This window comes from Patagioenas fasciata, chromosome 9 (genome assembly GCF_037038585.1).
Source record: "Patagioenas fasciata isolate bPatFas1 chromosome 9, bPatFas1.hap1, whole genome shotgun sequence".
In the NCBI taxonomy this organism is placed as follows: Eukaryota; Metazoa; Chordata; class Aves; order Columbiformes; family Columbidae; genus Patagioenas; species Patagioenas fasciata.
In genome coordinates this window covers 4,825,865-5,075,000 of record NC_092528.1, presented here as the reverse complement: position 1 = coordinate 5,075,000, position 249,136 = coordinate 4,825,865, and the positions used below count along the sequence as shown (strand labels likewise).

At 53.3% G+C, this 249,136-nt stretch overlaps 13 protein-coding genes and 1 pseudogene across 48 annotated transcripts; 7 read left to right on the top strand and 7 right to left on the bottom strand.

The window, feature by feature from the left end:
- Positions 1 to 5,675: 5,675 nt before the first annotated feature.
- On the bottom strand, positions 5,676 to 28,228 carry SEPTIN2 (septin 2). The gene is made up of 13 exons (XM_065844243.2): positions 28,115 to 28,228; positions 25,993 to 26,025; positions 25,237 to 25,357; positions 22,329 to 22,415; positions 21,460 to 21,583; positions 19,214 to 19,348; positions 18,867 to 18,984; positions 16,903 to 17,004; positions 16,478 to 16,623; positions 14,612 to 14,695; positions 10,523 to 10,580; positions 9,093 to 9,205; positions 5,676 to 8,685 (listed from the first exon to the last, which is right to left on the bottom strand). Exons 2-12 carry the CDS (start codon positions 25,999 to 26,001, stop codon positions 9,101 to 9,103), a joined length of 1,089 nt encoding a protein of 362 aa, XP_065700315.1. The 5' UTR covers positions 26,002 to 26,025; positions 28,115 to 28,228; the 3' UTR covers positions 5,676 to 8,685; positions 9,093 to 9,100.
- A 62-nt stretch (positions 28,229 to 28,290) lies between these two features.
- On the top strand, positions 28,291 to 67,429 carry HDLBP (high density lipoprotein binding protein). 2 transcript variants are annotated; one of them, XM_065844968.2, is made up of 28 exons: positions 28,291 to 28,439; positions 45,522 to 45,589; positions 46,135 to 46,247; positions 47,135 to 47,289; positions 47,845 to 48,060; positions 49,701 to 49,907; positions 50,369 to 50,584; positions 52,070 to 52,276; positions 52,475 to 52,582; positions 53,130 to 53,234; positions 54,785 to 54,863; positions 55,532 to 55,671; positions 55,975 to 56,079; positions 56,341 to 56,454; positions 56,764 to 56,850; positions 57,009 to 57,140; positions 57,447 to 57,665; positions 58,199 to 58,420; positions 58,651 to 58,869; positions 59,554 to 59,692; positions 60,430 to 60,566; positions 61,192 to 61,296; positions 63,065 to 63,199; positions 63,738 to 63,881; positions 64,065 to 64,250; positions 65,478 to 65,594; positions 66,039 to 66,167; positions 66,880 to 67,429. In XM_065844968.2, the coding sequence occupies exons 3-28, from the start codon at positions 46,172 to 46,174 to the stop codon at positions 66,964 to 66,966; spliced, it is 3,786 nt and encodes a 1,261-aa protein (XP_065701040.1). In that variant the 5' UTR covers positions 28,291 to 28,439; positions 45,522 to 45,589; positions 46,135 to 46,171; the 3' UTR covers positions 66,967 to 67,429. The 2 variants fall into 2 exon arrangements, with proteins under 2 accessions (XP_065701040.1, XP_065701041.1); XM_065844969.2 differs by lacking the exon at positions 28,291 to 28,439 and adding an exon at positions 41,456 to 41,582.
- Positions 67,430 to 68,013: 584 nt separating this feature from the next.
- On the bottom strand, positions 68,014 to 77,915 carry ANO7 (anoctamin 7). The gene is made up of 24 exons (XM_065844695.1): positions 77,808 to 77,915; positions 77,659 to 77,725; positions 77,019 to 77,176; positions 76,627 to 76,734; positions 76,131 to 76,267; positions 75,950 to 76,007; positions 75,579 to 75,689; positions 75,347 to 75,512; positions 74,751 to 74,919; positions 74,294 to 74,360; positions 74,038 to 74,181; positions 73,753 to 73,950; positions 73,513 to 73,611; positions 73,319 to 73,421; positions 72,729 to 72,840; positions 72,294 to 72,348; positions 72,086 to 72,183; positions 71,836 to 71,972; positions 71,398 to 71,603; positions 70,922 to 71,064; positions 70,428 to 70,518; positions 70,220 to 70,339; positions 68,641 to 68,801; positions 68,014 to 68,077 (listed from the first exon to the last, which is right to left on the bottom strand). Exons 1-24 carry the CDS (start codon positions 77,913 to 77,915, stop codon positions 68,014 to 68,016), a joined length of 2,880 nt encoding a protein of 959 aa, XP_065700767.1.
- Positions 77,916 to 84,216: 6,301 nt separating this feature from the next.
- On the bottom strand, positions 84,217 to 100,959 carry PPP1R7 (protein phosphatase 1 regulatory subunit 7). 5 transcript variants are annotated; one of them, XM_065844254.1, is made up of 11 exons: positions 100,858 to 100,959; positions 99,679 to 99,756; positions 99,389 to 99,511; positions 95,292 to 95,347; positions 94,253 to 94,318; positions 93,529 to 93,659; positions 92,532 to 92,694; positions 88,979 to 89,095; positions 87,918 to 88,022; positions 86,906 to 86,992; positions 84,217 to 84,612 (listed from the first exon to the last, which is right to left on the bottom strand). In XM_065844254.1, the coding sequence occupies exons 2-11, from the start codon at positions 99,719 to 99,721 to the stop codon at positions 84,436 to 84,438; spliced, it is 1,068 nt and encodes a 355-aa protein (XP_065700326.1). In that variant the 5' UTR covers positions 99,722 to 99,756; positions 100,858 to 100,959; the 3' UTR covers positions 84,217 to 84,435. The 5 variants fall into 5 exon arrangements, with proteins under 5 accessions (XP_065700326.1, XP_065700324.1, XP_065700327.1 ...); XM_065844252.2 differs by lacking the exon at positions 100,858 to 100,959 and adding an exon at positions 100,436 to 100,579; XM_065844255.2 differs by lacking the exon at positions 100,858 to 100,959 and adding an exon at positions 100,436 to 100,579 and having other exon boundaries at positions 99,404 to 99,511.
- On the top strand, positions 100,672 to 121,986 carry PASK (PAS domain containing serine/threonine kinase). 7 transcript variants are annotated; one of them, XM_065844246.2, is made up of 18 exons: positions 100,672 to 100,911; positions 101,627 to 101,819; positions 102,910 to 103,145; positions 104,176 to 104,346; positions 105,550 to 105,690; positions 106,256 to 106,390; positions 107,049 to 107,342; positions 107,682 to 107,844; positions 108,968 to 109,139; positions 110,336 to 111,651; positions 112,322 to 112,503; positions 113,375 to 113,542; positions 114,300 to 114,425; positions 115,043 to 115,177; positions 117,581 to 117,780; positions 119,229 to 119,362; positions 120,337 to 120,483; positions 121,506 to 121,986. In XM_065844246.2, the coding sequence occupies exons 2-18, from the start codon at positions 101,669 to 101,671 to the stop codon at positions 121,559 to 121,561; spliced, it is 3,927 nt and encodes a 1,308-aa protein (XP_065700318.1). In that variant the 5' UTR covers positions 100,672 to 100,911; positions 101,627 to 101,668; the 3' UTR covers positions 121,562 to 121,986. The 7 variants fall into 7 exon arrangements, with proteins under 7 accessions (XP_065700318.1, XP_065700320.1, XP_065700316.1 ...); XM_065844248.2 differs by lacking the exon at positions 100,672 to 100,911 and adding an exon at positions 101,035 to 101,095; XM_065844244.2 differs by lacking the exon at positions 100,672 to 100,911 and adding an exon at positions 101,043 to 101,135.
- A 981-nt stretch (positions 121,987 to 122,967) lies between these two features.
- Positions 122,968 to 124,328, top strand: MTERF4 (mitochondrial transcription termination factor 4). The gene is made up of 3 exons (XM_065844098.2): positions 122,968 to 123,378; positions 123,447 to 123,631; positions 123,752 to 124,328. Exons 1-3 carry the CDS (start codon positions 123,033 to 123,035, stop codon positions 124,103 to 124,105), a joined length of 885 nt encoding a protein of 294 aa, XP_065700170.1. The 5' UTR covers positions 122,968 to 123,032; the 3' UTR covers positions 124,106 to 124,328.
- Positions 124,329 to 124,361: 33 nt separating this feature from the next.
- On the bottom strand, positions 124,362 to 146,193 carry SNED1 (sushi, nidogen and EGF like domains 1). 9 transcript variants are annotated; one of them, XM_065844095.2, is made up of 33 exons: positions 145,768 to 146,193; positions 142,715 to 143,002; positions 141,968 to 142,108; positions 141,113 to 141,275; positions 140,097 to 140,222; positions 139,858 to 139,971; positions 138,966 to 139,079; positions 138,575 to 138,772; positions 138,325 to 138,441; positions 137,928 to 138,053; positions 137,540 to 137,644; positions 136,972 to 137,085; positions 136,720 to 136,836; positions 136,134 to 136,250; positions 135,932 to 136,048; positions 135,589 to 135,702; positions 135,333 to 135,506; positions 135,027 to 135,140; positions 134,015 to 134,128; positions 133,503 to 133,616; positions 133,305 to 133,418; positions 132,408 to 132,704; positions 131,150 to 131,333; positions 130,948 to 131,060; positions 130,146 to 130,424; positions 129,575 to 129,725; positions 129,279 to 129,361; positions 128,365 to 128,451; positions 128,032 to 128,148; positions 127,495 to 127,582; positions 126,803 to 126,886; positions 126,561 to 126,598; positions 124,362 to 126,149 (listed from the first exon to the last, which is right to left on the bottom strand). In XM_065844095.2, the coding sequence occupies exons 1-32, from the start codon at positions 145,969 to 145,971 to the stop codon at positions 126,562 to 126,564; spliced, it is 4,425 nt and encodes a 1,474-aa protein (XP_065700167.1). In that variant the 5' UTR covers positions 145,972 to 146,193; the 3' UTR covers positions 124,362 to 126,149; position 126,561. The 9 variants fall into 9 exon arrangements, with proteins under 9 accessions (XP_065700167.1, XP_065700168.1, XP_065700166.1 ...); XM_065844096.2 differs by having other exon boundaries at positions 138,575 to 138,688; positions 145,768 to 146,192; XM_065844094.2 differs by having other exon boundaries at positions 132,408 to 132,470; positions 145,768 to 146,105.
- Positions 146,194 to 156,036: 9,843 nt separating this feature from the next.
- MAB21L4 (mab-21 like 4) lies at positions 156,037 to 161,849 on the top strand. The gene is made up of 5 exons (XM_065844566.2): positions 156,037 to 157,118; positions 158,577 to 158,799; positions 159,603 to 159,756; positions 161,083 to 161,439; positions 161,675 to 161,849. Exons 1-5 carry the CDS (start codon positions 156,512 to 156,514, stop codon positions 161,765 to 161,767), a joined length of 1,434 nt encoding a protein of 477 aa, XP_065700638.1. The 5' UTR covers positions 156,037 to 156,511; the 3' UTR covers positions 161,768 to 161,849.
- Positions 161,841 to 166,111, bottom strand: AGXT (alanine--glyoxylate aminotransferase). Of its 2 annotated transcripts, none has more exons than XM_065844567.2 (11): positions 165,784 to 166,111; positions 165,468 to 165,660; positions 165,078 to 165,142; positions 164,900 to 165,000; positions 164,600 to 164,670; positions 164,186 to 164,270; positions 163,846 to 163,941; positions 163,526 to 163,595; positions 163,319 to 163,414; positions 162,969 to 163,097; positions 161,841 to 162,529 (listed from the first exon to the last, which is right to left on the bottom strand). In XM_065844567.2, the coding sequence occupies exons 1-11, from the start codon at positions 166,078 to 166,080 to the stop codon at positions 162,422 to 162,424; spliced, it is 1,311 nt and encodes a 436-aa protein (XP_065700639.1). In that variant the 5' UTR covers positions 166,081 to 166,111; the 3' UTR covers positions 161,841 to 162,421. The 2 variants fall into 2 exon arrangements, with proteins under 2 accessions (XP_065700639.1, XP_065700640.1); XM_065844568.2 differs by having other exon boundaries at positions 162,969 to 163,094.
- A 2,343-nt stretch (positions 166,112 to 168,454) lies between these two features.
- On the top strand, positions 168,455 to 209,020 carry KIF1A (kinesin family member 1A). 12 transcript variants are annotated; one of them, XM_065844516.2, is made up of 49 exons: positions 168,455 to 168,630; positions 173,820 to 173,971; positions 177,984 to 178,060; positions 178,159 to 178,338; positions 178,835 to 178,900; positions 179,098 to 179,276; positions 179,634 to 179,745; positions 180,131 to 180,208; positions 180,530 to 180,595; positions 180,873 to 180,890; positions 181,264 to 181,339; positions 181,448 to 181,526; positions 181,803 to 181,945; positions 183,769 to 183,902; positions 184,416 to 184,495; positions 184,840 to 184,915; positions 187,118 to 187,197; positions 187,476 to 187,582; positions 188,172 to 188,255; positions 188,366 to 188,546; positions 188,629 to 188,701; positions 188,953 to 189,046; positions 189,177 to 189,325; positions 189,483 to 189,661; positions 189,741 to 189,878; positions 190,827 to 191,054; positions 194,350 to 194,468; positions 194,549 to 194,634; positions 194,952 to 195,090; positions 195,237 to 195,405; positions 195,746 to 195,836; positions 196,158 to 196,276; positions 196,458 to 196,513; positions 197,013 to 197,121; positions 197,243 to 197,309; positions 197,401 to 197,485; positions 197,837 to 197,942; positions 199,712 to 199,738; positions 202,644 to 202,758; positions 203,004 to 203,137; positions 203,267 to 203,328; positions 203,431 to 203,576; positions 203,859 to 204,071; positions 204,228 to 204,305; positions 204,602 to 204,726; positions 204,868 to 205,014; positions 205,091 to 205,283; positions 205,359 to 205,477; positions 206,148 to 209,020. In XM_065844516.2, exons 2-49 carry the CDS (start codon positions 173,866 to 173,868, stop codon positions 206,188 to 206,190), a joined length of 5,331 nt encoding a protein of 1,776 aa, XP_065700588.1. In that variant the 5' UTR covers positions 168,455 to 168,630; positions 173,820 to 173,865; the 3' UTR covers positions 206,191 to 209,020. The 12 variants fall into 12 exon arrangements, with proteins under 12 accessions (XP_065700588.1, XP_065700586.1, XP_071668420.1 ...); XM_065844514.2 differs by having other exon boundaries at positions 190,803 to 191,054; XM_071812319.1 differs by having other exon boundaries at positions 183,694 to 183,902; positions 190,803 to 191,054.
- LOC136105035 (uncharacterized) lies at positions 207,035 to 209,020 on the top strand (annotated as a pseudogene).
- A 986-nt stretch (positions 209,021 to 210,006) lies between these two features.
- Positions 210,007 to 222,549, top strand: ILKAP (ILK associated serine/threonine phosphatase). The gene is made up of 12 exons (XM_065844524.2): positions 210,007 to 210,127; positions 210,839 to 210,904; positions 211,313 to 211,369; positions 212,414 to 212,536; positions 213,475 to 213,601; positions 214,571 to 214,677; positions 215,155 to 215,248; positions 217,080 to 217,167; positions 218,411 to 218,532; positions 220,288 to 220,407; positions 221,785 to 221,866; positions 222,075 to 222,549. Exons 1-12 carry the CDS (start codon positions 210,082 to 210,084, stop codon positions 222,213 to 222,215), a joined length of 1,173 nt encoding a protein of 390 aa, XP_065700596.1. The 5' UTR covers positions 210,007 to 210,081; the 3' UTR covers positions 222,216 to 222,549.
- Positions 222,550 to 225,426: 2,877 nt separating this feature from the next.
- On the bottom strand, positions 225,427 to 228,231 carry LOC136105333 (uncharacterized). 2 transcript variants are annotated; one of them, XM_071812326.1, is made up of 6 exons: positions 227,090 to 228,231; positions 226,724 to 226,911; positions 226,504 to 226,612; positions 226,332 to 226,422; positions 226,142 to 226,220; positions 225,457 to 225,812 (listed from the first exon to the last, which is right to left on the bottom strand). In XM_071812326.1, exons 1-6 carry the CDS (start codon positions 227,652 to 227,654, stop codon positions 225,714 to 225,716), a joined length of 1,131 nt encoding a protein of 376 aa, XP_071668427.1. In that variant the 5' UTR covers positions 227,655 to 228,231; the 3' UTR covers positions 225,457 to 225,713. The 2 variants fall into 2 exon arrangements, with proteins under 2 accessions (XP_065701121.1, XP_071668427.1); XM_065845049.2 differs by having other exon boundaries at positions 225,427 to 225,812; positions 226,142 to 226,911.
- A 129-nt stretch (positions 228,232 to 228,360) lies between these two features.
- Positions 228,361 to 233,463, bottom strand: KLHL30 (kelch like family member 30). 4 transcript variants are annotated; one of them, XM_065845045.2, is made up of 8 exons: positions 233,132 to 233,422; positions 231,280 to 232,120; positions 231,025 to 231,190; positions 230,732 to 230,824; positions 230,344 to 230,499; positions 230,061 to 230,249; positions 229,343 to 229,488; positions 228,361 to 228,795 (listed from the first exon to the last, which is right to left on the bottom strand). In XM_065845045.2, the coding sequence occupies exons 1-8, from the start codon at positions 233,329 to 233,331 to the stop codon at positions 228,544 to 228,546; spliced, it is 2,043 nt and encodes a 680-aa protein (XP_065701117.1). In that variant the 5' UTR covers positions 233,332 to 233,422; the 3' UTR covers positions 228,361 to 228,543. The 4 variants fall into 4 exon arrangements, with proteins under 4 accessions (XP_065701117.1, XP_065701118.1, XP_065701120.1 ...); XM_065845046.2 differs by having other exon boundaries at positions 230,732 to 230,818; positions 233,132 to 233,415; XM_065845047.2 differs by having other exon boundaries at positions 228,627 to 228,795; positions 229,343 to 229,549; positions 233,132 to 233,463.
- Positions 233,464 to 249,136: the final 15,673 nt, after the last annotated feature.

Below are 249,136 nucleotides of genomic sequence, written 5' to 3'. Positions count from 1 at the left end.
AAACATTTAGCAGATGTGAAACAGTTTTTCCTACAGCTACACAAGTGATTTCTCCTTTTAACTGAACACAAAGTGCACAGTGAGGTTAACCAAGAGTGTCTGAAACGGCGAGGCCTGGAAAAGCCCCCATACAACTGGGAGTGTCAGAAGCTTCGCCCCCTCCCCTCTCTTGTTTTGTTTTAAGTCTCGCTGAGGTTCATCTCATTTCCCTATCCATACAATCAGGCTGGTGTTTGTTACCTCAGAGGAGAGCACAAGGTTTCCATCCAGTCGCAACTTGTACGGTGCTTCAAAGATCTCCATCAAAAACTGCTCTGGGTGTCTGGGGGAAAAAACAAGACACCAGCAAACAGAAACCACCACTCCTCCCAGATCTGGTATTTTAACAAGAAAAAAGATCACCTCCTTTTCACGTGACTGGGTCGCATACCGATAAACTCCGGTCAACAAAATTACACAGTTAATAAGGAATATATGTTTCAAGTATCTTAAATATAAAGGAGGGGAAGATCTAGTCCTAGTGCATACTTCAGAATAAAAAGAAAAAGTAAAGATCTACAAACACTAAGCACAGGTAAGCGTGGTGATTATTTCACTGCCAAATAAGCCTGGCTTGAGGTTTTTGATGTCACCAAGTGACTGTGCTACCTTAAGCTATTTTCTAAAACAGCGGTAGAGTGTCCCCAAAACAGTGAACTGTCAGATTCCCCACTCTGCCCGCAAAACCAAACCAATTGTTCCAGCTGTTGGTGCCAGGCAGCAGACAAGGTGACGTTATTCCAGCTGTTTGTGCCAGGCAGCAGAGCGGGTGCGTCCCGATGCGGAGGGGCCGCGTGTGGCCGGGCGGCAGCGCCGCGCTCTGTGCTTCACAGGAGATGGAGCAGCACCGGTGACCGTTCGCTGGGCATGGGAGTGAGGTCAGAACCAGTTCTCCTGCTCTGGGTACAAACTTCCCAAAGAGCGTGCTAACCAGCAGGGGAACTGCTTCCCCAAAACACTGCCGGAGAGCCAAACCGTGCGTTCAGCTCAGGGCAAAAAGCTTGAACTTGGAGCAAGTCCTGCTACAGGAACAGCCTGGCCTAGGTTTTAGGCTTTCCCCTGTGCAAAAGCTTCTTAGAAGTAAAAATGAATCAAAAGCATTAAAAGAAGGGTAGGATTGCAAATGACGAGGCGCAGGAACGGGCATGTTCTGAACAAAGTATTTGACTGCCAGTACCCTTCCCTTTTTTTCATAAATACACTGTTGGAGCAGCACAGCATCTGCTTTAATGAGCGTTTTGCATTAGCTCTCAGGGTGTGTCTATTTACTTTCTCTACAGAACACACTAAGTTATCCCCACGTAACTCGGGAGCTCCTCTGTTTCCTACATGGGAACTTTCCCATGAATTTTTGGCTTCTGCTTATAAAAATGAGGTGATTCCTTCTCTGTGCTCCACCAGCCTCAATTTGTGCCTCAGTCAAAACCAGGAGGCCAGGCAGTCCAGGGCACTGCAAACATGATACGTCAACACGGTGAAGTTGCCAATGGCTGGCATGTCTTATAACTCAAATATCTCTGACCTTTTGCCATATCTTTTTACCATATCACCCCTCAGCTCCAGAAGGACAGGGAACTGCTGGAGAGAGTCCAGCGCAGCCACCAAGATGCTGAAGGGAGTGGAGCATCTCCCGTGTGAGGAAAGGCTGAGGGAGCTGGGGCTCTGGAGCTGGAGGAGACTGAGGGGGGACTCATTCCTGGGGATCAATGTGGAAAGGGGCAGTGTCAGGAGGATGGAGCCAGGCTTTTCTCGGTGACAGCCAGTGACAGGACAAGGGGCAATGGGTGCAAACTGGAACACAGGAGGTTCCACTTAAAAATGAGAAGAAACTTGTTCCTGGTGAGGGTGTCAGAGCCTGGCCCAGGCTGCCCAGGCAGGTTGTGGAGTCTCCTTCTCTGCAGACATTCAAACCCGCCTGGACACCTTCCTGTGGAACCTCAGCTGGGTGTTCCTGCTCCATGGGGGATTGCACTGGATGAGCTTTCCAGGTCCCTTCCAGTCCCTGACACTCTGGGATTCTGTGATCTTCCTTTATGTGACTTAAGCAGTTGAGCAGAAATTTGTAGCTGGCAATGTGGAGCGCTCTTGGAACACAGCCACACCTGAACTGTGACGTGCCAAATACAGGAGACGTGTGGAACACTGATGATCCAAGGAGGGCTGAGAATAGAGCACAATGAGCTGCACCCATCCTACCAAAGCACTGATGCTGGGTTTCCAGCCACGCTGGCAGCGTCCACAGCGCTCCTCGTCCTTTTCCTATCAAGAAATTCTCTTTCCCACCACTATGCAAGCGCTGCACTTTGTGAGACCTGTTTCTCAGGAGCGAAGCCGCTGTCTGCAGGGCCGCCCCTGCTCCAGCCACAGCTCATTTCCAAAAAGCATGTTGTTCCCTGTCTGAGATCGCTGGGCGCCTCCTCTGCCTTGCGAGATTTGCAGGCTCCCCTTCCCGTGGGTGGCAGTCGGCTTCGTTTGTCTGCTGCGTGTTTCGAGCACCGAAACTCGACCTGCAAGCCTGGAGCTACATCAGAAGATCCGGCCTTGCTAAATGGTGCAGAAACTCCCCGATGCGCCCGAGAGCTCGACGCTCCCTGACGGGCCACAGCCGGGCCCGGGCAGCCCTGCCGCGCCGGCCACCAAACCACCCTGTGACAAACTCCTTCCTAATGCCCCTCTGACACCAAGAAACAAACTTAACAGCAGAGTCAATTTTACTGCTAAGCGTCATTCTTTATTTCATCAGTGCTGGGGATCATCCTCCATAAGTGCTCCAAACACTGGATGCTCTTGCGTTGCTTATATTCAAATAATTATTTCATATGCGTTACAATTTTTGAAATTTTTGACATACATGTATACTAACAAATAATTGATGAGATGCTCCACTCCCTTCAGCATCTTGGTGGCTGCGCTGGACTCTCTCCAGCAGTTCCCTGTCCTTCTGGAACTGAGGGGCCACAACTGGACACAATATTCCAGGTGTGGCCTCCCCAGGGCAGAGCAGAGGGGCAGGAGAACCTCTCTGACCTACTGACCACCCCCTTCTAACCCACCCCAGGTACCATTGGCCTTCCTGGCCACAAGGGCCCAGTGCTGGCTCATGGTCACCCTGCTGTCCCCAGGACCCCCAGCTCCCTTTCCCCTACACTGCTCTCCAACAGCTCGTTCCCCAACTTACACTGGAACCTGGGGTTGTTCCTGCCCAGATATCAGACTCCGCACTTGCCATTAATAACACGGGCCTGTGAGAAACTCTAAGGCACCTTATTGTTGTGCCTGAGATTCCTGCTCTGTAGTGAGAAAGCACAAGGCTGCGCCTGCTTGAAGCCTTGAAATGCAGGTGAGCGCAGAACCAGGCTCTTCCCCCAGGGCTGAACTGAGCAGCGCTGCAGCCCCACTTGTGTCACCTCTGCCCAGGAGCTCGGCTGCTGCATCGGAGACCCCCGGTAGCGAGGTAACTACAATAAAACTTGCTCTTTGCAATTGCATTCGTGGCCTGTGGTTGTTCTTGTGTTGGTTCACACACCAAGGTAGTAAACCGACATGACGTTAAGAGAAAGGTTGAATATAGTCATTTTGGGCAGAATTTATGAAATGCCAAACATTCTTTCCTCCTGGCCTCACAAGACAGCCTTTTTCTCCGAGGCCATTCGCGTGTTCATCAAGAGAAAGGTGTGACCAACTCCTCCCAGCTGTCAACTCAACAAGTGGTGGGAACGGGACCTCCAGCCCGGCCGTTCGATCCACAGGACCTGAAACAGGCACATGGAAGGTGCCGAATGATCCCCTTCCTCATGGGAGCAAGTTCCAATGGCTCTGTCCCATAGACAACCCGCTCCGACTGGGGCAAATGGAACCAGGAATGTCACCCCGAAGTTACAGAGGAAACATGAGAAAAAAAGCTGGAACTCGTAGGATAAGAAATGGAAGAAGCAAAGAAAGGGCAGGAATCTAAAGGCAAAAAGAAAAACCTACTGAATAGCAACGAGGTGCTCAAAAGACAGTAAACCCTAAGTGTGCTGAGGAACGGCATGAGTGAGCAAAAAGGACTGGAAGAGAAATATTCATAGAAGGGCAGGCAGAAACTGGATGAGAAATGCCTTCGGAGAAGGTTTAAAAAGCTAGACACACAGTTATATGGAAAACCTACATCCAAATACATTCAGCTGTGTTATGCTACCGCACGTAAAAACCATATGAGTTTATCTGCATAGCCATCTACTAACAATGCACTCCAGTTCCTCCTAAATAATGTCATAGCTCAGCTTTATTAAGCAGATTTAAAGTGAAATAAAACTTGTCCCGGCATGTGAGCACATAAGTCAACATGCTGCTTAAAATAAATGCATGAGTGTTACATTCCTTCTGGCCCCGTCAACGGCAAAACAACGTACAAAGGGCATTTAAATGGGGATAGTTAGGTTTATCAGTATTTTAAGAATATTTCTACTAAAACAGCATGCTTTTTTCTTATCCCAATCTTCCTTTTTCTTCCTACATATGGGTGTATAATAAAAAGGTTTGAGAAGAGCGCTGGTGCCAATCCAAGCCCAAGGACGCAGCGCGGTGCTCGTCATCTCCAACAGCCACAGGAACCCTGGAAGACGAGCCCTCAGTTCTTGTGGAACATCTAGAACACCGTTCTGCATAGAAAGCTTACAGTATGCTTACCCCATTTGGCGAGGTGTATCACATGTCAGTTTTGACACGCTATTCCGGTCCCTGTCCACAATTACCATCTTTTTCTATATATGCACAAAACTAGCAAACCTGAAAGATTTTTTAATGAGAAGTTTTCCAGCAATTGTTTAGTTGTGCAGCTCTGGGTTTGAATTCCACAACAGCGGTTCTCTATAGGCGACAGAAAGGACGCCATCCACAAAACACCATCGGTCCGCACGCAACGCCCGCCTTCCAAAAGCAGGTCAGCCGTACCCAGGCTGCTTCCTCTCCTCCTCTCACGAGAGCCTGAAGATGAATCTCCCTGCAATGCACCATTCCCACACTAAATACTTGTGATAAATGAAACACGAACATCCGTTGAAAGCGCAGCCTGCGGAGGTTTTACCCTGCGGAGAGGTCTGACCGCACCGTGTGTGTCCACACAAAGCGATGGGGACAGCGACCACGTGCAAAAGCAGCACGCTCCAAGTTCAAAGTGCTGCTGGAAAACCCTCTGGCATTACCCGTCGGCTCCAGAACCCAAAGCAAGGACACAGCCTGCTGCTCTCCGTCTCTAACAGCCTTGGGCTCCTTCAAGTTGTTTCACAGGAGGGTGAGCCCTAAGTTATTTTGGAACATCTAGAACAAACGCATTCTCACTTGCTCCACGATTCGCTGGAGAAAATGAGGACCCTTCATATGTAAAGCAGCACCCAACAACAAGTGGCTTCATTCTGTGCTACCACAACAAATAAGGGGCAGGCGGGTTTGGCGAGGGCTGAGTGAGATCCCCAAAACACGCGCTGGACCAGCACACTCGGCGCTCCCCTTCTTCATGACCAGACCCCATGCAAGTTCATCCACGTGTTCTCTTTCAACCACTGCTTCACTCCCCCTTTATGTTTAAAACAGATAACCACAAACTAATTTATATTGCCAGGGTTGACTATAATAAAGAATCATAGCAAAAAAAATAAGGTATTTTAGCATTTTTTTTTATTACAGTTTGGCTAATGGCAGTACATAAAACTGAATAGAACAGATTTTTGTACCAAGAGCAAGTCATTTTTGCTACCAACTATGAAATTCAGAAGTATGTTGACTCCTAAAATAAAAACCGTAACAACACTGTAACAGATACAGACTTGTGGCCGGTTCAGCAAGCCACCAAACATCGACCTCTTGTCTCCAAGTCTTTCTTCTACCAGTTCATGTGGAACAGAATCTGAGGAAGATGATCTCACTCCTCCTGTCTTACCATGAAACCATTAACTGCGAGACCATCACAAGCAAAAGTGAAACAGACCTTCAGAGACATCAGGCACACTATGAACGATTGTCCCACACTCGGGAAGAAAAAGCAATTAACTGTCTCAAGTATTTCAGTTAAAATGGCAAGTGCCATTAACTTGCTTTTACCTGTTTAAAAACAAAACAAACATACAAAAATATTTCTCCTCCTGGAATTTGTTGATGAAAAATTCTTTGCCTGAGAACCAGACAGAATATTTTATCCTGATCGTGTATTTTAATAGACACACAATATTTCAAAGAATAAGAACAATTCCAGGGGTAGTGACCGAACAGCACTAAATACATGGACAATCTGCTTTTGTTCCCCTTTTAGAAAATACAGGAAAAAACTATCACAGCAACGTACCCAGAGAGACGGTGACGTGTCCAACCCGTCCCCTGTGCGCACGCTTTGGATTTCACAGTATTTCTTCAAGTCGGGGTCCCCAGCGCTGCTGCAGCTCAGACATCAGACAAAGAGCTTAAAAACAGACAAACGCTGCGTGATCGAGAGAAAACCGACAAACCAAACATTGGTGGCAATGCAGAACGGCCTGGGGCGGCACAGAGCTCAGCGACGCGAGTTCACGCTAAGTTCTTTTGCCAAATTGATGACAACTGACTCACAAAAACGCATCGGATTTAGAAACGGATAAGGTGGTGTGGAGTGTTTTCTGACAATAGAGCCGTGTTGCTTTGTCTCTACACCTTCTTTTGAAAGAGCAAGACAAGAACTTGGAAGTGCACGTTTATTCCATCTAAGTTTCGCAGGTAAATATTTGACAAAATGGGACTTGACGTTTCTGTGCATCTCAGCATACAAAAAGGTTCTCGTTTTCACGCTGGTCAAGGACAGGGAAGGGCAAATGAATTGTGCGAAACTTCAGTAATTGCTTTTGAGAAGAAAACTGGAGCTCTCAAGCAAAGGTTACGACGCAGGATTTTACTTCACATCTTTAGAAAGGTTTAAATATAAAACAATTGATAGCAGTAGTTTCAGGCAGGTAAAAATTTCCGCCGCTTAGCAGGTTTACGTGCAGTCCAGCCTCTCGAGGACCACTGGAATTGTGCACTAACTGTAGAAATCCTATTAATTGTTTTAAAGAAACATTACAAAAAAGTTATAAAAGTCACAGCTGCACCTGAGCTCAAAGAAGAGGAAAAAGTTGCAATTCTATCTTTTATATCAGCTGCTTAGGTAGCGCTTTGTAACAGATGAGATCAGGAGATCCGATGGGTGGCTTTACCAGAAGCGGTAGGGACACCAGCCCTGGTGCACCAGTGCCCATGGACACCAGCGCTGCTGTTTGCAGTAACAGCACCGGGCGGGCCGGGGAGCGCGAGCCCGGCCAAGCCCCACACCGGCCTCCTTTACTACCAGTGGTAAGGGAAGGGACCTCGACCTAACAAGAAAACGCGTAACAGCATCATTTCCAAAGTAATACTGCGAACTGCGGCTCGGAGCAAGACCTTAAATATCGGTTTGCATTGACCCTGTCAGGCACAGATCACTTAAAAAATGAGAAAAGTGTGCTAGTAGATATTTTATACTACAATTAACAGTTTGCAACGCCCTAAAAATACTATGAAAATACTCATTAGGAATTATAGAATTGCTTGTGCATTTGGATATAGGAAACACCCATGCATAGAAAACTACTCTTTGGGGTTTACCGTATTTAATAATATCAGCATTATTCAAGTTTATTTGGCTACAGTAATGCCAGAAAATAGCAGGAATGATCTGTGCTGACCTACAAGCAACTCTTAAAAAATATCTGCAATAGAGTAAGAGACTTTAGGCAAACAACAAAGAATATATGTCCCTCAAGGTTAAATGTGAAGGAAATAACGCCTGTCGTAAAATAGCGTACCTCTGAAAGAGGCACTTCCTCTTATTTCTTTTGTTAAGACGCAAGGGATGCTTGAATTTTAATGTGATACTTGCAGAGGCCAAGGAAACCACCTGCACTGAGCAGAGACAGAAAAGGGCTGAAGGTCCCACAGACACACCTGTAAACACTGCAAAAAACAGCAAAGGAACCTTGCAGGGCTGCCTGGTGGGGTGACTGTCACACTGTCACTGTCACTGGTGTGACAGTGCAGGGCTGACCCTCGCAGGGCTGCCTGGTGGGGTGACTGTCACACTGTCACTGTCACGGGTGTGACAGTGCAGGGCTGACCCTCGCAGGGCTGCCTGGTGAGGTGACTGTCACACTGTCACTGCCACTGGTGTGACAATGCAGGGCTGACCCTCGCAGGGCTGCCTGGTGGGGTGACTGTCACACGCCATGGACAAGATACCACTGACAGCTGCTTATTTCTACACCTAAGACAGAGTTAAAAGTAGGGAACTAATACGCCATATTAAAACCAAACCAAACCAAACATTATTATCTAACATCATATCAGGCTAGAAAAGTTTCAACGTCTATTTTGTATCCCTAATACAATGGGAAACCAAAAAAAGCTCAATAGAAGAATTACTAAACAAAACTGAAGTCAAATGTGTATACTATACAAAATACCAACTGACTACATGTTATGAAATACGTATCACACGAGTTACCACAATGCATTTCCATGTTAAACTCTAAAGCAAACTCCAAGTCACGTGTTGAGCAAAAGGCTGGTACAACAGCGCTGAAACTGAACGGCAGGAGGTCTCCTGTGATCCGGGTGCACAGGCACCTAGAAACAAGACAGCAAAATACAATTTGAGATCAGCTACCTCCCTATAGTTAGAAACCGCTCAGAACTGCACACATTTCAAAAGGCACAACGAAGCAATGAGGAGTGTGAGAAACACCTGTTTACACAACGTCAAAGACTCCTGCCACGGTTCCTGCCAACATACATTGCACTGACTTTCTGGAAATGTTCAATATAGATAAAGATATATACACACACCAGAACCACACCAATATGGCTCGAAGCCATTTAACTTCACAAACAGTAGTTAAACCTTAAAAATTACAATTAAGATTGAAAGCTATGCAAACCCATCCTGCAAACATTTTTACAAAACTTCTTAATACCAACCACAATAACCAGCGGTTAAAAGAGAAGCCCTTTCAGTGGCTGTGGGAACATCTTACCAAAGCCTTTACACGTGGTGCCCGTGGACTGCACCGCCGTCCCCTTCTCCAGCTTGCCTCTGCATCTGCATCTGCGCCTGCATCCTCGCAATCATCTCCTGCATGCGCCGGAGCTGCAAAAGTAGCACAGACGAATCCACCACATTAGTAATTGTTTATATCGGAGAGGGAACACACATCTGCATTATCGTGATCTCAGGTTATGGCATCTTTCTTCTTCATCCATCAAGAGGCTGGAAATTTACTGACTGAAAGAAGCTTTGTTGTTGTAATTTGGGATGAGATTTTCCTTAATGGAAGTCTTTACTTCCTTGGAAGTTAAAGAGGATGGTGCTGAAGTGCTGAACAAACAATTGCTAAAGGTGAAGAAGAAGCCCACCTGTCTCTGTCACTAACACAAGTGCTCAGGATTCCCTCCCAGCTGCCTCGCGGGGATGACCGGGTGGCAGCCACTCCAACGAGCAGACCACCCACGGACACAGAACCATTACTGAAAACGGTTGCAGCTCCCTTTCAGAGCATTGAAGCATTTAGAGCATTTCCACACAGGGCAACCGTGTAACTCAGCTAATAAGATTAATTCAGCCATGCTGCATGTAAAATATTTAAATTCTTTTATTGTACCCAACTCCGTCAGGTTGGAAGTTAACCTCACGACCAAAATATTCATGGATGTCTTTGCTTCTCTGCGCCTACACTTTAAACTCAAACTAAACTGTCCAGCTTAACAATGACAAGTTAAACGTGTGAAATGCTCACACCGTTCTTTTCTTCATATTCCTTGAAACAAGGACCCTTTCCACTTTCACTCCAGTCGCCCTTTGGGACTGCAGCTAAAGTCACTAAACACTGCATGTCTGCTTGTGCTGGGCCAGACCAACAACCCGGCCTAACCTGGCCTCCCTCCAATGCTGCCTGTTAGCAAACGCAGCCACGCGCACACACCCAGTATTTCCTGACATATGCTCTCAAATTCTATACATTTGTCAATTCTGAACTTCCTAAACAAAAAAATTCCGCCTTTGCGTTTAGTGAGCACATTCATGGAGAAAGTCAAACTCTCCAGTCTCTGCGCTTACTGCATTCATTTTTGAGCTTATCGGCATTCCTGCTATGCACAAAATTCCATGCTAATGAGTTCCACAACTTACAGACTATATTAAAAGTATCTTTTTTATTTGAAATCAGCCACCTATTAATCTCCTGAAGCGTGACCTGTTCCTTGTCTAGTAGATTCCCATTCATCCTGGCGTCTGTGATTATGTAAACCCCTCACGATGTCCTTCCCCTCTGTCATCTGCTTCCCAACGGGAACATTAACGTCACCTTGCCTTTACAATTACCAACATCATATAAATCATTTGCCCGAAAGTAGCGATACAAGAATAAAAATTCCCCCATTGCAAGAGTACAGAGTTCTGTCATCTTACTTCAGCTTCTTTTTCAAGCAGAATCTGGTCTTTATTTACTTCTTCATCTTCTATTTTCCTAAAATGAAAGGAACATTGTTCAATAACATGCATGAATTCTGCATTTTGAACTTCCAGAGAATACTTTATTAAAAAAACAAAGGCTATTAGAACATATCTCATATGTCACAGTTTCATAATACAAACTAAATTCATTGAAACATGTTGTCCAAATGGTTGCAATTCAGGTTTTTAAGCTACTTTTAAGACACCAATTTATCCCTTACTCCTTCACAAAGTTCTGCCAAGAACAAGTTCTAGCTGTGACTGAAATCTGACGGATCTTCGTGTGTAGGTACCGACAGGAGCTGCTCCTGAGCAGTACTCGAGTCCAGCCGTTTGCCTGAGCATAACATTATCTTGACTGGTTGCAATTTGAGTACCACATACAGAATCACAGCATGGACCGGGTTGGAAACGACCTCAGAGGCCATCCAGTCCAAGCCTTGGTCCAACTCCAGTCCATTGACCAGATCATGGCACTGAGTGCCATGGTCAATCTCAGTTTAAAAACCTCCAGGGCCGGCGAGTCCAGCACCTCCCTGGGCAGCCATTCCAATGCTGACCACTCTCTCTGCACAGAATTGCTTTCTAATATCAGCCTCAATTTCCCCTGGCAGAGTTGAAGCCCATGCCCCCTTGTCCTATAGAGCAGATTCAGAAATACTGCAAAGACATACTCCACTCCTCTCTTTCACTGGTGCAAGAGATCAATACAATTAAATGAAAAGTTCAAGGCAATGCTGGTCAAGATCTTCAGAAAAATATGGGAGCTACCTGTAAAATAACCAGAGTCCTAAGGAATTCCGCGCTGGAAACCTGGCTACCTGCGGGCAGAACCTTCCTTTGACGCAGTTCTATCCCAGCTCTATCTTCACAAGCCGTGTTTGGCTACCAAACTTCTGAAAGGCTCAGAACCAAACCCATAAAACTAACACAAACCCACTGCCCACATCTGGAATCCTTCCAGCCGGAGGATCCCTTTATCCTGCGCCTCACTTCAAAGGATTTCTTTTGTATAACCTGTTACAGCACCAACATTAATTACTCCTGTCTAAATTAGGCAAACGCTTTCAATCAGTATCTCAGCAAACTCTTGCTTAATTGGAACCTTCCAGTTTTACATTGAGAAACCAACATAAGAATATTTTCACCTACTGTATTTTCCAGATTACCTACCACTTTGCTAATAGATTTCTCCCATCCCATGTTGCAATGGGGAAGATCTGCTAACAGACTGAACCACACAAGTGCCATCAAAAGTGCAAAGCGAGCAAACTAACGCTTGCTAAAAGGTTAACAGATGGTACAAAAATCCTCTGTGCCAAGAAGCCTCGACCGTTAGTGAATACGGTGCCCAAGCATCGAGTGCCAAGCGCTGCCGGGGGCGTAGGTGCAAGTTTAAAATAAATTCACACACAAACTGCCCTTACTATAAGTAAACCGAACTACGACCTAGCTCCACTTCAGAAATGTGACAATAAAGATATACAGGCCACTCACCCAGACAAGATACAAACCCGTGGTTTAGTTTCCCATAGGGAGGTACCCCAACCTGACAGCAACTCACTGTCAGTGCCTTGGCAGAGGCAACTTTACATCCTCTAAAAATCGGTAAACATTATTTTAGCTCTGGATGACCTTAGCGTACTTTACTTCTAAGACCTTTGTACATACTCGTTGGACAACAGGCACCAGCACTTGGCACAATTTTGGTTTTTTTAGCTTGAAAGTCAGAAGACAGGATTTAAAAACCAGGGAGCAGAGCACGTCATCTTGCCAAAGGGAAAACTGGACTCGCAGGCCAACGCTACAGACAAACTCCTTTTCCTGAAAGTTGACGGGGCACATGACAAAACCTATGTCAACAGCAGGATGGGGAAACCTCTGCAAAAAAATACCAAACCCGCTGAAATGTACAAGTATGAAACCCTCTAGTGGCTGAACTAAGAGAAGCAACTCAAAAATCTAGACCACGAAACACCACTTTTCAACAAGGAGCTCACAAACTCAACTTCACAAGCTTGGTTGTTTTAGTTATGAATGGGGTGTTCTGCCTATATCCCTTATCAGGAAAGCTGTACCCAACCCACCACAGCTCAAAACAGGGTTGAAAGGCATTATCCTGTGACTGCCATGTTCAGTAAAGCACTGCAGAAGGACTTGAGTTTCTCTTATTAAAGACACAGTCTAACTATTCTAGTAGTTAATTCAGCCAATTCTGAAAAAAATCCACTTTTTTAACATATCAACACTGACCTAACTTCCAGATCACAGTATCACAGTATCACAGTATGTTTGGGATTGGAAGGGACCTCAAAAGATCATCCAGTCCAATCCCCCTGCTGGAGCAGGAACGCCTAGGTGAGGTCGCACAGGAAGGTGTCCAGGCGGGCTTTGAATGTCTCCAGGGAAGGAGACTCCACAACCTCCCTGGGCAGCCTGTTCCAGTGCTCTGTTACCCTCACTGAGAAGAAGTTCTTTCTCAAATTTAAGTGGAACCTCTTGTGTTCCAGCTTGATCCCATTGCCCCTTGTCCTATCATTGTTTGCCACTGAGAAAAGCCTGACTCCATCCTCGTGGCACTCACCCTTTATATATTTATAAACTTTAATAAGGTCACCCCTCAGTCTCCTCTTCTCCAAACTAAAGAGCCCCAGCTCCCTCAGCCTTTCCTCACACGGGAGATGCTCCACTCCCTTAATCATCTTTGTTGCCCTACGCTGGACCCTCTCCAGCAGTTCCCTGTCCTTCTTGAACTGAGGGGCCCAGAACTGGACACAATATTCCAGATGGGGTCTCACCAGGGCGGAGTAGAGGGGAAGGAGGACCTCTCTCGATCTACTGACCACCCCCCTTGTAATACACCCAAGGATGCCATTGGCCTTCCTGGCCACAAGGGCCCAGTGCTGGCTCATGGTCACCCTGCTGTCCACCAGGACCCCCAGGTCCCTTTCTCCTACACTGCTCTCTAATAGGTCATGCCCCAACCTATACTGGAACTTGGGATTGTTCCTGCCCAGATGCAGGACTCTACACTTTCCCTTGTTAAATTCCATCAGATTATCCCCCGCCCAACTCTCCAGCCTGTCCAGGTCCCGCTGGATGGCAGCACAGCCTTCTGGCGTGTCAGCCACTCCTCCCAGCTTGGTGTCATCAGCAAACTTGCTGATAGTACACTCAATTCCCTCGTCTAAATCATTAATGAATATATTGAATAATATTGGCCCCAGTACTGACCCCTGAGGCACTCCACTAGATCCAGGCCTCCAACTGGACTCCGCACCATTGAACACCACTCTCTGGCTTCTCTCTTTAAGCCAGTTTGCAACCCACCTCACTACTCTATTGTCGAGACCACATCTCCTCAATTTAGCTGTGAGGATGCTGTGAGGGACTGTGTCAAAGGCTTTACTGAAGTCAAGGTAGACCACATCCACCGCTCTGCCATCATCCATCCACCTTGTTACATTCTCATAAAAGGCTATGAGGTTGGTCAAGCATGACTTACCCTTGGTGAAGCCATGCTGACTGCCCCTAATGACCCTCTTATCCCTGATGTGCCTTGAGATGGCACCAAGGATAAGCTGTTCCATTACTTTCCCAGGGACAGAGGTGAGGCTGACCGGTCTATAATTACCCGGGTCCTCCTTCTTGCCCTTTTTAAAGACTGGAGTGACATTTGCTTTCCTCCAATCCTCGGGCACCTCTCCCGTTTCCCAAGACTTGGCAAAAATGATGGATAGCGGTCTAAGACAACATTTATCATAGACATCTGCTCTACTTATTTACCTCAAGCATTCCAATACAACAATGTTAGAGCCATAAACCAAAGCAGAGACCTAACCATATTCTTTTACCACCACAACTGTCTCTTCAGACTTGCATAATACTTTTTTTTACTCAGTGTGAGCGGGTGGATGGAATTTGGTGCTGACTGGAGCTACAGATCTGTCCACGATCTGTCAAATCCTAGCAATGAAATAGTAGGAGAGACAGACTAAAAAATACATTCAGAAGAGGAAGAACAGCATGTGAGCAGATGACAACCTGCCGCCTCGTTTGAGCCTCTCGGAGCGGAAGTTCTCATAGTGAAGATCCTGGGTCACCTCCTGAAGATCTTGCATATGTGTGCTGGGGGAAGGAAAAGAATTAAAAGATCACAGAATCACAGAATCCCAGAGTGTCAGGGACTGGAAGGGACCTGGAAAGCTCATCCAGTGCAATCCCCCCATGGAGCAGGAACACCCAGCTGAGGTTCCACAGGAAGGTGTCCAGGCGGGTTTGAATGTCTGCAGAGAAGGAGACTCCACAACCCCCCTGGGCAGCCTGGGCCAGGCTCTGCCACCCTCACCCCAAACAAGTTTCTTCTCATCTTTAAGTGGAACCTCCTGTGTTCCAGTTTGCACCCATTGCCCCTTGTCCTGTCACTGGTTGTCACCCAGAAGAGCCTGGCTCCATCCTCCTGACACTGCCCCTTTCCATATTGATCCCCAGGAATGAGTCCCCCCCCAGTCTCCTCTTCTCCAGCTCCAGAGCCCCAGCTCCCTCAGCCTTTCCTCACACGGGAGATGCTCCACTCCCTTCAGCATCTTGGTGGCTGCGCTGGACTCTCTCCAGCAGTTCCCTGTCCTTCTGGAACTGAGGGGCCACAACTGGACACAAGATTCCAGGTGTGGTCTCCCCAGGGCAGAGCAGAGGGGCAGGAGAACCTCTCTGACCTACTGACCACCCCCTTCTAACCCACCCCAGGTACCATTGGCCTTCCTGGCCACAAGGGCCCAGTGCTGGCTCATGCTCACCCTGCTGTCCCCAGGATCCCCAGGTCCCTTTCCCCTACACTGCTCTCTAATAGGTCATTCCCCACCTTACACTGGAACCTGGGGTTGTTCCTGCCCAGATTCAAGACTCTACACTTGCCCTTGTTCTATTTCATTAAATATTTTCCCACCCAGCTCTCCAGCCTGTCCAGGTCTCTGGATGGCAGCACAGCCTCTGGGGTGTCAGCCACTCCTCCCAGCTTGGTGTCACCAGCAACCTTGCTGACAGTCACTCTATTGCCTCATCCAAGTCATTGATGAATATATTGAATAATCCCAGCCCCAGCACTGACCCCTGAGGCACTGCACTGGATCCAGGCCTCAGCTGGACTCTGCCCCATTGACCACGACTCTCTGGCTTCTTCCCTTCAGCCAGTTCACAGTCCACCTCACTACCCACTCATCCAGACCGCACTCCCTCAGTTCAGCTGTGAGGATGCTGTGGGAGATTGTGTCAAATGCCTTACTGAAGTCAAGGTAGACCACATCCACTGCTTTGCCATCATCCATCCACCTGGTTATGCCCTCTTAAAAGTCTGTGATAAGTCTAAGAGAAAACACAGCTGGGTCACATCAGCTTGCTTAACCAACTCTCCCATTCAGCACTGGACTGGGTCATCATGCTCAGCATGTGCACCCATTTAACATGCTAATTTAGAAGCTAATTTAAGGGGAAGCAGAGTAGCAAAGCCTGAAAAAAAAAATCAACCAGTGGACTCTCCAAGTCCAGTCCTTTGAAGATACATATCTACAGATAGATATATTTAAACAAGCACAAGGTGTGGAGCAACCCATTTTACGTTCTTGGAGATCTGAATAACCACACAGTGCTGTGTTCAACAGAAGAATTACACAAAAAATTATTTTCACAGAATCACTGAATAATTTGGACTGGAAAAAACCTATGGAGCCTAAGTGTCCTGACCCTGGCCTAGGCCTAGGCCAGCTAGGCCAAGGATGCTCACAGCCTTCTCCAGAAAAAACCTGAATGCCTCCAGGGATTCCACAGCTGCTCCAAACCCCCTTTTCACTGTTGGAGTAGCTTCCTGGTGATTTTTTTTTCAAACTACAATTTAATTGGAATTTTCTAACTTACATTAACATGGTCCTCAGCTTCAGGAAGTCATTATGTTCCGGATTCTCCACTTCAACTACGCCCCACGGGTAGAGTCGACCTCTAACTTTTTTACCTTTGGCTTCAATGAGTTGATTGGATCCCACTACACAAAACGGAATGCTGGCCTAAAAGCCAAGAACGCAAAAATTACTAATAATGAACCCGAACAAACAACTCCAAGAACAACTCTTGCTCTGCTCAGCACTGCGTATTATGATAATAAGTTTGTAATGCTTTTAATTTGAAGCTGTTAAAAAAGAATGTCACCGTCACCAACGTCTTTCAAGACCGCAAAGCCTGGGCAGAGACACGGTGACTCACTCCAGGTCTCGGTGTGTGTCTTGTTCCAAAGCCACCCGAGCAGCCCAAAAAGCTGCAGTCCGACACCCTGACGCCAGCCGTACCTTCAGGAGTCTGGTTTGCTCTTTAAAATCTTCATCCTCATCTGATTCAGCATCAGGGAGGTGATAAATCTTGATGCCGTGCTCTTCTATTTCATCCAGAATCTGAGATTTATAATGTAAGAAATTGAGACAGTATGCAGGTAAAGTCAGCACTTTTAAATCTGAAGGTAAAATTACTTCATCAGTTATACACAATCTCTGGAGAAATCTGGGCCTGTCTTACCGATCCAAATTACTCAGCAAGTATTTGTGTATTTCTTTATGATATCCAACAACTACTTGCCATGGACTTCCAGACAATAAACAGAGCTCAAATAAACACCGTCCACTGTGAATTACACATAAGAAATTGAGGTTTTTTTAAAACATCTGCATTTTGGTTTTCATTATCGAACATTGACTCAGAAGTCACAATTTGAACAGCCTAAAACTCCTTGCTTTTGCCTCTGAATTGTGGTTTGGAGAGCAGGGGTAGAAGTTTTTAAACTACAGAGCTACAGACATGACAAGTAATTGTGTTACTATGTCGTGACCTCTAAGAACGAAATCTGCAGCTGGAACCCATTTGCCATGAACCAAGTTATTACTTTTAAAAAAAATATCTTGATTTCTGCAGAATTCAAACATAATATGTACAAACTAAAGTACACTTCTCTATTTTTATTGCAAGGTGGGGAAGATAACTACAAGGATTTTCAGAATAACTGGAAAAAATCATAGATAAAGTGTCCTGGTTTTGTTAAAAACAAGTTTCTCTTTTAGTGAATTTGCCTGTCAGCTAAAGCTTCATATCAGCTGCATTTTCCTGGAGAACCAGACACATGTTTTGGTAAATACAGCAATGGAATTCGAAGTTATTGATAAGGACAGATGGACATCTCACGAGAGGGGCAACGAGAAACAAGTGACCAAGAAACTGACCGAGTATTCTATCCCTTTCACACGAATACTTCATATAAAAGTGGGAGATCACGAGGATCTCGTCCCTTTTCCTTATGGCCGACATTAGGAGAGGACCTTGAGAGTCGTCTCTGCAAACTGAGGCCAGTGAGAGACTGAATCCAGGTCCGGTTGGCTGCAGGGTCCAGTCCAGGACTCCGGGTGCCAGCTCTGCAGTTGCTGAGACTTTCAAGATTGGTTTTGCATATTTTGTATATATTTTCTCTATTCTTATCAGTAGCATTAGTAAAACATTGTTAATTTTTCCACCTCTCTTCTCTCTGTCCTTCTTTCGCCTGTGCTGAGTGGGAAGGAGGTTGAGGAGAGGAGGTTAACAATACATCTGCCAGGGTTTGATTGTCACCCCGCAATCTAAACCCTCGACATAAAGTTTTAAATATAACAGCCAAGACTGGATCTAGTGTGCCTTCTGGCAAGTTAATTTAACACTTCTTCCTAGATTCCATAGCTGTTATTAACTCATGATGGTTCGTTGCGATTTTCCCCTCTCGGCAAATATAGGATCAAGTTCTGTGAGACTCAATGTGATACGGGGTCTTGCCTGTAGAAGAAAGAACTGCCATGTATTAGAAGAGGGTGGCAGAGGGGAAGCAAAGCAACCCCTAAATCAGAATAATCTCTAAAAATCCTGTTTTTCAATCACCAGAATTTTGACTGGGTAACAAAATACATGCACGTTATAGATGCAGATAGTGTCTCTGCTTTGGGATGAGTAAGGGAGTAATTACCAGTAGCAAAAGCATTTAAGTATTTTTCCAAAATTCACTCGTGACATAATTGTAAATGTTGCCAATCTGCCATTTTGCAGGCAACATTTTAAGGACAATTTCTCAGTTAAATACATAATACAAAAATTTACAAGACATCAAACCACATGTTAAACGATGTTACATTGTGCATGAGATGACCTTTTTCTTGGCTAGGCCACAGCAAGGCCGAATGAGAATGCCTCTATTGCTAGAACCAAAGTACAACACTTTCCTGCAAGCTAGAGGAATACTCACCCTCTTCTTCAGTCTTTCTCGCTCTTTCAGAGAAAGAGTGTCAGCTTTCGCAATCACTGGTACAATATTTACTTTGTTGTGTATGGCCTTCATAAACTCAACATCCAGAGGCTTAAGGCTAAAATTAAAATATGGAAAAAGTTACATTTAATTTTAATCTAAATGACCAATTTATGTTCACACCAATGTAGATCTCTCTCCTTACACAGAAAGAACACAATTAATTCCAGCATTCTAGTACTTCCGTAAGTAATGGCAATCTGATTGTGAACATTTAAGCCAACAGGCGCAAACCAACTCCCCAGAGTAAAATCATTTAAAAACCAAAATGACAGAGAAACACCTACCCATGGCCAAACGGTGAAATGAAATAGAAGCAGCAATGAACTCGGTTATCTATGATGTGTCTTCTGTTCAAACCACTCTCATCATGCAGATATCGCTCAAACTGCTCATCAATGTAAGATATTATGGTCTTAAAACTGTAAAACAAATACGGATTCAAGAAATCATGCTCGGTCCCAAATGGTCAATAGTTTTAGTGATGTTTCAAACGTTAGAAAAGCACCAAGGCATCTTGCTGATGAACCAACCTGCTGATGGACAAAAATTAATTTACTGATGCTGTAGGACTGGAAGGGTGGAAGAGCACGTATGTTAAAAATGTAATTGAATTCCAAAATAACAAACAACAGTGTATAGTTTTTTAATATTAAGATACATACATGTAACACACATCTTAACTCGTACAGGAAATTTCTCTTGGGTTAGTATTTCTCTTTTGACTAGCACTAACTACACAAGATAATTGCTCAAGATAATCTAAGCTACTTGTTCCAAGTTGATTTACAATCACAGAATGGTTTGGGTTGGAAGGGACCTTCAAACACCACTTGGTCCAGCCCCCTGCCATGGGCAGGGACCCCTCTCACTGCACCGGGTTGCTCAGAGCCCATCCAGCCTGGCATTGCGCACTTCCAGGGATGGGGCAGCCTGTGCCAGGGACTCACTGCCCTCACAGGGAAGAATTTCTTCCTTAAATCTCATCTAAATCTCCCCTCTTTCGGTCTAAGACTGCTGCTCCTTGCCCTGTTACTACAGGCCCTAGTAATAAGTCTTGAAAGGCCGCACTAAGGTCTCCCGGAGCTTCTCTTCTGCAGCTGAACACCCCAGCTCTCTCCGCCTGTCCTCCCAGCAGAGCTGTTCCAGCCTCGGATCATTCCTGGGGCTCCTCTGGCCCCTCTCCAGCAGCTCCATGTGTGTCCTGTGCTGAGGACCCAGAGCTGGACCCAGGTCTCACAGAGCAGTGTAAAGGGGGAAAATCCCCTCTTTCGATCTGCTGGCCATGCTGCTTTTAATGCAGCCCAGGATAAGAATGGTTTTCGGGGATGTGCGTTCACCAACTCATACCCAATTTTTCATCCCCCAGTATCACAGAATCCCAGAATGTCAGCGGTTGGAAGGGACCTGGAAAGCTCATCCAGTGCAATCCCCCCATGGAGCAGGAACACCCAGCTGAGGTTCCACAGGAAGGTGTCCAGGCGGGTTTGAATGTCTGCACTTGAATGTCTCTATTCCCTCATCCAAGTCATTGATGAATATATTGAATAATACCGGCCCCAGCACTGACCCCTGAGGCACTGCACTGGATCCAGGCCTCAATTGGACTCTGCCCCATTGACCACAACTCTTTGGCTTCTTCCCTTCAGCCAGTTCACAGTCCATCAATAGCTCTTCCTTTATCCTCTCCATCATAGAGGCCACAAGATTAGCCAGGTATGATTTGCCCTTGCTGAGGTGCTACTGGCTGCATCTAATCACCTCCCAGGCTCCCATGCTTCAACACGTCTCCCAGGAGGATCGGATGGTGATGCTGACTGCTCGGCAGCTCCTGGGATCCTCCTTCTTCACTCTTTTCCCAGCCACCATGGTCTCTGCCTGGGTGCTGTGACTTTTGAAATAAGGTGGAGCGTGGCTTGGCAACCACACCTGCCACAGATAACCCGACAAGAGGGGATGCAGCTTGGTGGGTGCGGTGGACTTACACCTTATCAAGTTCAAGTTCCTTAGGTGGTCTCAAACCTGATTTTACTTACAATTAGAGGGATTTCATTCCCCTGGTCCCTACCTTGAGGTTCAGGGGCTTAAGAGATATGGGAAGAGGGATTACCATCAAAAACTGACTGCCATTGATCTCAAGATTATTTCCCAGTACTTATTATAATGTAAATTTCTCAAAACCAAAACAAAACAAAAACAAATAATCAAACCCAAAGATGAAAATGCAGAATGTGAGAATGCTTAAATGAATGTGGACAGGATCTCAAGGTGGATTTTTACTTGCATTAAAGACTAGATAAGTTGCTGTCTCAGAGTACTGCTGAATTTCTTGTGTCCCAATGGTTCCATAGCTTTCTGACTACAAAAAATTTCAGGACACTGTTCACTTAAAACCCTTCCAAACTTAATAAAGTCAACTGAGAAAAAGGATATCATTAATAATAGAGCCCCACTTCAGTTACTTATTCCCTCCCTAATCTGCCCCCAGAACAATATCTATATCTCTAGACCAACAGATCCGCTGTGTACATACCAGTCCCGACAGTTGATGGCATCCCCGTATCCTGGTGTATCTACAACCGTCAGACGGAGCTTCACACCCCTCTCCTCAATTTCAACTGTTGAGGCTTCAATCTGCACAGTGCGTTCAATCTTCTCTGAAAGACAATAAACACGGTCTTTCAGAATAGAATTTCTAAGACTACGTCGTTGTGAGAGATATATATGATGTAGAAGCTAAGGCAAAAGAGACTGGGAAAAAACAGAGGTAATCAGCAATTTGGAGAACAATACTAAATTATATGTAATGGAATTTGTTCTTAACATTGGAAGTGATAAGGAATCATCAGCTAACACGATAAATTATTAACACAAGTCATTCCACAAGCAGCAAAGAGGGAAAAAAATACTATCTTCCTCTATTTTCTTACAATATTACCTTCTGTTGGACTATTGGATGCTTTGGTGAACAGAATAAAAAAGGGACAAGGGACTTAAGAAGAAAAGCAGGTGAAGTTCAGATTCACTAAATATCAACCCAAAGCAAAGGAATCAAGTTGCAAGTCCAAGCAGCCATAAACAATGCATAAGTTTGGAAACGTGGCAGCCGAAAAATTAAGGAAAGTTCCTGATGGGTTTAGTTGGTTGTTTGTCTTGCTGCGGCACAATGACTCTTTTTAAGCAGAAGGGATCAACTTTCTAGGGGCCAATATGAATCCCCTCCAGGACCAAACAACAAAGAGGCTACAGAGGGAACCAATTCTATCAGTTCAGGTATCAGGAAATACATTAGAAATCAGTACAGCTAGAGATCACTACTGGCTGTTACTAACATCCAAACAGAAAACCATTCGGCTTCAAAAACCACTGAGAACAGAGAAACTCAAATGAATGTTGGTTTACCAGCAGCTCCTGGGATTATCCTTTCTGGGTAGAGATCTGTCAAGAAGAGGCTGTTTATTAATGTAGATTTTCCCAGTCCAGATTCACCTGTGATTCAAAATAAAGTCAACATATTGACATCATTAATTTCAACTGTATCCAGATGGTATCACCTGACTACACCTCTTTTCATGCTAAATCAACTTAACCAATGCAAAAGGCATTGCAGAGCTTCTGCACGGCCTGCCATCAAAAAGCGGCTTTATCTCTGCTTTTATACGTCAATATGGCAAACAAGAACCCAAGGGGAGCGGAATGGCTACAGAGCACATACGCAGAGCACCTTTTCACTCATGAAACTGGGCATTAACAAACATATTTTTGCTCTAGGGCTACGGACTGAACCGTGAGGAAAGTTCAAAAGCCAACTCATTAGCTAATTCATCAAGATCTTAATTGGAACAAATGTTCACGGTGTAAAAGACGACCAGCAACTTGAAATGCTCAGTACTCGAATTCACTGAAAAAATCCTTCTCTATAATTTTTGTTTTGTTTGAGGTGCTGACAGAATTAATTTTAAAAATTAGATGTAAAAAATGACAGGGCACCCGCTCACTGAGTAACACGGAGTGTTCTGCAAGGAGTCTGACACAAGTACCTGAACGAAAGAAAGGAAGAGACGGAATGGTGTTCTTAACTACAGAGGTGAGCAGGAGCTCATAGAGCGCGTCTCTCCAGATGTGACGCAGCCGGAGAACGCGCCACTCGCACCGCATCAGTTCAGCAAAACCCAACCAAAGTCCGATTCGAACCAGTGGCACATTCCATGCTTTCAGCCTGGGTAAATACTACATGTAGAATAAACCGGTTTTCATCATTGCTGCTAAGGATTAATGGAATGCAGAGTTTTTCCAACGACTCTCGAGTGAAATAACTGTTTAGATGAAGTCATGGAGAAGAACGTGAAACTGCTAATAAATACAAGGGGTTAGGATTTCTTTGGAAGCAACACAGCCAAGCAGCCAAATTGTTATCAACTCCAGCTCATGTTTTCACAAACCACAACCAGTAATAGCAGAGAAAACAAGGTGAAGAAGAAAACCCATTGATCAGGACTCTGGCAGCACCGGGAGCTTTCAAAGAAACAGTCTCCTGCTCAGAAATGAAGCAGCATGGCAACTTAATGAAGGACAGTTCAACAGCGGCGTTGTGATCCAGCCCACATACTTTAACCCCATGCATATTCCAAGAGAAAGAATTCACATTCCAAACTGCTGAAATAATCAACAGTTTGAAGCACAGTTTATTTTATCTTACGTCAGCTGCTTCCCTCTGCCAGTGTATCTTAAAATACCACTCCAAATGTTCAATGAAATTACTTTTCTCCAAGTTACCTTCCTGTAGTTTTCATTTACCCCGTAGAACACCGGCAGGCAATGGCGGTAAAGTTAAATTTTACTGGCGACATGGGTGGGTTTAATTGCCTTTCTGTTACTCCGACAATGTGGCATTTCCTCCCTCTTTTCTGTTTTACAAGAGGCTACAAACAACCGTTTGGTCTCTATAATTTTACACAGCCTTCTGCTAGAACTGTTTCACATAGCACTACCGGCAATTAATCCCGGAGATTAATTAAATTAAGTTTAGCTGCAGCAGAGGAATCACATCTTTTGTTTCCCAGAACTGTTCAGATTTTTAAGATCACTGAACAGTACATTCTGAAGAGTTACAGCACATTTCACAATGTGAGCCATCTGCTTCCAGTTTGGCTTTACCTTTAGGTTTTATAAGATATCCATTGTGATATTATCCTACGCAAATCTACTGAAAGATACAGTAAACAACTATGATAAAACTCTAGGAAGGCAAAAATAAAGGCCGATGGTTTGACACTGAACTACAAAAGCCAGAAACAGGATCAAAGCTGCCATTTGGCAAAACTAATGGAAGGTTTGAGGACAGACTCACTCTGTAACTACCAGAGGCCAAAATAATTAAGAACTTACACACCAGCTCCCACGCGTCGCCTCAGCTCTCCTGCTCATCTCCACTGTCTCTCTTGGACAAATCTAACACGCAAATGGGATTTACTTTTTGTGACACCAGGCAATAAAGAATCTAATTCCATCAGGCTTACTTTCTGCAAAAGCCTATTTTAAAAGCAGGAATCACAGAGTTCAAACACTAAAACTTGGAAGTTTCAGCTCCCAAGCGGTATGATCAGGAGAGATAGAAAAGATGCCCCAGCCTGGTTTGAGAACCTACTTCATTCACAAAAACGACACCGACTTCTTAGAGGATCGAGGTATTTCTGCAGACACACGAGACGTTTCTGTCTGTTCAGATACCAACACAGCTCCTCAGTGAAATATCAAATAGAATTAAGCTTTAAATTATAATTGCTAAAAGAAAATCAAGATCAACATAAAAAGTAACAGCTCACATGAAAACCATCTAATCCACTTCTCATTCTTCTCTTACAAGACTATTTAGAAGGGGTAGAAAGAATTCAGATTCTTTTGAGCTACAGAAGCATAAAGAACATTTTCAGTAGAATAGTCTCCTCAATACTATTCTCTCCATCAAAACATGCAAGCAAACAGATTGTATTCAAATGCGAAACCAGTTTTAAAGCATATTTGAAATGGAATGCTTGAATCCTATAAGACAGAAGGAGGGAAGTAATCACTGAAGCACACAAAATTTCTTCACCCACAAACTTATGAATGTATTCAAACACGCCTTGTAGTGTCAAAACCAACCGCTGCATGAATTCATAAACTATAAAAGAAAGTTAAATGCTACGGTACTGAAGAGTTTTCTGATACGAGCTGAAGCCCTACAATAGCAGAACTCATATTAACTTTGTTTCCAAATTCCCAGTGAGCAAACACTAATTTTGTGAAAGCCAATAAAATGTTTCCTTACCAACCACCATCAGAGTGAACTCAAAGCCCTTTTTCACAGACTTGCGGTGAACCTGATTGGGAAGGTTTGCAAATCCGACATAGCCAGGGGTTTCTGGGTTGGTAAACTGAGCGGGCTGTTGCTAAAAATATAATAAAATAAGACAACAATAAGCAACCATTCAAGACATACGTGTCTGTATAACTGCCTTCCTCACTTATTTCAAACATTTCTCCAAACACATTTCACTCCAATAAGCTAACGTGGGTGTTTTACCTGTTCTACCAAACGCAAGGGACCAAGAATTAGATGAATCCCAACATGTCAATAATACTTTCAGTCACCACATCGTTTTTGAAGGATTTTGCTGGAAGATCAGTTGCTTCTATTAGCAAATGAAGAAATTAAATCTAAGAAAATCCTTTTTGTAAATGATTCCTGCTCAAAACACAGTAGCAGAATGGAAGTTTCAATGAAAATGCAACAGGGGAGCTTGTGTGCAGCTCTGTGACCAAACTGAATCCTTCCAAGGGTATAAGTTAACTGCAGAGGTTTATACTTGCAGGAAACTACTCTAATACATGTTTTCATCACTCAATCTTTCAACATTATGTCTTATAAATGTGAATTCTCGCTTATTTATGACCCATAAATTTAGCATACGCATGCACTGTGAAACACAAGGCAAGTTACGCATTCTACACTCGCAGATTAATATTTAAAAAAGAAATATCAGTTTCACATTATTAAATCAGAAGGCAGAAATGTTATTCTTACCTTAGACATTTTTATGGAAAGTCAGGAACAAATCTGGAAAAATAATAGTGGTTTTGAGCTTATTAAAAATCGTAGCATAAAACCCAAACAAACACCAAACAATATAATGCCCACTGTTGCACACTAAAGCAAAAAAGGAGCGTTCTTGACTGCATGTTCACTCTTTGGTATTAATGAGGAGCAGAATTTTCAGCAGCCTTTGTTCCTATTAAGATAACTGGACAATAAATTCAACTAACACGAAGGCAGAGCACTAAAGGCACTAGATGTGTGATAAACCATTTTGAAGCCTGAGAAAGAAAAGTTCGCATCCTTACTGGAAACCAAGCAAACCGAGCACACAGCACTTGAAGCCATCTCACTATTTACAGGAAACAGCTCTTTCAAAGTTCAAAAAACCAACCTGTGTATTACTGTTTCTTTTTAAGCCTCCTTCCCCTCACCACTTCCTTTAATCCTCAAGTGGTCTGTAACGAGCTGACAGATTCAAAATGAAACGTTTCCTCCTCCTCTTTCATTTGGATGCTTGCAAACTCAGGCATTTCAACTTCTGTTGCCAAGTTAAGATTTTCACACACAGCTGCATCGCTTCGAAATACAAAACAGACAGAAAAAAAACCCCAAAACAAACAAAAACACCTGCAAAACCAAACCAAAACACCAAACACAAAATCCTATACTCTCATCTAACATCTCTATGCAAAACAATCCCTTGACAAAGACCTGCCAACGCTTCTATGATGTTAACTTGTTCAAGAGATCATATAATTTACTATGGCAATATAAAAATGCCAGATTCTCCTGTACGTTCCAGTGCTGAGTGCTCCAAGTCCTGTTTCTCGTCTCTCCCTGGCCTGCCCTCTCACCAAAAGGTCTCTGTTCCCACTCACAAAGCCCTTATCTGGCTCGCTCCCACCTTCCTCCTGCGGATTTGAAATTATCACCATCCGATTCCTTCCATCTTCCAGATTTTGACAAAAATGTGAGCTCAGATTCACATGAAATGACACCAAATTTTAGCTCACCGTGATTACTTCACTGCAACCTGCAGTGAGAGAGGGTAGTTCTGAGGGGTTTTTCATGGGAAGGACAGAGTAAAGGTGCAAAACACAGGAGCAATTTGGTGTCATTTCACGTGAAACTGAACTTGCTGACAAAAATCTGGCATCCTGATTACACACACAGAATAAAATCTGAATAACGTGCTTCCCAAACTACACGTCATGCTGAAAATAAAATACAGGGTCTGCAATGTCTGTGTTTCAGTCAATAAGCTGGTCTGTTACCCATGGAGTGTTCACCTACTGAAGGGGTTACCTGTGAGGCTTTTATCATCATTCAAGATCGCCCCAGTAGCCACTCTTCCTTCCAAGGGGTGTCACTGATCCCTGCACAACCATTCCCCATAAGGTTTTTTAATGGCAAACAAAACCAGATTCCGCTAAAACACTGAAGAACATTCTTTTAATTCATGAGGCTCGTCTGTCACCTCGGAGGCGGGCGAAGAGCAGAGGAAAGTTTCTCACAGCCACCATGAAATGCGGGAGCGCTGTTTATGCAGATGGCTGCAGTTACATTATGTTTTAACACACGGACCGAGCACAGAAAACCTTTCTCAGCAGCCCTTTCCCACAGCGTTCCCCTCGGGGAGCGGCTGAGCGCTCCCACGCAGGCCGGAGCAGCCCGGATCTTCCTCTGAAGCTGGTCGGTCATGTTCCGTTCCCTCCGGTTTCAACCACCCGGCTGGAGTTTTCTGGGAGAACCGGGGCACCGGCCGTGCCCGCTCTGGAGCGAGGGAACCGCAGCTCCGCGACTCCCCGCCGGCGGGTGCTCCAGCCCGCCCACCCCCGACACCACCATCAGCCGCTTCCTCCTCGCCAGCATCTCCCCCGCACCCCTCTCGGCCACCCCGCCGCCTTCCCTCAGGCCCGGCCCGCCGAACGCGTCCCGCCCAGAGCCGTTTCCCGAAGACCTGGGGAAGGGGCTGTGCTTCACCCCTCCAGAATGGGGCCGCGCAGACGGGCCCCCGAGCCCCGAGGGAGGGCGGAGATCCCCCGAAGGAGGGCGGCGATCCCCCGCCGGAGTGCGACGCCCCACAGCCCACCGTCCCCCACCGTCTCACCTGCCGCCCCGCACTCAACCAACGACCCCGGCCGCCGCTCCCGCGCGCGCGCCGCCAAGGGGGAAGGGGAGGAGCCAGAGCGCTTCGTGCCCGCCCCTCAATCCCCGCCCCTCAAGCTCCGCCCCCGGGGTGTTGCCGGGAGGCGCGGTGCCGAGGCCGGTGCGCATGCGCCCGCCCCGTTCCCATAGCAACCCGCCGGCCAAGGGTACGTGGGGAGGGACCACCCGTATGCTGGTAGGTCACGCATATCCCTCTGCTTCACCAAGATGGCGGCCGGCCCCTCGGCCTCGTACCCAGCATAGGCTTCGCTGCGGGCCTACTAGAGGTAAAGCCGGTCCCGGCGCCCAGTGGCGCTGGCCGCGGGGGAGGGCGCCGGGGGATGGGGAGTGCCTCCGGTAAAGCGGAAGGCGGGCGCGGGCTCGGCTGTGCGCCCGGGCGGGTTCCGCTGCCTCCAACAAGATGGCGGCAGCAGAGAGACGGACTCCGGGGGCGGAATGTCTAGCGAGCGCCCGGCTCCGCTCTATGGTCTCGGCCTCTCCCATTGGCGCGGGGTGGCCACGTGCCGCCGGGCCCCGATCCACACGGGGCGCGGGGGCTGCGCGGGGGTCGCGCTTCATGCCTGGGCCGCCCCGGCCTTCCCCCGCCGCCCCTCTCCTGGCAGCGGCCTCCCTGCCCTGCGCTAGCGGTGGGGAGCGCGGAGCGGACGTAAAACCCATGAGTCATGGCCCCACTTCCCCTCCCTCCGGCGGCCGCCCACCCGCCAGGGGGAGTTCCCGAGCTGCCCTTGAGGGCACGGCCGCCTTCCCCCGCTTCCGGCACGGCGGCACATCCCGGGCTGTGTCTGCTCCGGACTCTCGGGGTCGGAGCTGCCGCCGGTGGCCCCGCAGGCCGGGGCTCTGGAGAAGCGGTTCAACCTCACCTGTGGCTCTGCAGGGAGACGCCTGTGCGTGACAGCGGGGAAATTCTGCCTCTTCCCCCACTTGCCGTGTGGTTTTATTGCAGGTTATTTATAGAACACAATCCAGCGATCGAGGGTTAAGTGCGGAGAGTTTGTGATCCTTGGGCCCAGCGCGGCTGTAGCTAAAGCAGCTTGGCGTGTGGTAACTTCCCATGCTGGCCTTCCCCAGGCGGCAGGAAGGATTCCCAGCTGGATTCCCAGTTCCTGTCCCTGAAAGATGAGAAGCAAGAGAGCAGGTTGTGCTGGGAATGTTGGTAATAGCAACAGCAGTTCACTCAGAACCAGTGAGATGAGCTAGGGTCCTTGAATTCACAGCTCTAGTTTAGAACTTGAATCCAATTCACAACTCAGTGAAGATTAGAGATGCTCACAGTCCCAAAGAGTTTGAAGGAGCTGCTTATTTTCTTGTACTGTTGTGTAATGACAGAGAAAATTCTGCACATTGGTATGTGTTGAATTCCTTTATTGCGTGCTTTTTGTTTAGTAAGGCAAATGAAACAGCTGCCTGATGATTTAATCTTCAGTTTTCCTATTGTTGCTGTCCAAATGCTACACAATTGTTTTCAGTTAGAAAATGATTTAATGGGTAGTGTAACAGCTTTTACTTTTTCTTTTCTCCCAAACTAGACTGGAAAGTGGTGTTTCAGGTATTGTTTCCTAGGTGGATTGGATATTCTTCCCTCTGGTAGAGGAATATACCTCAGAGGCAAGGCAGGAAAAGAAACTAATGTCATTTGTAGGTACATGTCTGCTAGAGCCCTGTGTCTCCAGCCCTTTGCCTGTTTAGATTTAAGCTGATAGAGAAAGCAGTGTTCCTGTTTGTACATTGACTTTTCATGCAGTATGACCCAAATTGTAGGCAGGGCCACCCGCATACTTAAGCAGCAAAAAAAATTCAAGCTTTTCCTTCCAAAAAAGTCCACAGTAGTGTAGTTTTTCACAGATCAGAGTGACAGGCACAGGAAAAACTCTTGCTAGGTTTGGATGCAGCAATATCTGAAGGCCCGTAAATGCAGAGTGGAAGAGCTTTGCCACTGCAGCAAGATACAGGAAGCCTAGATCATTCTCAAAAGACAGTTTTCTAAGTGGCTTCTAAGAAGCAGTTAAGAAATATTACTCTGTGTTTGTCCTATATAAATTGTTCTGGTGTTTCACTCCTGATATGGTGACACATACTCCTGTCTTCTCCTTTGTTGCAAGTTAAGCTGATTTCTTGTTGTCCTTTTTTTCTTCATCTCCCTCAGTTCTGCCTGAAAAAGGTGAAAACGTGATGACACTGCTTCTTATGTATTAAAGGTGATTATGTTCTTCATTTTTTCATTGGTCTGACTTCTCTAGACTGAGATGATCAGGGAAGAGATTTCCTTTTGATCTGGAATTGGAATATAACATCATGATGTTATGTAGCATAATGGCAGTAATAGTAATTTATTTTTGGTAGGATAAGGGCAGTTGTTCTCAGTCAAGTAGCAAGTCTTTTTTTCCAGTTCACATTGAGCTGCTTCTGATGACAGTGTTGTGCATTAGAAGAGAGATCTATAACCTTGGATTTCATAGCTGTTATCAGTGGAGAGCCACCCAGACAAGCCAGCCTGTGTTGTTTACACCTTTTCAAAGACAACTGGGATGTTTTATTGGTTACAGTACTTCAACTGATACCTTCTTTCCCAAAACATACTCTTCCTTTTGCGTATAGAAGTGTGATAAGCTGCTAGAAGTGCACTTAGGACTGTGAGAATGTAGGTAATTCACCTGGGTTACTACCAGTCAGATGGTCAGAGCAGTCAGCAGTGGCATTGAGTGTTCAAACTGAATGCGGATGTGTGGTTGAAAAAGTTCGTTCACCACGACTGGGAGGGTGTCTGACAATCTGAGCCATGAGTTTCTACGCAATATCAGATTTATGTGAAAACGTCACTGTTGTATTTTTTTTTAAGTCACTCAAAAATGGTTCAGCTTGGTTTTGTATTCAAGAATTCTACAGAAGGAAATCCTCAGACCTGTACTATGCAGATCTTATAAAATGAACCTTAAAGCAAAACAGCAAGACTCTGGCAAGTGTCCTCATGGGTGTTTTGAAACTTCCAAGCAGTACAGATGGGGTCTGGAAATGCCTTTGCGCTCTCCTTGCCACCAGAAAGAGAGAAATTGTAGGTCAGGCAGTCTCGTCCGTAGCAGACACCACAAGAAATACATGATACATGCTGTTTAGCACAGTGACACCCCTCTGTAGTGTTACCTTTACACAAATGCCGTTATACTCTTGACAAAGACACACGCAGCTTAAGAAATTGCAACGCAGGTGTTTAAAGGGGGCTGGGAAAGGTATGTTTGCCTGGGCTGTAATGAGGGTAACTGGTCTAAGAGCATGTTACTTAGAGGCACAGAGCCTCTAAAACTTCTGCAACATGGGTCTGCACAAGAATTAAGTAGGTGTTACTTTTATTAAATATAAGAACAGATAAAGAGGAGATGGGAAGGCAGAACCCAGCTGCAGGATTCGGCCTTTGTTCCTCTTCCTGATTACCCCAACCTTGCAAGAAGGGAGCGTTGGGCTGTGCTGTAGAGCATCCTGGGGTTTGCTGGTGGTTTTCTGGTTTGCTTATTGTTTTTGCTGGGGCTTTGGTCTAGAAGCTCTTGCAGTGGAGTCCGTGTTTCCAGGAGGATGTGGTGTTTATTGTGGGCTCTGGGGCTGCGGTTGGTGGGGAGTGGGGGCCCGGAGGCACCAGAGCGGGTCTGTGGACCCTGGGCATTTGTGCTCTGCTTATTAAGGCAAGGGTCTAGTGTCCCAGGTTTGGGGCTTGTTTCAAGAGCTCTTTTCACTTTAGAAATTCCTAGGTTTAGAAGAATAATTTTGGGTTATAGGCTTATCCTGGATGTGGAGTTATACCTGAGAGAATACAGCATGTGGCTTTATATTTAGCTGTGCTTTAGCTTTAAAAGAAAGACTAAAAATCTGCTGTTAAGATCTTGTGATTTACATTGCCATCATAAATGGAAAAGTCCTGCATGCCTAGGAAGTCTAATGGCCTTTTTCATTGTCTTCCTTCTCTGAGCTCTCATTGCCCTGTAGCTCTCGTGTGACTTCAGCAGGAGAGAATCAGCTTGAAAGATGATGTATCAATAAACGAGGAGGAAAAGTTCTAGCCAAAGCAGGGGGGAGAAAAGCTGCTTTATTTAGAATATTTTAGGTGTATAGAAGACTTTGGGTTGCTAGAAGATTTATGTGTTTAAGGCTTTAATTCTAACAAGGAAAAGTAGTCAGGCTGTGATGAGTGTTCTGGGTTTATTTTGTTTCATAAGAAACTGATGTGTGTTAAAGCTGAAGTGGTTTTTTTTTCCTTGATTTAGGTGGTCTTTGGCATTTCTACCTACCCAAGCTCAGCAGTCTCTCAGAAATATGAATATCCTTTCTAGCAGTTACCATCTAATACAGACACTTTTCTCTGAACTTGCTGGTAGACTTCAGTTGTTTCTTACAATTCAGTTTTGCTGAATCTTGCATCTGGCAGAAAAAATAGGGAGAAACCCGAGAGAAAAGACGGACCACGAAAGGCTCGGTTAGAGGAAATCGTCGTGAGTTTAACTCGAATGGAAAAACAGCCCTGGAAGAAGGGAAAGGCTTGGTTCAGTGGCTGTAAAATACCAAGAAATGATGATTCACAGGAAAAGTTTTACCTTTGAGAGGATTGAATAGCACAGTAATATCCATGCAAACTCCCTTAAATGACACTGTTTAATTGAATTGTAAAGTAAAATGGATTTTCTTGTTGACACAAAATGGCAGTAGTACCAGCTTCTCTTCCACTCAGCAGCACAGTGTCTGGAACTGTTTTCCACCAAGAAAGAACCATTTGGGAAAAGGTTGGGGATGGAACTGATAGTTGGGGTTTTTTGGTTTTTTGGTTTTAGCGATAATGGAAGAAGAGAAAACAAACACCCAAACAAAAACCCCAACAAACCAAATTGCACAAGTGACTTCCATATAAGCATATATCCCAGCGCGGGGTGGTTCTGGTGACAGCGCCCATGCACACAGCTGGTGTGCACCCCTGGCCTGGTACCTGCATAAGAAATAACTGTGATTGAAAATTTCTGGAAGCGAGTGCTGATACGATGACGGTTGATACTCATTTGCTGTAGCATTTCGTAGTCAGATATCCCAGCAACCGGCTGGATTTTAAGGACTTGGAGCCCCATGGTGTTTTGACTATTCCATTTCAGTGTGGAGCTGGCAGGACCCAGCTTGTCCCCATGTTATTAAGCTGATAATCGCTTGTTGGGGTCTCCATCAAAGGCCATAAAAGTGCTGTCTGACCCATATGTATTGGGGCTCTGTTTGAAAGGAAGGTTACCGGTGTCATATCTCACAGTAACTGTCATGAGGCAGGTATGGCTGGTTTTTATAAAGCTAACCTCTGGCATATTTTTCATTGGGGATTGGATAACTGGAGTAGTCTTGCATCATTCAAAGGTCAGGCTTGGTTTAGAGTTTTGGCACGTAGCATGGGCATCGCTCTCCTGTCCTTTTTCTCCCATCCCTGCTAGTTTTGCCTGACTGATATTTCAAAGGTTTTGCAGTGGTTTGCCTGAAAAAGACTTTTTTTTTTTTAGAGGAACTCTGAACACCTTGACGTCCATTGCTTAATTCGGGTGGTACCGCTTACCGTAATACCACCTGCTGGTTCTCTCCCTGTTGTTTCTGTCTATCTCTGCGCTTCTGGCACGGAGAATTAAACAGGATATTTCGCAAAATAAACTGGGTATTTGCCAAGGATAAGGGACAAATGAAGTCTATGCTGAGCATGGGGTGGATATGTGGGTCAGGTTAGGAGCAAGGAAGAGAGAAACGGTCGGAGTTAATGCAGGGAAGACAGAGAAAGCCCTGGTGGGGCGGGAGGGCAGGACCAGGGGACGTGGACTTGCTGCTGCTTGGAGCGGCCTTGGGCGAGGAGGGTGTTTGTGTTTCTCCAGTGGGCACTGGGACTGTCTGGCCTCCCCTGCCCTTCCCAGAGCTTTTTGCTCTTTGCAGACCAGGGCCCGACTGGTTGCATTGCGCAGTAGAAAGTTGGCTGTTATCTCTGCTCAAGTGATAAAGCTGTTTGTAAACCTGCAGCAGAGCGGTTGAAAGGGAAGCCGAGAACAGGTCGTGGAGCAGGCAGGGTGAGAGTACAGCTGGGAGGGTGTTATGGTTAGCCTGTTACTGCATAGGCTTTTGTTTTCCAAAGGAATAAATACTTCAGTGGTTGGTGTAGCCTGTGGGGATTTAGGTGCGTGGTCTTACAAGGACCCTTGGAATCTCTGGAGGAAGCAAGGTGTACATGTGTGACTGGTACTTAAAAGCAGAGCTGGGTAAGTAGCATTGAGGAAACTTAAAAGTAAAGTTCTACACCTCCTTTCATAAATAGTTTTGTGAAATTAAGATAGTGAGTTGATGGCTCTGTTGATTGTGTCAGAATTGTGGCTAAAAACGAGAGCGAGCAGTGAGTATTTAGAGAAGTTTAGAAGTTCTTGGAAACTTGAGAAATTCTAACCCCTCCGTTTGATTTGAAAACTTGTATTGCTCAGGTCACTAGTCTGTTCATCCGAAAGACAATAACAATGCGTGAGTGGGGGACTGTACGGCACAAGGTATCAAAGGAAGAAACATGCACCTAAAATGGCACATGTACCCTTCTAGTTCACCCAGAGATGAGCAGGGTGGGGCCGCAAATGATTTGGTTATGAAAAGAGGTTTTAAGTGTAAAATAATATTATTTGTAACAATTATTGGAAATAGTTTTACTCCGAGTTCTCGCTATCTCTCTCCTCTTTCATAGCAGGCTTAGAGTGGCCTTGCAGATTTGGAAGAGAAGACCGTCTGGATTTTTCACTGTCAGTTTGGATCACTGTGATGTGATTCTGCCTAACACACCGAGAGCCTTTTGCTTGGCCTAGCAGAGATCAGGAATTGGTGTTTGTCTGTGGGTGTGCTGAGCCCCTGTTGCATGCGCTGGGAAAAGGACAAAGGGAGGGTTGTGCTTCAACAGCAAGGGTCCTATCACCGCTTTTAACAAGTGGCAGTTGGAATCAGGTGTTTACTTTAATGCCTCTTCAGAGGAATTGTTGCCAAACTGAAGATTTTTTCCCAATTTAAAATTGTTCTCTCCCTCTCCAAAGCAAGCACTAGCTTCCCTGCAACTTTAATTATTTTATTCTTTGAGGGTTTTGTTTGTCGTAATAATTCTAACTCTTCTGAATCAAATTTTCAAGCTGCTTATTGTAACTGAAAGGTAGAAGTAAAGAAAAAAGATCTACAAAACTGGAGAGTCTTGTGTAACCGTGTGACCCGGGGAGCTGGAACTCGGAGAAGAATTACCGGAGTGCATAGGAAGTTTATAGAAATGGAGCTCCAACATTCTCCTAAGTCTTTGTTATCCAATAGACGCCAGTAACTGAGGAATCTTTAAAATCTCTTAAGGAGCCATGAGCAACCTTGCTTTCCTATTTTTTTGCCCTGTTTTTTCCATTTGCTGTGTATATTTACCTAATTGAGTCTGTGAACAAAGCAGTGGTTGTGGTCTTTATAAACAGCCATAAGCAGTTCCTTAAATTCTGCCCTGCGAAGCGTCAGCCTACGAGTACCTGCCGAGGGCCTGGAGGAGCACGGTGACACTTCCAAGCTAAGGGACACAATCGGCTTTGAATTTTCTCTATATAAGATGGTTAATGTGAAAAGGGGTTCAGGGCTTTCAAGTCCCTTGCCTTTCCAAGCTACGTGATGCGTAGTGCATGAGAGCTTCTGACAACCAAAAAAACCCCAAAACACCCCACCTGGTCACATGTTCATTTTATATTGGAATTGCCAGGGGAGAGGGAACAAGAGACACTGAAAGGTGAACAAAAAACTCCAGCATCGTAGTCAAAGGAGGGTGAAGCAAAAGTTTCCTTTTGTAGAGCAGAAAGGAAATAGTGTGCGCTTTGTTCTGCAATGTCTCCTCGGTCCGCACTTCTTTGGTAACCGATACTGAACTGCGAGTGTCCGAGCTGGCTTTGGGGAGTAACTTTGAACTGGTTGTTTGTGGGAGATTTGTTCTGTAGCGCAGGTGGGACAGAGAGCAGTGCCGCAGCTCCCTCACCTGCCATGGTGAGCACACGGTGTGGTGGTGACTGACATTAAAAAGCAAGTTCATATATGCGTAAAGAGCCCAAACTGAAATTAAAGGTTCTGACTGCAAGTGAGAAACCTTGTTCGCTGTTAGGATGGTCAGGTATTGGAATGGGCTGCCCAGAAAGCTTGCGCAGCTCCCCAAGTTCTCAAGACCTTCTGAAGAAAGCCCCGAGTGCCCTGGTCTGACCCTGCATTGTGCAGGAGCTTGAGCTGGACGCTCGGAGACTTGGACCTCCAGCATTTCTTTCACTTCCGCACGTCTGTGCTCTTCCCACTTTCCAGTGAACTCGGTGGGAATCTTGGTTTTCCAAACCTCATTTGCCATTGAGTCAAGTAGGTGTTCTGCTTCATTGTGAAACTCTGAAGCAACACAGGAAGATACTTTATTTCACTTTGTCCATCCTGGTTAAAAAGTATTCCTTTTCAAAATCTTTATTGGCTCCTCGAGGCCGAGAACCTGAAATTTGCTTCTATTTGTCAACCTTTACAATTGCTAAATTTGCCTATAACCCTCTCCGAAATACGGGTGGGAAATTCACCTTGGTCATTTTTGGTCTGAATGTATTACTTCTGTTTTAATCTCATTCCATTTTATCTATTCCACTTTATCTTGGCTATGTGAAATCTTAACTTCTCCTGAAAGCCAAGTTTGTATTAAATAATCAGATTTCTCTCCCAGCGTAAGTGAAAATATGGAGTCTGAGTTGTCCTCTGTGGCTTCCTTTTGCTTTGCATTTGGGTTGATTTTATTAAACTGTCCATTGACTTTCTTCCACATCTCTGAAATGGTGTTTGTTTTGTCATAGCACCTGGCGTCCAAGGATCACAGCATTCTGAACAACCTGAAATGAAATAATGAGTCCACAGAGTAAACCAAGACTGCTGCGTGTGCACAGCCAGGGCAACCGAGAGAATTTCACTGGTCAATTCTAAGAGTAGAGCTCGGGTCTCTTGACTGGTTTGTCTGCATTGACCACTGAATCTCATTTTCTCACCGTGGCTCTGTGTAAAGTGTGCACATCTACCCCTTAACCAGTAGCTTTTCCTCTTTCTGCAGTCAGACGGCTCAAAGCTACCTGTTCACACTAGAACTCTGTCCACACCACTAAGCTGCTCCTGTTCTTCCTACGTGTTTCGTTTGCTCCTTTTTATAGAGCACCTTGTCATAGTCTAGGAAGAGCAGTGTATGTATTGTTTGCTAGCTGACAATTACATAATTTTATTGTTGGGGTGCCAGGAAATAAATAAGTCATTTAAACAACCATTTGGCCTGAGCAGCCTGCTGAGGTTAGCCACCTTCCTTCAAAGTCTGGTCAGCTTTTCTGCTTGTGCAAGAGAATTGCCCTCAACAAACAATGTTGGTTTACCAGGAGAAAGGCAAGTGGTGTTACACTCCCCTGGGACCCCTTATTTCTGCTACCTGGGTCTCATGAGACAAACACATGCAGCCTCGCATGTTTCTTGCACCTCCCTCCCTCCTTCACAACATGACTAAATGGTCGGAGTTGGGTTTCGTATCTAGGCTTGGGTGGACTTTTTCTAGCAGCAATTCTCTCCTCAGATGTTCACAGTGAGCCTCTGGAGATGGTGAGCTTGCATGAAGGCGGAATTTAGCCTACAGAATCATTTCTTCCTGGTACTGATGTGTGAATGGAGGAGACAGGTGCCTGACGTGCACATCCCTGGGAGTTTCCTTCCTCATGGCAAATAAAGAAAATCTGGTCTCAAAGTCACTGAGATGTGGACTCATATTCAACCATTTTTTGCTATGAAACTTTTTTCATTCTCTCAGCAGAGTGATCTATAAAATTCAACACTTAATTTCTGTTTAATAGAGGCTTTCCTGTAGAAAGAAAAACATACTATTGAAAGATCCCATGGCAAGCCTCAGTGATAGCTTTAGAGCCAAGAACATCTTCCTTGCTTTGGCTGAGAACTCAGGTTCTCTCTGATATACAAGCGCCCTGGGTCCTGAATCCTCTTCCACTGCTTTTTCTAGTGCGCTGGAAGGGATTCCCCCAGCCCCTTTTCTCATCATGCTGCCAGTGAAGGATGTGCCGAGATGCTTTCAGGGGCAGTTATTTTGTGGTGTTCTCCAGCTTCGGTGTGTGGGATAAGCACCCAGAGTACAAAAAGGGTGCTTATTTGTACCATTTTGGAAATATGGAGTTATATTTAACAGGAAATAAAGTCACAGCACACACTTTGGAGCATACTTGGCTTACTTTCCAAATAAGGCTTGCAGTTTCTGGCAGGAAAAATAGGGATCTCTTATAAGAACAGAAAATAAGAACAGACTAGAAGAAATCCTTTGCAAAATCCTAGCTAAGCTGAGGGTGACCGTGCCAGGAAAGACCAACCTTTTTGTGGTCTTTGCTCCGGTGATTTAGGGCGCTGAAGGTTTCCTCTCTCTTCCCCGGGAGTCCTGGGGTGGTATGATTATGGAAAGCTTCTTAACTCCTCAACCTTTGCTTTCATACTGGTGAACATATGTTCCAAAAAACCAAACCTTTTCACTGTTGGTTTTAACTCTGTGTGCATTCTGTATTTTTACTGGTCCCATTTCTGCGTCCTCTCTCAAACTGGTGATGTAACCTGCCAATTTGATAAGCTGTGGAAACTACATATTGCCCAAGCCTTCACCCTTTCTGTCTCACTTTGGTGCTCTTTTTGCGAGGCTTGCTTTTCAGTTGTTTTCCAAAGTCATGAAACCAGGATCTGTTGTAATGCTGCCAAAATACAGGATGATAGAGGGAGAGGGGCAGGTTATTTGTCAAGGGGCTGGGTACCTTCTTCTGTCTCCTTTCTCCTCAGCTACCAAAAATTCCTATGCCTGGCTTCTTGATGGGCCATTTTACACACATCTCCATGGGTGTTTTTTTTTTTCTTATTTTTTTTGATGTGAGGTTGCACTCATGGACAAGTAGACAGTGCAGGCACGAAGGTCTTACTGAAGAAGAGGGACAGGGTGGGACATGGATGGTTATGTGCTGGCAGGAGGAGCAGCAGGTTGAAATGTGCCTCCTAGCATCCTCCCGATGTGCTTTTATCCACATGCAGGACACTTTTGAACTTAATGAGGTAGGAAAAGTGAGCTCTCCCCTCACTACCCTCCTCCCATATGGAAGATCTTCCTCTAAGGAGATCAGCCTGTGGCAGGTTTTCTTCAGCAGAAATGGTGATTTGAGGGTGGCCCGCAGCAAGGTGCTCCAGTGACTCCTGGGCCTGGCAGACTGCCCTCCCACCCCTTGCAGCTGCAAATAAAGGAAGAGCTGCAGAAACACATGGGGAAGATCCCTCTTAAACAGTCCCGGAGAGGAAGCTGTGATAAAAACCAGAAATCCGTCATGTCCCAGCAACCCCAGTGACTGCAGCAGCATTACGTACAGTTGTCCTGTGGGCACGAGGCAGCGTGTCCCCACAGAGGGCACTGCTGAACTAGATAATGAGAGGGAGTTGAGGGAGAAGGATGTTGGTGTGTCAGTAAGATGCTCTAGTCTGGGGGTTGTGGTGCTCCTCTGGTCCCCCGGCGCAGGGCATGGCAGTACTTACCCTTGCTGGAGTTAATTGGACGCAGCGAAGTTAGTGTTGAAAGGAGGCTGCTTGCTTTGCGCTGGGGAGATAAACACAAGGGAGTGAACGCACCAGAGCTCCCTGTGCACCTCTAGCTATGTTCAGGGCACTGGGCCCCACATTACAGCCCCTGGAAGCAGAAGCGTCCCAAGTCTGGAGGTGCGGTGTTTTGTGCAGGTCCCAAAGCTCTGCCTTTGGCTGGGTCAGCACCAGCCTGCTCACGTGTGCCATGCGGGGTGCTGCTGGCATCCACAGCCTTGATGTGTTTTGTCGGAGGAGCCTGAGCCAGCTCTTGGAGCGTATATGACGTGGCAGCAGCAGTCGCTGCCTTTCTGTGCGGCAGCCTTGTGCTCAGAGCAGCGTCCCTGCGTCCTTGCAAAGACTCACGGACTTTTCGAGGAGAGGCTGGAGCAGGGGAGATGGGTCATTGTGGTGCCTGGGCGGTGTGTGAACTCTTGATGATTGTTCTTCTCCCTTTAACGTACTTCCTGATTTCACCCACAAGTGCATTTTTATTTTCAGTGATAAATTGTGTCAAGAAGTTCAAGTGCTTTAATGATATCCGCCCACCCACAGGATCAACAGAGCAAAACCAGAGAAGCTCCTACTCTTGTTCAATAATACTCAGTAATCATAATTTTACTGAAGGCTAAATACCATCCGTGTTTCCATAAATACGTCGCATGAATGCCTCTAAAAATTACTGTATGTAATCAAAAGCAGTTATTCCAAAAACCTTGAATTTCTGTGGTCAGAGCTCCACAAAGCAGGTTCTTGCGTTTAGTTTGCCAGGGTCTAGGAGAGAGCAGGGCATGAATGAGAAAACCAGTCACTAAACACAAGTTATGGATGATGAGGAAAATTAATCCTGTGTAGGAAAATGGGCAGAGACTGAGCTAATGCAAATATCAGTTCAAATTCCATGTATTTTTACACTGTTGTGACTTTTTTCCCTCAGTTCCCTGAGGGTGCAGAACTAATAATTAAGAACATCTATATTGCACAAACTTTATTAAACATCCTCTCTGCAGGAGAGTATTGTGCTTGCTGGCTTGCCTTTCCCATTCTACACTCTATTCTGCATTAGAGATTGGAATAAGGAGAGGGTCTTTTTTGGAATGCGGAGGGGAGTTGTGGTTGGTTTGTTTATTTGTTTTTTGTAATCTTACCTTACCCTTCTCCCGTCTGCAACTGCAGCATCAGGTACCTGCTGCTTCGGCACAGGCCGTGCAGGAGAAGGAAGGCCCAGCCCTCTGGGGCTGCAACACCTGTGGGCCGGAGCAGAAGCCGCGGTGTTTGCCGTGCTCCGGTGCTGCCCTCCGGTTTCAGGCTCACCGGGGCCCTCAGGAGCCGCTCTAGCTCGCTAACCTTGCGTGAAACCGACCTCAGCCAAAACCAGTCGGTAATGCTCAGCTCTGGGGAGCTGAAGTGACTCCCGGGACTCAGTTCTGCAGCAGCTCTGGCCCTTGCGTCCCCCTGAGCCGCCGGCTCACGGGTGGGAGCCGCTTTCTGCGCGCCGGTGCGGTGTGTGGGGGAGGGCGGCCGGGTTGCTGGCGGGGGGCAGCCCCGCGGGCCGGGCCGTGCTCTGCTCCGCCGCGGCGGGGCGGCCCCGGTGGCGTGGGGCACGCGTGGCGGGCCGGCCCCGCCGGGAAGGGGCATGTCCCGCTGACGTGCGGGCCGGGGATTGGCAGCGGCCCGGCCTATATAGGCGCCGGGGCGGGCGCCGCGCCGCTCTCCCAGGAGCGCTCCGGTTCTCCAGCAGGGCGGGCGAGCGGGCACCGGCCGGAGTGAGTCACGGGGGCGGCCCCTCCATCGCGGTGCCGACGTGGAGACTGGCGGGGCGGGGGGGGGCGGCCCGGCGCGTCCTCCCCCGGGCACCGACGTGTCGGCGCCGCCGGGAAACTCTGGGCCAACTTCCCGCCGGCCGGGCCGGGCAAAGTCCGGCGGGGGCCGACTCGGAAAACGGGGCGCTCGGGGCAGCCAACGGCGTGAGATGGGGGGTGGGGGGGGCTCCGGGCGCGGCGGCGCGGCCTCGGCCGGTGCGAACGCGGCTGTGTCGGCCGGCAGCGCCGGCCCGGGCTGATGGGGCTAATGGGGCCGCTGGGCCCTGCTGGGTGCACTGGGAGGGGCGGCCCGGGCCGGCACGGTCCCTCTCGCCGGGAGGAGACGGGCAGCGGCGCGGGTCGAGACGGCTCCACGTCGTTCCCCGGCGGCCGGAGGGTTTGCGGTTGGTACGAGCCAAAACGGTCGGCGGCGGGCGCTCGTCCAGCGCCGGATCAGCCGCGGAGCGCCGGCCGCGGGCAGCCCTGCCCGGGTCCTGCCGTGACCAGAGGGGCGAGCGCCCCGGCCCCGCTCCCTGCGCCGCCAGCGGGGACGAGCGGGCGGCGGGAAGGTGCGAATGCCGAGCTCGCTGCCGCCACCGGCAGCTTCCCAGCGGCTGCGGAGCCGTGCTCGGGGACTGTCACCGGGCTCCCGCGGGACCACCTTTCCCCCGCTTGCGTGACGCGGCCGCCCCCGGGCTGCAGTCCGGAGGACCGCGTCGGGCTGGTGCTGCCTGGCCCGCACGGGCGGCGCCCCCGTCCCGCGCGGTGACAGCGGGCCCAGCCGGGCCCTTTAAGGGCGCCGCCCCGCCCCCGGTGCCGGCAGTGCTGAGGTGGCGCTGGCGGCGCCGCCCGCCCCGGCCTGGCCTGGGCCGCGGGGCCCGGCGGGGGGAAGCGGCCGGCAGCTCCCCGCCTGCCCGTGCCGGTGTCCGGGAGCAGGCGATCAGTGAGTGGTCCCTGAGGCTGCTGCCCCCCTCGGTGTGTGGCCGTGGGAGCCCGGCCCTGGTGAGAAACACCACCAGGGCCTGTCCCACCGGGGCTGCACGGGAGGACGCAGGTTCTTGTGTCCTGGACAGACCAAAACCAGCTTCTGTCCAAGGGTGAGGGCAGGCAGGGACAGCGGTCATGGTATAATGGAAGAGTAAACACGGGGGCAGGTCAGGTGTGAGCCTGGCTGTGTCTCATAAGGCACCAGGTGTACTGAGTCAGGAATCAGTGTGAAGGGAAGGACCCTGTCCTGCCACACAGCAGCTGTGTGACCCTCCAAAACCCAGGGGCCTTGGCCTTTGATATCTGGGAGAGCTGGTTGGTTTTCGGAAAACATTTTCATGTGTGACCACTCATGTACTAAGAGCTCACCCTGCCTTGCTGGGTGTCAGGAGAGCACAGCGGATGCCCCAGCCAGCCTGGCCCTCTTGCTGGGTGCGATCCTAGCTGCATCTGATTTTAGTTACCCCATTACAAAATGCTAATATTGTTATTAAATGTAGTTTTAAGTAACAGGTAACTGATATTCCTGTCCACGAATACTGATCTTATTGGCAGTGTAGCTCGTGGCTTTGCTTTTGCTTCTCTTCATACAGATGTTTCCCGTGTGGTTAGGTCTGGCCATTGCTGGAGGTTATTTTTGGGATGATTTCATTCTCTTTATTTTAAGCACGATCTAGACTTCTGAAACTTCTTTTGGTGCACAAAGCCAGTGCTACAGACGGTGTATGAACTAGGCAGTTTAAAACCTGTTGACCCAGTCAGCCACATGCTAGCATGACATAGCTGTAACCTTAGTTTCAAAACCTCAAGTGGGAAGTCAAGGAGATGTAGGCTCCAAAGGCAATGCCTGAGCCGCTGGTTTTGACATTATGTTTAAAATACCGTTCTGATGGCTGCCTCCAGTTTTGGCCAGAGATGAATCCCTTAGGCTTGTGATATACCAGATGTTTGAGGTTGCTGGAGAAGAAGGGCATTTCTTCTTAGCTTGCTGTATGGGTGACGAAGCAGAAATTCATACAGAGAAATGTTGCCCTTAGATGTCTCTTTGAATGTTCAGCTCTTTTCTGAGATGGAGGCTTCAAGGAAGATCTCTGCAGCTGGCATGGACACGGTGAAACCAGCAGCTGTGCCTTGAGGTCGCAGCTCGCAGGCAGGCGCTATATTGAGCGTTGTTCACTGGCTTCTCATTCTTACCCTCCTCTAAGGAGCAGAGCATGTGCAAGATGAACCAGGTGGTGTTTCCCTGAGAAATGAGAGTTACAAGCAGGTCCATGCTGTTAGTAAGGCTCCAGCCAGACCCTGGCAGCTGCTTGTGATGTCTAGAATGCTTCTCGCTCCTGCCGTCGTTCCTGTTTGCAGCTTCTGTGAGGTGGTGGCCACCTCCGTAGCAATGCGAGGGCTGGAGCAGCCAATGGCCGAGTCTGCAGGCCCCGCTGAAATAGCCTGGGACAGGTGCCATACCACTAACGCGCTTTCCTTAGTTCTGCAGCAGTCATGTACCACGGACACGTAACCATATGTTACACCATGGTGTAACCATGGACAGCAAGAAGAACTTGGGTATTTCTCTGAGATTAGGTTACAAGCCACCCTTTCGTGTCCAGCAGCAAATGCCTTGCAGAGCCTCCGCACGCTACGTGCTGCGCTTCGGACAGCACGGCTGCGTGTGCCTGCCGCCTCCTGGGAGCAGATCTTCACAGGATTAATTGCAGCATTAGCCCTGCTGCTTTGATAGTGCAGGCGGTGTTGCCTTGCACCTGATAAGAGGCATGTTGAAGTAGGGGAAAATATTCCAGACTTCACTGGGCGCAGATTGGCCCTGTATGGCCCAGTTGCATCACTTGTTCTTCCTTCTTTTCCTTCTGACTGTGTCGCTTTCCCTTACTGTGTCACAACATAAGCATGATGCGAGATGCCGCATCAGTGATGCTGTGGTTTTTGGGAGCCTTTTCTGGTGCGTTGGGAGGTCAGAAATGGCAACTGTCCGTTCACTGAGCAGTGTGCGAGCAGCACTGTGTGCGAGGGGCCGCTCGTCCCACGAGCAGTCAGAGGCACTGGGTTTTAGGAGAGTACTAGAGCACGCGTGGCTGCCAGGGAGGCTCCAGTGCTGAGGAACTGTTGTACATCTGGCAGAGCGTGTACTGTACCAGCTTTTACATTTTTACTTAGTTTCCTAAACGCTTTCTCAGTAAATCTGCAGATCCAGGTACAGGAGATATAAAGCTCCCACCAATAGAGTATTTTTTTCCCTGGTTCCATCTTGTGTATGTGTTTAAAGTAGTCCATGTAAACCAGTGTGGGTTTTTTGCTTCTGACTTGCAGACTTAGGCCTGGAGACAGAGTTCAGTGCCTGGTACATGATCTTGTTACAATAAAAAAAATGGAGAGGTGGGCTGGCCAGCAGCTGTGTGTTGCTAGCCCTGAGTGTTTGCCTTAGTTTGTGAGGACGTCTGTTTTGATTCACCCAAGCTCCACTAAACTACATTCCTAACTTCTGACTGATGGCAGTGGTGTTGGCAGGTTTTCAGGTTGTTAGTTTCCTCTGACTAGATGTTGATGCTCTTGCTTGCAACCCTGAAATTTCATGTCTATCTTGCACATCTGTTATTAATTGACTGTATTTTTGCCTGATACTGGATGGCTGCTCTTGTAGCCAGTGTGATGAAAGAGTAGCTACCCCAGGCTTCCTGCTGTGAAGTTTAAGTAAATAGTGGTGTTGCTGCAGCTCTAGTGAAATATGACAGGTAAAGCACGTTGACATGTGACTCAGTACTAGTCAATTTTGGAGAGGGTGCAAGTTTTAAACACAGTACAAGCATTGCTCTTTTGAAAGTTCCAGTAACGGGGGTGTCATGTTTTCCTGTTGTCTTGGAGCAGTCACATAAATATTTTTTTTTCTTTTTTTTTCCTATAAAGCAAAAGCTGGCAGGCTGACAAACGGGCAGCTTACAGGACGGACTCTCTGGCTACTGACCATTTAGCTGGTAAGTTCTTATTTTGGGAGAGCCAAAGGTCTTGCTGTTGCTGAGCTTGCTTATCAGAGTGGCTTTCTGAGTGTATCTGGAAGTCAGCAGGAGTTCAGGCACCTAGTTAAGTCTTTTTCAGGAGGAAGCATCATCCAAGGCCCTTTTTGTTTTCTTTCCAGGGTTACACAGTGGTCTTGGACTGACTCTCCAGGCCTTCAGATACTTACTTTAAAATTGCACACCGTCACTAACTGATAGATTAATTAGGATAGGCTTTAAAAACTGTTGTTGTCCCCCTTTCCAGTGGCTTTCTTGGGTTGAACATCCTCTGCCTCCTTAATGAGGAGCTCTGGTTTTGGTGACCACTTTGCTGTGAGGAAATATCCCCTCAGAGTTCCTGTCTGGTTCAGCAAGAGAACTGGGCAACTGACTGGCACTGTAGGCGCTTTTCAAGAGTCTGAGACCGGAACGGTGCTCAGTAATACATACTTTGTCTTCCTGGAGAGACTTCTGTGCATCTCGAATGATGTTGGTAATAGTGCTGCCGCCTTTGTCTGTTCCAGTGGCATACCCGGATTGTGTGTGGGTGGGAAGTCGACAATGAGCTCCGTGGCAGTTTTGACCCAGGAGAGCTTCGCTGAACACCGCAGCGGCCTGGCTCAGCAGCAGGTGAAAGGTGAGAAAATGCAGCTGGGTTCCTGTGATATGCCTCTAAATGCAGAATACACAGACAAGGTTCCTTGCTGTTACCCAAGCTTACTCCGCATGTCCGTTCACCCATTCCTAGACTGGTGGCCCACCAAACTCTGTCTTACCGTCACCACCAGCAGCGCAGTGGTGATGCTGTGCAGCGCCAGGAGGAGGCAAGCCCCAGACCCGCACAGAGCTCTGGTTGCAGTGCCATCAGCCATGGGACAGGGCATTGGGCTACAAGAGAGCCTTGTGGGATCAGTGTGCTGGGCTGGCGTCTCTTTCATTTGCTCAACCAGGTCCTGGGGAAAGTCAGTATAACGGTATTAACTGACTCACTGACGGGTTTCGGTGCCCGTCCTCCAGCTGTGAGCTGGCCTCGTTGGCACGGCTCAGTGCACAACTGAGTCAAACATGAGGTACAGGCTTTCCCTGGACTCTGCCCTAACTGTAGCGCTTCTCTCTGCCTTCCTCCAGGGCGTTTGTCTGTCTTATCACCTTTTTGGCCTGCAGCCTTGCTCTGTTCCTTTCACTTCCTTCTGCCCAGCCTTTTCTCCCCTATTTAAGCCCCTCTTGACAAAGCTGGGAGTAATGTGCTGTTTGCTGACACCGTTCACTTGCACGTTCACTTCCTGCATCCACAGTGCCCACTCAGACAAGGCTGGTTGTTCATGGCATCTGCTGCAGCCTGTGCTGTGGTCAGTTGTGCTGCAGACTTGGCTGCTCCACAAGCATAACCATAATAGGATTAATAGTAGTGCCCAAGTCGTTTGCTCTCCATTGTTAGCGGTGCCTAAATACAATTGCACTGTCTATGAATAGGGGCATTTCTGCAGAGAGAGCATCTCATTTACTCTGTTTGCTTCACCCTAGTTACAGCTTTAAACTCTGAAGAAGAGAATGATCCTCCAACCTACAAGGAAGCCTTCCCTCCGCTCCCTGAGAAAGCACCATGTTTGGAAGCTGCCCAGGAACCTGCTGGGCCCTGGAGCAAAATCCGACCCATAAAGGCTTCTGTCATCACTCAGGTTGGTGGGAGTGGGTGTCTTATCTCTGTCCTTTTCCTCCCTCCAAAAAGTGGGTGAAGTGGATCTTTTCCTGGAACATGAAGTGCTCGGTGTGTCAGATTGATGGCCTCTTTGCCATACTTCACCCTGGGGCATGAGGAGGACTGCAGCTGAGAGCTTGAACTGCTCCGGAGGGGAGGGATGTGCTGGAAAACTGTCCAGAAAGAGCTCTGCATCCATTACACACATAGCTGGAACAGGCCTAAAGGGAGGACTGCAGAATTCAGGTAGTGAGTGCGAATCCATTGAAGTATTTCCCCATATCTTACCGTTCTTGTCTGCCTGGTGTAGCTTAGGAAGACACCCTCATGTGAGAGAGGCTGCCTGCTGCCGTGCTCTCACACTTCCTCTGCTCACAGCCCATGTCGCCACTGGAAAGGCTGATGAGTTGCACAAACCTGGGAACTTAGTATGCCAGAAGAGTCCCGTATGGCAATAAGAGAGGGAAGCACTGGTGCTCAAAAGCACACTGACTGCTTGCTGTGCCCTTCTTTTATCTAATCTGTGGCTGAGCAGGTGTTTCACGTGCCACTGGAGGAGAGGAAATACAAGGACATGAATCAGTTTGGAGAAGGTGAGCAGGCCAAGATCTGCCTTGACATCATGCAGAAGACAGGAGCTCACCTGGAGCTGTCTCTCGCAAAGGACCAGGGCCTTTCGATCATGGTCTCTGGCAAACTGGAAGCAGTCATGAAGGCTCGGAAGGAGATTGTCGCTCGGCTGCAGACTCAGGTGAGGGCATCTAACTGTTTCTCACTTCAGCTTTGCTCTTCTCTAAGACTCGCAAATGTGTTGAGACCCTTGGGCGTGTGTGCTTATAAGCCAAAGAGGTGTTATTAGATGACTAAGTCAGCTTTGCCATATATATTCAAAGCACACAATTGGCAATTTGGAATGGAAATGAGGCTTAAAATAGGGTTCAAAGCTAATTACAGGCCATGGTGTTACATGAAGGGTGGAGTCTCCAATCTCTGACCACTTGAATTGCAAACAGTGACATTCTGCTGGTGCCAGAGAGGGTGCAGGCCCCTCACGCAAGGCTAGTAGTGTGCGAGAACAGGGCTGTGCTTGCTCTGAGGTTCTTCAGAGGAGAACGCAGAGGGATGGGAGAAAGAAAAGTAGAGAAGAGGAAGTCCAGCTGAAAGCTTCAGGTCAGGATTCTGGATTGTGTAACTCAAGCCACACTGGTGAGGAGCCACAACCCTGTTGTTTCATTTGCTTCTCCTTTCAGTCCGCTAGGTTTTGATTTCTTACCTTCAGATTCTTGAGTTCATGATCAAGACAGTAGTTCTTGTTAGGATATACCACAACCAGGTCTCATGGCGTGTTTTAAAGTGTAGTGTCAAAGGCACTTAATGCAGTAGTTAATACCATGTCTGCCTAGTGCTGTTCAGCCTGTGTGTCATACTCTGCCAGAGGGAAGAGAGAGGGACAAACCCTGCATAATGTGCATCTGAAGAAATAGTTCAGGTTGTACTGCCACAGATCCATGACCCACTGTCCTCAAATACACCTCCTACTGCCCTGGCCCCAGGTCAGAAAGGCATGTCTGCAGTCCCAACTTCTTCTGGGCTTGGCTGGCTTCAGTACAGGGACACGGAGCTGAAGAGTCACACCAAATGATCTTTTTTTTTTCTGTTGCAGCTTGAATTTTAAGTGTCTAATTATGCTTAGCAGTTACATATTCACAGGGATCAGGAGCGTGGTAGCAATCATAAGCTACCAGGTCAGTAAAAACTCGCTGAAAAGGGAGGAAGTTGGGAATCCCTGTTACAAACCAGCCCTTTAATGGTAGATTGAGAGAAGCTCTTGGGACATCTTTTCCAAGAGGGGCATTGTAGAGGCTGTCTCAGGAGCAGCGTCTGCTACATTAAAGACACCTTAGCACGGAGTAGTGGTAAGCATCTCCTAGCTGTCTGCCTGCTGGAATAGGTTTCTGGTGTTGAATTTCTGTTTCCTAGGAGTCAGACTGTGTGTCTTGTTCTCCATAGCCTTGGCAGCAGATGTCAGAGTTCAGATAAACTCCGCCCGTGAGCCATCATCTCAGTTGCTGTCTGGTGCTGCCCCAGTGTCCTGGAGGACAGGCACCTCCTCATCTGTGCCTAAAGGCATTTGGTGATTCAGAGTGCTAGTCCTGTACAAACAGAAGAGTTTTAAGGGAAAGGTGGGTTTTAGACTGCTGGTACACAGGCACCATAAATCAACTGTTTTGGTGCAGTATCAGTTCTCAGACAGAACGTGCTGGGCAAGCATTGTGTTTGCTCCTCAGTAGCACTACTAAGTAGTACCTAACTTGCTTTCCCTGACTCAGTTCTCGTGGATCTGCCAGTGCAGGCGAGGGTCCTCACAGATGCTTGGCTCCTGTGTTGCAGGCTTCAGCGACAGTTGCCATCCCTAAGGAGCATCACCGTTTTGTCATTGGAAAGAATGGCGAGAAGCTGCAGGACCTGGAGCTCAAAACTGCAACCAAAATCCAGATCCCCCGCCCAGATGACCCCAGCAACCAGATCAAGATCACCGGCACTAAAGAAGGGATTGAGAAAGCCCGACACGAGATCCTGCTGATCTCTGCTGAGCAGGTATGTGGGTACTGTGATGTCTCTCATGGCATTAGCTGGGCTGCCATTTTGTGTCTTCGCGGTATATTAAATGTTGGTAGTCACCATGGCCACAGTCAGTGGCTAACGTGTTAGTCTGAACAGAGACGTGCTAGGCCACTGGCACCACTCCCAAGTTCAGCAGTTTCTGGTTCTCCATTTTTTCCGTCTCTGAAATCAGATACACGTGTTTTGTATTTGAAGTGAACATATTAGGTGCCAGCTGAGATAAGGCAGGAGATTACAGAGGTGAATATCATAATACATCAGCAGCAACAGCAGTATTTGTGGGTTGAAAGGGATGGGGATCTACAAGTCTACAAACTGAAAAGGGTTCTTGGGCCAGAGTGTGAAGCGAGGCAGCTTTGGGAGCTTAGCTGTGTCCGGCAGAGACTGTAATATGGAGGGCAGTTCCCACCAAGCTCTGTTCTGCGTTCTTCCAGGATAAGCGTGCCGTGGAGCGACTGGATGTGGAGAAAGTGTACCACCCCTTCATTGCTGGTCCTTACAACAAGCTGGTGAGTGAGCTCATGCAGGACACAGGGACACGCATCAACATTCCTCCACCCAGCGTCAACAAGACAGAGATAGTCTTCACAGGCGAAAAGGAGCAGCTGGCCCAGGCCGTGGCTCGTGTTAAGAAGATCTATGAGGAGAAGGTATGGATGGTCTATAAAGCTTCCTATCTTCCCTACACCCTCCTCGTAGTTCCTTTTCCCTTCTTGTTCTACTTTAGTTGCATCCTCCTCATGTCAGCTCTGGCTCAGCAACCCATGCAGTACATGGCCCTGGATCTTACAATTTCCTCACTCAGCAGAGTGAGGTTGGGCTGATACTACCAGGGAGGTGACAGATTTATCTCTCTTCTGTGTCACGGGAATTAGCAGAGCACAAAGAGCTCCCCTGACTCTTGTTCACACAGGTGGCTACTAAGGGAGAGAAGGAAGTGTGAAGTCTACAGCAGTGGCCAGCTGACAGTATCAAAGTTGCTACATAAGTACAAGTTGCAAAGAGTGAATTTCACTCCAGTTTATTTTCCACAGCCAACATTACTGCAAACATCCTTGTTGCATGTTGTTGAGCTGGTTTTGCTCATGGTTAGGTTTGTATTTTTACCAGTCTGGATTTCAACAGAGATAATCAGCTTATAGCCCAGTAGCCTACATGGTGTTGCATTACAGCTCTGCCTGGGGGACAGCTGGGCGTTGAGCCCTGTTGTGCGAAAGTGTGTGTGTGTGTGTGTATGTGGTCTCTTCCGTGTAGTGTCCCAAGGAGCTTGACAGAGAATATTGGTTTTGTACTTCACCTGCGAATTTTTGAGCACAAGGCAGGGGCCCAGAGGGCACTGGGGTAGTGCAGAACCCTGGGGCTCACCTTTCACAGAGTCACAGAATGGTTAGGGCTGGAAGGCACCTCTGGAGATCCCTCAGTCCAACCACACTGCTAACACAGGGTCACCAGAGTGCATCACACAGGTGGGTCCAGGCGGGTTTGAGTGTCTCAGAGAAGGAGACTCCACACCCGCTCTGGGCAGCCTGGGCCAGCCTCTGACTCTCTCAAAGAAAAGAAGTTTTACCTCATATTCAGATGTGATCTCCTGTGCTTGTTGCCTCTCATCCTATTGTCCACCTTTGAGATATTGATAAAAATTGATGAGATCTCCTCTCAGCTTCTCTTCTCCAGCTGAACAGCCCCAGCTCTCTCTGTCTCTCCTCATCAGAAAGATGCTCCAGACCCCTCAGCATCTTTGTGTCCTACCACTGGACGCCCTCCAGTAATTCCTTGTCCTTCTTAAACTGGGAAGCCTGAAACTGAACCCAGTACTGCAGATGGGGCCTCACCAGGGCAGAGTAGACGGGGAGGAACAACCTCCCTGACCTGCTGGTCACACTGTTCTTATTGCACCCCAGGTACGGTTGACTTCTTGGCCACAAGGGCACATTGTTGACTCATGGTCAGCCTGTTGTCCACCAGAACTCCCAGGTCCTTCTCTGCAAAGCTGCTTTCCAGGAGGTCTGCCCCCAACCTGTATTGCTTTGCTCTTCCCTGGGTGCAGAGTTTCACTGTATCTTGTGCCTCATCCTTTCGCTCTTCTCCTTCGCTGCCCCCCTGTGATTGATGCCCCAGTGCTTCTGCCCTTACAGAAGAAGAAGACTACTACCATTGCAGTGGAGGTGAAGAAGTCCCAGCACAAGTACGTCATCGGCCCCAAGGGGAATTCCCTGCAGGAGATCTTGGAGAAAACTGGAGTCTCTGTCGAGATCCCACCCACTGACAGTAGCTCGGAGACGGTGATACTGCGAGGCGAGCCTGAAAAGCTTGGGCAAGCATTGACTGAAGTCTATGCAAAGGTACTGACAAGATGGGCTAGGCCATCTTTGAAAGATACATCCATGACTGCTGACAGGTGCAGGGAGGTGTTCTCTATGCTGTTAGCAATGCAGCTTGGAAGCCAGTACTGAGGGTGCAACATGGGAATTGGAACTGTATTCTTGTGCACACCTCTTCCAGTCTGTCCGTCAAGCAGCTTCTGTTTTTCTGTCTCTCAGGCCAACAGTTTTACCGTCTCCTCGGTCTCTGCCCCCTCTTGGCTTCATCGTTTCATTATTGGAAAGAAAGGGCAAAACCTGGCCAAAATAACTCAGCAGATGCCAAAGGTATGAATGAGCTGGTTAGCTTAGCACCCTCTGATGTATAATATGGTTTAGTCCAGATCATGCTTTGTAGAAGAGAGAAATGTATTCTAGCATGGGTAAAAACAGAGAGGGAGTGACGCAGATTTTAATATTAAGAGGAGCCTCTCTCTTAGTTCTGTGAACACCACTCATCCTCTGTAGTTCTCATTTGTCGAGCCCTTCAAAGGAAGATTTATGTGGTACTGTTTTGAGAATTGATGTAGTAGGATACCTGCAAACACTGGCTTCTCCCTGGTGAGTTAGGTGAGATCTAGAGAGAGGCTGGGTGAGTGACTTCTCCAAAGCCCTTGCAGAATCCAGGGCACCACCAAAGCCTTGGACTCTAGACATTGTGATACGGCCTGAACTGTCAGTTCCCCACTTCTGAAACCATGGGAATGATGTGTGTACTTTGTGGGAAGGAAACCATCTCTTAATGGCAGGGATTGATGGCATCAGCCTGACTTAACAGCGTTGACCTGGCTTATATCTTGAAAAATTCTCACTGGATTCATTGCTCTGTCTCAAGGTTCACATCGAATTCACTGAAGGAGAAGATAAAATTACTTTGGAAGGACCTACAGAAGATGTGAATGTGGCTCAGGAACAGATTGAAGTCATGGTCAAGGATCTGGTAAGTTGGTATTACTAGTTCCAGTACATAAGAAGAAAGTGGGGGACAAGGGGCAACAGAGGTGTGTATTGCATCCATATGATGTCTTGACGTGCTTAACAGCGCCTGCAGAGTCGTGCAGCAGGTGGGTGAAGCCCTTGTTTAGGAAGCTCATCCATAGCATTCTTAAAAGAACAGCAGCAGATCTTAACTGTTCTGATGCAGAGAAGGAAGGATTCTCTTTCAGTCGTAACTGGAGAGGGAGATAAGTCCCTTTAAATGTTTCACAACCATGATGCTCTCAGCTTGAACCAGAGTCATGCTTCTGCTCTGCTTAATGGCAGGAGGAATGCTTGTCATGGGGGAGTAATTCAGGGCTCTGCTTGCTGCAGAACAATGTTTAAATTTCTTAGAAGCGTAACTTAAAGAGTTTGATAGCAGGTTCACTCTGTTATTTACTGCATGGGGCAAATATGCCAAGCCGAATGCTGCTGACCTTCTCTCCAGGAGCCTGATATCCGTTCACAAAGCAAACCTTCAGGTGTCTTCTGTCTCTGATAACCGTTCACTCCAGAGTGTGTGTCTTGGGGCTCCAGAGACAAACTTTCGGGCAAGGCCGCATCCATTGCGGTGCAAACTGTCAGGATTCCTCTTTCCCTGGTAACCATTTGCTGTGGAGTCTGTATTTTAAAACTCCAGTAGCAAACTTTCAAGCGAGGCCCGATAACTGTATGCAGAGCAGAATTTCAGGAGACAAAATTCTTAGAAAAATAGAAATTTAATGGAGCAGAAGAGCAGGAGAGCTGGCTCAAGCTGGATACTTACAGGGATATCCACCCAAGCATAGAAAACTAGAAACTTTTATATCTTTACAAACCATTCACTCTAAGATCCAGTCCAATAGCAAAATTTCACCACCAGGTCCTTTGCTCCCCATTGGACCCTTTTTCTCTGACTCCACGTGGGCCTTTGTTTTGTGCGGTTGTAGACCTTGGTTTTGGTCCATAACCTTGCAGGTGCCGTTTTGTCTGGATAAATCCTTTCTTAGCAAAGTGCAAAACAGGCCTCGCTCTGCAGACGTCTGCGATGTCTCTGTGTTGGCCTTGGATCGTTGTTTTCCCAGTCAGTTCTGTTTTTCCCAGCAAAACGCAAGCTGGACTTTATCTTGCAGGTGTTTAACGTAGTCTGCAGTTGCTTTTGGTAAATAAGAGCTTAAAATTTTAGCAAATCTAGTCTACTAAGTAACATGAATCAAAGAGTATGTTAAAAATCATACAGCCTTATAGCCCTAAATAGTCTATTACATTTGGTGTGCATCTACTTAAACTAAATGATTAATATTGAAGTTGAACTGGGCTCATCCACTCACCTGTGAGTAGTAAAACCATTGCCTCCTCTGGAGCCTGGACCAAACTGCTGCAGGTTTGGCTGGGGTTGTCAAGTGCGCAGTGTTTGTAGTTGACCGCAAGTAGCTGGAGAGCGAGTGCCACTGCTGGCAGTAGCTGTTACTTTGGACACAAGACAGAAGTAGTGGTGGCCTGCCCTGCCCAGCCCTGTGTCATTCTTTATAGATCAACCGGATGGATTATGCAGAAATCAATGTTGACCACAAATTCCACCGACACCTCATTGGCAAGAACGGAGCTAACAGTAAGTGGGGCCTTTCAAATACTTCCTGTCCTTGGACTCCCTGTGTTGAGTAGATCCTATCAGGGGCTTTCTAGCTCATCCAGGGTGCCGTCTCCATCACATTTCCTCTGTGCTTCTGAAAGGGTGTTGGCACAAGGAGGTAAATGGACAGTGAGGCCTTAGGGTGGCTTATATGTGTGAAAATGTCTTGGGAGATTGAACAGCGGTGGTATTACTTTGCTATGTTCTGGAAGAAATTTTTGGTTTTTTAGCTGGAGAATTGTGTAGTTGTTTTGTTTTTAAGTTGCTCTATGTGAATTACATTTTAGCAGCTGCTTGGGGGTAGTGGAGAGCTGCTTGAGGAGTTTCTCCCCAGAAAATAATTTGGGATTAGAAATGAATTATCATCTTCTAATCTAAATGTGGTGCTGGTTTTGGGGAAGAAACAAAGGCCTCACTCTGGCAAACAAACAATTTACTCTGTAGATGCCACAGTATTTGCTTGTACGGGTTCTTGTGTGGCACAGATATGCTCCCAGTGAACTCCAGGGTGAAAAGGCATTTCTCCCTGCTTCAACCCCACCCCACTGACCCCTTCTCAGAGGCTGGTTTACTCCATAAACAGCCTCCAAGCCTTGCTTCCTAGTCTTAGCCTAGCAGACTGTGTCACCACAGCCCTTGCATTGAAGTTAACAGGATTAAGGACCTCTACAAGGTGTCTGTGCGCATTCCTCCGGACAATGAGAAGAGCAACTTGATCAGAATTGAAGGAGACCCACAGGGGGTCCAACAGGCCAAGAAAGAGCTGCTGGAACTCGCTTCCCGTATGGTGAGTAGGATGTGATGCTTGAGAGGCCACAGGGTTTGAGCTCTTACATTCCCTTATAACCTTCTGGTGCAAGTGTGTGCCCCTTGCCCACCGAGCACTTGGACCTCATGACAAGTGTGAGTTCCTCTTCACAGATGTGTTCCTCTAGTCCCTTGGATACCCTTTCTCTGTCAACCTGGAGTGAATTTTGTCTAGAGGAGAAAAGAGGGACAATGCTGACGAATAAACTGTCAGGCAGCAAACTGGTAAATAAATGTATGTGGCCCTCCTGCTGAACACTCAATCTAACTCTGTTCTCATCAGGAAAATGAACGCACCAAGGACCTAATCATTGAACAGAAATTCCACCGGACCATCATTGGACAGAAGGGTGAGCGGATCCGGGAAATTCGGGAGAAATTCCCAGAGGTGAGGCTTTCTAGGAGATGAGGAACCCAGAAGGGATATTTCCTACTTGGGTAGCAGACACATCATCACTGAAGTAATAGATTTAGTGTCTTCTATACCTAATATGTATGAGAAGATTGTTCTTTTGGCCAGAGGCTGCTAACGTGGTTACCCTTTTCTGAATGGGAAAGGGCATGTGTAGAATCCCCCAACCTTTGCATGTGTCTGACACGGCAATTCTTGCGTTTTCTTGAGTTGACTATAGATGACCACCTCTTGCAGGTTATCATCAATTTCCCAGACCCTGCGCACAAGAGTGACATCGTCCAACTTAGAGGTCCCAAAAATGAGGTGGAGAAGTGCACCAAATACATGCAGAAGATGGTGGCAGACCTGGTAAGGGAGACTTGTGTCTGCTCTTCTCTCCTACGTGCCTGGCCAACCCTGGAGGCTCAGATAGGGCTGAAGCACATCAAGATGAGGGAGCTACAGATGCTCTTCTGGCTGGATGGGGGCGCAAGGGAGTGATACCTGTTATTTAAGGGCTATAGGAGAAGGTGCTTGCCTTCGTTTATTCTTGCAAGTCTCTCATATAGAGAACTTAATTGTGTGTAAGCCAAAAGCTTGTTTATCAAGTTCCTGGGATGGAGCTTAGTTTGTCATGACAGTGTGTAATCTTCAGTTCTCCCTTCCTTTCTCCCTTAGGTTGAAAACAGCTTTTCTATTTCTGTCCCCATCTTCAAACAATTCCACAAGAACATCATCGGGAAAGGAGGTGCCAACATCAAGAAGGTGAGATATCTTTACTATCTCTAGTGGTCATTTTGGTCACTGCCTGCAACTAAACCCCGCTTGCTGCTCTCTCCTGCTCAGTGGTGATGTCAAATACGACATCCAGGGGCTTTTTTCTGACATGGACACTTCTGAGACTTTTTTTCCTTTTTTGGCAGATCCGTGAAGAAAGCAACACCAAGATTGATCTCCCAGCAGAGAACAGCAACTCGGAGACAATTATTATCACAGGCAAGAAAGCAAACTGCGAGGCTGCTCGGCACAGAATTCTTGCCATCCAGAAGGAGCTGGTAAGTTAAATGACTGGCCCATTGCAGATTAGGAAATTGAAAATGTTGCTATAAGACATAAATACAGAAAAAGTGCTTGTAGTGTGGGAAGGCCGGAAGGAGACAAATGTGTCAGTATTTGTGACTCTTACACTGAAGTTTGTGGCTGTTCGTGTCAGGAGTAGCCAGTCTCAAACTCCTCTGGCTGTGCATTTCTTACACGCAGCTCTGTAAAGCTCCCAGCAGCGGGGGAGCTGGAGGGTGAGCAAAGTGGATGCACACAGGTTTCTGCACCTTGACTAACAGCCTGGTATTGTCCTCTCTTAGGCCAACATCACAGAGGTTGAGGTGTCTATTCCTTCCAAACTGCACAATTCCCTCATTGGCGCCAAAGGCCGCTTCATCCGCTCCATCATGGAGGAGTGTGGTGGAGTCCACATCCACTTCCCCACCGAGGGCTCTGGCAGTGACACTGTGACCATCAGGGGCCCAGCCCAGGATGTGGAGAAAGCCAAGAAACAACTGCTGCACCTGGCTGAGGAGAAGGTGAGCTTTGTCTCACAGGGGAAGGTGCAGATCGTTTTGGCCAGCTGTTTCTTTTCTGGGGTTGAAGTGCGCTCTGCATGTATTCAGATTTGAGAACTTTAGGTTACAAGACCTTGCTTTGACTTGGGAGTGACTGACTTGTCATTAATAGCAAGAAAAAAACCCCTTTCTAATAGCGGCATGTGAGCACGTTCTCCTGATTGGTTGTTTGTGGCTGCTGCCCGGCTTGCACCAGTCAGTTAGCAAATGGTTATGCTCCCTTGTGGGAGTGTCACCCTTCTGCCAGGGATGTCTTTTCTGCTCGTATTCCTACCAGCTGTGCTGAGTTAGCCTTCCAGCCCTGAGAACATCTTTTGGGTAGTGGTTTTAATTTAAGACACAGTTTACCTTTTTGACTTTGACAGCACGCTGCATCTACCTTGCTCTTGCAGCACTGTGTGTGGGTGCAGATTACATACCTACACGCTTACTGTTGATGCTGTTGTGTATTTTCTATATATTGACATGTTCTATGGTTAATTGACTCTTTTCAGCAAACAAAGAGTTACACCGTGGACCTCCGTGCAAAGCCAGAGTACCACAAATTCCTTATCGGTAAGGGGGGTGGCAACATCCGTAAGGTGCGTGACAACACCGGAGCCCGCATCATCTTCCCAACCTCTGAGGACAAAGATCAGGAGCTGATTACTATCATGGGAACTGAGGACGCTGTCAAAGAGGCGCAGAAGGAGTTGGAGGCCCTCATCAAGAACCTGGTATGAACTAACTTTTCCTACTTCCATGCCTATCACTGTAGCAAGATGTAATGAGTCAGCATGGAGGACCCACTTGTCCTGAAACCATCTGCTGCCCTTCATGGGAGCTCAGGAAGCTCCTCCTTACTATCAGTTGTTGGGAGAGGTTGTAAGGTGATTGCTGTTGTGTGCAGCAAACTCGTGCTTATCACTGGGACAGGTGGGATTGACTGGCTTTCGTCTGTTGGCAGGATAATGTGGTTGAAGACTCCATGGTGGTTGATCCCAAGCACCACCGCCACTTTGTCATCCGGAGAGGGCAAGTTCTGCGTGAGATTGCAGATGAGTATGGCGGTGTGATGGTCAGCTTCCCGCGCTCTGGCACCCAGAGCGACAAAGTCACCCTCAAGGGAGCCAAGGACTGTGTGGAGGCAGCCAAGAAACGCATCCAGGAGATCATTGAGGACCTGGTATGTCACGGGAAAGCTGTTTGTTCTATATTTTGTTGCTTCAAAAGTGCCCTTCTTGAATCTGCTGCACAGCCAAGCTTTACATGAACAAGTCCAACAGTAGTTGTGGGATTTGAAGCTTTGCTGTCAACACATAAAGTCTGCAGATTTTAGATCCCAGCCTGAGGAATGACAGCTGGCTCCAAGATAGCAATGCTGTATGGAGGAATTGCTTCCTCTGACCATCTTCCTAGTGTTTAGGAGTGGAAGTAGGAGGCCCTTCCATGGTGTACTTCTAGACATTAAAACATTGGAGCCGCCTTGTGCTTTTCTCTGCCTGGCCTTGGGCAGTGGTTGCTCTGTGGGGTTTCCTCTGCTGTTAGTATTGTCTTTTGGAAGCAGACAACTGTCAAACCTGTTCTCTTTCTTTCCTTCCGTCTTCATATTTTTCCTTTCTTCTAATGCTTTCTCTTCATGGTAATAAAGAGTTTGAGTTTTGGTCTTGGAAGCCTTCATTAAGAAATCCTCTGCTAACTTCTCTCAGAGAGGAGAGATTCTGGGAAACTTTCAGTTTTTCCCCTCCCAGCAGCTCCTACCTTTTGTAACTCCTTGCTTTGGCCATTATGGATTTCACCATGCACAAGCAGCCTGTTTTCTGGTGTGAAAGAGGCTGCATTGCAATAGAGCAACTCTGCTTTCTCACAGGAAGCTCAAGTGACAATCGAATGCACCATCCCTCAAAAGTTCCACCGCTCTATTATGGGCCCCAAAGGATCCCGAATCCAGCAGATCACCCGAGACTATGGTGTCCAGATCAAATTCCCTGACAGGGAGGAGAACCCAGGTATTATACCCATGGATGCATGCTCTCATGGTAGTTAGGGTAATCAAATGAGTGTAGTGTAATGTAGCCTACACTGTCTATCAGCAGAGATGTCCTGCTCACAATCTCTGGAGAACTTATCCCAGGTGTTCCCTGCGGTGTCCTTGAATCTGAGTTTAGCATCAGCCATGCCCTCTTGGGAAGAGTGGACAGTTTTAGGAGGTAAAACCACAGACCTGGCTATTCTGGATGTGTTCTCACCTCAGAGTGCGGGGAGTACGAGGACCTGCCCTGGCAAAAAGGGCTCTACAGGCTTGCCAGGGTCCCTCTGAGCTCTTGTGCTCTCATCGCTGGGTGCACTGAGTTCAGCACAGCTGGGACCCAGCACCAGCTATCCTGTACCATCCAGGGCTGTGCTGCTGAACTTCCCTGCCAGGAAAGAAACTGCCAGCCTCGCTGCCTCTGCTGATGTAGGAGAGCAGCCTCCACTCCCATAGTGCAACTGCAGGTCCTTTCTGTCCAGGCAAAGGCCATGTCAGTGCTGTCCGGAGAGGTGTGGAGGAGAGGAGACTGTCTCAGTGAATGATCTTGTTCTGCTCATTCCAGGCTAAGCTGTGGCAAACTGCCTATTCTAGGAGTGACCTCCACAGCAGTCTGTGGTGTCTGACCTCTTGTGGCAAAGCCCAGGCTGAGCCTGAGGAGCTAATGAGCAAGCAAGGAGCTCTCTGCATTTAACATGAGACTTTGTGTGTTTCCAGCTGTGCAAGAGAATGGCGAGGAAGGTGGGGAAGGCAGGGATGGGAAGGATGCGGATCCCAGCTCTCCAAAGAAGTGCGACATCATCATCATCTCTGGCCGCAGGGAGAAGTGTGAGGCAGCAAAGGAGGCACTGCAGGTACGTGGCTTTCTGAGCCCCTTGGCCCTGTGACGTAGTGATACCCTGATGCAAGAACCTCACTGCAGGCTTTCTTGGTGGTAATAAAAACTACTCAGTCAAGTTTGCAATCCAGGTGGTCTCTGATGCTAACTGGAAAGGTGGTGTGTGCCACTCAAGGGAAGTCCTCTCATTGCTCTGTGATGTAGCCTGATGACCTGAATCGTAGTGCCTGATGTCGCAGTTGCTGGAGCTTACAGGTAGCGCCAAGTTACTTGCCGTAAAAGCATGACGTGCTTCTTTTATCAACCACAGCTGGAAAGAGAGAAAGTCTGATTGAGGGTGAATCACTCTAGCTTTAGCAGGCCTTGCTATCCTCCTTTAGTGTTGTTGTCCAGGTCTCTGCTAGATGGAAGCCAAGGATATGAAAACAGCCTGTCCCCAGAGGTGGGGTTTAAGATTACTTGCTTGGAAGAAATGCTCTAATGCCCAACAGGTTATCTTGGTGTTCGCAGTTTTTTTTTCTTCCTGTCCTGATTACAAGGGGAAGTACCTCAGTTCAGCAACATGTTCTTTTGGGCAAGTGTATGGCAAGCTGAAAGACAGGAGGTATTTCAACTGATAAACTGTGCTTCCTCCTCTGCAGGCTCTGGTTCCTGTCACCATTGAGGTGGAAGTTCCCTTTGATCTTCACCGTTATGTCATTGGCCAGAAAGGAAGTGGGATCCGTAAAATGATGGATGAGTTTGAAGTAAGTTTGTAGAATCACAGATGGTTTGGGTTGAAGGACCCTTCCCAGCTCCCCCAGTGCCACCCCTGCCATGAGCAGGGACATCTTCACCAGCTCAGGTTGCTCAGATCCCCATCCAGCCTGGCCTGGGATGTCTCCAGGGATGGTTCATCCACCACCTCTCTGGCCGACCTGGGCCAGGCTCTCACCATTCTCACGGCAACAATTCCTTCCTCATATCCAGCCTGAATCTCCCTCCTTTAGTTTAAAACCATCACCCCTTGTCCTAGCTCAGCAGGCCCTGCTGAAAAGTCTGTCCCCATCTTTCTTATGGGCCCCTTTTAAGTCCAGAAAGGCTGCACTAAGGTCTCCCGGAACTTCTCTTCTGCAGCTGAACACCCCAATTCTCTCAGCTTGTCCTCCCAGCAGAGCTGTTCCAGCCTTGGATCATTCCTGGGGCTCCTCTGGCCTCCCCTCTCCAACAGGTCCATGTGTGTCCTGTGCTGAGGACCCAGAGCTGGACCAGCACTGCAGGGGGCTCTCACCAGAGCAGAACAGAGGGGCAGAATCCCCTCCCTTGACCTGCTGCCCAAGCTGCTGGTGATGCAGCCCAAAATACGATTGCCGTCTGGGCTGCAAGCGCACATGGCCGGGTCATGGCCAGTCTTTCACCCCCAGCACCCCCAAGTCCTTGTCCTGGAGGCTGTTCTCCATTCCTTCATCCCTAGCCTGGATTGATACTAGGGGTTGTTGCCCTGACCCAGGTGCAGGACCTTGCACTTGGCCTTGTTGAACGTCATGAGGTTCACGTGGGCCCACTTGTCCAGGTTGCTCTGGATGGCATCCTGTCCCTCAGGCGTGTCACTGGCACCGCTCAGCTTGCTGTCATCCGCGAACTGGCTGAGGATGCATTTGATCCCACTGTCAGTGTCATTGATGAAGATTCCCAGTACAGACCCCAAAGGGACATGACTTGTCACCGGTGTCCATCCAGACATTGAGCCACTGACCACTATTCTCTAGGTTTTAGCATCCAGCCAGTTCCTCATCCACCAAACAGTCCACCCACCAAATCCACACCTCTCCAATTTAGAGAGAAGGATGTTGTGGGGGACCGTGTCAAAGGCTTTACAGAAGTTCAGATAGACGACATCCATAGCCCTTCCTTTGTCCACTGATGTAGTTGCTCCACGTCACAGTGTTGCCCTTCCTCCCATCTCCTCTGTCCTGGAGAATCTGTAAGTAACCATGTTAGTGGTGATGTCAGTCAGTTGCAACACATGCAGGACCATTGTGGCTTGACCATGGAATACAGGTTCTGTAATAAGAAAATAAGACCTGTCTAATTTAGTCTCTGGCTCTGGGGCTTTGTGCTGAAGCTGTATGATCAGTGTTGATGCCATGAAGGTTGCACGACTTGTTTGGTGCCTACAGGGATTCCTCACCAGTGGGAGAGTTGTTTTTCTCCTAGGCTGGGCGAAACAGCTCTGCTGCACCCGTCTGTCTCCCCAGAAAGCTGGCACAGGGACTGCAGGGGGCTGAAGCCCTGCAGCAAAGCAATCTGATATAGATAACAGCTGAAGAAACAGGGTTCTGTGCAAAACCCATCTAGATGCAGTCCTGGGCAACTGACTCTAAATGGCCCTGCTTGAGCAGGGCGGTCAGACCAGAGACCGCCAGAGGTCCCTTCCGCTGTGGTTAAGGCTGTCTGGGTGGGAGCTGGTCTTGATGGCAAGGGAGAGCAGCGAGATGCAGTGATACAAAACAATCATCGGTACTTGTTACTCAGGTGAACATCCAGGTCCCTGCTCCTGAGCTGCAGTCGGATATCATCACCATCACTGGGCTGGCTACCAACCTGGACCGTGCCAAGGCTGGGCTGCTGGAAAGAGTGAAGGAACTGCAAGCCGAACAAGAGGATCGGGTAAGGCCTGTGCCTGTCCTTCTTTCTTGCAGCCAAACAAGGCTTTGGCCTCTGGGTGTTTCTTTCAGAAGCTGCACAGACTCCTGGAACCACTCTCCTTTTGAGAGCACCCTTAGCTGCTCTGTGGGTGTGGAGTCACCCAAATGGAACCTGTTTTACATGAACTGATAAGAAAGTTTTGGACTGCCCAGGGCTCTATGACACTTTCACATACCTCTAAGACACTGCTGGGTGGGAACCTTACTGTGCTAGGGGTCTGTGTACCTGTTCTCATTGAATCCTCATCACTGCTCTGAATAAACAGGTGAGGAATTAGTTTCGTGGTTGTTAGCTGCTTGTAGTTTCCTGCTGAACTTGCTGAAAGCACAGGGCCCCAGCAGACAGGCTCTTCTGTAGCCACGTACACTCAGGCATGACCCTGCAAAATCTGTTCCATGCATCTCAGAAGCCAAAAGGAGACACTGGGACTTAAGTGGACATCACTGGACCAGCTGTGGTGTGTGCCCTGTCATACCTCACTCTGCTTTTCCTGTTCCAGGCCTTGCGAAGCTTCAAACTGACAGTCACTGTGGATCCCAAGTATCACCCTAAAATCATTGGGCGGAAGGGAGCAGTGATCACCCAGATACGCACAGAGCATGAGGTCAACATCCAATTCCCTGACAAGGATGATGAAAGCCAGGTGAGAAGTTAGAGGGCTGCTGGTTGTCTCTGAGCACAGGAAGCACAGCATCTTCTCTGTGGCTCTGACCTCGCTGTGCCACCTTTGGATAAGGTGGAGGGTAGAGGGGATTAGCAGGGAGAAGGCTTTATACCTTTGGCTGCTTTATGAGCCTGGTCTCTTATGCATTTGCCTGCACCCCAGGCCCAAGACCAGATCACCATCACTGGCTATGAGAAGAATGCTGAGGCTGCCCGGGATGCCATCATGAAGATCGTTGGTGAGCTGGAGCAGATGGTCTCTGAGGATGTGACTCTGGACCATCGTGTTCACGCACGCATCATTGGTGCACGTGGTAAAGCCATCCGCAAAATCATGGATGAGTTCAAGGTGAGCGGGTGGGGTGATGCAGCACAGGCTGGGCTGGGCCAGTGGTGCCACTTGTTCCTGTGCTCAGAGCTTGGTAGCAGCTTGGTGCTGGGAGCTGAATTCAGGAGCGTGAGGCTCACACCTTGTGGTCCTTGCACCTTGTGCCTTTTGAGCACCTTCAGCTGGAACAGGCGCAAAAGAAAATCTGGTGCTGTCCTGCTCACCTCCAGCTCTGTCACCACAAGTAAGCAGAATCCCTAGGCCAGAGCACCCTGGTGTGCCCCAGGCAGCTGGGCTGTGTGGGCACCGCACCCAGTCACCCGCTGAAGCATCTGCAAGGACCTCAGCTGTGCACCACCCCTCCCCGAGCCAAGAGAGGGGAGCCTGAGCCCTTGCTGTGTTGCTGGAACACAGGCAGATGAGGAACCTGGAAATGCTTCCTCAGTGCGGTGGGTTTGCTTTGCAAACGGCACTGCGCTCTGTCACTCTGTGCAGCCCTTTCAGTGGGTTTCTCGCAGGCAGGGTTCCACGTGGTCTTCAAAGGGAGGAGCTGGTTATGTCAGCTGCTCCATTACTGCAGGTGGACAGTCAGGCCTGTTGCTGGGGGGCTCTGGGAGAGGACTGTGCCCAGATGCCCTCAGCTCAAGCTTAACTTGGGGAGATCCTCTGGATTTGTCTCTCTAGGCCTTGGCTTTCGGAATCCTGGCCCACTCTCAGGGCTCCAGATTAGGTGAAGTGAGCATCTTGGCTGAGCGCAGTTGCTGAAACAAGCTGTTTGGTTCCCAAAAGAGCAGCCTTTGATTTTGGTCCCATCTTGTGTGGCTTTCTTGCACCCATCTGGAAGGCAAGCTGCAAGAGAGGTCAGTGGCTGTGTATGGGATGGACTAAGCCAGCTCCATAAAGTGTTTGTCAGCCAGGATGACTCTGTGGAAGGGACAGAAAGCTTGTTGTGCTTCATGCTGATGGCTTCATGGTGAAAATGCTTGCAGCAGCGTAAGGACACTGGGCATGCAGCCCGCTGGAAGATGGGTCCCTACTGCAGACCCTGCTCTGCCTTCCTTCACAGGGAGCTGCAAGGCCAGGTATATTCCAGTGCAACTTCCAGCATCTGACCTAGGAAGGTCCTAAACAGACTTGCAGTGGTGAATAGATCGGGGCTTTTCTGTGAAGCTAATGATGAGGGTCACGGGGAGTCTGTGGCTTTTCACATGTGCAGGTGTAAGTCCTGTCCTGTTCCTTGTGTTGTAGGTGGATATTCGCTTTCCCCAGAGTGGAGCTCCTGACCCCAACTGTGTGACTGTGACAGGACTCCCTGAGAATGTTGAAGAAGCTATTGATCACATCTTGAACTTGGAGGAGGAATACGTAAGTGTTCAGCAAATCTGTGCAGGGTCTCAGCAAGGATTTACTCTGCCACAGAGATGGATGTGTGAAGTGTCTCCATGTGGTGTTTTCTACCACTGCATTGGAGAACTCAAGCCCTGTGCAGGTGGCAGTGAGTCCTCATCTGCAACTGTCCCTCAGGCCAGCTGGTCGCAGAGCCGCAGTCTGTGCTCGCTGAAGCACTGCAAGGACCGGCCCCACTGTCCAGGAGGGGACAGTGAATGCAGGACGCCTCCAGGATGTGCACATGCTGGCTTTGCTGCAACTTGCATCAGTTAGGAGTTGGTGGCCCTCAGGCTAGTGCAGAAACACTGTGTTTGGTCATTGTGGAACACGCTGGTGACTTTTGAATGGGTTTACAGTGTGGTGAGATATGGGGAGGAGGAACTATCCAGATCCCCCCCTAACTTGGCCGTGTTGCTGCAGCTTGCAGATGTGGTGGACAACGAGGCAATGCAGGTGTATATGAAGCCCTCTTCGCATGAAGAGTCCAAGGCCCCATCCAAGGGCTTTGTGGTGAGAGATGCCCCCTGGGCCACTGTCAACAATGAAAAGGTGAGTGCAGCTTGTGCTGCGGGCCTGGGGGCGCAGGGAGTGCGGCATCCTTCGCCAAGGACCTGCTCCGAGGTCTGGCCCTCTTATTTCGGCTGGGGAAACCAAGCATGCTCCTCCCTTGGGAGCAGAGACAGCAGTAAAGGGCTGTCCTGCTCTCCTGCGGTCCATGCAGGATGAGGGCAGGCCCAGACACTGCCTCTCCAGCTTCCAAAGGACTGCTGTCTCTTACCTGCACTGACTGCCACGCTGTGGAGCTGCTGGGGAATGGGGGACCCTTAGCAGAAAGTGTCCTGCCAGGTCATGTTGGTTTTAGGGGTGGGATGGGGCACTGGAGCTCGTGACTCGAACCAGCTGGGTGTTTACAGTTGTTGTGGCTGAGCGCTGGGCTGGGACGTGTGGCAGCTCTGTCCTCAGCTGCGCCGGTGCTGCCGAGGGACTGGCCTGACCCCGCTCCGCTGACTGACTGACTGAGACTGGGCCCTCGGAGCCCTGATCTGCTGCCATCTGCTCCTGTCTGCACCCTCCTAAATGTCATCTCTAGATGACGTCTCAGCCATCCACCCTGGACCATCCTAAGGACATCATAATTGTTTTCGTCCCTCACCCGTTGTCTCTGCTCGCGGGACATCAGAAATGCTGCTTAGCTCAGGGGACACTGTGCAGGTTCACAGCAGGGCAGGAGCTTAACTTGTTCCCTTTTTGTTTGCTCTAGGCCCCTGATATGAGCAGTTCTGAAGACTTCCCCAGCTTTGGGGCTCAAGTGGCCCCCAAGACTCTTCCCTGGGGACCCAAACGATAATGACCTGGAAGCAGAAACATCTCCTCCAGCCCGCTGACCTGACACTAACCTGCCACAAATACTTCCTGTCTGAAATCTGACCCAGCGGCTGGAGCACAAGTCAATTGCCCCAAGAGGTCTCCTAATGGTGTCTGGAGTGCTAGAGCCCATCCTGCTCCCCTCAGCTATCACCATGGCTAGGACCAACCCTCATCTCTTGATGGATATTCTTTCCTTCTTTGGAACAAGACTTCCACTCCGATTCAAACACTAAAAGTGTGTGTTTTTGTTAGAAACTTCATAATTGACTCAAAGTGGCTAAGATTTGCAGCTTCCCAAGCGCTAGCAGAGCAATCCGCTCTCTTGAGCATGTCTTACTAGGCATTCTCGCCTTCATTAGGAGACCTCCTTTACTGTGGCTAGGAATCTACTTCCTGTCTCATGACCTCAGGAAATAAATTTCCTTGACTTTCTAAAGCCAAAACGTTTGCCCTCTTTCCTTTGTGTTTATCCCAGGCCTTACCTTACCTTTGTAGAGTGCAATCAACTTTTTTTTTCCTTTTAACTGCCGAAGGTTCATTTAATGCTGAGAACTGACTGTGGGGAGAGCTTAAAATAATCTGGAAGGTCAGAAACTTGCTTTTTAAAGGAACAAAATCTTCAGTAGGCTGTAGAGGCAGCAGAGATCGAAGGGACCAGAACAACGTGCGGCTGCCCTGGTCAGGTAAAGCCCTGCGAGTGCAGCGAGCACAGCCCCGTCACCCCGAGCACAGCCCCAGCCCGCGCGCTCCGCGGGTCTTCCAGTGCGCGGTGACAGACCCCGCTCCTAGTTCCTCGCGTTTCCTCGTCCACCCTTCCCAGCAGGGCGAGCACGCAGGCGAGCCAGCGTGTGACGATACTGCTGGATGGGCCGGATCTGGGTTGGCCACGGTGGCTGCAGTGGCACGACCCAGGAGAAGCTGGTGGGAAGCGCAGCCTTGAGAAGCTGTAGTCCTCTGCTAGCACTGCGGCATCTAGGCTTGAGTGGTAGGGACACCTATTACTATTGCCTTCTTTCTACCTCAAAAGTCAGTACGATGGTGGCCTCTCAGCATAGGTGGGCAAGCGGCTGTTCCAGCTCTTGCCCTGGCTCCTAGAGCAGAAGCGTGGAAGAGAACCAAGAGGAGCCTTTAGTCTCCAAGTGGCTGCAGGAGCTCCTCTGAGGGAAGCTGAGCATGGTGACGGTCAGGCTGTGAAGCAGAGAGAACCGCAGGACTGCTTGCTGAGCTAGAATGGGGCTTGGCCCCAGGGCTGTAGGTGTGGCAGTGGCGAGCCAGGCTTCTGCTCTGCTGGCAGCGGGGGCTGCTGATGCGACCAGCCCTCCCCGAGGCTTCCATCGTATGGGCAGCAGAGGGTGATCCATGCTCTGTGCTCTGAGCTGCTGCACCCGGCCCTGCCATGGCTTCCTGGAATGGGGCTGTGTCCAAGCTCCTCCAGCCTGTAAGAGGAAAACCAGGTCTTTGTGGAGGGAGACAGGGAACGTGGGGCTTCTCTGGTCCCTCCTTCCCCTGCCTCGGTCCTAAAGAGGTTGTAGTCTGAGCCATTCCTCTATCCCAGCTGCTTCAGCTCTTGGACGAGCAGAGGTCCCTACCCTCTCTAGTGCTGCTTACGGAGCAAAGGCCCAGAACTCTGGCAGGCAGAGCCCGGCATTCTTGCCTTTCCTCCTCTCCAGCAGGCCTGACGTGCTGACGCTTCTCCTTCCCATGCCAGCTCTTCTTGGAAGAGGCTGCTACGCAGAAGTTGAAACAAAACCTCCCAGTGCTGTCTTTAAGTTTGAGAATGATGGAGCTGAGGGTGGCGCATTGCAGGTTGCCTGGCTGCCCCCGAAGGACAGGATGGTCAGACACCCCCCCATCTGCATCTGTCAGAAAATGGTTTATTACCCCTGTAGCTTAGGTCTGTCCTGTCACCAAGCCTGTTGCCCTCCCCCTGTTATGCCCCCCACGCCCTCACCAGTCGCACAGCTCGGCCTGAGTTACAGTTGGGGCACCACCAGCTGGGCTCGTGCCCCACAGCCCGACCCTCCACTCTAAAGAACGTCATGAAGTGATTGTACCGAGTACTGTCCCCCACCGCCCTTCTTCCACAGCAGACTGTGGCATGTGTCCATTCCCTCTCTTTGACGTCTTCCATATTGTACGTTTCCATAGCAATGATCCCTTGGCCTTAATTTTGGAATTTGGAGACTATATGCAAACATGTAAAAAGGCTCATGAGTATGGATGACACTGGAATTTTATAAATTCTAAAATAAAACCTGAAACAGCTTGGAGTGTCACGGATATTATTTCTACTGGTAGGACAAGACCCAAGGCAGCCCTGCTTGGCTGGGTTTAGCCCAGTTTGAGGAGTTCCAGCGTGCATGTGTGAGCTGCTGCGGCCATGCCTGTGCTGAGGTGAGTGCCTGGGCCGAGGGAGGCAGCATGGGCATCGTCCCAGGGAGGGCGTGCAGGGGAGGAGAGGGCAGCACCAGCTATGCTCCCTCCTGCTCACCACCGTAACCAGAGCCTCTGGTCTGCTGCTCCCTGAGAGGCAAAGCTCAGTTTTGGGGGCTGCCATGTCGGGGTCACAGCCTCTCCAGCTCACCGGCGCCTTGGGAGCTCTTCCACCCCAGCAGCAGCTCTCCCAGTGCCCCCATCCCTCCAGCTGTAGCTGCAGCCAGCACAGGAGGAGGCAGGAGAGGCAAGAGCAGGAGACTGCAGCCCTGCCCTGGAAGCGGAGCTGTGGCTGCGCTGTGCAGCTGCTGCAGGCACTGCCCTCTGCGAGCTCAGCATGGCCTCTTCATTCTGTGCTGGTCGTTAACTCGGTGCTGGAGGTACCTTGTGGTTACCGACAAGCTTGGACAAACACCCAGAGCCAGTGGCGTCCCTCCCCACGTCCCCAAACCGCGGGTGCCAGGCAGGCAGGGCTCCAGGCCGGCCCATGGGAGAGCCGGGGACAGCTGTTGGGTCCCAGCGCCATCCATGGGCCTCAGGCATGCTGCGCGGCTCAGCTGCTGGCCAGCTGCTCCGTTTCCCAGTCCCTGCCTGCAGCTTGATCCATGACGCTGGCCTTGCTTCTTGTCTCCTGTCTCTCCAAAAGAACCTGAACCACAGAAAAAGGAAGCCGGTGTTTGCACTAGCAAGAGCTGCCACAGCTCCTTACAGGGCGGACTTCTTGCTCAGCCTGTGCCTCTGCACAAGTTTAAAGCAAAAAAGGCTTAAAAGAAAGAGGTGGAGGGGCTGGTGCAGCCCACCTTGTTCTCAGCCAGGGCCTCCTTGGCCAGGTACTGTTCACGCTTCACCTTGACCTCTACAGACTCAGGAATGTCAGGTACCAGCCATGCGATCACACGTCCAATAAAGAAAACCACGTGCTGAAAGTGAGTGGGGACGCGCAGGTTGGCCGAGGTGGCAGGTCCTCACCCCTGCCCCAGCACTGAGCCCAGGCCCTGCAGCTGGTACCTCGAACAGGATGACGAAGCCCAAGCGTACGGCCAGCAGCTGCCAGTAAGTCAAGGTCAAGTTGCCATCTCGGTCCCTAAATGCTCTGTATCTGTGAGAGTAAAGTGCAGCCGTTGCTGCCTCTGTCCCCTTCACAGTGGGCATCACCATCACGCGTTGCTGCAGGAGCCAGCCCTTGGCCAACCTCAGCCCAACACCGGGGGGCCTTTCTCCCTTTCTCCTTTGCAGAACCACCTCCCACCACAACTCGAGAGCTTTGCTCCAGCCCCGGGTCAGGATGGGCAGACGACCTCCCACATCGCCCCATGAATGGGCACATTTGGCACAAGCTCAGCCCTGGGATGAGCCAGAGCTCTGAGGAGCTCAGGGCAGTGGGCCTGGCTGGAGGCTGCTGTGCTAAACAAAGTGTTTGCTGTGGTGGCAGCAGAGAAAAGCAAATCCAAGTCCAAGCAAATGAGGAGCAGAGCCAGACGAGGTGGGAGGGGGGCTCCTACCTGCACGTGGCGTTGCTCTGCAGGACAAAGTCCCACGGCGCATACGCTAAGGTGAAGTTCACGTAGCCACGCAGGCTGCTGTCGTGGACGTACTCATAGTACATGCGGGGCAGGAAATCGGAGGTGAAGGCGATGAGGAAGGCCTGGGAGCAGGGAGATGTGCTGCAGCAGGTCCTGCAGCCGGGGGAACACCCCAGGCCCACCAGCAGGGCCTCCTCTGTGCCCTCAGCCTGACAAACCAGACATGAATGCCACTTGGGCTTTGACAGCCGCTGGCTGCTCATGGCTCTGTGTCCTGGTCTCGCCCCGCAGATAAACCCGGGCAGGGCCACATGCCCTGGAGGGTGACGGCTTCCCACTGCCCGTGGCTGGAGCTGCACCTTCTGCACCCCAGGCACTGCAGCTCCCTTCGCCACTCAGCGTCTTACAGCGGTGAAACTTCCCCTACCCCCTCACCACCCGCCTGCCCCGCGTACGTTGCTGGTGACAGCCAGGTGAGCGATGGCCTCCAGGATGGAGAACCAGATGCCGATGCCCTGTGCTCGCTCGGCCACTGGCCGCCGGTAGTCACAGATGAACTTCTGGGCATCCAGGCGGATTTCCACCCAGTTGTTGAGGAGGGCAAAGAGGGGTGCCAGGGGACAGGCTGCCACAAAGATGGTGATGAAGCCAAACTGTAGGACTGGGAGGAAGAGCAGGGCGGGACAGGCTGAGAGACAGCAGCAGCAGCAGCTGCGGCATCTCCCAGCTCTGCCCTGGGCGTGTGGGGCAGCCGTTCCCCCTCCAGCACCCCTGGATGCTTGGGGCGAAAGCTCCCGCAGCCGGTCCTTTCCTCTGGGGACCTCCTGCATCCCCCTAGAGGCGCTCTCTCCTCCAGCGCTTCTGCCCTCCCCAACCCCGAGGCCAGTCCCTACCCATCTCCAGGTACTCATCAAACAGCCCCTCGAACACCAGCAGCTGGTGGTTCATGACCCAGGGTGGCTGCTCTGCCTCCTTCCTCGCCTTCTGGGTGGAGAGGAGCTTGTGCTTGTGCCACCAGCACTTCAGCTTCCTGGGGAGACAAGAGTGGCCGCTGTCCCCCGCTGCAGCCAGCCAGCATCGCTCACCGCCGAGCCCCACAGCACACCCGTGCCCCGAACCACCCGCCAGCCACGCCATACTCACGGGATGGCCACCTCCTGCACGTTGTTGATGATCTGCTTCCCCACCATGATGACCAGCAGCTCCTGTGCCAGCTCAATGAAGCACCCGCCTGGGATGCACTGCAGGGAGAGAGGGTCTCTCATCCCGCTGGGTCGGGCATGCGGGGATCGGAGGCCCCCCAGCACGCGCAGGTGTCCCTGCAGTGTGCACCAGCCCGGCCAGCACTCACCTCCTCGTTTCGGACCCCCAGAAAGCTCACGTAGTTCCCAGGGTAGCCGACGAACCTGCGGGAGCCACGGCAGAGCCGTGAGCAGGGACCCAGGGATGCGCCTGGAGTGGCCCCGAGGGAGGACAGGCTGCTTCTGGTTCATCCAGAGCCCTCATCTCCGCCACCACAGGGGACAAAAGGGCTCGTGGTGGGCGCCTCTGCTGGAGAAAGTCCCCGGTCCCGCTGGGACCAGCTGCACCAGTTAACCCACAGCAGGCTGGCACTACCCTGTGGCCCTGGGAAGGCTCCGCTCTCTGGTGGGACCATCTCCCCCCACCGCGGTGCTCCTGGCCCACGATAGCAGCAGCACTGCCCCGTCCTTCAGCCCTGCAAAGCCCAGAGGCCCCGAGGGCTGCAGGAGGTGGGGAAGAGCCCTGCTCCCCACAAAGGCCTTACTTGCCCTTGAAGAAGGCGACGTAAATGGGAGAGGAGTAGAAGGTGACAAACTGGAAGATGAACACTTTGAAGGTGAAGGCATCCTCGTACTTGGTCTGGGTGCGGTGCATCTCTGCGGGGGAGTGCGGGGATGTGGCCCTATGCTGCCCAGGGCGCTGTTCCACGTGGCGTGACTTGAAGCAGCGCCCCACAGTCCAGCGTCCCCGGACCTGGGGCAGTACCAATCGATGCACCTGGCACTTGGCTGTCTGCTTTGCACCGAAAAATAATCTTCTTCCGCTCTGCTCCGTATGAACAGCATTTGTGTCTCATTAAATGCAACAAAAATACCCCATATGCTTTTCTACCCCAGATCTCAAAAGTTAGCGTGGATATTTCCATCATACCCACCTAGAAGATAAACCCTACACTGGTTTTTTTTCTGCTGACGAAACACTTCTCCCTGAAGGTCTTGTTTTCGCAGCTCTCCTATACTCCATAAAGCCACCATCCTCTGGATTGTCAGCCAGCTTTCCCTGCTTTTGGGGCTCTGCCCTTACTGACTGCTCACTCCCATCAGTGTCTGGCTTGCAGGACCCTCACCAGCTTACCCCACTTGGTGAGGAAATGAGCCAGCGAAATATAGATCTTGGAGAGTATGAGGATGAAGATGAGGTTCACGACTGAGCCGGTGATGCTAGCGATGCGCGATGCCTGCAGGGAAAAGCAACACGCAGAGCACAGGGTGTTGCGAGCAAGCCCAGTAAGTGAAACATGTCTGGGAGTGGCTCTGGCCACCTCTTACCGAAGTCACAAACCAGAAGTACCCCGAGCTGGAGAGGAGGATGGCGAGCACCGCCTGGTAGAGGATAACAGAGACCAGGAACATCACCACCACGGCAATCTGCAAAGAGCACGTGGGATGTGAGCAGGGGGGCGTGGGCTTAGCGAGCAGAGAGCCACAGGTTCCGCCACAGGCCAGGGAGACCCGTGTTCATCCCCAGCTTAACCTGTGCTCTCTTAACCCAAATGGAGCCCACCCCACCATGTCCTGCTGCCCCAGGTCGGACGGTGGGCAGATGCTGCTGCAGCCCCACAATCCTACCATCATGATAATGACCATCGAGCCAGCCAAAATGCGGTGGAGGCGGCTGCGCTTGGGGAAATATGGCTCCTCTGCCCCCGTTATTGGGTTTATTATTGTCATGGGAGCCATGGCTGTGAACTGGGGTCGCGGCCGCTCCTGGGAAAGAGGGGGAAAGGCATCAGGAGTGGCTGGTGGCTGCGGTCCATGTGGTTTTGGGAGGCACTGTGGAGGGCCAGACCCCACCTCGATATCCTCGAACTCCGAGCAGTCCCATTGGTAAGCCAGGGACGCATTGGTGCGCTTCCAGAACTCCAGGAACAGCACTGCCCACAGGGACATGAAGACGCTGAAGAAGATGGTCCCACCGTGGTCAAAGAGCCGTCCTGCCTGCGGGCAGAGGGGGACTGAGGGACAGGCAGGGCAGCTGCCATGGCCAGGGCCGGGTCCTCGGTGTCCCCAGGCTGTGGGGCAGGCAGGGCAGGAAGGGAGAAGAGGCCACCTGGGAGCATTCACCGGGGAGGCACGGGGGGAGACGGGTGAGCGAGGAAGCACCGGGGCGGCAGGGGCTGAGGGCGGGGGGCAGACTGGGCCAGCATGGGCTAACATTGGGAATAGAGACCTCATCCTGGTCTTGAGCTGATCTCCAGGATCTCACCATGAATGTGCTGCAGATTTTGGAGAGCTGCCAGTAGGAACAATTCTTGCAGAGGGGACACATCCAGTATTGCTCTGCGCTCTCACAGATCTCCTGCCTACAAGCAAGGGAGGAGCAGCCAGCAGCCCATCAGGGCTCCCACCGTTCCCTGTTGGACCCTTTGCTGGCATTTTTGCACCAAGCACTGCAGTCGAGCCCCAGCAGCAGCACCAGCACATGGGGGTGCAGGTACCCCCCACCACCACCACCACCCCGGGAGTGAAGAGAAGGGGAGGGGCGAGGGGGAGGTCAGGGCACTTACGAAGGCACGTCATTGAACATCAGGAAAATGCCTGTGATGAACACCACCGTTCCCACCACCGCGGCAGGCAAGAGCCATCCTGTATAGAATCCTGGAGACAGTGGGATGGGGACGATGAGTCCTGCAGGCCTCTGCCACGAAGCCACAAGCAGCTCCAGCCACCAGGGACCTGCCCAAATGCAGCATAGCACTAGCCTAAAACCACACAGGCTTTGGAAGACCTGAGCATGGACTCAGACCTGCAAAGTAGCTATCAGACTCTAGCTAGTCCTTTCAGAACACAAGGGGCATGGCTAGTGCTGCCACCACTCACTGCCGTTGAAACAGAGAGCATCCCGGGGCAGAGCTGCACCTGCATCCCGGGGCAGAGCTGCACCTGCATCCCGGGGCAGAGCTGCACCTGCATCCCGGGGCAGAGCTGCACCTGCATCCCGGGGCACAGCTGCACCTGCATCCCGGGGCACAGCTGCACCTGCATCCCGGGGCAGAGCTGCACCTGCATCCCGGGGCAGAGCTGCATGTGCATCCCCTTCCCCGCACCACAAGGTCAGGGGAACCGATCCCCAGGGGACCCAAGGGCTGCAGGCAGGACTCACCCAGCCAGGCAAAGTAGAAAGCCACCTTCTCCCCAAAGTACTTGCGGATGTGATCCAGCGGCTGGTACTTGCTCCATTTCCCCCAGCTGGCCCAGTACTGGAAGAGGACTTGGCGCTGGCTGAGGCTGCCGGCAGCCGGCTCCTCCAGCTGCGGTTTGTAGGGGCCCTGCGGGGAGAGGCAGCGGTGGGCGCGGGGCTGGCGGGGGCGCGGGGTGGTCCCGGGGTGTCTCACCTCGTGCAGCGGGAAGGCGGCGGTGAAGACGTTCTCGCTCAGCAGCCGGTCCACCCCCACCTCCCGCTCCCTGGAGTGGCCGTACTGTGTCGTGGCCAGGATCTCGTGGAGCTGCAGGGCAATGCCGGGAGAGGTGAGGGGGATGCAGCTGTCCCCTGTGATAGGGAGATGGGTCCCCACCACCAGTCGGCTTTTCAGCTCCCAGATGGCAGGAGAAGGGTTTCTCCCCAAGCGTCTTAATTGCCTCTAGAGTTATTAGCACTCAGCAACCCAGTCTGGGACCTCTGAGACCACGAAAACACATCTGCTCACAGCACTTCACCCCCAGACTGTGACCAGGAAGGAGGAGCCGTGGCAGCCTCGGTGCTCACAATTTGGTGCCGCTGGGTGGTGGAGAAGAAGGTGTCCTGCTGATTGCTCCCCAGGAACCTGGAAGGGCACAGAGGAGCAGCTCAGCAGAGCCCAGTGCTCAGTAGAGGGGCTGCAGCATCCCTTCCCCACGGTGCCCACCAGCTGGGAACCACGTCCCAACACGGTCCCTCCTGTGCTCACCAGCACAGCTTGTTGGCCTTGAAGGGGCAGGTGTAGTAGTCCAGTGGCAGGCTGGGAACCTCCTGGGCCATCAGGTTGGGGATGCCCAGCTTCTGCAGCACACTGGCTGACCAGTTGGAGGTCTGTCTGGGCAGCGCCTGGATGGATGGCAGAAATGTCTCAGGAGGAGATAGCAGGAGCAAGAACGCACCAAGCTGGGGAGAACAGTGTCTGGGCTGTGCCAAATACAGGAGCCTGCTCTTCAAGGGCCAGGGAAAGAGGGGATGGGGCACTGGAGGAGAAGTTCAGAAGGGGAATGAGGTGGGATCCTACAACTGTGCGTGGGACAAGACTGGTGACTGGATACTACTGGGTTCACTAGGAAGCAAAGAGGCTGCAAACTCCACCAGAGACCCACAGCAAGCAGCTGCCCAGCCTGTCACCGAGAGTGGGGTATTGGGAGTGCCGGAAGCACCGTCCCCTATCCCGAGTGAGCTCGGGCACCGCAGCCCCTCACCTGCAGCGGCACACGGAGCCGCAGCTCCTCGGCGTAGTAGCAGAGCACGCTCCAGGGCGCGCTCAGCAGCAGGTAATGCACCACCTTCTTCTCCATGCAGGTCGTGTGCTGTTGGGAGGAGACCCCAGTGGAGATGAGGCTGCTGACTCCAGTGCAGGTCCCTGCAGGGGGCACTGGGGTGACTCCACACTGGTGTGGATCAGCTCAGCAGAGCTGACCCAGCAGAGAAGAGCACAAACGCCTCCCACCCCACACTCCAGCTCGGCTGCCCACAAACCTGGGCTCCCCTCCCACGTGAGGGCAACCATAGTGTGGCATTCCTCATCCCAGGTCACAGAGCACGCCTCTGGTTATCGGGGGGGGCAGAAATCTGAGGTCAGGTCCCTGGATACCTTCTCCATGTGGATCCCCGCAGCATGAAGATTGTCCAGAAACTTCTTCCGCCAGGTCTTGTGGATGGTGGCAGATCCGTCCTGCAAGCCGCTGTTCCCATGGCTGTCCTCCTGCACACTCAGCTCCCAAGGAACAGTTTCCCACACCAGGACAAAGTCTGCGGTGAGGAAAGGGAGCTCGCACCCACCCCATGGGCAGGAACAGCAGCAGATCCCAGAGCTGCCCCCATCCTGCGTGTCCCTCTCCTGCGGGACTTGGTGGTCTTGTGGGGCTGGGTGTTCTCTTGTGAGTAGAACAAGGTGTCGAGGGGAGGACATGCCTGCTCTGGAAGGGGCTGCCAGCCACCTTGCTTGGGGGTTTCTAGTGCAGGAGGAAGGAAGCTAGATGACCATTCTAACACGAGCTGGGGCCAGTGCCGTCTTGCAGAAGGGAAAGGCTTGAGCACCCAAGCAGGGCGGTGCTGCCAGGGCTTGCAGGAGGTCTGATGCCCTCTGGATGTGCTGTACAGACCAGCTACAGTAAGCAGGACCAGCTGCCACCAGCTCCAGCTGAGGAGCCCAGTGGCTTTCTCCACCCAACCCCAGGCTTCTCGCCAAGGTAGGAAGGCACCGGCCTCAAAGACCAGCGTTTCTCCCTCACCTATCTGTGTACAGCTGTCACTGAAGACGTTGACTGTGCTCTTCTGGTCCAGGGCTGAGCTGCTGGGCTGGAAGCAGGACATAGGGGGTAAAGAGAGCAGCGATTCCACGGGCAGCTCGGCTGGGAGGGAACAGACTGCAGCCACCCACCTGGGGGGTGTCAATGGCCTCCTCGCTCAGGCTGCCGTAGCAAGTGGCTCTGCCGGCCTGTCCCACCAGGCTGCAGTGGGGATCGTCCGCAGTCCTGCTCCGCCGCATGGCAAACCTTCGCGCCCTTTCCTCCTGCTGCTGGGAAGCAAACCCAGGCAACTGCGGACATCCCGCAGCCCCCCGCCTCTCCCGGCCGTGCCGCAGCCCTGGCGCTGGTGATGCGGCTGGCCTGGCTCCTCTGCCGGCCCCGCGGCTCCTGGCCACGGGTGATGACACCTGGGAACCCGCCCCACCCACCGTCAGGAATGCTTCCAGGTGGAGAACAAGGAGACACAAGCAGCCAGCGCTCTTGTGTGGTGTCCTCCCTTCACACCACCACCTAGACCCCCTCAAAGTGCCCCTCTCCCAAAGACATGGCGGGGACACTGTGGGGGGTCAGCTCTGCCACTGTGGGGAAGGACTTTCCGACGCTCCCCACAGAGTGACCCAGCTCAAAGGCACATCCACCAGCATGCACGACCTGGTGATGGAGAAGCCAGGGACACCCACTCCGCCCCAGAAATAGGGTCCAGTCCATGCACAAGCACAACACATCCAAAAGATGTGGCAGACAAGCTCTCCCAGCTCTCATTTTTGGAACTGGAAACACCTCAAGAAGCTGAGGTATGAGATGGGAACCTCACGCAACGGCTGACACTGGCTCAGAAACACAGGAGTTGAATAATAACCCAAAAAGATGACTTCTGTAGAGGTGGGGTGACCAGGAGGGTGTCACAGCAGCATGAGCTGCCAGGCCGGGAGGACGCTGCACATGCAGTGAAAGGAAAAAGTTCTCTTCCAATGCACCATCTACCTAAAAAAAGGAGCCCAGGAACCTCCATGTGTCCTTCATTAACATATTTTGTTACCATGAAGACTGTTACTGATCGGGGAAAGAGCTGCTGGTTTGATTTTGTCCTCCTTGAGTCAGATGTTTGTGCTCTAGCTGACTTGGTGGTTGCATCCCAAAGCGCTGGATAAAAGCCACCAGCAGCACTGCCCACAGCGAGGACAACACGTCAGCCAGGGAAGCCAGCTCCATCAGTAACAGAGCGGGGTAAATGCGTTCCCATTTCTCCAGATCTCTGTGGGGGCCTGGCCCAATTCGTTATCACATCACGCAATGTGCCCAGAGCCACAGCCTGCTACACCGGGGCTCTGAGCTCGTTGCTGAACAGCAAGGAAATGGAGTTGGCATTACTAATGATGTCAGGTTGCTCCTCCAAAACAATGTGGCTCTTCATTTTTACTTTCGAGGCAGGTGGTGTAAAAGAAGAAACTCCAGACAGTCTCAGTTTCTCGAATCACCATGTGCTCCCGGCCAAAAGCAAGGTGGGCGAAAGAGCCCTTTGCAGAAGCCATTGAGAACCCGCACAAGCAGAGCTCTTCTGATACAAAAGTTTACTCTGGCATCAGCAGAGCAGGAAAAAGACATTTGGGAACCTCACCTAAAAGCATTAGAAACCCATTCTTCAAAGCGAAGAAGTCATGGGACCAAGCCTCTTTCTCTTACAGTAAGGACTAGTTAGTGTGCAGATGAAGTGTGCTAGGACCATGAAGAGTTGTAAAGGTGCCATGAAGAGCCCAAGCATCTAAAGGTTGCAGCACCCAAAGTGTCCCCAGCCGGACTTCTCGATAAGGCCGGGTCCCTCCCGGGAAGGTGTCGCGGTGACCACGCTGTGACAACCCGGCTGGCACCTGGGGACCTGCACGAGGCAGCCAGCGAGAGACCTGCACAAATGAAGACGTGCCCGCGGGTGCAGTGAACGTGAAGTCAGCCACGCTGGGGCCTGGAAAACCAGGAACACGCTCGGGACGAGGGGCAGAGAACTCTGACCTGGGCAGAGGTGCAGGTTCCAACCCCCACCTAATTCCCTTCCAGCATCTCAGCCCCCCCGGGCACCTTCAGCCAACCCCCTTGAAACTTCCACACCTTGGGCCAAATACTATCTATCTTCATTTATGCCCTTTGCAACTCCTACCAAGTGAAAACAGTTGCTAGACACCACAAAATTTCACTTGATTTGGGTCTTGTGACCTTTCAATGCCCCAGTCAGATAAACTGGGAGGGCTGGGCTGATGCACAACAAATGGAAAATCTCCCTGAGGAAACACACGCGTGTCCTGTAAAGCTCTGGGCTGATCTACCCCATAAAAAGCCTCCATTGCACCCAGCAATCCTTCTGGCAGCTGAAGCACATGGGCAGCTCCAGACCTGCCTCCCCGCAGCACAGGGCACAGAGCTGCTTCAGGTACAGTGTCTGGCCATCACTTCCCAAGACAGTGACAAAACACAGAACGCCAGGCTGGTTGGGTTGCAGGACCTCTGCAGATCCCCAGTGCAACCCCTGCTCACGCAGGGTCACAGAGCAGATCACACAGGTGGGTCCAGGGGGTTTGAATGGCTCAGAGAAGGAGACTCCACACCCGCTCTGGGCAGCCTGGGCCAGGCTCTGGCACCTCCCAGCAAAGAAGTTTCTGCTCATGTTCAGATGGAGCCTCCTGTGTTTCAGTCTGTGCCCGGTGCCCCTCACCCTGGCGTTGGGCACCACTGAACAGGGTCTGGTCCATCCTCTGACACCCACCCTGAGCTACTGATCCATTGATCAGATCCCTCTCAGCTTCTCTTCTCCAGCTCAACAGCCCCAGCCCTCTCAGCCTTTCCTCATCTGAAAGATGCTCCAGACCCCTCAGATCCTCGCAGCCCTAAAAAACCCGTTCAGCTGACCCCTGTGACATCTCAGGGCACAGACAGCTCCGGGCCCTGCCCTGGAGCTGGAGGGGACAGCGCGGCTGGAAGCAGCAGGGTGGCTGGGGACCCGCTGGGGTGCTGAGTGGTGCCGCATCCTGTCCCGCTCCCGCAGCTCCCGGTGAGACCCCAAACCAGCAGCTTTTCTGCCATACCTGCTGCCAGGGGCCCTGCCCGCCTTGTTCCTCCCACGGTGCCGGAGCTGAGCGCTGGCACAGTCTGGGCCAAAGGAGTCCTCCCGCTCTTCGCCTGCTTCTCCTCAGGTGGGGAGGGAGCAGGAAGCGCCGCCCAGTTGCTCAAACCCAGGGCTGACAACTGTTTCCCTTCTTGGGAAACACCAGGCTCCTGCATAAGAGGGATGGAGCTTTGCGTGAGGAGGAGGAGGGGAGAATGGGTTTGCAAGCACCTTCCGCATTTGCAGCCACCTTCCTCGGAGCCGCCTGGAGCAGGTGCAGCCTTTGTTTGGGCTGGAGGTGGGGACCTGAATGGCCCTGGGCAAACATGGCTCGGTGGGGCTATGTGTGCAACAAGAGACAGACACGCAAAGGGGCAGCAGGTCTGCCCTGCACCCGGGAGGGTCCGGTGCCTGGCCAAGGCACAAGAATTTTTGGTCACCAGGGAAACTTTCACAGAATCCCAGAATGTCAGGGACTGGAAGGGACCTGGAAAGCTCATCCAGTGCAATCCCCCCATGGAGCAGGAACACCCAGCTGAGGTTCCACAGGAAGGTGTCCAGGCGGGTTTGAATGTCTGCACAGAAGGAGACTCCACAGCCTCCCTGGGCAGCCTGGGCCAGGCTCTGACACCCTCACCAGGAACAAGTTTCTTCTCATCTTTAAGTGGAACCTCCTGTGTTCCAGTTTGCACCCATTGCCCCTTGTCCTGTCACTGGTTGTCACCCAGAAGAGCCTGGCTCCATCCTCCTGACACTGCCCCTTTCCATCTTGATCCCCAGGAATGAGTCCCCCCTCAGTCTCCTCTTCTCCAGCTCCAGAGCCCCAGCTCCCTCGGCCTTTCCTCACACGGGAGATGCTCCACTCCCTCCAGCATCTTGGTGGCTGCGCTGGACTCTCTCCAGCAGTTCCCTGTCCTTCTGGAGCTGAAGGGCCCAACATTAAGCACTGTGCTCACCTCACACCCAAAAGAGAAAAGTTTCTGCCAGGTTTGTCAGCTTTGGGGAGCGAAAATGAAAAACCCAGCTGTGTTTTTGCGTCCCAGGCGCTGCCAGCCTAGGGGCACACTGCCCGCCAGCAGCCCAGGGGACAAGGTGCATGTGCGGTGGTGACGGCCACTGAGCAGCCAAGACACTGCTTTTATAGCCGCCACGGCAAGCTCATGGGGCTGTGTGGGGGTCAAAGCATCTCATCCCACCAACCACCCGCACCCAGGGCAGGACGAGGTGACTCAGCCCGGTTCAGCAGCACTGCAGGGTGCAGATCCCTCCAAGCACTGCAGCAGCTCCCGTAGCATTGCGCTCAGCGGCAGAGCTGTGCCCGACGAGCAAGAGCAACACAGCCTGCAAAGGCAACCTCCAAAACCTTCCCCAGGGCCGCACTGTCCCGCTCAATACTGCCAGTCTCCTGCTGAAGAAGGGATTCAGCCCACTCTTTCGAAGATTCAAACCCATGCCAGCTCAGAATAAATCAAAGTACCACCGAGAGCAAATTTTGAAACACCCCTGCCATATTTTTTCTCGTAGTTCTCCGTGGTTCGGCGGGGCAGCAGGGTGGAACACAGCCCTGACGGGCAATGGCCCAGCAAAACCTTTGAGGCTGATGTGCAGTGATCAGCACATCTCCTGCTCACACTCACACCCCATTGCTGTTGCCTCTGGTCCAATCCCTAACTGAGGGAAGGGACCCACTTACTTAAAAAGCAGTCAGAAATTGTACTTTTTTTGCCAGAGAACTTGAAAACGTACACGACAACTTGCAAACCTACACATCCCTTGAACAGCTTTCCTATTTCCAATACACATTTCATTGCTTTGTACCACACTGGAAATGTCTCCCAGACACTCACAGGTTCACTGAGGAGAAGGTTCCTGAAGGCTGGCACGCACGGAAATCTGCCCATTGACACCGGGCCCCCGGCCCGGGCAGCAGCTGCTCCCTGCAGCGGTGACACAACCATTGCACAAACACGGCGGCAGATGGCAAGCGCTCCCAGGGAGGTTTTCCAGTCGCTGGAGGTACCAAGTTCAATTGCCCAGATCAAAGTCAGGTGCAGAGAGATAGCAACACCACATTGCTGTGTTTAGTGGAAGCACGACACATTTCCCATGTGTAAACGCCATCTGTAACAAAGTGCCACCAGACCTGTACCCTGCTGACCGGTAGTATTAACATATCAATATCAGTTGTATTAGTTTAGTATTAATAACAAGCAAATGATGATGCTAAGACAATGCTGAATACGTTTGCCATAGCAGTCCTGACTAATTCCTAAATACAAGAGGTTGTATTTGCAGAAGTGCTCAGGGACTCCTAGCACAGATAAAGCCAGCTCCAGCAGGCACTGGCAGCTGGCAGATGACAGCTGTGACTCAGCAGAGATCAGATAAGTAACACCAGGCAGACGTACAGCAGTGCGGCACACAGCAGCCTTCACGAGACCCCAGTAATCTTGCTGTCTCTTCCCACAGCAGCACCAATCCCACTTGACCCCTGTACCAAGGGCTGCGTCTCATTCCTTTCCAGATTCACGCTGCCAAAACCACTGTCCTAGCACCTGCCACTCCAGGCAGAGGGACTTCAGCACAAGTTTATACCTCGATGACATTTGTAAGATGAAGGGCATCTTGGAAGCCCTACTAAACGAACGGCTCCCTCTGGAGTAGGTCCAGCCCATTTTCAATCGAAATTAGGAGGTCCGTGGAGCCTTTCAGCTTCCCTTGGGGCAGGGGGGGTGCTCGACATGCCCATGGAGGAGCCGCAGGTCGCATCCGCACACCCTGCGCTGGGAGCGGGCTCTGCGCAGCCCAGGAAGGACGAGCCATGCGCCTCAGCACCCACCGTACCGCGCTCCGGCCACACGAAGCCACAACCAATGACAAAGGTGTAAGGGTGGCCTAGCCCCCCTCACCTCCTCAAGAGGAACCCACAGCCCCTTATCTCACTCCCTTTCAGCTCCTCTCCAGTTCCCACCAGCACTATTTACACATGGAAGGACTCACAGCGGCTCCACGAAGGCTGGTAGCTTACACAGGCACATACATCCTCAAGCTGCTTTCATACCTGAAGCTGCTTTCATACCTCAAGCTGTTTGTCCTCAACCCTCTAACAAGCTTGTAGCTGTTTAAAAAAAAGTAAAAATTGCTACAGGAAGGTTAATGATTCCCCCACCCCCAGGTTTTACAAGCAGGTGTTTAGCACTGACTCATACTCTATAGCCTGGATGGACATCTCAAATTCTTCTGCACATCACAGTCATTGTCTTTTCACATTTTCACAAATCACCATCAAGCCTGGACCTGGAGATGGGTATTTTTCCAAGGATGTTGCTAACCTGAGGGTGTCAGAGTCAACAAAAGCCAGCAAGCAGCTCCAAGTGGCTTCAATCTGTTGCAAACACTGCCTGGCAAAATCTCCCCCATAAATAACAGATGCAAGCACAAGGAAGTCTCTTGTGTTAAGATTTAATAATAATAATAATAATAATAATAGCAACATTTCAAAAACAATGAGTGCATTGTACGCAAGATCTGGTATTCAGTGCTTTTTATTGACCATTTGCACTGCAAGTGTCAGTGTACTGAAGACCCGGGGAGTGGTAAGTGGATAAAAAACCCAGCAGGGACATTTCTCCAAGGAGGGCAGGCAGGAGAGGGCAGCAGGACATTCAGAATCGAACAAACGTGGCGTCAATCTGCCGGACAGTGGGGAGGGCCAGCATGATTTTGCGCCGGTACTGGGGATCCTTCTGCAAGGGGTTTCGCTCCAGATAGACCGTTTCCAAGTTCTTCGCTCCTTTCAGCTCATCCAGGTCACTCCAGCTCTCCACGAGGTTATCGTTCATCTGCAGAGCACACACAAGCACACTCACCCAAACTGACACTCCCAAGTTACACCTGCTTAGCAGGAGCCCAGCCACATCAACGCTGCTCAGGATTATAACACCCAGGGGCAAGAATGCTGTACAGTCTTCATGGGCATATAAGACAACCCTGCCTACCTGATCCTTCTCCCCCTGTAACCTGAGAGACACTGTCCTGTCTCACACCCCAGCCCTCACTGTTTCCAGCTTCCCCACAGTGTCCTGGGTTGATGGTCAAATGCTTCACCCTTCAGCCATCATAACCAGCCCGAGCAGTATGCTGGGCAAGGCCCAGTAAGGCAGTGGGACAGTGTCTTTACACAGTGTCCCAGCCCATACGCTGTTCATTTATGGGTTGGAAATCTTTACATCAAGACTTTCTTCTCTCGTGACATCTTTACTTTCACAGCTTTCCACAAAACATTAAAAATAGGTCCCATGCTGATGTGAACAGTGACATCACTCCCCCCCAAAAACTGCTTCTGCGCTCTAGAGAAAGCGCCAAGCACTGTGATTCAGCCTCCACTGTCGGCAGGAGTGCAAAGGAATCCCTGTGCAGGGGGATGAATGCTCCCACTGCTGGGCAAGGAAGCAAAGTGCACAAGGTGGCCCAGTGCTGTCAGCCACCCTTTGCTTTTGGATACAGAGGCAGCAACACCACCTTTAAAAAAAACCAATGGATTGGTTCTGGCCCCCCTCAACAACTGCTCCTCCTCGCATCAGGCACCCACAGTACACTGGAAACTCCAAAGAAAACCTGCTAGCTCTTCCATTCTGCTACAGCCCATCACAGCATTACTTCAGCCAACTCCCGTGGCCATCAGATGTCCCAGTCCCTCCACCGGGGAAAGCGCCAGAAGATTCTCACAGCATCTAGGATGTGAAATTCTGCCTCCTTAAGGTGTTAAAGGACTTTGTTACGTGGCTTCAACAAGACAGCCAGTGAAAAAGTATAAATCAGTAGATGCAACACTCATTCACATCAGAAAAAAAATCTGCCCAGCTCTTTATCAAAAAGCACCTTCTTTTAAAAATAGTGTTCAAGTGGGAAAAAAATGCCAAGAGGGCATTTTCTGGGTTCAGCTAACAGATCCTGTCCAGCGCTCTGCTTTGACAAAGGACTCTTAAACACACTAGTGTTTTTGCAAAGAAGTCCAGTGAGGTTAGGATCACCCCTTTACTTTCTATAATAACACAAGTGGAAACAGCTGTGCAAGGCCTTCCATCAGCAGAGCAACAGCAGAGAGGGACGAGAGGAAACTGCAAAGGATCACAACAGGTCCCACACCAGCCACACCGCACCGTCTCATTTTTACCACCCAAAAGATGCCCCATTAAACACGCTTATCAGCTCCTGTTATTTAAAGAGTTCATTATGGAATAGGCCTGGTCAGATAACACCACTAGCTGTCTGCAAGCTACACTGCAAGATGAGGAAAATGGCCCAAGTAGGCTCGACTCCAGGATCTAGCTTGGTTTCATTTGCAGCTGCTTCCCACTCCTTTTATCCCAAGAGTTTAAATAACTGAACTCCAAATGACAGATATTAAGCAGCACAGTTCTTATTCTCAGGCTTGACATGCAGAAACTCTACAAGAATTAAAGCCCATGGCAACCCATGAACACCTGCTGCTTTTTCCCCCCATCGTGGGCAGATTTGTACACACCTCCCTCCCACGTGGCAGGGCACTGATGGTTCAGGAGGGTGTATCGCTGCGTTTCTCCTGACCAGACTTAGAAATGACAAAGGGTTTACCTATTTAGGGTACCAGAAAGAAAGAGAAGCAACCCTAAGCAGTTATCTGCTTCATAGGAATGGAAGTAAACCAGTCGGTGGTTTCCTTTTCTCCATATGTCTAACAACACGAACACAGCGACTCTGCCCTAAGCAGGTTCTGTGTTCCAGTGCAGTGGTGAGATATCAGCTTCCCTCGTTACACTGTCATGCTCACTTAAAGAAAGACGAGATCTGCAAAAATAGGACACAGCAGGGCTGTTTCGTAACTATCACGAGCGTGAAGGCTCATTTCCTAGGCAGAGACAGGCTCCTTAACACTAAGCAGAGCCATGCAAAACAAAATTTTAAGCTCAGCTCTTTCCCTTGGGGAAACTGTCATACTCTATGCATAGAGACCATCGAGATCTTAAAGCTGGTCACCAAAACAAGAGTTTACTCCAAGCCATACCAGCACAGCACCCTCCCCTGCTCTCCATCAGAAGGGTTTCTTTCACTGGTGTACAGGTATTTCAGGGAACAGCTCCAGTCAGCACTTACCCAGAACTCCTGCAGCTCTGTTAGGTGATTGATATTTTCAATCTTCTTGATTCTGTTGGATGCAATGTCCAGCATTGTGAGTTTGTTCTAGACAAGCAAACACAAAAACATTAGACTGGATTTTGTTTCATCTTCTCTGTCCCACTTTTTTCAGGCCCAGAGCTGGAAACTGTCAGAAGCAAAGACACATTATTGCCAGCTGCTTACACACAGCACAAGAACTCTCACTGCCTAAATATAGCAAGGAAGACCGTTTTTAATTAAGCTGGGTTACTGACCTCCCAGAAGCCATGTGACAAAAATGAAAGCAATTACTGGCTGGATGGCAATTGCCAGCCAAGGGCTCTTAAAAAGCGAGCTTTCCTCAGAGTAAATTAAGAAGAGGAATCCATTAAAAATCAGGTCGTAAGCGTCCTCTCAAGCAGCGGAGTTGAACAAGCTTTTTGCAGCAGGAAACTACACAGTTTTAGAAAAAAGTTTTTTCTGTCTTGCACACAGCCAAGTTCCAGATTGTTTCCGCTCACTAACAACGTCATCTACTGCCGGGTGAGGAAGAAACACTACAGGCTTCTGTGACACCAGTCCTGTCCAGAAATGTATACTAACATGAAGGCAAGCCACGTGCCACACTTGTCTCCTACTCCAGCTCCAGCTGTTGTCCTATTGAAAAGAAGGTTATCTACCAAGCCCTGTCTGGAAGGCTGCAGCAGGGACAGCCAGCTGTGGCCATCAGTCCTCCCATTGCTGAGAATCAGCCAGGCTGCTGCCTTAACTGCATCTTGTGTTTCACCCCCCAGGTCATGCAAACAATTCTATTCCAGAAGATGTGGAGGAGTTTCACCCACGCAAGATATTTTAACTCAAGAAATACTTAGATCTTTGCAGTCTTTTCAAGAGACTCAGGACCCCACATGTAACTGGGGAAGCTGAGGAACAACAGCTTCCAGAAAAGCACTAATGGGAGCAGCTTAGGGCAACAACTCCGTCACACAGTCAGCAAGAACCTGCTCACATTGTTCTCCAGTCCCTCGATGACTTCGATGCCGTTGTGGCTGAGGTACAACTCACGCAAATTCACCAAGCTCTGCAGCCCCTCAATCTTGGTCAGACGGTTATTCTGAAAGCAGAACAGTGGTTTAAGCCCACTCTAAACAAACCAAATCCCAAGTGTGTTACTGGAGAAAAAGCATTTCTCTGAAACAAGGATGGGAAGGGGAATCAGTCTGCTTGGGTCCACACTGATCTTATGAGCTCAGCTTGTTTGATCTCTGTACCATCGACACTCAAGGAAGTTCCATGGGAGCCAAAGTTTGGAAGAATCAGACTCAGACCTTCCCATCAAAAGTTGCAGCTTGAAAGTTTTCCACTTGGTGTGTTTGGAAGCAACATGTCTATACATTAATAGCATTGATTGTACAGGTTTTTTTAATGGAACAGGCAGAAGGGAAGTTACAGCACTTGAGTCCAAATACATTCTGTGATATGTAATTCTGTATGTCCTACAGAATAATGATGCATACAGGTACTACAAAATGTAGCAAGCATGACTTTCTTACCAACAGTTATGAGAGATTTTAGAATGCACTAGCATTGTCATAAGGATGAGGAGACTCAAAGAAATCAGTTTAGTATCATTTATCCCAATTTTTAAAAAGGAAGAAACTCTCCATAGCTCATTTAGGATGAATTTCATCTAGCACAGGCTTGTTCACATTTCTTCCCTCTTCAGGAAGAAGGCAGTGACACTGAGCCCACTGCTATTACAACAACTTCCCTGGCATAACTCATTTGATGTTACTGTAGTATATTAGAAAACAGCCTTTCAGGAAGGAAATGGGGGATAACATTAATTTCCTGTTCTCTCTCCAACATTTGTTTTATCGTTTCAACAGTGTCCGTCAATCTCCTTTAGTATGGAAGGATGAGAACAGACAATATTACACTTTCTTCCCGCACAGGAGTTCCACTCAAACACTGAAGACCTGCTAATTCAGAAGAGCCCATAACGAATTACAAGGTGGTTCATTTAACCAAGGCTGTTCAAAACTCAACAGTACAAAGCAGAACCATTACCTGTATACTGAGCACAGTCAAGTTTGTCAGCGCATCCAAGTTCTGGAGCTTGGTGATTTTATTCTTTCCAAGGAACAGACTGTCAAGATGAGCCAAGGTGTCGATGTTTTCAATTGCCTGCAAAAGGACCACAGGAGACTCTGTTATTGCTGCGACGCAAAACTCCAACCTTTTCATAGCTGCGCTTCTGAGAAGCACGAGCCTGCTAACTCCAGCACATAAAGTGCCCACAAGGTAGGGGCTCCCTTCTGACCCAAGGGCAGAGCGAGCGCAGGACTCTGCGCAGTGACAGTGACCCTGCGTGACAGCTGGCTTGTGGCAATCCCATTCACCGATTTTCAGCAAGGGTCACATCACTCTGTCCCAGCTGTCACCTCCACAATCCAGAAGGCAAGAGCAGAGAATGAAAATACTCAGAGAGCACTGAATACGGCATTTCCTGGGCCATGAGGTATATCCAGGGCAGGAGATACTCATTTGTGAAGCAAGAAGAAGCATGTCACTAGTGAATGGCAAGAGAATCTGGGAGGAGAAAACACAATTTTTTAATTCTGTGACTACATAACACAGCCAGAGACAAGCTATTTAGCTTCTCTGCACAACCGTTTCTCTGTCATAAGCAAGGTTAACTGTTTCATGGGGGTGTGTGTTAATATATTTAACTATTGGCTATATATTCACGCTACTGGTAGAACAGACAGACACTAATTTAAGTGACGTACATGTTTTAAATATACATGCAACTGGCAGAACATACAACACTATACCAGTCTAGGTCCTGAGCTCAGTCTTCAGTGGCAGAAAATAAAAGATTTCTGTGATGCATCAAGAACCATATTCTTTATTTACAAAGGAAGAGGCATCAGAAAGCATAAACAGAAGAGAAAAAAGGGCAAGAAAATGGGAAAAGGGTGGGCTCAGAAAAGACTCCTGGAAAAAGAAAGTAAGAAAACAATGCGGTTTTTGGTTTTTTTGGTTTTATTTTTTTTCAGGGGAAAGTCTCTAAATTAAAAAAGTGGTGCTGTTAAAAGAGACAAGAATTTTAAAAGCAGACTTCAGCTCACAGAAGAACAGTTAATAAAGATAGAGATGATATAGATACACACACAGCTGTGCACTTGTGCTCAAGTACCTTGTGACATCTCAGCTTTTCCACATCCTTCTTGCCTGGCAGAGTTTCAGGGACCAGCAGTGCTGGTGGGACAGTCCTAGCACCACTTAGATTACCCTGTGTGTGCATGTGTGTGCAAGTTTACCTGCGTGTGTATAAAGGAAGAGGAAGACGGACACAACCACACACAACATGAATGTATAGAAACACTCTGGAAAGGAAAGAAGGTTCTCAATCTCCGTCCCACAATTGCCAACAGATTCAGCATCAGCTCATATTTGGACTCACTCTTCTTCGAGCCTGTGGGCCTTACCCCTGTTCTGACCTAGCAAGAAAATAATAGATTTGTTGCTCATTGGTAGCTCCACTATCCCTGAGGAGGAAATACATGTGACTCTAAGAATACTGAGAAGAAATAATCAGGGGAAAAAAAAACCTACTTAAAGCTATAAAAAAGCCACACTGAAGTGAGAGAATGAAATGGATGGACATGAGGGAAAAAAAAACCACGAGAAATAAAGAAGTGTTTGCCTTATAGATGCCTCAGTCCAACTTTGGGAAAAAAGCATACAAATGCATCATTTCAAGCATAGTTCTGCTTCCCCACCATTTGTAGAAAAGGAACAGAACTACAAGTGATTAGTAAGTCATGACAGACTCCAGGGTATGTGCAGCCAAAGGAGTAAGGCAGCATGACAGCAGAAGCTTCAACGCACAGGAGAAGAGTGCACGAGGCGTCCCGGAGCCCAGAACGCTGCCTGCACAGCACACACATCAAGGGGTTCAGGACACCCCGACCTGCAGAGCACATGGCCCGGCCGCCCTGCCGACGGAGCTATCAACAGAGCTCTGGCCGCCCCCAAATCACCAGATGTGTGTCTTTGTGCCTAGTCTAGGCACAGGTCACTCACTCCAGTAACGCAACTCAAAGCACAGAGCAGTGCTGTTGGAAGAAGCCAGAATAGAATTAACAGACCAACAGGAAAAAAAGAAAAACATACTAAAAATGAAGTCATTTAAGAAGCTTGTGTTATCCATATAGTGACAACTCTGGGTTTTTTGGTTGTTCTGTTCTGATTATAAGCTCAGGTTGAACACTGAGAAAACGCATGTAAAAAACCTCATTGTTTAAAAGACATTCTTTGGCTTGACAATATGACAAATGAATCACTTAAGTATAAATTCAGAAATCTAGCTGGATTTCTTTTTGCACAAGGTAATGATGCTCAGATACAGAATACAGAACAGTTTTGCTCAACCCAGCTTTTAAAATGTCAGAATCAGTGTGCTCAGCCTGTTACGTTTCTGAATACAGGAAAGTGCATCCCTCTAACGCAGGTTGCTCCAGCCTACGCAAACTCTAAGGTTCCTGATCTGATCTGACTGACGTTCTCACACTTAAGATTTATTCCCCTAAGTAATTTCATTTCCAACATAGAAATTCATTCAGATGGGAAAGAAGTCAGTCCAGTTTAGTTTTAGGAGCATAACAAAATGTTTGCAGTTCATAAAAGCAGTAAACATTTCTGCTGTAAAAAGCTGTTTATAACAGCTGAAGCTTCCTCCTTTCTAGAAAAGAGAACTGTGCTTCCACAAGGCTTGAAATACAGAGGACCAACAGCTATTTTCCTACTTTGCTCTTTCAGCACAAGTAATTTTTCAGAGATTGTAAATGGGGAGGGCAAATTTAGGCAACATTCAGATTGGAATGCACTCGCCCGTAACAAGTATTTTCTAAAATGTATATAATTGAAAAAGCCTCTAAAAGAAGTCAGTTTACTTTGCATGCTGCGGGTCTTTTGTGTCACCTTTCACCAGTTCTCTTAAACTGGGCAAAATGCAGAAAAGCACACCTACAGGACAGCAGAGACTACCCAGAACTGCTTTCCTTTAAGTGGCACAGATTTTAAATGACATCAATTGAAGAGGTCACAAACTGCACAATAAAAAAGTAGTTATCAGCAGTATCAGTTTTTGAGGCATTTCAGGGCAAAGGCTCAAGAAAATATTTTTCCTGAATGAGACTGACTGATGCAGCAGGTTATCAATTACATACACAAATCAAACTAGAACCAAATTTGCATTCAATAGGTTTTATCGACACAGTCCCTAGGAATGTAAAGAGAAAACAGCAATTATCTAGTTTTGATAGGCTTGGCTCTGTAGCAGGACAAAACCGTCATCTGCAAAAGGCAACACACAGTGGATGCAGGAGTTCATTGAAGAGAGAAATTTTTAAAAAGTAATTGAGTAGGCAGGCACTACATGCATATACTATTAAAGGATCCAGCATGAACAGCAATAAGCAATTACACAGTAAATGGCTAGAACGATAAAAACAAAATTGCAAGTAAAAGTCAATGAAGCGCACTTCCAGAAAAGGCCAATCCCAACCCAGAGAGCACAAAGCTCTCCAGCTAACATCTTGTAGAGCGAGCCTACCCGAATCCGATTGGATCCCAACTCTAACATCTGTAGCATCTGCAACTTGCTCAAATTCTCAATTTTGCTGATTTTGTTGTTGACAAGGAAGAGTTTTTTAAGTTGGGTAAGCCGATCTAGTCCTTCAATGTGTCGCAGAACGTTAAAGGAGATGTCCAGGATCCTGAGGTAAAACAAAACAAAAGGTCTCTTCAGTCCACCAGGCACGGATGATTCCGGAAAAGGCATTTGGAAATTGGCAGGGAACCTCACTACCTGCAGAGATCAGGCACTCCACTAGGCCTTGAAGCTAGAGGCCTAAGTGCCATTTCTTCTTATCAGAAATCACAACAAATACAACTTTAAAAATCATTCTATGGCCTGTCAGGCGGGGAAAAAAAAAGAAAAACCTGTTGCTTGCAGAAGACAGCCATGGTTTGGCCAGTCATGGAGCCACCGCTATGGGAGAAAGGCAAACTTCAGTGCTGCACATTCCCTGGGAAAGGTGCATGCCTACAGGATGTGACTGTGGGAAGCAGGTCAGGTCCTTCCTGCCTCAGTGGGAACTGTTTTGTAATGCATCTCTGCGAGTGATCACAGACAAGTGCCCAGTACTGGGAAGAGCCCCACTCCTTCCCTAACACGCTCCCAAAAAAGTCCTACTCTCACCTCAAATCTCATAATTTTCTGCAGGAATAAAAACCTGTTACATGGAGTTCCCACTGCCAAGAGCAAGGGGTATCTGAATGCTTCCGCATCTGCACGGAAGCTGCAGCCGCCTGTCTTTCTTGCTGCATTATACTCCACGCATTTCATTTCCAGCTGACTGCCCCAGTTTACTTTTTTAGTTTACAGCACAGGTTAAATACCAATGGAGAACAGACATCATCCTCCACAGAGCACCCAAATGAATGATAAGAAAAGCCTAGGTGATAAATCCCAGAGTAAGCAAAGCATGAGTAACTCAGTGAGCAGCAAACCACTCTCAACCTCATCCTGGTGATTCCCCTGGACTCACTCAAGTTCCACCAGAGACTCCAAATTCTCGATCTTCCGAATTTGATTGTCATAGAGATCCAGTTCCCGCAAGGTCTGCAATTGCTCCAGGTTCTCAATGCGTTTAATCAAATTCTGACGGAGACATAGAGTCTAATAGTTGGGGAAAAGTTTAAAAACAAAGAGGAAAATGGATATGAATGACAGCACATAATGCCTTTTGCTTCGGGTTTTTTTTTCCCCATTAAGTTTTTCTTTGTTTGTTTTAAACAGAATCTTGCCTTGTTTTATTCCAACTCTACAGAAGGAAGTCTTTTTAGCACAAAGATGGTCAGACACTAGGACAGCAAGCCAGAGAGGCTATGTAATCTCCATACTTGGAAATATTCATGAGCTTGACCGCAGGCGGCATTAAGCGACATGCTCTAACTGGACCTGCTTTGCGCAGGGGTTTACTGGAGACCTCCAGAGGTCCTTTCCAATCGACATTATTCTCTGTCAAGCCTGCTGTGCAAGTACAGAATGTATCTCTTAGGATAAGCCCTTATGTGTTGTCTCTCATCCACTTCCAAAAACAACTTGTAAAGCTGCAAGACTTTTATTAGGCCTTGACCAACGGTCAATACTGCCTCCTTCAGCTAACCACAAAGTGACCTTGTTAAGATCTCCATTAAAAGAGACTCATAGGTCAGACATGCACAATCGCCTGCTCCAAGGAGGCATTCTCTACTCCTTGGGACTGTTACCTTCACTTTCTTGAGCACCTCAAATCCTTCAATCTTCCCAATTCGAAAATGATTCAAGTCAACATCCTGAAAGAGAAATGGAGAGACTCAGCAGTCGTTTCAAAACATTCCTCAAAGACCAATCTGGTACTTCGTTCTAAGTAGAATTATAGTCTTACAAAATATGTAGCTCCTTAAAACTTCCCTTCAAAGAGCTTGTGAAAATCACATTTGGTACCTGATTTTATCACCACAGGTGAAGCATGTGACCCAAGCTTGCTTGCCGCAAACACAATATCTGTGAAAAGGCAACCGCCCTTCCCTGACTCCGAGCGTTTTTGCACCACAATCAGAAAACTGTTGCAGTAAACTCTGAATTTACCGAGACAGACAAATTCTGATGTCCAGTATGAATTCAGTGTTGTATAAAATTGTCTTAGCTACTTTGCTAGGGCTTAACTGGAACACACTATGCTATTTCCAGTTCCAGGCCTCAGAGGAACAGCAACCACTGAGAGTTCAAATAATCTGGTGGTTTCGTGAACATTAATTCTGCACTGGCAATCAGCTGATGTACTTCACATCTGTGCCATCCAGGTCCAGATGTTCCAGTTTTGTGGGTCAGGCAATCACAGAGAAATGAAGCATTTGACCACCCAAGCTCAAAAACTCTCCAGCTAACAGGCTCTGAGGCTGCTGATGTCAAGGCACAAGGCTGCTTAAACAGCCACACCAATTACAAATCACAGGTCTGACAGCAGCCATTGGTTTGGTTCATATCTTTATATTCTACAAAAGCTGACAGCCCATATATAATGCTTGCAGCATAGCCCCACCTTCAGCGTCTCCAAGCTTAGTTGAAATTTCTAAATTACTAACAAAACATATCAAGAATAAAACACCTCTACTCCTCATCTAAAGGCTCTGAATCAATTGCAGGTAAGATCATGGTAGCCAGCACCTTCAAAACAATCAGGTCTTTAACCAAGTTTCAATACTTGCCTTTGCCCACATTTTCTCGCTGCTGTATAAGCCCATAAGGACAAAAACCTGCCTTTACCTCAGCTTCTGGGTCCAGGCTAATTGTCTCCATGTCCACCGGCGTCTCTGCATCTCCTGCAGGAGAAGCAAATATATTATAAACTTCTGCTACCTGACAGCAAATGGCACAATTACAGCAGCTGACACCCAGAGAGACAATGGGGGGAAAACACGAGACGCACAGTTCAGGTAGCTTGCTGCTTTAAAAATACACTTCAGCTATTTAGCTTTCCTCATGACAAGCTGTGAAAAAAAAGCGTTGTTAACAACAGAATCCCGCGCCTAGATGCAAAAGACAGAAAGAACAGTCCCATTCCCAGCCTGCCTGTGTTGTGCTGACTAATGTTGGCTTAAGACTGCTCTGGGCAGGATTCCTTTTCTTTACACTCAGGGGCACGATACCTCCACAGACACACCACCCAAAGCGTCTGCTCCTCCAACAACCTAAACCAACGTTGCCAGGGGGAATCTAAACCGTCTAGGGGTAGCACCAGCAATGACCAAGCACCTCAGCAATCCCACCCTTCAGCTTTTCTTTCATAAACACTGGCACTTTCTGTCAATGTTGTGCGCACTGCTGCATGGATCTCCCTTCTTTTGTTTGACCGAACTCACCAATACGCTAAAAACATTGTTTATCACACTGCATACATTTTCTTGGGAAATGCCTTTATATTCTGGAAGACAGCCCAACATTTGCTGTGCTTCTGCCACAGCACACGAGGGAGCGAAGCTTACTGGATAAATTCACGCTGAATAATTCATACTCAACTCCCATTTGTTGAAGGATGGTATGCTGGTTGCATCAATTTCCACAGAAAGTCTAATTCGACTTGCAAGACAGACATTCAACATGCAAACTCTATTTCATGTGAGTAGCTTCTGAATGTACTACAAAAAAATACCCAGGGAACTTCAATTAGTTAGATCCCAAAGGCTTTGCATTAAATCCTGCAAGCTTATGCCGTTAACCCAGAAGTAATGACTATTCTTATAGCCCAGCATAGCCACAATATGCTTATAAATGCCAAATATCCCTTACGATTAGTGTTTTTCCTACTGATGCTTGGCGTTGTAAGCAATACTGCACGAGCAGACAGCACAAGCACTGCAGTTTTTAATACTGTCATCAAACTCCAAGGTTTTTATAGCTCCACACACCATCGCTGACCTTGCTGTATTTGGGCTGCTCCTCTAACTGCACAGACTCATGGACGTTAAGGCTGAAAAGCAATCCTCTGTCCCTCATCTTTTAATATTTCTTATAGCATTAATTAACCACGAGCATACATTTTATTTTTGGGGGTGTGAAATGAGCTGTTGGCTTGGTGACATTGCACAGTGGTATAGAAATGCCACCAAAACAGACATGCACGCATGTACCTGTCAGCATTTTAGCAGTGGGCAACGCTTGAATATTCTTATGTGTGATACCCTACCCTGCTCCTATCAAGGCTGCATCTCTTTGACCTATTTTAGGGTGCAAAGTGCTGCCAACGCAAAGCACTCCAAGCCAAACAAGCACCCTAGCCGAATTTAACATCCAACAGGAACGCAGCCCAAGTTTAGAACAACGGTTATTCGAGATAATCACATCAAAAACCCAAACTATTGCCCTAAGTTGTACTGGCAGTAAGTTAGTGCTCATGGGGAAGGAACTTCTCCTTTTGAGACTTTAAAGTTGTCCAACAGTAAATTCAGTCACGCACTCAGGTTTCTCTATATAATTACACATTTTGTCACAGCACCCATTACAGACCATTTATACACGTTAATTTTTGGTAATGTATTAAATACTCTGGGGTCTGTCAAAGGGTAGCTCAGAGTGAGAGACCTTCATCAATACAAGAACATCAACATGCCCTCCTCGTATTTTTGCCAGTGATTGAGTGAGCAGTCCTGGCAGAGCCAGTGTGGGGAAAAGGCACACGAGTAAAACGGCGCAAACCCAAATCACACAGGGTAGGTGTATTGAATTAACAGAAATAAAAGCAACTTAAAACTGAACACGGAGGCACTAGCAGTTATGTGATAAAGCCAAACTTCATAAAGTTTAAGTACTCTGTATACAACACTCTCAATACAGCAGTCTGAGACATGTACGCTGATAAATCAGTATTGGCATGAAAATGTTAAAGTGTATTTTCTCTCATGGAAAATAAACAAAAATTATCCTAGCAAATTTACAGGCCTATGAATTGTCAACCAATGTTTCATTTACAAACTAAGCGGACATAAACCATCCTAAACTGACACTTTTACAATCACTTTACAAACAGAACTGCAGTTTCACTTGCACACATGTATGCAAACGGCACTTCAGTTCACAACTTTTAACACAGTGGGTTTCTCAAGGGGAAAACACATTGCGCTCTGGCAGTGAGGCCACTTAAGTGATTTTTTGTGTAGTCCATGCCCATGAGCTACACAGTTTTGCAGATGTAGGAAAAAAATACAACATTCAGGAAACCCAAATTCCACAGTACGGAACAGAAGTTACAGTTACTTAAGCTCACAGTACTACAAGCACTTCAAGCAACTAGAAACCTAATTACACTTTAACTGCATATGCATGAAAAATAGACTAAACAGCTAAGCTGTAAGCTTTCTAAACAGAAGTGCTATTCCTCAGAGAATTAGCCAAATGAAGAATTTGAAATTTCAGCAGCTTGAGCTCTATTTATTTCTTTACTGTGAAAAAAAAAAAGTGGAAAACTCTTCATTTGCCTTTCAGCTGAGAAAGGCAAAAGCTGGCTGTGGAAATGAACTCAAATGTTCCAAAAGTATTCCTCTGCTTGGTTTCTGCCCTCCAGGTTTTCTGAATCCTAACAGTTTGGAAGAAGAAAATGTAACGATACAGACATGACATTAAATAGCATCCAATGTAATCCAGCCACCAAATCTGGATGTGTTTTTCTTGCTTTCATCAGAATAAAAGGGTGTCACTTGAAGTATTTTCTGTAATGTTGAAGTTCCCAGGGGAACAACATACAAAACATAACCTCAAATGCACAACAAACTACGTCAGCCAAACGAACACCCACTGCTACAGGGACACAAAGGCAAACTGAGTGACAACGTGTGTGGATCACATGGCCTTGGGATGCGTGGTTTGCGAGGTGTGTGCTCATACTTCTGCAGACATCACTGCAGCAGCTTTTAATTAATATATAGGCTTGGGTTTTTATGCTCAACAATGAATTATACCTAGATGGAGTTAATTTATAGTTAGAAGATGAGATTTTAAATTCTCACAATTATTTACTAGTTTGGCAAATATTTTCACAAATTCTGATTAAGCAGATGCACAGCCACAACGGATTAAAGTTTGCTGCAGAAATTTGCTGTACTAGTTCACTTCTATTTCCAGACGAGTAATAATCACATGAACATCTCTACCCAAAAGATGTCAGTACACCTCAGATTAGTTAGTGAGCACCAGAAGCCCAGATCACATACAGCCATCTGCTCTGACAAATTCTAAGCAAACCCCTCTACCTGACACAAGCAGGCTTAAAAACCACCGTCAACATTTCCACCCAATGTTCTAAAACAAACAGTAAAAATAGGAGCAAAAACATAAAGTCAAGAGGATCCAAACAGATACAATTTTGATATATCTTAGGATTTTTAAATTAAAAAAATAAAATTGAAAGCTTTCTTCAGTCTATCTAGAAATAGTTGTCTTTGCTTTCCAATGTAATCTGGCAACTCTTTAGGTAAAAAAACTACATACACTAAAGCAGCATTATGAAGAGCTGTTTGTGTTTATTTCTAATTAATATTTCCAGCATCTTTCCACAGAAACTCACTACTTTTCCACACACACAAAAAGTATCAATAAAGGTGTCTTGCATTTCAATGTTAAAGATTTCAATGAGAAATGTGGAGGAATAAATAAGAAAAAACCTAAAAGTCTAATATCAGCAGTTCCACAAAAAGAAGGCAGCTTTATTTTAGCAATGATAACACTATCATGCTCTAGGGCTGATTCACATTGCTTACTACCACAGATACAAGCATCACGTAGCCACAAGAAACACAAAGGAGTAACACACATATGCCAACGTGGTGAGACGAGACTTCCTAACACGATCACCAAGGCTGGGAAGGTACCTGCGGCGTTCTCACCATTCTGCTCGTCTCTCAGGCTCTGCTGACTGAGATCTGTTACTAAGCGAATCGCTTGCTTCTTCGCTTCTTCATCTCCTGATTCCTCCGATTCAATCCGCTTATCAACTGCATAAGAGACATAATAGCAGAATTAGGCTATTTTCAGCAGTAGGGTGGGGGGAAGAAGTAGCAAGCAGACATAATAACCAGGATTCACATATAGCACTATGCAGTTAGTAAAAATCCTAAGTTAGCTAAATTAAAGGTTTAGTCTTAAATAAAAGGCCTCTTACCCCTTGTTTCTACTTTGATTTTGGATGCACTTTTTCCTCCCATCACATCTTCCTAAAATCAACAATCTGGGAAGAAGACTGGAGGAAAAAGGAAATTTCTTAGATCAATGAAGTGCAATTCCAAAGATTACGGAGATGGAATTAGAACTATTACATTTTAAAAGCTTTTAGAAAAAAAAATCGGTATCATGTACAATAGTACCAATGACACAAAGCAGCGAAGGCATTATTAAAAAAAAAAAAGAAAAAAAAAAAAAACAAATCCCTGCAGATAAAAACAATCGTCTCCCCAGCACAACCTGTGAGTTCCCTTCAGGGTTTCCCCAGCCACAACTCCGGTGGCCACCCCTACCCTGGGGACCTGAAGCTCCTCACTGGTCCTCGGCCCCCCTTTAGCATTTGCTCCGATTGCACGGGTCGCCTGAGGGAAAGCAATGCCATGCCAAGGGATTTCTTTCTTATTATCTTTACTTTCTGCCTCGCCGTGATCTCCACAAACCCACTTCTTTCACCTCTCACGCGTGAAGTCCCCGGGGAGGGTGAAGACATCACGCCATGGCCCAGGTAACACCCCCAGCTCCCCCGGCCAGGGCTCCGCATCCCCCGGGGGGACACCCGGGGGCTGCGTGGCCGCGGACGGCCCACAAAGCCGGCAGCCGCCCCACCGACCGCTGGTGCGCGAGCGGCGGTTCTCGAGCGGAGAGACGAGCCGTCCCGACCCATCCAGCGGCCGTGCCGGCTCCCGGCGGACGCTCACCATCCATCATCTCCTGCGGCCCGTCTCCGCTCACCGCCGCCATATTGCTCCTCTTCCCACCACCCCCTTCCGGAAACGGCCTCAACTGTCGTCTCAGCTAATCAGAGCCCACAGCTGGTGACACGCCCCAGCCAATCACACCTACAGGTTCTGCGCCAAGGGGGCGGGGCAGCACCCTGGCGGCCCACACGCATGCGCAGCGGCGTGAGCCCTGCGGCCTTCTGGGCGCTGTAGTTCCCTGCAGCAGGGCGGGAACCGCCGTGGTGCCGGGTGCTGCTCCAGCGGTGGGGAATCTGTTGCCTCCCTGCCAGCGCCTCGCAGCTGAGGCGTTACGAGTTGCTTCCGGCCTCGTCTTTTCTCCTACAAATTCCTCGGAGAATGCCCGTCATCCTGCTGAGGGGCCTCCCACCTGCAGCCCTCACCTCCGGAGAGGGGCACCTGGGGCACACCGGTTGGGGCCGGCGGCTCGAAGCAGGGTACCGTGTGTAGTGGCGGCGGAAGGAGGAGCGGCAGATTCTCTTGACTTCGGATCGGTTTTACCGCCTCCCGCGCTGGCGTCCCATTGGCTTCCCTCCGTGCCGCTCTCCCGCTGCCTTCGCTTATTGGGCGAAGCGGCTGCTGAGTCCCGCCCCCTACTTCCTCGCGCCGGCTGGCTGTATGGTGACCGCCCTGAGAAGCGGCCGCGGCTGGGCCGGGACTGGTGGGGCCGGGCCGGGCTGGTCTCTCCTCTCACAGCTAGCGGACTAGGGACGCAGCCCGGGGAGGGAGGGTGGGTGGTAGCGACGGCACCCTGGGTGGGAGGGTGGGAGGGAGGGAGGGAGGCTGTGCTACACTTGCTGTCTCAAAACTAGGAATTACTTCCCAAATTATAATAGCAAAGCTTTTTCTCTCAAAGCAAGTAGGAATAGGGGGAGAGTGCTGGTTGGGTGTTTGTTAGCTCTTACAGAAATGTGGTGGAGGTGTCCTGTGGATCACAGATATCCTGTACCACCACGCCAGGATAACAGGCAGTAGAGTCTTCTTTGTGTTAACTACACAAACCAGTCATTGATCAGGACACAAGAACGAGCGGCACTCTTGCCGTAACTTACAGGGCTGTGCTTTGGATCAGAAGGCATTGTTACCTGCCAGTGGCCCAAGCATTAATACTTGGCTGTGAGACTGACTGAATTTCCTGTGTTTTTGTTACAGACGGTGGCTCCCTAGGTGTGGCATGGCATCCAGAGTGTGATCATGGCAGCTGAGGCCTGTAACCCCTCTGAAGGGAGCTTAGTCCCTGCTCCCTTGAATGACTCTGATAAGCTCAACAGATCCTACCCCTGGGCCAGCAAGGGCAGGAAAAGTCACCTCTCTGAACTCTGCCGGCTTAGAGCATCTCTGTCTGGTGAGCACAGTATTTTGAGACTGAGTTCACACGTCATCAGTGAAGGTGATGTGTTTCAGACCGTTTCAGATCTTCCTCTCCTCCTCAAAAACAAGAGGCAATAGCAATAAGTAGCTGCTAGAAAGCACTTGTTCAAGAAGCACCTGAGCCATAGATTACTGCAGGCGGGGAGAGTTTACTGCAGACGCGTTGCTGAATAGGTGCTCTACACCTGCACTTGTCCTTGGGTGACCTTTGTTGACCGCCATTGGATCACCCCGCCACCTTGTATTATTACCTAAAACATCAGAAATTTCCAGTGACGAGAAAGATATTGTTATACTGGATTCTGTAGGAGGGGAAGAACTTTGTCGTTTACAATGCGTCCGGATATGGGTCTCCCTGTTTTATCATGGTGAGCATATGCCTACTGTGTGTGGTCCAGAAATGTTCTTGTGATGTTCATAATGCTTCTTCCACTGCTGCTGAACGTTCAAAGCTATGGACTGTTTTGGGAGGAGAGAAATGGCACTTGGCTGCTGATGCCACTTCCCAGGGAAACATTTTTTACAGGGAGAACTTTTGAAAGTTTTAGTAGAATCATTTGGAAAGATTTAGTAGAATCATTTAGTGGAATAATTTGGTAACATAAAGCACTGGTGTGGGCTCAGGTATTCCAGTGTCACATCTTGCACGCAGTTAATTAGCTGGCTTCTGACTAATGCAGTATTTAATTAGGGCTTGAGCACTTACTGTAATAATGATTTCAGTTTTAACTTGAGAGATTTCAAAACCTCTTAAACTCTGATAAGTTAAGTGAAAAATAGAAGTTGACTAGTCTAGTTGAATCATACGGATGTTAGCAATTTTTTTCTAGCCTATGGACTGAGCTTAACTGTTCCAGTGGCTGTGATTCTAAAAAATACATTAATTAGAATTATTTCTGCTCTCTTTAGTTTTATTGATTTTTATCTTTTTCTGATTTCTTTAAAAAATGTAGGAGCATATATTTTGGAATTATTTCATCTAACAGCTAATTTTTTAATTCATTCCTCTCAAACTCCTGTAGTAGGCTGTTAAAGCTACAGACCTGATCTTTATCTTTTCACAGGGGAGAAATGGAGCTCTTACTGTTTGTCTTCACTAGCAGCTCGTAACATCTGTACCAGCAGAAGTGGTAACTCATGGGCTCGGTGGGATTCTGCCTCTCTCTCCACTTCCATTGGAAGTTCGGCTTCTTCCTCCTTTTTGCATGCCCTCGCTGTGGATGAATCCAGCCAGCACCTCCCAACTGCTGCACGCAATCCAAACAAAGCCATCTTCACCGTGGATGTCAACACCACAGAGGTACTTGCAGAAGAAACTGCTAAACTAATCAGGCTCTAACTGGTGTGGGTTGTATGACATTGTATTGGCCACTGGACTCGATGGTCCTGAGAGTCTCTTCCAACTGAAATGATTCAATGATTCTGAAATGCCTGTCATGTGTCTGCAGGCAATCGAAGCATCATTAATTCATTTCATAGTATGCTCGAGCTTAGCAGTCTAAAGACTGACAATGTGTTTGTTTCCATTGCATGTTGTAGTTTGCAAAATGTACAAGACAAAAGCACAGGTGTCTTGGTTTTCTGTTTGAAAAAGGGAATAAAGAAGAATGCAGCTGTGATGTGGCATGAGAGAAGAAAGGAAATCCAGAATGTGCTTCAAGCCTTCTGTCTATTAGGTGCCAACCCTGGAATGGGTTAGTGGTGGCAGAAGGTCTCTTTATCTGACCCAGTAAATATGCCTTTTGCATTGGGAGGGAGTAAATTTCTCTGTTTCTGTCCTGAGAGTAAACATTAATATAAAATGGAGTACTGAAGACTTTATAGAGCTGTATAATTTTTAGTTTGAACTGACAGTTTCGGGCTTATGTATCTTAAAAGCATTTAATCCTGACTTGGTCTGTAACACAGGCCTAAGCATGTCAATGACTGGTGTCATTACTGGCCTTCAGGTGTGAATAAAATTTAGTCATATTAGCCAGCAAATATAACTTGGTAGTTTTGTCTCTGTGGATGTAATTATTTAAACAACACAAGAGGCTGGAGTGGGTTGGCAGTTGAAAGCAAGCATTAAACCTAAAAGGAAAGCAATGTCTCAAACTCTCTTAACCAAGAAGTCAGGTGTGCAAGGGATATCTTAGAATAAGAAGCTTTTGTGCACTGGTTTTGAAGATTTCACAATTTAAAAGAGCCACTCCATTTCCACCAGAAGGAAGGGATATTATAAGATATTAAAGCAACAACCTGAGATGATGATGATCTATTAACAAAACTTACAGCTTTTATTCTTGTTTTGATGATTTGTTTTGTTTTGGTTTTTTCCACTTTTCTAGATCCTAGTGGCTAATGACAAAGCCTGCAAGCTGCTCGGGTGCAGTAGTCAGGAGCTCATTGGTCAAAAGCTGTCCCACTTGATATCCAAATCCAGCCAGGAGGTCTGGGAAGCTGTGAGAGAGGAGTACTTAGAAACTGATGAATGTTCAACAGTGACTTCGGGAACTGTGGTACGTGAAATGTTCAAGCAAATATTCCCCACTATATACATTGCTTTTGTAGGCTTTGGTTTGGGGTTTTGATGCTTTTTTTGACATTTTCAATATAAATTCCTGATATATTTAACTTTGTGGGCGTTTGGCCATTATGTCGTTTATAGGACTGTTCTGTTTAAAAATTTGCAGATGGGGGAATTCAAAGGGCAAAGGATGGTTTGGGAGGCACCCATGAGAGCTTTGCAGCTGCCAACATGTGTGACTTGACCAAATCAGAACCTAAAGGACATTAGATTAAAAAAAAAAAATTAAAAATTATCATTGTGGATGTTATGAAGTTACAAGTCAGTCAAGTACTGTGAAATATCCAGTTGGTGCAAAAGAGTGGAATTGATATTTTGGCTGTAGTGGGGTTGTTTATAAGATAGATGTCTCAAAATTATTTTCTTTTGTTGCTGTTGTGAGTTGTCACTAGAAAATATTTGGAATGTGAGCTCAAGTCCTTCCCGGTGTATTATTTTTGTACTGAAAATGTCAGCATCTCAGAGCTTGATTTTCTTAAATCCTCAATTGCATATGGAGAAAAAAAAAATCTAGGTTTGATTTGGTGAAATCCAAGATTAAAATTAGTCTGATAAAGACACTAATTCTAAGCTACAGCCATTCCAAGTACTTTATGGGAATCTCAGTGTAATTCATAAACCCATTCTGTCAAGACCACGTAAAAATGATAAAAGGCTTGATATGAACGATGCAGGTTATAAGATAAACAAACGTTTTCTGATTTGAGAAGCATCTCTTATCATAAGAAGTTAAACTGCTATTTTTGCAGCTGGAAGTAAGAACTATGTTACTAATGCAGAGTATTCACTAGCACCATGGGATCTCAGAAAGGTACTTCTCACTGGATGTAAAGTGTTAAATGGGCACTTTTATTATGCTGAAGGAAATACCTTTAGTCTTCCTGAGGCTGAGAGAGAAAAGACAAAAGCAACCATGACATTTTGTGTATGATCTGTGAATCATTTGTAAGCATTTTCATTTCTGTTTTAAAACTGTGTTTCTTCCAATAAAAAAATGATAAGTAATAAAACCCCAATGTTTTTCTGACAATAACAGGCAGATATCTTGGCTTAATATCTTATTCTTATTTGAAATTCTTACGAAGTAACCACAATCTTACTAAATTATGGCTACATCTCTGAATCCTACGGAAAGGTGGATGTTATAGGCCGTCTCAAAGAGAAGATCCCTGTCTCAGTCTGGCTGAGGCGAATAAGAAGCAAGGACAACCAGCGTTGTGTGATTGTGCTGGAACCGGTGGAGAGACTTTCAGCTTCTGTTTCCTTCAGGGCTGACGTGAGTGTTTTCCTAATGATCAAAAGAGGCTGCAGTTTGTGAGAGTTTGTGTGCAAATGAAACGTGTCTGAAAGCCAGCAGGCACGTTATCATTTGTGAACATGAAGTGTGTACATAGCACTGCCCAAAACTGGGACTGCACATGCAGGAGCTGTGCATATATCTCCCATGCAGGTCACCTCCATGTATTCACCAAGTCACATTAAAATACTCTGTCTCTCCCCTGGGGACATTTTAGACTCCAGCAGTGTCGGTTTGGCAGGGACTGGTTAGTTGTGGCAGTGATCCCCTTGTGAAGGGATCAGCTCACTGAGGAGAAAGTTCTGTGAGGAGCACTGGACTTCCTTGCTTCTCCCCACGGCAAAGGGCGGGCTCTGCCTGGAAACCTCAGAGAACTGTGTCATGCTGTGTCTGCTTTTGCTGAGGTAGTTGTATCCACAAAGACAATACAGAATGAAACATCCTGCCATTTGCTTAGGTATTTGCCGAAACTGTGGTGAAAGGATTGAGTGAAGTGTGGCTAAAATGCTAAAATTGAAATAGTCCTGTAAATTTTCTTTCCAAGGGAGAGATAATATCATGTGACCTCCTTTTTGCCCATCTCCATGGCTACCCAACACTGGAAGAAGTAGTTGGGCTCTACGTAAAGGACCTGATTCCTTCTGTGCAGATCCCTCCTCTAGGGAGAAAGATCCCTAAGGTATAGTATGAACACCAACCATGTTCTTCCGTGCCTTTCTGGTTTGGAACACAGGTGCATACTGTTTTCCCTCATCTAACAGAAGAAAGCCTTTTCAGAGAGAAACATCAGTCCCCTGAAAAAGGGTATGTTGCTTATTTATGGAGCTGCTCTCTGAATATTTCCTAAGTAAGAACAAGACCAAGCCCTGACCTCTCACTGTGGAAAAGACACGTTTCTTCAGTCCTTGTTTTTTAGGAAACCATGCTGTCCCTGTCAGCTCCCTAAAATTCCTTTGAATTCCTTAGCCAGTTTCAGTCATGCCTGTCTGAGGAGTGCAAGTCTAAAGAAATAACCAGATCTTGCCAATGCCATGAAAACGAACAGCTAGATAGTTGAAATTATTAATGCCTCATTTGCCGAAAAGCTGCAGCGTGGACCTCCCTGGTCTTCATCAGCAGGATATTCATAAAGGAGTTCAACACTGGATTTGGAATCCTTAGAAAACCAGACTTTATTCCAATTTCAGTATTCACAAGATTATTTCATTTTTCTTTTCCTGCTCCTTTTTCCTGATAATGTTCCTGTGTGATTTTTTATGAATACTGAAATACAACCAAAACATTTGGTTAGTTTAGATGTTTTCTGGGTTGTTTGTCTTTTTTTTTTTCTAATTTAGAACCTCAGGATCCAGCGAGCTGTAGGCCGATCCAGAGAGGGTAACATGTTTCCTCTCAGTTTAAAGCTGCAAGTAAGCCTTCTGGAAGAGGAGCAAGCAGCAGTGCAGAAGGACGGTGTTCCGCAGACAGAAGAAGGCAGCTCTTTCACAGGCTGTCATTACTCTGCTACAGTCCTGGTTTTCTCCACCATCAGTGGTCTTATTACTGTCCGCTCAGACGGAACCATCTGTGGCATCCAGGATAGTTTTGCTTTGATGCTCTTTGGCTATGAGAAGAAAGAACTCTTAGGAAAGGTAAGACGGGAGTTTGAATCCCTCCCAAAAGACTGCTCTGTCTGGCAGCATATCCGTTGGAATTGTACAGTCATCTTTCACACTCATTTCTGTCTGTCACAAAACCTCCGTGTTCCATGTGTTCAGCGCGTTGTAGGATGGTACACAAATTCCCTTGCTGTAATTGTGAATTCTCACAGTGCTGAGAACCTAGTTTGCATTTCAAGTACATGTTCAGTCACATGGATCACTTTTGCCCGGTTACTCATCAGAATCGGGTTCATGAATGTGGATTGTTAGCATTTTTCCCCAACCTGTGAGAGTCAGCTTAGCTCTCTGAGGTTTCCTTCTGTGTTTTAGAACATTACGTTCCTGATCCCTGGTTTCTATAACAACATGGAGAGAAGCAGTGACTGTTCTTTGCCATTACCTCCTCTTGACGGCTCCATGGGGACAGAGAGTGAGTGCCTATTTGAAGGTGTTCCTGCCTTCTGTACAGCTGGCTCTGGCTGCTGGAAGAAAGGTAAAATAGAGATGAGAGATTTGCCTATGAACACGGGAACACACTTTGTAAAAGCAAAGTACCTCCATGCAATTTTTAAACTGGATTTCCACTATAACTTAAGGTGAACAGAATTGTTCTTGTTGTGCTTCTTTGTTGATAAGAAAATGAAGCTGAATATCCAAGTTGGAAATTACACTGTTAATAGATGATGCTTTGCACTTAACGAGCACTTCCCCTCCCTCCCCTGTTAGGAACTCTGAGTATTTTGAGTGAAATATAGCTTTTATGATAGCATGGCAGCAGAGCTGTAGATAATTACAAATTACAACTAATATTTTAAGGGAAAATTCTAATATTCTTCTGAATTGACTCATGTTGCTGGCTAATATTCAATGTTATGTTGCCGTGGTGTTTCAGGTAGGAATCATCACATATTCCTCTGATGCAGTTTGCTGCATTTACAAAGAATTTATCAAAATAAACAGAAGCAAGAAAGCCTTATGTCTCCACATCTGCCTTTCCAGCTAGCTCTGCCCAAAACAGCGAACACAAGCAAGTGCATACTTTCATCCATTTTGCAAGAGATCTTTTATGCTGGTTTTGTTTCCTTCATTTACTTGGTGGTTGGTTTGTGGTTTTTTTTCTGTTTTCTTTTTCTGTTTTCTTTGCTTAGAAATGCACATCTGCCTCGAAAGCAATGCACACTACTGGAACAAAGGAGAGTTAGTAGACTGTGCAATTTCTTAGGTAATTCTTTGATGAGGCGATGCCTCTAATCTTGGAGTTAATTCAGTTCTTCAGTGAGGGAGCATTGTTGGCACTCAGCCTTTAATAAATGGAAGGATTCTTCTAGATTCAAATCTAGATTTGTTGACTCCTTAACAATAGATGATTTACTTCCTCTTACAAACTTGTGGATTTTGATCTGAAACATTTAGATTCCTGCATGTGGTGACTTCTCAAGCCGAAGTAGAGTGGAGTGCTCATATTTGGACCTCTTTGCCTTAATCAAGTCTCTTATATTCAATTTTTGGGACAAGACAGACAAAGGCAGTTCCAGGATTGTTTTTAATCACTGAAGTCTCTGAAGCGTGAACGCAAAAGGCTAAGTTGGTATGGTTTTATTTCTTGTTTGGTACAGGCAGCAGCTTGACTGCATCTCTAGCAAGCCTTCTGTCAAGAGATGAAGAGCAGCAATTGCAACAAAGACACAAAGATGACAAATTAATACATGATGAGATTAAGCAAAAGAATGAGACCAGTTTTTTTTCTCCTCCCTTACCTCCTGAAGCAGCATCCACACCCTCTAATAGGTAGGCGTTGCATGGACTGCATATTCACTCTGAACAATGAAGAGCCATGGTGGCAATCACTAGCGAAAGTGTTTTTCACCTCTGTGATGTCCATGGGAAGGTGTAACAAGAGCCTTCCACACTTTGCTCTCTTTCGAATCAGCGTGATTTGCAAGGCAGGTTGAGTTTTGCCTACCTGAGATTTTTGTTTAGATCTGTATAACCTACAGTTGCAAAGCTACAGGGATTCCATCTCTAGAGGGAACCAAATGCTTCACCCAAGCTAGGGAATGTAATTAGGCTCTATCTTTGCTAGATCAGAAACAGTGGATGTTTATCAACCAGCTGGTGTTGCACTGAAGTCAGGTTACCTGGAATGAATTCTGAATGTTACTCCATTCGGTGCTTGGTCTAACTGTCAGGTCATCCGTTAAAATACAGTACTACCATGTCACTTAAGTCCAGCTATTTTTATTGCATCTTTTCTGGGTCTTTTTCCTGTTACAAGGTTAGAAATTCGGCACAAGTGCATATATGATGCACATGGTTTGAGTCAAATTTTAAGCCTTCCACATTAACAATTCTAACCCTCAGAAAATATTTACTGCCCTTTTTAATATACAAACTATTACAGCACAGGTCTTGCTGCCTTTTAAGGAGACCGATAGTCTCATTGTTTCCGTGTGCTCTCCTGGGTTTATGTCTCTCACATCATACATGGATTGTAAGTGCTCTGCTGCATGGATTGTTTTTCTGCTCTGCATTTTTACTAATAGAATGTTTGTAAAATGCCTTGTGCTCTGGGCTTCAGTGAACCATGGTTAAATTGATGGGTGGGAACATCCATCTTTGGTTGGACAGACAAGGGATCTTCTGTTCTTGGGATTGGAAGCATCTCACCACGTGTATTGGCTTTTTGTTGTGGTAAATGATCTATATATGTATATATTTAGAAATTAAGCTAGAGAAGGAAGTAATCCGTAGAGCAAGAGCGCTGTTCGAGTGCACCTGCGCCTCTTTGGTCAAGATGGAATTTGTTAGAATTTTGGATGCCTGTGCCAACAGCTTTCTGCCTTTTTCTTCTAAACTTCAAATAAAAGAATTGGTGCAGGTTTCAAATAATGGCCATAGTAAGAGAAGAGTGGGTGGTATACAGTGTGATGATTTTCTCATTCTTTTGTCATCATGATATCACTAATAACTTTGAATCCTTGCAGTGAAGACAGCGTTGCTACCACTGGGCTGTCAGCCCGCCGCAGAAAGCCTTACCCTGAAACCTGGCTAGATAGAATGAGATTGGTGGAACAGTGCGGAACAGTGGAAACTGCAGCATCAAATACTTCTCAGAAGATGCTCTCTGCAAGGCCGTCTCACATGTCATCTGATTCAGAGCTGTTGGATTTAGGTCAGAACATGAAGATTCCAGCAAGAAGCAGTGATAATGCAGTATCTGCTGCCTCTGAGACTCAAAATGCCAGTGAGACTAGTAGCTTGCCTAACCAATTACAAGTTCGTCATCGAGAGCTCAAGGAAGTAAATTGTCAGCGGATCTGTAGCTTACCGTATGAAATGCTGAAACATCAGCACACCACTGATGCCTGGGGACAAGCTTCTTCAGTAAATGCTGCCTGGTTACCTGTTTGCTCTAGGCTAGAAGACAATCCAGATACCGCATCCTGTGGCCCAATTAAGCTGCCTTCTGATGCTACACGTAACTCACCTGGAACACCAACAGTAGATGAGCCATGGTCTGGGACAACACTGGACTGCAGGCAAGACTTTCAAAACCACATGGTTACAGGGCAGTTGTCAAAAACAAACTTGTTGTGTGATACAAAACGTTCCAGCTTTGAGCATTTTGTCTTTGAAAACTGCCTGCTAAATGATACTTCCTCCTTCTTTGCAAAGGGAAGAAATAATATCCATGATGTTTGCTCAGGATATAAAATGGGTTGCAGTGCTTCTGCACCAGGAATTGCCACAACTTCTGTAGATGTTAGTGAATCAGACACTGGGCTGAACTGTATTTGCTCTGGTCTTGAGGTGCTGGATCTGAATATTTGTGTCAAGGAAAACTCAGATAATTGTTCAGGTAGTACTGCAGCTCTTGTAGGAGCATCCTCTTCTAATGCAGTGGACTCCACTGCAGGCCACGTGCTGACTCAGAAAATCAGTGCCTTTTCAACTGGGCAAGAAAAGCAGCTGTTGAATGGTGTTACTGTAGAAGATGGTTCTGGGTGGCTGGGCTCCCCAAGGCATTTAGAAAAGTCTCAAGAATCCTCCAAGGTGTTTCTTGAGAAGGTGGAAACTCTTGCAGAGGCTGTGGGGGACAACATTACCAGAAACCCACTTGAAAGCAGAGGTAGTCCTGAAGAAGACTGTCACTTGCATGGGCAGCAAAATGTGGAGCTACAAGTAACATCGACCCCAGTGAAACAAGAAGGAAGGCCCAGTCCAGCAGCTTCTTTGACCCTGGAGATTCTGGAAGGCAACTATGCTGGGAATTGCTGTCACAGAGATGGTTCACAATTAAGTAAGTTAAACCTATTTTTCCTTTTCCCAAAACTCTTATCAGGATGCTCTTTTTCACGCACATTTTTGCAGAAGGCAGAAAATTCTGGTTAGAAGTTTGCAGTGGAGAGGAAGGAAGAAGCTCTACTGTCTAGAAGAAAAAATGGTATTTAAGTCTACACAGAGGGTACTGAAAAGCATGTAGTATAAAATACACAGTTACTAAGAAATTAATCCAGACTGAATAGTCAGAAATATTCTTAAACCACAATTAAAAGATTTGAATGTGATAACTTCTTCTGAACAGAAAATATAAACTCCATTGTAAACTTGTATTTAAATTGTGTAGTGGAATGTGTTTCGTTCCTTTGCCTGGATTCTGTGGCTTATTTTATAAAATCCCCATTTTTATGTAATTTAGAATAACAACATGAAATCAATAATTAAAACTGGACACTGACAAAAGTTTCTGCTGGGAGTGGCAACTATAGATGTAACTACCAAGTATCTCTAGAATAGCTCTGCTTTTGTCAGCCCCTCTGATGGTTCCTTGCTGAGTTTGGTGTTCCCCAAAAGAATAATGGAGGAATTCACTTTGTTAAGAGCTCAGAATGTTGTCATAAAATGTCTGTGGTCTCATTCAACACTAAAGTTTCATTCTACCATTTTAAGTTCCTGACCTGTTTCTGCAGGCGTACTCTTTGAAGTGAAGCGTGTAGAACTGCAGGACCCTGCCATACTTTTCTGTGTCCATGTGGTGAAAGACCTTCTACAGAGCCAGAGGGAAGCTGTAGCAAGGACTCAGCTTTTGGTCTCCAGTCTAGCAAGCTCTGCCCAGTCTATTGCAGATCTTTCTACACAAAGTCTTGGAGAAGTAAGAAATTCTACCATTATATAATATTGAGCTTTTTTTTTTTTTTTCCTTGTTTGAGTGCTAAACTGAAGCTAAGGTCAGAAAGTTTTAAAACTAAAACATTGTCACAAGATGGTGGGCAGATAATGCTGTTTCTTTGTTTCCTTATTGTTATGTCAAAAGAAAAGTTGACTGCATTGGAATTGAGCTTAACTGGGAAAGACTGGCAAAAGCAGCCCGTCGTGACTGGCCCAGATGCTCTGTGCATCCTTGGCATAAACCACAACACTGGGGTATTGAAATTCAGGAGGATATGCCCCAAACTTCTTTCCTCGTTGTGTCTGCTAGAAACCAATCTACAGACCTAAAATGCTATCTCACCAGAAAGTGTGGTAAACACTTGCAATTTAATATCTTTTCTATACTAACCCTTTTAAAGTTTCTGAGGCAAATAGAAATGGCCAAATTTATAGACAGGGCTTAAAGCAGCATCCTTTTAGGTCTGTCCATCTAGAATACACTTACCTGGAAAAACTACAACATTGAAAGTAACCTACTTTTTATTCATCAAACCAAATTATTATTCGGTCATAGACCACAATGACTTCATTTTCCTACTTGCACAGAGAATTTTGTGTGAGTATCTAAGGTGCATATGCTGCTGTTTTCTTTACCTTTCTCTGAATTAAGCAGTATTTGTAGCTGCTGAGAGGTGGCTGTCTCATAGGGTGATGGTTACACCATCAGACAGTTCAGCTATCGAAACTAAAGATCACTCTTTTTAGCTATTCTTGCAGATGTGTCTGTTCTTTTCAGTATTTACTTCATTTTATAAACATGATTCTGCGTCTTAATAATTTCTTTCTTGCTATTTTTCTTTATCTGTACCTAGGCCATCAGATCGGCTTCACTTTTTGAGAATTCCCGAAGAGCTGAAGAGCTTGAAGGATTAAGGGCATGTGAGGGAGAATACGCAAAAAATTACAGCACTCTCAGTCTTATTGGCAAAGGATCTTTTGGCTTTGTCTGGACTGCCAGGGGCAAGAAGGATCACCAGGAGGTTAAATATTCCTTTTAGATCTCATTGCAGTGATTATTTAGGATGAAAACTGAAAGGTCAGAGTGTTCATATACTGTCAGCACTGCACTGTTAAAAGCTGTTATTTGATAGTGTGGGGTTTTCCTGTTAAACAGAAATTCGAAATCACTAACCTCATGAAAACGGGACAGCGAAATGCTTGCATCAATGCAGTGTATGAACTGTTACCTAAGGCCACAGGCACAGAATGAGACTGACCATGTATCTGATTTAACCTGTTGAAAGAAGTACATACTAATCTTAACAGAATTACAGGTTTTAATCTTCTGTTACTAAAGAGAATGACAAACTTCAAAGTTTTTATCATGCCATGACTCAAGAACGTGGAGTAGACACGTTGAGGTTATGGGACCTTCCTGTTTATCAGTGGAAGTATTTTGGGTGTTGAGAGGCAAGCTCCGGTGTTTTTCTGCATGGATGTTAAGTTTCCCTCTGTTGACCCCTGTGCCAGACATCACCACTGCTGTAACTGGGTTGATAAGAGAGCAGGCCCTTTGGAATTTGGAGCATCAGTAAAAAGGAAATACATGTCTGTGCACCATTTGGCTTCTAGGACTAAATTAGTTTAGATATATCTAAAAATACAATAAGCAATGTGCATTGGCTTACTTCTGTCCTTCTAGTAATGTGATTCACTAACATTTTTCCTGGAAATTAACTTGCCCAACACTTAAAGTCATACTTTCACAAGTGATGCTGAATGCTGTTGTCTGTGTAGGTTGTCGTAAAGTTCATCTGGAAGGAGAGGGTGCTTGAGGACTGCTGGGTAGATGATCCTGATCTGGGGAGAGTTACTCAAGAAATTGCAATCCTGTTGAAGCTGCAGCATCCCAGTATTATTAAGGTACAGTGAACTTGGTGAGGGCAGTTTGAACCGTATCAGATGGTCCCTTTGAACACATCTCGTCTTCCTCTTCAGGAGTGAGGAAGCGTATTAAATGTACCTCTTCAGGAAAGAACACAACCTATCTATCCTGTCTTGTTTTGGAGGGTATATACACCAGACTATCGCCTGCTTCGACACTTTTACCCCAAACAATTGGTGTAAACATAGAAGGTGTGACTCTCACACAAAAAAAGTCTGTACATCATTTCAAGATGATAGGGTGCATATCATGGAAATGTGATGTCACATCTGAACATGTACCAGTTCAGTAAATAAGCTGGATACATACTTTGATTCCCATTCTTTGTTTTGGGGCTGTTTTTGTCATTTTTGGTTGATTGGTTGGTTGGGGTTTTTCTCCCCCCAGAAGGAGAATTGCTCTTCGTTTTAATTCGGCTCTCAGTTTCAATTTTGCTGTCTTTTCAAGAAACATCAGTGCTCACTGAAACAAGCCTTCAAGGATTATAATATGCGTTGAGTAAATCTCCAAGAGGAGAGCTGTGTTTGTGTTTGTTTTGTTTTTTAAAGGCAGTCTGAGGTTGAAGAACATGATTTTAAAAGTCTGTTATTTATAGGTGCTGAATGTATTTGAAAATGAACACTTCTTCCAGCTGGTGATGGAGAAGCATGGATCTGGTCTGGATCTCTTTACGTTCATTGATAATCAACCCAATCTGGATGAGCCATTAGCAAGCTATATATTCAGACAGGTGAGAGCTGGGAATGTACACTTGCTGCATGCAGGTAAGATTTGATTAATATAAGTACCAGGACCCTATTTCACTCAGAAGAATTACTCATTAATCAGCAGGCATGCTGAATTGGGGTCATGCTCAATACCTGCAGAACTTTTCCTCATCATGCTGCAGGGCTGATTTCTGGCTAACAGGAATGCTGCCTGCAGAAACCTTTTTAAAGTTTATTTAGAAACAAAGAAGCCTTTACAGGACCTTACTTCATACGAGGATTTCCCATCCCCTCTAGGCTGTGCCTGTCGCAGCACACCGCCCCTGCCACCAGGATGCCCATTTGCGGAGCCCTCACAGTTCCTCTGCAGGAGGAGGGAAGCTCATGGGAGTTGCCCCAGGCCTCACTAAATGCCACACTCTTACTTAGACCAATGCTTGGTTTAGATTGCTTATGGGGATAAAGGGCTCTCCTCTTTTTAAGGAATTTAAAATCAAGAAATTATCTTGGAATTTAATGTGGCTACAAAGAAGATGGAGACTCCCTGAACTGTTTCCCCACACACTTTCTGCCGAAGTGCACCTAGCAGACGTAGTCTTTGGGCTGGAGGACGAGCTCTGGTCAGTTAAAATGGGACATGGTTGGCATCATCTGAATGTTTTCAGTACCAGAGCAGGGATGTGTTCAGTTTTGGGCCCCTCAACATAAGAAGGACTAGAGAGAGTGCAGAAGAGGCGATGAAGCTGGTGAGGGGCTGGAGCACAAGTGTGATGGGAGCAGCTGAGGGACCTGGGGGGTTCAGCTGGAGAACAGGAGCTGAGGGGAGACCTTCTGATCTCTGAACTGCCTGAAAGGAGCTTGGAGCCAGGGGGGTCGGGCTCTGCTCCCCAGGAACAAGCGCCAGGAGCGGAGGAAACGGCCTCAAGTTGCGCCAGGGGAGGTTGAGGTTGGATGTGGGGAACAATTTCTTCCCCAGAGGGCTGTGGGGCATTGGAACAGGCTGCCCAGGGCAGTGCTGGAGTCACCATCCCTGGAGGGGTTTAAAAGATGTTTAGACAAGGTTCTCAGGGACATGGTTTAGTGTTGGAGTCAGGTTAGGTTATGGTTAGACTTGGTGATCCTGAGGGTCTCTTCCAACTGAAATGATTCTCTGATCCTGTGATTCCGTTTACAACCAGTCACATGGAAAAGATGAGGGGAAATGAGTACAAGTTACTCCTGAGGAGATACAGATTGGACACGAGGGAAGTTTTTCATGATAAGAACAATCAGCCGTTGGTCTAATATCACCAGGGGAGTGGTGGATTCCCCAACATTGGACACGTTTAAGATTCAGCTGGACGGTGTGCAGGGCCAGTTTGTCTAGACTGGGCCTTTGCCAGGAAAGGTTGGATCAGATGACCTTTGTGGGCCCTTCTAACCTGGGATTGTGTGATTCTATGAAAATAACTCAAGGTAGGTTACTGTGAGTTAGGAGATTGCCTGAGAGCCAAATCGTCCTTTATTCATTGAGTTAACCACAACAGCAGTCCCCAAGTAATTCCTCCTCGCGTATTTTGGAATGAATTCCTTGCTCCAAGGTTTGCAAGAATTACTTTGCACATGTTAACCTACCACTGTGTCCACGCTCCCCCTGCCTGCGTGGAAGCTGGTAGCCAAAGTGATGCACCTTCCCGTGTCTGCTCCACAGCGTGCATTCACAAACTGCAGCCCCTCGAGACTTCTGATGGATAAGCCCTTTTCCTGAGCTGACTCTGAGTTTGTAGGGATGCTTTGTTACTTCAGGCCTGTACAGTATTTCTCTGCAAAGGGAGCTTTGTATTATAAATAGAAACTCTTCTACGTCAGCCGCTTGGTTTTCTTGCTATTGTGGTAGGGATCACGATTGTCTCTAAGGTGATATAACTCTGATGCTGTTCTTATGGCACTGTAGGGTGAATCGTGCAGAAAGAAGAATGGAATTTAGAAGTGACTATATTATTTATACCAAACTTCACTCTAAGTGCTTTGTCATCCTGCAGTATCGGAGGCACACGGTAACGTCCTTCTGGAGAAATCAAAGAACCCTCCAAGTGAAGCTGGGATAAAAATAGAGTAACCGGCAGGATTGTAACAGTAAGCTCTGATGCTTCTAACCAAAAAACAAGCACACCGTGACTATAACATGCTGTCTTCCTGCACATTTGTGAGAGGAATGCAAGCAAAGTGGTTTTTTAAGTCTCTTCCAAGAGCATTGCAACACCCGCTGCAGCAAGGCTGACAGGCATGCCTGTGTTCATTTCCAGTTACCAAAATTAGGCTCTCTATCTTGTTTATACAGTGCCAAAACAAGCCCAAACGTGGCTATTGGAACTCTGTGATGTCACGTAGATTACCCAGAAGGACAGCGCTGTGTAGTAACCCCTCGTTCTTTCCTTTTCTTCCAGCTTGTATCAGCTGTCGGGTATCTCCACTGTAGAAACATCCTTCACAGAGATATCAAGGATGAAAACATTGTCATTGCTGAAGATTTCACAATTAAATTAGTGGACTTTGGTTCAGCTGCCTACCTGGAACCTGGCAAATTGTTTTATACCTTCTGTGGGACAATTGAATACTGCTCACCGGAAGTGCTGTCTGGCAAACCGTATGTCACTCTCTGAAAAGTGATTTTTGTGACCATTCCACCAAAATAAATGTGTGTGCAGGGCTGGAACAGAGAAGCTTTGCCATTGCTATTCTGCTAGAATATTTAGCCACAGAAAACTGCAGTGAGATTTAGGGCTCTGCAGTGACAGAAATTATTTGCAATGGCTTGAATACAAAAAAAGTTGTTTCTGACTAAGTCTGTCGACAGGTTTTCTTATTCTGGCCAGATGTTTTGCAGAGCCTTGTACTAATGTCTGTCCTGCTGCAGAGCCAAGTTCAAGAACAAGCCTATGGTTTTAATTTCCAGCGTGCTAGAGGAGTGGATGAATTGTGTTCTTACCTGAGTGTGTCTTTTTTCTGTAGTCTTTCATATGTACGTCACCTTGCTAACCTTCTCTTCCTACCTGCGTATGAACACACTAACGTGTCTACTAAAAGCTGCTTTTTTTAGAGAGGTGGTAAAAGCAAGTATTGCTGTATGGCATCTGCCCCTGACCATGTCTGCGTTTTGTACTCCTCCCACTCTCATCTCCTCTGTTCCCTTCTTTCCTACCTGCTTCCCCATGTGAATATTTGCAGTTTTACCATTGTTCATCTCCCTGGTTTTTGGTTTGTTGTGTTTTTTTTTCTTTTTTTGAGCCCCTCTGCACACAAAGGTTCTTCCCTTGCAGCTTTTCTTGCTGTGCTACCCACCTCTGAGCTGTTTTTCCCCTGTTCTTGCTTTCTCTGGGCACTCTTTACCTGTGGGCTGGCAGTGTCGCCTCCACTCCTGGAGGGAAGCCTCACCATCACAGGGTGCTAAGCATTAATTGGATGTGCAAGGATGTCAGCTTGCCCTCATTTCACAGCTGTTTTCATGGGTCCTTCAGGCAGCTCCTCTTAACCAGGGTGGGGGCAAGGAACAATGCAAGGAAGAGAGGAATTCCCTGCTGGGAATGAGATGGAAGATGAAGCAGCACTGCCCTGGGAGTTCAGGCTCTTACTGTGTGTAGAAACTGTCCCTTTTTCTCAGATGGAATCTAGGGAGTTAGTATTTATTTCCAAATCACTTTTGTTTTGCAAGGGATGGGAGGAGGCAAGGGGGATTCCACTGCAGTGTCTGGTCTTCCATTTAAATATTTACTTGATAGTTTTGGCTTATGGTGAAGAAGGAAGAGGCTTAAGTTGTCTTGTCAGCAGCTCACGCATGTGGAAGTCTAGGTGCATGTTATACGTACTCATCAACGGAAATTGTTTGGCCGTTCTTTGGTTGTGTTTTGTTGGGTTTTTTTTCATGGAGAAGGTTAACACAGACTTCTCAAAAACACATGAGAACCTTATTAGAATTCTCAAAAACTTCCTATATTAAAATAAAAATTGGAAACAGGGGCTATCAGCTGGCTTTTTTCTTTTTACTTTGTTCAGCATACAATTATATATTTGCAACCTGAGTTTATCTCTGCACAGGTACCATGGCCCTGAGTTGGAGATGTGGTCACTGGGTGTCACCCTTTATACCCTGGTATTTGGAGAGAATCCCTTCTGTGAGCTGGAGGAGGCCATGGCTGCTGTCCTGAATCCTCCTCGGCCTGGCTCCAAAGGTGAATTATCCTCATTTGCTTTTCTAGAAGAGCAGACCTCTTGGGAAAGCGTGATCAGTATTTATTCTCCAGAAATCACAGGGAAGACTGGAAAATTGTTTCCAAATGTGCTCTGCAATGATTTTAAAAGCTGCTTGCTGAAGCAGAGTTACCCGAGGTATCCTTTTGGGTAGGTTATGCAGTTCTTCATGCTTATGATGAATACAGCTATCTGTCGTATGTTTTATTAGTTTCAAATTCCAGACCTCTTGTTATTATAATGACTCAACCTATCAGCTTGTCAAGCTTCATTAAGGTTTATACCCAAGAAAACCAGAAAAAATAATGCCTGATGGGAAGGTTCACTCTGTAAGATCAATTATGGCACTCATGCAACTCTAATCCAAGTTTTCTCACTTGAACTATTGCCAGTCACTTTGGGGATACATAGTGTGTTAATTTATTATTTCTGAATTAATAGTATGGCTTGACGTCACAGGCAAAATACATTGGCCTTGTTTTCTGTTGGAGGTATGGAAAACTAATGGCATGTCAGGCTAACGAAGTCTTCCTCAACAAGTTCTCTGGGCTCTGCGTAGCACTATGCTTTGAAGGCTTCAGGGTGCTGCTGACTGGTAAATCCTTGAAGCTTTCCCTGACCCCTGTGAGCACCTTTAGCCGCACGTCAGACACGGGATAACTGCAGGATAAGCCTGGGCTTGGAAACAGTGAGCCAGGGTTGCCTCTGTGGCACTTCAGTGCTCTTCAGTGTGATAACTCTGAACTCAGTTCTGTTTGCACAACCTGGAAATCTTGGATCGTTTTCAGAGCTGGGCACATGTGGCCAAGGCCGTGGTAGAACAGTACTGCACAAGGAATCAAAGGGGAGGATTAGTCATTGAAATTGGCATTCTTTGAACATAAACAATATATTGCATTCCCAACATACCTAAAATACAGCCTGAGCCATTCCTCTGTCTGCTGTCTCTCCCCAGGCCTCATGGATCTAATCGCTGGGCTTTTGCATCCTGTTCCAGAGCAGCGCATGACTCTGGCCGTGTTAGTGGAGCATTGCTGGCTGAAGCAGCCTGTGAACCTGGCTGACTACACCTGGGAAGAGGTGTTCATCTCTGCTGAGCCAGGTGAAACGTTCTGAAGGCATTTTCCTCCACCCAGGGCCTGCCAAGCGTGCAGGAATGATTTCTAAGAGCAGACTGAGCTGTGATTAGCAAGGTGCTTCTCATCAGGTGACACGCCAGAAGGCTGTGCTGCCATCCAGAGACCTGGACAGGCTGGAGAGTTGGAGGAGGAAAAATTTAATGAAATAGAACAAGGGCAAGTGCAGAGTCTTGAATCTGGGCAGGAACAACCCCAGGTTCCAGTGTAAGTTGGGGAATGACCTATTAGAGAGCAGCGTAGGGGAAAGGGACCTGGGGGTCCTGGGGACAGCAGGGTGAGCATGAGCCAGCACTGGGCCCCTGTGGCCAGGAAGGCCAATGGTACCTGGGGTGGGTTAGAAGGGGGTGGTCAGTAGGTCAGAGAGGTTCTCCTGCCACTCTGCTCTGCCCTGGGGAGACCACACCTGGAATATTGTGTCCAGCTGTGGCCCCTCAGCTCCAGAAGGACAGGGAACTGCTGGAGAGAGTCCAGCGCAGCCACCAAGATGCTGAAGGGAGTGGAGCATCTCCCGTGTGAGGAAAGGCTGAGGGAGCTGGGGCTCTGGAGCTGGAGAAGAGGAGACTGAGGGGGGACTCATTCCTGGGGATCAAGATGGAAAGGGGCAGTGTCAGGAGCATGGAGCCAGGCTCTTCTCAGTGACAACCGGTGACAGGACAAGGGGCAATGGGTGCAAACTGGAACACGGGAGGTTCCACTTAAATTTGAGAAGAAACTTGTTTGGGGTGAGGGTGTCAGAGCCTGGCCCAGGCTGCCCAGGGAGGCTGTGGAGTCTCCTTCTCTGCAGACATTCAAACCCGCCTGGACACCTTCCTGTGGAACCTCAGCTGGGTGTTCCTGCTCCATGGGGGGGTTGCACTGGATGAGCTTTCCAGGTCCCTTCCAGTCCCTGTGATTCTCCTGCCAGCCAGATGTGCTCAGTTTGAAGATGCGCCTGTTGTCCAGAGGGACCTATGGCTCACCCCTCGCTGTTTGTTGTTCTCCCTAGAAAGCAGCAGATTGAGGAGCAGTTCTGGTGAGCGCGCCCATGCAGACAGAGTGTGAGCTGCGCCTGAACGCCCCCGGCTCTGCGCGCGGATCCCTGCAGGGAAGCAGCAGCTGCAGGGAGCCTGGGCTGAGGCCTGGGGCACCACGCAGCCCTCCTGCCGAACCCCAGCTCCCTGGCCACGGGACATGCACTGTCATTCAGGAACCAACAGGAATTAATCGTAAGCGCTTCTCTCTTTGAGAAAGACCCTATGGCCAGCGCAGGGCAGCCTTGGGCACGGCCACTCGAGAAAAGCTGCTGGCAAAGAAGCATTTATAATTGCCTCACAGCTTTAAACCACATCCTGTATAAGAACCAAGATTTTAATGTCTTGTTTGAATTGTTCATAACTCAGAATCTATTGTTATTGGCTGTTTTTACTTTTCATATGTAGTTTCCCTCTTTCTGAAAGTGAATGAATAAACACCTTTGTCTCAGTTTACTGCCTGTTTGGAGTTTGTGTGCACAAACAGGCCTCAAAAACAGACACAGAATTACACAATGCAGGGGCTTTTTCCTCTTTTCTTTTTGGTCAGAGCCCTCTCTCTGTCCTTGATTTTGGTGAGACAAAGATATCGGAAAGAAAAGGAGGTACAGAGTTGAAATCCTGTCAGCAATTGCTAACCTAAAGCTATGTAAATCCTGTTGGCTTTGGCCCAGTCTGCTCACATGACAAAGAGGGATACGCAAACACCTCAGCAGGAGCTACAGGCACCACTGACCTGGCAGCTTTAGGCATTCTGAAGCTGCACAATTCGTTGTCTTGCTTTAACACATCTCGAGACTGTTGGATAAAGTCACTCATTAGATGCTAAAATGATTATGTAACCAATATGCAAATGTGCAACCAACTGGTTCTTCAGGGCTTCTCTGAGAGTGATAGGGTTTTGTGTATCACAGAATCCCAGGGTGTCAGGGGTTGGAAGGGGCCTCGAAAGCTCATCCAGTGCAATCCCCCCATGGAGCAGGAACACCCAGCTGAGGTTCCACAGGAAGGTGTCCAGGCGGGTTTGAATGTCTGCAGAGAAGGAGACTCCACAGCCTCCCTGGGCAGCCTGGGCCAGGCTCTGACACCCTCACCCCAAACAAGTTTCTTCTCATCTTTCAGTGGAAGCTCCTGTGTTCCAGTTTGCACCCATTGCCCCTTGTCCTGTCACTGGTTGTCACTGAGAAGCCTGGCTCCATAATAGGTCTATATGGTGTGACTCTAGAACCTGGCTCTATAATTGCGTGTTGGCTGACTTTATTCCAGCATCCAGACTTGGGCAGCTCTATAATTAACTGTATTTCGACTCCGTCTGCTAAACCGGGCTTATTTGCATGCACACGGGGGAGAAAGAGCCCTGTTACGGGACACCAGCACGCCCGGGCCGGGTTCCCGCGGCTCCGGGTTCCCGCGGCTCCGGGTTCCCGCGGCTCCGGGTTCCCGCGGCTCCGGGTTCCCGCGGCTCCGGGTTCCCGCGGCTCCGGAGCCACGTGGTTTGGGCCATGGCGGGCGGGCGGCTGCTGCGCGGCTGCGGGCGGGCGGCGAGCTGGGTCCTAGTGCCCCGCAGCCTTCCCGCCGCGCCCGGGCCGTGTCGCCGCTGCGGCTGCGGGGAGGCGGCGGCGCTGCGGGCCATGGGCTTCAGCGAGGAGCAGGCCCGGCGGCTCCTGGGGCTGCAGGCCCGGCTCGGCCCGCAGCGCCGGGAGGCGGCGGCGGCGCAGCTGCTGCTGCTGGGGCTCAGCGCCGAGGCCGCCCTGGCCCTGCTGGAGCGGAGCCCGGCGCTGCTGCGGATGCCAACGGAGCGGCTGCAGGAGCGCGCCGCTGAGCTGCGGCGCCTGGGGCTGGACGGAGGTAGGGCGGCGGGGCGGGGGGCGGCTGCGGGGCGGCACTGCCCGGCCCGCTCACCCCGGTGCTCGCAGGGCAGCTGCAGCGGGCGCTGAGCCGCTGCCCGCAGCTCTTCACCGCGCCCCGGCGGAGGATGGCGGCGGCGGTGCGGCTGCTGCGGGAGCGCTGCCTCTTCACGGCGGAGCAGCTGCGGGAGGTGCTGGGGACCTGCCCCGCCGTGCTGCTGGAGGAGCCGCGCCGCCTCCACCACCACTTCCAGGTGAGGGGCCCGGCCACCCGCCGGCACGGGCCGCGGGGGACGCGGCTCCTGGGTCCCCTCCGGGGCCGGGGCTGCACTGCGGGGCCGGGGCTGTGCATAAAGCGCCCAGTCCCCCCGCAGTACGCGTACTTCAGGATGGGCGTCTCGCAGAAGGAGATGGTGAAAGCTCGGCTGTTCCAAATGCCCTTCCCCGAGCTCAGGAACCGGCACATCTTCCTGGAGCGCCGGGGGCTCTACCAGACCCCCTACAAAGGCCAGACCCAAACCAGTAACCCAAAACTGAAGGACATCCTTCAGCTCCCAGAGGAAGACTTCCTGGCCAGCCTGGCCTGCGCCACCACAGAGGAGTATGATGTCTTCAAGAGGCTGCTGGCTCGGGAGGAGGAGGAAGAGGAGGAGGACGAAGAGGACAGGAACGCGCGATACGCAGAAGAAGATGAAGATGTCGACAGCGAAGGAAGCGACACAGCCTGAGAGTGAGGAGGTGAGGCTCCGGTGCCCCAGCCCTCCGGTGCTGACACACAGCCAGGCCCTACTGCACTTGTGGGGCCTCTGGGCCCCCAGCCCACACAGGCCTGAGCTATGAGGGCTGTAGAGCGCCGTGTGCAGGGCAGCAATAAATTGCATGTATCAGAATACAACAATAACCCTTGTTCCTCCTCCTTGACCGACTACTTCATTAAATATCCAGTTTCCATAGTGTTTTTATTAAAAAAAAAAAAGGCAAAACCAAAAATAACTAATTTATTTCCAAGGCGAAGTTAAAACCTTCTGGCTGTTACATACTGTGCTGGCCCTGCTGCCCTTTGCTGTGGGGACAGGCCCTGGGGCAGCGCTGGCTGTGCTGGAACCGGAGCGTCCCTGGCAGCGCTGCCTCCACCGTTGCAGCCCTTGTTGGCGTGGTCTCGTGGCTGACATACAGGGGTACAAACACATTCTGAGCACGGCCCCAAAACCTCCCCTGCCTTGTAGATGGCAGAAGCTGTTCTGGTTTTTCCCTTTACTCTGCTCTTCCAGACCAGGCCCGGCTTCTCCTGCCCTAGGACAGGACTCCTGTGCGCATGGTGTGGGCAGGGGGGCTGGAGCAGGGCCAGGCCGCCTTGGAAGAGAGCGAGGCATGTCCATCTCCGATTCTCCTCTGGGAGGAGAGTTAGAGCATGTGCAGGAGGGGAGCACAGTCCTGGCCAGCTGGTGGGGGCTTTACAGTCCCTGCCGCTTCCCAGGCTGCTGCTCCTCTGTGCCAAGTGCTCTTGGGCTGCTCCTGGCAGGGGGAGGGTGGTGCCAGGAGTGCTGAAGCTCCTGCACCTTGTTCTGCTCCGCCAGCACCTTCCGGGCTGCAGCTCCATACATGCGGCTGAACAAAAAGTGCCCCTGCCATGCTCAGGGGAGGGGAGGGCTGCCCTGCCCCACTGCCCCCCATGCTGCTGGGGAAATAACACTCTATACCATAACTACAATATATCTCTGGTATGTATTAATTTATAATATACACTGTGTACGTTAATACACAAATCTATGTTTAACTAGCGTTGTCATACAAACTCATAAAAACTAGGAACGTTTCTAAGCTACACTTTTTCCTTGCCTGCCCCGCCGCAGCTGGTGGGACAGCCACAGCGTGCTGGTCCTGTCCTCCACAAACACAGCACCACCCTCTCGGGGCCCGCGGGGGCCACAGGGAAGGCAAATGCTGCGGGCAGCTTGCGGGGATGGTACACGGCTTGCTTCAGCATCCAGCCATGGCTGTGGCTTGGAGGCAATGAGCACCAGAACAAGGATGGTGTTAACTCATCAGCTGACAAACTTCCCCCTACAAGTCACTTTTAAAATTCTTTCTAGGTGCTCTATTGCTTTCTGAGCCAGAAATTTGGTTAAAACCAGGGATTGTTTACAAAGCAAAGAAAAAGACAGGCAGTAGAAACCGCCTCAGTTTCCCCTGTGAGAACAGAGGAGACAGGGATGTGTGTCCACTGCTCACCTTGCCGCTCACCATTTCTAACTTGTCTACATAGGGAAGGTCTCCTCTAAGCAGACTGTTGTGGGCCATGTTTCAGGTGATAGGTAAAGCGTTCCGGTCTGCTTTAGGCTGTTTTATTTGGGGGTTACAGGTAATTTCTACCCTTGGATTACAAAATGAGGTTGGTGCAGATGCTGTTGGCAGGGGCTGGGCTCAGCCTCAGCCGTGCCCAAGCGGAGCTGGGGGCCCAGCACTTGTGCAGAGGGGCTGGGGGGCGGACAGGCACCAGCTGCTGCGGTTCGCAGGCACTCAGCTCCTCAGGGGCAGAGGCGGCTGGAGCAAGGCAAGCCCGAGCAAAGGCAGTGCTGGTGCGGTGGAGGGAGGGGAGCGCGGCTGGGCATGCCCATCTGGCTGTGTGTCCCTAGCGGGCTGGACAAAAGAGGGGCTGATGCCAGGCAGGAAGGTTCCCCTGCTGTGTTCAACCCAGTGAGCAGATCAGATCTTCCTGGTGTTTCAAAAGCCCTTAGACGTGGAAAGACGAAGCTTCTACTGTTTTGAACCCTGTGAAGGAGCAGGAGAAGAATGAGCTGGTGTGCAAAGTCCCCCAGAAGCCCTGCAGCTGCCTCTTCCCACCCTGCATGCCCATCTCAGGCTGAGAAAAGGGGCCTTGTCCCTTACAGGGCTCGCCCTGCATGGGCAGGCAGCGCCTGGGGCCTCTTCTGTGCGGAGGTCTCCGGTTGGCGGAGCTGCAGAGCACTGCCACCTCCTGCACCCCAGCCACAACCAGGAGCCCTCAGCCGCATGCCCGAGCTGGACCAGCGCAGCTGCTGTGGAGCCCTCAGCCCCTTGCTGTGGCAGCGGGAGCATGGGCTGCACTCTGGCCTCAACCCTTCTGCCCAGCTCCCTGTGCAGGGGCAAGTGTGGCTGCAGGCAGGAGCTGCCCGTGGCTGAGGGCCTGGAGCAGATACTTACTCTATGGCTTCCTCAGTGTGTGACTGTTGCTTGGTTTTCTGAAAGAGAAGGGAGGAAAGTGCTCTCAGTCCTGCAGGGAGGGCACGTTGAGCTGGCATCTGAGCCTTGCTCACATGCTCTGTTCCCCCAGCCCACCCCCAGCCTGGGCACACTCAGGTGTGCCGGGTGACTCCGGCCAGCTGTGTCCTGCTGCCCCAGGCCACAGGAAGGCTGGCACGCTCAGCATCTGCTGCTAGTTGTACCTGCTGGTTGTTCTCTTGGAACCGGTGCTCTCACAGCTCTCCTTGTAGCAGACGTCCTGCTGTACCTTGTAGACTCTTCTGTACCTGTACACAAAGCAGAGGGTGGAGTTGTAGGGAATAACAGGGACAGATCTGCTTTATGAGTGCAAAGCAGGGGGCTGGGGGCCTCTGCAGTTTCCTTCCAGGCTGCAGTTCCCAGCCTTGGGAGAAATGAGGCTGAACCTGCTATGCCTGAGGGCTGACTCCCACAGCCAAGCCCTTGTGCCTCCATCACAGGAAGGCTGGGGAGGGCAGGGGGCAAAGCAGAGCCCCTCCCTGTGCCCCAGTATCGCAGCAGGGTTGGTGGCAGCCCTCCGCTTGCACATGGTAAGGTAGAGAGGAGCTGGGCTGGCAGGCAGCAGGCAGGGGATCCGCTACTATCTGGGGGTCACAAACATCAAATCCAACCTCACTGCTACACAGGTAGGTAACACCACTACAGGACCGTGCCCTGAAATGCAGCTGGCGGGGCAGCTCTAGGGGCTCGAGGGCACACGAGGCTGCTCAGCCTGCCCTGGGGAGGGGGCAGCTGCCACCCTGGGTCTGAGATGGCCTCACACTCGCTCTCCCTTCTCTGGAGCTGAGCTGTGGGGACACAATCCCCAGCTCCGAGCACAAGAGGAAGGGGAGTACAACCCGCAGGCAGTACTCACAGGTAGTGGCAGATGCCTCCTTCCCGCACAGGGAATGACTTGGTTTCCGAGTACAGCCGCGTGCATGAGTGTGGCACCTTCTTGCAGGCTGCTTGGGGAACAGGAGAGGGAGCTATCAACGAACTCATCTCTGGCCCTGGCTGCCTGTGCCCCATGGCAGGGGGCCAGTAAGCCCCTTCCCCAGGTTTCTCCTCTGCTGTCCTGGAGGCCTGGGCTCTACAGAGCTGACCCACCGTGAGCTCCCAGCCCCACAGGGCCCAAGAAACTACATGTGTAGGGCGGGAGCCTGGCTTGCCAGGCGGAGGCAGAGGGCTGGGCCTGGAGCAGACCTGTGCTCCCAGATCTGCCCAACCTGGAAAAAGCCCAGCCCCTCTCTGCTGTTGGCACAGCTCAGCCCTCCCTAGAAAGCCTGCGCGTGGTGAGGAGCTGGGTACTGACAGGGTGCGCTCGGTGTCCTGCACCCTGGGAACCCTGCGGCTGGGACAGCTGCCAAGCTGGGCACGCACCGTCCACTCGCAGAGGGAGCGCAGCACTCACCCAGCTCACAGAGCCGGCCCTTGAACCCCGGCCGGCAGTCACAGCGGTAGGACTCGGCATCCCTGGCGCAGGCGCCGCCGTTCCTGCAGGGGTTCGTGGAGCAGTTCTGCCCCTCACCTGCAACACACATACAGCCCTTAGAGCCCAGGGCTGCCGCAGAGCCTGTCCCACCTCTCAGCAACCCCCAGGGATGGGGCAGCTGTGGGGGGAATGCCATGCCCCTTGTTTGCCTTACAGCGAGGCAGCAAGGACAGCCAGCTCTGCCACGTGCCCTGCCCGCCTGCAGGCCCTGGGCTGGGTCCCCGCTGCTCAGGTGCTTCCCCCCAGACTTACTCTTGCTCTCCACCTCGCTCAGCTGCAGTGCCAGACTGCCCTGGCTGGACACCTCTGCGTTCTCCAGCTTCACTGGAGCCTCTGGGTCTGGGCAATGAGAGGGTCAAGTGTCATTGCCAGTGGGGGCCAGACCCAAAGGCAGCCCTTCAGATGGGATCCACCCTGCCCACAGCATCAGGGGGTGGGTCAGGCCTGAGGCAGTGGCTTAGCCCTTCCCAGTTGGCACCCCTAGAATCAGGGCGACTGCTTCTGCCTTCCTGGAGGGCTGTGGGACAGGGAGCCCTGGGGAAGCAGGCGCAGAGTGGAGATGTGCGTGAACCCAGGGCTGCCATCACGTGTGCCAGCCCCCTTCCCCACCCCATGTCGTGGGGCTCCCAGGCCTGGTAAGATATCTTTGGGCTGGGATTTGTATACTTGGTTTTGCAGAGATGGCAAATGGGTGGCTGGCTGGCCCTGGGTTAGTGAGGGGCTTCTCACCCAGATGCTCTCCTCAAGCATGAGGCTGTGCTTGGCAGGGGGGCTCAGGTTGCTGGGCAGGCAGGGGCTGCACTGGGGCAGGGGGGGTGGCACAGGGGCTGCACTGGGAGGAGGGGGGGCGCAGGGGCTGCACTGGGAGGAGGGGGGGGGGGTGCGCAGGGTCGCTGTCTGGGCTCCTGTTGTGGTGGGCAGGGACAGCGGCCACCCTGTGCCACAGCCCTATCTGGGTTTCTCGACGGCTGCACATCACCCCATGCCCCAGGCAGGTGTCCAGCAAGCAGGACAGATGTTTGTCTGCCCAGTGAGAGAGCTCCGCCCTTCTCTAGGGCTCCCCCAGCCCTAGAGCAGCCTGCCCAACTGCCACCCTGTCCTGCAGGGAGGTGTAGAAGACAGCACTGGGTGATAGGAGGAGGCTGGAAAGGCAACAGAGCACTCACCTGTCTTCACAGTGATGGATTTGCCCAATGCAGTGCTGAACTTGGCACTGATCCTCCTTCTGCCATCCACCAGCTCAGTGAACCTGCGACAGGAGAGCCATGAGGGTATGGGGCACTGCAAGCACCCCAGGCTGCAGCTGCCCCATGTTGGGGGCCTGAGACAGGCAGCCCTTGTAAGCAGCTGAGCCCACAGGGCTCAAAACGAACTTGATGCTGCCAGCAAGGGCTCCTTCGGGGACATGGGAGCTGGGAAAAAGAGCTGGTAAAAGAGCCGGGACTACAGGAACACTGCATACCTGGGGGCTGGTGAGGGCTCCTCTGCTGTGTCGTGATCTGCTAGCAAGCGGAGCTCTGGCAGGAAAGCTGGGGGCAGCCTGTTGCGCAGGACCCGGGGGTGTCCAGCTTGGCTCCACCATCTCTCCGGAGCCCCAGCCCCATCCCTCTGCACTGCAGCCCAAAGGGTTAGGCTTAGTGAAAGTCAGGCTGCGAGTCAGCACAGCAACCCCGCTCCCAGCCAGTCTCCTCAGTCCCGAGCTGCCATTTAAGGCTTTCTGGGGACACATGCACGCTCTTTGCACATCTGGGCTGCAAGTGCCAGTCCCGGTGAAGCATCACCGAGCTGTGAGTCTGCAGCTGATCTCTGCTCATGGAGGCAGCACCCTGCAAACCCCCACCTCCCTTCGCAGGAGTCCTGCCTCCTGTCCCCAGAGCTGCAAGCACCCAGTCCCAGGGCACGAGACCACACAGGCTTGTTACTCCACCAGTCAACCAGTTTCCTACCCCATGCCCACATTCCCGTCAGCCCACTGCCTGCCTCGTGCTGCGGCAAACCAGCAGTACCCCAGCCGCAGTGAGCCAGCCACTCACAGGTGGTGACGTAGAGGTGCATGGGCTCACTGTGCACTTGGCCTTGCTCCGTGTTCTGCACAGCTGTCACAGACAGGCGGTACCGCTGCCCGGGGAGCAGGTCCCGCACTGTGTAGGACACAAGCTTCCCATTGGGCACATAGCGGCTCTTCACACTCTGAGCAGTGGTGACGTTGATGATGTACCCCTCCATGGCACCAGTGGGTGGCTGCTCCCATGCCATGGACACAGAGGTGGCGGTGACACGGGAAGCAGTGAGGTTTTTAGGGGGTAGAGGCCCTGGGGGAGGCAGGAGGAGGGGAGACAAGAGGTCAGCACTGGTACCCCTGAATGGCAACCACCCTACTTGCTCACACCCCACCTTGTAAGCATGTCAGGGCCCCCGCTTGCCTGGCTGTGCCCCAGTGAGGCCTCAGCCATGCTCAGCACTGGGACATGCTCAGCACTGGGTCCCACCAAGGCAGGCAGAGCCTCACTGCACCCTGGCACTCAGGTCTGGCCCTCCCCCTCCGGCTGCCATACAGCAGGGACTGAATCAGGCCCACGCAGGCTCCCCATGGGGCTGAGCTCATGTTTGTCTTGGGTAGTGAACAACATCTGGCAGGGGAGGACATACTGCTGCCTTGCCTGCCCTTCCTGAGGGCTGCCTGCACGTCTCCTGCCCGCCGTGCTGGCCAGACAGGCTGACGGCTTTCACACCTTCCTCTCCTTGCAGCTTTCCCGCTGGCCATCGGCTGCCCTGTGCTAGCCAAGCCCCAGGGCCCCTGCAGCTGCAGGGGGTGGCCAAGACAACCCCACTCACTCGTCCACACGTGGAAGGGGGCTGTGGCCAAACTCTCTGAGGGGTGGTCTTCTGTCCCCTGGCCACTCAGCGTCGTGACATGGACAATGTACCTCTCTCCTGGCTGCAGGTCCCTGTGTGGGAGGAAGGCAGGGTGGGAAGGGGTGAGCTGGGCAGGCAGGGAGGGCCAGCTGGCTGGGCGCTTGCCTGCAGCCCCACTCACAGGAAGGTGTACTTGGCCACGCTGCTGTTCAGCTCCACGGTGCGGTCTGCCAGATCCCCCGGCTGGCGGATGGAGACACGCACCCTACTGACGGTGGAGTGCTTGAGCCGGTGGAGAGCCCATTGCACCGTGATGGCGCTGGCTGTCACATTCGTGATCTCAAAGCCTTCCACCGGACGCGGTCCTGGCCGGAGCAAGCAGAGAGGACTGCGGTCAGCTGCGGGTCACCCTGTCCCTTTCCCACACCCTTGCGGGTGTCCTGCCTGCCCTTCTGGATTGGCTTCCCCGGCCAGCACCCGCACTCGCAGGCAGACGAGGGGCACAACCACCTGCCTGCCCACAAGGCCTTGTGCCACCCATGATGCTTCTCTGGCCCCAGCCCATACCACAGGTCCAAATGGGACACAGTACCTGAGGCTGGCACTCAGCCTGCAGCACACTTAAGGTGGTCATCCCGAGCCCAGTTCTCGCTGCCCCCAGCTCAAGGCCTCCAGAGACACTGGAGCCGGGGGTGCAGACCCTGCTGTGTGCAGCACCATGCCAGCCTTCGCCCTTGGGCTTCACTCCATCTCAGCCTGACACAGGGGGATGTGGCCCACGGGCTTTCCCACCACCATTCCCCTCTCATTAGAGGGCAGCTTTTCAAGGTCTAATCCCCTCCATCCTCAGTTTGCACTTGATTTCTTCACCCGCCTGCCCTAGAAGGTGACTGCAGCTACCCCACCTGCCCATGCCATCACTGGGCCCCTGTCTGCCCACAGAGTGGAGGCCCCTGCCAGCCTCTGCCCTCCCTGGCGCATCCCCATGCCAGGCCTGGTGGGATGGCAGGGAGGCTCACTCATCGAGCTTTGTTGCTGGCAGAGGTCACCCAGCCCTGCTGCCCAGCTGGCGTGGGGGTTTCTCCAGCTCAGCTGCCAGCCCTGGGGACCCACGCTGCCACAGGCCCACAGGTGAGGAGTGACCTGGTGAACAGGATCCAGGAGCGGTCCCCACTGCCAGCTCCCAGGGCAGGGGCCCAGTGAGCCGGAGGGCATTCTGTCCCCTTTTACTCACAGCAAAGAGAACAGCAATTCTCTGTGCCAAGCGCTTTCCAATGGTCCCTGTCCGGATTTTAGGATCTGCAGCACCACACCTTGCCAGAAGTCGGCACCGGCCTGGGCTGGGACTGGAGCCAGCGGCAGGGAAGAGGTGGCACAAGCCCTGGCACCAGCATGGCCACGCGTGCTCACTACCGCAATCCCCCCGGGACGCTACTCACTAGTGCGCGTGGTGAGCATGATGGGCCTGCTGATATCATTCTTGTTGTTCACGTTGCGTTTGACTGAAAAGACAGAAATATTGTAGGCTCTGCCGGAGGCTAGTGCCCGCAATTGGTGGGCAGAACGACTTCGGTCCACAAAATCTGTCCTGCGGTAAGAGCCGTCGAGGGATACGTACGTCACGGCGTAGCCGTCAATGAGTTGCCTGGCGGCTGCGTCCTCAGGTGGGTGCCAAGAAATCAACACACCAGTGTCCTCCACCCTTTCCACCTTTAATGAGGTTGGTGGCAGCAATTCTTCAGGGTGTGGGCAAAAGCAAAGGGGAGAGGTAACGCCATGAATCTTTAGAGAACAGACCCCGGGAGCAAGAGGCAGAGTGGCAGCAACGGAGGATGGGGCCCTGGCTGTCCCCTCAGCGTGCCTGGCAGAGCCCTGCAGGCGCCAGCCACCACCAGCCTGGCAGGCGCAGGAACCAGGGCAACGGGAGGGCTCCTGGCCACCGCCACCTGGCAGCACCCATGGCTGAGCACTAGCCTCACATGCCAGGGCTAAGGCATCACTGAGATGGGGCCCAAAGAACGCTGGTGCCAGCAGCAAGAGGCTTCCCTCACACACCTCCCTTCCCAAGCACAACCGAGGGATTGTCATCACCACAGAAGGCCTGGGAAACCTGTCCCCAGCATCCTTGTGCCCACGGCAGTGGCTCAGCATGACAGCACCTGCCCACAGCATTGCTGGGGCCTGGGCTGCCCCGGCAGAGGCGAGGCCCCTGCCCTGCCCGCCTCAAGGAGAGCTGATGATCCTGGATGGCGTCGAGCCCCTCACAGGCGGTGGTCACCGCCTGGCCAGCGTTGAGCCCCGCATCACGTCCTGGTGCCGCTGCTGAGGGCCTTTACCTTTCTCGCAGCTCTTGCCTGTGTAGCTGACTTTGCAGGTGCAGCTGTGGGTGCCATTGCTGGGCAGGCAGTAGCCTCTGCTCCCGCAGGGACTGGAGAAGCACGGGTCGCTGGCTGTGGAGAGGTGCCAGCCACCAGCGTTAGTGCTGCTGGCTGGCCAAGGGGCTGCCCCGCGCTGAGCCACCCCACGCGCCTCACCTGTCTCACAGTGGTAGCCGAAGAAACCCTCGGGGCACACGCAAAGGTAGGAGCCTCTGTAGCTCTCACACTCCCCTCCGTTTCGGCAAGGGCTCGACTCACAGGCATCCACTTCTGGAGGCAGGAGCAGGCCAGCGGTGAGCAGGCACCCCCGGCATGCCCAGCTAGCACCCGTGGGTCAGCAACAACCACCCTTGAAGGGGCAGCAGGACAGACTTGCAGCCCAAAGCTCGGCACAGCTGGGCTGGACCCAGGATTCCACCCAAGCACTGCAGCAGCCACATCCCCTGGCAGGGGGCAGATGGCTTCAAAAGGGGATCCATCACTGGCAGACACCTTGCTCCTTGCGTCCTCCTCCCCAGGAGCAGTTTCAGCTCTGCTCTCAAAACTGCAGGCAAGGAGGCAGCCAAGTGCCCAGCTGATGGCTTGAGATCAAGGTGCCCAAAACAGTGCCCAGCATCCCAGCACCCACAGTCCAGCCTTCTGCCACCTCGGGAAGGGCAAGTCCCTACCTGTCTCGCACTGGGTCCCCACAAAGCCCTCAGGACAGAAGCAAGCAAAGGACCCAGGGAGGTCCTGGCAGGTCCCACCATTCTTACAGGGCTCCGACTGGCACTCGTTGACATCTGGGGAGCAGCAGGAGGAGAGGCATTGGCTCAGCACAGCAACAGGCTCAGCGGCAAGGGATGGAGGGTTCGGAGAGGCAGCACTTCTCCCACAGGGCACAGACTCTCCTCAGGTCACTCACTACCCCCAAGTCCAGCAGCCAGGAACAGCCCCACCCCTGGGGCTATTGGGACCCCCCTGCCCCACACCTTCCCCTGCACTGGGCTGCAGCAGGAGCTGGGCATGGAGGCATGCGCACGGGCACGCAGCGGGCAGCGCGGGGCTGTGCCAACAGGTCCCTGCAGTGGGCATCCGACCTTCTCCCACCACCATCCCCTACCAGGCGCTGGGCTCACACCTGTCACAGAGTCCCACCAGCCACCATGCTGCCCAGCACCCCTTCAACCACAACCGTGCGCACACATAGAAGCGGAAGCTCAGCGTGGCCAAAAATGTGCAACCTCAAACTGCTTTTTTCCTCTTCACTTGGCCAATAACTTTGGAGCCAAGCACAGCACCCCACCCCCAGATCCCAAGATCTTCTCTGCACAGGCTTAACATGCATCAGGAGAAGTCATTGCCCCATCAGTGATGGGGATGCCCACTCAGCATCCACCAGCAGGGGGGCACAAGTGGTGCACATGCCCCTGAGCCCTGCCTGCTCCTCTGCCTGACCGGGAGCACCATCTCCCCACTGGCAAATCCACAGCCAGCCAGGGGCTCTAGGAGAGGAGCCCTCACTGCAGGCTGATCCGAGCACACCAGCAGGAGACTGAAGCCAGTGCACACAAGTGAGGGCAGTTCAGCTTCTGGCTGTGGGGTTTCCATGTGCTACCGTTCCCTGGGAGCCAGAGGGTGAAAAGGGTTTGTGACTGCCACCCACTGCAGCCCTAGGGCGTAACTGGCACAGTCTCTTACCCAGCTCGCAGCGGTGGCCGGTGTAACCCAGCTCACACAGGCACAGGAACTCAGCAACACGGTCCTTGCACCGGCCGCCGTTCAGGCAGGGCTGGGAGTGGCACTCATCAATCTCTGCAGGCATTTGGGCAGGGGAGAGACAAGGCAAGAGATGTGAGCACTGGGCTGGGGTCTCCAGGGGGCTCTGACTACAGATGGGGACAGGGGAGGACTGGACTACATGTCCTGGGGTCACCAAGCCATGGCTGTGACCGCAGCCCACTGGGACAGCACCCCAGGGCTCAGCCACTCCCCAGCACTCCTCACCATCGCACTCGGGGGGGTCGCTCCAGACACCTGGCAAGCTGCAGACGCGGGGGTGGTTGTGCTGACTGAGGGTGTAGCCCAGCTCACACTGGTATTCAGCCAGCGAGCCCACCTTGGTGGAGTTGAAAGAGGCCTGGGCGTGCTTCACCTCGCTGGGGATGCCACAGTCGACCTCTGAGGAGAGATGGGGAAGTGAGTGGGGTTCCACGGAGGCACCCCAATCCCCTGGCTGGCAGGGGCAGCACAAGGCCCTTACCGGACTGGCAGTGCTTCCCTACATAGCCCACGGGGCACGTGCATGTGTAGCCCCTGCCAAGGTCTTCACAGGTAGCACCATTCTCACAGGGGCTAGGGAAGCATGGGGAGGGCACTGGAAGAGCAGAGCAAAGAGCACCTGCTGCAGAGCTGGCAGAGCCCAGGAACCAGAGCCACCTCCTCCAGCAGGGTGTGCGGAAGAGTTGAAGCACTTCCAACTAGAGCGAAGGGGGCTCAAAGCAAGCAGTGAGGTTCACTTACTGCCACCACAGCTGTCAGCTCTGCCAGCAGCCCCAACACCTCCCCAGGCAGCCCCAGCAGCAGCACACCCCACTCACACCTACCGATCTCGCAGTGCCGGCCAGCATAGCCCAGGGGACAGTCGCACTTGTACTTGCCAATGTAGTGGAAGCAGGTGCCCCCGTTCTGGCAGGGCCCTGAGGCGCAGGGGTCCGGCTTACCTGGGGGCACAGGGCAGGCGGGGGCTGAGCAGAGAGAGGATGACTGCTGCCTCTCCTCCTGGGGGGGCAATCATACCAATCATACCAATCTCACAGTGCTTGCCGGTGAAGCGGTAGGGGCAGCTGCAGTGGTACTCGCCATCCGCCTCCCGGCACGTGCCCCCGTTGCGACAGGGCCCTGGGCTGCAGAATTGTGGCTTGGCTGCAGAGAGACCACCGAGAGCGCAGGTCACCCACTGCTGCCAGCACCATGAGAGCCACTGCCTCCCACCAGCACCCCAACAAACCCCCCACTGCATGCGGGAAAGCCAAGTGCACTATAGCTCAGCGAAACAACACCCCTGCAGACTAGTGCCAGGGCATCAGTCACACAATGACAGGGAACTGGTGGCTGCTTCTGAGGCCAGAAGCTCAGGCACATTAAAAAAAAAACCTCCAACACTGATGGGTTTGTGTGGGAAACAAAATAACTGGATCAACTGCTCCAGCTATCAGGGGCCATGAAGGGAACAACGCAATCCTTCCTCCGCCCTGTGGGATGGGGATGGGGTGACCTGCACCCACTTCCAGCTGCAGCTCAGCAAGCAGCTGCTCACCTCCCACAAGGGTCCAAGCTCTTCTCCCATCCCCCTGCCAGGTACCAAGGCCAGCAGGGAGCTCTGTCTGGGTACCTTTCTCGCAGTGTTTCCCAAAGAAGCCTCGAGGACACTCGCAGGAGTACGAGTCATCGTGAACCTCGCAGGACCCCCCATTCAGGCAGGGCTCTGAGTCACAGGGTGACGGCATCGCTGCAAAGCCAAACACAGGGCATCACCGATGATGTACGATCAGGGGTGTGAGAGCTGCTCCCTGCCTCATCCTCCCGGGCCCCACCACATGTCCCTCCCCCGGGCTGGTTCCGCATCCCCGCAGAGGAGACTCACTGTGGTTGGTGCCATAGTCGGTGTGGCAGACGCAGAGGTAGCTCCCGCCATACTCCATGCAGTACCCGCCATCTGGGCACTGCGTGTTCATGTTGCACGGGGTGGTGGTGACTTCTGCAAACACACGGCCAGCGCCCACCTCCATCAGCCGGTGGCAGGAGGACACACAGCTGGCTGCCTGGCCAGAAACGGGAGTCTTCTAACTTTGCAGGGTCTGATGAGACGGGAGGGACCCTCTGTACCCCTCAGCACAGACCACGCGAACGGCAATGGCCAGTCTGGATGCCCAGCTAGCTTCGGAGTAGGAGCACATGAAGGCTACGGTTCTCTCCCCACGTGGGGGAGCTGGGTTGTGGCCAGGGGCTGGGAGAGGCATGGCTCTGGCTCAAGGAGGAGCGATGGAGATGCAAGTGTTGTCTCCTCAGCAGGGAACAAAATTTCCAGGCTCAAATCCAGTCCATGCCCTGGTACTGTGCTAGGCTCAGGCATGGGCAGGGTGTCTCCTGGCTTGCCAAATAGCCTGCCTGCCAGAGGGAACAAATATGGCGATCAAGAAGCCTTCGCCTACCGAATTCACAGAGAAGACCAAAAAACCCAGGCAGGCACTGGCAGATGGTGACGTTCCCTTCCAGACAGCTGCCCCCGTTGCGACATTCGCAGCCCTCTGAGAGCTCTGCAAGAGAGGAAACAAGAGCTTCCCAGGACCCCTCCTGCTTGCAGGGCTGGGACAGCCAAGCAGCCTTGCCAGATGCCACCCCTAGGGGGGACTCAGGTGGTTGGCAGCCACGAGCCCGCCCCAGACCCCCAGGGACAGCATCCCTCAGCAAGACAGACCCGCTGTTCAGTTCAGAAGCCCCTGAACAGGCTCTCCAGGGTGGCTGCTTCTCCCTCTCAGGAGCACAAGGTTTTCCCTAGAGATGTGAGACCCCACTGAAGAGACCCCCCCCAGCACTCACTGTCACGACAGTCCTGCCCGCTATAGCCCTCCTGGCACTCGCAGACGTAGCCCTGCTCCGTCTCCAGGCAGTTTCCCGCATTCTGGCAGGGCTGGGAGAGGCAGGCACCGGGCACATGGGGACCACCTGTGAGGGGGGCCACATCTGAACGAGAGCCACCCCATCCTGGGGACCCGCTGTCCCAGGGGAGCCGTGGCAGAGCTACAGCTTCATGCTGGAGCTCCCACCATGGCTGAGCAGCCCCAATGGAAGGAGCTCCCTCCCGGCAGCACCACGACCCCCCTGAACACGCTGCCCTTTGGCACTGCCCACAGTGGACACAGCCCCTTTTTAGCTACTCGTCCCTTCCTGCCAGCTCTCCCACAAGCTGGGCAGGGTGAGGTGTGGCTCCACTCACCATACTGGCAGTTGTTGCCGTAATAACCGGGGGAGCAGGTGCAGATGTAGCGGCCAGGGCGGATGTAGTTGCACGTCTGCCGGTTCCGGCAGCTCCGATCCTCACAGGAAGACGAGTCTGGGTGGGAGTAAGCAAGGAAGCGAGTGATGAGCAGAGCCTGGCCCTGGGAAAGGGGTTGTGATGACCGCAGGAGCCCAGGGCACATGGTCCCTGGCACGGGTCATGCCGGTGTGCAGGCAGGAACAGGCACCTGTCTGGCAGCGCTGTCCCACGAAGGGCTCCAGGCACACACAGGTGAAGTTATCAACCAGATCGACACAGTGCCCACCGTTCAGGCATGGGCTGGACTCGCACTCGTTCACCTCTGCAAGGGGAGGCCGGGGAGGGGGGGGGTCAGGCCATGTGCAGGTGATGCCAGTTCCCCCGCTACCTCCCAGCCTAGACGATGCTTGGGAGGAGGAAGACAACAGCCAGGAGAAAACAAAACAAAACAACAAACAAAACAAACAAAATCAGTGCCACCGACAACACCAAGTGCTCCTCTCCCTAAAATGTGGCTGGAGGAGAAGCAGGGCAGGAAGGCAGCTTGGCAAGACGTGGAGCGTTGCCATTTCCCTCCGGCACCGGTTCCTGCCACCTACCTGTCTGGCACTCTGTCCCCGTGTACCCCGGCTGGCACAAGCATGTTGCCGTCCCATTTGCTGCCTGGCAACTCCCACCATTCTGGCACTCCCTGCCCTCACATGGCAACTCTTCTGCAGGACAGCGAAAGAAAGAGGCAAAGAGAGGGGATCAACCCAGGCACAGGACTGGGACATGGCATCCTCTGCACACGCAGTGACGCTAGGGCCAGGCAAAGGGCACAGCTCAGAGCAACCAACGCAGCAGCTGTGTCCTTGGCCACGGCTCTTCTCAAAGCCCTTCCATGGGCAGCTCAGCCCTTTCAAGCCCCTGCACCTCGCGGATGCCAGCATGCGGTGTTGGGCGTTTCTCCTTCCCTTCCCCAAAAGTCAACTCCCTGCTCACTTTCTCCACCAGTGTGGAGGCTCATCAAGAGCCAAATGTTTTGGTGGCACTTCCACCAGTGGGCAGAGGCCAGTGGCAGTGGAAACCGGCCACCATGGCCCCTGCCAGGGACTGGGAGAGCACCTGCTGGCTTCGCAAGGCTTGGGACCAGAGCATCCCCAGCAAAAGCAGGACCTCCGAGTCTTCTGTTTAAGCACTACCCACCAGCTTTTCTCACTTAAGGGAGCGGTGGTGGGAGAGGCACTGGCAGCAGCGCTGAGCCGAGCCCCTGACGGAGCAGGCTGCCAGCGGCCGGAAGGGCCCACGGCCAGAGCAAAGTTTCCTTTGCCTGCAGTAAGCTGAAATTCAAGCCGGTCGCCACCAGCCGCTCAAGCCCAGCAGCTGCCACAGGGACCCTGGCCTTGAAGAGCCCCGCCAAGAGCAGCTGTGTCCTCCAAGCCTGGGATCCCCACTCTTCAAGTGCAGCAAAGAGCCACAGCCCCACCGCATCAGCAGCCCCGTGCTCACCACTCTCACAGTTGGTGCCTCTGAAGCCCGGCAGGCACCTGCAGCTGAAGCTGCCAGCACCGTTGAGGCAGGTGGCTCCGTTCTGACATGGGTGGGAGAGACACTCATCCACATCTGAAACAGAGCCCCAGGTTGGGGGCAGGAGCTCAGCGCAGGGACAGACAGACTGCCAGCAGTGATGCCAGCAGTGACACCCGCTCCCTAGGACAAAGCGCTGAGAGCGTGGGGCCGGCACTCACCGATGTGGCACCTCTTCCCAGTGAAGCCAGCCAGGCAGGAGCAGGTGTAGGAGGGGTTCCCCGTGATGCAGTCCTCGATACACTTCCCCCCGTTCAGGCAGGGCCGCAGCGTCAGGCAGACAGAGGCTGTGGGACAGGCAGTGCGCCCCGTCAGCCCATGCCCCAGCAGGGCTCATCCCCCATCACACCAGTGCCAGGCTCTGTGCCCGGCCCTGTGCCCACCCGGCTCCCCGGGGTGCTCAGGGAGCCCAACGGGGGCTGCCTGCCTCATGGTAGGGCAGGGTCTGCTCCTCCGGGGCTCTCCTGGGACAGGGACGGGGGCAGTTTTATGCCTTCTGTACAAGGGAGAGGAGCTGCACAGGGTCAGTCCCACCAGCTGTGGGGACACAGATGAGCCCTTATTTATCAGCCAGGGCAGAGGGAAAGGGGGACCAGAGAGCCTGTGCACAGCAAACCCACTGGTAACGCAAGACACACACAGATCATGGGTGGGAAAACATGGCTGGGGGGAGCAGGGATGAGGAACGCAAGGCCAGCGGCTCCACAGGGCCGTGTCAGGACCCACACGCGGGGAGCACAACCCAGCCCTGGTGCCCCAGCCCCGCAGGGGAGGCTGCATCCAGCCCTCCACATGGTTTGCCCCAGCCTCCCGAGACTGATGGAGCTGGACATCCCCCGAGGGTGCCAGCCCCTCTGCCCTGTCCTGCCTGTGCACCATCACCTCTTCCCCAGGCTCCCTCATCATTCCCTGCAGGCTCTTTTTGTCTCAAAAGTCTTCCTCCCCTCCCCGTTTGCTCTCCCAGCCCCTTCCCAGCCCCAGGGCACCTGTGGGTGCCATCCCCAGCCACGGTAGGCACTGAGGACGTTCCCCCCATGGCTGTCTCCCCTCCCTCCCCAAGCCCTCTGAGCCATCTCCTCCACCCCCGGAGGTGGGGGTTGAGGCAGGGGAAGACAGGGCTGGAGAACAGTGTGGGGTTGGGTTGGGAGTTAAATAAACCTAACTGCTGTCCTCTTACTTGTATTGCTGCAGCCCCCCACTTGCACCTGGGCATCATCGATTCTGAACACCCAGCGCCCGGGGATACCCACATTTGTCGTCATCTCCACGTCAGCGATGTCATCAGTGCGGGATCCAGGGATGTTGAAGTAGCGCTTTCCATCACCAGCGTTAAAACCTGCCTGGGAGAACAAGGGCAAGAGAGTAAAGAGACATCACTAACACATGGGGCAAGGTGGCTTGAGCACGAGGGCTCATCTCTCCTGCCACTCAGCAGTGCTCAGACCAACTGTCCCCTTCCACATGCCACCAGCCAGCACTCAGCCCTGCTCACGTGCGGGGACAAAAGCAGCACATCGGGGCAAAGCAGCCACCCAGTCCCTCCCCTGGAATTCCAAACTCATCAGCTTCCTCTCCACCTGCAGCAATCTCCTGCCTGCCGCAGGCTGGTGGCAGGGAGCCAAGCACGGATCAGCTGCCGGGAAATTCACACATCTGAATAGGTACTGGGGTTTTTGTAGGTGTTGGCTTTTTCTCACCCCTTAAACACAACAACACACACAAGGATGAAACAAAAATACGAGTGAAAGCTGTGCTGGCTGTGGCAGCTGCTCCTTAAGGCTGAGGTTAGGAAGGAAAAGGGACTATGAGGCAGCAGCCAAGGCAAAGACCTCTGGTTTCGGGATAACAAAGCCCCCTGTATGGTCTCAGCTTTGGGAGCCAGAGTACACATGGATATTTAAGAACTTTTTTTTTTTCCTAAAAAAAAAAAAAAAAAAAAGCTTTCCACCTCCAAAAAACCCAAACCAGGAGCTGTGAGCTCACAATGCAGATGTGCTACCTGGACACCCCAGGGGCTGCGTTCGCCGCTTACCTGTGCCGCAATGCCGCCGAGCCCAGCAAAGTCCCCCCCACTGCTGGCGTGCATACCCGTGGTCCAGGTGATGGACTCGTAGTTGAAGATGGTGAAGGAGAGCTTGCCATCCGTGATGAGGACAATCTGAAAAGTGTTTACCTGCAGCAGAGAGGGGAAGAAAGTGCTGAGCAGGCAGAAGAGGGACAGGTGAGCCAGCCAAAAACCAGTCAGAAAACAAGAAGATGCATTGAGAAAAGGGGTGTTTCTTTGAGGCCCAGTCCTCCACTGCTAGAAAAGGCAGTTGCATTTAATTATTTTAAGCCTAAGGTGTCCTGATCCCCCCAGCCAGCAGAACAGCTTGTTTCTCCTCCCGGGGGAACTAGAAAAAACGTGGAGAAATGTGGTTATCAGGCCTCTGGAAAAAGGGTCCTGAACCCTGTCTGTGACCAGCCCCTCAGCACAGCCAGACACAGGCGAACACAGGCAAGCAAATGCCACCCTGCTGCTGCACGGGAAGGGGGATGCCGGCAATTTTCAGCCTCCGTGCAGCACAAAGAGAATGGTTTGGTTTTGCCAAGCTGGCACTGCTCTGTCATTACAAGGCATCGTGATAGAGCTGCTGGGGTCTGCTTAGGCCTGCTGATGGCTCTGTGCCACACACAGCAGGAGTGCCACCACTGGGGAAGGCACCAGAGCTGCACTGGGAAGCTCCTTTTTAAAAAAAACTACCCCTAAACTAACAGCTGCTTTGCCCCTGCTACTCACTGGTGAAAACGAACTGCCCCCGAAAAAGGTCACTCGGTACCAGGTGGCAATGAAGACCCACTGCGCGGAAAACCCCGGAAACTCGGGGAAATACTGCACGATGTCCCTGCTCGCTCTCTCCAAGATGGGCTGCTCGGTGCTCTCCCGGTAATACACATCACCCGCCCGCCGGTTATCCACGTCTGCCCAGAAAGCAGCCACCACACGCCGGTCCTTGGAGATGGGGAAGGCCACCGGCGTGAACTGGGAGACCTCCTTCAGGAATGAGATGATCCCATTGTTGTTCACCTGCAGAGAGGAATGGAAAGAAATTGGCAGGCACAGTTGACTCCTGCCACCGGCAGGAATGTCCTAAAGGCGTTTTCCATTTCACCTTTCCCCTTCCCCTCCTTTCCACAAATATTGGAGCACTTCCCCTTCCTGCCCTTGGAAGTGGAGACATGTCTGCGTGCCCGCAGCCCCCCGTGCCTGCAGCCCCCACCCCAGCCGCTCGCTCAAGTGCGGCTGCAGGGAAACAGCGCCTGAACAAACCCAGCCCTGTTCTCCAGCGCGCTGGGCCAGGGGAAGGGGCAACAGCTGAGAAAACTGCAGCGGCCCCAGTGCTTTAAACAAACAGCGCCCGGCTCGCACCAGTGCTCTTGGCCAAGGGGCTGTTTCGCTCACTCCCTGCCGAGATGCAGCCTGCAGGGCTGGGGTCTAGGGCCAGGCATCGCTGCCACCCTCCTGGCATGGGGGTCATGCCCAAGCGGAGCGGCTATCAGCACAGGAGCCTTGCCAGGCAGCAGTCCATCCGCTGGCACACACAGCGCTGCAAGTGAGCTAACGAGTGGTCAAGCTAACGAGCTCCGGTCCCCAGTTGACCAAGTGCCACCATCCCATGCAAAAAGCCCCTGGTGCTGGCTGGGCATTGGCAGGCTGCTCTCATTAAAGCAGGGAATGCCAGACACCCGACACAAGACACTGCCCTCCTCCAGCACTAGTTAAGTGGGGTAATTAGGGTCCAGGGATGCCTGGCTCAAGGATGCATAGTGCAGACAGCCCTCAGCCAAGGGGAGGCAGCTGGAGATGGGGGATGCTGCTGCCTGGAGTGCTGCCTCCTGGCTTGTGGATGGAGTGCAGGCACAGAAGGGGAAGAAAGTCCCCGCCTGCACTGCTGCCTGAGCATGTAGCAAGGGGGCAGGGGTCAAAGGGAACTGCTCTTGTCCTCAGCCCCCAAACTGCTGAGAGGAGACTGCCAGCATCCTGCCACAGTGGCAAGCCCAGCGGAGCACAGGGCTCCCACGCACTCCGTTCTCCTGCCCACAGTGCTGCCCGCAAGCCACAGCAGCACAGACTAGACGCTGGCAGCGCTGGCCCCACAAGCCCCTGGGCTGCAGAGTGGGAAAGCAGGCTCACGGTGCAGGCAAGAGGCTGTCAAGCAGGGAGCAGCGCTGGCACACAGCAGGGAGAGGCAGGCAGCGGTACCACGCTCACGTGCTGGCGAGGAGCCAGCATCCCACCGGGAGCCATGCCGAAGCCAGTGTGCCTGTGTCCCGGCTGCCCATGTGTCCAGACTGAGGGTGGCCAACCAGGCTGTGACTGTGCAGCCCCTGGGGAGGCTCCCCAAACCCCCAGGAGGGTCCCCAACCCCTCCATGTGAACCCAGGGCAGTCCTTGCTCTGACTAAGGGGAAGAGGATTCCTGCTTCCCAAAGCCTCCGTAACCCCACAGTGTCCACAGAGGAACATTCTTCCCCTGATTAAAGCAAGATGGGAGAGAGCCAGAGCCAAGAAGGGCTTTTTTTGTTGTTGCTGGTTTTTGCAAAGGAGGAGGGGGTGGTTGGAGGCAGCCCTCGAGGATGGAGGTTTCCAGGTGAGCCCAACCTCACACCCGCTCCCCCAGGACAGTGGCTCCCCAGGGAGGAACAGCCTTGCCACAAGAACCCCTCTGACAGGGGCAGGCAAGCTGGCCCTGCAGAATCCAGGGGTCTTGGTTCAGGGGATGGGCACGTACCATCCTCTGACCCCTGAAACCCCTCCGAGACCCAGAGCTGTGCTGCAGATCCCGGACAGGACAGCCATCACATCACCTAGCTTCTCACAGCCTCTTCTATCCTCCCACTGCGGCTCAAGCCCACAGCCCAGGTCCTTCCCACCTGGTAGCAGGGCTGGTGCTTTTATCAGAAGATAAAAAACATAATTGAGGACCAAGGCCTTCCTGCATTTAGCTGAATGGTGGGACAGTACACAAGCCCAGCTCTGAGACAATACTCAGCCCACTCCCCTGTCAGCCAGGTCCAGACCATCAGTCAGCCCAAAGCAAACCAGGGAGAAGGGACCAGTATGCCAGAGATTTCACTGCGCCAGGTGGGAGCACAGACCCACCCAAGGACACAAGGCAGGTGGTCAGAATCAGAGACACTCAAAAGGCTCCAGGGACAATGGAGCAACTTAGGGCTGCTTCTCTGCCTGATGGCCACAGCCACGGGTGACAACGATGGGCCAGGTGTGACTCAAGATCTCTGGCCATAATCCCCTCCGCGCAGCTCAGGGGCTGCAAGGGAGCACGTTGGTGGGGGTCCCAGCAGCCCAGCTACCCTGCGGGCACAGGGAGAAGAGCAGAAGGAGCAGGATGTGCCAAGCACCAACCCAGCCCACTGCAACACAATGCACAGGGCTCTCACCCACCAGCCATGTCCAGCTCCCTGCACGGGCTGGTTCCACGGAGCGTGGGGATTACAGGCTCCAGCCAGGGCTAAGTCCAGAGCTCCGTCCAGCATCCACAGCATGGCAGGGCCAGGACCCCCGTCACAGCACCCAGGGCAGCCTCAGCCCCACTGAGCCAGGGGTCCAGCACAACCCCAGAGCCAGGGGCCCGGCCGTACCTCCCCCCACCCTCAGCACACGGTTATTCCACTGATGCTCCAAGTTAAACGGGGACCACCACGAGCACCTGTGGAAACCCAGATGCACTTAGGTCCAGCGAAGCAGGACAGTAATATCTAAAAATCAAATGAAATCAAATGAAACCGGAGGCCGCAGAGGAAGCTATCCCCGCTGCATCCCAGTACTCACATAGAGGCCGGTGTGCCCCGCGCCGAAGAAGGGGAAGGGGATGGAGAGCGGCCGCAGCTCGGAGCCGCCGTCGTCTTGCTTCCGCGTGGCGGCGTCGCCCTGCGCGGGCCCGAAGGGGTAAAAATCCGCCAACGGCACCACGCCGCCCGCCCACAGCCACTCGCCCAGGGCCACCAAGACGGCCCAGCCCACCAGGCCCTGCATGGCCGCGGGGATCCGCCGCTCGCCGCTCACGCGGGCACCGGCCACCGCAGCATGGCAGCAAGGTGGGGGAAGGGCGCCCGCCGACGGGCACGGAGTTCGGAGATAACGAACACGGAGCTCGGAGATGGCGGCCGGAGCTCGGAGCCGCGGCCTCAGAACCAAGCGCCCGCTGCAGCGCGGAGCTCCGCGCCGAACCCCTTCACCTCGCAGCCTCACAGCCCCACCCCCCGCGGCTGATTTGCATAGGCAGGGTGCGGCCAGCCAATGGGCGCTCGGCGCAGCGAGCGTGCGGCGGTGTGGGGCGGGGCATGCAAATAAAGCGGGGGAGGGGGCGGCCGGGGACCACTGTGCCGCGCTCTCCTCCCCAGGCCCCTCGCAGGGACCCCTCGCAGGGACCCCTCGCAGGGACCCCTCGCAGGGACCCCTCACTCGCCCGCGGGGGAGCAGTCGCCACTAGCCGAGGGCACGCGTGGGTGCAGAGGCCCCACTCCAGGGCCAGCCGTGACCCCGCTCCCTCCAGCTGCAGCTCAGCAGCGGGTGCACACTGCTCCTTTAAAACAGAGGGCTGGAGGGGAAACAAAAAAAACAGTGGAAGAGGGAAAACTGGTGTTATTTGCCCCTTTTTTTTTTTTCTTCTCCCCCCCCTTTTTATTTTCAGGTGCTAAAAATATTATCAGGAAATTCTTTTCAGGAATGCTATGTTTTAAGTTGTGCTTCAGGTTCAAAGGCCTCTTTGTTTCCACTGGAGAAAAAAGAAATAAAAATAATAAAAAACCACAAACACGCCTACCCTACATTTATCATCAGCAAATGGTCTATCAAAAAAGCCCCCCAGAAAACTGTCAGGGGCTGCCCCGTGGGAGACCCTGCTAGAAATCACCCGTGGGATTTGACAGTTAATTGACAGTGAACAATGGATGCTGGCTGGGCAGGTGCTGGGGTGATGGATCCAGCTGGACCTGGGGGCTCGTGACCCCATCCCCTCCCACCTCCCAGCACCCCCATGGCTGCACCCAACCTACCCCGCAGCACACGCATCCAGGGTGCATGGGTGCACCTGGGGGGGACACAAGGGAGAACCCCATCCAGCCCTGTCCAGGGGCCCGGCAAAACCAGGGCGGGTTGTCACCAGCCCACGGCACTGGCATGGTGTGAGGATCCAGTCCTCAGTTCCAGAGGTTTTCCATGTTATTCCACACCCCCGCTACATAAATATCCTCTGCTGTAAGGATTGCGAGGTACATCTGACAAGGGGCCAAGGAACAAATTATGTAAAAAGCGAAGTGGAGGAGCAAACAACAGTGGGACTAGGTTAGGACCAGCCGCGGACACTGCCATGGAAAGTCTGCCTCACCAGGGCCCCAGCTCTGCCATCGGTGCGAGGGTGCTCCCAGATTCTTTACCCACGCCCTGCTGGCTGCCCCGACGGCAGCAGCATTGATGCAGGACTCGTTGTCTCCCTGCGGAGCAGGGGAAACTGAGGTGTGGGGTGGAGGGCCGAGATGTGGGGCTGGACACTGGAGCGACATTGCGGGCAGCAGGGGTGCAGCACCCATGCCAAAGCTGCAGGGCTCCAAAACACCCCCGGGGCAGCACGGCACCCCCAGCAGTGCCAGCACCTGCCCCGACCCGCAGTGGTCCCAAGGCTGGACCCCAAGACCTGCCTCACTCCTTGAGATGTCAGGGCACCTTGGCTGGCACCAGCGCTCCAGGACCAAATGAGGTGCAGGCCCCTGCCAGGCCCTGCTGCCAAACACAGTGAGGTGTCCCTGTCCCTTTAAGAATCTCCTGGAAGAAAATGTTAAAAGGAAACAGAGGGGGAAAAAAAAAAAAAGGCGAAATCCAAAATAAATAAACGGCCGCATCCGGATTTCTCCCCTGAGACACTAATAAAGGCTTTATGAGTTTGATATGAATTACCGTCCTCAGCCATTTACAGCTGATCTTCTGGAAGGCATTAGGCTGCTCAGCCCTTCCCCGGCCCAGGGGACACCACTGGGGGGGACACAACAGGGGCACTGCCACCCCTTCCACACAGCCCACGCATGGCTCCGGGGCTGCGAGCAAAGAGCCGTCTCTTTTGGGGAGCAACTCAGGGGGACGGTCTTCTGGCTGTTGCCATCCACCACCTCGCACACGCGAGGGTGAGCCCCCCGCGCCCGTGCCTGCGGTTGAGCCTCCCTCCTGCTCCCAAAAGCCCTGCTGTGCCGTGCCAGGCTCCCCTTGTCAGCTCTGCTCCCAGGGGACATGGTGGCACCAACCTGCCCTCCTGCTGCGAACATCCCCGCAGGGGCCATCCCAGGTTTCTGCGGGTGGTTTTCCCTCTGTGGGACGGGCGGGCCAGGCCGGGGGGAGCAGCCGTGCCGGCAGCCATGCCGAGCATAAGGGAAGGATTTTCTTCCAGGCAGGCTTTGCACGGGAAAGCACGGCAACGCTCCCTCTGCATTGTCTCAATCCAGCTCCCCAGGACGTTAAATTGGAAGCAGCAAACTGAGCAGGGAAAACAGCTGTGGGCCACAGCCAGCAGCCATTTCCTCTGGGCCAGGAGCTGGAGCCGGGCTCTGTGCTGGGAAGGCTGGGAGGAGCGCTGGGGGAACAGCCCTCTCCCCTCACCATCTGGCCAAGCTCTGGCTGCTGCCACCCGCTCCCTCTGAAGGAGCAAATGCCCCTTTTCTCCACCCACAGCTGCATTCAGGGTGTCCGGCTTCTCAGTGGGCTCCAACATGGCACTGGGACCACCGCGTCCACCTCAGGGTGCGTTTGGTGGGGCTGTCATGCTGGGGTGGGGACCGTGCTGGTCTTGGGGGTATCCCAGGCTTCCTCTGCCCTTCCCAGCACCCACAACTGGGGACGCTCCTCAGCAAAACGCTTCGGCATCGGTCCCAGCAGCAGCTGGGACCTGGCAAGTGGGTTGAGGAGGCTGGCAGGCACGGCTCACTCGGTGGGACAAGCTCACCCATGCCAGGTTGCACCAAAGGGACAGGCAGATGCTGTCACCAGGAGCGAGGGGTGGGGGCAGAGGTCCGCCGGCCCACCCCCAGCCTGTCTCTCCCCAGCACCACAGCACCAGGGTTGGCCCAGGTGTGTGGGCAGTTGTTTCCCGGTTCCTCTCGGCTGCCACTCACAGCTCTGGGGTTGCCCACTGCCTCCCACAAAAGGCAGCCCTGAAGAACCATGGGGAAAGAGCACAAAGCCCTACCCACCCCCTAGCCAGGCCCCGCGCGTTTGGGGGAGGACATGCAGAAAGGACCCGAGGAGCTATTAACGATCAGAGAGTGTTCAGCACGGATGCTTTCGGGCGGAGGGGCCTGCAGGTCAGCACATGGTTTGGATTTGGCTCTCCCCCTCCCTCCCAGCTAATTAGGCCAAGCGCAGAGAGCGTTCCCCACGGATGCTGAACACATGCACGGCACAAGCATCACCTCCCGCGGGGGAAAACCAGCCCCGGAGCCCCCTCCCTGGGACCACTGAAGCAGCCAGGTAACCCAGGGAGGTGTGTGGGTCTTTGGGGCCAAGACAAGGTTTTAATGAGGGAGTTTGAACTTGTTATCTGGCCCAGGTTGAAAGAATGCAAAACCACGAATCACGCGCAAAAATGTGGGTAGTGGGAAGGGGCTGGCGAGCGGCCAGGAGGATGGAGGTGACTGCAACACAAGGCTCCCGCTCCTGCTGTGCTGCCCAAGCCCACAGCAGTGTCCGCCTCTGCCCTCCAGCTTTGCAGCGTCGTGGGAACTGGGGGACGTCTTCCCCTCTGCCCCCCCCTCGCCTGCCCCCACCACCCTGGGATCCCCTGAGCCGCATGGCCGAGGCTTGTTGGCTGAACGATGGTGGCAGGGTCATTGCTCAGCGGCAGCTGTGCCCCCCGCCTTGGCCCAGCCAGGGGAGTCCCGAGTGAGGAGAAAGAGATGAGGCTGGGGGTCACCAGGTGCTGCTGTTTTAAGGCTGTTGCCCTGCCTCTCAGGGGTGCCCTGCTTCTCAGGGGCAATGGCTGTGCTGGCAGCTTGTGGCACCAATGCAAAAAGAGATGCGGGAGCATTTAGGCAGACAGAAACCTCATTCCTTATGGGAAACCCTGGCCCAAGGCTCTCGTCCCACTGCTGCAAAGCCAAACTTTTGAAACGCTGAGGGCGCTGCCAGGTCCGGAGGGGTACGGATGCTATGCCTCTGACACCTCTCAGCATGGGGGCCACCCTGTCAGCTCAGCTGCCACCCTGTCACTCCCCACACCAGCTCCCAGCCCTGCCACACAGCTCGGGGGAGACCAAGGGTGCAGTCCTTAAGGATTTCTCCGGCTCCTGTCACGGTCCCAATGCAGTGGACAGTGCAGAAACCAAGATGTGAGGCTGGCGAAGTCTCATCCCCAGCTGGGGCTCCTGGCAGCAGGTGGCTTGAGTTGACACAAGTGAAAGCTGCCCACCGCGGTCCCCAAACCACATCAACGAAAACCTGATACCTTCTGCAAACCCACATGGGCAAGCCCGGCAGCCCACAGGGCTAGGGCAGCCACAAGCACCTCCAGCATCGCAGAGTGCCTTCGGAAAGCAACACCGGATTTCCCAATCCAGCTCAAAGCTCCTCAGATGTTCTGCTGCTTTGATTATTTGACAGACCATGTTTTTTAAATTATTCTTGTATAAATATTTACGCATTTTTACAAGAACCATGCTTTGAGCAACAGGCCATGGCAGAGGAAGGGCCAGAGGGGAGGGGGCTGGATACTGGATTGCTCCATCCCTGCTTCACAGGTCAGCTCGGGGTTGAGTCAGACTGACGAGGGACACGGGGCTGCACACATCCCTGGGGCCCCGAGGCAATGACCACGGGGTGCTGAAAGGCCCCCAAAAAAGGGTGGCTGGTTGGTGTGATCCTGCTCCTTCCCATCACTCCTCCAAGCTTTCCTCTCCCCAGGGAGCAGAGCCTGACCAAGCACCGCACTGTCCACGTGCCAAACCGCCTGCTGCAGGGTGCACATTGCTGCTGGGAGCCCTGTGCAGCCGCACATGTGCCCCTGGCCTCGTCCCCAGCCTCACGCCGAGCCCTTTTCTCTGGCTAGGTCTGAAAAATGCCTCCCGTGGCCACCCTGAGCTGAGAAAGTCCTTTTGTCACCCCACCACTGGGCGGCAAGAGGACACATGGCTGCCAGCAGGACAGAGACCGCACTCCTCCGACCCCGTTCCCACCCTGGGTACTGCCCCTCTGCCCCCTGCTCCCACCTCATCACTGCACCCAGCCCTGGCACCCCAGGCCAGGTCAGGAAGAGGCGGAGGGTGCTGGGAAACCCCGTTGGGCCTCCCGGAGAGTGAAGGGGATGGGGTGGGGGGCTCTGGGGCCCGCTGTAGCCCCCCATGTCTGCTCGCAAAGCCCTGTGGTTGGGGCTGCAGGCACAGTGGCTGCAGAAAAGCCCCCGCTGTTGTGGGGACCCTCCCCACCAGCCCCATCGCGCTCCCCAGGACGGTTGCTGTGGTTTTGGGGAAGGATGAGGGCAGGCTCCCCCTCTCCTCCCCTCCCCCACTCACAGATGGGATCCACAACCCAGCCTCCTGTTTTCCGCCGAGCTCAGCAGAAATTCACCCAGAAGGTCAGTGACCAGAGAAAGGGATGATCCATCATTAAATAAATTGTTTTCATTTCCCAGGATAAAGGGGAGGAAAAGGCGGGGGGGGGGTTGTTGGACCAGGACTGAAAAGAAAAAAGAGCACAAGGCAGGAAAACCACCCCCTGCGCTCCCTGCCCTTAGCAGCCTCGGTTCCTTCCCTGCACTCTCGCAGGGCTTTTACAGCCAAAGCTCTTAATGTGATTATAATAATTATTTCTTTCCTAGATACTTTTTTTTTTTTTAATAAACAACCTCTTTTGAAATGTCACTGGAGGAAGCCAAGGCTCCAGCTGAGGCCTGGCCCAGAGGAAGGAGCAGGGGGAGCGTGCGAACGTGTACGGATGTGCAGGCCAGCACGTGTGTGCGGAAGTGCACGGGCACCCGTGGGGGTACCCTGGGGAGGGGGGCTCCGCCGGAGCATGTGAGCACACCCAGGGCCGTGAACCTCACCACTTCCCCAGGGACAAGCAGGCAGGGGGGTCGTCTCCGCTTCTCTCAGTCCAGGTGCTCCATCGAACCCCCCCTTGCACCCCTGCTCTCCAGCTCCTCTGTGTGGTCCCCCCCCAGCCGTGGGGCCATGCTTTGAAATCTGTTGAAAAGAAACCCTTTTTGCCAAAATAAACAGCCTGTCATGTTAAATTACTCTCCCACTCTACCTCTCCTGGCTGCTTCCCCCCTTCCCATCTCAGCCGTTTTGCCAGGGGCAGTGCTGCTCTGGGCTGGAGGCTCATGGGGTGCAGAGGTGCCGGTGCTGGGGCCAGTGTGGAGCTGGGGCGCCAGGCAGAGCATCACCCACCTCCTGGATCCTGGTCTCCCTGTCCACCGTCAGCTCCTTCACGCTCCAGCTCAAACCCCTGATGTCTTTCTCCTGGGTGACAATGGCATCATGCTGGGTCCCCAGGGTTGGCAGTGACACCACACATTGTGTCCTACAGAGGGGCAAGCTGGGTGAGGGACACTGGGGGCTCGCTATGGCCATCACCCGCCCCTGACATGGCGAGTGCTCCCGTGCCCCTGCATTTTTTGCTCTCTCTCGTTTATTCTTGCCTTTATTTTGGGGTTGTTTCCTCTCTCCCGTTTCTAACGGAGAGAAAATTCATAGAACCATAAAATGCTGGGATGGAAAATGAGCGATTAGCTCATTCAGCCCAGCCCTTTTGCCAGTGCCAGACTGTTCCCCGCCAGCCTCCCGGTGCCTGGTCCAGACCAAGCACCGTGCACTCTGGCCATGTCTTCCATGGCCCAGCTGACCTTCTTGCCAGGAAATGTTCCCGTGTCTTGCCTCCAGCGGTGCTGTGCTGTGTTTGAGACTACCACCAGGTATGGTTTGTCATTCTGGCGCTGCCCCGAACGCCCAGCCCTGTGCCGTGCCAGGAGGTGCCGCTCGCCCGCACACAGCGCACAGCCCAGCGCAGGGCCCAACCCTCCCATGCTCTGCACAGAGCTTCTGCTGCTTCCCTGGGACACAGCCTCACTGCCCCTACCTGCACCAGCCCCTTTCCCTCCTGCTTGGTGGCATCTGCCTTTGCCTCCTCTGGTGCCCAGAGGGATGCCCGCGGGCACGGGGTGGCCACACGCTTCACTGCCCCCAGGTAAAGGTCACAGTGTTGACCAACCTCCCCCCAGCAGGCAAAGTACAGGCAGGGCCACGCTCACCGCCGAGCTGCCTGCATGGCCTTGGTGACTGTCCCCCTGCTTCGAGACAGACCCTCCTTTGCATCCCAGCACCCCCTGCCCCCAGCTGCCCCCATCTCAGGGGGTCTCCAGCTGCTCCCACCCGTCCCAGCTGTGTCACCAGCTGCATCACCAGCTGTGCTGCCAGCCGGCACCTCTCCCTGGCCAGCTCTTCCTCCTCCTGCTATGCCTGCAGCAGGGCTGCTGCCTGTGGGGGTAACTGCTCCCCCAGGGCTGCTCCTGGGGCCTTGCCTGGGGGACAGGGCAGGAGGAAAGGGAAGGGGAAAGGAAGAATGGGAAATGGGAAAGGCGAATGGGAAAGGGAAAGGGAAAAGGAAAGGGAAGGGGAAAACGAAATTGAAAGGGAAAGGAAAAGGAAAGGGAAGGGGAAAACGAAATTGAAAGGGAAAGGAAAAGGAAAGGGAAAGGGAGAAGGGGAAAGGGGAAAGGGAAAGGAAGAACGGGAAAAGGGAATGGGAAAGGAGAAAGGATGAAGAAGGAAAGGGAAAGAGGAAGGAGGGAGGGGAAAGGCAAGGGGAAGAGGAAGGGGAAGAATGAAGGGGAAGGGGAAGGGAGAGAGGGGAAAGGGAAGGGGAAAAAGAGAAGGGGAAGGAGGATGGGGAAAGAGGAAGGGAAAAATAGGAAGGGGAACAGGGAAGGGCCCAGCCTGTGGGAAGGGGCAGAGGGCAGCATTTTGCAGCATCCACCTCTCAACAGTGGCACCCAGAGGTCTGGCAAGTGCAGGTGACAAAGCCTGGGGGGTTCGCTTGGCACTCGCTCCTCCCAGAACCAGTGCTCTGGCAGTGATGGCAGCAGGATGCCAGGGTTGTGCTGCGGGATCAGCCAGCACCCTGCCAAGGGGGCTACCACTCCCCCACCAGCACCAAGCTGCTCAGGGGAACTGACTCGTCTCCCCACCCTGAAGGACTCACATGGCTGCTGCCACAACAGGGACACAATCTGTGACAAAGTGATGCTCCTAAGGTAGGCAGCAACCCTGCCAGCAGGGAGCCATGCTGCACCATGCCAAGGAAAGTATGGCCTGCAGCTCTCTGTCCTCTCTTCCCTGCACTGGGTCCTGGAGTGGTTGTCTCTCCTGCCTGGCTTGGGCTCAACATCCTCCAGGATGAGCCCAGACCCCTTTGTTGGGGAGCGTGAAGCCCCCAGGAGATCTGCTTTAGCAGCAGGGAGTCCTGCTGCTTTTGGCTCCTCACGAAGACACCAGCCAGCTTGTCCTCCCTGCATGATGGGGGAGAGCAAGGCTGACCTGGACATGCAGCCCTGGCAGGGACAGTAGTCACTGTGGGGGACTGAGGGCCTCCTGCTCAGGTGGGGTGAAACCAGGAGTGCAGGGCTTGGGTGAGGAGACACAGAGCCCACTGTCAGGATTCTAAAATCTGGTTGGGGCTTCACAACCCTGGGCATAATCAGCCTCCGAGCAGTGAAGAGCCTGGTGCAGGCTCCTGCTCAGCTCTGTGGCTCATACTGCAGGCGCATGAGCATGCTCTGCAGGTTGAAGTTCTGACCCTGCCCCCTTCTGGAAAGCAGCCTTGGCTCCCTGGAGCTCAGCTGGTGGAAGGACAGATCGCCATGAGGGACAGACCCCTGCCTGGATGGTGGCACCTCAGCCACTCGGGACTGAAAGAGGCATGGGGACAAACTGGAAACAACCCCAAGGGGGTCACTTGGGCTATATAAAAGGGCCATGCAGAGCCTGAGCCACAGCAGGTGGGAGAACCAGCTGTGAGCCCTGTGGGTCTCTCTCCCCTCCCCAGTGCCAGGACCCCACGCTTGGCTGTGACTCCCCTTCCCTCATGGGGTCCCACTGCCATGATGTCTCCTGCCCTCCCTTCCTTCCTTGCTCAGACCAAGGACTGGAATGGTTTGTAGGAAAGCCTGGGACTACTGAACTGTGCTGTCCTGTTAGGAGAGCCTCGCTTTCTGCTATGGGCTGGAACTATTGAGAGCTCCAGCGCAGGGTCCATGAAGCTGGGGAAGCTGCCCCAGTGAGGGCTTTGCACGCACACCCCTCTGTAGGACCTGTGGGCGATGCTGGAGGGCTGGGGGCAGATGAGGGTACAGCCACAAAGGCTGTGCAGAACCAACGGCAGGCTCTGCCCTGCTGTGGCTGGAGCTGTCTTAACTGGGGGCAGCCCAGCGGCCAAGTCTGCCCCAGGCAGCTCTCAGGAGGCAGAAGGAGGCTGAGACACCACTCGGCCGGGAGCACGGACCCAAAACCGAGCCCTCACCTCCGCAGCATCTGCTCCCCCCGGCAACAGCCAGGCTGAGGGACGCCACCCCTGCCGCCACGGGCCTCTCCCGCCCCGCTGCCCAGGGGTTTTGGGGCCGAAAGCGCCGGTTTGCTGGCCTCCCCGTGGCGAGCGGTACCGTCACGAGTCAGCCATGCCGCCGGGGAGGGTGACGGGGGTGGGCGCGCCGTCGCCATGGCGACCGCAGCTGCGCGCTTCGGGCGGAGGGGGACGGCGCGGCCTGCGTGCGGGGCGCGGCCTGCGTGCGGGGCGCGGCCTGCGTGCGGGGCGCGGCCTGCGTGCGGGGCGCGGCCTGCGTGCGGGGCGCGGCCTGCGTGCGGGGCGCGGCCTGCGTGCGGGGCGCGGCCTGCGTGCGGGGCGCGGCCTGCGTGCGGGGCGCGGCCTGCGTGCGGGGCGCGGCCTGCGTGCGGGGCGCGGCCTGCGTGCGGGGCGCGGCCTGCGTGCGGGGCGCGGCCTGCGTGCGGGGCGCGGCCTGCGTGCGGGGCGCGGCCTGCGTGCGGGGCGCGGCCTGCGTGCGGGGCGCGGCCTGGCGCGCATCTGCCCGGCTTGAGTCTGAGCTTGATGGAGGTGCGGGCTGAGCCGAGCACCGGCATGGCGGGTGTGGTGTCCCATAGCCCCCCCATAGCCCCCCCATGGCCCCCCAGCGTGGCCAGGCACGGGATCCTGCTCCCAGCTCCCGTGGGCGCAGCACAAGCTGGGACCAGACCTGCCCCGGCAGTCCCAGGCAGCTGTGCCTGCCGAGCCGAGCCAAGCCAGGGCTGGAGGGCGGCGGTTCACCTTCATCTGGCGCCGGCTGTGAGGTGGCACCGCCGGCACGCAGCCCTGGCGCTGGGAGCGGCGCAGGGGCCTGCAGCATTGTCCTGCTGTGACCGGCTGGTTGAGCATCCCTTGTCATCTTTCTGGGTTGACAGGAGGGCCACGGTGTGACCTGGTCCCCTGCCCTGGGTCTGCCCTTGGGGACACGGTGCTCCTGACACCTCTCCCTGGCTCTTGCCCAGCGATGCTTGCTGACGCCCAGCTCCAGCTTCCCTCCACCCACTCCGCGCGGCTCCCAGCCCTGCCCGCCCTGCCCACATATTTTCACTCCTGCTTGCAGCAGGCTTGGGATGGCTGCAGGGCTGCCATGGCAGGCAGCGCTTCCCGCTGGCACAGCTGCCTCGGTGTGATTGTGTCCCGTGAGAGGCAGCGGCTGGAGCATTTCCAGAGGGCTGAGGACATCCTGCTGACCCTGCTGGAAGGTGTGCATGCCCTGGAGCCCCGCTTCCTTGTGGACTATGCCAGGAACCTGGAAGCCTTTGAGTTTGCTCTCTGTTCCTCTGAGGATGCTGTCACCGTGGAGGTTCCCCTGCGGATCGATGGCGATGCCCTGCGGGTGTTGGCGTGCCAGCCTGGGGACTCCCCAGCCGGGAACCATTCAGGGCTGGGCACCTGCTATCTGGAAGTGCCCTCTCCAGGGACCGACTTGGAGGTCTGGACCAGCACTGTGGGTGTGATGGAGCAGGGAGGCGGTGTGAGGTGCCTGGCTCCAGGCAAAGTCCTCCAGCACCTGAAAGAGCTTCTTGTTTCGGCCATCGTGCAGTGCCAGCGTCGCTTCCTGCTGCAGCCAGGTGCGTATGCCAGCGGGGCACTGCCGCAGCTGCCCGCAGTGCGGCTGGGGAGCCCAGCTGGGTGCCGGTCCCTGCGCAAACGGGCTGGCGCCTGTGTCCCTATGGCCCAAAGACTGCACCAGCGAGCCAGCGCCCTTCCGTGTGCTGGGACAAGCTTTGCCCTCAGCTAATGAAGGGGAGATGCAAACCACTCGCTGCCATCCCGCAGCAGCAGAATCATCCTCAGGCATCTTCACCCTGGGCTGATGGCAGCCTCCATGGTGGGTGGCAGGACCACACGGGGTTCACCCACTCCTCTGGGTGAAGATGCTGAAGGGAGTGGAGCATCTCCCATGTGAGGAAAGGCTGAGGGAGCTGGGGCTCTGGAGCTGGAGAAGAGGAGACTGAGGAGCTCTTCTTGGAGACAACCACTGATAGGACAAGGGGCAATGGGTGCAAACTGAAACACAGGGGGTTCCACTTAAACTTGAGAAGAAACTTGTTTGGGGTGAGGGTGTCAGAGCCTGGCCCAGGCTGCCCAGGGAGGTTGTGGAGTCTCCTTCTGTGCAGACATTCAAACCCGCCTGGACACCTTCCTGTGGAACCTCAGCTGGGTGTTCCTGCTCCATGGGGGGATTGCACTGGATGAGCTTTCCAGGGCCCTTCCAGTCCCTGACATTCTGGGATTCTGTTGTGAGTCCCCAGAAAGGGTTCACTCAGGGATTTGGCATGCTTGGCTCACCCTAACTGTGTTCCCCCCGTCTCTTCTGGCCTCTGAGTGTCCTTCACTCTGGAGGAGGCTGTTTGGAGGGTGAGCTGGAGGCACATCAGGTCTGGACCAGGCCCCTTGGGCACGGGTCTGACACTGCGCACACACGGGCCTCAGCTAGGAGCAACGTCCCTGGGAATGACAGGATGGGGAAAGGACCCTGGGAATGCCTGTAGGGGCCCTAGCAGCTTCTTCATGCATTTCCATCTCCAAAGGTGCTTTTTGAAGTAAATCTCAGCCCTGATGGAAAGGTGATGTGAGAGGACCAGCAGGTCTGAAAGTCTCTTAACCCAGCCCCAGCAAGCCCACCATTCCCTCCTTCCTCCCCAGCCAAACCAGAGCCCTTCATCTTCCTCTGCCCCCACAACCTGAGACCTTTCCTGGTCCATTCCTCTTGGATCATGTTGTTTTTCTTGGCACCGTTCAGCCACCCAGCAGTACGGCCCTGCTCAGCTGCTCAAGGCTTCCTGCAGTGCCCACACCCCTGACCTGGCCCTGGGCCTGGCTGGAGCGATGCTCCTTCCTGAAAATCACCCCAGCAGTGCTTGGAGAGCGGCTTTCAACAGGGAACCGCAGCCAAACCGCAGCATTGGAAGGGGATGAGTTGAGTGGGGCGGGACGTGCCCATGGGCGTTGTGGCACGTACCTGGTTCGGCTTGTGGGACTGGCTGTGGTGAACCCCTAACCGCGGCCAAACCCTCCGCACCTAGGTGATGTCAGCGCTGAAAATCTGCGGGAAGATGCTATGGAGCTCTCGCTGCTGATCTGCGGCGGCTGGAAGACTCTTCGCTTTGACATCGTCCCTGTGGTGAGGAAGTGGCAGGAGCCACTGCGGCTCAAGGGGCGGCTGAGTGACAGGGGCTTCCCTGCAGGCAGCCTCCGGAAGGCCACCCAAGAGGCCCACTTCGTCCCGGCCTCTCCCCACTGCTGGAGGTGAGCAGCTTGGCTGCACACATAGTGGGGCAACCCTGCCCTGGGGATCCCACCTGGCTGGCGTCACTGCTGGGTGTAGGCAAAAAGGGGATGGGAAAGTGGAGGGACATGTCAACCAGTGGGTGAAGTCACTCCCTTGTGCTGCTCAAACCTGCCGCCCTGTGCTGGAGGAAAAACCTCAGCCAAATTTCGGGCAGCTCAGGGAGCGGGGGAGGAATGCAACTGAGGAAACAGCTATCAGATTGAACCCTGGCCACATGGCAGCTCTCAGATCCCTGCTCCACTTCAGGAGCGAGCCTGGGCACCTGGCAGCAGCATGGTGACGAGGTGCTGCCCCGGGCGGGCTGTGGGAGGGAGTGGGACTGCATGACACGCATCCTCCCTGCCAGCTCAGCCACCCGGCCCCAAGGAGGGGCTGAGCATCCAGCTGGACCAGCTCAGGCTTATTTTGGGCACAATGTGGTCCAGCCAGATGCTTGGCCACTCCTTGAGGTCCCATCCAGCCTCTCCTCCAGGGCAGCCTGCAGCCCTCTCTGCTGCATGTAGGGAACTACAACCCCACTTTGCCTCCCCTCTTGTCCCTCCCAGGGAGGCAGGAGCTGCTCAGCACCATCCCCATCACACTGCAAATCTCCCCAGTGCCTCTTTGACAGATGCAGGTGTGGGAGATGGATCCAGGATGCTGTGTGGGTGTCCGGCAGGAATCCCCATACATGCTAGGTCGTTGCTGGTATCTTCTCCCCAGCTAGGAAGGAGCTGCGTATCCATCCTCCTTGTCACTGGAACCCACTTTCTCTCGCCAGATCCTCCTCTCACCTTCCCATCCTGAAGCTGCTCCAGGCAGTGGACATGCTGAAGGGACCTCGTCTGGACAGCCTTCGCGTGCTCAATCAGATACGCAGCCAAGACTGGGGAGAGGAAGCTGGGAAAGGTGGTCTCACCTTCAAGCACCTGAAGGTATGTAGGTTCTGCTGGTGGGACAGCAGTTCCTGGGGCAGGCAGAGCCAAGACTGGGGAGAGGAAGCTGGGAAAGGTGGTCTCACCTTCAAGCACCTGAAGGTATGTAGGTTCTGCTGGTGGGACAGCAGTTCCTGGGGCAGGCAGAGCCAAGGCTGCTTCCCTGTATACCACCCTGGCCAAGTCACTGCTGGAAGAAGATCCCAAACAACAAACCCAAGTGCCTACAGTGCTTTGGGAAGCAGCAGCCCATGGCTGTGTCTGGGAAGGACAAATGCTGCTGACCATGATCAGAGGGGCTAGGTCTTTCTTCTTGTCAAACAGCAGGCACTTGCTGGATTGAACCAGCAATGTCCAGCCTTAAACACCCTGAGCATTAAGAGCTGGGACTCTGTGCCAACATGCCAGGCATCCCCGGGCACTGGCCGCTGGTGTCTGCAGGGGCCATGCTGGGGATTGCACTGCTGTGCCTGCCGTGCCACCCGTTGCCCTGTGCCCTGGCATGCTGGGAGGTGCCAGTGCAGAGCTGAGGGTGGTGTTTCCTCCAAGAAAATCCTCCTTCACTCCCTACCCAACCTGTTTCCAGCACTCTGGACCAATGCCAGCTGGTGATGTCGGCTGGGAAAGGGGCCGTGCTGGAGACAGCACCTGGTGGCACAACCCAGGTGGGTGCTGCCGTGTGGCGGCTCTCCAGGCCAGGGTGGAGAAAGAGGCCAAGGTGTCTTCTGCTGAGAGAACAGCTCGAGCTCCAAGTAACCCCAGGTCCTGTGGGTTTTGCTTTATGTTGCTTTCTTTGATTTTTCTTTCTTTCTTTTTTTTTTTTTTTAAAGGGCATCTGTCCTTCACAAAAGCACTGTCTGCTCCAGCCCACTGTGTGCCATGCCTATTACACCATGTCACCTAAAGGCATCCATGCTGGGCTGTTAGCCAGCACAGTGCTGAAGAAGCTGGCATGGCAGTTGCTGGGGTTTCACCTGCCTTGCCAACGGCTGGTGGAAACCACAAGCAAGGATTTTTACTATTGCTATGTGGAAAGCTTGGACATGTTGTTTCGAAGCTGCTGCAGAGCTGGGACCTGCCTTGGAGCTGAGATGGGAGCTCTTTGGGGAGTGAAGCAAAGGTTCAAAACTGAGGGGTGGTGGGGCATTGACCGCACCGTCAGCAGCCGAAGCAGCAGCTCTGAGCACCTGTGCAGTCCTAAGCTGCTGAGGATGTGATGGCAGTGGGGCTCAGCCCCACGGGTGGTTGTGCAGTGACATGCAGGCTGTGGAGGCACAGCCTTTGCAGCAAGTGTCTGATCCTACACACTCCCCTCCCTCCCCACAGATGGTGCTACTGTGGAGCACGGAGTTGTTCCCCTCCCCAGAGGACTGGCAGGACCTGGAAGGCTCCGTCTACAGGCTCTTGGTGATCCTCCTCCGCTGCCTGGCCACCCAGCGCCTGCCCCACTTCCTGTACCCGGAGGAGAACCTCTTCCAAGGAGACCGCCCAGACTTCACCTCCCTCTACCCTAAAGTGGAAAGCTTTGCCTGGGACCCCCAACGCTTTCTCCACTTCCATTTTGACCTCCCTGTGCACACCGAGGGCTGGAAGGCAGACCCCAGAACTCAAGCCCTCTTACAGCTCCCTGCTGAGGACGGGTCCTACTGGGACACAGCCTATTTTGACATCCTGCTCAGCCAGGTAACTGGGACCAGAGATGCTCAGCTGATCTCGTGAGGCAGACCGCAGCAGTGCCAGAAACCACCAGGGCTGGGCAGCTCAGGATGTGCTGGAATTTGCCCTCCAGAGCCCTTGTGGCCCTTGTGAGCCATGGGCATGTGCTGTCCAACACCAAAGGGCAACAGGCGATGTTGGGTTGTGGGGCTCGAGCAGAGCTGGACCCCTCTCCCCTCACTCCCCGTCTGCCTCTGCTTAGTTCCAGGTGTACCGGCTCCAGGATGGCGTGCGCCACTCAGCAATGTCCCAGCTCCTCTCCAAGATCCGGCAAGAAATCCCCCAGCAAAGCTGAGTAGGACCCCGCTGCCACCCCATCCGGGTGCCTCAAAACTCAAGGGGGTGCAAGGCAAGCTACAGGACCAGGGAACAGCACACTGCCATGTTGCTTTATTGAGGGAAGATGGTACTGGGGAGGGCAAGTGCACATCTGCTGCAGCTGGGTGAGGATGGACACCCTCTCAGCTCCCCTGGTAGAGCTGGGCACTGGGGTGGATGTTTCATCCCAGGGTACCTAATCAGGGGGGGATGGCTGGTGTCCTGCACAGCTGGGGGTGGTGCGGGGATGGCCAAGGGTGATAGTGGTGGGAAGGGAAAGGAAGGGACCTGCAGTCGAATTCTGCATCCAGCCCTTGTGTCAGCTTACAGTGGAGTGCCATGTCCTGGGGGCAGGGGTAAGGGAGCAGCTGGGGGGGCAGGCCATCAGGGTGAGGAGTGACCTTGTATGGGGCCAGGGAGAAGGGTTTGTGAGCCATGTCCCACGTCTGCTGAGCTGCAGCCCTCACCTCCACATCTCTTTCCTCCTCTGGCTTGGGTTGCTGGGTGTTGCAGTGTTTCCTGCCAGCACTCCGGGGAGGCGGCGCAGCCACTCTGTGTGCCAGCTCCCTGCAGCCAGGCACGGGGGGCAGTGCCGCGCCGCCTCGCCTGGACACCCCCTTTGCAGGGGTGCTCACAGCTGGCTGCGGTGGCAGCGTCTGAGGGCGTCTCGCAGGCCATGCAGCACACGGTCCACATTGCTGCTGGTTGAGTTGCAGCCCATGAGGCCGATTCGCAGGACCTGAGAGGACAAGGGCGAGCATCTCCCTGCAGCACCCACCTTTGCGGCTGTGCCTCAGCACCATCTCCCTCTGGGCAGAGTGGCCAGTGGCAGAGTGCAGGCTCCGGCATAGAGCAGGGGGTGTGCGGGGAGTGGCCACGTGTACAGCCAGGCATGAATGCATGTGCCCAACTCCCCGCTTGCTCCTGTTCGACACATGGTTCCCCAAAAGATGTGTCACTCTGCTAATTATATGTGCCGTTATTCAATTACGTTCGTCAGTTGTGTGTGGTTAGGAGCCACTATGCATTGCTGCAGGTGATGGGCTGCATCCAGTGTGTGTTTGCTGTTTGCAGTCAGAGAGCACCAAGTTAATCGTGGGATGTGCTACTGATGGATGTGGCTGCAGTTGCCTTTGCTGCACAGCCAGGGGCTGCTGGAGGGGGAAGATGCTGCCCACCTTGCCCACTGAGGGGCCCAGGCCCCCGGCGATCTCGATGGCATGGTTCTCCATGAGAAAGGCTGTGATCTCCTTCCAGTCGTAGCCCTTGGGCACCCTGACAGTGGTGATGGTGGGAAGTCTTGCCTTCTGGGGAAGAGAGAAACTGGGTAAATATGCAGCTTCCTGCCTGTGGCCGTGTCCCCTGGTGAGCCTGTCACCCTGCCAAGAGAGTATCACTGGAGGTTGAGTTTTTTCTGCAGCATCAAAACTCACCCAAGCCCATCTCCAGCCACACACGGCCATGTCCTCACACAGCCGTGTTCTCACCCTGCCCTCACACCATGGTGGTGGGCTCGCCCCACACCCACCTCCTCCTTCACGAAGAGCTCAAGCCCCAAGTCCCGCAGACCCTGGCACAGCTGGGCACAGTTGGCCCGGTGGCGTTCCCACGAGCTCTCCAGACCCTGTGGGCAGAGAGGAGGACACAGAAGATCCCTGCAACCTCCTGGCACCCACCACTCCCCCAAGCCCCACCAGCACTGCCGGTGCCCCCCTGCCTGCCTGGCACCGCTCACCAGCTCCACCAGCATGGCCAAGCCTTCGCGCAGGCTGAAGAAGCTGTTGATTGGTGCTGTGTGGTGGTACCTGCAAAACCCAAGGGGCAGCTGGGTGCATTTGTCAGAGCTCGCAGCGATGGGGGAGCGGGGTGGGGTGTGCTCCCTCCCCTGCAGCCAGTGCAGAGGGGTTGCAAATTCCCCAGGGCCTCTTTGTGACCAGCCAGCAGGGCAATGGGGAGACAGGGCCTGAGCATCGCAGGGTGGGCAGGCCCCGAAACAGGGTGAAGTCTGCAGAGGAGGCGACTGCATCCATGTGTCCTGGGACAGCCGGCCCTCACCTTCGTGGCTCACCATCGCAGCCCCAGTAGTTTGCCAGCCAGCCCATGTCCAGGTAGAAGGACAAAGGCTGAGTCTTCCTCCTCAGTATCTTCTCCCTGGAGAAGTAGAGTGCAGCGGTGGAGCTGGATCTTGACCCTGCCAGCTCCAGGGTGGGGTCCACCCAAAAAAAGTGCCAAGCTTGGCTCCAGTGCCCATCGCTGCCCAGGGACTGGTTAGGCTCCAACCCCATAGAGCTGCTGCTGGGTGAGCTCCCCAGAGTGGGGCAGGAGCAGAGAGCTGGCAAAGCCGGGGGTGGGGTGACATTGCCTTTTCCCCATAGTGGGACCTGGCTGCCCTTACCTGGCTCGCTCGCTGAATGAGATGGGCGCGCTGCCAGGGGGGGCGTTGAGGACTTTCTGAGACCCCGAGTATAGGACGTCGATCTCTGCCCGAGAGGAGAGGAAGCTCCTTAAGAACTGGGGGCTCTGAGTGAGGACACACTGAGCCTCCCCAGCCCAGCTGCAAGCAGCAGATGGGAAGCACAGGGTGGCACACGCTGCAGGTCCTACTTGTGTTTGGCCAGCTTTAGGGGACACCCTGGTGCTGCTGATGGTGCCCTGCAGGAATTAGGCTCTCTGGCTGCAGCTAGACCAGTTTCTAGTGCTGCCAACCCAAAATGTGGGTGGTGGGGCTGATCCCACTGCCCTCCCTCCTTGGCCCAGGTGTAAAGCCCCCTTGTCCCCTGGGTGTCTGTCATGGCACTGTGGCTCTCACCCTGCTGGTCCATGAAGATAGGGGCTCCCCCAAGCGAAGCCACCGCGTCCACAAGCAGCAGGCAACCATGCCTGTGGGAGGACAGAGCTCAGCCTGGTGTCCCTGCCACCTCCTCCTGCCACCTCACTTCCTCCAGCTCTGGCAACCTGGTCACACCAAGGTCGTGTGTCTCACTGGCACCAACCACTTGCAGCATAACAGAGGCAGAGGAGAGCCCAGGCATGCAAGTCCCCATGTCCCAGTCCCCAGCGGTGACCTTGGGGTACCACCAGCACCTGCAGGTGCCCGCTGTGCACTGACCGGTGGCACAGCTCGCCCAGCCCCTCCAGCGGCTGCAGCACTCCCGTTGAGGACTCGCCATGGGTGATGAAGAGCACCAAGGGCTTGTGCCGCACCAGGCCCTGCGTGGAACAGAGGGGAAGGTGACGGCTCCTGGGGTGTCTCACACCCCCTGCCCTGCACTGTGGCCAGCACTCACCTCCTCGATGTCCTGTGGGGTGAAGTACTCACCCGGCGGCTTCCACAGCTCACGGACAATGGCTCCTGAGAGGGGTTTGGGCAGAGGGAGAGTGAGGTTTGGGCATGGGTCTCGCTGGGCAGCCACCTGCGCCAAGGGGGAATCGCTCATGCATGAACCAGGAGCGCAGCCACCCACAAGGGTCTGGGCTCCTGTGAGTTTGCCCAGTGGAAAAGCCATAAACCACCGTAAGTGGAGAGAAGTCACTCTGGAGAAAATCTGGAGCTCTCTCTAGCTGCAGAAGTTGTGTCACCAGTCACTGCCACCAGGATGGGGGCAGCAAGTCAAGGGTCACATTCTGGCATCCCCCCCTCAAGCCCCACCATTGCCATCTGGCTGTCCCCAGCATACCCAACCTCCTGGCAATGTCGGCGGCGCGTTGTCCCCAGATGCCGTTGACAGCCACCAGCGCAGTGTCACCATGCTCCAGGAGGTTGAGGAGGGCAGCTTCCATGGCACAGTGGCCGGTGCCACTGATGGCCAGGGTCAACCGGTTTTGTGTCTGGAAGGCGTACTGAATGCCCGCCTTGATCTCATCCATCACCTGCGGCAGCAGGGGCCCAGCTGGCACTGCTATTGCCCTCTGCCCAGGCAGAGCTATCCCAACCCCTCGTTGAGGGTGAGGGAGAGGAGGGCAGAGGAGGAAGGCTGGGCCAGGGCAGCTCACCTGCAGCACCTCGGGGTGCATGTGGCCCAGGAGCTGCTGGCCACCTGCAGCCAGGATGCGGGGGGGCACATTGCTGGGCCCCGGCCCGAGCAGCAGCCTCTCTGGCACAACCAGGGGCCGAAGCAGCCCCTGGGGTTTGGGCACGTGGAGCAGGTTGGTGGCCATGGTGTGCCTTGCCGCCCCCAGGAGCCGAGCACGGAGGAGAGGAGCAGTGGAGGTTGCCTGTGCAGCACCCAGCACCGCGGCGCAGCGCATCCCGTGCCAGCAGTGTCCAGTGTCCCCGTGGACCCTGACCATGTGGCTCAGTGCTTCCCCTGCTGCCTGGACTCTGCCCTTGGCCGCCTCCTTGTCTGGTTAATGTGCCACCACAACCGTCCCTGCTGTCTCAGCCCCCTCATTTTGAGGGGTCCCCTTTGCTAGTGCTGAGGGGGTTGCTCCTCAGGCACGCCAGCCTCTGGGACTGGCAAGCACCCACACAGATTCCGTCCCCATGGCTCCCAGGACACTATGGTTGATGGTTCCCAACACCATCCCAGCAGGTGAGGTCCCTGCTCTTGGTCACACAGCTCCTGTGCCATGGTTGTGCTGGGACTGGTCCAGTGCAGCTGTCATAGTCACCACCACTCCAGCAGCACAAAGCTCCTGTTGGACAGGTCTCCCTGGCCAGGGACTTGCCTTATGGAAGAACATCTGACCAGCTGACAGCCACCTGGAGGAGACTGGCCACCAGTACGGTTTGCACAAGGGCAGAGCCATGGGGTGGGACACAGCTGCAGCGTTTGCCACAGCGAGCTGTGCTCTGCGGGCTCAGCCTGGCTCACGGGCATTGCAGCTCATCCTGATGATGCCACAGGCCACACGTGCCTGTTCAACATGCGGAGCCTGTCACCTGCCCTGTGTGCCCGTGTCCACTGAATCATGTCCATCCTCTGACACGTTCTCTGCCATTCACACCCTGAAATGTGAATGAGCTGCCTGCTGCCAGCTCCTGGCAGGTCCAGTTGCAGGTTCCTGGCCAGAGGAGCCACTCAGTGAGAAAAGCTTTAGGCTGAGGATCACAGAATCACAGAATCACAGATTGTCAGGGACTGGAAGGGCCCTGGAAAGCTCATCCAGTGCAATCCCCCCATGGAGCAGGAACACCCAGATGAGGTTCCACAGGAAGGTGTCCAGGCGGGTTTGAATGTCTGCAGAGAAGGAGACTCCACAACCTCCCTGGGCAGCCTGGGCCAGGCTCTGCCACCCTCACCAGGAACAAGTTTCTTCTCATCTTTAAGTGGAACCTCCTGCGTTCCAGTTTGCACCCATTGCCCCTTGTCCTGTCACTGGTTGTCACCCAGAAGAGCCTGGCTCCATCCTCCTGACACTGCCCCTTTCCATATTGATCCCCAGGAATGAGTCCCCCCTCAGTCTCCTCTTCTCCAGCTCCAGAGCCCCAGCTCCCTCAGCCTTTCCTCACACGGGAGATGCTCCACTCCCTTCAGCATCTTGGTGGCTGCGCTGGACTCTCTGCAGCAGTTCCCTGTCCTTCTGGAACTGAGGGGCCACAACTGGACACAATATTCCAGGTGTGGTCTCCCCAGGGCAGAGCAGAGGGGCAGGAGAACCTCTCTGGCCTACTGACCACCCCCTTCTAATCCAGCCCAGGTCTTCCTGGCCACAAGGACACAGTGATGGTTATGGGGTGGAAAGTGTCCCCTGGCAGAGCTGGCACCGATGGCTGTAGCTGAAGCCATTTCAGGAAGGCATGTGGACCCAAGAACATTTGTGCCTAGGCAGCTTGGATGGTCATCTCTGACAGATATCGCATGGATGAGGGAAACCATAGTTAGTCTGTGCACTGCTGCCTGGTCATTATCTACCAAAGTGAGGACGAGAAGTCCTGATGTCCCCAGAGGTGCCAAGCCAGCCCCTTCATCCTGTGCCCCAGTCGTGTGCTCCTCTGGCTGAGCTGACTGCCCTTTGCTGGGATTGCTGCAGGATGCTCACAGCACCACTGAAACGGTCAGGAGAGGCCTGCTGGAGACCCAGCACCACTGTGGCAGGTGGGTGCATGACGACCTCTGAGCTGCCTGTGCTCCAGGAACATTTCGGGGGAAGACTGAGTCAGGGAGGGGACACATGGCCTTGTGGTTGGTGTGGAGGGGGAGGGAGGATGTGCTGCTGGAAACATCTGGTGGCAAAGGCATAATCTTCTTTCTGTGCTGGGTCTAAATTCCCTGGTGCAGATGGACCGGGAGCTGGCCGTGCAGCCCTGGAGCTGCGGCGCTCGGGCCTCGGCAGCCCGGGGGGTGCAGCAGCTGCCGTGTGTAAGAGAGGTGGATGCTGAGCGCCGGGGGCTGCAGGCCGGGCCCGAGAGCGGGCCGGGGGCCGGCGGGAAGCCCTGGAGGGGTCACAGCGCGCGGTAGGGGCTGGGGTACCGCGCCCGGGGAAACCGGGGAAACCGGGGATGGGGGGGCGTTGCCAGGCGACGGTTGCCAGGCGACGGTTGCCCGGTGACGCGGGGCCCCGCCCCGCCCCGCGCCCTTGCGGCGGCTCCGCAGCGCGGACCGAGGTGGGGGGGATGCGCTGACGTCACCGCTCCATCCCCGCTCGCGCCCTCCCGGTTCCCCCCTTTCTCCCGGGCGGCGGCGGCGGCCAACCAGCGCGCGGGGCGGGGCGGGGACCGCAGGGGCGGGGCTGCCGCCACCCGCACCGGCACCGGCATCGCCGCCGGCACCGCATCGCATCACACCGCGCGGTTCGGCCTTATGCCGGCGCCCCCCGCCCACGGCTGAGCGCTGCGGCCCGCCGAACCGGGCACGGGCACGGGCACGGGCACGGGCACGGGCACGGGCACGGGCACAGGTAGGGGCGGGCGAGCACCGTGCGGGGCTGCGGCAACACGGGTGCGATCCCCGGGCGCTGGCCGAGGTGGGGCCGAGGACTCGGCGAGGCGTGGCGGGGGGACGCGGGACATGCCCCATTGGGGGTCCGGCGGGGCGGGGGGCTGCGGCTGGCAGCCATTTTGTGGGGCGCCCCGAGCCGCGGGGGAGGGCGGCCGGGCGGGGGCTGGTGGGTGCCACCTCGGCTTCCAGAAAGATCCCGCCGGGGGGCGCCTGTCTGGGCATGGGGCGACCCTTCGGCGGCTGTGGCTGCAGCCTGGGTTGGGTGGGGGAGATGCCGTCGCCGCAGCCCGTGGGAGGGGGCACACGGACTCCGTCCGCCGGGGCAGGTGGCTCTGGCCGTGGAGCTGACCCATCTTGCGCCATCGTCATTATGCTTCAGAGTCAACAACGGTGCTGAAGGGAGCAGTGGGTGCCTCGGCTGGGGCTCTCACCACAGGGGAGTGGCTGGTGAAGGCGCAGCAGAGCTGAGACTCTCGCTTGCCCCACAAGGACGAGCTGCAGCTACTGACCTTGTGCCTGGGGGCAGCTGGGCAAGGGCTGCCGTGTTACTGCCAGTCAGCACCAATGGCTTCTGGCTGGAGGAGGGAGTGGTCCCTGGGTGGAGGGTCTGGTGTAGAGCCCTGCACTTGGCCACCCTGGCTCCCAGGGAGCAGCCCTGCACCTGCCCCATTGTTCTCCTCCTCCTCCTCCCCTCCCCCAGACCCCACAGACCCCCTCTGTGCTGGGGTCTCCTGCCCGCTCAGGTCCCACGCTTTGTGAGGCTCAGGAGGGACACGGAGCCAGCCGAACGTCTCCCCTGGCACCCCACGGCCATCCTTCCCCACCCCAGTGCCCAGAGCAGCCCCTTGGCAGGCGGCATCAGTGTCACAGAGCTGGGGGGCAGCAGAACCCACCCCGCGGGTACAGCCTGAGGTGTGGTGGGCCGTGCCGTCCCCACACGCTGCTGACCTCCATTTTGTCTGGGAGGTGGCAGCTGACGCTGGCACAGATGCCACCACCTCGCCGCCTCCCTGCATGTGGGCAGACCTGCAGCGCTGCAACCCGGGGCAGGGGGAGACCCGATGTTAGCCCCCCAGCCCCAGCTGCCCACCCCTCTGTGCTCAGCCGTACCAGTAACTTGACGGAGCTCGTTGCCTTTTCCGTGTGGCTTTCCCCCATTGGGGGTTTTAGTGTGCAGAAGACAGGATGAAGGGAATGGGCGGCAGCGTGTGAGGTGACTTGCCTTTGCAGCAGCAAACGCCCTCATCCAGGACCTTAAATTTGCTACCTGCAAATTTAATCTGCATTGATATTCTCAGTGAGCCAAAAACGCTACCCTGAAGCCATGTCCGCCATCGGTGCCCGTAATGGTGCCAGGGAAGTGAGGGACGGGATTCCAGGCGGGGATGGGGGGCCCTGCCTCTGCTTCCGCACTCAGGGTGCTGCTCTGGGAAAACTGCACCGTCACAGCCCATTGCCCTGTGTGGAGCGGGAGCCGAGTGGGGAGCAGCCCCGGGCTCAGCTGGCAGGCGCCAATGGTGCTGCGTCATCCGGGCCAGCTGCTCCTAGGGTCCCCCACTGTCCCCGTGTCCCCAGAGGGAGGGCAGGGTCCCACAGTCCCAGGTGGAGCCGGGGGGCCCCACCGAGGGGTGCAGGGGAAGGGCTCATTAAAACAAAGCCTGTCGGCAGCTGAGAGCACCATGGCTCAGGAGACGCAGCCAGACGGGGCGTCCGCCCTCGCTGCTGAGGTGATGTGGGGATGCAGGCAGACAAAAGAAGAAACTCGCCTTGGATTTCCCTCAGCGCAAGCAGCTCTTCATCTGCCACAGCTGCCTGCAGCCCCGGCAAGGCAGCTCCTGCCCCGTGCTGGGGACAGGGAATGGGACATCCTGGCCATATCAACCAACCCATGTTAGCATCACTTGAACCCCTGTGTCCTGCAGCACCCAACGCACCTGCAGCATCCTTAGGGGAAGAGTTCAATGCAGGTGACACTTGGGGACGATGCTCCCTGGCCCGTTGGTCACCTCTCGGCAGTGACAGGGTAGCTGCCAGAGCTCTTGTTAGCTAATCTCTACCCAATTAATCTTAGCTGATCCAGTTAATCATCGCTCTCTAGGCCTTTCGCTCATCACCGAGCGCTGGCGGATGTGCTGGTAGGGATGGGCAGAGAGCAGCGGGATGAAGGGGGAAGAGATGCCCTGCAGAGCTGGGGGACAGGTCTGTATGAGCCTCCTGGCACCATGGCCCAAGGGAGTCTGCTGTCCTCCTCTGCTGACTCCCTTGTGTGCACGGTGGCCCTGGGAAGAGGCAGGGAGGGAGCGGGAAGCGGGGCCGCGGTCCTGGCCGACTCTCGATGAAAGGCTGATAGCGGGTTATTGAATTTCTCTCGATGGCGGATTAAGCAGGCAGCGGCTGACTGTCCCCGGGCAGAGTGACCTGGCTGGGCTCCGACTGCCTGCCCCTGCCTGCGGCCTGCCTGCTGCAGCACGGCCCCTCTCTGCGGGATGCTGGGCGCCCGTGGGCAGTGACGGCTGGCGGTGCTACCACGTTACGTGGGCTGCGGGCTGAATTCCTCCCCGTGTCCAAGGTGGGAAAGTAAAGAGTCAGGGGAAGGAGCTGGGCCAGGGGCTCGTCAGCATTCCCCAGGGGGCTGTGGGGTCTGGGGTCCCTGTGTCACTGTGGCAGAGACGGGACTGGAGAGCTGCAGAGCAGCAGGAGGGAAGCGGGGCGTTGCCAACCAAGGAAGCTGAAGGAAATGGATGGAGACAGAAAATGGAGCCAAGCTTGTGGCTCTGCAGCAGGGAATACTGGCAGGGAGAGGAGCCTGTGCTGCTGGGCTGGGCAAGCTGGATGGCTTGCTGGGAATACACTGGGATGTGGGCATGGGGTTGGCGGGGAGAGGGGAAGGGTTCTGCTGGGGAGGAGGAGGCTTCTCACAGCCAGCAAGGGCTGTCTGTGGGGGTGCTGGTGTGGGGGCACTCCTGGCAGAGGAGGGCAGACAGCCACCCATGGAGGGCACACAGAAAGACGAGGTGCATGGAAAAGCGGGACGAAAGAGAAACGGGCACTTCTTTGCGGGAAGAGATGGTTGGTGGTGGGTGTGCCATGTCTGTGGCTCTTGCCGAGGGCGAGCCTGCGGACCTGGCCTGCCTCTTTGCAGCCCTGAGAGCTGGAGAGAGTGCAAGGTAGGGGGAAGACAGGGAAGCATTTGACACGGTCAGTTGTCAGGTCCTGCTTGGGGTTTAGCCCAGCGGTGGATCCATTGTCCCTGAGCGCCGGCAGTATCGCAGGGTGGAGCAGCTCAAGCCAGTGGCCTTGTGAGGATACGGCTCTTCCGCCGAGGAATACATCCTGCCCTTTCATGGGAAAACCAACTTTTACATTTGCCTTTGGCGAGGAGTCCTGTTTAGCATTTCCTTTCTCCCCCATCTGAGAAAGCAGCAGAGTGGGGAAGACAGAGGCCGGTTGGCCTGCTCGCTGGCTCAGGGACTCAATGGTGGTGTTAAATGCCCACTTAAAATAATTCATGCTCAAGAAAACCTGAGACCAAATGCTTGAACTGTGGAGCTGGTGGGATTTAAGGGTGCAATTGTGGGAGCTCTGGAGCCATCTCCGCAGGAGGGTTTGGGAACTCTAGTGGGAGAACATTTGTCCTCTTGCTGTCAGGGATGCAGGCTCACTTTTAAAGCAGGTGAAGTGCTTTTGAAAGACAGCACCAAGCTTACAATACTTTCTGGCTGCGCATTTCTCCACTGTGCCATGAACATACCTGTTTTTGGGTAGAGCATATGTTGGTTTTCCTCCCACCCTCTTTAGAAATGAAACCATTGCTGTCAAACCTCAGTTTTAAAGCCATTCCCTTCTCTTGGGACACTTTCCATTCTGTGGATTTATTTTTTCTTTTCTGTTGTGTTGTTTTTGTTTTTTCCTCCTTTTCCACAAATTCAGTTGTATTTTTCATTTCCACCACGGGAAAACCCATCTCATGTTGAGGACCCATTACTGCTCCACTTCCTTTGGGTCATGGTCCATGTAGCCAGAGCTGTGCCGTTGCTCACTCCTGATCTTCCTCCCACAGTGAGCATCCCACTGGCAAAGGCCGGGCTCAAAACCTCCCAGGGCATTTGCAAAGACCGTAGCTGGAGTCCCGCAGGCAGGGGTGCCAGAGGAGCCAGTGCCTGCCTGTGCTGCGGGTGCTCAGCTCCTCTTCCACTGGCAGGCTCAGCATGGGGAGGCAGGGAGCAGGGGACCGGCAGGAGCGGGGATGTTAGAAGGCAGGAAGGGGATGTCTTCAGGGCTGATATTGAAGGACCCAGCAGTCAAGGGAAGGACCCCAGCATTGTTTTCTGGCCAACGCTAGTGAGGCTTAACTGGGGCTTGGGAAAGGTGGGACTGGCTGCAGAGAGCCTAGACACTAATGCTGGGATGGGCAGCTGTTCTGGGGAGACATTAGAGAGCTGTTTGTTTTGTGTTGTGAAGGTTTGTGATTAATAATTTATCAGCAAAAGGAGTGGAAAAATGAACATGAGCTGGGAGCTTCAGCTGAATGCGATCGCCACTGACTTGCTGGCTGGGGCTGCTCCTGCTGACGCTGCGCTTCTCCCTTTGCCGGGAGCTGAATGAGAGGCAAATACCAGCAGTTGTGTTCAACAGCCGCCTCCTTTCTCAGCATGAATTCCATAGTTTTCCACCCCTCCTCTACCCAATCCTGCTGCCCAGTCCCTGCTCTGCTGGGGCAGGGGCAGAGGCAGGAAGCTTGAGTGATGGACAGGGGGTTGTGGGCTTGCTTGCAAGTGAGAGGCTACCTGCTCAGTGCCCTCTGCACCCCGGGATGGTAAAACTGCTCCTCGGGGCTCACGCTGATGCTGACAGTGCTTGCGTGGCCCTGTCCCCTGCTGTGGGTGCCCAGCGAGTGATGCTGCAGGGTGATAGAGGTTCTGGGTGCTTCCCTGGGACCAAGCAGGGGGTTCTGACCCAAGATACAAGGGGGAGGCAGGACAAGCGAAACGTGGGCAGATTGAGGGATGAAAAGAAACACCATCTTTTTGGGCAAAGGTCTTCCCAGGCGTTTTCACTGCACAGGCTTTCTGTTCATTTTTCCGTCGTAGCCGTGAGATGGGGATTGGGATGCAAGCTTTCCTAACCCCTTTTCTTCCCTCCTTGCAGGACAGCCACTGCTCCCCGCTGGCAGGACCCACCACCGGCCGGCACGATGGCGGGAGCATCCGTGAAGGTGGCGGTGCGCGTCCGGCCCTTCAACTCCCGGGAGATGAGCCGGGAATCCAAATGCATTATCCAGATGTCGGGAAGCACCACCAGTGAGTGCCGGTGTCAGGAGTAGCGGGACTTAGGAGGGCTGCCCGGGGAGGAGTGCACGTTGTCTGGCTGCGGCAGCCAGCACTGGGCTGCCAGGATCTTTGTTGCAAATGCCCGTAGCACCTGCTGTTGACTGGAGGAGGGAATGTGGGGGGGAAGTCGCCTTTCCTACAGGGAAATGCAGCCCCGCTGCTGAAGTGGCAGCAGCGGGATCTGTGTGACATCGAGCCCTTGGGCAGCATCCCCTGGGGATGGGGAGGAAGTATCAGGAGAGCCTGGAAATGCTGGTGCGTGGATGTGGAGCCAAGGGTGCCCGACCTGTGGTCACCTGCCCAGGCGTGGGAGCCATGCACTGGCCAGCGAGTGGCTCCTGACAGCACTGCCTGGCCAGGGACCGTGCAGGGACCCATCCTGGCTTCTGTGGGGCTTGGAGCCACTACATCGTCAGGGTGGAGAGGCAGGAGTGGGATTTGCAGAAGGGGATGTAGCACGGGGGCTTGGGGCTTCCTGTCCCGTACAAACCCATCCAGCATTCGCCCCTCCTTAAATAATGGCTGCTGGAAGTATGGGGTGGGAAAGGCAGCTGAATCCCTCGTTTTTGGCTCTGGAAGCCTGCGGATGGTACAACATCTGACATAACTCCCTGCCTGCCTGCCTGCCCGGGGCTTCCTGCGTCACCAGTGGCAGTGGGTGAAGCAGTGGCGCCAGCCACCCCGCAGTGCTCTGCCAGGTGGCCACCACAGCCCGGCGGGAGGGACGGCGAGGAGGGCACCCGAGGGTGCAGGGCGGCTCTGTGACCCCACCAGGTGCCCCGCACATCCTAGGCCTGGGGAGCAGGAATGGAAGCGGGGTCTGGAGGCAGCATCTGCCAGCCTCTGGTTTCCTGGGCGTCTCCCCCTGCCTGGGTGCACAGGGATGCTCCCCTGACAGTGAGGGAGCCTTTCTGGCCCAGCAGGACCTACACGCATGCCTGGGCCTGGGTGCCACCAGGGGAGCCTTCTCTTCTGGCCGTGATGGCTGGAGGGGACCTGCCATGCTCCAGGCCCAAGTCAAGAGCATCGGGCATCCCCTAACTCCACTATGGCCATGTTTGCTCAGACCGATCTGCCCCCAGGCCCTGCCCCAGGCCCCTTGTCCTGTGCTGGTGCTGGGGAGGGCTGGCCGGGCTGCGGGCAGGGGCAGCGCCCTGGCCAGCCTGTTGCTGACAGCGAGGTTTATCTCCACGAATGGAAGCCCTCGGCTAATCCCCGCGGCTGGGGGGCTGGTGCAGCAGGGCTCTGGTTCCTGCTTCTCATGCCAGCTGAGGGAGGCAGGAGGATGCTGGTAGTGCTGGCTGCCCACCCCTCGCAACTCCTCAGAGCAGGGCTGTCTGGGCCTCCTGCCTCCTTGCACAGAAGCCAAAAATAAATGGGTTGGGGGAGTGAGAGCAAGCTTCCCCCTTCCTGGGATTATTTGCAGAGAACCCTGCACATACTGGGGTGGGACAGGTTGTTCTGCCTAATTCATTAAGCCCCGTGGTGGGCAGTGGGGGCCCGGGCAGGAAGGGGTCAGCTCTTCTCCGCTCTCCTTTTCCCCCAGACTTGCAGCCGCTGCCCCCTTGGCTCTCTGCTCCACGGCCGCCTGCCAACACTGCCGCTTTGTTTCCCTGGTGTCCCTCCTCCGCGGGGACCAGCCCGGGCACTGACACCCCTCACCCTCTCCTGCCAGCTCCCACCAGGACAGCGAGGAAGGGACCCGGCTTTCCTCCCACGAGGCCATTAGTATTCTCCAGCTGGAGCCGTGCCTCTGCAGGCCTTAAAATACGGCGATTATTTTCTCTCCTGTGGGTCCTGGGTTTCATCCTGCTTGGTGCTTGCTCACTTGCTGTGCTCTGCCATGCCACTGGCTCTTCAGGGCAAAGACAAGGGTCATCTCCAGATGTTTTCCTCCTCCCCCTCTTGTCTGTATGTCTGTCTTCCTACTACACCCCCTGCTTTTTTAATCCTCTTTGGTTGGAGCATGAATCTTTTGTAGCAGCTTTGCAAAAGCTGTGGGATGCCTGGTCACAGGAGAGGATAACCCACCAGTGGCATCCAGCCATGTGGGGGCAAATAAATGCGAATGAGAGGGGCATGGGGAGAGTGTTTCGGCTCGGGGATGGGAGGTCTGCTGCTCCCAGTGCGCACCCTTCTCCCCCGGGTCCTGGTCTCTGGCCCCCGGGCCAGCTGGGCGGCTGCAGCTGGGATGACCGGAGCTGCTCGGCGCCATCCCCGGCTGCTCCTCCACCCTGTGCCCGGTGTGGGCTGGCACTTGGATGCAGAACAGCTGCCTTGTGCAGCCACATCCTGCTTGCTCCTGCTTTTACCACTGTTGGACTCATTTTTAGTGGGGTGATGCTCCAGTTTGCTCTGGCAAGGGCCACCTCTGCAGGGCAGAGACAGACCCGAGGTGAGGGCAGGGAGGGGTGAATGGCATGACAGAGCTGCCAGGTGAACGCCAGGAGACATCAGAGAAGTTCCACCTGATTTCTCACATGGCCTCTATGCCTGCCTCTCTGCCATGGCTGCTCACATGCCCTTGACACACCAGCCAGGCACGGGCAGGGATGGGCACCCCCTATGGCTGCCTGAGCTGCCCAGAAAGGCCTGGTGCCCTTTCAGACCTCCAGGTCCCCATTTACATCTGTGGGTTGGGCAATTGCTACTGAGATGTCACTTGCCAGCCCTTTCTCCTGAGAGAGCAGCTCTGGCTTTGGTAATTAGTCTGCCTGGGACGCAGGAGGCATCCGGAGCACCTGAGTCACGCTGCCTCCAGCAGGCAGGAGAGCAGGCACGGAGCCAGCGCCCAGCCCCGCTTTGCTGCTGGAGCTGGGCTCCTGCCCACGGCAAGGGGCGTTTGAGCAGCACCATGCTGCTGTTCTGTGATCAGGGCTGGATCCTGACACCCCGTCCTACCTGTCGAATGCTGCCTCGCTGCCTTTGCAGGCAGGGATGGATGGGTCTCAGGACAGAAGTGGCAAGTCGCTCCTGAGGGAGAATCCATTGTGGCAATGGAGAAGGAATTTGGAGCAGGAAGCATCCATATTCATAGTGCCATGTGCTGGCACATCCGAGCCTGTGGGGAGCAGGCTGTGCCATGCCTGGGGCTGCTTGGGAAGGTCCCAGCTTGAATCCTGAGCGGGTGTGAGCCTTGGCCAAGTACCAGCCCCAGGGCAGGGCAGGTTGGGGCTCCAGTGGAGGGGGCTCCGTGGGCCTTGGTGCTGCGTGGCCTCCTCGCCCCCGGCAGTGGCAGGGAGCAGCTGGGGGCTGTGGGCATGGGAGCTGTGCTGCGCCAGCCTGCAAGGGCATTTCAATGTTGCCTAACATAGCTGGTGGCTGGATCTCGTGATAACTGTGCTGGTTTGGGTTTCTTCTGAGGCATCTGTTATTTCAGGAAAAAACCCATCCTAAATGCTCTACAGGGGGTGAGGGGAAGCGGTGAGCAAGGAAGAGAAGCGATGCAGTCTGCAATTTCCATGGCAACGTCCTTTTCACCAGGGGATGGGAAAAAGCAGGCTCTTGTTTCCTCTGGCAGTGTAAGGCATTAATCACCCTCCTCCGGGGAGGAGAGGCAGGAGCTGGAAGGGGCCTGGGGGAGGCCCGATGGGACGGCAGCTGCTCTCGCCCGCAGCACCAACGTGTGCCGCGTTGGGCACGGCCTCCCTGGCCTCTCCACAGCAGGTGCCAGAGCAGGAAGGAGCTGGAGGCAAGGAGCTGTTTGCCCCGTGCTGTGCCCAGTGGGATGTTTTGGGCAAGGCTCTGCCCTGCTCCCTGCGCTGCTGCAGGCTCTGCTGGGCCGTGGCACCTGCCTCCTCTGCTGGGTCTGTTGGGGTCTGGGGTCTCTGGACCCATCTGCAGAGCTGGAGGATGCTGGTCCTGCTTTCCAGGACCATTTTGGACTGAACCCCATCACCCTTCTCCCCTCATGAGTGGGATGCGGATGATGGGGATACCACAGGCAGCTGGGTGACCTCATATTCCCGTCTGTTTCCCCTAGCTATCCTGAACCCAAAACAGCCTAAAGAGACACCTAAAAGCTTCAGCTTTGACTATTCCTACTGGTCCCACACCACGGTAAGAAGCAGGGGGCCTGAACCCACCTGGAGCACTGGGCTGGGAGAGGCAGGAGAACCTCTTTGCAAAGCTTCTCCATGTCTCCCTCCTCTATGCAGCCTGCAGACATCAACTATGCATCTCAGAAGCAAGTGTACCGAGACATTGGTGAGGAAATGTTGCAACATGCCTTTGAAGGCTATAATGTCTGCATCTTCGCTTATGGGCAGACGGGTGCTGGAAAGTCCTACACCATGATGGGGAAACAGGAGAAGGACCAGCAAGGCATCATCCCGCAGGTACCACCTGGTGAAAAGCTGCCTTGTTCCCTGGTCCCAGCAGGATGCCCAAAAGAAAAGTGGAGCGTGGAGGGAAGAGGGGAGCAAGGTGGGAGCGGGGCCAGGCTTTACCAATGTCTACCACAGCCCTGCTGCTCCAGCGAGCTGGCAGGGCCTGCCAGAGGGTGAGGGGACAAGGAGGGTCATGCCAGACTCCTCTGAAACGGGATGGATTCCAGTCTGGCCACATGAAGCTGCTGTTTGTGAGTAGCGGTAGTTGAAGTCCTGAGCCCCCACTGGCTGTGCTTGCTGAGGGCTGCTGTGCGCTGGCCCAGCAGGGCACCAGGGGCTTTCTGGGGATGCTGAGCCACCTATATCAGTGCGGGGGGGTGTTCTGCCAACTCCCCAGGGGCTGTCCTGGCACTCAGGTGCTCTGTTTTTTGGGGTGAGAAGGTAGAAAATCCCTGTGACCTGGGCACCCCAAGCAGGAGCATCCTTCTGCCTCTTCTGTCCACAGCTGTGCGAGGACCTCTTCTCCCGCATCAATGACACAACGAACGACAACATGTCCTACTCCGTGGAGGTAGGCACCCCATTGCCTGCCTAGTGTGGCTCCAGGCTCCCACCTGGCTCTGCAAGCCATGCTGGTGTGCAGACCTCTCTTTGGGGGGTCCCATCCCTGTGGGTGGGGTGGGAAGGGTGGGCAGGGCCTGATTTTGCCTGCATGCTGCCTGTCCACATCCTGCTGGCCACTAGCCCTGCCCGTGCCCTCTACTCTAGGTGAGCTACATGGAGATATACTGTGAGCGTGTGAGGGACCTCCTGAATCCCAAGAACAAGGGGAACCTGCGTGTGAGGGAGCATCCCCTTATGGGTCCATATGTTGAGGACCTTTCCAAGTTGGCTGTGACCTCCTACAATGACATCCAGGACCTCATGGACTCTGGGAACAAGGCCCGGTGAGTTGGGGGAGCAGGAGATAGCCAGGATTTGGAGAGCCTGCAGACATCTACAGGAAGTCCTGCTTAACTTCCTTGCTTTGCCCGTCTGGCTGCTCTGGAGGTGGCAGTCCCCTCCTGTCTGAGCGCTGGGTACCTCCCACTTATTTTCACCTTACCTCTTTCCTGCTCTCCAAACGTGCTGGGGCCAGCAGGAGGAAGCCTGGACTTTTGTACATCTCCTCCCAGAGTCCTCTCCTGTCCTCCAGACTTGCCTTCCCATCATGTACCCTGTCCTGAAATGAGCCCTGCCCCAGTGCCAGCCGCTCCAGTGTCCCCTGCAGGGTGTCATACCTCCCTGTCCTCCTCTCCCTGCAGCACGGTGGCTGCCACCAACATGAATGAGACCAGCAGCCGCTCCCATGCCGTGTTCAACATCATCTTCACACAGAAGCGGCACGACGCCGAGACAGACATCACCACTGAGAAGGTGAGGCCAGAGCCCGGGGGGCCTGGGGGAACCCGCATGGGCCCTGGAAGGGCTTTGTGTACTATCAATAGCATTTGTGATGGGATGGTGCAGCCTGATGGACGGTTGAAACAGGATGGAGATAAGACCCGGACACATGCTGGGCTCATGGTCCCTTGAGAGACTGGCCCTTGGACAGGGTATTTGGAAGCTGGTGCCCTCCAGCCCTGCCTGCAGGGATGTTAACCCTGCTCCTGGCCAAACCCTGGCAAGGCGGCCCCACAGAGCACACCTCTGCCTTCAGAGCAGTATCATTTTGCAAGAAGTCTTCATTCCCTCCTCCGCTACATGCTTGGACCCAGTCTGCTGTGCCAGCTGGGGCTGACAGCCTCATCTCTGCCTGCAGGTCAGCAAAATCAGCTTGGTGGACCTGGCAGGGAGTGAGCGAGCCGACTCCACCGGTGCGAAGGGCACAAGACTAAAGGTGAGAGGTGGCATGAAGTTCCCTTCTGCTGGCAGGGACACCATGTCCTGCTCCCTCATCCCCAGCTGTGACATCTTCTTTCCTTGCCTGGTTCCTTGCCCACTACGTTGCCAAAATCCTTCAAAGGGTTTTGTCTGAAAGCTGCCCAGTGCCAGTTCCATTGGGGTCCATGAGTCCCAGCTGGGAGGTATTGGTTATCCAGTAAGACCAGCTGCTTTTTGCCCACCCCATACTGGGACTTCTCCATCTTCCTGGTGTGCTGGGCTTTAGTGCCGCTCTGAAATGGGGCCTGAGCATCTGGGCTTTTCCTCTCTCCACCAGGAAGGAGCAAACATCAACAAGTCCTTGACCACACTGGGGAAAGTCATCTCTGCCCTGGCCGAAATGGTAGGTAGCTGGATCACAGATGAGCAATGGCACTGCAGGGGAATGGGCTCAACTCAGCAGGGATGGGCTCAGCACCAAGGGGTGGGGTGTCCTGGCACATACATGGGACAGGCAGATACAGGGACAGGCAGACACCTCCCAAGCTGTTCCCAGGGCTGGTGAGGCTGCCATCTCCATGGCGACCTGCGCCAGCCACTTTCTGCCTGGGGGACGGGGAGCTGTGGTGGGTGCCAAGGCAGGGAACAGCTCACTTAAAGTCTTTCTACTTTCTTTGCAGGATTCGGGGCCGAACAAGGTAGGTACCCTGGCCAGGCTGGGGAGGAGGGTTTGGTTTTTTAGCACAGGTGAGTGGGAGTGTGTTGCAGATGGTTTGGGACTCAGGCTCTGCCCAGACCCAAGCTACACTTCTTCTGGGGGCTGACAAAGCCCTCCGTATACTCATCACCCTCCTCACCCTGTGGCTCTTGGTACCTGGCATTAAACACCCACCCAGCCCAGGCAGAGCACTTCACAGGCATGACCTGTGAAGCTGAGCAGAGCTGCCCGAGATCACAGTAGTCGGGCAGGCCATTCTCCTCAGAGTCCCCGTGTCTGGGGTCCGGTTGTCATCTTCCCTCTGAGGCAAGCAGGAAGCCTGACAGCCCTTCCCTCTGCTCTTCATCCCCCAGAACAAAAAGAAGAAGAAGACAGATTTCATTCCCTACCGTGACTCAGTGCTGACCTGGCTGCTGCGGGAGAACCTGGGTGAGGACACGGGTGGGAGCTCCGGGCCCAGCAGCGGGCACTGAATGGTGGGTGACAGCTGGCGTGGCAATTAATTTCTCCCTGATGCAAGTGTATCTTTGTGGGCAGGGGGCAACTCCAGGACAGCCATGGTTGCTGCTCTCAGTCCTGCTGACATCAACTATGACGAGACCCTCAGCACCCTCAGGTAGGAAGAAGTACCCTTGTCCCCCCACAGGGAGTGAGGGCAGGGGTGGCCCTGAAACCCAAGCACCTGCCATGTGCTCTCCTCACCTCTGTGGCATCCCTGGATGGGGAAGTGCTGTTGGAGGACCCTGCAGCCTCATACAGGAGGTCAAAAGATTGTCCCAATGCTGGCATTCTCCAAAGGATCGCTTGCTGGAGGGGCTTGACAGCACTCCTACTTGCCCAGCAGCTGGGGCTTTGCCTCCATGCCGTTGCTCAGAGCTCTGCTCATCCCTAGGTATGCTGACCGTGCCAAGCAGATCCGCTGCAACGCTGTCATCAATGAGGACCCCAACAACAAGCTCATCCGAGAGCTGAAGGATGAGGTGGCACGCCTGCGTGACCTTCTCTACGCCCAGGGCCTCGGGGACATCATTGACAGTAGGTACCACTGTGTGCTCTCTAACAGCAGCCCCATGCAGAGGGGGGCTGGAGCCCCACTGCCCAGGGGGCTGGCGTCCCTGCGCACGTGTTCGCAACCCCCAGCCTGCTCTCATAAGCAGGAGGAGCTGCTTTACACCCAGCAGACCTGCCCTCCTCCCCCTCCACCTCCCGTTTTCAGCCCACTGCACCTGGCAGAGGTGCCAGGAAGATGTTCCTGGGGCTGCACCTGCCTGTGGCCTCTCCTCTGTGTGCTGTGGGAGATCCTGCTGAGATGAACCCACTCTTGTTCTGTTCTCTCTGTCTTACCCCTGCTCCCTGCCCTCTCTCTCTTTCTTAGCCCATCCTGCTGCAGGAGGATCCAAATGTGTGTATTCCCCATCACCGGTACTCTGTTGCTTCATGGCTTTGGGAGGTGCAGGCTGCGCCTGGGAACACCTTTGCAGCATGGGGAGGGCTCCCGTAGCCGGCCCTAGCTGACGAAGAGGCTCTTGCCAGCAGGCTGGCTGTCCCCAGGGAGCTGGCAAAGGGGATGGTGGCAGAGTCGCAGTTAGCACCTGGGCTCAGGATAGCATTTGGAGGAACCAATGTTCTCCCCTTCTGCTGTGCCAAGGGCCTGATCCCCATAAGAACTCCTTCTTCCATGCTGTCATAATATTTCCTGTTGCTGCTGCTGCTTCTGCTGCGCTGGGGTTCATCAGGAGTGGAGCCCAGCAGGCGCTTGGGCAGGCTGGCACAGCCCTCTCCTGGTGGACGGGTGTGAGGTGACAGCCAGGAGGCTTTTGCCTGTGTATAAGCACTATCACCCCATCCCACCTGGGCCAGGCAGCACAGCCAGGCTGTGGCGAGCCTGCTGAAGCGATGGGGACCTGGCCCGTCCCCTCCTGGCTTGGCTCTTCTGATGAGGGTTGATAGAGATGGATGACTAACTGTGCTCCCACTGGCCTGTGCCCGGCCCACCTCTGGCATACTGCGCTGAGCCCCTGTGACTTCTCAGGGCTGGAGGAGCATCTCTGATACCTGGGTCCCTTTGCTGCAGGGCCTGGTGGCAGCTGATGCTCTGGGTGCTGACAGGCGAGCACTGCTGCCTGTATCGGTCGCACTGCCGCCCTGCCCTCACTTTGCTGTCTCTCTGCCTGCCTCGCCCAGGTGCTGCTCTAGCGGGCCAAGGAATTGGACTGTGCCAGCAAGGGAATCTCATGGCTCCTCCTGCTCTGTCCCCTTGACCCCTTTGTAGGGCAGAGGGCCACTGCCTCTTCTCCCCTTCCCTTCTCATTCTCTGCCCCCAAATTCAACTAATCAAGGGCAGCCGGGCAGGGGAAACCACCTGGGTTGTGTTGGTGGGAGAGGATGCCGGGGCAGTGGCATGCTCTTGGGGAAGATGGTTGATCCCAGACCTGATGGCTGCAGGATCTGGTGTTGCATAAAAGCATCCCTGGGAGCCTGGGAAAGCTCCAGAGCTGTTCCTGTGGCTCCCAAAACAGCCCCGTGTGCCTGGGGAGCTGCCCGGGCTGGGGGAGAGACATGAGTGCCCTTGCCCTGCTGCTGCCTGTGCCACTGTGCTGTTGCCTGTGCCTTTTCCTTGTAATTCCTGGCTTTCTTCTTGCTGCACCCAGCCACTCTTTTTTGTTTGTTTGTTTGTTTTTTCTTTTTTTCCCAACAGCTTTTCTTGTCTCTATCTTTCTCTTTCTCTCTCTTTCCCTGCCCATGTGTCTTTATCTGGCCCATCCCTCCTTCCCTACCCATAGATGTGTCCGACTTTGAGAACAATAATGATGCTAGAGGGGCAGAGCTGAGTCACCGCCATGACAATCTCTCCACAGTGACCAACGCCATTGCCGGGATCAGCCCCTCATCCTCCCTGTCAGCCTTGTCCAGCCGCGCCGCCTCTGTCGCCAGCCTCCACGAGCGCATCATGTTTGCTCCAGGCAGCGAAGAGGCAATTGAAAGGCTCAAGGTAAGAGGTTGGTGCTCAGCAGGATGGAGGGCTCAGCTCAACGCTCTTGCACTCAGGCTTGTGGAGGGGGCTTGGTATTTTCTGGAAGCCCATTATGGATGGTTCGTATGTGAAGCAATGCTTAGGAGTGCGCTTGCAGAGTGGACAGACCCAGAGCTGCCCAGTGCTCTGGGCTGCCATACTGGAGAGGGTTTGTTGTGGTAGGGTCCGCCTTGTGCTGCCGTCCTCCCCATGGGGTGACTGCTGCCTTTGCCCTGTGGGGTGGGTGCTCTCAGCTCGGGATGGGTGCTCCTGGCTCAGCACCGCAGAGGAGCAGGCTGCCAGCAAGGGGGTGGAGAGGCTGCTCTTCGTGCCTCGCTCATTGAAGACAGGGAAAGACGTGTGAAATGCTACTGCAGCTCATTTAAACCAGCCTGAAACTGTCACCAGTGTCCTGCTGCAGCATGCTGGGCAGAGCCTGGCAGAGCGGGTAGGTCTGCTGCCCGTAGCACATGCTCACCCCTCACTTGCCAGGAAACGGAGAAGATCATCGCGGAGCTGAACGAGACGTGGGAGGAGAAGCTGCGGAGGACAGAAGCAATCCGGATGGAGAGGTGGGTGAGTTGGTACAGGATGGGATGGGATGGGATGGGATGGGATGGGATGGGGTTCCCCAGGTATCTCCCCTCTCCACTTTGTGCTCCTGGCAGCAGTTTGGCAATTTGACCATCCAGTTGTACCCTGGCTGCTCCCGGGCGACCCAGGGCCACCATGTCAGCCTGCACAGATGTGGTCTGCTCTGAGAAACCCTCCTGCAGAATGGAGAGAGCTGAAATAAGCGCTACAACTGTGATCCATGGGGCAAACCCATGGGCTCAGGTCCTGTCCTGGGCTTGTCTATGCCAGCTCCAGGGGCTTGTGGGGCTTTGACAGGCGCTTCTTTCCCTTGCTCCTTCAGGGAAGCATTGCTGGCTGAAATGGGGGTGGCCATGAGGGAGGACGGAGGCACCTTGGGTGTTTTCTCTCCTAAAAAGGTAGGATCATCTTATTATCTTCTTCCTGGTGAAGGAGGGTTGGTGTGTATCCACACAGCTCCCTTACAGTCTGCCCTGTTGCTACTGGCCAACCTCAAATACTTCACTAGGCTTTTCTTGGCTCTGAAACCTATGGGGGAAATCCCAGTGTTGACCCCTGCTGGGTATGAACATCAGTTGAAACACATGGCTACAAGTCCAACCCCCATTGCCTGGATGCTCTCCCCATTCAGGGGGGCTTTGCTGACAATCACTGTGTTGGACTTGAGTGTCAGCTGATAAAAATCCATGCTTTGGTGTGTTTGAAATTGCTGCCCTTGAAACCAGTGTGTCTTTGCTGAGAAAAGTGGATGTGGGAGCATTCCATACTCTACTGCTTGTAGCCTTCTGGAAAGTACTTTCTAAGAAAATACTAGCTGCGCCCCAAAAAGCTTGTGCGCCAGCAAACTGTGCCAAGCACCAGCTACAGCACATCACTGCCCCTCACTTGTCTGTATGAGTGTAGTGATGTCCAGTTTACAGCCCCAACCCCATGAAACCCACGGAGCGGCACAGGCTCCCGAGGTGCAGGTGTGACCAGGGTGCTCTCGCTCGGCTCTCCCGCTACGCCAGGGGATGCTCTGAGACCTCCCCTGGCAGCTGATGCTGGTTAGCTTGGCCCCACGTTTTAGAGATGTGTGTGTCCCCAGCTGAGGTAGTGTAAGGGGACCTTCCCCTTGCCTGCCTTGGTGTGGCTCTTTGGATAAATTTCTACATTGTCGTCTTTGTTTCTTATTCTCGTCTCAGCCACTGCCTGTTATGACCCCAGACCTTTGTGTAGAAAGTGTGGGTGTTTATTCCCCGAAGCAGGTTGGTCTTGGAGGTGGGGCATTGCTGTGCTGGTCTTGTTGCCTCCTTACCCTTCAGCTATCTGGTGGGTGGAAACTCCTCAGACTTCTCCAGTGGCTGGTGAGGAAAGTTAGCATCGATAGCGTGCAAAACCCCATTTCGTTAAGGACAAACAAGGCATGACGTTGTTGTCCTGCTGTATGCTATCGCTGGGGTGGTTACTTCTCCAACTAGCACAGTGGAGGGTAGAACATCTGTCTTCTACTAATCAGCCTTGCAAATCTGGAGAAAAACTGCAAGCTAAAGGAGTCTCAGACCCTGGGACTATTGTGTTTGCCCAGGTGGGCCTGAGGTTAAATGCTCTGGCCAGCTCCTTCTTGCCAGCCAGCATGGAGAAGAGCCTGCGTTTCCCTTGAACTCCAGCTCTCCTGCACTGTTTGGAGTGAGTCTCTCCTATCGACCAGGGCTCATTGCCCTGTCGTGATGTGGAAATGTCTGCATGCGAGGTGTCAGCGGGCTGCTAAGATGTTTCTTACCGTCTCTATTCTCATTTCTGGGAAACTCAGAACTTCACCTGCTGATACTCCCAGGACTTTGCCTGTTGCCTGAAGGTGCAATCACAGCAGCTTGCAATGGGGTGAGATAAGCTGAGTGCAACTGGAGAGGTCTGTGGCCAGAGGAGAAACTTCCCTCTCGTCAGAACAAAGTGGTTTGTGACCCAGAGGAAGAAAGTGATGGGAGGGAACTGTTAGGAAGCAGACGAGGGAGTAAAATTCAGCCTGGAGATATGGTTTCATGTCTCCACTACTTTTGTTTGGACCCGCTCTTTTGGATGCTTCATCTATCCTTGTACTGTCAGTGTAAGAAAACAGGTACTTCTAGTTCCTCTTATCCTAAGCCAATTGCTGCATGAGACCTGTCTGCTTTAGCTACACTGTCCACAGTGGAGCCGGGGGCTATGAGGAGACAAGGACCTATGGACACACAGTGCAGGCAAACAGGGTCCTGCCCCAGGAGATACTAAATCATATCACGGACTCCCTCTGGGAAGTGTCCAGCTCTGTGTTGGGCCTGTTTGCAACAATAATTTTCAAAGGCAACAGGGAAAGGGTGCCCAGCACTCAGCCCTTTGAGGAGGAAAGCAAGGAGGTGTTTTGGAGGCAGGTCATCCTTATCTGGCTCCTTGGTTCTCTGCAGTCCCCTTGATAAGTACCTGCGTAGGCATATTGTCCTGGAGCTATGGAGGGCAGGACAGCCCGTCCACAAGCAGGGGGCAGCCTGAGGTGCTGCTGAGTTCCCACCTCCCTCGGGAGCATCCCTCAGTGTCTGGGTAGGTGGGCAACACTGGAGTGACTACTTGTTTGTTTTTGCCAGACGCCACACTTGGTCAACCTGAACGAGGACCCACTCATGTCCGAGTGTCTTCTCTACTACATCAAGGACGGGATAACAAGGTGAGGGCCAAGTCTGGCAGAGCGACAGGAGCCAAGTCCACACCTCAGTGCCTGCCTTGCCTGGGTGGGCAGGGAGGTGACAGGTGTTCCTGGGCTGGGCACCATCGCCAGGGCATCCGCAAAGCACCATAGCCATGTGTGAAAAATGTGTTTGCCTGGCAATCTCATTAGGGACGTTGGTCCCACTGTGCATCAAGGGCTGCTTCTGTCAGATGTTAGGGGGAGGCCCTGGGAGGGGCTGCTTTGAGGAAGAACTGAGCTGGGTTTCCCCCTGGCAGGGTTGGCCGGGAAGATGCAGAGAAGAGGCAAGACATCGTTCTCAGTGGGCACTTCATTAAGGAAGAGCACTGCCTTTTCCGCAGCGACACCAAAACCGGTGGTGAAGGTATTCCTTGTTTGGAGAGGCTCTACCTCCTTGGGGACCCCAGTTCCTCTACGTGTCCCCAGCACCTGCTCACAGCGGGGGGCCTGCCCTCCTCAGGCTAGTGAGGCTGTCTCACATGGCTGTGGCCTTTCCCTGCTTGCAGAGCAAGCTGTGGCGCTCCCTTTGCTGGGAGGGAACCTTGTGCAAGGCACGTGGAAGCTGCCACGGTGAGGCCAGCCAGGGAGATTGGGGTGGGAGCGAATAGCAGACCATAGATGATTTGCCCGCCCAAGACATGAAGCAGAGCCCACCCTGTGGACCAGCAGGAACGTGGGGGTGAAATGGCTTTGGGAGATGCGCCTGGAGAGGCTGGAGATGCATGCTGATCTCCTCTCACATCCAGTCTCTAGCTGCTTTTAGTCCTTGGGACTGCTCTGATTAACAAGGTTGGCTGAGCCCCCTTGGTTGCCCAGGGTGTGGGTGCTGCTGGTGAGTGTCCCTCCACTCTGCGCCTGGGGTGCTGCTTGGAGCAGCTCTCCCTTTCTGAGGCTGCAGGAGCAGCTTCCACCTTACATTTACTTCTTCTCTCCCTTTCCCACTGTCTCTACAGTAATAGTGACCCTGGAGCCCTGTGAAGGTGCTGACACCTACGTGAATGGCAAAAAAGTGACAGAGCCCAGCATCCTGCGCTCAGGTGGGTCCCTGGAGCCAGCGCACCAGCGCTGCTCTAACCTGCCTTCCTCCATCCCACAAGGGCCCTGCAGGTTGTCCCACATTAAACCCGCACTCTTTTCTTCCCTATAGGAAACCGCATAATCATGGGGAAGAGCCACGTCTTCCGCTTCAACCACCCTGAGCAGGCTCGGCAGGAGCGGGAGCGAACCCCGTGTGCCGAGACCCCCGCTGAGCCCGTGGACTGGGCTTTCGCCCAAAGAGAGCTGCTGGAGAAGCAGGGCATCGACATGAAGCAGGAGATGGAGCAGCGGTGAGGGCACAGGGGCTGGGGCGATGGAGGGTTGGGTATCCACCTCCAGGTTGGTCATCCTCTCCTTCCCTGTTCCTCCCAGGCTCCAGGAGCTGGAGGATCAGTATCGGAGGGAGCGGGAAGAGGCGAATTACCTTCTTGAGCAGCAAAGGCTGGTAGGTGGCCAGGACCTGGCTCCTTCTCAGGCTGCCCAGGCATGACTGAGTCCTGACAGATGTTTGCATGGGGTGCCTCTGTGTGTCCTAAAAGCAAGGACAAACCTGTTGTTCCTGAGGTTGTCCCTGTAAACAGAGAACCAGAGGAGGGAGGGGGCCGGGTTCCTGCAGTGGGGGAGAAGTGCTGTGTGGCGACATGGAGGAAGGTCACACCTTGTGGGTTGCATCATCCCTCTCCCTGCTTCCCCCAGGACTACGAGAGCAAATTGGAGGCTTTGCAGAAGCAGATGGACTCTAGGTATTACCCTGAGGCAAATGAGGAAGAGGAAGAACCTGAGGATGAAGGTGAGGGCTGGGTGCCACCACAGGGTTTTGATGCTGTCTGCAGAAGAGTGGACGATGGGTCCTCTGGGCACCTCTGTGCCAATGTCCTCCATCCCAGCAGTGGGGTAACTGTCTCTCCATGTCCCCACAGTGCAGTGGACAGAGCGGGAGTTTGAGCTGGCCCTCTGGGCCTTTAGGAAGTGGAAGTGGTACCAGTTCACCTCCCTCCGTGACCTGCTCTGGGGCAACGCCATCTTCCTCAAGGAAGCCAATGCCATCAGCGTGGAGCTAAAGAAGAAGGTGAGTGCCTGGAGCTCCCCTCTCACTTGCTGCAGCACCCACGGCAGAGGCCACAAGCTTGGGCAGCCAGGATGTGCCAAGGACGGGGTCGCTGAAGGCACCGCACGGAGCCCACTGTCCCCTGGGTGGCTCACCGTCCCCCTCTGCCCCTCCTCAGGTTCAGTTCCAGTTCGTGCTCCTGACGGACACACTGTACTCACCTCTCCCTCCCGACCTGCTGCCTCCCGATGCTGCCAAGGACCGGGAGAAGCGGCCGTTTCCCCGGACCATTGTGGCTGTAGAAGTGCAGGACCAGAAGAATGGGGCGACACATTACTGGACCCTGGAGAAGCTGAGGTGGGTGAATGATGCCCACGCTGGGAAGGGCTCAGCTGGCCTCAGCCTGATTTCTCACCATGGCCCCCACTACCTGCAGGCAACGCCTGGACCTGATGCGTGAAATGTATGACCGTGCAGCAGAAGTGCCTTCTAGTGTCATTGAGGACTGCGACAATGTGGTGACTGGCGGAGATCCTTTCTACGACCGCTTCCCCTGGTTCAGGCTGGTCGGCAGGTGAGCGCTTTGGCTCCTTCCAGGCACGGCTGGGACCCACAAGCAGCCCCGCAGGAGGAGGAGCTGCCGGCTCCGCCACGCACAGGGCGTTTGGCTCCTGGGGCTGCACTGTGGGAGGATGCTGTGGCACCCCCGGTGCCAGTCAGGGCCTGTTGTGCCTGCGATGGCTCTCCGTGTTGGCTGCCAGGACCCCGAGGGGCCCGTGTGCCACTGGCAATGCTCTCTCTGCCTGCTGTAACACGGTGCTGTGCGGGGCAGGCTCTGGGCTTGCCACTGGTGGGAGGCAGGGGCTGCGGCCGTCCGGCGGGCCGAGAGCCTGTGCCGTTGCCACTTCCGCTGCGGTGGGCACGCGTCCATGTGCACGCGTTGGTGTCCGAGCATCCGTCTGTATGGTACGTGCCACGTGTCTCCGTGCGTTTCCCACATGCTGGTTGGAAGGACGTGGTGCCGGCAACAAGGACGGGCCACCCCAGAGAAGGGGTCTGCCTCAGCGGGGGGCTGAGCTGCATGGCCCAACCAACCACACGTGCTGTGGAGGCATCCCACCCGTGCCATGGCACGCGGAGAGGTTCCCTTCAGCAGCGGGGTTGGTGGGGAGTCTCATGCCACCCGCTTTGTCCCCACGTTGCCTGCAAAGCCAGTGAGGCAAATCCACACTGTTCGCACCAGTTCCTTGGGCTGCTCTTTTCTCCGCCCTTTGTAGCCGACAGCCATTGGTGGCTTCCTCTAGGGACACACTGGACGGGCAGATCTTTATTTCCTGGCATCCCTTGGTTTGAGCAAAAAAAAATCCCACCTCAAAACCCAACTGATTGAAAAAAAAAACCAAAAAAAACCCCAAAAAAAGCGAAATTCCTATTCTTGCTCTCTCTGTTTGGAACAGCTGGTGTTAACCTGTCTTCTATCTTGTCGTACTAACCTTAGTTCAGATATCTCTGGCTGCAACAGCTCTCCTCTTTTCAACACATGCATGAGCGAGCGCATGGCTGATCTCACCCCCTCCCCTACCTTCTCGAACCCCGACTCCGACATCACCGAGCCTGCTGACGAGCAGCACCAGGGGCAGGAGGAGGAGGAGGCGGAGGACCTGGAGGAAGACATCTTTCCGGAGTGCCCGCTGTGTGATGGCCGGGATCCGTTTTACGACCGCTCCCCCCTGTTCAGTTTAGTAGGAAGGTTGGTGAGGTTTTAGGAGAGCATGCCGGGAAGGAACTAGCTCTTTCGCATGAGGGAACTGCTTTCGGACACGACTCCCACCTCCCCGGGGTGTCCCGGAGGCACAGGGAGTGGCTGGCTGGCTGGGACTGCCACCAAGCCTGGGGCGCCCGCCGGGGTGGCAGGTGGCCAGCGAGGTAGGGCTGTGACCAGCACAGCGGCAGTAGGGGACAGCAGGGGAAGGTGGACGGGGGCAGCTCCGCCGGAGGCTCTTTGCGTAGGTCCTTCTTTAGGGCAGCCCCCGAGAAAGGGAGCTCTGCCATGTCTCCAGCACCAAAGGAGCCAGGGGAGCTGCCCAGAGGTCTCGGTCCTGAGCATTTCTGTCCCGGGAGGGCCACCTCCCACTGAGCTCAGGGTGACCGCAAGGTGCTGCTGGCACTTTGAAGCCACATGTGCCTCTGGCACTGGCTTGGCCATCCTGGCTGCATCAGTCAGCGTAAGCCCCCCCCCGAAGGCGGAGGCTTGGATGTCCGCAGGCAGTCAGGGGGATGAAGCTGAGGGGAGCAAGTCGAGAGCTGGGTGCAGGAGGGGGAGGAGGGCTCTGTGACCGCCTGTGCCCAGTGCTTGGCTTGGGGCCACCCCTGCTGGCTTGGCACAGGAGATGTTCAGGGAGGCTCCACCACCTCCTTGGCTCCAGCCAAACACAAGAACTTTGGTTTCTCCTATCTGTTGGCCAGGAGATGCCCCTGCGCTCCACCAGTCTTGGCCTGGAGAATCCCACCAGCCACACCAAAGCTGGTTGCAATCTACCCATTCCTCAAATGGGATGTGGTACTGCCAGCTCTGCTCTGGGGTTTTCCCAAGGGAACATGTGCCTGGAGCTCATCCAGGAGCCTCTGCCCCCACGGAGCGTGCCCTGACTGGGGAAGCTGGAGCTCCTCTTCCTTGGCATGTTAAGCCAGGCTTATCCCTGCTAGGCAGGGTGCAGGCAGAGAAGTGGGGAAGAAGGGACCAGTGCAGGCAGAGAGGGCGGAGGTGGAGTGAGAGTCCTGCAGCCTCAGACCGAAAGAGCTGGGTTCTTCCCCTTTTTTTTCTTTTTTCCTTTTTTCCTTATTTAAAAAAGCAAACAAACAAAAACCACTAAACATCAAAAAAACTCCAAAACTCTTGGAGGCACGTCAAAAACCCAAGCTAGGCCCTGTGGCAGCAGCCCCGCTCCATGCCGGGGACACATTCCCCGGAGCTCGGCACCTTTCGACTTCTTTTGAGTCTGCCCTGGGTTTGGCTCCTCGCGCAGCAGCTCTGCCGGCCACATTTCTTGTGAAGTGTGCTTGGATTTGTTTATGATTGGATCTTTGTCTTTGATTTTTTTCCTTTCTTTTTTTTTTTCTTTTTGATTTTTTTTTTTAAGCTGCTGGCTCTATCTCTCCAAAGCTTTAGCTAAAATTGGGGTTATTTCACTTCTGTGTTCCTTTGGAAAGGCTTTTCTTTGGTCTGAGCATGCCATCTTTGCACCTCACCAATCTTGTGGTTAGTGTCCCTGCCCTCCTTCCTCTAGTGACACACGTGTTCCCCTCCTCCCCTTCTCCCCTCACCCCCTTCCCCTCTTTCCTGCCCTCTCCACTCCCTTGGCTTCAGCACTGGCTCCCTGTGACTTCAGGCAGGCAGGTGTGCCCAGACCCCCATGCTTTCGAGACCCCCCTGTGGTCATGGGGCTGTGCCCTGTGCATGTGGTCCTGCGGGAAGCCCTGGCACAGTCCAGCCACTTGTCCCTAGCGGCCTTCAAGAAGAGATGGGGTGAGACAGGCCCAGCTGGAGAGGGTGATGAGGCATCGCCTTTGCTTCCTCAACTGGAGTCTTTGGAGATGTTTTGGATACAAAAAAGCAGTTGGAGGTAAATGGGAGTCACAAGAGCAAGGGAAACCTCTGGACTTCGGGGCTCAAGCTGCAAATGTGGGGCTGGAGCCTCCTGCAAGAGCCGCCTGGGCACTTTCAGGTGCTCTTGGATGTCCGCAAAGATGCCTGCGAGGCTGGGATGTTGCAAGCAGCACTGCCAGCTGCCTGGAGATGCAACCCTCACGGGAGTCCCCTGGAGCAGAAGTGTCCTGGCTGGCCCCCACACCATTCTGCCCCATGACACCCGAAGATGCTGTGCGTCAAGATGCCAGTGGGTGCCCCAGGGAGGGGTGCCAGGCACCCTGCACCCACTTTTGCTGGGATCAGTGCTGCCCCACAGGCAAGGGCAGTTTGTACTGCTCAGCAGGGAGCTCAGCGCCAAAGGCTGTGGGGGTGACTCGTCACCACTGGGGGCACAGCACGCCACCACCACCAGAGTGCCAGGAGGAATGTTGAACAGCGAGCTGGTAGGCAGCAAGGTTGAGGAAGCTGGCAAGCGGAGGCAAACAGCTTGTGAAGCAGGGAGCTACAGCCTGCTGGGAGGTGCCGCAGGGATGTGGTGCGGCCATCGCGTCGAACCCCGGCACAGCAACTTCCCGTGGTAGCGTTGGTGACCTGGACGCAAGGAGGATGGCAGGGAGGCTCAGAGCTGCCGCACGGGGAGCGGGCAGCTCCTTCCTCGCCCACAGGAGCAGTGTGCCGTTCCACCCCTGTGACACTCTGGTGGGTGGCCTGGGCCGCTGAATCCACCTTTGCAAAGGGATGGGGCGGAGGTACACAGACCTCTGATGCCACCAGCTATGCCGTGCAGCCTCCCTCCCAGCCGAGCGCAGGCCACCAGTGGTCCTGCAACACCACAGACATAGCCAGGGCCAGGACTCCCCCGGCAGGTTCATCTCTGGAGGCTTCTGACCTTCAGCCAGGACCTCCTCCTCTCCCTTCCTTCGCTCCCACTGGCCTCTACCTCCCTTGTCACCCTCCCTTACCCCCCCGCCTTGCCCTGTCTGCCCCATCGTGACTCCACAGCCGCCCCCAAGTCATGTCGCAGCACTCCTGCCCCAGTCCTCTGGCTCTCCACCGCAGAGAAGGTCCTCTTCCCTCCCAGCTTCACGATGGCACCAGCACAGCCCCCTTCCCCTCCCCGCCCGCCACGGAGGTGACAGCTGGAGAGGTACGCGAGCCCCATCTGCTTCACGGTGCTGCCTGCAGCACGCTGCCCGCCCGCTGCCTGCTCCCCACCCCTCTCGGCTGGCCCTGGCTGCCTTCTCTTTAGTTTTGCTTTGCAGCGCCGCGGTAGCGCCATGACCGGTGACCTGGGACCGCGGCCGCCGCCGGCCATGCCACCCGCGCCTGGAGACCCGCGGGTGGGAGCAGTGACCGCTCTCCCCTCTGTTGTGTCTCCCCCACCATTCTCCGGCAGGGCCTTTGTCTATCTGAGCAACCTCCTCTACCCCGTGCCCCTGGTCCACCGTGTGGCCATCGTCAGCGAGAAGGGCGAGGTGAAGGGCTTCCTGCGTGTGGCTGTCCAGGCAATCTCAGGTAGGACGGGGACCCCCTTGAAACGTGCCCCTCGCATCCCCTGCACCACCCATGCGGGCTCACTCCCATCCCTCCTCCAGCGGATGAGGAAGCCCCCGACTACGGCTCCGGTGTGCGGCAGTCGGGGACAGCCAAGATATCCTTTGATGACCAGCACTTTGAGAAGGTATGATGGTGGCTGTTGCTTGGTGGGTGCCCAGGGACCACAGACCCCTGCCTGTCATGGTGATGCTCCCCCATGGGGACCACTGGACTCCCAGAGGTGCAGACATCATGCTGAAGGGACCATTCTCCCAGCCCACCTGGCAACTTCCAGCCCTCAAGCACCCACTGGTGCGCCCTGTTCTTTGCTGGGTCCTGGGGGGGCTGGCAGGGGGTAGGAGGGGAGAGCTGGAGGTGCTCTAGTGCTCAGGACAGTGCTGGTGGCACAAGCAGTACCACCTCGGGAACCGCCAGCATCCCTGAGCCCCACTCGTGGTGCAGTTCCAGTCAGAGTCGTGCCCAGCTGTGGGGATGTCTCGCTCGGGAACCTCCCAGGAAGAGCTGCGCATCGTTGAAGGCCAGGGCCAGGTCAGCGACGTGGGTCCCTCTGCTGACGAAGTCAACAACAACACCTGTGCAGGTGAGGGAATAGTGACAAGCTGTTGGGGAGTGCCCCCCCACTACTGTACTTAGTCTTCTGTGCCTGCTTAAGCATGAGAGGCCCGCTGCCCCGGTGCAGCACTGCCAGCAGACACCGAGGGACTGAGGACCCTCCTGTCCTTGCAGTGACCCCAGAGGACCTTCTCCTGGACAGCCCGGAGAAACCTGCGCCAGATGGGCCACTGGAGACAGCTCTGGACCACCTGAAGCTGGGCAGCATCTTCACATTCCGCGTGACAGTCCTGCAAGCCTCCAGCATCTCTGCGGAATATGCAGACATCTTCTGCCAGTTCAAGTGAGCTCGTGGTGCCTCCTGGCTGCATGTCTCCCACTGCTCCACCCGTTGCCTCAGAGCTGGCAGTGAATATGGGGGAGCCCAGCCCCACCACCTTTGAGCCCTTCGTGGATGGGGAGGCAAAACCAAGGCTGTGGAATGAGCCCACATGCTTGTATGGTGCCTTGTTCAGTCACTGATGAAACACAGGGAGAGGCTGCCGTTGGTTTTGGGGGGTGCTGAGCCAGCCCAGGGTGCAACTGGGGAGCGGGCTCTTCTCCTGGTCCCTGCCCTCTCTCCCCTCCCTGCTCCTGCACACCCCCAGCCTGCAGCTCCTGAGCCACCTTCATTCCCTCTGCAGCTTCATCCATCGCCATGATGAGGCCTTTTCGACAGAGCCTTTGAAAAACACAGGACGGGGACCACCGCTGGGCTTCTATCATGTCCAAAATGTATGTATCCCTCCCCTGCCCACACCTCTGCGGCTGCCACAGAGCCCACAGAGCCATTGGCTGGATCTTCTCCCAGCCCATCACAGCCACCCAGCTAAGCCAACCTTAGACAAGATGGATATGTGGGAAAAATACCAAAAGCTGCAGCTCTCCACCCAAAAAGGCTAGGATTTCAAGATGGGGAGAGTACCCACAGGGAAGGGGATGGGTGAGGGATGCAGGGGACTGGACAGGCTTGTACCATCTCACTTCCCCAGTGCTGTTGCTGGCTGCATCCCTTTCCCAGCTAAACTGTGCCACTGCCGGCTCTTTCTCTTCCAGATTGCCGTGGAGGTGACCAAGTCCTTCATTGAATACATCAAGAGCCAGCCGATTGTATTTGAAGTCTTTGGGCACTACCAGCAGCACCCCTTTCCACCCCTCTGCAAGGACGTCCTGAGGTGGGTGCACCCTGGGCCACCCCCAGCTCCTGGGTGTCACAGAGGGGCCACCCTCAGCTTCCTGGGGACCCAGAGAACGGGGGGTGCAGGTGGCAGGAAAGGGTGGCACCAAGACATAGGTGGAGTTGGCTGAGTTCAGTGGTCCCTGTGAGTGTTTTAACCAAGGCAGTTCTCCCTGCAGCCCGCTGAGGCCATCCCGGCGCCACTTCCCCCGTGTGATGCCGCTCTCCAAACCAGGTAGGAGATCTGGCCTCCTGCTCCTCTGCCCACCTGTGGTCCCTGTGCTGGGTGCAGTGTCCCCTTCCCCAGAGGCACCAGAAAACGTACTGCAGGCCGGAGTGCCCGAAAGCCCTTGGCACCCATTCCCACAGCACCTGACAGATACAAAGCCCCTGTTCTCACCTTCTGCAGAGCGACAGGGAGGACGCTGCCCACCCTGGACAGCTCAGCTGGGCACCCAGCCCCGCCATCCCGCAGGGTCCCCATTGTGCTCTGGCTGCCAAGACTCGAGTTGTTGGGGTTTGGCTGAGCACCTTGATTTGCTGTGCCAGTGGTCAGTGAAGTCCACCAGGATGGGGGTGTCCCCCTCTGTCGCTCTCTCCTGCCTTGCTGCCACCTCTGAGTGTCTCCCTGCAGTCGCTGCCTGCTCTGTCCTTACCCTGCCAGCTGTCACGTGCCTCACTCCAAGTGTCAGTGGCAAGCTCACCCTTTAAGCTGTCTTTTTGATCCATCACAGTGCCTGCGACAAAGCTGAGCACCATGACTCGGCCCAGCGCTGGCCCATGCCAGTGCAAGTATGACCTGATGGTCTTCTTCGAGATCTGTGAGCTGGAGGCAAATGGCGAGTAAGTCTGGCTGGAAAGAGGCATGGGAAGGAGAGGGAGGCAGCACGGTGATTTGCCTGCTGCTCAGCACCTGTGGGCAGGCTGCTGTGGCTCTGCGTCATGCCACAATCCTCTCTTCCAGCTACATCCCTGCCGTTGTGGACCACCGTGGAGGCATGCCGTGCCATGGGACCTTCCTCCTCCACCAGGTACTCCCTCCTTGAGATGCCGTCCTGGCTCTGGCTCCTGCTGGGAGCTCTGCTAACCACTACCCCTTCTCTGTGGCCTTACGGGTCTCAGGGGATCCAAAGGAGAATCACCATCACCTTGGTGCATGAAACAGGCAGCCTCATCCGCTGGAAGGAAGTGCGGGAGCTGGTTGTAGGTAAGCTGAGCCAGGTTGGGTGGGCTGTAAGCGACACCCAGCCCGCCGAGCTCCTGAGCATCCTCTCAGCCTGTTTCTTGCCCATGTTCCCATGCGGGGCTTTATGCCTTGCCTCACCTCCCACGCTGCAATAGCAAAGTAGTGGCTGCCCAGAAGGTGACACAGGCATGCCATGTGGGCAGGACTCCTCGGTCCCAGCCACCATGTCTAGGAACTGGAGTGACTGAGCGCCGGGCAGCTGCTGCCTGTGACAGGGGCTGCTGGGGATGCAGGCAGATGGGCTGCCCCTCTCCCTCTTGGGGACCTTCACAGGCCTGTTGCCTGAGTGGTGTCCCTGTGCTGCGCTTGCAGGTCGGATCCGGAACACCCCAGAAGCAGATGAGTCTCTCATTGACCCCAACATCCTGTCCCTGAACATCCTCTCCTCTGGGTACATCCACCCCTCCCAAGATGACCGGTGCGTGCCGCTTCTTTTCTTGTTCTTCCTCAGCTGTGATGAGGGCTGGCAGGGGGACATAGGGAGCCCCTCTCTCCCCTGCCGACCTGTTGCTGCCTTGGGGGGGCTTTTCTGGAGCTGCAGAGGGTCTTGGGGTTCAGGGCTGCCAGCCCCATTCCTCCTTGAGGCCGCTCCACACCAGGCTTTGGCACTACAGGGAATTTGCATGAGGGTCTTGCTCTGCAGTAGCAGCTGTGACCACAGAGAGTCGGTCCCCGTCTGCATGGAGATGATGCAGGAAAGCCATCTGCCATTGCTGCCGGGTGACTTTGGGGATGCTGGTCCCAGAGGGCTGTGTTCCCACCACGGATTTGGCACAGGTGGAGCAGCAGCGGGACCAAAGGTTTTTTATCTCTGAGATATCCCTGGCTGGGTCCTGTGGCGATGCGGGGAAGCAGTGGTGCAGAGTACAGAGCTCTCCTCTGCGCCAGGGCTATTGGCAAAACCTGGGGGGCTGGTGGGGGTCCCAGGTCAGAATGGGTGCGTGCAGGAAGCCACAATGAGGCGGGAACAGTCATTGGCAGCACCGGGAGCAGCGGGACCGGTCCTGGACTGTACATGTAGTGGTTGCTGGTGTAGGAGTACCCTGGCAGGAACTGCGGATCACTTTTCCCCTTCTTTTCTTTGGGGTCACCGCTGCCCCAAAGAGGCCTGTCCCAAGGCAAGGTGTTTTTGAGGGGGGATGATGGGGTTCTGGATGGGAGGTGCCACCTTGCAGCGCTCTCAGGGCAGCTTCTGGGCATGGTGAAGTGACAGGCACGCAGTACCCGGGCAGCAGAGCCGAATCATGGGGTTGGGTGTTCATGCACGTGTCAGACCAGGAGACTTTGGTACAGCCATGGGGACATCAGAGCAAGACCAGGCAGGGATGTTCAGGCCCTGAGTGCTCGGCCCAGCAGAGCTGCAGTGGCTTTCACTGGACTGCTGGGAGCTGGGTGGCTGTGTCACCTGTGAGCTTCTGGGGCTGCATGATTTTGTGTCAGCTCCTGATCTGGTGGGTTGGTCCTGGGTGCAACCAGATCGGATCTTCAGCATCTCTTGCACAGCCTGGCAGGGAGGATGTGGCTCCTGCTCCTGTCTTCCCTGCACGGAGCTTGCAGGGCAAGGGATACTGCTTGGGCTGGGTGGGATGCTTGGGGCATGGGGAGACGGGGGCTCGCATTTTGTGAGAGAGCACCTCAGCTGCACGCTCAGAGGGTCTGTGCCACAGGTCCAACCCAGAATCGGGGACACAGGCAGGTGTGCACACTGTATCTGCCCCATATCTGCCCTGTATCAAGCCTGTGCGGGGCTGGGCAGGAGGATGACAGGGCGGCCGGCGTGCTGCAGGGTGCCGAGGGGCGCTCACCACAATCCCCCCCGGCTTCCATCCCGCATGCAGTCGCGCAAGCTTTAGCCCCAGCAGCCTGCAAGGGAGGGCAGCGGGCAGAGCCATGGCCCGCCTCACCTCCACCCCGGCTGCTTGTGCTCCCTGCTTTGCCGCCTTACACCACGCAGCCTCCATTGCCCAGTGCAGCCTTGGCTCCTCTCCCCAGCTTCCCCAGTCCCCCAGAGCCACTCAGGAGACCAGGGCAGGGGTTTGGCTCCCTCCCTGGCACTCATCCATCTCTGCATCGAGCTCCCAGGGAGGAGGCATGAGGGACCACGCCCAGGGTCCCCCTTCGCTTCCCTCCACTGCTGCGGCCCATCCGAGCCCACACTAACCATGTAACTGTTTTGTGTTTTTGCAGGCAGTTTCTTGATTCGGATATGCCTAGGTATTATTTGTTTCCATTGTTTTTTTTTTTTCCACCCCCTCTTCCTCTCTCTCTTCTTTCTTTCTCCCCCTTCACCTCGGCGCACTCACTCCCACCGGAGGCAGCACTCAGACATCCAGTCCCCCATCCCTCCACACGCCCCATCCCTCCTCCCTCCTGCCCTGGCACCTCTGGCTCACTTGGCCCCTTTTGCTGTTCGTTTGGGCCGCGCTCTCGCTGGCTGCCGCTCCCCCTCGCACGCCTGCGTTCCCATCGCCTGATTTGAATTTTCTTCTCGCTTTTTGACATTGCTGCTCTTCCATTTCTCCGGCATCCAGAGCCAAGCGTGCCGCCCCCCGTGCCCCATTGTCTCCCACCTCAGCCCCAGCTCAGCCCCCGGTGCCGCTTGGAGTAGCTGCAGGGCTGGTGTGGACCATGGTGGGGACTTCAGGGACCCCTCCAGCCCTCACTCGGGCACTTGTGACAATGGCAGTGCTGCAGGGTGGTGCACTGGCACCCTGTGCACGGTAGTCCTGTGGGCGCAGATGTGGTGAACTGGCAGTGTGCAGCTGTGTGTGGGCGTGATGGTGGGTACGCACACCCAGGCATGGCAAGGACTGTGTACTGGGGGAGTGGCTGTTCAGGTATGGGTGGTGTGCAGCGGGGACCTCAGGGTGAGCCTGATGTGCAGCATGTGGGCGAGAGCCGCCGGCCCCAGATGCTGTTGCCAGCCTCTGGATGGAAGCGTCGCTGAGGGCCCTGAGAAGGGGGCATCCTGCTGCTGTGCCCCACGTGTATCTGAGAGACAGGGGATGAGGTGTCCTGAGACCTGGTGGGCTCTGTAGCTTTGTGCCATCCCTACAGTAGCTAGAACCTGGCCCTGCTCAGAGATGCCTGAAGGCAGAGCTGTCCCTCCAGCAGCACCCGGTTCCCCTAAGGGTGCAGGGGGGTGGCTCCAGCAACGATCCAGCCCCCCACTGCAGGAGCACATGAGCTCACGCTGGCATTGCCTGTGGGCCCTCAGCACATGGATACTCTCCCTGTGAGCCAGCAGACAGACCAAGAAATTATCGGCCACTGTGTGGGTGGTGGTGGGACAGCTGTTTTTCGCCCTGATGGGCACCTCCCTGGGGGGCTGCGCTGGTCTGGAGCTCCTTGCCCTGGGATGGCAGCAAGGGCAGAGTTAAGGGGATGGGGAGTATGTGTGTGCTCACTTCCCAGCTGCTGGTCCACGAGGAAGGTGAGAGGCGAGGGTTTTCACCCAAGTGGGTAAACCCCTGCCTGCCCTCGCTGAGCTGGGCTCAGATTCAGGGTCCAGCTAGGCAGGAGCTCCTTTGGCCAGCAGTGCCAGTATGGGGCAAGTCTCCCTAAGAGGGGCTCCCCTTCCTCACGGCCCTGCTCCCGCACAGCCCCATACAGAAGATGCTTTCTGACCTTTCATTTTTTCTGTGTACGTGTGTGTGTTTGTCCTTGGGTTGCCTTCAACGTATAGCATTTCGTTTGGAAATGATACTAGGTACTTCACGTGCACCCGCTCGGTCTGGCCCCTCCTGCTTTTCTCTCTTTCTCCTTTGGCTCCTCCCTTTGCTTTTTGCTCTTTCCCCCCTACCCTGAGGCTCCTTTTCTCCTCCCTCTCCCTGGGGAGCATTCTCTTCTCAAGTGACCTGTGTCTGCAAAGTGATCCTTCACCTTGGTTCTGTCTTATGTGGGATTTTTTAATGTATTTTATACACCTTCTGAAAGCGTCGCTCTCCCTCTTCTTCCAATGTGGGGGCAATCACAGCTAAGACCCTCTCCCTGCTGCCTCTGGCCACGCTGGCTCTCATTAGAAGAGCCACTCAGGCGCCTGGATGCTGCTTCGGGGATCTGCCAAAGCATCTGTGTTAAGACAGTCTCTGAGCCACAGCTTCCTGAGGATGCTCAGGCAATAGCTGGGGCTGCGGCAGCTCTGGGTGGCTTTGGGGGGTGGGTGTCCCATAACTGCAAGGCTGGCCCAGGAGGGAGCCCAGGAGAGGGGCAGAGGGCGAGACGAGGATCCTTTACACTCTTGAACTGGAGCCGCCTCCTGCTTCCCCCACACTTGATTGCTTGACTCGAAGAGTGCAGTTGCTGCTCTTGTTCTGGGTGGCTGCGCTGTCCCCTGTGGGACCCCACAGGCACCAGGCGAGTGGGGTGGGGGGTTCCCTGCTCCTGCTCGCAGGCTGGGAGCTGTGAAACACACGCTGAGGGGAGCGAGGCAGCCTGGTGGGGATGGGGACGGATGGGGCTGGCGATCAGGGCAGAACAAGAGCCAGGGAGGAGACAGCTCAACAGGGCCCAGCCACCAAATAAATCCTGGTCCCCAGGTGCTGCTGCCAGATGGGGGCAGCCCTGGGGAAGGGCACCAGTCTGGCAGGGGGGCTGCTTTCCCAGGGGCAGGCTGGCAGCACCCCCCATGCCAAGCATCCTCCCTCCTTTCCCTTCTGGCTGTCATCACCCAAACAGGGACAGTGGCTCCTGACAGGGGCCAGGAGGTGATGCGTACCCTGAGCTGGATGGTGGGGACCTGACTCGGGTGCGCTAGGGGTGGCAGCCCCCCGCTCCAAGGATGGGGGTGGGGCATGCACCCTCCTTTGCCTTCCCAGCCCGCCCTGCCTTGCCTGCACCCCAGCTGAGCCCCCACTCCTCCCGCAGTCCCTCCTCCCCAAAACCCCAGTCTGTTGGCTGTTTCAAGGGCGCCGCGTTCCCCTCCTGGGGCGCCTTGTCTCCCTTTGCCTTGAGCCTGTGCCCTCTGGAGTGGCTGTCCCCAGCTGTGCCCCTGCGTGTGCATGTCTGTGTGTCCCTGCAGGCGTGCTGCAGTGCTGGGGGGGGACGATGGCATCTCCTTGCTCGCTCGCCTGGGGTCCTATGGAGGTTGTTTTACTGGCTCTGCTATTTTTTTTGGCAGGACTTTCTACCAGTTTGAGGCGGCGTGGGATAGCTCCATGCACAACTCGTTGCTGCTCAACCGTGTCACCCCGTACCGGGAGAAAATCTACATCACCCTTTCTGCCTATATTGAGGCAAGGACCTTAGTCAGGGCCATTATAACACCAACAAATCTGGCATTTCCCCCACTGTCGGGGTGCAGCCACCGTGAGCACCTGTTTAGCCGGCACCTATGCTAACAGGGTGCAGGATTCAACCTGGTGACTGGGAGCCCTGCGGGACCCCGGGAGTGGAAACCGCTGGGCACCAGGGGTAGGAGAGACCTGCTGGGCTGCCAGACTGCAGCCCCCATGACGCTCTTCCCCCCGCTCTGCTGCAGATGGAGAACTGCACCCAGCCCGCCGTCATCACCAAAGACTTCAGCATGGTTTTCTACTCCCGGGATGCCAAGCTTCCTGCCTCCCGCTCCATCCGCAATCTTTTTGGCAGTGGCAGCCTGCGGGCTTCTGAGAGGTACTGGAATGCTCTTGCCTTTCTGGGGCAGGAAGGCCATCACTGGAGGCATCCCAGCAGCCTGGGCGAAATAGCCAGGCCCTGGGGATGAGGCAGAGCTGGTAATGCCTCATCTCCCTTTGCTTGCAGCAACCGTGTGACGGGAGTCTATGAGCTCAGCCTCTGCCGGGTGGCCGACGCCGGCAGCCCAGGTGCGTGCCGTGCCTCTGCCTGGGCGTTTGCTGGAAGAACGGTGTGGTGATTGGGGTCAGGGCTGTGCGTCTGTCCCCCCAGCTGTGCGTCTGTCCCCACAGGCATGCAGAGACGGCGTCGGCGTGTGCTGGACACCTCCGTAGCCTACGTGCGAGGAGAGGAGAACCTGGCTGGCTGGCGGCCCCGCAGCGACAGCCTCATCCTTGACCATCAGTGGGAGCTGGAGAAGCTCAGCCTCCTGCAAGAAGTAAGAGTCTGGGCTAGAAACAGGCCGAGATAGTGCAATTTGCAGCTCAGCCGCTCACCCTGCCAGTGCAGGTGGGATTCCCCACCGTGGGTGCCTTAGCCCTCCTGCTGGTGGGAGGAGGCAGGAGTGGGACTGTGCTCTCTGCTGCATCGCTGCTCACCGGGGCACAGCTGACCCAAAGCTGATGCACAAAGGAGTGTAATGAGGCCTGGGAAGTGTGGTCCCCGAAAGGATGTGGGCAGGATGAAGGGGCCACCCCTGAGCCTGGCTGCCTGTGTTCAGGTGGAGAAGACAAGGCATTACCTGCTGCTGCGTGAGAAGCTGGAAACGACCCAGCGCCTGGGCCTGGAGACCCTGTCCCCCTGCTCCAGTGAGGACTCTGAGTCCCGAAGCACCTCCTGCGTCTCTTCCCCACTCTCTGCTGATGGAGCCCCTGAGGGCCGCACCTCTCCCCCTGAGACCCCCAGCGAGAGGCAGAAGGAGCTGGCCGTGAAGGTATGCGTCCGTGAAGGTACCAGCCAACTCATGGGGATGAAGCTGGGAAGAGGCTTCCATGGGGCAGCAGGAGCCTGTGGCAGGAGAAAGCCTAAGAGGAGCGGGAGGGTGGAGGAAGGTGCATCGTGCCCCACCATCTTCCTCCTCTCTCCACAGTGCTTGCGCCTGCTCACGCACACCTTCAACAGGGAGTACAGCCACAGCCACGTCTGCATCAGCGCCAGCGAGAGCAAGGTACTGCTGCAGCCCCAGGCTCCCCCGGGCTGGCAGGGGCTGGGAAGGATGTGTGGCCAGGGGGAACAGGCTGGGTGGGGGCAGATGGGCACCATGGCACAAGTGGTTCTTGCTTCGCGGTCCCTGCTCCCTCTGCTCTCCCTGGTGTTCCTGGAGCTGGTGGTTCTCAGGACTGTGCCAGGAGAAGACACTGCTGGCCGGAGGTGTTGCCTCTCCCTGTATAAGCAGGCTTCTGGTCCTTTGCCTTTGCCCACCTTGGGGCAGAAACTCGAGTCCACACCTCCGCTTCTCTACAGCTGTCTGAAATGTCTGTGACCCTGATGAGAGACCCCTCCATGCCAGCTCTCGGGGTCACCACTCTCACCCCATCCTCAACCTGCCCATCACTGGTGGAAGGACGCTACAATGCCATGGAGGTCAGGTAAGAAGGTGGTTGGGAGGTTCAGGTGATGCCCCAGTGTCCTCTGAGCAGGGCAGTTGTACCACTGGGACACTGTCTTGATCGATGGGTGTTCCCTTGCCATCACTCTTCCTACACCCCCAGCCTCTCCTCCATCCCCAGGCCCCCCCAGGTCTCCTCCAGGGTGGAGAGTCCTGACCTGGAGCCTGCAGCAGAACGAGAGCAGAAGAAGTCCCCAGCCCGCCGGCCTGAGGAGGAGAAGGAGCCCCAGCGTTTGCTGGTGCCTGACATCCAGGAGATCCGGGTCAGGTAGGAGCAGCCAGCAAGGGAATGCCTTGGGGCTGGGGGGCATCATGTCCCACTCTGACTTCGGTCCCTTCTGCAGCCCCATAGTTTCCAAAAAGGGCTACTTGCACTTCCTGGAGCCCCATACCAACGGGTGGGTGAAGCGCTTCGTGGTGGTCCGGCGCCCATACGTCTACATCTACAACTCGGACAAGGACGCGGTCGAGAGGGCCGTGCTCAATCTCTCCAAGGCCCAGGTGGAGTACAGTGAGGACCAGCAGGCCATGCTCAAGGTAGGGCGCCAGGAACCAGCCCCACTCTGCACATTGCCTTGGGCGAGGCTCTCAGCCCCAGCTCTCCCCCAGCAGACTCCCAACACTTTTGCGGTGTGCACGGAGCACCGGGGCATCCTGCTGCAGGCAAGCAGTGACAAGGACATGCACGACTGGCTCTACGCCTTCAACCCCCTCCTGGCTGGGTCCATAAGGTACCGGGGGCAACTGGGGCAGGAGGGTGCAGGGAGGCTGTTGGTGGGGGGTCTGTGGGCTCCATGGGCTCCCTGCCCTGTTCCCAGGGCTCTCCCTGCTACAGCCCCTTTGGCCAGGCATGGGGAGCACCTCCTGTGCAGAGCTGTGCCTCGATGGGCTCTTTGCTGGCAAAACTTGGACTGTATTAATCTTGATTTCAGCTCCTTCCCCCACTCAAGTACTTCAGTCTAGTTGAAGATGTCCCTGCTCATGGCAGGGGCGTTGGACTAAATTACCTTTGAAGGTCCCTTCCAACCCAAACTATTCTATGATTCTATGATCTAGGGCCAGATCCCGGCTGGTACAGAGGCATTTCTGTGCTGAGTTCAAAGCAACATCGATACCTGGTGGCAGGGACACTGGCCCTTCACTGTTATTGAGAGCATCTCTAGCAGTTCTTGAGAGCATCTCATCACAAAATTCTTGAGACCATCTCAAGTAGCAGGATTAGGGGAACAGGAGTAAATGCACAGAAATTTGTGTGCTCTGGCTAAAGAGACATTAATCCCATGTACCTCCAGCTCTGGTTGGATTCAAGCACCAGCCCGAAGCCAGGACACTGAACCCAGGGGACCACACTTCTGATTGTCCCTATCTCTGACACCTTTTGTCTCTTGCTTTCCAAATCAGATCCAAGCTGTCCAGAAGGAGAACAGCCCAGATGAGAATCTAACTTGAAAAACACCCTTCACCTCATCCATCTGCCAACAGGATCAAGATAGCTGATTCCGTCTCAAGACTTCCCATGTTAATGTCTGATCTCTCACACCATCTGCTGCCCCAGCTGTCTGCTCCATGGAAGGATCTGTCTCGATTCACACCTTCACAGGGGAAACTCACTTCCGTTTGTAGCTGCAAAAGCCTGGACCCGCCTGTGCAGGATTACTCATGCGCCTGCTATCCCTCGGGTGACCTTCATGTCACACCATCTGTAATGCTCCAGGAAGGTCCCTGTTGGAGGGGAGGGAGCAAGGAGGGCAGTTTTGGCTAAAAGCTGGTCTTTGATCTACAGAGGTGGGAGTGCAGTGAAGCTCAGAGGTGGGAGAGCAGGAGGAATTGCCTCTGTGTGAAGGGAAAGTGGTAGTTTAGGGATGGGGATTTCCTAGTTTATTGATGTTTCTGCAAGAGACGGCAGGGTAAGATCAGGTGTTGGTAGCTTAAGATGATATTTATAAAGTATTTATTTCTATTTACATCACAAAAATCCCATAAATTGGGTTCTGGCCCCCGGACAAAGCCTCCTCTGGGCAGGGGAGAGCCTTGGTGGTGGGCCGGGTCCTGGAGATGCCTTCCCGGGCACATCCCTGGCACATGCCTGGCAGCAGCGGTGCTCTCGCCCTCGCTCCCCACTGTTCCCCAAACCTCTACTTTACCCTCCCTGTGGCTTAAACTACTTCTCCCCTCAGCAGCGGCTGGACAACGCACCATGTCTTCCCAAAGGAGGCAATTCCTACCTGCCCCGTCTACCTCTGGAAGGGGGGAGCCCTCCATCTTGGCTGGCCAGGGCACCCACATCAATGTGGATGGGTCACCTTGCTTTGGAGCTTGGTCTTGCTGGAGGGAAAAGAAGGACTCTGGGGGCAGCTCTGCCTGTCACCTCGTACAGGGCTGTCCTTCCCAACAAAAAGCACGGGGCCACCTCCACTGTCCTGGCCTGGGAGCCCCAGGGGGCCTTGTCCAAAGGCATTCCCCATCTCTTAGGGCAGGACGCCAAGGGTCCCATCCCCTCAGGGAGTGTGGAGGTTCAGGTGGCCACTTCCAAAGCCAGATGCGAAAGTTCTCTGGGAAATGGGATTAGGAATGACCATCCCAATCCACAGGATGCTTGTCACCCTTTCCAAAAAGGGCTGTCACGTCCCTTCTCCTCCCAGCAGGATGACAGGCTCAAAGCAGTTCATGACAGCAGGGGAGAGGCTGGCGTGGGGGCATTGGGGCGGAGATGGGGCTGTTTTCTCCTGTTGCAGCTGCCATTTTCTCACTCCTCTTCCCCTGCTGCAGAAGTGAGCACCCATCTCCTTCCCGCCCTGCCTCTATCAGCACGTTAATCCAGGAGGCTTCTCACGGCGGAGGTGGCTTCACCAAGAAGACATTCTTCTCCAACCATCACTGCTTCCATCCTCCTGCAGCAGCAGCTCTCCCTCTCCTTCTCTCACCCACGGGCGGGATGCTTTGGTTCGGGGCTCCCCGAGTGTCCAGCAGCCTCTGGCACAGCTCTGGGCGAGCATCCTCCTCCGCATCTCCCAGGCACCCCCAGCTTCGCTGTCACACCTTCGCACCTGCCCTTCCCTCGCACAGCACGGCTGCACCTTGGCTCTGCCGCACCTCCCCGCGCTGTCTGTGGTGTGTGTGTGTCTGTGTGTGCGCATGTGTGTCGGACGTGGTGCTGTCTTCTTGTTACACCCATGTTGCGGGGGCATGGATGGGTTGGGATGTGGCTGGTGGGCAGAGGCTTGCAGGGACGCCCTCGCTGCACGTCAGACACCGTTCAGCTTGGAGTTCAGGTCACGGAAAGGGCTTTGGGATCCTTCCTGAGCCCTTGCCAGTTCTGCCAGCCTCACCACAGCTCCTTGGGCATCTCACCGCATTGCTCCAGCCCAAAGCCACGGCGGGGCTGCTCCTCCTGGCCCCGTGTCCCAGTCAGGCAGCAGCTTGGCCGCCTAGGACAAGCTGCCCATCAAACTGGAGATTTTTGCCCTCATGATCCATTTTAGAGACCTGGAAGCTGACTCGTGCCCTTTATGGCAGGAGAGGTGCCCACCTGGTGGTGTGGAGGGGCAGAGCAGCAGCCAGGGTGGAGCAGTGGCCTGAGCAGGGTCTACTTGGTGCCATCTCAAATTTCAGTGTAAGGGTCTAAAGGTGGAAACACTGGGTGCCCCAGGGGAGAGGGGAGGCTCTTCCAGGGCAGCAGCAGAGACAGCTTCTGGGGGACACAGGACCTGCATCTGCCAGGGACCAGACACAGGTTCACCGGCCGCGGCTGGGCAGTGCTCCCCGTGCTGCGGGCGAGGGGCGGCCGTGGCGCTGGTGTCCTCCAGCCAGAGCCAGCGCTGCCAGAGGCCAGCAAACCTGCAGAGCAGCTGGCTCAGCTGGGGGCAGCAGGGCCGAGGGGGACACGGCTGGACTCCTGCAGCATCTCCACAGGCTGGCCCCGGCCCTCGAGCTGCCCTGGATGGCGCACCAGCTCCACTCTTCGCCAGCACCACTCACCCCCTGGTCAGTCCCCTGTCCACCTCTCCCCTCCACCACTCCAGCCCCCGGGACAAGGAACACAGCCCCGAGGGTTAGGCACGACCATGAGCCCCAGCAGAAGGGAAACGTCACCGGGGAGCAGTGGCAGGGAGCTGTGCCCTGCAGCTGGGGAGCCCGCCCTTCCCCAGCTGGTTCATGGCGGCGCCCCCGGGCTGTCCAGCCCCGCTGCCTGGGAGCTGGCGCCGCGAGTCCCGGCCATCCGCGCGCACATGAGGCTTGTTTGGTTCTGAAATAAATGTGGCATTTAACGCAAACAGCCCCGTGCCATTGAGCTCCTTCCTGGGACGGATGGGCGTGGCGGGACCCTGCAAGCCAACAGCACCGGCTGTGAGGAGCCCCGGGAATGTTGTGTCCAGTCGTGGCCTCTCAGCTCCAGAAGGACAGGGAACTGCTGGAGAGAGTCCAGCGCAGCCACCAAGATGCTGAAGGGAGTGGAGCATCTCCCGTGTGAGGAAAGGCTGAGGGAGCTGGGGCTCTGGAGCTGGAGAAGAGGAGACTGAGGGGGGACTCATTCCTGGGGATCAATATGGAAAGGGGCAGTGTCAGGAGGATGGAGCCAGGCTCTTCTCGGTGACAACCAGTGACAGGACAAGGGGCAATGGGTGCAAAATGGAACACAGGAGGTTCCACTTGAATATGAGAAGAAACTTGTTGGGGGTGAGGGTGGCAGAGCCTGGCCCAGGCTGCCCAGGGAGGTTGTGGAGTCTCCTTCTGTGCAGACATTCAAACCCGCCTGGACACCTTCCTGTGGAACCTCAGCTGGGTGTTCCTGCTCCATGGGGGGATTGCACTGGATGAGCTTTCCAGGGCCCTTCCAGCCCCTCACATTCTGGGATTCTGTGATTCTGGGAGCCCCGGGACCGCGGGCGCGCCGTGCGCCGCCGGGGGCCGCTACCGTGCTAGTGCCGCCAGGGGGCGCCGCACGCCCTCTCCGCCCCGCTGGTCTCCGGGGTGGGTCCCGCCACGCCCCTTGCCAGCGATTGGTGGGCACAGGAAGGCCGTGCTGGGCACTCCGCCCTGGGATTGGTCAGCCTCGCGGAGTCAGTCGCGAAGCGACGGGACTGATCGGCAGGGCGGCCCCGCCTTCCGATTGGTGGAGAAGACGCCGCGCTGCCACCTCCCGCCAGCGGGATTGACAGGCGCCTCCAGGGGCGGGGCAATGGTGGCCTTCCGCTTCGGCTTCGCCGCCACCGGGCCGTGCGCTTACTTCCGGCCCTGCCGCCGCCGCTGATTGGTCTCGCGGGGAGATTGGCAGCCCGGGGGGGCGGGGCGGCGCCTGTGCGAGAGGAAGCGGCCTCGGCGGCGCTGCCGGCGGATGGATCTGTTCGGAGACCTCCCGGAGCCCGGTTCCTCGGTGTCGGGTGAGAGCCCCGCCGAACCCGGGGCGGGCACATGGCGGCCGTGCTGCTGGGACCGCCCCGCCTTCCGCGGCCCCGGAGCGGGGCCTCCCCGGGCACGGCTGCCAGGCTCCCCCGCCGGGCCTGCGGAGCGTGGCCGTGGGCAGCGGGGCCGCTCCAGGGCGGGCTGGGGCTGCGGAGGGCGCCTCGGGACAGCGGCTGAGGGCTCCGTGCGCTTGAGGGACGGGGGAAAGCGAGCGGGTCGGGGGCGGCTGCAGGCGGGAGCGGTTTAATCGCAGGACGAATTACAGGGTTTGGGTTTTGTTGTGGTTTTCCGTTTCGCTGGGTCCCGTTCAGGTGCAGTGTTACCTGCGGTTTCGGCCCTGCTGGAGCGTTTCCCGTTCCTGTGCTGCTGTGGAGAACTGTAATGGTGTTACCTGAAATAATTTGGTGCCTTCTGAGCGCCTCCCATCCTCTAACGTCTTGATCGGGCTGCTGAGGGATGGTAACACAAGTTGAGTGCATTCCTAGCAAAGAAAACAAAAAGATGTTTTCAAGACGAGTGTTCATCTCATCCCTAGGAAGTGGGTGCTTCGCTCGTGTGGGAGCTGCCTGAATTAGAGAGAGAAGGAAGGTGGCCAGGGCTCTCCCTTGGTTATCCCACCTGGGGGGGCTCTTCCAGAAACCCCGCTCTGTGCCTGCAGTGGGTGCTGACCCTGCCCTGCTGTCTTACAGGGAAGGAAGCCCAGAAAGAGCCTCTGCTCTTTGATGATCTCCCGCCAGCCACCGGTGTTGGCTCAGGTATGGCCACTTTGTTCCTGCCATTAGTTTGACTTCCAGTTTTTTCTGCATCAGCATCTCTTGAGATGAAACTTGTGTAAATCCTTTTCTTTGTTAGACAGGATTATCAGCACCGGTGTGCAGAGCAGCTGTTTTCCTCTTCTTGTGATTTGGTATTTTTTTGATAGCCAGAATGTTATGGATGTTTCACATATGTTCATTCCATAATATGTTGCATACAAATATTCCCTTAAACAAATGCAAGGCCTGAATTTGCCCCACCATCTAGTAACAGAGGTTGAAATTTGGCTTGCTTTGGTAAACTGCCATTTTACAATTTCCTTTCGTCAGGAGGTGCATACATGGAGCACTGTTTCCTTGAAGGGACAAAGGTATTGAGTTCTTCATGCCTTTCTTTTTGTGTTCCAGGAAGAGGAGGCTCTTTGCTTTTCGATGATCTCCCACCAGCCAGCAGTGGTGACACGGGTAAGGAGCTGTGTCAGCTCACCACCCCTCTGCTGACCTGCCCCTCAGGAAAATCCACTGGCGTAGTCTGTTGTGTTTGGCGTACGGCTCATTAACCTGGTATCCGAGGGTCCCCCGCTGGTTGTGGCAGCCTGTTTATGCCCTGATTGTTTAAATGGAGATTCTGACTCTTTAAATTTTGTTCTGTTCCCAGAAGCACATCTGTCAGATGTCTTTTGGGGTGCCTTGTTGTCTGTGCCTGAAAGCTCCCCGCTTTGGGAGTGAAGGGGCGTGTGTGCTTGCTCAGAGCAAGGGCAGCGCTGGGCTGGTGCTGCTGCTGCTGCTTTTCTGCTGTGGGCAGAGGCTGCTGCCTCGTTCCCCGCTATAAATGTCCTCAGAACCAGGCTGCTGGTCTGACAGGGCTCTCTGCATGTGGCCAAGGGTTTGGTAGCACCTGGGAGGAGGTGAAATAGTTTACTGTACCGTACAAGAATAAATCTCTGGAAGGAGAAGGCTGGGGCTCTGGGTATTATGGGAATCACATTTTACTTGCTAGTTTTGGTTTGTAACCTGTGTTCTGAACTGTCTAACAAACATGCACATTCAGAATAATAAACTACACTTCTTCGCATTGCTGCAGGCACAATTTGTAGACAAAAATTGTAATAATAAAAAAATATGAGTATTCCAACCTGAAATGCTAACTTCCTGCTCAGTTAACTACAAAAAAGGCTGGTAGGTAAGAAACAAACTGTGGGTCGGTGGGGAGAATCAGCAGCCTGCCAGCCAAATGCAGCTGTGCTGTGCCTGAGGTGGAGTCACACACCGTCAAGGGATCAAATTGGCACTTGCTGGGTCAGACAGTGCCGTGTGCTGCGGGTTGTGTGCTGAGCAAAGTTGTGTGTGCATGGTTGTGGTCAGTCAGTGTGTCTTGTTCGATAATAATTCTGGTCGCTTAATGCTGTGTGAGTGTGGGAGCCTGTGCTTCACCATCCAAGGACTTGCTGCTGAATTTATATAAGTGAAACAGAACTGGAAGCCGCCTGCTTTTTTGCTTTCTTTCAGCTTCCAGTGCTGCTGAGCAGGTCTCATCAGGAGGGAGCCATGGGAAAGGGGAGAAGAGAAAGTCCTTGGAGGAGGAAGAGAAGAATGGCAGGGAAGAACTTGTGGAAAAGAAAGTTTGTAAAGGTTTTCAGACAGTTTGAAAACAAATGTACTCAATTTGTACTTTTGACGTTGGGCTGAGTAAGTCCACACCAAATCTAAGCTTTGGTTCTTTGTCTGCTTGCATTTTCAGCCTCTGGTAGGGAACAAATAGCCGGGGTGGTCTGTGGAAGCCCCTCAAGCTCCCTGGCACTCTCTGCTTCCCCCACCTGGGCCTCCTTGCCGCCCTGCTCAAGTGGCAGAGCTGAGCAGTGAGCACCCTGGCGTTTGCAGGATAAGTTTCTGTGCAGCCAAGAGGGGAATTGGTTGTGAGACCTTTGGAAGGCCAGAGCCACACCAGTTTCTTTTGCACATCCACAAATCTCTCCCCTGGGTGGCTGCTAAGAAAGCCAGAGAGAGAGATTTGCTGTGACACTTGAGGCATTTGATGCCAGTGCAGGTGCCCATGTGTGATGTTGCAGCTTAGGGAATAAGAAGTGTTCAGGGGTACAAAGGAAATGACGTGTTCTGGAAACAGCAGACCCTGATTTCCCTACCTTAGCACCATTTTAAAGCTATGCTTCGTTTAATCTGCAGGTTCAAGGCCACATGCTTACCCTGCCCCCCCAGTCCTTTTTGGTGAGAGCCCTGTCCAATGCCCAGCAGTGCTGCTTGGCTGCAGCTGCCTCCAAAATGGGGGCAAGTAGCTTTTGTAGCTACTGACCTTGGCAGCACTTAAAACCCATGTTACAAGATAAATATAGCCTGTTCAGCAGAATCATTTTGGTTGGAAAAGACCTTTAAGATCGTTGAGTCCAGCTATTAGAGGTGCCAGATGTTTTGTGGGAGGAGGAGGGCCACACTTGGCTGCAGAGCCAGGATCAGGTTCTGAAAGCCGAAAAATGGTTGCTGATGTACTGGTTTTTAGTCTAGCCAAGGGGATAGAGGAGTTTGATTTGCATGCCTGCTTCATTCCCCTTTAGGGTCAGTGGGCATTCTTGGATTGAAGGGTTATGTGGCAGAGAGGAAAGGTGAAAGAGAAGACATGCAGGATGCACATGTCATCTTGAACGATATCACCGAGGAGTGCCAGCCTCTGCCCTCCCAAATGTAAGTGGGCCCAGCTGCCGCAGTGATGCTGTGGGGGCAAAACCTGTGAGAAGATCCTTTTTGTGTTGAGCAGCTGATGTTCTTACTACGCCTGTCTCATGCTGCATGGTTTGGGCTGGTTATTGGGAGACCTCGGTTGAATCCTTTGCTGTGTTCCTGAGCAAATCGCAAGACTGTTATGTACCAATATATCCCCTGGAGTAATGCTTAGGGGATTAGGTCACTGACTTCACAAGGATTGTGGGGGCCTGATAACTCTGAATATTGAGCCTCTGTTACCCAAATGTAAGTGTGAATGTTCAGAGACCCTTAATTATAAGTTTAATTATAAGTAATCAGGCCTTGCCCTGGGCATTTTATGGTATGTAAAACCCTAACTGTGGCAATGGAGAATGCTCAAAGAAAATGTCAGAACTCTCTCATTTGAAAAGTTTAAATCTCTTAGCAAATTAACACATACAAGTGTGTGTAAGGAGGAGTGTGTAAGGGATGTTCTCAAGCATCATCCTGATACTGGATTTAGCCTCTGAACAAATGTTGTCCCAAGAGCTTTGTGTGCTAGGGGATCCAAGTTTCTCATCTGGAGCATGGTTTCAAAAAGTTTAGGCATGGAAGGCATCATAGCATTGGTTAGACCAATGTCTCTGTGGTGCTGGGGGGTTGCACTGCACTGGGGGTAAAATGTTTAACTGCTTTTATGCCAAGTTGTGACCTATAAATTTTCTTCTGCCCTTCTTTTTCCTGAGGGGTGGAAAATTACAAGTTCTCAGCTCAGTGCTTGCACACGTAAACCAGGTAAATGTTTGAATGTGTGAGCTTAGAGACTTGTTACCTTTGTGCCTTGGAGTGCAGTATTTATTCAGTCTGGCTGACACAGGGCAGGGTGTTGCGGAGACAAATACATTTGATCCTACCCTCTGGCTAACAACCTTTCTTAGCCCCTTTCTGCTACTCTTTATTCCCTCATAGCACACGTGTCTCGTACTTTGCTGTTTTTGATGGCCACGGGGGAGTCCGAGCCTCAAAATTTGCCGCACAGAATCTCCACCAAAACCTGATTAAGAAATTTCCTAAAGGTGAGAGGAACGGAATAAGGGCTGTAGGACAACCTTCACCTTTTCTGCCTTGATGTTATGACAGTGGATTGTTAAACTGATCTGTTTGGGTGTAGTTCTGCAGTTCCCATCTCTTATTCCCAGTGGGTCTGTGAGACCGTGCTGTCTCCTGAGGGAGAGGGCTGTGAGTCTTTTCAGTACACAGGTACAAGGAGCCAGTTGGGAACCGCTAAGCAAATGCGGGATGTGCTGTTGCAAGTTTTGGCAGTGCCACTTCAAGCGTGAAAATACACCCATGGGACAGAGGGCTATGTCATAAATTCTCCATACACTCTACTATGCAGATTTTTGGTAGCATGAGCACAGGATGTGCCACAGCTGCTCTGCACAGGGTCCGAGAGATGCACTGCCTGATTGGATGTTGAATGAATGGAGAGACTGGGATAGGTCCGATACATTCTAGCTGGGTCTTATTTGCTGTTCTCCCTTGTCTGACAGGCGAGGTCGTCAGTGTGGAGAAAACAGTGAAGAGATGCCTTTTGGACACCTTCAAACACACAGATGATGAGTTCCTAAAGCAGGCATCCAGCCAGTAAGTGTAAATGCTGCCTGTGTATTTGTATTTCTTAGCTTGCGTCTTGCAGGCCAAGGAAACCTTGAGTTGTGTCTGTGCTTTGGCGAAACCCTGCACAGTGTGGCTGTGCAAGGTGGTATCTCTGCCAGCTGAGTGCCTGCTAGGGCTGGATGATGCCATGTTCTGGTCTTACTCTGTGGTAAGCAGTCTGTGCGACTTGCTGAGGCTAAAATACACATTTGTGAAAAATGAAGGAACCAGAACATGACCAAGAACGCACCTCTGTCTTTATCAGGGCATCTTGTTTGCCTTCCCTTTTAAAGGTGTACCGAGTTGCTGAACTGACTTATGCCACACTACCTGGGATGGGATCTTTGTGTTGGCAGCATCAAAGTGTGGCAGGAGATACCTGTAGAGCAGCACTTTGCAGGTGGCTGCATGCAGCTTTCTTAGTATGTGCTTGCCAGGCTGGAGCACATCTCTGGGGTAGTGTTCAATGCCTGGTGTTGAAAGATGTACCTCTCCCAATGAAAGTTTAAATCTTGCTCTCTTTACTTTTTTTTGAAAATGGAGATGGTAATGAAGAATGTCCCTCATCTTAAGCATGTTTCCACAGATTCTTTTAAAATGAAGCTGAAAAGCATAGCAGCTACTTTCTGTGGGATAGATACCAGCTTGCCTCCCAGCTGGGTCTGGGTTTTGACCACAAGCACCTGTCTCTCAGTCTCTGCTGAACACCAACTATATGGCCTAGGGGAGATGCAGGTTGTGTTTAAAATACAGTCACTTTGTTACCAGTCCTTTACGTATTTGTTTGGGTTGCTTTTTGATTTTGTAGTGACACCTAACACAGATGGAGAGACTGCATCTTATTCTAAGGCTCCCTGCAAACTTCCAATTTTAAGCAAATTTTAAGTAAACTGGCTCAGTCTCTTAACCTAATCAGATCAACAAGCTTGACTAGGCAAACAGAAAAGGCTTCCTTGAGTCTGTCACAGAAGTGTCATTCCCAAACCAGGCTCTGGTCAGAAATGTGACTTACAACAAAGGTACTACGAAAGATCGCTAGCGATCACTGTATTGATGACAAAATGAAAGATCTTCATTCAGCTGCACCTTCAAAGTTCGGAAAAACTGGATGCTCTATGTCTGGAAATCAGCCTCTCAAAGCTAGTTTCAGTAAGGAGTGGCATTGTAGCCAGGCTGCATTGTGTGGAGGACTAGCCTGGCAGCTCTAATCTAAGAAATGCCTCTCATTTTACCCAGAGCCCTAGAGCTTAACTACAGAAAGTGAAGTATTGGGAGAGTGACTGCAGGAGTGGTAATGTTGCCAAGGTGGGTGGTGAGGGCTGTGGCGGGTGGGCCAGGGGAACTGTGAAGAAAGGGAGGGAAATGAAAGCAAAAATGAAGACCACTCTGCTGCAGTCCTCGCTGTGCCTGCCTTTTGCTGTGAAGAAGGAGCCTCCCCAGGAGTGTGGGGTGTATGTTTGCTCACAACACTGTAGTTTCTGGATAGTCACCGGGGCTGAGCCCATTCCAGTGCAGATGAGCTTTTCTGGGAGTGTGAGGGAAGTTTTGTGAGGACAACGTGGCTGGCAGCATTTGAACCAGCTAGGACTTGGCCATGCACGCAGAAGGCAGAACTCTGTGCAGCTCTGCTGTCCTTGTCCAGCTCGGTATTTACCACCAGCAGTTTCCCTGGATGCTTGCAGGCAGCTCCTCTGGGCTTGTGCCAGCTGACTGCTGCGTGTTGGCACATGTCGCTTCCTTGAGGTCCCAGGAGCACTCTGTGACTAATTTCTTAAACGTTGTTTTCTCCCCGTAGTAATTGCATTTTTGTTCCCTTCAGGAAGCCAGCATGGAAGGATGGCTCCACAGCTACTTGTGTCCTTGCTGTTGACAATATTCTCTACATAGCCAACCTCGGGGACAGCCGGGTAAGCAGAATGGAGAAGCCAGCTGCTGGTGTCTCATTTCCTCTGAGAGCTTTATTTGCCTTGAAAGGTGTTTGTGTGGGATGTCCCAGTTGTCATGAGCTTCCCAGCTGTTTCTACAGAGCATCTTGTTATGGGTGTGTGCAGGGTACTTTTGTGTGGTCTCCCGTAGTGTGAAACAATTGTGTGTGGTAGCACTCTCTTGGTGGTGCTAAATATCTCACAGTATTTAGAACAGAACAGAATATTTCAATTGGAAGGGACCTACAATGATGATCTAGTACAACTGACCACTTAAGGACTGACCAAAAGTCAAAGCATGTTGTTATGGGTGTTGTCCAAATGCCTCTTAAACACTGACAGGCTTGGGGCATCAGCCACCTCTCAAGGAACCCTGTGTCTGAGCACCTTCTCAGGACAGAAGCGCTTCCTCATGTCCAGTCTGAACCTCCCTGGCTCAGCTTTGAACCATTCCTGAACGTCCTGTCCTTGAATCCTGGGGAGCAGAGCTCAGCCCTCCCTTCCCACATCCCCTCCTCAGGAAGCTGCAGAGCCATGAGGTGACCCCTCAGCCCCCTTTCCTCCAAACTAGACAACCCCGGAGTCCTCAGCTGCTCCTCACAAGACCTTCCAGCCCTTCACCAGCTTTGCTGTCCTCCTCTGGAGGCATTCAAGGACCTTCACATCTCTCTGAAATGCTGGAGCCCAGCACTGTACGCAGGGCTCGAGGTGAGGCCACAGCATTGCTGAGCACAGCAGCACAAGCCCCTGGCTGACCGGCCATGTTGGGTTTGATGCCCCCTCGTGGTGCGGGGCTCAGTGCTGGCTCCTGCTGAGCTGCTGCTGACCAACATCCCCAGGTCCCATTCTGCAGGGCTGCTCTCCAGCGATCTGTTTATACTTGTGCCTGGTGTTACTCCCTCCCAGGCTCAGAATCTAGCACTTGGACTTAAGCGTCATGCCATTGATGAGTGCCCGATGCTCCAGTCTATCCAGATCCCTGTGCAGGCCTCTTGTCCCTCCAGAGAGTTCACAGCACCTCCCAGCAAACTTGCTGATGGTGCGTTCAACCCCTGCATCCAGATCACTGACAAATATATTGCACAGGACTGCGCCCTGAGGAACACCCCGATGACCAGTCATCAGCCAGATGTAGCCCCGTTCACCACAACTTGCCTTTCTCTCTCAAGAAGTTCTTGCTGCAGTTTTGTTGTTGTTTACTCACAAGGGTCTTTTGTCAGCGCAGGCGATTCTGTGTCGTTATAATGAAGAGAGCCAGAAACATGCAGCCTTAAGCCTCAGTAAGGAGCACAACCCCACCCAATATGAGGAACGTATGCGGATACAGAAAGCTGGGGGAAATGTCAGGTAAGTGCCTAAAAGGTGTGAGTGAGCAAATCTAAACCCTGGCCCAACAGGGTTTAGAGTGTCTGGGCTTTCCTGATCTCAGCGCTCGTGTTGGTGAGAGGATCTGTTGCTGCCTGTGGGAGGTACAGTGGTGCTGAGATGTCCAAGGGTTCGGTGGCTTGAGCTGGTTGATGGGGGATGTTTTCCCAGGGGCTTACAGTGGCAGTGGGGGCTGTGCTGCAAAGGCAGGAACCCATGTGAAAGCCTGGCAATGCGATGCAAGCATGGATATGCTGAAGCTTCACCTTTCACCTACAGAGCTGGAACTCGTTGTTGAAGAAGTTATCATTTGCTGTACACTGTGGCATTGAACATAACTCACTTCCTTGCTTGCAGCATCACCTCTCCCTCCTTGTCCTGTCGGAGCAGGAGGTAGTTTGAGAAGGCATGAGAAGTCCTTGGGGTCAGTTGGTGTTGCTCTCCCGGGGGTTAGCCGATGCACTGGGGCAGTCTGCAGTAGGAGCGAGGTTTCTGGAGCCAGTGTGGGATTATCTTAATGTTCCTGTGTGTGGCTGTTTGGGTACCTGTGTCCAATTTCCCTGGCTAGGATCTCTCCCTTCTTTGAAGGCTGTTTCTTGATTTGATGGCATCCTCACAAGACAGGACTCGGTGCAGGTGAAGTATCTTAGTCCCTGCAGAGGCAGAACGCCCCCCGGGGTGGGGAAGGGTGGGCTCAGTTCTGTCACACTGCCATGTCTGGAGGGCCTCATTCCCCTTATCTCTGGAGAGCACATGCTGCTTCTTATGCTTCATACTCATATATCTTTGCACACAGGAAGGAGAGGGGCCAGTGTCTTGTTAGCTCTTTTCAGAACTGGGGAACATGTCCTCAGCTGCCTGAGAGCCTCTCCCACTGCTTGTAGTTCAATATTTTGGACCCAAGAGATAAGTCGCAAAGTGTGCAGGCATCAGATCTCTTCTCTGTGACGTGCCTCGCTTCTTGCTTTTATCTCAAGTGGGCTGGTTGGATTATGAGATGAAGGAGGTTGTGTCTTTCCAGGGTGCACAGAAGAGCCTTTGTGGGAGAAGATGCTCAGTTGTTGGAGAGGTGGAGTGTGAGAGGCTGCTTCTATTGAGGCAGCTCTCAGCTAATTGGAAAAGTTTAGCAAACAAAAGTGCTTCCTTAAGGAGAATTATAACTTGGGTTTCACATAACTGGTTGCTGCAGTCAATGGTTAGTAAAAGACTAAGTGATCAGGAGAAGGTGTTGTGGTTGTCAGTCCTTGGAACTGCCCGCGGTTGAGCCGGTCTATTGGGGCTGCTGTCCTGATAGAGCGCGGGAGGGGCTGCTGGCTCAGACCTGATCTTGCCTGCTGCCACTCTGTGAGTCCATTGAAATGCAGTTTGCTAGATACCTTGCCAAAAAAATAATCCAGGAATTCAAATGTCTGCTTCCAGGAGTTCAGCTCAGCATATAAGTGTTACTTTCCTGGCTTGCTAGGCTAAGCAGGGCTTGAGTTGGGGAAGGGAGATGGAAAACAACCTTAAATTCCCCTGATTTCATTTCTTCTTCCCCCTCTCCACTTGTTTCCAAAAGCTTCACACAAACATGCAGAAAGGCAAGGAGACTTTGACAGGAAGATCTGAACTTGTTGGGGAAGTGGATCAGGATTTGTACAAGGCAGCTAAAGGCAGCAGGAAGAGTGTTCCCATCAGGCAGTGTAGTGAGATGTGTATGTGTGGGGAAGGCTCTCAGTGTTTTCTTTCCTTGTGCAGGGACGGAAGAGTCCTAGGCGTGCTGGAGGTTTCCCGCTCCATTGGGGATGGCCAGTACAAGCGCTGTGGTGTTATCTCTGTGCCAGATATCAAACGCTGCCAACTCACGCACAACGACAGGTAAAGCGTTGCCCATGCACAGGGGGGCGGCTGCGTCCTGGCTCTGCTCAGCACAAGTAGCACAAGCTGCACAACCCCATATGCTCTGTTGTGAGGGCCGAGGCACTTCAGACTGATCACCCAGGGTCAGAGGATGCTCTTACTGCTGATCTCTCTCCACTCCTGTTCCTTATCAGTGTAGTGGGATGATGCTGCTGCCTCACTGCCAAGATAGTGTGAAGGCTCCTGTTGAAGCAGCAGTGATAACGTACATGAGCCTTAGACTTCCTTCATGCTCTAAATAGGTTCACACACCAGTGTTCAAGCAGTTGGTGCTTGGATTCCTATCGTGTCCAAGAGTTGTTTCTAGCAGCCTTGGTGCCCATGAATACTGTTGCATTTGTCTCTGATACTTGGAGATTTGAGATACTTTTCTAACATATGATTGGTGGTGACAAATTGCTATGAGCTTTTGTGTCGGTCTGGCCCTGCCGGCTCTCTGAGGTGAGAACGTAAACCAGTACTGCTGCGTCTTCTGGGATTAGAGTTCCATATCAAGTGATACACCAAAACATTTCTGAAGATATTCTGAGCATCAGGGTCTGAAACGATGTCTTCAGAGATGTGCCGCTTTGACAGACCGGCCACCACTGCAGGATGGTTGTATTTCTCCTTGTCCAGTGACTTTGGTTAGGACTCCTCATCAACGCGATCCCCGGTGCAGGCAGGAGTGCACAGCAGCCGTCTCCCCATCTTCTGCTGGGGACCCTGGTGGCAGCTCTCCTTGCCTTGAGCTTTGTATCCCCTCAGCCTTCTGCATCCTGCAGCAATACCTTGTGGCAGAGCTTTCTGGTCACAGTTATGCCTCTCTTTCTGGGTTAAGCTGCTTGTTTTTCTTTTGAATATTTCTATTTCAATTATCGCTATACCTCAGGAGCATGGAAAAGTAAAGGATTTAAAGGGATGCACATAAGGTATTCAGCTGGCTGTATTTCTCTGTTTCTTTGCATTAACTACATGACAGGGAAGATATGTGAATGAAAAGGGCTCAAAGGAAAGAAGCAGTTCCTAGAGAAATACTGGAGCTTTCCAGCAGGGTGTGGTATATGGTCTTTGCTACCAGCGCAGTGTCACTAGGACTGCCAGGATGTCCTAATCTAGGTCTTAGACTGTTTGCCTGGCCCTTTGGCCTGTACTTTGAATTGCCTCAGCTCTGTGAATGTCAGGTTCTGGAGCACCGGAGGACTTCTGGTTCTTCCGAGAGCTTCTAATATGAGCTTTATGGCATCACCCCTTTGAATTGGAGTGTGAGTACTCATAAAATAGCTTGGAGGGATTTTGCTGTAGTGGGAGAAGCCAAAGATTCAGCCTTGGAACTTGCCTCTTCTTGATTTCCAGGTTCATTCTGATAGCGTGTGATGGCCTCTTCAAAGTCTTTACCCCAGAAGAAGCTGTGAACTTCATTGTGTCCTGCCTGGAGGTGAGAAGAAGGCAGTGTGGTGGCTGGGTTTGTCAGTGCAAGGGGCGTGAAATGGATTGGCTCTGCCTTGCAGACATGTACCTCTGTCAGGGTGTCCTCCCTTAGTTGTCCTTACTTGTTTTGCTTCCCCATGCTTGGAAATCACCGTGTTCTTGCACTTGGGTGCTTTGCTGGGAGCAATCAGCGTCGTCTTTCCTCATCCCAACAGGATAAGAACATCCAGACAAGAGAAGGGAAGCTGGAAGCAGATGCTAGATATGAAGCTGCATGTAACAGACTGGCCAACAAGGCTGTACAGCGAGGGTCAGCAGACAATGTCACGGTCATGGTGGTCCGGATAGAGCACTGAGAGATGAGGTGCGGCCAGCGGGATCCCCAGCTTGCAGCAGGTGTAAGGGAAGGGAGAAGTTGGTGTGTGTGCATGTGTGGCTGGGGAGGGAGGGTCCTGCTGGATGCTCTAAAGTGTAAATAAAGTGGGTGTTCTTTTTTTTTTTTTTTCTAATAGTTTTAGCTCACTTGGTTAGCGATGTTTTCTAAGTGGCTCCCACAGTGGATCAGCTTATGTGGAAATCTCGTGTACTGTCAACCTCCCATGAATGTCTTGGCAAACCAAATAAATCCATTTGGCAGAGGTGCTAGCAAGAGCGGGCATCGGTGGCATGAGCTCTGCCAGCTGTTCCACACGCTGCGGTTCTGCTGTTCGTTTCTTTGAGCTTTGTATGAGTCCCTGGGGGCCCTGGGAGAGTCCTGAGCTCTCAGGACTCAGGGGAAACTCTGGTTGGGCTGTGCCATACCAGGCTTGGGATGCTGTATGGGCTGTCCTTTTGGTGCTGGGAATGAAATCTTTTGTTTCCAAGGCTGGGTTGTGAGGTTGCACTCAGCTGAGTGATGCAAACACGCCTGCAGAGCAGCAGTGTACCTGACCTCTGCTTGCAGGAAACGTTGGGGTTTTATCCCACTTGTTGATATGGCAAAAGTGCCAGGAGTTTCTTCCTGGTGTTTACTGGGAAAGAGTTTTCACCAAATGGACCTGTCAGGCAGCTGTGCTAAGGACAGACTCTGTGCTCGTCTGTGTGCTGTCTGAGGAGAAGGCACCTCGGGTTCTAGGTACTTGTTGCTATTAAGGTCTGGTGTCTCATCCTGTCCCCATTCCTCTACCAGCTGTTGCTGCAGAGAGTCTGTGTGCTGTTTTCCAGAGAAAATTTGGCTTAAGACCAAGTGACGGTGTGAAAGCTGAATGGATTGGGTTACCCAAACACACTCCAGATCATGCAATTTTCCCATCCTGTGGGTGCAGTGAGGAAGATGAGTCAGTGTGTCTGTGGTTTCTTGTGCCACCTCCTTGCTCTGCGTGAGAAACAGTGCAGTCTCCGGTGGAGGTTGGGCAGATCTCTGGGGTGATGCCTGCTGCTTTGTCCATAGTCCTGTGCAGGGTTGTGTGACTTCCTGGGCTCTGTTCTGTTCCCTGTGTTCCCTGGAGCTTTGGGAGATGGTCCTGGATCCTGGCTGGTCTGTTTTGTTGAGCACACAAAAGCTCTCCTGTTGTTAGGGGCAAATGGCTTGTCCATCTTTCATCTATTGCTACTACAGCAGAAGTCAGTTTGAATTCATGGACCTGTGCTAACGTTTGGGCTAACTTGTCCTAACTTATGCTATCTCTCCACATCTTCTGCAGACCACTGAGGAAGGAAGCGGCCTCCGGCACGTATTTTGGTTAGCGCTTGCCTCTGCCAGCTTGTTCAGCTCCCAGCCATCCCTGCATACTCTGGAAGGGAATTGCCCATGTTAACAACACACTCTGCTGCTTTTGCTCTTGAAAGCCACATTTGGAGAGCCAAGACAGAGTAGCCTGGAATTGAATCAGTCTGTGGCGAAAGAAACCCTGATGGCTGATCTCAGAAGGGCAACTCGCCCTCCCTTCTCAGCTCCCTGCCTTTCACAGCACTTGTGCTGGGGACAGCCGTGTGCTGTGCTGCGAGAGCTGAGCCAGGCACCCGTTGCTCTGGAGCTCCCCCCAGGAGGCCCCTCTTAATTCCAGCGCAGGAGCTGGTGAGAGATGTATCAGCTTGTCCTTCTCTGCCTGTCTTCTCTGCCCAACTCTTTCCTGCCCTTTAGAAAAGAGTACTGAAAGCACAACTCCAGCTAGGAACATAATGCACAGCGTTATGGTGCAGTTAATACTGTATCCATTTCCATAAAATGAATTGTATCATCCATTTTTCAGGGCAAAGGGGAAAAGGAAGCACAGTGGAGCAGGTTTTGCCATGCTTGTGAGTAGCCAGCCAGTTAGAAAAGCAGGTTCAACTCTGACTTTAGTGGAAATCAGAAAACTGTTTGCTTATATTTCCTGGTAGGGTGGGGTCTGCTAGAGGTTTCCTGAAACTAAGCTCTCGGTGCCTCGTTGCTCAGCAGCGCGCTGCTGCTGGGGAGCTCTGAGACCCCTCGGCGCGGCCTGTGCAGGAGCGCTGTCTGTGCAGGTCCCCTCTGCTGGGCTGACCGAGCCTCCAGCCCTCTCCCAGCACCCACATTAGCTCCGCGGTAGCTCTGACTTAATCAGCTCTTGCAATTTTCTGTCCACATGCACTGGGCCTACCTGCTTGTCAAGCCTCGCTCTCCAACAGTGAGTCCTTTTGTGTCTTCTCAGGTGTGTTTGGTAGAAATGGAAGGTGGCTGATCTGAGTGAGACTGCTCTGGCTCGCAGTTGTGCCTGGGCCGAGCTCCTTAGCTGGACAGGAGCTGCAGAGGCCTGGTCTCTGCCAAGGTCCTGCTGCCCACCCATCCAGCCAGGGGAAAAGCATGCCTTTCCTTTCAGAGACAAGTTCTCTTGCCTTGGGGAAGAAGTCGGCATTAACTCTGCACAGCCAGAGCCAGCCCCCTGGATCCAAACACTCTCCCACAGCGCCGCAGCAACAGCTGCTTCACCAAGCTCCCTGAGATGCTCCTGGAGAAGATGCCACCTGTGGAGGAGGCCAGGCAGGGCCACGGAAGCCCCCATGGGCCATGTCCAGTGCCAGGAGGCTGCCTCCCCCCTGCTACGTGTGCAGATCCCTGGGGAAGGTGGGGCTGGCCGCAGTTCAGGTTGACTCACGGTGTTGCTGGCACGGCTCACCCAGTGCTACACGCTACTAAAAAATAAAACGTGCATCTCCCTGGCCCCCACACCCGGCCCACCCGGGTTCTTCTCCCGCAGCCCTTGCTCAGGCACGTAGCCCTGCGCCCGTCCTCAGCTGGGACGGCTATCGGTGCCGAGCAAGGAGCGTATCTGTGCTGCCCACGGCCTGGGCCCTGTGCCACGGGCAGGGAACGCCTGGCGTGGAAAGCCACGGGACAGGAATTTGCTTTAATCAAATGTGCGGACACTGCCTTGCTTTGAATATTGGCTGTAAAGGTCGTTTGCTTTTGCCACAAACATTCACTGCTAATACATTGCAGGGAAGCTAAAGCGATATAGATGATCTGTTTTGGGCTGCTGAGATGCTAGGCAGGGAAATCTGCTGAGAGCGAAAATGGAAGTGTGGGAGCGGAGCCCTGTGCAGAATAAACCAGCATCGTTTTCCAAGATAAACTTCCAGCCCTAGCCTTTAGATAAAAGTGAACTCCTTTAGCTCCTTGTCAGCATGCCTTTTTATTATTGTTGTTATTATTTTCCTTTCCTCCTCAATCTTTTGTCGAGCTCCAGGTGGTTCTGCAGCACCAGCAGTACTAGACCAGCCTGCAGCTCCTGCAGCAGCAAAAGGTCTTCTTGGACTTGGTGCCAAGCAGGGGAGGTGTCATGGTGGCTGGCAGAGGGAAGGGTCCAGCTGCTCCTGGCACAGGCTCAGCTTCCTGCATGGTACCCAGTGCCTTTTCACACCCCCAGCAGGATGGCACTGAAATCGGAGCCACTTTGAATGGTGAGGGTGAAGCCTGCAGCGTTGTCCACGAAAACAGAGGCGTACTGCCCAGCCTGGAGGGAGAAAGGGCTTAACTGGGCTGGGACATCTCTTCCTGGCACAGGGCGCAGCCTGGCAGAGCAAAGGAGAGAGGTCTCCCCTGTGCACAGCAGCTGAGAGCCGAAGGGGCTGCTCCCTGCTTCCTCCTGGCAAAGGATGCCGTCAGGGCCTGGAGGGCAGCCCAGCTGCGGTACACGCTCAGCGTCCCGGCACACCTCAGCCCGAGTGTCCTTCGGGCGTGGAGCTGGGCTGAGAAACAGACCCGGTGCCCAACTCGGGAGCTGGGGCCACAGAAGGCACCTTCCTGCCTGGCACAGTCCTGAGCAGAACTGGGACCACTAACCTGCATGTAAAGGACTCCGGTGACAGAGATGGTGAAAAGGTCACCACAACTCTCCAGCTGGGATACAGTCTCCAAATTGCTGCAGAAGAGGGAGGGAGGGTGGTGCTGGGGGGAGCACGTGCCTCCTTCCCCCAGGGGTGCTTGCCCTCCCTGGTGGTTCCTCTCCCATCCCAGCTTGGCCCTGCTGTACCTGTTGTGCTGGCAGCGGGACTGCACGCAGATCAGCACCCGCAGACGATTCCCCCTGCATGACCGCTCCTTCCTCCGCTGTTCTCTGCTCACTGGAACAGATGGAAGGGTGAGAGCTGGCCCAGACCACCCCACCCACAGCAGGGTCGTGTTGGGGGTGCCTGAGGGCTCACCGATGTGCAGCGTGGCAGTGAAGGTGTAGTACCCTGCAATGGGGGCTGTGTACTGCCCGCTGGTCAGGTTCAGCCCAGAGCCACGGTGGAACATCCCCTCTGCCTCCGGCTGGGCATGGGGAAAGGCTTGGATTAGAGAATGAAAGCCCGTGCCAGGGCAGGTGCCCCCATGGGCAGCAGGGTGCTGCAGGCAGGAAGGGGCAGCAGGCTGGGCACTCACGATGTAGTAGAATTGCAGCTCCTGCTGTGTTCTCTTCTCAACAGAGATGTTTTCACGTGTCCGGCAGTGGAAGGCTGCTTCCACCTGATGATGGGACTGATCCTGTGGGTTGCCTTCATCACTTTCCTCCTCTTCCTCACAGTCTTCACCAGCCTTCCTGTGTGTCTTCACCTGTTCCTTCACTATGCCTGACACAAAAACCCGACCAGGGCTTGGCTTTAGGAGGAAGCCTCATCTTTTCCTGGCCCCGAGATGAGACAGATCTGTCACCTAGCCCTGTGGTACCTCGTCTCTGCTGTCCCCTGCTTCTGTCCTTGGGTTCCCCTCAGCCCCCCGTTCTGCAGCACTCCCCGGGGCAGCGGGTACCTTTCAGCAGGAGCTGCAGCTCCCTCAGCAGCTCTTCCAGCGCGGCGGGGCCAGCGGGAGGGGCAGGGGCAGCACTTGGCGCACCGACTTGCAAGGCAGCCCGGGGTGATTTTCCTGGGGACGGGTCGCCAGCCGGCACCGCCGCTGTGCCAGCCCCCGAACCACCCCGCGCCGTGCCCGTCCTGCCTCGGTGCCGGCTGCCGCTCGCCCACCTGGGGCTCCCGGCCAGCAGCATCCACGCCTGGCGGGGGTCCACGCCGCCAACCGCCCCCGTCCCCGCGCGTCCCGCCTCCACTGCCCTCCCCACGGCTGCTCCCGGGCCCGGCGGCCGCTCCCGAGCTGCCCCCGGGGAGCAGAGCCCGGCGGCAGCGCAGAGAAGCGCCAGGCACAGCTCCGGCAGCCGCATCCCGTCGCGCCCGGCAGGGCGAACCCCGCCTCGGCCCCGCCTCGGGGCCCGCCCAGCGGTCGCGCTTGCCCGGGTCCGGCCGGGGACAGCGCGGGGGTCTCGGGAGAGTCCCCGCCCTCCCCCGCGGGGATCCCCGCCCCCGTGTGTAAAACCCCGCATGGCCCGTGGGGAGCAGCGCGCAGCTCCAAGGGGCGGGGGACCCTTCAAAAGTGATAAAAAAATGCAACACAGAACAGATTAACCGTCGAAGGACGCTGGCAGAGCTACGGTGGTGGGACCGGCCGCTGGGGAAGTGTTGCCAGGTGTTTGCCCCACCCTGGGGCAATCCTTTGCCACTCAGTACCAGCAGAGATGGGTATGGGGCAGGAGGCACCACCGGGCTCTGTCCCTGCACCAGGAGCCACCGAGGTGCTGGCTGCTTCACCATCACCCTCAGGTCACATCGCAGGGGCCTGCGCGGCACATCCCGGGAGGGAAACCAGGATGAAGCACCTCACCACAGAAAGCTGTGCTGCCTGAGGATGCAAAGCATTCAAAAACTGTTTTATGTCCTGGCATGCTGTTCCATGGGGTGCTGGAGTGGGTCTGGCACTTCAGTCTGGGTCAGCAAGGTAACAGAGAGCTTCAGGTGTCAGGAAAGTGAGGTTCCCCCAGTTCCCCTCATGTTTCCCCATGCTGGATGGTCAACATGATGGGGGAAAGAGACATGGCCAGCAGGCAGCAATGCCAGTCATTGACAGGATGGGCCACACTTTAGGAGGCCTCAGAATACCCTAAAAGTTCGAGGGTCTTGGAGGGGGAAGAAAGGCAATTCTTTAAAACAAACAAACCAGCCCACCAAACTAAAAGAGAACATGAGCCAAAGTGTGTTTACAAGGAAAAGACTTTTCTCCACAGTGGTGGTGAGGGACAGAACACACTCCTGATGCTGCAGGCAGCCTTGCAGAGGGGTTTCCATCTCCCCCCTGCAAAGCTGAACTGGCAGCAAGGAGACAGACAAAGAGGGCAGAGCAGCAGTGCAGCGTGACAGGTGACGCCGCAGCCTCTCCTACCACCTGTGGTCACCCTGGAAAGCCTCCGTCCACTTGGAGGTGTCCATGAAGATGGAGGAGGAGCTGTGGAAGAGCCAGAGGCAGGGCAGGGAGCCCTCCCACGTCCAGAGGTCCTTGGCACAGTCATACACCTCCATCTCCACACGGTAGTCTCCATCCATGCCCTTCCAGTGGCCACCAGTGACAAAAAGCCGGTCGCCCAGAGGCACCATCCCACCATTCTCATGGAGTGTGTGCAGGAGCTGCACCTGTGCAAGGGGCAGGGCAAGATGTGTGGGGACCCCCTGGGTACCTCTCGCTCCCACCACAGAAGACATTGATCTACCTGGCGTGTTCCCCCACCCTGTCCTCTCTGAGAGGTTTGGGGGGGTCCCTGGGGCTCTGTCTTGTTTCTAGCAGCATCCCCATGTATGAGAGAAAGGTTGGGGGTGCTGCAGGGAGCATGGGGTCTGAAGAGCAGATGGGGCAGGCAGAATTCTGCCGGACTGCACAGGCTGGAGCCCCTCACACCCTGCAGGATGGTTCTGCTGGGAAAGGGGGCGTCCTGTGGGGCTCTGCAGTGTGAATGCCACTTAAAATCAGTGCAAAAGCCACGCTCCTCATGCTGCTGTGACAGGAGCAGGGAAAGAAGGATTGAGCCATCTTTGGCTCTAAATGGGTTAATAAGAACCAAGGAATGAGCAGGCAGGAGGGAGAGGGGGTGCTGGCACCAGGGGAGTGGCTGTGGGGTATCATTGTAGGGTGCTGCCCCAACTTCCCCGGAGGGAGATTGCTCCTGGTCCTGCATCCCACTACCTTCTGCCAGATGTTGGCCTCTGGGCTGTACACATAGACCTTCTTGGTGTTGTCCCCGATGAGGTAGATGAGCCCGTGCAGGGTGGCGCAGCGTGGGGCTGAGAGGTACTTGGGGATGAAGGGGGACGTGATCACACTCCACAAATCTGCAAGGAGCGGCCGTCAGCAGCATGTCCCACCCTTGGCTCATGGTGCAGCTGCCAGTGACTAAAAAAGGAATTGTCAAGCCCATGGCTATTTAAGGGGGAGTTTGAAAAGGAGGGGACAGAGCGGCCGGGCAGGGCGACAGTCACTGTCCCCATCCCAGATGAGGCTCTTGTATAGAAAAAAGGTGTGTGCGCTATTGTTTGTAGTGGTGTTGTGGGATGGGGGAGACCACCATGGGCTGCACAGAGGCTGCCCGAGGAGGTGGCACTGTCACGGGTGTTCAGTTTCTCCCCAAGGCAGGCAGCCTCCTCCATCCCTCTGCCACAGGCATCCCGCTAAACTGAGGGTCAGGTCTGGGCTGTGCTGGAGGTCTGCATCTCAGATCCCTGCTACTGGCAGCCGTGCTCCTGGCCGACCCCAGCCCTGTCCTGCAGCTGTCACCAGACCCCCATTAGCACCTGTTCACATCCCATGGGACCGTGCCTGGTGGCACAGGATCTTGCGTGCCTGCCCCCTCAGTCCTGCTCCCCAGGAAGGCATCAGCAGGGCATGGCGGCAGGGCAGCTCTCACCTTGGACAGGGTTGTAGCACTGGAGGGTGAGCGCATTGTACTTGACAGCACAGGAGCCCACCAGGTAGAGCTTGCCCAAGCAGCTGGCGGCCGCAAAATTGCTCACATACTTGAGGGCTGGGCTGATTCCGCACCAGCTCTTGTTGTAGGGGTCGTAACGCTCCACCTCCACCACATCCACTGTCGTCCCTGCAGTGCGGTGGCACACTGTAGCCACCCCACTGCTCCAGCGCACCCACGAACCCCAGCCCCAGCAGCACGAACAAGTTCTTTGCAGCCTTACCCCCGATGACGTAGATCTCACCATTGAGGACAGCGCTGGTGTGGTTTGTCCGGGCTCTCAGCATGGGAGCGATGGGCTTCCAGGCACCGTCCCTAAGGCAGAAGCACCATGCCTGGGTCGTTGACCACGTGTCGTTCTGGGAGCCCCGTGAGCCACCTGGGGAGGGATGGGTCAGGCACATGGGCTCAGACCCTCTGAGTGCAGCTGTCATTGGCCATCCCTTGCCGGCAGCCCAATCCACCCAAGCGAGGAGCAAGAAGAAGGCTTTGCTCAGAGACGAAGGTAGCCCCCTGCCCATGCCAGCACCCCATGCCCACATCTTTCTCCCTCATCTCCCATCCCTGCTCCTGAGGGACTCCCACCTTGTACTAGCAGCCCCAGCATCTACCTGTGACGTACACATCGTTGTTCAGAGCCACCAGGGAAAAGCCCCATTTGTTGTAGTCAGGGAAGTCAGGCAGAGCCATCCATTGCCCTGAAACTCAGAAGAGCCAAGTGATGACCGGCCAGCAATGACATTTTTAAGCCTGCCCTGTTTTACTTTTCCCTCTACCCCCACCTTCCCCAGTGCCTCTCCTGACACCAGATCATTTGGCAAGAGGTGGCTTTGGGGTGGATCGGAGGGTTAACGAATATGCGAGGGTGGTGAGCACTTGTCCCATCCCTGCCATGTGCACTTACTGCTTTTGGGATTGTAGAAGGCAAAGTTCCTGGGGGCAGCTGGCATGCGCAGCCCCCCATCCTCATCCTCGCTTTCCTCCAGCACGCGGCCACCAACCACCACCAGCACCTCCTCCAGCTTCTGCGGTGGGCTCGGGGGGTTCTGGGCCCCGGTATCTCTCTGCCCCTGATGGAGAGGCCAGGGCAGGACTGTCAGGCTCTGAGCTGGGACTCCCCGCTGGCTCAGGGGGCACATTTGGGGCAGGGGGTACTCACCCTGGTGCAGGATCGGGCAACTAGAGCCTTGCTGGCATCTGAATCACGGACGAGGGGCTCAGTGGCAAGCAGGTTCTGCAGGTACTGGTCAGGCAGTGAGACGAGGTGACTGAGTTCCAGCAGCTCTGGCAGAAACTGCGCTCGGGGCCCAGGGTCATGGCGCACCCAGCGCAGCACAGCCTCGGCCAGGCTCTGCTCCTCCTGCACCTGCAGCTGCTTGTTGGAGAGGTAGGTGGCCAGCCTCTCCTTGGAGAGCTGGAGGAATTCCTCCTGCTGAGACACAGCTTCAAAGTTCTCCTGCAAGAAAGCCCAGGCCTTGGAGGAGACCTCAGGGCAACCGTGGCTCTCACCGAACTCACAGATACCTAAACAGTTGGTGGCGTCCATTTGCTGCCGGAGGTAGCGGCTGCAGACCTTCTGGATAGTGGGGAAGTGGAGCTGGCTGGCGGTCCGCATCAGCCCCTCCACGTTGCCCTGGTTGATGGTCACCTTCCCTGTGTAGGCGAAGTCAAGCAGCATCTCCAGCGCACTGGAGTCCACCTCCTTCAGCTCCACCCGTGCTGCAATGCTCTCCGCAAAGTCACCGGAGAACATGGCATGGAAGTAGTGGCTGCAGAGGGCCAGGACACTGCGATGGCAGGGGAACTCCCGTCCGCCCGCCAGCAGTGTCACATCCGCCAGTTTGGGGTTGGTGCGCAGCCGCTGCAGCCCCTCCAGCACACCCTGGGCGTGTGAAGGCAAGCAGAAGTCGAAGTCATCCACGTTCCTCACCATGCTGCTGGGTATGGCCGTAGACACTTGCCGGCAGACAGAGCCCAGGCGCAGCTTGGCGAGCGTGTCCCTGACAGGAAAAGGTGATGACATCTCCATCCTTTTCCTTCTCCCTCCCCCCGGCACCACTGCATCTTCCCAGCACCTGATTTACAGGCACAATCAGGGGCAGGACCGCCCCCCCCCCACCTCACTTCCACGGGTGGCCATGATTTGTCCTCCCCACGTCCCGAGCTGCCCTTCAGGGGCTGCCACCAGTTTTCTGGAGGTGGGGGTCGTTTTGGGGCTCCGCTGAGCCTCGCTCCGGCTCTCTCCCTCCTGGTCTCACCTGGGCTATGCAGCCCTCCGGCTGGCCCACCGGGAGGGAAGCGGCCGCGGTCCCGGCACTGGGAAGGGACACCCCGGCGCGACACAGGATCCAGCCGGGACGGGGGAGGGACACACTATTTTTAGGCGGCACCGGGACACCGCTCCCTACTCTTAAAGGTACAGTACGGGCAAAGCTGCCCGTTGCTGTCCATCCCCGCCCCCGCGCGGCTTTGCTGCTCCTTGGAAAGCATCTAATAAAGTGATAGCCGGGCCCCGCAAGCCTGGGGTAAAAGGCTCTCCTCAGCAACGCCCCCCATTTCTGCCTTATCGGTCGCCGGGGTCCTCACAATGTTCCTCGTCCCCCTGGCTGTGGCTGCCGATGCCGAGTGTTAAATATAGGATTGTTATCTCACTTCTCGGCGGCCATAAATAAACGGCGGCAGCCGTCTCGCCGCAGGGAGCCGGGGCCAAGACACCGATCATGGGGAAAGTGAATACGGGGTGCTGGGGCGGTCCCCCTCAAAAGCTTTCTCCGCCTCCCCGGCAAGCCTCGCTCAGCTCGAACAGACCCGAAAAGGCATTTATTTCAGCCCGCGGCTTCACGCAAACCTCCGCCCTCCCCGCCAGAGGGCATCACCCCTCCAAGCTGAAGATCTCGGCTTCCTTCTCCTTCCAGAAGGCGAAGCTGCGGTCGATGTAGCGGCAGATCTCTTCCCCCTCTCCCTCGGCCTCCCCCGGCCGCCGGGCGGAGGTTTGGTGGGGTCCAAAATACCTGGCCTTGATGTCATCGAAGCCATCCAGCCAGCCTCGCCGGCCGGCAGCGATCTCGTCAGTGACGGCGCGGTGGAAGGAGCGCACCGCCGGCCAGCCGTGCCGGCCCAGCTGCTCGAAGACCTCGAAGCAGAGGAGGTGGCGGCCGCGGCGCTCCTCGGGGGGCAGCTCCTGCTCAAGGATGCGGAAATAACCCAGCATGAAGAGCTCCAGGGACAGGCTGTCGTAGTCGGCCGCGCCGCCCCCCGGCCTGGCTACGAACTGCTCCGGGGAGAGCGGGGCGCGGCCGGCGGCGGGGGGCGGCGGTGGTGGGGGGCGGCGGGAGGCCGCGTCCCTCCAGCTGCCCAGAAGCCGCTGGATGGCCGCCCTCTGCCGCGCCAGGCGGGCTGCTGCCCCGTCCCCGGTCCCCGCTGCCTCCCGGGGGTCCCCGGCTGCCGTCGGGCCGGGCCCGTAGGCGGACCGTCTCCAGTGGTTCAGGAAGAGCATCACGATTCTCTCCTTCCTCAGGCTGCCCCACTCCGGCCCCGGCCCCGGCCCCGTGGAGCCGCCGCCGTCGGAAAATGCCTCCTCGCAGCTGATGCCCGAGTCACTGGCGGCTTCCGCACTGCTCCCCCCGGCCCCCTTCCCCACTGCCGCCCTCCAAGCGGGCTCGAAGGCGCCGCGGAGGCTGCGGACACAGACCCCGCACTGCCGAATCTCCCGCTGCGCCAGGCTGCCTGTCGGCTCCCGGGGCTGCCCGTGAGCGGCGGCGGGGGGAACGGCAGCTGCGGCGGCGGGGGAGCCGGGCCGTGCCCCCTCTGCATGGGCCAGCAGCGCGGTCAGGCTGCTGACGGCACCTGCCAGGCGGCCGCACCAGAGGGGCAGCGGTAGCCCGGGGGCGGGCGGCGGGCTGCGCACAGTGATGCTGAGCAGCGGGGCAGGCAGGAGGGCGCGCAGCTCCCGCGCCAGGCGCTGCAGCTCACCCTGGTACACCTCGCCCCGCCGTCGCAGCCGTAGGCTCTCCACCGCCCACTCCAGCTGCTGCAGGTCTGCCTCTGTCAGCAGCTCCCCGAAGGGGCCCAGCAAGGCCTGGCGGGAGGACGAGAAGTGCCAGGAGCCCTCGTCCTGCAAAGAGAGGCAGTCAGCATCCCCACGGGCCACCAGCCTGTGACCCCACCCCAGGACGCCTTGTACCTGGGTGCCCATTGCCTTCTCGTCTGCCAGCCGGGCCTGCAGCCGCCGCACCATCACCTGCCGCTTCCACTCAGGTATGAGGTGGCCCTGCTCGTCATGTGTAGGCACAAGAGAGTCTGCATCTGTCTCTGCAGGGTCCAGCCCGGAGGGGTCTGCTGGCTCCGCCACCCCATCCTGCGTGGACAGAGTCAAGAGAGGCTTGCTGGGGGCCCAGATGAGGGGACGAGCCGGGGGCTGCGGTCAGAGCCAGCGACCTACCGGATGGGTGAAGAAGGACGCTGGGATCCTGGCCCGCTGTGAGGGCTTGTGGAGCTTCAGGTCTGCTGGCATTGACCTGCCAAGCTCCATCCTCTGCCAGGCCAGGCGGCTGCCGGGGCAAGAGGCACAGGCCTCCTCCTAGAGGAGGACAGGCAAAGGGATATGGGCCCCCAGTACCCCCAGGATCCCCACGCGTGACTGGGTGAGGGCTGCCCCATGAGGATGCCCGGCACATCACCCCAGTCCTTGTGTTGAACCCTCCCCACGAAAGACCCCCTGGGGGGCGTTTCTTTCAGAAAACGAGACTGAGCTGCAGAGAGTGTTGCTGCCCCCTCTTACCCCAGGGGACACTGCAATGCCCCTGCAGCTGAGGACTGAGCCTGGTGCCGCCCCCATCGCTGCCAGCCCTTCTCCAGGCACCCCGTGCCCCTGGCCCTCCCGCCCCGCTCTCCTGCAGGCAACAGGCTGGCTGTCCCCAGGGGATGGAGGAACCCACAACCTCAGTCCCAGCGGGCCTTACCTGCCGTGGGAGGCTGATCCAGCCACCGGGAACAGGAGGCACCAAGGAGCCTCCTACTGAGTGCAAAGGGCCGGGTCCTGCCCTGCTCTGACTGGACAACACCCAAAGGTGGGTGCAGGTGCACCCCCAAAACCCCCGCACAGGGATCAGTGCACACAGGAGGGGAGGCTGGAGGGATCGCGCAGCCCTGGAGAGAGCAGGGGCCACAACTACGGCACTGGGACAGGGCAGAGAGTGCAGTGAGCATCGCATTAATATTTGACAGGAGCATCAAGTGGCAGCGCCAGGTCTCAGTGGGTGGCACCGGCAACTGGTCCTGGAAATAGCAGCTTGGTGGCTTGGCTCCCAGCCTCAACTAACTCCTCGGGCCAGTGGAGAATGGCTGAAGCTGGTCATGGTGCCTGCCCCTGCACACTGCCAGGCCAGGTTTTGGGGAGGGGGTTTGCGCTGGCTGACACAGAGGGCAGGTACTGGAAATGGGGGATCTTTGGCAGAAGGATGTGCTGCATTGCTTCCCGGACATCTGTTACCGATACTCAGCCACATTTGTTTTCCTTCACTCCGCTGCCATCCATTATATATGGCCAGGATGGATAAGTGTGGCTCGCTTACACATGAGAAATTCTATCAAGGAGCTGGAATATAATCAAGAAGCAGTAGATCAAAGTTTTTAAACACCAATCGCCTGGCGAGGATCCATTACAGATTCAGCCTCGTGATCTCTCCCTGTCCCTGGAGTGGGCTGACATCCAGCACAGAGCAGCTCTTGCGGGGGATGAGCTGATGGCTCCCTGCTGTGTTGCCATGCCGGCAGCGGGGCAGCGCTCTGCAATATTGATGGGGACGTAGTGCGGAACACGGGAACATGGCCTGGTGCCGGAGGCGCCATGCGTCTCAGGTTAAGCAGACAGATGTTGTGAGCCGAGACACGAGTCCGCTCCCTTCTCATTGTCAGCATGGCTGGGGATGGCTGGAGCTTTGCCAGCTATTGGGTCAAAAGGGACTTTGCAGAAAGCCCAGTGAGGGTTGGATATTTCTCTAGGTACCAGAAAGCCACTCACAATCCTCCTGCCTGGTGCTCCCCTGGACTGCTGGGCAAGGACAGAATGTACCTTACACGGCACCTGGCCTGCTAGCGACAAATGGGATGCACCTGTCTCAAAAGGGGAAAGGGATCCTGGGCCAGGAGTTAGCAGGACTTATTGAGAGGGCTTTAAAGTAGATTTGAAGGGGGAGGAAACCAGGTTTGGCAGAGGCACACTCAGGGGTGACATGTGGGCATCCGAGGGTAGTGCTAACAAGGGCCTTCAGTCTGCCAACCCAGTGGAAACAACGGCTCAGCTGAAGTGCATCTGTACAAATGCACACAGCATGGGCAACAAACAGGAGGAGCTGGAAGCCATTGTGAGGCAGAGAAACTATGATTTACCATCTCACAAACATGGTGAGATGACTCTCATAACCAGAGTGCTGCAATAGATGGCTATAAACTCTTCAGAAGGGATAGGCGAGGGAGGAGGTGGGGTAGACATGTATGTTTGGAAGGGTTTGGATTGTCTGGAACTTGAGGAGAGCGATGTGTTGAGTGTTTATGCATATATATAGGGTTGAGTGTTTATGCATAAGAATCAAGGCGAAGGGCAACAAGGTGGACATCCTGGTGGACTCTGTTACAGACCACCCAACCAGGTTCAAGAGGCAGATGAAATATTTTGCAGGCAGCTGGGAGAAGTCTCCTGATCACCAGCCCTTGTTCTTATGGGGGACTTCAACCTACCAGATGTCTGCTGGAAGTACAACACAGCAGAGAGGAAACGGTCCAGGAGGCTCCTGGAGTGTATGGAAGACAAATCCTGACAGCTGGTTAGTGAGCCTACTGGGGAAGGAGCCCCACTACATCTATTGTTTGTAAATAGAGAAGGACTCATGAGCAACATGTCGGTTGGAGGTTGCCTTGGGTATAGTGATCATGAAATGACTGAGTTTACTATCCTTGGAGAAGATAGAAGGGTGGTCAGCAGAACTGCTACTTTGGATTCTGAAGGGCAGACTTTGACCTGTTCAGAAGCCTGGCTGGCAGAGTCCCTTGGGAGACAGTCCTGAAGGACAAAGGAGTTCAGGAAAGCTGGTCTCTCTTCAGGAAGGTGATCTTAGAGACGCACGAGCAGCTGAACCCATATGCTGGAAGGCGAGCCAGCGGGGAACAAGGCCGGCCTGGTTGAATGGAGAACTGTGCCTAGAACTTAGGAATAAAAAGAGAATTTGTAACCTTTGGAAGAAAGGTCAGGCTACTGAAGAGGAATACAAGAACTTTGTGAGGTTATGCAGGGAGAAAATTAGAAAGGCAAAAGCCCAACTAGAGCTGAGCCTGGCCACCACTGTGAAAGGCAACAAAAAATGTTTCTATAAACGTAGCAGCAACGAGAGAAGGGCTAAGGAGAATCTCCATCCCCTGATGGATGCGGGGGGAAACACAGTGACAGAAGATGAGGGAAAGGCTGAGGTGCTAAATGCATTCTTTGCCTCAGTCTTTAATAGTCCGATCAGTTGTGCTCCAGGTACTGAGCTCCCTGAGCTGGAAGACAGAGACAGGGAGCAGTATGAAGCCCCGATAATCCAAGAGGAAATGGTTTGTGACCTGCTACACCACTTGGACACCCACAAGTCTATGGGGCCAGATGGGATACACCCAAGGGTGCTGAGGGAGCTGGCAGATGTGATCACTGAGCCACTTTCCATTATCTATCAGCAATCCTGGCTAACTGGGGGGGTCCCAATTCAGTGGAAGTTGGCCATGGTCACACCCATCTACAAGAAGGGCCAGAAGGAGAATCTGGGGAACTACAGACCTACCACTCTAACTTCTGTGCTGGAAAAAGTCACGGAGCAGATGATCTTGAGTAACATCACACAGCACATACAAGAGAACCATGTGATCAGGCCCAGTCAACATGAGTTTATGAAAGGCAGGTTCTGTTTGACCAACCTGATCTCCTTCTGTGACAAGGTGACCCACCTAGTAGATGAGGGAAAGGCTGTGGATGTTGTGTACTTCATTAAAGCCTTTGATACCGTATCCCACAGCATCTCCAGGAGAAGCTGCAGCTCATGGCCTGGATGGTGTATCTGCAATGGATAAAGAACCGGCTGGAGGGACAGGCCCGAAGAGTTGTGGTGAATGGAGCCAAATCCAGCTGGTGGCCGGTCACGAGTGGTGTCCCCAGGGCTCAGTATTGGGGCCAGTTCTGTTTAATCTCTCTGTCAGTTATCTGGATGAAGAGATTGAGTGCACCCTTAGTAACTTTGCATATTACACCAAATTGGGTGGGAATGTTGATCTTCTGGAGGGTGGGAAGGCCACACAGAGGGATCTGGACTGGCAGGATCATTGGGCTGGGGCCAGTTGTATGAGGTTTAACAAGGCCAAATGATAGGTCCTATAGTTGGGTCACAGCAATCCCATGAACGCTACAGGCTTGGGAAAGAGTGGCTGGAAAGTCCCTGGCAGAGAGGGACCTGGAGGTGTTGATTGACAGCTGTCTGAATATGACAGCATGTGCCCAGGTGGCCAGAAAGGCCAACAGCATCCTGGCTTGTATCAGGAATAGTGTGTTCAGGAGGACTAGAGAAGTGATTATGCCGCTGTGCTCGGTGCTGGAGAGGACAAACCTTTAATCCTGTGTTCAGTTTCGGGCCCCTCATCGTGAGAAGGACATTGAGGTACTAGAGAGAGTGTAGAGGAGGTGACGAAGCTGGTGAGGGGCTGGAGCACAAGTGTGATGAGGAGTGGTTGAGGGAGCTGGGTCTGTTCAGCCTGGAGAACAGGAGCTGAGAGGAGATCTTCTCGCTCTCTGCAACTGCCCGGAAGGAGCTTGGAGCATGGAGGGTGTTGGTCTCTTCTCCCAAGTAGCAAGCGATAGGACAGGACGAAGTGGCCTCAAGTCATGCCAGGGCAGGCTTAGATTGGGTACTAAGAAAAAATTCTTCCTGGAAAGGGCTGTGGGGCATTGGAACAGGCTGTCCAGGGCAGTGCTGGAGTCACCAGGCCTGGAGGGGTCTAAAAGGTGTTTAGACGAGGTTCTCAGGGACATGGTTTGGTGCTAGAGTTAGGTTAGGTTATGGCTGGACTCGATGATCCTGAGGGTCTCTTCCAACTGAAATGATTCTATGATTCTTGATGCTTGGTGTGGCCTGCGACCTCCAGTGAGAGGATGTTACTCAGAGAGAAACTTTGGGAAGTACCAAAGAGCCACCTTCTGCTTGCCAGCATTTTCCAACCTAAATCTCCATGAGATTTTCATCTTTGCATCGATCTTCAGGGCCCAGAAGGCACTGAGAGGCTGTGGTCACATGGAGCAGCCTCACCCCATGCTCAGCTACCTTTGCTGGGGTAGAGGCAGCTCCCAAAACTCTCAGCAACAAGTTTGGTTCTTCTCACTGAGAAGCAAGGTCTGCCAAGGTGACCCGCCAGTGTGGGCAGCACCTCAGCCGCCGTGCTGGGAGCTCGCCAGCCACCCAGTCCATGGAAGGGGATGGACCAGGGTAGCAGCAGCAAGGGCCTGGCACTCTTTGAGGCATGCAGCCACCGCACAGCTCTTGGGGATACCCCAGAGTGCAGAAGGTCTACAGGTTTCCTTGATGAGGCTCCCTAAATACAAGGCACGCCCCAGCTGGGGCTGCTTCTCCCACTGGCAGGACAGGCAGCTGCCCTTTGGCAGGGGCTGTGCCAAGGCTGACTCCCCCAGCCCCGAGAGCCTCCCTGTGGGACGGCAGCCCTCTGCAGCACAGGGCCGTGTGGGACCAGAAGAGGAGACCACGGTGTCCCTCCCCTCTTGGCCTCTTTCCTTATCCTGACCTTCAGGAGAGAAGACACCGACCCCTTCATGGACATGCTTGAAAGAATCCTGGGACTGTGCTGGTTGCACTGAAAGCAACTTGATTTTCTCCATGCACTTGGAAGCTTTTTTTTTTAGCTAGCATGGTGTTATTTGGATTTAGTTTGAGAATAATAAAATAACACCCCGAGACAGTTAAATGCTTTTCTCCAAGTACCTCTCCTGTGGCTTTGAGTTGGAACAAAGAGGATGTAAGAACTCGCTGTTATCTTAGTTGTTGTCTGGGAGCCAGTGTCTTCCTGAGCTCTTTGCACGTGTGAGGCAGTTGGATGGGACAGACCTCGACTGACATGCAGACTGATCAACAAGAACATTCCATGCCATTAGCACCATGCTTCATGTCTAAGGAGAATAGGATTTTCTGGCTAGGTTTTTCCTCCATTTCAGTGGAGTTCCATTTGGGAATTTCTTTTAGTTCAGCTTTTTGCCATTCTACCATTTCATATTGGCCTCTGGGCCTCCTTTTTCTCTCTTCCCTGGGATCAGCTGTTTGGGAGCAGGGTGCCTTCTCTTCCTCGGGCTGGCTGCTCAGCACACACAGAGTTCTTGAGGAATTGCATTGAGTATCTTTTACCCAGATTTTCCCACACAGCTGGAGAGCTCGCAGTGCAACCCAGAGGCCAGGAGGGAGCTCGTCAGGAAACCCCCCAGGGAAGAGAAGAGGGATGATTCTCCCAATCTGGCAGCCAGGGCTGCAGCCTCAGCCCTGCTGCTCCCCACGCTCTGCCAAAGGCTGCATGTGAAGCAGGAGCTCAAAACCCACCCTAAAAGGAAAGAGCCAAAAGACATTTCTGCATATGTGAGAGGTGCCCAGCTGAAAAGCTTCAGAAATGGGGCATTTGGATGCCTAACACTGCTGCCTCCCTGTTATAGTTGAACTGTTTTTTTGTAAGCTGTATTTGGTTTTGTAAACCATGTCCAAGATCCTTACCTCATCTTGAAGCTTTGCAGGTTGTATTCAGGTTCTTATCTTAGTTTGAGAATAGAGAGCTGAAAGCTAGTCTTTATCTTATCTCGAAAGTGTAGGATGTGCATCCAAGAGTCTCACAGCATTCTATAATGAACATATGGAGAGTGCGCGTGTGCTGTGCCAAGAGGTGAAAAGGACACGAGTGAAGAAGACTACTTACTTCATCCTGAAGACCACCTGAACGACCACCAGAGGACACCGCGCATGCTTAGAGCAGTTCCAAAGATGTCGTAATTGAAATTGTAAAATAGTTGTGTAATCTAATGAATATGCAACACATACATTGTAAACCTAATGAATATGTATGTGACCAAATTGTATAAATGTAATGGAGTTCGAATCAGTTGTTGAAGTCAGCTTTGGGTGCGAACCCCCGGTTTCCCAGCACTGAAATAAAGCACCGCATATAACTACGCCCATGGTTATGTGTCCTGATTGCTAACATCCCCATTTCTGCCTAGGGAAGAGTGCATAGTTCTGTAGTGATCTTATACTATCCAAATAATAAGACGCAGCAATTGCTACTCAAAATTTGAGTGTAAAACCTTTAAAAGGCAGAAGATCGGCAAGACTTGTAAATCTACAAACAGAGGAGAAGCAGCTCCTGCTTGAATTGCTGTTGCACTGGGTTTCAGGGTCCTCTTGCTCAGCAAACCAGATCACTAGAACATCAGGCAAGTGTCAAATACCCATAACACACCACCATCTCAGCAAGGGTCTGCTCTATCTGGTCCTTCTGTCTTGAAAGCTGATGAGGGAGATCAAGCAGCAGATAATGCAGCTCCCTCTCTCCTTGGCCTCTTACACTGGGAAGAAGTTATGAAAACCTTGTAAACTCTTTTCCTACAAAAAGGAGAGTAAGTACAGTTGAGCTGCTGCAGTAGCTTTTTCTGCAGTATTTGAGAGATTTACTAACTCTTCTCACAACAGAGAGTCAGTCCTCTTATGTCTTACATTTTCTGCTTGCTAGAAGATACATTAACCCATGCTCTAGTTTACTGCTTGTAGGACAAAACTAACTGTAGTCGAGGCAACAGACAGCTACACGTGGTAACCTAGGGAAATCAAGCTCCTAGCTAAGAGCCACTGATAAGGGAAACTGTCTTGTGAAGGCCTCTCGCATCATGGGTCCCCATGTTCCAGGCAACCTTGCAACAGAACTTCTCTGAATCAATTTCCACACTTCAACCAGCTGGTTTCATGCCACTTTACATGCAAAAATTTTTGCAAAGTCAAACAGCCATTAGGTTGCTTCCCAACTTGCCAACAGAGGTGTCTTCATGCTTTTTTGCACCTGTACTCTCTTGGGTCCTCTCTTACCGGCTCCTTTCACTGGAGCTCTTCCATTCTCAGTTATCCCTACTGGTGTACGGTCCACAATCCAACCTTAATTTCACTAAGCTAAACATTCCAACAAACAAGTCTACCATCTCTACATTAATTGGATCACTGTCCCCCATAACACCTTAACAGCTCTTGTCTTTTATTCTTATTCGACTTCAAGTCTTGCAAACAGTTTACCGAAACTTATACAGCATACTCAGGATAAGATTCTCAAAGATCTTAATACAACTGCACTAATTCTTCCCACTTTACAGTAAGAACATCACCTAGATTCAGTAAGGAACTTGTTCTCAGTTGAGTTCATCACACTGACTACATAGGCTCAAAGATGCTCAAATCCCATTCAACTCTTTCCCGAAGTTTTTCTATTTTTGTTGAAGAATTGCCTGATGAAAGATTTTTCCTGTCCCACTAATTTATTGGATCACTTGGTTCATTAGCAGAATTCTCTCCATTTATGCCTGCATAAATAAAGGTCCTTCCCATTGCCCTCAGTGTACAGCCATACGTAGCAACAGCAACCTTGGTGCTTTACTAAGTTTCTTTCACTAAGAGCACAGCTGTCCCAGGCTCACCACATCAACAGGCACATTCCGTGGGCAGTGTGATGACATAATTTGGTGCTGTGGAACAGGAGGAGGTGCTGGCTGACACAGCGCAGCGTGCAAACTGCTTTGCGCAAAGGCTCTAAGAAGCAGCACTTATGCACAGTGCTTCACCTCTGAGCTGTTTTCTTTCAATGTTAATGAAACCTCCCAGTCCTTCTCAGTATGTGCTTCATGGTATTTTAGGTTACGTAAGACAATGTAGAGAGTGGAACTGCACCAAAAACATGGTAAATCAAAGAAAAAAAGAAAGTGCACTTAGGAGTTTTGTTCCCACTATACCCATTATTCATTACTGCACTTTCGTTTTATGTGATCACATGGGGAGAAAAATTTTGTATATCAGTCAGTCTCAAAGCATATATTTAGACGAAATCAAAATGAATCCTGGTGTAGTGTAACCCAGGAGCTGGCATAGAGCCAACTGTACAATGCTGACACATGATGATACATTGGGGATGGTTTGTAGATGACATGGTTAGGTCCTGTACTGAGCGGTTTGTGGGAGATGGTTGTTATGGGCAAAAAGTGCAGAAAACATGCTTGCAGGCAAGATTTGCATTCAAATTGTTCAGGTTTGAGCTGTCCTTCCTAACAGGGGACGGAAAACTTTTACCACTGTGCTGTCCAGCAGAAATTCTCTCATTGCATCTCAGCCTTTAATATAAGTAAAGATCTTAAGTCTACTAGGGTATGAGTTTGGGTAGCTCTGCATGACTATTTCCATGCTGATGAGATTCTTAGAAGCCAAATGCAACTTGCATGCTACTGTGTGGTTTGCTTTTCATACATCCCTCTCTACAACTAGATATTTACATGCATGCTGCAATATCCCCAGGGATGTAGCTGTCACAAGGAATTATGATTGCAAATAATTTTGCCAACAAGTATTCAACCATTAAATTCCCTAGTGGCCACAAAAAATATGGTATTGTAATCAGAGCTTCTACCAGTCAGTAGAGAGCCAAGCATGCAACAGGTTCTATAATTTACTTGTGAAACTTGTTTCTGAATGTGCTATGAATGTGAAGGCGGGCAGCAGAGGTAGCGTGTTCTTTGTCAGCGTTACTGTGATCGACAGGAGTTGCAGCAGAATCAGAGCACGGTGGACTGGAAAGTAATTAACCCCTTTTGATGTTTTCATTGCTGTGACCCTGCTCTCCCAACACAGGTCATGGTGTAATTGCTGGGAGAACAAACAATATTCTCAATGTAGCCTTTTTGAATTACTGGCTCAAGAATTTAATGAGAAATACTGGGCTACAGTTCCTTGCAGTTTCCCTTGTTTTCCAGGAATCAACATGGACACATGGACATACCATGTGCAAAGTGACTGGCTTCCTATTTTAAAACACAGAGGAAGAGGGCTGAACAATACCCTGAGAATCTCGATTGCTACAGAAACATGGGAAGGAAAGAGTTGCATGGAAATAATACCTAGTTGCTTGTTTGGCTTTCCTACAGCCTGGGCTGCCAGAAAAGGTACCTCAGTGATCAGTGCCATTGAACAGAACAACTCAGTTTCTGCTGTAATGGATCACTATGTCATTAACCCTTTAATACCTGATAAGAAAAAAACTTCTGAAGGAGATCAAAGCAGGTGATGATCTCTTGCGTTCTCTCTCATTATGAGATCTCTGCTGTGAAATCTAACGAGTCACCTCAGATGCGACGGTTCTCCCTTCTGCTTGGTGTTGGTTATGCTAATTCACACAGGCTACTTCTGTCTTTTGTTGTTGTTGTTGTTTTTGGTAATTGTCTTGGCCTTTCTTGTGTTTGAGCTGGTTCTTACGCAGCCATTCTAATTCCTAGGTGCAGAATCCAAATGTAGAATTGTGAAACCCAGCAATGATGTTGAGTGCACAAGCTGTTGGACAGAGCATTGGTATAAGTAGCCTTAGGCTGGTCTATGATATGAGTTTATAATTAAAAATTCTATTTTGTTTTCTCTGTAAGGAGTGCTGTTTATAATTAATTGCAGATAGAGGCAAAACTGGTAAAATGTGATGTATTAATTAACAGCATTAATTTCCAAATGGTTTTATTCTGCTGCTCTATTAGCTTCTCAAGGCAGCATCTGCTCTGGACCGTACAGTCTGAGATCCAAATATTCAACAAGACAGCTTCAAAGTGCATTCACTGTCAATCTTTATGCATCTGTAGAGATCCATCTGTACCATGTCAACAGGAATCTGCACTGTTTTGTTGCTTCCCTGTTCATCATGCTGATGGGTAAACTAGCAACTTGATACAGAAGGCACTTGGAGACAAATTTCATCTTCCCACACTGATACATCCTCAGTGCCGCTGGCACTGTCATGGACCATTTGGATCTCTCACATTTACAGGACCTCATACTCTGTAAATTAAACTAGATTTTATGAGCTTGCTAGGAAAGAAGGCAAACACGCAACAAAGGCTCAATCCCCTTTGTGCAGACTAGTCTAACAGGTGAATCCACTAATTCATTCCTTAAGTTATGAGGTTTCTCACTCAGAAGTTCTCCAATTCATAACTCGCAACTCACAATTTATAACTTGTAACTTGTGCACTGATGAGCAAAATAATTGCCTGAGAGTGCTCATCCTTCCTCCATCACAGTGCAGGTGTCTGCTGTAACCCACGTGGAAGCACAAAAGTCTCAGCCGTCTGTATGCACTTGGATCTGCTTGAAGGGAATTTTGTGTAAGCTGATGGTTTTAGACCTTTGAGCTTGGAAGTTTGGTTTATACTATTTCTAACAGCTGGCAGGTTCCAAGGAAACTGCCAGACAATCAGTCTGCAAAGGTGATGCAGCAGCAGCCAGCCAGCGGCAGGTGACAGTGGCTGCACCACAGCCTTCTGGCTCTTCCTGGGCTCCTGTCCTGGCCGTGCCTTGCCTGGGCTGGGACCCACTGGCACTGCTGCCGGGGACATTTGGCCTTGGCATGAGCTGCTGCCAAAGCCTGAGCAGAAGTTGAGTGAACAGCCACAGGCATCTGGTCCACTCCTGCTTATTCTGGGAAAGCACTTGCTGTTTTTTCACACTGTCTGTGTCATTTACTCTCACACGTGCTCGAGAGAAACATCTTGCTGCTAGAACACTTAAGTACATCTCACCATCCCAGTGGAGATACTTCAGCACTTCTCCCGCAGAGTGGGCTTCACATCAACCTTTCCTCGCCACACCGCGAGACCCAGGCTCTTTACATCAGCAGGCAGCATGAGAAGAATTCCATTCCTCAGTCCTTAACAGAGACAGCTTTTAGGATGCTGTACTACTGCTAAGAATTTATAAAAGTTAAATATTTTCTAATGAACCCTGGATGAAACTTAACAGACTTTTCTCATGTTAACACTTTCTTACATTATTCTAGTTAGAACTGTAGCAGTGAAATGGTCATAGTATTTAAACTAAGCAGGAAATAAATTAGGGTGTTTTCTAAAATACTCTTTACAACATGCACTATGACATCTCCTGATAATATTTCCAGAGCTTGTTTTAGGGCTGAGCGACCAGAGAGCTGATGAAAAAGACTGAAAGAGGTGATACAGATAGACAAGACTGAATTCATGCAGAAGGTTGAATTACTGCTGTGTCAAAAGATAAAAGTAAATAGTTTGAGATATGTAAATTTGCTTTTAATTCACATCACAAACTGCTGCTATGAGAAAAAGTAGAATAGATGATCAAGTGACCAACAGCAGGTGTACGATGTAGTTGTGGTGAGAGCTGAGATTACAGGTGTGTGGTAGGGCTGCTGAATGTTGTCCTTGAAAGCAGCTGGACTGAGGGTGTTTAACAGCAGAAAAAGATGTAATAATGCAGTATAACTTGGATACAGTGTCCAAGCTCCCTCATATCTGGTGTTCTATGTGCAGCTCCTGGTTGCTCTGGATGGGAGACTGTGTTTCTTGTGTCTCACCTTAGCTCGAGCACTGATGTACTGAGTTCTTGCGGTGCTCAGTGTTGTGTTCCCATCTCAGGGCGGCTTGTCTGGAGCTGGCCTTGGAGCTGCAGGCATGGCAAGAGCTTCCTGCATTTGAGCTGTCTGGTTTCAGTCTAGTATTTCTCTGTGTTCAGGAGGGTTCAATGAGCATGGTGGACCCTGTGGAGCTGGTGGAACAGCCACAGGACATCACAAAAAATCTGTACGGAAAGTGACGGGGGGTGATCAGAAGAGCAAAGCTCTCCCGTGTGCAGAGGTACTGTTGCCTTCTCCCCCTGTGTGCACCCTGGTTTTATTGCCTGTGCTCAGGGAGCTACAGTGGTGTTTGGCTCTAACCTCAGCCTATTTCTGCCCAAAGACTTCAGGGTTCTCTGCAATCAATTTGCATCAATCAGAGTGCTACTCAGGTGCTGCAGATCAGAGATGGAATGTAGGTGGGATGTGATGATACATTAAAAAGTCTGGATGGAGCACCAGGGCTGGAGAGGGTTCCCAGGCCACATCTGGGAAGGTCTGGAGATCTTCTTCATCCTTCTCTCCTGGTTCCACAGCCATATCCCCCTCTCTTCCCCAGTTCCATGGGTGCCATATCCCTCCCTCTGTACCCACATCTCACAGCTGTATCCCTGTGTTGAACCATTTCCCACACCCATATCCCTCCCTCTCCCCCAATTTCTGGGCAATATCCAGCCCTCTCTCCCTCTCCTTCCCATAAGCTGTTTCCCTCCCTCTCCCCAAGTCCACAGGCACTCAGCTGCCTCTCCCCCAGTTCACAGGGCCACATCCCTCCCTCTCCCCCAGTTCCAACATCCACATTCCTCCCGCTCTGCCGGTTCTTGAGCCATAACCTTTGCCGCAGCCACAGCCCTCCCACTCCCCAGTTCTGCGGCAAAAAGCAACCATCCCGCAGAAACCAGGCCCGGCTCCTCTCAGTGACCCGGTGTTTTTATTGCAGAGGGGCCCGAGGGCCCGGTCGCCCCACTCAGAGGCGCCGCCAGGGGAGACGCTGCGCATGGTCCCCTGAGCCCGGCTCTTCCTCCTGGAGCCTGCGCAGCCACCACGGGTCTGCGCCGGGCTCTGGCAGGTGGGGGAGCCGGCTGTGCCCGTCCCTGTCCCTCTGCCCGGACGGGCTCTGGACGCGCTGGCGGGGACCGGGGCGGCTGCGCTCCCCACTGTCAGCAGAGAGTGTCCGGCGCTGGGGACCGCCGGGGCCCCGCTGCTGCTGCTGCTGCTGCCGCCTCTGCCGCCACGGCCCCTGTCCCGCGTAGGGATGGAAGCGGCCGTGGTGACGGGCGGCCACCCCGTCACCGTCATCCTCCAGCTGCAGGAGGCGGATGGCCAGGATGGGCCCCCGGCAGAGCGGGCAGGCGGCAGCCGCGGCGCTGGCAGCCCAGTGCTGGATGCAGGCCCGGCAGAACGTGTGCCAGCACGGGGCCACGCCAGTGGGGGCTGCCAAGGGACCCCGGCACATGGGGCACAAGTCCCCCCGCCGGCACCGCCTGGCAGCTGGTGGCACCGCTGGGTCAGGCCCGGGTGACTCCATTGCTGCTGCTGGGACTTGGTTTCCTGCGACTTGGTGTGTTCTGTGCTGCTCACAGGACTTGGTGACCTCAGCTGCTGCCGGTACGTGGTGTCTTCTCAACCTCTGCCGGTACGTGGTGCCCTCTCAGAGCTGGACGCACTCGGTGTCTCTGCCACTAGCAGGACTTGGTGTCTTCTCTGCTGCTGCCGGGACTTTGTGTCCTCCCCAATGCTGCCCAGACTTGATGTCCTCTCAGCTGCCGGCGGGACCTGATGTCTCGTCTGCTGCCAACAGGACCTGATGTCTGTCACTGGTGCAACGCGAGGGCTCGGGTTCCACTGGCAGGACTCGGTGGCCACTCAGCTGCTGGCCGGTCACAGCGTCTGGTGCCGCTGGCAGGACTCGACGGCTCGTGTGCCGCCCACAGGACTCGACACTGGCTTTTATTGGCACCCACCGCAAGTGACATCACAGAGTGACTGTGACTCTGGTGACATCACAGGGCTCTCGGGGACACACCTGGGGACGCACCCAGGAGCTCCCCAGCCTCAGACAGACCCTGTGATGCAAAACCCACCTGGCAGCGGCTCCAGGGGTGGCCTCAGCACTGCTGGTCCCTCCCTGATCTGCTGCCGATGCTCCTCCTTGTGCAGCCCAGAACACCCCTGCCCGTCCTGGCTGGCTCAGGTTCACCGTGGTGTCCAGCAGGACCCCCAGGGCTCCTCTGCAGGGCTGCTCTCCAGCCGGACACCCCAGCGTGTCCTGGGGCCTGGGGCTGTTCCTCCCCAGG

Coding starts and splice junctions, on each gene's coding strand:
- SEPTIN2 (XM_065844243.2), bottom strand. Junction 22,416..25,236: donor GTTCACTCTGATGGTGGTTG/GTAAGGAAACAT, acceptor TTTGAATCACAG/GTGAATCTGGACTGGGAAAA. Junction 10,581..14,611: donor AGGCTCAAACGAGGCGGCAG/GTTGTCATCTGC, acceptor CTTTCATTTTAG/GAAAATAGAAGATGAAGAAG.
- HDLBP (XM_065844968.2), top strand. CDS start 46,172: ATGAGCTCCGTGGCAGTTTTGACCCAGGAGAGCTTCGCTGAACACCGC. Junction 54,864..55,531: donor TGGCAAGAACGGAGCTAACA/GTAAGTGGGGCC, acceptor CTTGCATTGAAG/TTAACAGGATTAAGGACCTC. Junction 58,421..58,650: donor AGGCCCTCATCAAGAACCTG/GTATGAACTAAC, acceptor GTCTGTTGGCAG/GATAATGTGGTTGAAGACTC.
- ANO7 (XM_065844695.1), bottom strand. CDS start 77,915: ATGCGGCGGAGCAGGACTGCGGACGATCCCCACTGCAGCCTGGTGGGA. Junction 76,735..77,018: donor CGGGGATCCACATGGAGAAG/GTATCCAGGGAC, acceptor TCCTCCCAACAG/CACACGACCTGCATGGAGAA. Junction 68,802..70,219: donor AGGCCCTGGCTGAGAACAAG/GTGGGCTGCACC, acceptor CTTCGGGGGCAG/CCAGGCAACCTGCAATGCGC.
- PPP1R7 (XM_065844254.1), bottom strand. CDS start 99,721: ATGGGAGGAAAAAGTGCATCCAAAATCAAAGTAGAAACAAGGG. Junction 99,512..99,678: donor AATCAAAGTAGAAACAAGGG/GTAAGAGGCCTT, acceptor TCTCTTATGCAG/TTGATAAGCGGATTGAATCG. Junction 89,096..92,531: donor TGGGATCCAATCGGATTCGG/GTAGGCTCGCTC, acceptor GTCCTTTTGCAG/GCAATTGAAAACATCGACAC.
- PASK (XM_065844246.2), top strand. CDS start 101,669: ATGGCAGCTGAGGCCTGTAACCCCTCTGAAGGGAGCTTAGTCCCTGCT. Junction 103,146..104,175: donor TGGATGTCAACACCACAGAG/GTACTTGCAGAA, acceptor CCACTTTTCTAG/ATCCTAGTGGCTAATGACAA. Junction 111,652..112,321: donor CAGAGATGGTTCACAATTAA/GTAAGTTAAACC, acceptor CTGTTTCTGCAG/GCGTACTCTTTGAAGTGAAG.
- MTERF4 (XM_065844098.2), top strand. CDS start 123,033: ATGGCGGGCGGGCGGCTGCTGCGCGGCTGCGGGCGGGCGGCGAGCTGG. Junction 123,379..123,446: donor GCGCCTGGGGCTGGACGGAG/GTAGGGCGGCGG, acceptor CGGTGCTCGCAG/GGCAGCTGCAGCGGGCGCTG. Junction 123,632..123,751: donor GCCTCCACCACCACTTCCAG/GTGAGGGGCCCG, acceptor GTCCCCCCGCAG/TACGCGTACTTCAGGATGGG.
- SNED1 (XM_065844095.2), bottom strand. CDS start 145,971: ATGCAGGGCCTGGTGGGCTGGGCCGTCTTGGTGGCCCTGGGCGAGTGG. Junction 130,425..130,947: donor CCCCTTCCACGTGTGGACGA/GTGAGTGGGGTT, acceptor TGCCTCCCCCAG/GGCCTCTACCCCCTAAAAAC. Junction 128,452..129,278: donor ATCCATCACTGTGAAGACAG/GTGAGTGCTCTG, acceptor CTCATTGCCCAG/ACCCAGAGGCTCCAGTGAAG.
- MAB21L4 (XM_065844566.2), top strand. CDS start 156,512: ATGCTTGCTGACGCCCAGCTCCAGCTTCCCTCCACCCACTCCGCGCGG. Junction 157,119..158,576: donor TCGCTTCCTGCTGCAGCCAG/GTGCGTATGCCA, acceptor CTCCGCACCTAG/GTGATGTCAGCGCTGAAAAT. Junction 158,800..159,602: donor GCCTCTCCCCACTGCTGGAG/GTGAGCAGCTTG, acceptor TTCTCTCGCCAG/ATCCTCCTCTCACCTTCCCA.
- AGXT (XM_065844567.2), bottom strand. CDS start 166,080: ATGGTCAGGGTCCACGGGGACACTGGACACTGCTGGCACGGGATGCGC. Junction 164,671..164,899: donor CTGGGCGAGCTGTGCCACCG/GTCAGTGCACAG, acceptor GTCCTCCCACAG/GCATGGTTGCCTGCTGCTTG. Junction 163,942..164,185: donor TCATTCAGCGAGCGAGCCAG/GTAAGGGCAGCC, acceptor CTACTTCTCCAG/GGAGAAGATACTGAGGAGGA.
- KIF1A (XM_071812318.1), top strand. CDS start 173,866: ATGGCGGGAGCATCCGTGAAGGTGGCGGTGCGCGTCCGGCCCTTCAAC. Junction 179,746..180,130: donor CAGACATCACCACTGAGAAG/GTGAGGCCAGAG, acceptor CTCTGCCTGCAG/GTCAGCAAAATCAGCTTGGT. Junction 204,727..204,849: donor TACAATGCCATGGAGGTCAG/GTAAGAAGGTGG, acceptor CTACACCCCCAG/CCTCTCCTCCATCCCCAGGC.
- ILKAP (XM_065844524.2), top strand. CDS start 210,082: ATGGATCTGTTCGGAGACCTCCCGGAGCCCGGTTCCTCGGTGTCGG. Junction 210,128..210,838: donor GCCCGGTTCCTCGGTGTCGG/GTGAGAGCCCCG, acceptor GCTGTCTTACAG/GGAAGGAAGCCCAGAAAGAG. Junction 214,678..215,154: donor GATTAAGAAATTTCCTAAAG/GTGAGAGGAACG, acceptor CTTGTCTGACAG/GCGAGGTCGTCAGTGTGGAG.
- LOC136105333 (XM_065845049.2), bottom strand. CDS start 227,654: ATGCGGGGTTTTACACACGGGGGCGGGGATCCCCGCGGGGGAGGGCGG. Junction 226,912..227,089: donor GCTGCAGCTCCTGCTGAAAG/GTACCCGCTGCC, acceptor TTTTTGTGTCAG/GCATAGTGAAGGAACAGGTG. Junction 225,813..226,141: donor CCGGAGTCCTTTACATGCAG/GTTAGTGGTCCC, acceptor TTCTCCCTCCAG/GCTGGGCAGTACGCCTCTGT.
- KLHL30 (XM_065845045.2), bottom strand. CDS start 233,331: ATGCTGGGTTATTTCCGCATCCTTGAGCAGGAGCTGCCCCCCGAGGAG. Junction 232,121..233,131: donor TTCGATGACATCAAGGCCAG/GTATTTTGGACC, acceptor TTTTCCTGTCAG/GGACACGCTCGCCAAGCTGC. Junction 230,500..230,731: donor CAACGATGTGTACGTCACAG/GTAGATGCTGGG, acceptor ATCCCTCCCCAG/GTGGCTCACGGGGCTCCCAG.